Genomic DNA, 288,358 nt, shown 5'->3' with positions numbered 1-288,358 from the left:
TCCTCAAAAAGTTGAAAATATAGCTACCCTATGACCCAGCAATCGCACTTCTGGCTATTTACCCTAAAGATAAAAATGTAGTGATCTGAAGGGGCATGTGCACCCGAATGTTTATAGCAGCAATGTCCACAATAGCCAAACTATGGAAAGAAACTTAATGTCCACCAATAGATGAAAGGATAAAGAAGATGTGGTGTATATATGCATATATGTACAATGGAATACTATGCAGCCATCAAAAGAAATGAAATCTTATTATTTGCAATGACCTGGATGGAACTAGAGAATATCATGCTGAGCGAAATAAGTCAATTAGAGAATGACAAGTATCATATGATCTCTCTGATATGAGGAATTTGAGAGGCAGGGCAGGGGGTCATGGGGAGTAGGGAAGGAAAAAAATGGAACAAGATGGGATCAGGAGAGAGACAAACCATAAGAGACTCTTAATCTCACATAACAAACTGAGGGTTCCTGGGAAGTGGGGGGTAGGGATAGGGTTGGAGGGTTATGGACATTGGGGAGGGTATGTGATATGGTGAGTGTTATGAAATGTGTAAGCCTAATGATTCACAGACCTGTACCCCTGGGGCAAATAATACATTATGTGTTTAAAAAAAAAAAAAGCATTTACAAGGTAGAAAAATGTACTTCATGATAACAAAATTGTGCAACTTTTCACAAACTGTTGTGAATATCTGTGCCTCAAGTAAGGTAATAGAGTCAACCTTTCAAACTGACTCACTCAGCAAAGTCTCAGTCAACTTCCAACACAAAAAGCTTAGAGCAGGTGGCTTGACTTTTTGTTGTTGTTTTTTTTAATTAGATTCATCAGTAGAAAACTAGAACACAAAAGTAAGCATCATGAGGTGATCAAGCATGTACAGGGATTGGAATAAATCTGTGCATCAGTAGTGGAGGCATTTGGGTCTTCAGGGACTGTATGGTAGACACCTGTATGGTCCCAGGCATCTTACACACTGAGTGTCAAGGGGCAGCATCTGTAGAGGTTAGGGCAGTGGTACACCTGGACATGCTCCTGTCTGTCCTTTGCCTGTCCCATCACTGTATTTTGGAAGCAGACAACCTATTTTCTAGGTTTCACAGATCCACAGAGAGGGGGAAATTTCACTACAGGAGGGACCATAACCAGAGTTTCATTCATACTTGACTGAGAACTTTTAAAGATTTTTATTTATTTATTTGACAGAGAAAGACACAGTGAGAGAGGGAACACAAGCAGGAGGAGTGGGGGAGGGAAAAGCAGGCTTCCTGCTGAGCAGGGAGCCCGATGTGGGGCTCGATCCCAGGACCCTGGGATCATGACCTGAGCGGAAGGCAGACGCTTAACAACTGAGCCACCTAGGCACCCCATTGACTGAGAACTTCTAGAAGATAAGACTTCAAGAGAATTGGGATGTAAAGTTAATACTGAAATGGTGTAAGACTTTGGGAGTCTCAGGATGGAGTGAATGTGTTTTGCATGTGGGACTGACTTGAATTTTTAGGTGCCAAAGGGCAGAGTATATTAGGTTGAATAATGTCTCCCCGAATTCATGTTCATTTGGAACCTCAGAATGTGACCTTATTTGGAAAAAGAGTGTTTGCTGATGTACTCGGTTCACTTAAGATGAAGTCATCTGGATGGGCCCTAATCCAACGACTGGTGTCCTTATAAAAAGAGAGAACAGAGACACAGAAAGGAAACAGACACACAGGGGAGAAGGCCACATGGAGGTGGAGGCAGAGACTGAGGTGGTATGAGCCAAGAGGTCTAAGGACGTCTGGCAACCACCAGAAGCCAGAAGAGATGAGGAAATTTCCTTGCTAGATCCTTCAGAGAGAGCGTGGCTCTGCCAACACCTTAATTTCAGCTTTCTGCCCTCCAGATAGCTGTGAGAGAGTAAGTCTCCATTGTTATAAATCACTGAATTTGTGGTCATTTGTTACAGTAACTCTAGGAAATATGCGACCCTCCAGTCTTTTTTCTACACATAAATTAATCTTCCATAATGTGTGTGTGGAGAAGGGGTAAAATTAGGGTGTGTACACACTGTTTTTAGATCCAAAGCATCTTTCTATGTGACAAAGTAAATCGCATGCAGCATACTTAATAGCCATGTAGTACGTCATTTTATGAATCCCGCAGAATTTATTTAACCTTTTCCCCATGGCTGGCCATTAGTATGCTCCTTATTTTCCCCATGGGACATCCCTTTTTAAAGTTCATTTGGCTCCGTGTAAGAGGAAGTAGATGAATGTGCTTAGATCTCAGGAACTGGAGCCAGACTGGGTTCACATCTCAACTCTACCTCATACGAACCAGCCGTGAGTGAGTTAGGTAACCCCTCTCTGCTTGCATTTTTCCTGTGTGAGATGAGAATGATGTCTGTGCTCTCCTCACAGGGTTGTTGTGAGGATTGCTTAGTTACATGGCAAGGCCTTAGAACAAACAGTGCTGGCAACACAGCACGGGCTCCCCCAGCACTCCTGCCCTTCCTACGCCATAGTAATGACCTCGCCTGCCTCCAGGCAGAGCGTTTTATTGTGAGGAGGAGGGAAAACGCCCCTGGGGGCAGACAATGTGTTGTCTATCTCCAATGCCCTTAAGTTCTCAGGAGACTTGAAAACCCAACCCCTCTCCTACTTCTCTGAGCTGAAACTAGTGTCTCAAAAGAGTGGGAATGACACTGTTCTATGGAAACATCATCTGGGAGGGGCAGCAGGCAGGGAGCCAACAGCTTCTCCAGCTCCTCAAAGAGTCCCATGTAAAGAAGGCAACACTCAAGAGTGTGCAGATTGCAATTCAGCAAACATGTAGGGAGGACCCACTACATGTTGGGCCCTGAGCTGGGTGCTTTCACAGTTCAGGGCCTGACATGTTTCATCCTTACCATAGTACCATCTCACAGAGCAAACAAATCCATCAACCTGTATGAAGCAGCAGAGGCTCAGTGTTAGAGCCAGAAGGAGCAAACCAGTGGTTCTCAAATTTAACTTGCTACAGAATCATCTGGAGAGTTGATTAGTGTTTCTGCTCAAGTAGGTCTGGGATAGGGCCCGAAAATTTGCATTTCTAACAAGTTCCCAGGAGATGCCGATGCTACTGGCCCCACAGAGCCTACTCGGAGGACCACTGGAGGGAATGATTGTCCATCAGGGGAAATCTAGACCGTCCTTGCCCTGCCAGGGATGTTGTGGCTGTCTTAAAGGGCAGGGGGTTTGTATGTCTGCAAATCTGTTTATGGATCTTCTTTCTACTTCTTCCCCCTTAGTCTGTCTCAGTCATATTTATAGTTCAATGTCCCTAAGAATTTCTGTATGGGGTTGTAGAAAGGAAACCAAGAATGCATGTTCGATGGCAGATATTTGGGGGGGGGGATTTTTATTTATTTATTTATTTTTATTAACATATAATGTATTATTTGCCCCAGGGGTACAGGTCTGTGAATCGTCAGACTTACACACTTCACAGCACTCACCATAGCACATACCCTCCCCAATGTCCATACGATGGCAGATTTAAGAGAATTCCAAGGGCAGCTTTGGTTCTACTTGATTTTTGTTCTCTCTGCTAATTATAGAACATAATCTACTCATAGGTTCTAATGCCACTACATAGTAACATACAGGATGTAATGTGAGGAGGAAGATTTCGTGTACACACACACACACACAAATACACATACACTACTGAGGGCCAGCAGGCAGAGAAGGGATTTATGCAGGTGAAGGCACATATACTTATATTACAGCTGAAGAATGAATAAGACATCAGGAGTTCTTGTTAGGGTAGACATTCTAGGTAGGGGGACAGCAGGTGAAAAAACATAGAGGCAGAAAGGTCCAGGCTTGTTTAGGGATTGGTGGGGAAATCTGTCCTGTCACTTGTGTTGATCTCTTTGGTGAGGGCACATTAGCTCATGATCCTAACAGAGGGCTACACTGTTTGCATTTCCCATTTTGTTTCCCAGGCTAAAACTAGTTGGCAAAGCTCTGATGGGTTAGGAGTGCAATGGGCAAACACCCAGATTATCTCCATGTGGCACTAGTTATGGGCTTCTTTCGACAAGCACTGTCCAGTAGAACTTTCTGTGATGATGGAAATGCTCTACAGCTGTGTTGTCCCATGTGGCAGTTGCTAGCTCTATGCAAATTATTAAGACCTTGAACTGAGACTAGTGGGACTAAGTTTTGCTTTTAATTAATTAATTTTAGTTAATTTAAATTCAATTTTAAATTGAATAGGCACATCTGGCAACATGATAAGGCAGCTCCAGACGCAGGAGTCCTAAAGGCTGGTGTTCCATCTATGGCTATGGCAACTCCCTGAAGGCAAAGTTTTGAATTAGGTGCTTGTAGAAATAAATTATGAGATGATCCCTGTCCTTGAGAAGCTTACTGTCCAGAGAGAGATAGACAGACAGAATGAAACAGGCAACTGGAATTCCACAAGGTGAGTATAGCAACAGAGGGAGACCAAGATTCTGAGGGGGCACCTGGAGAACCCCACAGTTCTGTCTGTTGCTCAGACATGGTTTCTCAGAAGGGTGGAGCCTGGGCCAAGGCGTGAGAATGAGCTGGACTTAGTAATGGAGGTTGGGGGAGGGCCAAGTGGAGGAGTCAGCACCCGTGGTTGTCATGGCAACACTGAGTCCTTAGAAATCACAGCCTGCCCTTGTGCTGCTATTTAATTAAGCCACCAAACTGTGGCAGGCAATTGCCGTTCATTTAATTTATTTTTATACTTTATTTCATCCCAAAAAGAATTAAGGAATTTTGTAAGAACAAGTATACAACACAATAGGATAAAAATAGAAAGCCCTCAGGCTGAAGGGAAAGTGAGGACAACTAGGAAGATGAGCCCAGAGGTCTGCTGGGTTGTTTCCACCCATGGTGAGCCATCAGATGCCTTAGTTACATGGAGGAGCCCCTGAATGCTGTGACATCTGGGATCTGAGGCATTTGATATCCTAAGAGCAGAGTACTGGACAAGCTTCCCCAGGCAACACCCAACCAAACAAATGCCCAAAGATGGATGTGATTTTGAGGAAGGGAGTATCATGGAGTCCTCCCAGCTCCATACGTGCAGGAAACCTTGGACCTAACACCCTGTTATGGATGGAATTATTTCCCCCACAAAAAAAGTTACATTGAAGTCCTTAACCTCAATACCTCAGAATGTGACCTTATTTGGAAATAGGGTCTTTGGAGATGTAATCAAGTTAAAATGTGGTCAGTAAGGTGTCCCTAATCCAGTATGACTGGTGTCCTTATAAAAAGGGAAAATTTGGACCCAGAGACAAACACAGAGGAAAGAAGACAGAAGATTGAAGTAATGAACCTACAAATCAAGGAATTAGATTGCCAGCAAACCACCAGAAGCTAGCAAGAAATAAGGAAGAATCCCTTCCCTACAGGTTCCAGAGAAAGCATGGCTCTGCCAACACCTTGATTTTGGACTTCCAGCCTCAAGAACTGTGAGACAATACATTTCTGTTTTCCTAAGGCGCGCAATTTGTAGTGCTTTGTTATGGCAGCCCTAGGATCTGAATACACACCCTGACTCACAACATGCTGCCTGAAAGGCTGTTGAAGTCAGAGCTAGCTTGGAGATGTGTGAGACGAGCAGCACGTACAGTCAAGGGGTAAGGTTCTCAGGGAGCCAGTGGATCAAGAGCACCTGGATAGGAATTTGAGTGCTCCAGTGACAATAATTATCTGCAACTCTAGAAACGTGTACCATTAACTTAATCATTACTGTACTACGGGAATGGGAGCAGACCACACACACACACACACACAAGCAGTTCATACAGAATCTACAGTTCATACAGAATCTTAGAAAGACTTCCCACTCCTGATCAGAGCATTACCTGTTCCTGTTTCTTTTTTTCAAATTCCTAACATCTTTGATTAACCATTTTTCTAGATAATCTATAACATTTTAAAATACAAATAGCCACTTTTAAGTAATGTGCACCTTTCAACCCCTGTCAGCATTACAGTGTTACTTGTCACACCTGACAAAGAATTTAGACATGCCCCTTAAGTGACTAAAGTCACTGAAAATGAAAAATGATACAAAGGAATAATAAAAAAGCTTTAAAAGTGGGGAAAAGGCTAAATAGCTGGTTTGCTTAATGTATAGCAAAGCTTCAACATTCACTGTGCAATTTTTCATTTCTAAAATTTGATTTGATAACAACATCCCAGTGTAAGTTGGACTTTGATTTTTTTTTAGGGCTTTCTGTGCCTCAATTTCCTTATCTGTAACATATCAGTGATGATAATGACACTACCTCCTGGGCCATTGAGGGCTTCAGAGTAAACTTAGAGCCATGTCTCGCACACGGTTAGTGCTCTAGGCTGTTAGATTTAGAGGTCTTCCAGGCCCAGACCCTGCCCCCAAGGAGCATACACTCAACTTTGGGATACCAGCATGTGAGGCAATACTGGATTTTCCTCTCCTCCCCAGCACCTCCCCCTATCCCCCTTCCTTGACCTAGGAGAAAGTCTTTTCTAGAAGGTTAAAAAAGACAGAAGCTGTGATAACAAGTAAGTGTTAAAAATGGGCTAGCATCTTTCATGCTTTTCCTGAGCTTATTTTGACTATAGTGTGAAGGGTGTATCAGTGTAGATCTATAGAGCAGTAGGGAGAAGCCAGAGACCCATAGGCTAAAAGACAGGCCAGGTGTCGCTTGGCAGCCAGGAAGAAGAGGAGCACCAGATGTGAGAAATGTTTGGGGAGCTACAGTTCAAAGTACCTGGTGACCACTATGGGCAGGAACAGGAAAAATGAGTCTAAAGTGAGTCCCTATGAGTAGTGCAATTGTTAACATCATCTGATGAGGCAGACAATCTAGGAAGAAGAGCAAGTTTGAGGATAAGAGTAATGAATTCAGTTTTATCATCCTTACATAGGGTTGCCTGTGACAAGCTCTGTACTGGACACTGAGTTATACATGAACCTCAGAGGCTACTTGGTCCAACTAACATGGGCATCTCCTCTATGGCATTCCTAACAGGTGACCACACTGCCAGGACTTGACATTCACCAATGATAATGCTCCAACTAGCTCCCTAGATAGCCCATCCCAGCCTGAACAGCTCACATGTTAAAATGTTCTTCCTTATTCTAAAACTATGAAATTCCACTAACTAGAAGTTCCAAATTGAGAAATAGGTCAAAACAAAGACAAGATTTGTACACAAAGATGTATACTTGCAAATGTTTTTACTAGTGGTGACTGAAACAACTTAAATGCCCAATATTTGAATTTTGTGGAATACACCTATTGAAAATTTTTAATCTATTTTTTAACCTCACCCAGTAGAGCTACACACACACACACACACACACACACACACACACACACGAATGAATATAGAACTGGTGAAATCTGAATAAGCTCTGAGGATTATACCAATGTCAATTTCCTGGCTTCTGGCTTCAATAATACTAGTTATGCAAGATGTTACCACTGAGGGAGACATGTCGATTCATGTAACTCTACCACAATCAAGATACAGAATTGCACCATCACCACAAAGATCTCCCTCATACTAACCTTTTATGATAACAAAAACCCTCATCTCATTTTCTCTTCCTTAACCCCTGGCAACCACAAATCTGTTCTCAATCACTATTCTTTTGTCATTTCAAGAACAGTTGTATTAATGGAATCATATAATGTGTAGCCTTTTGAGGTTGGCTTTTCTCACTCAGCATATTGCCCTTGAGGAACATTCAAGTTGTTACATGTATTAATAATTCATTCCTTCTAATAGCTGAGTAGTAATATTCCATAGTTGGGATGTACCACAGTTTGTTTTACCAGTTGAAGGACATCTATGTTGATTCTGGTTTTGAGTTATTATAAATAAAGCTGCTATGCACAGGTTTTTAAAATAAATATACATTTATTTCACTAGACTACATTTTCAGAAATATAATTGCTGGGTATATAGTAGTTGTATGTTTTGTTTTATAAAAAATTGTCAAACTGTTTTCCAGAATGATTGTACCATTTTAGATTCATACCAACAATGTATGAATATCCATTCATCTGTGAATGCTTACCAGAATTTGATGCTGTCACTAATTTTCCTCTTAGCCATTCTGATAGGTTGGTGGTAGTGTCCTATTATGGTTTAATTTGCATTTCCCTAGTGCCTAATGATTTTAAACACCTTTCCACCTTTCCACATGGTTAGTTGCCACCGTGTGTCCTTTTCAGTGAAATGTCTTTTCATCTTTTGTCCATATTCTAGCTGGGTTTTTGTTTGTTTGTTAGTTTGCTTTGGTTGATTTTGTTTAGTTTTTCCTGGTGAGTTTTGAGAGTTTCATATACACACACATATGAAATATATATATATCATAAATATATATATATCATATATATATCATATACAAATATATATATTTCAAAAATGTATATGATATATATTATATACATTTTTGTATATTATATATATATATATATTCTAGATGCAAGGCCTTTGTTATATATGTGGTTTGTAAATATTTCTCCCAGATTTTAATCCCTTCTTATACTTATCCTGTTGAAGAGCAAGATGTTTAATTGTGATAAGGCCTAATGTATCCATTTTTCCTTTTATGGATCATATTTTTGGTGCTAAGCCTAAAAACTCTTCACCAGAATCAAGAGCCTAAAGATTTTCTCTTGTGTTTTCGTCTATAAATTTTGTAGCTTTTAGTCTGTGATCCATTTGGAGTTGATTTTTTAAAAGATTTTATTTATTTATTTGACACAGAGAGAGAGAGAGCACAAGAAGGGGGAGTGGCAGGGGGAGAAGGAGAAGCAGACTCCCTGCTGAGCAGGGAACCCAAAGTGGGGCTTGATCCCAGAATCCTGGGATCATGACCTGTGCTGAAGGAAAACTCTTAACTGACTGAACCACCCAGGTATCCATGGAGTTAATTTTTTTATAAGGTACAAGTTTTAAGTCAAGATTTATTTTTTTGGCCCATGGATGTCCAATTGCTCCAATACCGTTTGTGGAAAAGATACTGAATTTCTCCACTAAATTTCTTTTGCAATTTTGTCAAAAAAAATCATTTGGGAATGTTTGTGTAGCTCTCTTTCTAGACTACCTATTTTATTTCATTGATCTCTGTGTGTACCTTTCCATAAATACCATATTTCCTTGATTAATATAGCTTTATAGTATGTTAAACTAACTGGAATTTAAATTAAAACTTGAAGAAAAAAATAAAGGTATAAGTAAGCCCTAATATCAGGTAGAGTGATTTCTTCCACTTTACTCTTCTTTTTAAAAATTGATTTATCTATTCTAATTCCTTTACCTTTTCATATAAATTTAATCAGTCTATGGGTATTAAAACACGTTGCTGTGCTTTTGATAGGAATTATGTCAAATCTAAGTCATTTGGGGAGAATTGGCATCTTTACTATATTGCAGATGAATAAGGTGTATCTCTCCATCTACTTGTGTTTTTTTTTGACCAGCATTTTATAATTTTCAGCATGCAGATCGTGTACATGCTTATTCAATTTGTACCTAATTATTTAATCTTCTTTGGAATGATTATAAATGGCAACTTTGTAAAAAATTGGATTGCAATGGTTTCTGTTGGCATACAGAAATGAGACTGAATTTTGTGTGTATTGATTTTGCATCCTGAAACCTTGCTAAAATCACTTATTCCAGAAATTATTTTATGGATCCCTTTGGATTTTCAAAGTAGATAATCATATCACCTGTAAATAGGGGCCGTTTTATTTCTTCTTTTATAATCTGTGCATATTTTAATTCTTTTTTTCTTTGCCTATTATACTGGCTAGAATTCCCAGTATTCTGCTGAATAAAAGTGGTCAGAGCAGATATCTTTGCCTTTTTGCCAGTAAGAGAGAAAAAGTTCAGGCTTTCATCACTAAGTATGATGTTAGCTGTAGGTTTCTTCACAAGTTTAGGAATTTCCTGTCTCTTTCTAGTCTGCTTACACATTTTTAGCAAAAATGGCTTCTGGAACATCCAATACGGGAAAAAAAACCAAACTCTTCAACAAATGGTTTTGGGAAAATTGGACAGCTATATGCAGAAGAATGAAACTGGACCACTTTCTTATACCATACACAAAAATAAACTCCAAATAGAAGAGAGACCCAAATGTGAGGTAGGAATCCATCAAAATCCTAGAGGAGAACACAGGCAGTAACCTCTTTGACATCAACCACAGCAACTTCTTTCAAGACACATCTCCAGAGGCAAGGGAAACAAAAGCAAAAATCAACTATTGGGACTTCATCAGGATAAAAAGCTCCTGCACTGCAAAGGAAACTGTCAACAAAAGTAAAAGACAACCTACGGGTTGTGAGAAGATATTAAAAAAGGGCATCAGATAAAGGGTTAGCATCCAAAATCTATTAAGAACATATCAAACTCGGGGGAGAGTCAAGATGGCGGAGGAGTAGCAGACTGAGATGACATCAGGTTGTAGGAGTTCAGCTAGATAGTTATCAAACCATTCCAAACACCTACAAACCCAACAGGAGATCAAAGAGAAGAAGAGCAACAATTCTAGAAACAGAAAATTGACCACTCTCTGAAAGGTAGGACATATGGAGAAGTGAATCTGAAGCAAATGGAAGATAGACCATGGAGGGAGGGGCCATGTCCTGGCAAGCAGTGGAGCAAAGGAGCATAAAATCCAAACTTTTAGAAGTCTGCTCCACCGAGGCACATTGCTCCAGAGGCTAATGGGGGTGGAGCCCTCGTGGGGACAGTAGTCTCAGGTCCCATGGGGTCACTGAAAGATGCGGGGTGTCTGAGTGTGGCAGAGCTTGCAGGTATCAGAGCAGGGAAGCCAGCTACAGAGACAGAGCCATGGAGTGAGCTCTCAGCCAGGGGTTACCTTAAACTGTGATCCATGGCACAGTCAGGTCACTGCTCTTTGAGCAGGGACCTCACAGGTGGCAGATCCAGGGAGACCCACCTTCCTCCTCTGGATACAGGAATCTGCTGGATTTGGAGACTCCAAACAGGGCCATGCGCCAGAGATAGAAACACTCAGTCACAGGCTGGGGGAGTTCAGAGTACAGCCGGAGACCAAGGAGATGGGAGTGATTGACCGGGAACAAAAGCTCCTGAGAGGGGAGCAACCCAAGCAGATTACTTAGCCTGGCTCCTGGCAAGGGCAGCACAATTTCACCTTGGGCAAAGACATTTGAGAATCACTACAACAGGCCCCTCCCCCAGAAGATCAGCAAGAACGCCCAGCCAAGACCAAGCTCACTGACCAAGGAGAAGAGCAGAATTCCAGAGGAGTGGAAAGCAAAGCATGGAATTATGGCTTTCTCCCCAGGATTATTTAGTCTTGCAAAGTTAATTAAATTTTTTAATTTTATTTTTTTCTTATTCTAATTTTTTTAACTTTTCCTCTTTCCTCTTTTAATGCTTTTTAACTAGTTTATCTTGACACTTTCTTTAAAAAAAAAAACTTTTTAAAACCTTCATTATTATAGTCATATTTTATCCTTCATTGTGTCTAACTTAATTTTTTGTATACATATAGGGTTTTTTCTTCTAAAAAATTTTGGGATACAATTTCTTCTAATAGATCAATAATACCCCAAATCTAGCACAGGGCTTTGTTCTAGTCTCCAGTCTGAGCAAATTCTCTCCACTTTCTCTTTCTTTCTTTTTCTAACCAACTTATCTTATCAATTCCTTTTTTAGAATTTTTTTTTAAATTTTAAACTTTACAGTCATCATGTTTACCCTTATTTTTGTATATATATAAGTTTTTCTTTCTTTAAAAATTTGGGAGGTAGTTTCTCCTAAGAGACCAAATTACACCCAAAATCAAGTGGGTGGCTCTGTTCTATTCACCAGTTTAATATATATGTATATATATTTTTTAATTTTTTAAAATTTCTTTTTACCCCCTTTCTTCTCCCCTTGATTTGGGGTATCTTTTGATTTAGTTAGCATACATTTTTCTGGGGTCTTTGCCACCCTTTTAGTATTTTATTCTCTCATTCATATATTCTTATCTGGATAAAATGACAAGGTGGAAAAACTCACCACAAAAAAAAGAACAAGAGGCAGTACCAAAGGCTAGGGACCTAATCAATATGGACATTGGTAATATGTCAGATCTAGAGTTCAGAATGACAATTCTCAACATGCTGGCTGGGCTCAAAGAAAGGCATGGAAGATACTAGAGAATTTCTTTCTGGGGAAATAAAATCCCTTTCTGGAGAACTAAAAGAACTAAACTCTAACCAGTTTGAAATTTTAAAAAAGCTATTAATGAGATGCAATTAAAAAAAATGGAGGCTTTTACTACTAGGATAAATGAGGCAAAAGAGAGAATAAGTGACATAGAAGACCAAATGATGGAGAATAAAGAAGCTGAGCAGAAGAGAGATAAACAACTACTGGGCCACCAGGGGAGAATTTGAGAGATATGGTATCTTATGATACCATAACATGAAATAATATTAAAATAATTGGGATTCCAGAAGAAGAAGAAAGAGAGAGGGGGGCAGAAGGTATATTGGAGCAAATTATAGTAGAGAATTTCCCTAATATGGCAAAGGGAACAAGCATCAAAATCCAGGAGGCACAGAGAATCCCCCTCAAAATCAATAAAAATAGGTCCACACCCCATCATCTAATAGTAAAAATGACAAGTCTTAGTGACAAAGAGAAAATCCTGAAACAAGCTCGGGACAAGAAGCCTATAACATACAATAGTAGAAATATTAGATTGGCAGCAGACTTATCCACAGAGACCTGGCAGGCCAGAAAGAACTGGCATGATATATTCAGAGCACTAAATGAGAAAAACATGCAGCCAAGAATACTATATCCAGCTAGGCTATCATTGAAAATAGAAGGAAAGATAAAAAGCTTCCAGGACAAACAAAAACTAAAAGAATTTGCAAACACCAAACCAGCCCTACAGGAAATATTGAAAGGGGTCCTCTAAGCAAAGAGAGAACCTAAAAATAATAGAACAGAAAGGAACAGAGACAATATACAGTAATAGTCACCATACAGGCAATACAATGGCACTAAATTCATGTCTTTCAATAGTTACCCTGAATGTAAATGGGCTAAATGCCCCAATCAAAGGATATCAGAATGGATAAAAACCAAACCCATCAATATGCTGTTTACAAGAAACTCATTTTAGACCCAAAGTCACCTCCAGATTTAAAGTGAGGGGATGGAAAACAATTTACCATGCTAATGGACATCAAAAGAAAGCTGGGGTGGCAATCCTTATATCAGATAAATTAGATTTTAAGCCAAAGACTATAATAAGAGATGAGGAAGAACACTATATCATACTCAAAGGGCCTGTCCAACGAGAAGATCTAACAATTTTAAAAGGAAAAATGTTCATGCTCATGGATTGGAAGAACAAATATTGTGAAAATGTCTATGCTACCTAAAGCAATCCACATGTTTAATGCAATCCCTATCAAAATATCATCAATTTTGTTCAAAGAAATGGAACAAATAATCCTAAAATTTATATGGGACCAGAAAAGACCCCAAATAGCCAGAAGAATGTTGAAAAAGAAAGCCAAAGTTGGTGGCATCACAATTCCAGACTTCAAGCTCCATTACAAAGCTGTCATCATCAAGACAGTCTGGTACTGGCACAAAAACAGACACATAGATCAATGGAACAGAATAGAGAGCCCAGAAATAGACCCTCAACTCTATGGTCAACTAATCTTTGACAAAGCAGAAAAGAATGTCCAATGGAAAAAAGACAGTCTCTTCAACAAATGGTGTTGGGAAAATTGGACAGCCACATGCAGAAAAATGAAACTGGACCATTTCCTTACACCACACACAAAAATAGACTCAAAATGGAGGAAAGACCTCAATGTGAGAAAGGAATCCATTAAAATCCTTGAGGAGAACACAGACAGCAACCTCTTTGACCTCAGCCGCAGCAACTTCTTCCTAGAAACATCACCAAAGGCAAGGGAAGCAAGAGCAAAAATGAACTATTGGGACTTCATCAAGATCAAAAGCTTTTGCACAGCAAAGGAAACAGTCAATAAAACCAAAAGACAACTGACAGAATGGGAGAAGATATTTGCAAACAACAGATAAAGTGTTAGTATCCAAAATCTATAAAGAACTTATCAGACTCAACTCTCAAAGAACAAATAATCCAATCAAGAAATGGGCAGAGGACATGAACAGACATTTTTTTTTAAATTTCTTTTCAGCATAACAGAATTCATTGTTTATGCACCACACCCAGTGATCCATGTAATACGTGCCCTCCATAATACCCACCACCTGGTTCCCCCAACCTCCCACCCCCCCACCCCTTCAAAACCCTCAGATTGTCTTTCAGAGTCCATAGTCTCTCATGGTTCATCTCCCCTTCCAGTTTCCCTCAACTCCCTTCTCCTCTCCATCTCCCTATGTCCTCCATGTTATTTGTTATGCTCCACAAATAAGTGAAACCATATGATAATTGACTCTCTCTGCTTGAGTTATTTCACTCAGCATCATCTCTTCCAGTCCCATCCATGTTGATACAAAAGTTGGGTATTCATCCTTTCTGATGGAGGCATAATACTCCATAGTGTATATGGACCACATCTTCCTTATCCATTCTTCCATTGAAGGGTATCTTAGTTCTTTCCACAGTTCTTTCCACATTACCCAGCAATGGCCAACCGTGGCCATTGCTGGGTACAGATGGCCCTTCTTTTCGCTTTATCTGTATCTTTGGGGTAAATACCCAGTAGTGCAATTGCAGGGTCATAGAGAAGCTCTATTTTTAATTTCTTAAGGAATCTCCACACTGTTCTCCAAAGTGGCTGCACCAACTTGCATTCCCACCAACAGTGCAAGAGGGTTCCCCTTTCTCCACATCCTTTCCAACACACGTTGTTTCCTGTCTTGCTAATTTTGGCCATTCTAACTGGTGTAAGGTGGTATCTCAATGTGGTTTTAATTTGAATCTCCCTGATGGTTAGTGATAATGAACATTTTCTCATGTGTCTGATAGCCATGTGTATGTCTTCATTGGAGAAGTGTCTTGAACAGACATTTCTCCAAAGAAGATATCCAGATGGCCAACAGACACATGAAAAAGTGCTCGATATCACTTGGCATCAGGGAAATACAAATCAAACCACAATGAGATACCACCTCACGCTAGTCACAATGGATAAAATTAACAAGTCAGGAAATGACAGATGCTGGCAAGGATGTGGAGAAAGGGGAACACTCCTACGCTGTTGGTGGGAATGCAAGCTGGTGTAGCCACTCTGGGAAACAGCATGGAGGTTCCTCAAAAAGTTGAAAATAGAGCTACCCTATGACCCAGCAATCGCACTACTGGGTATTTACCCTAAAGATACAAATGGAAGTTCATACTTTTTAAGGAAATAGATTATTTCTTCTAGGGTATCAAATTTATGAGCATAAAGTTGTTTATAGTATTCCATTATTATGCTTTTTTAAAAGATTTTATTTATTTATTTGACAGAGAGACACAGCAAGAGAGGAAACACAAACAGGGGGAGTGCAAGAGGGAGAAGCAGGCTTCCCACAGAGCAGGGAACCCAGTGCAGGGCTGATCTTAGGACCCTGGGATCATGACCTGAGCACAAGGCAGACACCCAACGGACTGATCCTCCCAGGTGCCCTCCATTATTATGCTTTTAATGACTTAAGAATCGGTAGTGATATCCTTTGATTTGCATATGACTTGTGTATTCTTCTTTTTATCTTTGTCAGATAGCCATCATAATGATCGCTTCTCGACCTTTTGGCTAAGATCAAGTGTAGATAGCCATCATGATTTGTGTATGCTCCTTTATATCTTTGTCAGTCTTGCTGGAGGGTTATCCATTTTACCAATTTTTTTTTTTGAAAAATCAGCTTTTGTTTCACTGGTTTTCCCTATTTTCTTGTTTTCAATTTTACTTATTTTTATTGAGATGTAATTCACAAACCATACAATTCACACTTATAAAATGTGCAATTTAGTATTTTTTCATATATTCACAGAGCTGTGCAATCATTACCACTAATTCCAGACGATTTTCATCACCTAAAAAAGAAACCCCTCCACATTAGTAGTCACTTTTCATCCACTCTTCCCCCAGTTCTTTGTAACTACTAATCCACTTTTGTTTCTATGGATTTGCCTATTCTGGACATTTCATATAAATAGAATTATACAATGTGTGCCCACTGTATCTGGTTTATTTCACTCAATATAATGTCTTTAAGTTCATCCATATGAATTGGTACTTCATGCTCTTTTGTGGTGGAATACTATTCCATTGTATGGATATGCCACATTCTATTTATCCACTTGCTGGCTGATGAAAATTTGGATTGTTCTCAGTTTTTGGTTATTGTAAATAATGCTGCTATGAACATTTATGTCCACGTTTGGTTTCAATTCTTTTGATTATACACCTAGGAGTGGAATTACTGGGTCATATGGTAACTCTACATTTAAATATTTAAGGAACTATCAAATTGTTCTCCAAAGTGGTTGGATCATTTTACATTCCCACCAGCAATGTATGAGAGTTCCAATTTCTCCACATCCTTGCCAACGTTTGTTTTCATTTGTCTTATTTTAATTATAGCTATTCTAGTAGGTATGAAAACAGTATCTCATTGAAAATCTTTTGATTTTCATTTCATCAATGACAGTGATGTTGAACACCTTTTTTACATGCTTCTTGGCCATTTGTACATATTCCTTGAGGAAAGATTTCTTCAAATCATTTGCCTATTTTAAAATTGAGTTATTTGACTTTTATTGTTAAGTAGTAATAGTTCTTTATATCTTTTGGATACTAGACCCTGATCATATATATGATTTCCAATTTTTTTCTTCCATTCAGTGGGTTCTTTTCACATTTCCCCCCACAGTTTTATTAAAATAGAATTGACATAGAGTTTTGTATAAGTTTGAGGTATACTACATAATTATTTGACATACCTATATTGCAAAATGATTGCCACAATAAGTTTAGCTAGCATATATCTCATCATATAATTACAAAGAAAAGAAAAAAAAATTCTTTGTTATAACAACCTTTAAAATCCACTTGCTTAGCAACTTTCAAATATACCATAAGTATTGTTGGGGCACCTGGGTGGCTCAGTGGGTTAAAGCCTCTGCCTTCAGCTCAAGTCATGATCCCAGGGTCCTGGGATCGAGCCCCGCATCAGGCTGTCTGCTCAGCAGGGAGCCTGCTTCCCCCTCTCTCTTTCTGCCTGCCTCTCTGCCTGCTTGTGATCTCTGTCTGTCAAATAAATAAATAAATAAATAAAATCTTTAAAAAATATATATATATACCATAAGTATTGTTAACTGTAGTCATCATGTTGTACATTACATTCTAAGTATTTATAACTGGAAGTTTGTGCCTTTTAACCACCTTTATCCAATCCCCTGCCCATACCTCCTCTGCCATTGGTAACCACAAATATGATCTTTTTTTTCTGTTTTTGGTTTTTGGCTGTTGGGCCTTTTTTTTTTTAGATTCCACATGTAAGTGACATCATACAGTATTTGTATTTCTTTGTCTGACTTATGTTACTCAGCATGAGGCCCTCAAGGTCCATCCATGCTGTTACAAATGAAAGTTTCATGGTTCAGTAGTATTACATTAGATAGATGGATGATAGATAGATAGATACCGATTTTATATATAGATATATATACTGATATATAGATATATGTCATGTTTTCTCTATTCATTTACCAGATAGTCTTTGGAAGCACAAAAGTTTTTTATTTTGATTAAGGGCAATTTATTTGTTCATTCTTTGGTTGCTTGAGCTTTTAACATCATAACTAAGAAACCATTCTTGAATCCAAGTTTGCAAAGATATATTTGTTTCCTTCTAAGTGTTTTATAGTTCTAGCCCTTAGATTTAGGTCTTTGATACTTTTTGAGTTAATTTTTGTAAATAGGATGAAGGGTCCAGTTTTATTCTCTTTTTTAGAGAAAAATATTACTTATTTATTTGAGAGAGAGAGAGAGAGCATATAAGTTAGGGAGGGAAAGGGGAGAGGGCAGAGGAAGAAGGAGAAGCAGACTCCCCACTTAGCAGGAGGTCTGATGCAGGTCTTGATCCCAGGACTCTGGGATTATGACCTGAATGGGAGGCAGATGCTTTACCAACTGAGCCACCCAGGAGCCCCAGTTTTATTCTTTCTGAATGTAATTATCTAGTTGTTCCAGCGCCAGTTATTGAAAAGACTCTTCTTTCCGCCTTTGAATGGTCTTGGAACTTGTCAAAAATCAATTGACCATAGATGTATGGGTTTATTTCTGAAAATTCAATGTTATTTCCTTGATCTACATATTTATTCTTTTTTTTTTCTTTTTTCTTTTTTTACATTTATTCTTATGCCAATTCTACCCTGCCTTGATTTTTGTAGTAAATTTTGAAAAAAGGAAGTGTGAGTCCACCAACTTTGTCCTCCTTTTTCAAGATTTCATGTGAATTATATTTTTATATATTGTGTGCCTATCAACACAGGTTTGCTATTATTGCTTTATGTAATTATCTTTTAATTCAAATAGGAGGAAAAAAGTGTTGAGAACAAAAGGTATGTTTATATTTTCTTCAAATTTACCTATGTAGCAACATTTACTGGTGTTTTTCTTATCTTTAAATGGATCAAGTTACTGTCTAGTGTCCTCTCATTTCTGTCTGAAGGACTTCTTTTAGTATTTCTTGTAAGGCAGGTTTGCAAGTGATGGATTTTTTCAGTTTTTGTTTATGTGGGAGTGTCTTAGTTTCTCCTTTTTTTGAAAGACTTCACTGGATATAGGATTCCTGGTCAACACTCTTTTTCTTTCAGGACTTTGAATGTTTCATCCTATTCATCCTATTACCCTCTGGCTCTATGGTTTCTAATAAGAAATCATCAGTTAATCTTACTGAAGAGCTCATGGGTGTGATGAGTTGCTTCTTTCTTGCCACTTTCAAGATTCGTTTTTTGCCTTCAGCTATCAAGAGTTTGAATATGACGTTTCTAGGTGAAGATGTGGAAATATATTGAGTTTCTTGGATGTATAGATTAATGTTTTTCATGAAATTTGGGAAGTTATCAGCCATGATTTCTTAAAATATTATTTCTGTGCTTTCTCTCTCTCTCCTCTTTTGGGATGCCAAAAGACTCTAGGAGTCTCTGGTCATTCTCCTTCAATTCTTTTTTCTTTCTATACTTTAAGCTAGGGAATTACATTTGACCTGTATTTAAGTTCATTGATTTTTTTATTCTGCCTGCTCAAATTTGTTGAGCTCTCCTTGTGAATTTTCATTTTAGTTATTGTAGTTTTCTGTTTAGTTCTTTTCATAGTTTCTAACTCCTTATTAACATTCTTTATTGGTGGGACATCACTGTCATGCTTTCCTTTAGTTGTTTGGACATGGTTTCCTTGAGTTCTTTTTGAACATATTAAAAGTAGCTGATTTAAAATCATTATCATCATGATTCTGGATAGTTGATTTTCAAGACTGCTACAGAGCTGGGGGTAGGGTGTGGGAAAAGAGGAAATTAAAATACTAGAAAAATCACTGCTCATACTCTAATTCAGCTTTTTTAACTGAATAAACACTACCCCTGGACTGCTAAAAGCCTTTGGTTTATTTCTGAAGTTCTGAAAAGCACTAATTCTGTAAAGTTTGCCATTTTTCTTATTACTTTTAGGGAGTTTTGCTGATCTTTACTCTGCCATTTTTGATGGAACTACTTAATTTCACTGATTTCTTATTTTTATTATATCTCTTCTCAGCACTCTTTTAGATGCATGCCTCCAATATTGATATGCTGTATTTAATTTTCATTCAGTTACATGTTTCTTTTTTCCTTTGAGACTTTCTCAAAGAATAAATAATCTCATGGATAATTTAAATTTTAAATTTAAATTATCTCATGGATAATTTAAAATTCTGTTGTTTTATATCCAAGTGTTTAGAGATTTTCTTATGGCTTTCTGTTATTGATTCCACCCTTGATTCCCTTATATTCAAGGAACTTAGTTTGTGTTATTTCAAGTCTTTTAAATGTGTTGAGGTTTGTTTTATGACCCTGGATATGTATGGTCTTTGTGACTGTTCTGTGGGCACTTGAAAAGAATGTGTACTTTGCTGTTCTTGGTGTTCTATAAACATCAATTAGATCTTGTTGATTGGTATTCAGATCTTTATCTTTGCTGATTTTCTAAGAGTTCTATCAATTCCTAGAATGGGTTGTTGACATCCCCAAGTATATTGGTGGATTTATACAGTCTCCTATTAGTGAAATTTAATTTTTTAAATTAATTACCTTTTTATTGTGTTAAGAATACTTAACATGAGAACTACCTTCTAACAGATTTTTAGACATATAAAGCTGTATTGTTATCTATAAGCATGCTGTACATGAGATCACTCAGACTTATTCATCTTGCATAGCTAAGGTTTTGTAGCCATCGGTTAGCAATCCCTCATCTTCCCCTCTCACCAGCCCCTGGAAACCACCATTCTATTCTTTGTTTCTGTGAGTTTGACTATTTTAGATGCCTCATATAAGTGGAATCATGCAGTATTTGTCCTTCTGTGACTGGCTTATTTCTTAGTATAATGTCCTCAAGCTTTAACTATGTTGTTGCATATTGCAGGATTTTCTTTTTTTTTTTTAAGGCTGAATAATATCCCATTGTATGGTTAGAACACATTTTCTTTATCCACTCAAACATCAATGAACATTTAGCTTGTCTCAACATCTTGACTATTGTGAAGAGTGCTTCAGTGAAGATGAGAATGCTAATATGTCTTCTAATCCTGATTTCAATTCCTTTGGATAATACCCAGAAGTGGAATTTTTGGATCATATGTTCATTCTATTTTTATTTTTTGAGAACCTCCATATTGTTTTCTATAGCAACTATACCATTTTGTATTCCTACCAACAGTGTACCATGGTTCCAATTTCTCCATATCCTTGCCAACATCTATAACCATCCTAACAGATGTCAGTGACATCTGATTATGGTTTGATTTCCATTTCCCTAATGATTAGTAATGTTAAGCATCTTTTTATACACCTGTTGATCATTTGTATGTCTTCTTTGTTTTACCACTTTAAGTGAAGGGCAGAAATCTTTCTTCATTTATCCACTTTAAAAATATAATTCTCTGATATTTCCTCTATATAAATGGATTAAATCAGATACTATTATGATTTTTTGCTTCAACTGTTAATATTATTTAAGAAACATGTGAGGAATGACATAGTCTATTATATTTATACACACACCCTCCTTTTTTTTTTTTTAAACCCATTTATCATTCTTTCACTTCTGTAGTTCTAAGCCTTAATCTCGTGATCTTTTCCTTAGAAAATTTCGTTTGGCCTTTCTTTAAGGCTACATCTGTCAACAAAAAGTTCTTAGTTTCCCTTTGTTTGAAAAATGTCTTTATTTCCCCCTCAACCTTGAAGGATAGTTTTTCTAGAATATAGAATTCATGGTTGACAGCTCTTATTCTCAACATTTAAAAAAATATTGTGGCACTTCCTTTTGGCCTCCTGGTTCCTTCATAAGTAATCTGCTGTCATTCAAATTGTTTTCCCATATAGGTAAAATGTCATTTCATTCTGGTTGCTTAATCTATCCTTGAGTTTAACTGTGTGTCTTGATGTGAATTTCTTTGGGTTTATCCTGTTTTAGGTTCACTCAGATTCTTGCATGTGTCATTTTATATGTTTTACCAAAATTGGGAAATTGTCAGTTGTTATTCTTTCAAATATTTTTCATCTCCTCTTTCTTTCACCTCTCCTTTAAGGACTCTAATAATATAAATGTTCAATCTTTTTCATCAGAGTTCCACAGGTCCCTGAAATTCTGTTCTTTTTCTTTTCCATGTATTTTATTTTACTGTTCAGGTTGTAGTTTCTGTTTTTCTATTCTCAATATCATTGATTCATTCCTCTGTCACATTTTTTTTCTGTCGTTGAGTCCACTCAGTGAGGTTTTTTGCCGGGGGCGGGGGGAGCGGTTACTGTATTTTTAGTTTTATAATTCGATTTCCCTTTGGTTCTTTTAAGAATATTTTTGATTTGTTTTCTAAGACTTTCCGTTTTTTCATGTTTTTCAAACATGTTTGTAATTCTTGTTAAATTGTTTGTGTTGCTTGTTGATTGGTGTTTTTTTTTTTTTTGATTGGTGTTTTAAATTCCTCATCGGATACTTCCAACATCTGAGTCATCTCAGTGTTGACATCTGTTGGTTGTCTCTCTCACTCAAATTGTGATTTTCTTGTTTATTGGTATGTTGAATGATTTCTGGTTGTATTCTGAACATTTTGATTATTACATCATGAGACTGAATTCTGTTTTTTGTTTTTTTTTTTCTTTAGCAGAGCATCACCCATTTTGGCATACAGATGTGGTATATAAGTCATGGTGTTGGTGGGCATTCAGCTCCCTTCTGGACCCCTAGTGACACCATCCTGACAAAGGTTAAGCAATGATTCATACAGCCTGTGACTGCAAATGAGTGGGGTGGAAGCTCAGCAACCTTGTTAGCACTGACTCACACTGTCTTATTGTCTCCAAGGTGGGTGTAAGCTCATCTCCCTGCTAGGCCTAGGTGACACATCCATGCCTGTGAATGACTAGCCCCAGAACAAACTGCCTCCTTCAGTTTCATTGCTGTCAGGTAGGGATAGATGCTCTGTTATCCACTGGACTTTATACGGTACCAAATCAGGAAACTCAAGAGTACTGGCTGCTTCCACTGGGTGGCAGGTAGAAGATTAGCTCCCTGTTTGACCCAGCCAACACCACTGGGTGGATAAATCAGAACTCCATTCCTGCTTTCTTGGGACTGTCAGAGAAAATGAAGATTAGCTCCACATTGGCATTCAAAAACCTTGGGTGGAGATATTTGTCCATTGATGTTTGGCTAGAGTAGGGCAGATATTATCAAAAAGGTTTTCTTTTCTTTTATACATCTCTCTCTCTTTTTCTTTTCCTTCATTCAGGGGGAAGAGGATTTTCTTGGACCTTTTTTCCCCCTTTGCTCTGCTTATTGGTGGTTCCAGATTACATGCTTCTCCAACAGTCCATTCGGGATATATGGGAGGCAAAAAGGAAACCCAGAAACTCTTCACCATGTTCTTCCTCAAGTCCTTACATCTTTAAACAGTCTGACTTCTTTCCACGTTTCAGAGTCTTCCTTTGCTTGTTTGTTGTGTTATGTCCAGGGTTTTATTTATTTATACGATGTAAATCCTGGGAAGAATACAGCTATTTCATTTTGGCTGGAACCAGAACTCTGAAACTACTTTTTGTGGAAATCTATAATGACATGGGAAACTCTGGGAATTGGAACCAATATTCTTTGAGTTGCCGATCATGATGGCTTGGAATAATATGTCCACCATCATCATGGGTTTGTTCTTCTGGAACAGTGAGCAAATGAAACAATCCCAGGTGAGAATTCATTCCAAAGAAGGTGTAATTTAATTATATTTGCTTCTTTGGCCCTACTTCTATTTCAGGAGATGCCCTTTGGCCTTATGAGAGCCACAGAATGTAAGGGGATCACCATATCTTGGCAGATTTTCATCAGGTAATCTCTTCCTGTAAGGGTCTATAGTTATTTGCTCATTTTATGTGAATGCAAATACAAGAGACTTTTTCCTCTACAGACATATTTTCTCATACTCCAAATCAAACCTATGCATAATAAACCTTCCATGCAATGAAGGCTATTTATGGCTCTGAATGCCATTGTTTCTGTTTAAGAAGGGAAAAAATTAGTTTCTTCTGGAAAACACAGATGGTGTAATAGCATTGTCCCAGAGTGTTGCATTTTTTTCTTATTTTTATATGTTCTTCTCCTCAGACTTTTATTAAAAGTAACCTGTTAGGAGATGACCGAACCCAGGAAACTTCACTAAATAAACAGGATAATTTCCCCACTATGAGCTATATAGGAACCAAAAAGTACTTTTGCACTGATGGCCTTTGTTTATGAGTCAATAAAATATTCAGATTTTTCCAATGTATTTGAAGTTTCGGGTGCTTTTTTAAATCTTTTCTTATCACTATGGACAGCCTCATAAAAATAACATTTAAATACATTTATTATAATTTCCATAATTTATTCAACTTCATCTATTGAGAGTTTACAAGGTGCCACCCACTCTTCTATGTGCCTGGGATATAGCAATGAATAAAACACACAAAAGTCCCCATTCCTGTGGAGATTACTTTAAGAAAAGTAAATGAAGAGATATAACATATGTCAGGCAGTGATAAATGCTATGAAGAAAATGAAGCAGTGTAAGGCACTAGAGAATAGCAAGAGTAGAATCTTACATAGGACAGTCAGGGAAGACTTCTCTTAGTATATAACATAAGGAATGAGGGAGTGAGCCCTGTGGATGTTGGGAGGAAGAGCATTCTAGGAAGAGGAGTCAGCAAATACAAAGGCTCTCTGACAGGAGCATGCCTGGCATATTCAAGAGACATCATCAAGAAGGTTAGTATAGCTGAAGAGCCACGATGGAGGGTAGGAGGAGAAGAGGAAGAACAGATATTCAGAGTTCAAAACAAATGAAGGTTTTCATGAGAAGGACTTTGAATTTCTTTCTAACTGTGCTGAGAAGCGAGTGGAAGGGTTTGATTAGGGGGATGACATGAGCTGACTTACATTTTAAGATCACTTACATTTAACATCACTTTGGTTGCCAAATAAAATATAGACTGATGGGGCCAAGAAAGGAGCAGAGAGACCAGTTTTTGAGCTATTGCAATAGTGCCAGTGAAAGATGATGGTCATTTGATGTAAGACACTATGTAGAGGTGATGAAAATTGATCAGATTCTGCATGTATTTTGAATATAGAAGAGGATCTGCCAATGTAGTTAATCTAGAGTATAAGATAAAGAATATAGTCTAGAATAACACCAGCACTAAGGATTTTAACCTGAGAAACTAAATGTGTGAAGTTACCATTTACGGAAAAGGGGAATACTGGGGAAAGAGCAGGTATGGAAGAAAGTCTTTGGAAATTAAGGCTTGCTTTAGACATTTAAGATTAAAGGGCCTATTGGACATCCAAATGGAGTTGTAAAGCAAGCTGCTGGAATACATGAGTCACTATTACTAAAAGTGGGACTAACAATAGGAATAAACTTATCTCAGTATTTCTCAAAGTAAATTTTGTAGGTTACCAGTTTTGTGTGCTATTTAATAATATTATGCTGGACTTCCATTTCTGACTATGGTAGGATAAATGGTACCAGAGTAAACTTCGCTCCCCATAAATCACGATGAAACTGGTCAAAATATATAGGCAATTGTTGTAGGCAATGGACAACAAATAGCACAAGACTGTAATTACCGAGAGAAAGGAAATTTGTAAGGTGAATGTCTTTATTGCCCCAATCTCTGCTTGGAGAAAGTTTGGGGTTCTTTTGTTTGTTTTTGTTCTTTGGGTTTTTTTTTGGGGGGGGGGGTTCTAAATGACCACAGCAGAGCACTGAAGTCCAAGCAGAACACTTGTCTATCTGAGCTGAGGAGGTAGAAATAATAGTTCAGGTCATCTGAAATAGCTGGAATCTGTTGGGTGGGACATAGCAGAGGAAGGAACTATAAAGAGAGGGGACTTTAGAAGTCCGTATGGGGAACCTCCTTAATCCAATGATGAGGGATGAACTGTCAAAGTGCAGGGAAAGACCTCTTGAAGCTTAGAAGACAGCAAGTGCTATAATGCTAAGAATGGAATACTAGAGGCTGAATGGTACTTGAGGACATTGAAGGATAACCCTGCTAGAATAGAGATCTTGTTTATACCTTATTAATATCCCTGTCATCCAGCTGAGACACTGGAAATCCTGAATTTAGGAGTAAGGATATACTCCAAACCTAGTAGTAACATCTACTTCAGACTCACCCTAATAAAGTTTAAAGCTAAGTCCCAAAATGGTTCACGTGGGATAAGAGATTGGAGGCTGAGTTCTGCCAAGTTAGAAAGGGTTGGGAAACATCTTGAACTCTCCACATATTGGCGCTAACCAAGTATATACCTAAGACTTTATAAGTTCCTCATAGTAATCCATTAATTAATCAACCTGTTATAACAAGAATCAGTACCCTTCAGAGAAATCGGAGTCTCTAAAATGTACTCTCACAATGTCTAGTAAATAATCAAAAAGTTGCTAGACATTCAAAGCAATAAGATAATGTCATCCACAGTAAAAAAATTTTAAGGCAGTCAGTTGAAACCAAATCTGAGATGGGCCAGGTTTAAAACTAGCAAAAAAGACTTTAAAGAAAATGTGTAACTTCTGTTCCAAGAATTAGAGGAAAATATGATTTTAGTGAGTGAACAGATAAAGAATCTCAACAGAAAAATGGAAACTATATAAAATCAAAATTCTTGAAAAGTACAAATGCTATTTTGGGGCCAAAAAAAAAAAGGACTCAGTGGATGATTAAAATGGGAGATTTTTGTAAAAGAGTTTGACAGGTTCGTTTATTGTAATACTTGATAAAGATTTTAATATGCTTTTATGTGTTATGAATATCCAAAAGAAATTATAGGATGCAATAGTTTCCAAACATATTTGGTGAACTCATATCACCTAGGAACATGGTCTGAAGAACATATTTGAAGATTACCCTTGACTTTGTACTTGTCTCTTTTCTAACTGTGCTCATTCCCTAAGCTGCCATGCACTCCCATACCTCTATGACCTTGAACACTACCTCCTTTGCTATAAAACTATTTACACAGTCACATCCATATGATTAACTGTTCATTCTTTAAAAATTATTTTAAATATCCTCTTCTTCTTAAGCCTTCCCAAACTCCCTCTCATAGAATTAGCTACTCTATCTTCTGAGATTCCCTAACACCTAGAAATACCCACTGAATTATCATTTGACATACTGTATTATAATTGTGTTTGCATGACTCTCCTTCCTGTGACCTCCTTATGGGGATTGTCACCTCCTTGAGGGCAGTGATCAATCTGACTCATCTTGATATCCTCAGCATACAATATAAAGCTAGGGATTGGCAGCATCATAAGTATATGTTGAGTGAGCAGTGTCTTACTTCATATTACATTCAATGGAAAACAATCAAGATAATACATGCTCCAATTTTAGTAGCATTAAGGCAAATCACTATAACCTCTGAGGCATAGTATTTCCTGGTGATTAGAAACATGGACTCTGGGGCAAGACTTCCAGGGTTCAAACCTATACCACTTGCTACCTGTATAACCTAGGAAACTTAATCAACTTCCTTTAGCCTCAGAAACTTCATCTGGAAAAGGGGGATATTAGCACCCTCTACCTCATAAGATATGTGAGGATTAAATGAGAAAATTCATATAACATAGTTATCACAAAGCCCTACATATAAGAAGCACTCAGTGAGCAATGGCTATTTATATTATTACATATTTTTGCTTGTCATCTGCCTGCCAACATCTCCCCTCCTAAGCATCAATCAGTTATCAGTGTTTTCCTCTCTAGCTTCCTTACCCACTCAATGCCCTGTCTTTTACTACCTCCCCTTACCAATGCTTATCCACCCACTTCTACCAAAAGGGCAGCATGAGCAGTCAGCATGCTCTAGAATGCATTTACCCTCACATACACCTGGGATGTTTTATGCACAGGCCCAACTCAACCTTCAAGACCAGAGTAGATCTGAGTCTGCCCATGAAGCTTTACCAACTCTTCTTCTTTCCCTTCTCTTCTGCAGCATTTGTCTGGTCTACATGATTTTGCATTTGGCTGTGTACTCCCATTGTTTCATATATGCAAGTGCTCTTTCCTCAGAAATATGATGGTCCTCCTGCACAGGGAGGCAAGCTCATATTATTTTTCTGTGATAGCCTCCTTGACTCTAGACCCAGGAAAGGGCCATTGTAGGATACTTGGAGTGCAGCAGGGCATGAAACCATCTCTATCGACGTCTTTTGGTGTTGCAATGATTATACAACAGAAGTCACATGCACAAGCTGCCTTCAGAGTCCAGGCAACAGATTTGTGTGTGAGACACTTAAGGTTTTAAATAACTGGTGTAACTCAGTGATGTAATGCGTTACCTAAAAAGTGATATAATGTGTTACCTAAAAAGGTTTGATGACCTTGAGCTGCATGAGTAGAAGACAGGTTTGGGACAAGGGCAAGAGTTCCAGGTTCTCTCAGCTAGTGACATTCTTGTTCCATCCTTACACGCTGATGAATGGTAGTGGCATTCCCAAGCACATATGAAGGAGGGAAGCGAGGATGTTTAGTAGTCTGGAAATTTCACCAGAGAGTAAAGAGCTGGAAGACTTGAAGATAACTAGATGAGAAAACATATGGCTTAGTGTGAGGTCCTTTGACGAAGACTGTTAGACTTTTTTCAAACCCTTAAAATCTAGCCTTGATAGTGACATAGCTATAACAACTTAGCAAGAGGATTTTTATTTCATGACTTCTATTAAAGTGATTTGGAAAGATACTTTCTCCTTTATTTTACCCATCCCAATCTTAATTATAGGAAAAGCAACCTACAGCATTCTCCTCAAATCAGGGCTTTAAAGTGACATGAACTATTTCATACAAAATGTGAGGTCTGGACATCAGGAAGAACAATGCTCTCTAAACTGACCACTCATTGTAGGAAGACAGTGAATATTATCTTGCAGTATCTGGATTATTTTACCACAAGAGTGTTAGGTTACTACGCGTGTCCATAGGAAAGCATAAGGAAGAGACTGAGCAGATACAACCAATGGTGAGATTTATACACCAAGAACTATTGATAATTAAGCAATCTGAGAGATTTAAAATGTCCAAAAATATAAAATAATGAATAAAACCTATAAGGCAGGAAAATAAGGAAGCAAAAAAATTTGGAAATGGAATATATAGTCATTAAAATTTAAAAACACAATAGACAAATTAAACAGACTAGATGAATAGAGAGAGAACTATTGGTTTGGAAAATGGGTCTGAAGAAATTACACCAAAGTACAGAGAGGAAAGAATGGAAATTATTAAGGTAAAATCAATATAATGTGAAGAAGAGAATGGCAGAACCTCATAGAAATTGAATAGGAGTTCCAAAGGAGGTAAGAATTAGGGAGATACAACTTATTTCAGAGATAATGGCAGATAATTTGCCAGAATTGAAGGAAGATAAGTGCTCAAATGGAAAAAGCACAGTGGATTATGAGCAGGATAGAAATAAATCCAACTACGGTCACATCATAGTGAAACTGAGGGCATCAAACACAAAGGCAAAATATTAAGATTCTCTTCAGAAAAGGAACTGAAGTAGGTTATTGAGAGGCCACATCCTGTCTTGCCTGGTGGTCTGGTGGTCTTCTTCAGCTTCCAGCCAGAAAAAAAGAGCAAGAACTAAGAAATAGCCATTTATTCCCCAGGTAGAGAGTAGCAGATTTGCGAGAGACACTAGGCCCCAAAGAAGGTGAGAGTTTAATCAAAATCACTTTGCAGGGCCTTATTGTTAAGATTTATTGATGATTTGGGCTTGGGCTTTCACCCATTAATTGTGTTTTGGGAAATGGTGGTGTCAGGAGTCTTAAATTATTATTATAGGCCAGTGCCTGGCACAAATTCAGCACTTTATAAATATTAATTGGATGAATGAAGGAACACTGTTACTCTGCAGAAACAGAGAGTGGGATGTGGACCAACTAGACTAATAGGTGCTGAGGAGGTTAAGATGGCAAATTCCCACTGTTCTTCTTTTTTTTTTTTTTTTACATTTTTTTAAATTTTTTATTTCTTTTCAGCGTAACAGTATTCATTGTTTTTTCACCACACCCAGTGCTCCATGCAATCCGTGCCCTCCCTAATACCCACCACCTGGTTCCCCCAACCTCCCACCCCCCGCCCCTTCAAAACCCTCAGGTTGTTTTTCAGAGTCCATAGTCTCCCACTGTTCTTTTGAGAAAATTGATGGTAAAGGAGTGTAATAAAGTAAGTTCTTAGAAAGGGGCTAAAGAATCAAAGGAACTTTTTTGTTTTTCACTCCCTAGAGAGTGACACCCATGATGTAGATGAGCCCTAGGTCATTAGGCCTTCTCTATCCATGTCCTAAAGGAATGCAGCCAGTGTACCGTGAGGATATGTTCATCATGTTAGGATGGACCATCTATGACAGAGTTGCTAAGTCTCTCAACTGACTTCTAACCATGGTTGTGTCCACTGCCGACCATGCACCCTTGTTGTGAACTCAGACCACCCTGGGTAGGACTGCAAGACGTTCTCTTTTTAGACAACTGACTCTGGCAAAATGTAAATATGACCTTTGAGAACTGCTAACCTGAAAACTTGAGGGTTGATTCCAGTAGGAACTAAGAATTTCATCATCATTTTCATTTACAGAATTATAAGGTCATGACAAAAGTTGAGTTTTGTGATGAGTCTTAAATATCACTACCCAGAAAAGCTTAGAGTCCCCACCTATTGGAATATACTTGAGGAAACTACTTCCTTCATGTGGGTGAGTTTGGACAAACCATTTCTCCGAGCTCCCATTTCTTCATCAGTAAAATAAATGAGGGAGCTGGATTACACTTTGGGCTTGCAATCAAGGGTACACACTTGTTCCGACCTCACCTAGACCTTCAAATCAGGGTGTTCAAGGGTGGGACCCAGGCCTCCAGAGTGGATTCTGCCATACACTGCTGGTTACTGGCTTAGATTCTTTGAATTCCTAACATTTTATCTGAACACCCCATTTTCTTAAAGTAAAACCTGTCTAATAATAGTGCTAAAATTTCCCTCATGAAATTTTGGTATGATGATTGCATTTAAATTGTTTTTTTAAAGACACGTTATTCAGATGAATAATTCATTTATAATAAAAGAAACCCAAGTACTAATGCCTTATTAATCTATATAGTTGTAATAAAATACCCATCATTTAAATGAAACCAAGTACTTGATTTAGGAAGAATGCCTACTGAAATAAATGAGATGTTTTAATTAGGAAATGTTCTATAACATTCATGATGAGAAAGGGCACTGTAGGAGTCTCTGGGCAAAATTACCTCATTTTATTACCAAACCTTTAGACTTGAGAATAAGAGGAAAAGTCTTATGCAAGGATGAGAATAAAGAACTAAAACTTACCATGAAATTGAGAACAGAAATTATGGGCATGGCTAAAAAGGAGAACATAGCGGTAGGGAAATGACCTTCTTGTAACAGAACCCAGGAGATGAGTCAGAAATAGCCGATGAAGGAGAGATCCTGGTGAGATAGGCTCAGAATATGGGTGGGTCTTGGTCTCTCCATTTCTATGCAAACAGACAGCAACACAGTCTCAGTCATCTACAGATGACGTCAACATGCGGCCCTGTCACAGGGCAGAGGTGCGACAGGGCGGTGACTCTGCTCCTACTAAGTGTCTCCTTCATGTCAGTGTCCAGACTCGAAAAAGCAGTCGGGTTCAGTGATAGAAAAATAAATTTGCTTTCCTTGTAAATCCAAGTTTGTGGACTGGTACCCTTCCCTGCCACAGAGTTGCTATTGTCATGACCTTCACTACTGCTGTCCCTGTGTTCACTCTGTGAACCCTTTTCCCTCTGCCCTGTGGCTCAAGTAGAGTCCCCGACATTCCCTGCATCCTTGCTGCTCCAGTTACCATCTGTCCTTCCATTTCTCCAGGGACAGACTGTCCCCTTCCTCCCACCATTACCAGTGGGAGAACTCACTCATTCACCCCTGTATTTCATTCACTCATTCTAAAAACGTCATACATCAGAGACCACTTTAGGCAACAGAAATATAGCAGGGAACAGACAAGTTCCTTCTCTCCTGAAGATTACATTCTGAAGGTGAGAGACAGACAGTAAACAAATAAATTTATAATGTGTCAAGTGGTGGCAAGTGCTCTGAAGATAAATATAGTCAGGTGAAGGAATGAAGAGAGACAGGAGGCAGATGCTATTTTAGGGGTGGTCAGGGAGGACTCTCTGTAGAACTGACATTTGAGCAGAGAGCTCTGTGAACTTATAAAAATGCTTTATACACATTAACCACAGATAATCAGCCAACTGGCACAGTAGGGGGACCATTCCCTTGGCAATATACCCAGAGCCACGTCGCAATCTAAGGTTGTATCAAGTGACTTTTAAAAAACAGGTAAATGTTACCTGGATGCACATCTTCACTGATGAAGGAGAAACTGATGAAAAATAAAAACTGGCAGCAGCATAAACAGGCTTCCATTCAAAACAATGTTCCTTTAAACATATATAAAATTACTTAGTGAAAGAGGAAAATTATGAAAAAATGTAAATACCTAAAACTATCCAGCTGGCATTTCCAAATAGTGTTTTCCCTTACCCTGGACTGGTTTGAAAACATTGAGAGAAGGTTATTAGTCCATGGTCCCAGTTGTGTTCCAAGGTTCCATAGGGAAACCCATGATATAACCAACAAAAGACCTCCTCTCAACTGCATGTAAGAGGCAAGATGGTGTGGCTGGACTCAGTGAGGCTTTGGAATCAGGCAGGTGTTCGTTTGAACAGAAACTGAGACAGAGAAGTTAAGTAACTTGCCCAAGACCACACAGCCAGTAAGACATAAAGCCAGGATTAAAACCTGGGCAGATCTCAAGGGAATTCTGCTGAGGGTGAAACCGTCAATCTCAAAAGGATCCATTTGCATAACATTCTTGAAATAACAAAGTTATAGAGAAGGAGAACAGATTAATGGTCACCAGAGGTTAGGGAGAGAGAGGATTGTAGCGAGATAAGAGCAAGATGAGAGATTCTTGTGATAGTGGAAGAGAATCTTGATTGGGATGGTAACTACACATACCTTCACGTGATAAAATTGGATGGAACGAAACACACACATACACACACACAAATGCATTAAAATGGGTGAAAATCTGAAAAAACTCTGGATTGTCCCAATGTCAATTTCCAAATTTTGACAGTATACTATACTTCCATAAGATGTTACTATTGGGGGAAACTGAGTGAAGCGTACACAGGACTTCTCCTGTTTTTATTTCTTATATTTGTATGTGAATACAATTATTTCAAAGTTAAAAGTTAAAAAGTAAACAACAAAAAATGCTGGCAATCTGAGTTCTGAGCCTTAGCCTTAACTGTGATTAGGACCAGTGATTACCATTTTATGTGTCAAGGGATTCTTTAATTAAACAAGGTATTCTATAGTGTCTATTATTCTGAGATGTTTTGTTTACCTCTTTAACAGACAATATTTTAAATCGAATTCAAAATAGTTTTAGAATATGTTTATTAAATTTTTTTTAAACTTTTATTTATTTGTCAGAGAGAGAAAGAGAGCACAAGTGGAGGGGGGCAACAGACAGAGGGAGAAGCAGGCTCCTTGCTGAACGGGGAGCCCAATGCAGGACTCAATCCCAAGACTTTGATATCATGACCTGAGCTGAAGGCAGATGCTTAAACAACTGAGCCAATCAGGTGCCCCTATTTATTAAATATTTTAATGAAATCCTTACTTTCTCATGACAATAATCCACACAAAACATTCCAATTCAGTACAGGGAGAAAAACAGATGCTAAAATATTTACACATTTCCACAAGTTCCCACTAAAATAAAAATTCCTATAGATAGAAAAGTTTTTAAGAGGCAAAAAAAAAAAAAAAAAAAAAAAAGCTTTGAAATGATTCTCAATGTCTAGCAACATAGATTGAACTCCCTATGCTTACTCTTGTTCTGTATTCCTGGAAGATTGTAGGAAGAAAGGAACACCTTTGCTCAGGATTCTGAGAGCTTCACTCCAAACCCATAGGAAATGTAACTTCCCTTCTGTTCACCTTTAGCTGTAGGATTTATCTGAAATTTACATTATAGGCACTGGAGGGTACTGTGTCACATTTTTTGTTTTCACATTTGTTTGTTCACAATCTACCCAAACAGTTATATTCAGTTGTGGGGAAGTAGACTTTTGAAAACTCGCATTTAAAAAGCAGATTTGCAATAGCCCAAGACAAGGCTCTGCATGGACCATGGGCATGGGGGCAGGGTGGGTCTGCTAGATTGTGTCTGGAAACTGCAAACCTGGGTTTGAGAAACAGGAAAGGAAATTCCCAGGAAAGCATCATAGCCCGAAGGAACCTGAGGGCAGGAAAAGGGTGAGCCTGACCTCAGAAATCACAGGAAGAGCCGAGGCCAGGTGGGGATCCTCTCTCTGCTGCTGAGCATAATGGGACTGGGGACGTCACACCTGCACAAGACCCCTACCACTGTGTGGCCCCGTATGCTGCACCTGCTCCCCTTGAAGACCTGCTTTTCCTTTGCCTCTGCCCAGCTCTTCCCACTTTCTATGATAGAAATGGTCTGTTTGAGTACCCACATAAAGGATTTTTTATAGTACATCATTTGTTTTTGATGTAATGCTCAATGATTCACTAGTTGCATGTACCACCCAGTGCTCCTCACATCACACACCCTCCTTAATGCCCATCAAGGGGAAAAAAAGGATATTTTAATGGTAACTTAAAAAAAAATTGCAGATTTCCAAGCCCAAGATTTTATTATTATTTTTAATCAATGAAAAACATTTTACCTGAGCATTCTTACATGCCCTTGAAACCCTGGTGGCTGCAGGGTGCTGGTCCTAGGAGCTGGGCACCAGGTGACAATGACAATTGCTTTGATGGTGGTAGTGTATCGGAACACCAGAGAGGACAACTAGAGCAAAGATTTGAGTACAGCTAAATTACCTTTGTTGCTTTCTAGCATTTGTCTTTGATTCCAGATTTTTCATGAAGTTATGATGAAATCAAGTCAGGGTAAATGTCTGTTACTTTACAACTTCCATTAATAAGTGCAAACACTATCACATTCCTACTTGGGCGACTTGGGGCAACTAGCATAATATTTGGGAGCATCAGGCCAGCCTGCAGGGATCCTTTTACTGCCCCTTTTACTAGGAATGGAGAGCTCCCTGGTAGCCTTGAATATCCTGAAATACTACACCTGCCCCCAACTCCACCCACACAAACACATCTAATGGGCCCCACTTCTTCCTACCAACAATTAGTCTGAAATTCTGGTTCGGTCTGTTCTGTGTCTTGAACAGACACTGCAGCCCACATGTTTTATGCTATGGGAATGGAATGATAGAGAACATGCATCTTCAGGGATAGGAATGAAAGAGATAGAGGTACACGGAGGGAAGTGTTCTCAGAGATGTTCTTTCTGAAACCAACCCATAGTCCCATCCTTGGTAGTCTGTGAGATACTTTATTTTTAAATAATAATGTCTACTTTTCTGGCTAATCTGGCTTGTGTCAGTTTATCTTAGCTTCCGTAGAAGTGTCCTAATGAATACTGGCAGAGTCTACAAGGTCATAAACTGAGCTGATTGTTCAGCATTGTGTCTTCAGTGCCTGTCATGTAGTAGGGGCTCAATTAATAGACATTGGATTAATGCATGAATAAGACCCTGGGCAAATATACCATATATGGGAGGAAAGAGCAGAAAAGAAGCATGCCAGAAGAGAGATTCCTGCTCAGCAGTTATGATGGAAGGATGGTGGAGGTAGACAATAGAACATCTTAGGTAGGAAGCCTAGTGTGTTGGGAACTAATCGAAAGTTAAGGTATTCATCTGTTTTCAGTGCCTATCTAGAATCTTTTAAATGCCCTCTGTGTATATGCTAATGATTTCCTAGAGTGTGAAGGTACCTTCAGTTATAGAAGCCAGATCCTATCTTATCTAGCCTCCCTTTCCACTTGGGTATGGATATTTGATATATTCCGTCAATCAGATAAAATCAGTGTGAGAGATCATTTGAAAGCCATCTGGAAGAGGAAACAAAGGCCCCATGTTGCTGGTGCAGTGGAGACAGAGACAGTGTGGTTCTGGGATCAAATCTTCCCTAACCAGGTTGGTCCTGTGAAGAGGCCGTAGACAATGTCCCTAAAATCTCAGCCTTTCTAAGGACAGTGCGATTTTTCCAACACCTCTTAATAAGTTCCTTCCGGTTTAAACTAATTGGAGTGTCTACAAGATATAGAAGCTGAAGTCTTAGTCATGAGGACAAAGCTGAACATCATATCTAATAGTCAAGATGAGCTCCAGAATGAAAGAAAGGAGGAGGCCAGGAAAATGATCCCTCAACAACCGATTTTTGAACTAATTGATTTTTCTCTATTGTTTGTCTATTTTCTATTTTATTAATTCTCACTCCTATTTTTATCATTTCTTTCTTTCTATTTATATGAGCTTAATTTGGGGGGTTTTATAAGCAGAAACTTACATCATTTGTTTTAGGCTTTCCTTCTTTTCTAGTGTAAGCATTACAGTTATCTGTCCCCCGCCCCCATAAGCGAGGCTTATGCTGCATCCCACACATTTTGTTATGTCAGGTCTCCATTATCCTTGAGTCATAAATAGGTTTTCATTTCTCTTGTGATTTCTTCTTTGACACGTGCAGTATTTAAACTATTTAAGATCCAGGTGTGCCTGGGTGGCTCAGTTGGTTAAGCGTCTACATTCAGCTCAGGTCATGATGCCTGCTTCTCCCTTTCCCTCTGCCTGCTGCTCCCCTTGCTTGGGCTCGTTCTCTCTCTCTCTCTCTCTACCAAATAAATAAATAAAATCTTTAAAATAAATAAATAAATGAAGTGTTTAACATCCAAACATTAGGATTTTCACTTTCTTGATATCTTTTTAATACTGATTTCTATTTTAATTCCATTGTGGTTAAAGAACATATTCAATGATTTGAGTCCTGGTAAACTTACCAAGGATTGTTTCACAGCCCAGCAGATGGTGTATCTTAATGAGCTCACACGAACTTGAAAAGATTGTGTGTTCTGCTCACAGGTGGCGTGTTCCATAAACATCAATTAGGTCACATTGGTAGAAAGTGTTATGTAAGTCCTCTCTGTCCTTATGATTTCTGTCTACCTTTTTTTTTTTTAATTAAATACTGACAGAGGATTGTTAAAATCAGCATGGTAATTCTGGATTAGGTTAGGTCTCCTTTCATTTTCATCAGTTTATAAGATTTCCTTTTTATTTTGAATATTCATAACCCCTTGTATTAGTTAGTGTTGCTGTGTAACAAATTACCCCCAAACTAAGCAGCTTCAAACAACAAACATTTATTATCAGTAATCTGGGAATAGCTTAGCTGGGTTCTTCGGGCTCAGTTTCTCACAAGTCTATAATTGAAGTATCAGTCTGGCCTGTCGTCTTGGTCATCACAAGGATACCAGTTATTCTCCAAGCACACTCATATGGCTGTTGGCCAGCCTGCTGGCTGTGGGGTAGGGCCTTGCCTAGTGGACTTTTCCATATGGAGATTCATAGCAGAATGGTTCTCTTCCCCCAGAGGGGACAGAGATTTTTGTAACCTCATCTTAAAGTACAATCACATCACTCTTGCCGTATTCTATTCATTAGAAGTGTTATTAGATTCAGCCCACACTCCAGGTGGAGGAGGGTGTGGTTTACAGAAAGCTGTGAATAACAGAACGTGGAGATAATTGGAGGCCATCTTTGAGCCTTCCCACCACACCCTCAAGGCACTCCACAAAGAAAGGGAACTTAGTCCTACATATAGACAAATTCAGCGATACTAGATTATTTCATGGCATCCATGCAAATGCTGAGTCCTCTGGAGAGTAGGATTCGAAGAGGTTCTAAGGACTCTGCAGCAAAAGTTTGTAGATGGTCATATGTAAGCTCTGCCATTTTCATAATCAGAATTCAGCCTGAATGTCCCAATCTCTTAGTAAAAAATTTCAAGAGAATCTTATTGGACCAGCCTGAACAGGAGTCCATAGTCAACTGTGGCAAGGAAAGCAAGATCATGAAGAATCAATTCACGTGACAGAAATGCACAACTGTGGGCAAGGGAGCAGGGCTGACAGAGAGAGGATGTACAGTGTGCCAGGTGTCACCCTGGTGATGCTTACAACCAGCACCTCTCTTAGGAACAAGGAGGCAGTGGCTAGAGCTGAGAGTGAGCTGGCTCAAAAAGTGGGAGAAGAACTTTAATGAAGTCCAGGGGCCTTAGGAAGCAGGGAGGAGCATTTATAGCAGCCCTGTTTGTGCCCCAGGCTCATGTCCCACACATTTCTACATACCTCAGAGATGTCAGTGGTCTCTGGGCACTGTGTTAATGAGCAAAGAAACTTTTGTGTCCTGTCTTTACTTGAAGAGTAATCTGAGAAGAGGAGTTTAGCTCAGGGTTGGACTTGAGTCGTACATGCTGACTGGACAAGCAACCATGGCCTCAGGAGGCTCTGAGCACTCAGCCTCTTCAGTAGGCAAGAGTAGGAGGTTCTGAGGTCTTGCCAGATGCTGCAAGGTGTGGGCGTTATCTGTTGCCACCTTGAGCCAAGTTTGGTTGTTTTCAAACGTTTCGCAAGTGCACAAATACTTTGGTTGAAGCTTCCTGATTTCATCTTCCAAGCCAGATCCCACCAGCCCCAGTGAGGGTCTAGGATCCCTTGTAAGCCATATCTAGAGAAGCTAGGTCTGGGGCTGAAATAGCTGAAGGCCTATTATTGCTTTTTTAAAACTTTTTATTATGGAAAATTCCAAGCATACCTAAAAGTAGAAAAACTGGCATAATGAACCTTCATGTACTGGTTGTCTGGCTTCAATAATAATCAACTCATTGCTAACCTTCTTCCATCTGTAACACTACCCCCTGACCCTACTTTCCCTTGTAAATTATTTTGAAGCAAATCCCATCACATCATTTCAATCATAAATATTTCAGTGTATGTTTCTAAAAGATAAAGTTTCTTTTTAAAAAAATCCATAATAACCAGGATCATATCCATTAACGATTCTTCATCAAAAATCCAGCCAGTATTCAAATATTCCCTGTTATTGCTTTTTTGAAAACATACAAACTCTAAAAATTAAAATTTGAATTCTCTCCAATGGCTTTTTAAACATTTATATTTCAGTGGTAACTACATTCAAATAAAAATATATTAAACCGGAGTTATATTACAAAGCTGTAGAGATCGAGGCAGTACAGTACTGGCATGAAAACAGATACATAGATCAATAGAACAGAATAGAAAACCCAGAAATGAACCCACAGCTATACAGTCAGTTAATCTTCAACAAAGCAGGAAAGAATATCCAATGGAAAAAGACAGTTTCTTCAACAAATGGTGTTGGGAAGACTGGACAGCAACATGCAAAAAAATGAAACTGGACCACTTTCTTACACCACAAAAAAATAAATAAATTCAAAATGAATGAAAGACCTAAATGGAGACAGGAAACCATTAAAATCCTAGAGAAGAATGCAGGCAGTAACCTCTTTGACCGGCTCTGGTGTATTTTTTCTAGGTATGTCTCCTGAGGCAGGGGAAACAAAAACAAAAATAAGCTATTGGGACTTCATCAAAATAAAAAGCTTCTGCACAGTGAAGGAAACAATCAACAAAACTAAAAGGCAGCCTATGGAATGGGAGAATATATTTGCAAATGATGTGTCTGATAAGGGGTTAGTATCCAAAATCTATAAAGAGCTTATAAATTCAACACACACAAAACTGAATAACCCAATTAAAAAACTGGTGTAAGACAGGAATAGACATTTTTCCAAAGAAGTCAGAGATGTCCAATGAACACATGAAAAGATGCTCAACATCACTCATCATCAGGGAAATACAAATCATAACCACAATGAGATAACACCTCACACCTGTCAGAACAGCTAAAATCAGCAACACAAGAAACAAAAGGTGTTGGAGAGGATGTGGAGAAAGGGAACCTTCTCACACTGTTGGTGGGAATGCAAACTGGTATAGTCACTCTGGAAAACAGTATGGAGGTTCCTCAAAAAGTTGAAAATTGAACTACCTTATGATTCAGCAATTGCACTACTAGGTATTTATCTGAAGAACACAAAAACACTAATACAAAGGGATACGTGCATCCCAATGTTTATAGCAGCATTATCAACAATAGCCAAATTATGGAAACAGCCCAGGTGTCCATCAACTGATGAAGGAATAAAGAAGATGTGGTGATTGGAATATTACTCAGCCACAAAAAGAATGAAATCTTGTCATTTGCAATGATGTAGATGGAGTTAGAGAATATAATACTAGGAGAAATGCCAGTCAGAGAAAAACAAATACCATATGATTTCACTCTTACGTGGAATTTAAGAAACCAAAGAAAAAAAGGGAGGAAAAAAAGAGAGGCAAACCAAGAAAGAGACTCTTAGCTATAGAAAACAAACTGATGGTTACCGGAGAGGGGAGGGGTGGGGGGATGGGGGAATAGGGGCTGGGGATCAAGGAAGGCACTTGTCATGATGAGCACCGGGTGTTGTACGGGAGTGCTGAATCACTATATTGTACACCTGAAACTAATATTACACTATTATTAACTGGAATTTAAGCAAAAACTTAAAAACAAACAAAAACATATTCAACCAACCAACAAAGTATAAATGTTAGAGAGTTAAGGCTAGTCTGTATAACTTCATAATTCGTGAGAAATTGAAACCAGTTTTCACCATCTTTTCCCAGGCTGCTGTTTCTTATTTCCCAAGGAGAAGAGAAGAGAATTTAAAGCCTGTGGTAGTCATTAGAGCTATTAAATTGTTCTGCCGTCTCTCCTTGCAGCCATAGGCAGGATTACATCTCCCTGTCCTTTGAAGTCAGGTACAGCCATATGGCTAGCTTTTTTTTTTTTAAAGATTTTATTTATTTATTTGATAGACAGAGATTACCAGTAGCCAGAGAGGCAGGCAGGGAGAGAGGAGGAAGCAGTTCCTCTGCTAAGCAGAGAGCCCAATGCAGGGCTCTATCCCAGGACCCTGGGATCATGACCTGACCCAAAAGCAGAGGCTTTAATCCACTGAGCCACCCAGGTGCCCCCTATGACTAGCTTTGACCAATGTGTTGTGAGTAGACAGGAGGAAAAATCAATTCCATTGTATAATTTAATTGCCATTATCAGACCTTCAGGAGCACTCTTCACTCTGCTACAGACACCCAGTTTATTCCACCAGCTGTGGTCCTGGGCACACATGTCGCAGAAAAGAGAAACAAGTCTGTGGTTTTAAGTCATTGAAATTTGAAATTTGTTTATTATCAGAGCATAACCTGGCTCGCATACAGTGTTGGCTTAAGTTGGTAATTTCAGGGAAGTTCAAGCTCTGGCTAACAAGGGAGAGCTTTTAGGGAAGACCTTCTTAAGGACTCATTTGAGTCACCTCTTATAGTATTACTGGATTGATCTGTTCTGTCACTTAGGTAGAGCAGGAGAGTTTTAATTCCTCAACCTTTGGCATTATTATAAAGTTTCTTTTAAAAAAAATCCATAATAACCAGGATCATATCCATTAATGATTCTTCATCAAAAATCCAGCCAGTATTCAAATGTTCCCTGTTATTGCTCTTTTGAAAACACACAAACTCTAAAAATTGAAATTTGAATTCTCTCCAACGGCTTTTTAAGCACTTATATTTCATCGGTGACTACATTCTACACTCCACCAAATAAAACACTGTAGACATAGAAAATATTAAATTAAATGGACCTAAAAATGAAACACAAAATTAAATTCTGGTGTGCCACTCTCTTGGACAGGTCCCTTCATTTCTGGGCCTCAGTCCCCTTTTCTGGAATGATAATCATTATTGTAACAGGAACATTAGTGAGCATTTGCCAGGTGCAAGATAGTTCCACAGAAGTGAGTTTACTCAATCCTTACAACTAGCCTTCAGTAGTTATTTTTTGCCATGTTTTAAAACATGAAACTGTGGAAACAGATTTAGAAAGGCTGAGTAATTTGCCAAACAATAGTTGGACGTGAAGGGGATACTTCCAAAGCCTTAACTAAATATTTACAGTCATTTCTTGTTCTAAATTCCTATAGATTTTTGTGTGAGGCTATTCACAAGTGAAACCACATTGCCAAAAAGAAAACAATATTTTCTCCAACAACAACAAAAGTTCTTGTATTTTCCATTGTGTGACAAGACTCATATTTTACGAAGATCAAGGAGTCTGCTGTTAATATTCTCTGCCCTGTGTACTATCAAAGGTATTCAAAGCATCAGACCTTAATGATAGAATACAGATGTTAACCATAATGTAGACTAACTCCAAAACACAAATATTACTCTTGAGAACTTGCACAGATTATTTGTTTGATGACACTTTTCTTTTAAGAATAATTCAAAGACTTGAAGATGGCGGAGAAGTAGCAGGCTGAGACGACATCGGGTAGCAGGAGATCAGCTAGATAGCTTATCTAACCATTGTGAACACCTATAAATCCAACGGGAAATCGAAGAGAAGAAGAGCAACAATCCCAGAAACAGAAAATCGATCACTTTCTGAAAGGTAGGACCTGCGGAGAAGTGAATCCAAAGCGACGGGAAGATAGACCCCGGGGGGAGGGGCCGGCACCTGGCAAGCGGCGGAGCGACGGAGCACAAAATCGGGACTTTTAAAAGTCGGCTCCACTGGGAGACATCGCTCCAGAGGCTAAACTGGGGGGAAACCCAGGTGGGGTCAGCATAACCCCAGGACCCGCAGGGTCACAGAAGGACTGGGGATGTCTGAGTGCCGCAGAGCTCGCAGGTATTAGAGCGGGGAAGCCGGCTATAGCGACAAAGCCGAGGAGTGAGCTCTAAGCCCGGGGTTACCTTGTGCCGGTCGCAGGCTGGGTGGGCTCGGAGTGCGGCCGGAGGCCACGGAGACAAAAGCGACCCGGCGCTTTTCTCCAGCTCCAACAATTGACTGCTTTCCTCGAGGCGCAACCGCAAGCCAGGGAGGCGGGACTGTTGGGCGCTTTGCTCTGAGAGTGCACTGAGGAGCGGAACCCCAAGCTCTCGGCTCCTCCGGGCCGAGAGATTGGGAGGCCGCCATCTTCATTCCCGTCCTCCGGAACTCTACGGAAAGCGCTCAGGGAACAAAAGCTCCAGAAAGCGAACCCGAGCGGATTACTTAGCCTGGCCCCTGGCAAGGGCGGTGCAATTCCGCCTGCGGCAAAGACACTTGAGAATCACTACAACAGGCCCCTCCCCCAGAAGATCAACAAGAAACCATCCAAAACCAACTTCAGTCACCAAGAACAGCGGAATTCCACAGCAGGAGAAAGCAAATCCTACCTGGACAAAATGACAAGGCGGAAAAACTCACCTCAAAAAAAAGAACAAGAGGCCGTACCGAAGGCTGGAGACCTAATCAATACAGACATAGGTAGCATGACAGATCTAGAGTTCAGAATGACAATTCTCAAGGTTCTAGCCGGGCTCGAAAAAGGCATAGAAGATATTAGAGAAACCCTCTCCAGAGAGATAAAAGCCCTTTCTGGAGAAATAAAAGAACTAAAATCTAACCAAGTTGAAATCAAAAAAGCTATTCATGAGGTGCAATCAAAAATGGAAGCTCTCACTGCCAGGATAAATGAGGCAGAAGAAAGAATTAGTGACATAGAAGACCAAATGACAGAGAATAAAGAAGCTGAGCAAAAGAGAGACAAACAACTACTGGAACACGAGGAGAGGATTCGAGAGATAAGTGACACCATAAGACGACACAACATTAGAATAATTGGGATCCCAGAAGAAGAAGAAAGAGAGAGGGGAGCAGAAGGTATATTGGAGACAATTATTGGAGAGAATTTCCCTAATATGGCAAAGGGAACAAACATCAAAATCCAGGAGATGCTAAGAACGCCCCTCAAAATCAATAAAAATAGGTCCACACCTCGTCACCTGATAGTAAAATTTACAAGTCTTAGCGACAAAGAGAAAATCCTGAAAGCAGCCCGGGAAAAGAAGTCTGTAACATACAAGGGTAAAAACATTAGATTGGCAGCGGACTTATCCACAGAGACCTGGCAGGCCAGAAAGAACTGGCATGATATATTCAGAGCACTAAACGAGAAAAACATGCAGCCAAGAATACTATATCCGGCTAGGCTATCATTGAAAATAGAAGGAGAGATAAAGAGCTTCCAGGACAAACAAAAGCTGAAAGAATTTGCAAACACCAAACCAGCTCTACAGGAAATATTGAAAGGGGTCCTCTAAGCAAAGAGAGACCCTAAAAGTAGTAGATCAGAAAGAAACAGAAACAATATACAGTAACAATCATTTTACAGGCAATACAATGGCACTAAATTCATATCTCTCAATAGTTACCCTGAATGTTAATGGGCTCAATGCCCCAATCAAAAGACACAGGGTATCAGAATGGATAAAAAAACAAAACCCATCCATATGCTGCCTACAAGAAACTCATTTTAGACCCGAGGACACCTCCAGATTTAAAGTGAGGGGGTGGAAAACAATGTACCATGCTAATGGACATCAGAAGAAAGCTGGGGTGGCAATCCTTATATCAGATCAATTAGATTTTAAGCCAAAGACTCTAATAAGAGATGAGGAAGGACACTATATCATACTCAAAGGGTCTGTCCAACAAGAAGACCTAACCATCTTAAATATCTATGCCCCTAACATGGGAGCAGCCAACTATATAAACCAATTAATAACAAAATCAAAGAAATACATTGACAGTAATACAATAATAGCAGGGGACTTTAACACTCCCCTCACTGAAATGGACAGGTCATCTAAGCAAAAGATCAACAAGGAAATAAAGGCCTTAAATGACACACTGGACCAGATGGACATCACAGATATATTCAGAACATTCCATCCCAAAGCAACAGAATATACATTCTTCTCTAGTGCACATGGAACATTCTCCAGAATAGACCACATCCTGGGTCATAAATCAGGTCTCAATCGGTACCAAAAGATCGAGATCATTCCCTGCATATTTTCAGACCACAATGCTCTGAAGCTCGAACTCAATCACAAGAGGAAATTTGGAAAGAACGCAAATACATGGAGACTAAACAGCATCCTTCTAAAAAATGAATGGGTCAACCAGGAAATTAAAGAAGAATTGAAAAAATTCATGGAAACAAATGATAATGAAAACACAACAGTTCAAAATCTGTGGGACACAACAAAGGCAGTCCTGAGAGGAAAATATATAGCAGTGCAAGCCTTTCTCAAGAAACAAGAAAGGTCTCAAATACACAACCTAACCCTACACCTAAAGGAGCTGGAGAGAGAACAACAAAGAAAGCCTAAACCCAGCAGGAGAAGAGAAATCATAAAGATCAGAGCAGAAATCAATGAAATAGAAACTAAAAAAACAATAGAACAAATCAACAAAACTAGGAGCTGGTTCTTTGAAAGAATTAATAAGATTGATAAGCCCCTGGCCAGACTTATCAAAAAGAAAAGAGAAAGGACCCAAATAAATAAAATCATGAATGAAAGAGGAGAGATCACAACCAATACCAAAGAAATACAAACAATTATAAGAACATACTACGAGCAACTCTATGGCAACAAATTTGACAACCTGGAAGAAATGGATACATTTCTAGAGATGTATAAACTACCACAACTGAACCAGGAAGAAATAGATAACCTGAACAGACCCATAACCAGTAAGGAGATTGAAACAGTCATCAAAAATCTCCAAACAAACAAAAGTCCAGGACCAGACGGCTTCCCAGGGGAATTCTACCAAACATTTAAGGAAGAATTAATTCCTATTCTCCTGAAACTGTTCCAAAAAATAGAAATGGAAGGAAAACTTCCAAACTCATTCTATGAGGCCAGCATCACCTTGATCCCAAAACCAGACAAGGATCCCACCAAAAAAGAGAATTACAGACCAATATCCTTGATGAACACAGATGCGAAAATTCTCACCAAAATACTGGCCAATAGGATCCAACAGTACATTAAAAGGATTATTCACCACGACCAAGTGGGATTTATTCCAGGGCTGCAAGGTTGGTTCAACATCCGCAAATCCATCAATGTGATACAATACATTAATAAAAGAAAGAGTAAGAACCATATGATACTCTCAATAGATGCTGAAAAAGCATTTGACAAAGTGCAGCATCCCTTCCTGATTAAAACTCTTCAAAGTGTAGGGATAGAAGGCACATACCTCAATATTATCAAAGCCATCTATGAAAAACCCACCGCAAATATCATTCTCAATGGAGAAAAACTGAAAGCTTTTCCGCTAAGGTCAGGAACACGGCAGGGATGTCCGTTATCACCACTGCTGTTCAACATAGTACTAGAAGTCCTAGCCTCAGCAATCAGACAACAAAAAGAAATTAAAGGCATCCAAATCGGCAAAGAAGAAGTCAAACTATCACTCTTTGCAGATGATATGATACTATATGTGGAAAACCCAAAAGGCTCCACTCCAAAACTGCTAGAACTTATACAGGAATTCAGTAAAGTGTCAGGATATAAAGTCAATGCACAGAAATCAGTCGCATTTCTTTACACTAACAACAAGACAGAAGAAAGAGAAATTGAGGAGTCAGTCCCATTTACAATCGTACCCAAAACCATAAGATACCTAGGAATAAATCTAACCAAAGAGGCAAAGAATCTATACTCAGAAAACTATAAAGTACTCATGAAAGAAATTGAGGAAGACACAAAGAAATGGAAAAATATTCCATGCTCATGGATTGGAAGAACAAATATTGTGAAAATGTCTATTTTACCTAAAGCAATCTACACATTTAATGCAATCCCTATCAAAATCCCATCCATTTTTTTTAAAGAAATAGAACAAATAATCCTAAAATTTATATGGAACCAGAAAAGACCTCGAATAGCCAAAGGAATATTGAAAAAGAAAGCCAAAGTCGGTGGTATCACAATTCCAGACTTCAAGCTCTATTACAAAGCTGTCATCATCAAGACAGTATGGTACTGGCACAAAAACAGACATATAGACCAATGGAACAGAATAGAGAGCCCAGAAATAGACCCTCAACTCTATGGTCAACTAATCTTCGACAAAGCAGGAAAGAATATCCAATGGAAAAAAGACAGCCTCTTCAACAAATGGTGCTGGGAAAATTGGACAGCCACATGCAGAAAAATGAAATTGGACTATTTCCTTACACCACACACGAAAATAGACTCAAAGTGGATGAAGGACCTCAATGTGCGAAAGGAATCTATCAAAATCCTTGAGGAGAATGCAGGCAGCAACCTCTTTGACCTCCACCGCAGCAACTTCTTCCTAGGAACATCGCCAAAGGCAACAGAAGCAAGGGCAAAAATGAACTATTGGGATTTCATCAAGATCAAAAGCTTTTGCACAGCAAAGGAAACAGTTAACAAAACCAAAAGACAACTGACAGAATGGGAGAAGATATTTGCAAACGACATATCAGATAAAGGGCTCGTATCCAAAATCTATAAAGAGCTTATCAAACTCAATACCCAAAGAACAAATAATCCAGTCAAGAAATGGGCAGAGGACATGAACAGACATTTCTGCAAGGAAGACATCCAGATGGCCAACAGACACATGAAAAAATGCTCCACATCACTCGGCATCAGGGAAATACAAATCAAAACCACAATGAGATACCACCTCACACCAGTCAGAATGGCTAAAATTAACAAGTCAAGAAATGACAGATGCTGGCGAGGATGCGGAGAGAGGGGAACCCTCCTACACTGTTGGTGGGAATGCAAGCTGGTGCAACCACTCTGGAAAACAGTGTGGAGGTTCCTCAAAAAACTGAAAATAGAGCTACCCTACGACCCAGCAATTGCACTCCTGGGTATATATCCTAAAGATACAAACGTGGTGCTCCGAAGGGGCACGTGCACCCGAATGTTTATAGCAGCAATGTCCACAATAGCCAAACTGTGGAAAGCGCCTAGATGTCCATCAACAGATGAATGGATAAAGAAGATGTGGTATATATACACAATGGAATACTATGCAGCCATCAAAAGACATGAAATCTTGCCATTTGCGACGACGTGGATGGAACTAGAGGGTATCATGCTTAGCGAAATAAGTCAATCGGAGAAAGACAACTATCATATGATCTCTTTGATATGAGGAAGTGGAGATGCAAGGTGGGGGGGTTTGGGGGGAGGTAGGAAAAGAAAAAATGAAAAGATGGGATTGGGAGGGAGACAAACCATAAAAGACTCAATCTCAAGAAACAGACTGAGGGTTGCGGGGGGGAAGGGGGATGGGAGAGGGTGGTGGGGAAATGGACATTGGGGAGGGTATGTGCTATGATGAGTGCTGTGAAATGTGTAAACCAGACGATTCACAGACCTGTACCCCTGGGGATAAAAATACATTATATGTTTATTAAAATAAAAAAATTAAAAAAAAAAAAAAAAAAGAATAATTCAAAGACTTGCTAATTTGTGGTCATAAAAACATTCTACCAGCCATGTTACCCGGTTTGAAAATACCAGACTTAAAATACAAAATTTAGGGGCCCCACCTGGGTGGTTCAGCCAATTAAGTGGCCAACTCTTGATTTCTGCTCGGGTTATGATCTCAGGGTGGTAGAATAGAGCCCAGAGTGGCGCTCTCCATGGGACATGAAGCCTGTTTAAGACTCTTTCTCCTTCTCCCTCAGTTCCTCCCCCTACCCCAGCCCTCCCCACCCTTCCTTGCATGGGCACATGCACATGCACTTCTTTTCTCTCTCTCTCTCTCTCAAAAAAAAAAAAAAAAAAAAAAGAACAATACAAAATTTTACTTGTGGTTAAAATACCAGAAACTAACATAATGATGTTTAGAGAAAGTAGAATTCACTTTACAGGAAATACTGCACAAAGAGCGTGTGTGTGTGTTACCTGTGATAACTACTCTCAGACTGCCATTATGAGCTCCACACATAGTGGCCAATTCTTAATTCCTCATTCATGGAATTCACACTGGACTTGGCAGAGAAAATTTTGTCTCCCTTATAGCACATCTCAGCAGATGTCATTTTACTCTCATACATTATTAATGTTTTAATTCTGTTTTTCATCATTTCTGATCTCCACCTGAGCATCTTGAATATGTTCGTCCTTGCCTTTACTGAATATTCCTGGAATTTTTACAGCTACAAACAAGTTAAATAATAGGGAGAGATAAGAACACAAAAATCCCTCAACACATTGTTCGGTGTCTTTTTTTCCCCCTTAAGGGCTTTGCAAGGCTCCTAATTACCACCAAATGGTGACATTTTAAGCACAATTGAATGATGGTTGAAGTAGGTCTTTTTAACAGTTGTGTTTAGGACAGTTCAGAAACTCAGGGCAGTCTAAAATGGTGTTTCAAAGTACTTATTGAGTACTAGAGAGGACAATGGTAGGGGAGGTGGGAGGAAGAGGAAAAATACTGAGGCATTGTCTGTCCTTAAGAATATTATCTCCTGGGCACCTGGGTGGCTTGTTGGTTAAGCATCTGCCTTCAGCTCAGGTCATGATCCTCGGGTCCTGGGATAGAGCCCCATGCCTGGCTCCCTGCTTAGTGGGGAGCCTGCTTCTCCTTCCCCTTCTGCTTCTCCCCCAGCTTGTACTCTCTCTCTTTCTCTGTTGCTCACTCTCTCTCAATTAAATACATAAAACCTTTAAAAAAGAATTATCTCCTTCCTTTTACTAGAAAGACCACCAAACCACATGAAACATTTCAAAAAGTCATAAGATTAGTGATAGTTCTTCTAGAAGAGAAAAAGTTAAGACAGATATCGGAGCATGTTGTGGAGAATTTGAATGGTGGCAGAAATTTTTGGTTTATTTCAAATTAGGATGTTTACCACAACAATATTTCTTACAAATGCTAGGAAAAATACTATAGGCTTATAATATGCGTCAGCCAGCTTGGAAGGAACATATTAAACAAAACTGTAGTAAATTCTAGCATCAAAATCAAGATGCTTATTAGAGGTGTATATGTGGTAGTGGTTATTATCTTTGATAAGGCTTTAGTTCATGTGAATTTGGAAACTGCAAAGGAATCAGGTCTTGAAGAATATATGATAAAAAGCTTCAAATAGGATAGAGTCCACACAGATAGTGGGCTCAGCTCACCCCCTCATAAACCACTATCCTCACCCTATAGCATGAAGCTCCCTGTTTACTTGCCCTATCCTAGGCTGCAGCGATTTACATAGTAAGTGGAGCAGACTTAAACCTGGGGCTTTGTGAGTTGATTCTTTTTTAAAAGAACACCACCAAGAGAAACCTAACAAGGAATAAGACAAAATGAAGAGATCACTCTGTAAATTGAAGAAGACTCTCAGTAGGCTATCTTCCTTCTTATTCAACTGATTGCTGTGGGCTTTATGCATACTCTGGACTAGATGAAAGAGACTTGCAATTGAAAACAAATGAAACATCAGTTGAAGATGTTGAAAAGGCTGGATACATAGAGAAATTGGCAGAACCCAGAGCAGCCTTCAGATTCCCTCTCCTCTTCTCTCCCTCGGTTCACTCCTCCTTATCATATTGTGTACATGTCTGTCCTATCCACTGGATTTTAAGTTCCGTGGAATGGAAGGAGTATGTCTTACTGCTCTTTATCTTTTGGTCCTATTCATTAACTATTTCATCCTTCTGTCCCACTCATTCATTCATTCATTCGTTCTTTCTGTGTAGTAAATAATTAGTACATTTTAGAAGCTTGGGATACACCAGTGAACAAAACAGATGAGGGTGAAAGACAGATAATGGCGATACATAGGAATAAATTATATAGTATTAGGGAAATTGATAAGATTTATGGGAAAAAGAGAAAATGAGCGCAGAGTATGTAGGATTGGACGTGGGGGCAAGCACGTTGAATTCCAGTATTAACGGTGGTGATCAGAGTATGCTTCACAGAGAAGGTGGTAACTGAGCCAAGACTGAAAGGAAGTCAAAGAGTGAGCCAAGCAGAGAAGTGGAGAAGAAAGCACTTCAGACAGAGGGAAGAGCTAGGGCATAGATCCCAGAGCAGAAGCATCCGTGGTATGTTTGAGGAACAAAACGGTGGCGACTAAGCTGAAACAGACTGAGCCTGGAAGTCAAGGATCACAGGGAGCCAGATCACATACAGCCATGTGGGTCATCATAAGAGATTTGGCTTTTACACTGAGATGAGAGCCACTGCAGGAGGGATGAGATGCCTTAAGTTTTAAATGGATCATTCTGGCTGCTGTGTTGACAAAAATTGTGCAAATTTATGTCAAAATATAAAGCAAAGAGCACCAGAACTAAAAGAAAGAAAAATCAAAGCTGAGTCTATATACTTGTCAGGCAAGGAAACACGCCAGTGAAAAAATTCACTGAGTAAATAATTCATGAAGTAGGAAAAGCCAGAATTTTTTAAGTGCTAGAGAGCGGGAAGGGGATTTGAGGTGGCTGTGTTAATCCAGAAACCAGGACTCTGGGTAGGAAAGAACAGCATTGTTTCCTGGACAGGAACAGGTCTTCGGTCAGGTCTAATAAGGGTCTGGCTTAGGGGTCACTCAAAGTTCACAGTCCTTTATCAGCTTCAGTTGGCTTGAACCCATTGAAGTATAACACAGCTCCATCAGGCAGGTGCTGCGAGTGGAAACTTTTCATTATAAAAGTGGTTGGAAACAGGGGAAACTGTTAACCAAGTTCTTGCAAAATTCCTGACAGAAGATGGTGCGACTCATACCAGAGTGGGCCGTGAAAGTGGTGAGAAGTGGCTGCATTCTAGATCTAACACAGAGATGAGTAAATAATAACACTTAGTTTTATGGCCTATGCGACTGGATAGGCGGAGTCAACTCTGGAGATAGGAAAAGCTGTGGACAAAGCATGCTATGGGAGATCAGGAGTTCATGTGAGTTTAAGACGTCTGTGAGATGCCAGGGTGGGGCCAGCAATAGACACAGCAAGGTCTGGCTGAGTAACTTAAAGTTGGGACTTGAAAGACTATAGAGCCCAATACCAGGAGACCACATGCAGTCAATCAGGGAGGCAGGAAGGTAGAGCCATGAGGACTTCCAACAGTGTTTTCTCCTCTTGGTCCCAAACTTTAAATTTATTTTTATTAAATGCGAGTATTCTTGTAAGTGTCCTCAAATATCTTGTGAGTGAAGTGGGACCATAAATCAATCAATGATCTTTGAAACTGTCACTGTGCCTTATATGGTGTTTTGAAAAAAATAAGTACTCTAGCTACCTCTGACAATCTCCTACTATGTGCCAGGCAGAGTCTGTATGTTTACAAACGTATCTTGCTTCATCTCCCCAAATTTATTAGGTATCCTTTTATAGAAAAAGAAAGTGAGGCCAGAGAAGTTGAGCAATTTGCCTATCATCATATAGCTAATAAAGGCAGGGCTGGGATTTAAGCCCAAATTCATCTGTGTTCCTTTTAACTCTGCTTCTATTAGTAGTTTACTAATCTGGCGAGAGAGCAAAGCAAGTAGGGATGAGGACTCCCAACAGCCTATAGTTCCTGGCTTATATCAACAGTTTTCAAACTTGAGCATGTCCTAGAATCACGCAGGTGGCTCATTAAAACAGACTGCTGGGGGGGTGCCTGGGTGGCTCAGTGGATTAAAGCCTCTGCCTTCGGCTCAGGTCATGATCCCAGGGTCCTGGGATAGAGCCCTGCATTGGGCTCTCTGCTCAGCAGGGAGACTGCTTCCTCCCTTCTCTCTCTCCGCCTGCCTCTCTGCCTACTTGTAATCTGTCTGTCAAATAAGTAAATAAAATCTTTAAAAACAAAACAAAACAAAAAAAAACCAGACTGCTGGGCCTCGACCCCCAGGTGATGCAGATGATGCTGGTCTAGCACTTTGAGAATTGCTGGGTTAGCAGATTTTCCCTAATTTTGCCAGCTGAAGAGCCTGCCTCCACCTGCCAAAATGCCCAGATCTCTCTGATTCCTCAAACGGGACAAGGGAGGTCTGGAGCTAATCAAGAACTTCAGAAGGGTCCTTGGTGATCATTTCTTGTTTTAACTCCTAGTTCTCTGCTTCCCAAGGCACTTGAGTGTTGGGGGAGAGGGACTAATGGGGTGATGGTGGCTCAACCCGGAGTGCTCAACATAGTTTATCAAGCTGTCTAGTAAGTCCTTCTTCAATTTATTCTCCCAGCAGTCTCCTTTTTCTTTCTGGGAAACAAACTTCCATTATTACCGCTCTGGTTCCCAATGTCCATAGGTACAGGGAGGGTTCAGGTACAGTGGGCCCTAAAAGCTTCTCCAACTACTGGGGAGAGGAGTGCTCATTAAAAACAAGATTAAAGCTTATAAATACACATTTAGGTGGAAGGCCTTGGAAGGAACTTATGCAGAGGAGGAGCCCTAAAACTTAAGCTTCATTAGTTTCTTGGGAAATAGGCAGACATGTTTGATCAGAGTCCAATGTCTAAGCTCCAATTACAGACATATGCAAGTTATTTCCCATGTGGCTCTTGAGCCTCAGGCTAATCAGAGGATGTGGTTGATTCCTGTGTAAGAGAACCTGAGCATTTCATAGTTGGAGAGACTTGTCTGCCCTAAACCTGGTAATGGGGGGAGGGTTGCCAATTCTTTGTGCCGCACATTGGAAAGTACTCTTTGACCCAGCTAAGATACTCACTCACTTTGCCTTGGGCTTGATTTCTTTAGTGAGTTAAAAGTCTTCCAGAAATCTTTCCTTACATATACAAATACAGAAAATCCACCTTAGATAATTATTCCTGCATTACATCAAGAACAAAATTTGATTAATTTTAACACTAATATTCAGGAAAAGAAAATTGTTTTTCAAAATCATTAGGGTAAGGCTATAAAAATATATTAATAAAAAAACTTAAGTGCTTGCTTGACAAAGACTACTGCATAGGGCAGCACTTTGAGATCCTTTTGTAAGCCTTTCTGAAATTTTATTTTCCTCTGTAGTTTGTTCTCAGATGTATTGGTGTGGACGTAGCCTTAAAAATACACGGACTCACTCAACCAATACTGCGAAGAATAAGCAAATGGAATTGGGGACTCTGGAATTGGGGGAAGTTACTAAGATAGTTACTAAGTTAAGGGAAGTTATTAAGACGAATAATGAGGGACTCTCAAGGAACTTAAATTTTGTAGGGAAAATCCACGCCCACCAAGAACCGCCACCTAAGGTAGAAAGAGGCATGAGAAGGCTTCCTGAAGGAGCCTAAAGAAGGCGTTTGATTTGGGCCTGCAGGAACTAACTGTGGAAAACGTCTTAAGAATTATTCCAAGAAGGACAAAGCCAGCATGGCCACTGGGCACTTTCTAAAGAACAATCTGCCCTCCCCGTCCAGGGTCACTGCTGCTTTAAAAACACACTGCAAAGGGATTTCCCGCAGCAGAGCAGGCACAATTCCAAGAGCAAGATGATTCCATTAAGCGCTGGGTAGTGTGTCATGAAGATATAACGATGAATGGAGAGGGTCAAGTCCTAAACGAAGCGCCACCAGGAACTGAATCAGGCCACGAGTATACTCAGGCGACCCGAAAGGCGGAGGTGGGACCAGGAGGAGTCACTGGAATGGATTTTCCGCGCTGGGCCTCGAGGTCCGGATGCGCACTCAGTCCTCTGGAAGGCTCTCGCATTGCAGTACCGGAGATGCAAGGGGTTAGTTCCCGCGTTGGAGCAGCAGGCGAGCCTCCCCCAGTACCCCGCAGTTCCTCCCAGCCCCGCCCACGCCCCAAGGCGGCTGCGCGGCAAGGCCCCCTTATCTCCACGTGATTGCCGTCATTGCCTCTGAGAAGCGTGAACCGCCATCATAAGTCCTGGCAGCTGGGCCCGGGCCTGCTTCCCTCCTCCTTCTCCGCGGGGCAGCGGTGACAGGTTGGGTTTGTACTGCCCGTGTCCCGTCCGGCAGGTGAAGCCGTGGGCCTCCGAGAGCGGGACAAGAAATTCGGGCCCACGGACTCCGGGGCAGACAGACTGACCTCCCGGCCCCCTAGGTGACGGCACGACGGGGGCGGTGCCCAGGACCGCGCCCCGCCCCTCGCAGACCAGCGCCCAGAGCCGGCGGCCCGTGCCCGTTTCCAGTATGGCCGCCCGCCGTGCTTGACCCGTGGCCTCTCCGCTTCGACTCTCCGTAGGCGATGCCGAGGCCGAGGCCGTGACTGACACTCCTGCTCACACGCACGCACGGACCCAGACCCACGCCCGGAGCCCGAGCCCTGGGCCCGGAACCGCCCTCGCCCCCGGCGCCGCGGCCAGAGCCCGGACCACGGCTCCCGCGCCGCCCCTGCCGCCGCCTCGCCGAGAAGGGCCGCGCCGGACCTCGAGCGCGGCGGCCCCCGGCCGGCAGGGATGGGGAAGCGGGCTGGAGGAGGAGCAGCAGGAGTCGCCGCCGCCTCCACGTCCGCAGGGGCCGGTGTGGAGCCCGCGGCCAGCCGCGGCAGGAGCCCGCGGAGCGCGGCCGCGGGCCTACTGGGAGCGCTGCACCTGGTGATGACCCTCGTAGTGGCCGCGGCGCGGGCCGAGAAAGAAGGTGGGTGTCAGCCAGCCGGCATCTCCCGGGCCCGGCCCCGCGGCTGTCAACGCGCCCTCGCGGAGGCGGCCGCGGGGCTGCGAGCGGGGAGGAAGGGCTGCGGCTCGGGGCTCGGAGGGCGGCCGAGCGCGCAGCTCCGTCCGGCGCGAAGTTGCTCGGTCGAGTCCCGTCCCGAGCCGGGAACTTGCAGTTCGAATGCCAACTCGCGGCGTTGGCTGCACGGAGTTGCTCTTGTTCTCCGTGATTCCTTCCCCTTGTCTTTCCTCTTGACTCCTGTCAGTGCCATTTCAAAACTTCCTGAGTTCTCGTATCTTCTTGCCACTTGGCCCACTGTGTAGGAGGGGCATATTTTTAGACTTGATTGCTGTTAATAGTCAAATTTTAGGACACTTCCCCCCCTTTGGTTGTGATTTTAATAACGGCGGGCACACAGAAAATGTCGTAGTAAAAATAGCAAGACTGGTGGAAAGGGTTCAAAACATAGCTTACCGAAATTTCACTTTGAATTTGCTCAAACATTTCTTGGAGAGGAATCTTGTTTCTTCATCTTCTCTCTCCTTTATCGCTTTGCCGTATTGATTGTTTAGGCACCAGTTCGGTGTATATAACACAATTTTCTTTAGTTCTCTAGTAAGCTATTAGAAGTCTGTTTACATTTTTAAGATTGAGTGTCATCTTTAATGTGGAAGAGTTTAAAAACGAATACCGTTTCTAGTTTGCAAAACTTTATCTGTAATTTAGTTAAGGGCTGATCCCTATTTTTAAAAAGCTCATTAGGTTCGAATGACTGTAGAACTGGTACTTCTACAGGGTTAAAAATTATTTTGTAATCTAGAGGACCAAATCTGTAGTTGTGTTGGTACTACTTGGTTTTGAGCCTAGGGGAAATGAGTGGTCACAGACCTTTCACAAAGAAATCACTAAAAGTGAGTGGTTTTTAAAAAGCTTAGCAAAACTTGTTAGTTTAGCTTCCACTTCCCACTGTACTGCTACTACAAGAAAATAATGTCCTGCCACAGTAACTTTCGGGTTGGTGTTCTGCTTTATGACTTGTCACTTGTTACCTATGTTGAAGGCAGTATCTAAATGCAAACCAAATTAATGTTAAAGTACAAATGTGTCTCTCTACTGTTATTTATTTTTGTTCAAAGCATTACACTCTCTCATTTAACTCTGTAAGCAACCTTAGTTTGGGTTAATGTAGGTGGAAATTATTCAGAGAATTGCCATCCATTGAAAGAATTAATTGACAGAGGCAAGATTATTTCCAGAATAAAATATTGCTGCTTTAGGAATAGTCAGGCCTGTTGTTGTCATAGTTCATTGATTGGTTACAGATCTGCAGTTAGATTAATGTTACTATTGTGCGTCTCTGGTGTGCAGTATGGTCTTGCATGTAGTTGGTGTCCAGTAAAGCTAAAACAGTACAATAATTTAATGTGCATGTCTCCTTTTGTTTCAAGTAGTCCTTGGCAGGTATTGTGTCCTTTCTTTTTCTGTTCTTTTGCTTACTTTGTACAGTGCCACGCACACAGTAGGGATTTAACATTTGTTTGAGTGAATGACTATCTTCATGGGCCATTAGCACAGGGAAATAAAATAATGATTGAGTCTCGTAAAACATTAAAGTTATATTATCCTTCTGCTTTTTCCTCCCACAGCCATATATATGCTAATTTCCTGAGTATAGTTAACAAATCCCTTGTTTGTGAAATGTCAGCCTAAATTATATTTGTTATTTTCCTATTTGTTTAGTTTATAAGTTTTAGTGAACGTCTCTAATACCGATAAGTCTAAGGCTCAGATGAGGAGAATTTCTTGCCAGTGTGTGAAGTCTGAAAAGATATGGCTGACTAGTGGTCCTGGCAGAATCAAACACCTTTTATGGTGTTTGGAGATGTTGTGTCTGTATGAACAGTTTCAATGTACAGACCAGCTAGTCAAGATATTGACGGTAATTATACTAATTTAGAACATAAGTCTCTACCCATCATATATGAAATCTGGTTCTAATCAAATCTTCTGTGGAGGTTGCTCCAAAAATGGCCTATGCTTTGAGCCTTCTTGCTGATCAAACTATAGTATTGTTTTTGTTTGAGGTCAGTGGAAGAAATGAGATAGATTTTTACATGATTGTGATACCATGAGTTTGGCATCTGATGGGTCACAAATAACAGCATTTGCCCTAAAAACGTGCTGTTGAGTTTTTTTCAGGAAGCCTGGGCAGATTTGTGAAGGTAGCTGAATTCAGTTTGTCAATTTATACCTTGAGGATTTTTTGTGTTTTAGTAGTATTAACTAGTATTTCAAAGTTAAGATTTTCCTGCAATATTAATGATGGTTCTCTGGGTATTTTGTATTTTGTATATTTTCCCTCAGTTGCAGCAGAATATCACTAGAAAATCTTCACAACAAAATAAAACTCATTGTCTCTTGAAGAAAAACAGCAGAAATAGTTAAGTGCATTATCTAATGCAGTTTTTTATGTTTGGACTGGATGTTAATTTCCTTAAGTCAGAAGTGTGAGCCATTCCTTGTCTTAACATCCTGAATGTTTTAACATTCCTGTGTCTTAACATCCAATTTTACTGATCAGTGGGAGTGTATAATTACTTCAGAGAAAAGGGACCTTTAAGAATGTTTTGGCTGTGCTCTGCAGTTTGTAAGGATTTTGAAAGACTTGGGAGAGGAGGAAGTTACTATGATTACTACAAATAACTCACTTATTCTGGATTGGTGTCAAAATATTCTTTGAAGCTAAGATCTAGATGTTGAGAATAGTGGAAATTGATCTGTATAGTGAAAATATGTGTATGTGTGTTAAACATACAGTTTTTAGTAGTAGTTTGATTTTTTAAAATTATTTCTATTGATTTGAGAAAGAGATTGGAGCAGAGGGAGGGGGCAAGCAGACTCCATGCTGAGCACTAAGCCCAGTGCAGGACTCAATTACATGACCCTGAGTGGAAACCAAGGGTCGAATGCCTAATCGGCTGAGCTACCCAGGCGCCCCAGTAGTATTTTGATTTATTAATCTGCCCATTGTGGCCAGCAAAGAAGAGCTTTTTTGAAAAGCATCTTATACCAGGTAATAAAGTTCCACTGTCAGATGGGTTTTTGGAAGGCATGGTTATCTTTTATTATAAATAAAAAGCTGCATTTTATGTATCTAGTAGATATAAACTTGGACAGATTTTCAGGAATATGGTTGTTTGAGTCTGTGACAAATTTCAGTGTCACATGTATTATTGTCTATTAATGGCAAGGCAAAGTTTGATAATCTTTATTAGGACTTTTTTTTTTTTTTAAGATTTTATTTATTTGTCAGAGAGAGAGATACCACAAGCAAGGGGAGCGGCAGGGAGAGGGAGAAGCAGGCTCTGCACTGAGCAGGGAGCCCAACGTGGGACTCTATCCCAAGACCCTGGGATCATGACCTGAGTTGAAGACAGATGCTTAACCAACTGAGCTACCCGGGTGTCCCAAGGACCTTTAAATTTGTTTGCTGGATGGATTAATTTTTGTGTAGAAATTTTTGTTTTTAAGTTTGTGTTTATGACAGGCGCAGGAGGAGGGTCCAAAAGTATTTTATCTACAAAACATATGAACAAAATACTTAGTAATGAAGGTCAGAAGAGATGAAAATGTGATTAGGGAATTTGTCTTAGGATGGTAGAATTGATTAGGAGTGGTATTTTTTTTCTAATCAAATTATTACTTTTTAATGTAAAAATATTTTTAGAAGTGTTTTTCTTAAGAGTGAGTTGTTCTAATGTTTTGTATGTTGGTAGAATGGCTAATCTTTAAAGCCCAGTGAGTAGAATATTACTTTGTTAACACTGCTTCACTAATGAACTTTTGTTGGCTTACTTTTACTAAAAGCTGTTTGCTACTGCCAGAAGCTTTGGAATCCTGTAGTTGGAAAAAGTGTATCCTCTCTTTCTCTTGTTAATGACTATTTTCCTTCTCTTTATAATCCTTTCAGTGGGTCCTCATAGACACTTGCCAAAAAGATCAGGTTTGAGAGTAGATGTAAAAATCATCTAATTTGTTACCATCCGGAGTAGTAATAAGCCAGACTACTCTTGGGGGAAAATTAAATCATTGCTGAGTCTTTGATATTTTAGAATCTCTTTTTCATCTGCATGTGGCTTGAGCTTTCTGACCAGCCTTGGCAGATGGAGAGGCCATTTTTCTATGGCTGAATTTTTCCTCACTATCTGTTTTAAGCAGCATCAGACACTGTTGATAGCTGCTTCTTGGAACTTTTCCCCGTTCATTTCCAGGACTTTGTAGTTCTTGGTTATCATTCTGCCTTAGTCCTCAGTCACTGCTCTCCAGTCGCCCACTGGATGTCTTCCCTCACACGTGTGTCCAGCCACCAGCATGCACTGCACATGTCCAGGGCAGAATAATCACACCATCTCTGGTTTCCCAGTTTTACTAATGCTGTGATTGTTCTTTCTGCCACATAGGTCTTGTTTTTGACCCTTAGCAAGTGATGTCAATGTCTGTTCCCCTTCTTAGCTCTCCCACGACCTCCAGGTCGGAGGCATTGTGGTGGGCTCTCACCTCTGGACTTTCTCCATTTCTGTGCCCATTGGCTTTGTTACTCATCTGTCATTCATTCTGAACATTTAGCAACTTAAATTATTTTATGGGTGACATTTCTTCACCCAGACCGGAATTTTTGAACCTGTCAACTGCTATGTATGTACATAACAGGCATTCGGTTTTAAATGAAGGTTTACCTGAAATGATCTTATCTTTCCCCTTTACCTGAGACTGGGCTGAGAGTCAAGAGTACGGGTGAAACTTGGACCTTGGTCGCTGGTGTCATTAGGAATTCTGCTGTAATAAGACGAAGGGTGACACTACTTTTTTCTTCTCTGCATGTTGCTTTTCCTTGTAACTGAGCAATATACACTTATGTAAACCACACTTTTGTAATTTTTGGATTTTAAGGTTTCAGATTCTTATATACCCCGATCTATAAAACAGGCACAAGTAGTATTCTGAAGGTAACAGAGTTTGTAGGTAGTTGAGCCAGGTTTCCATCCAAAGCTGTCTGTTCCTAGAACCAAATATATAATCCTGGATGAGTACTTAAGGTAGAAGATTCTGATGTATACCAGTTGGATAAAGAACAGAACTGCCAGTTCCTGCAGAGGCAATGTATTCAGTATTCCAGTGAAGTGCACTTTTTTTTTTTTTGAAACGACTTTAGACATCCGTATCATCCATATTGTTAACCATTAAAATGATTACAGGCCATTCTGGATCATGTACATTTTTTAAAAAAAAGATTTTATTTATTTGACAAAGGGAGACACAGCGATAGAGGAAAAACGAGCAGGGGGCGTGGGAGAGGGAGAAGCAGGGTTCCCGCTGAGCAGGGAGCCTGGTGTGGGGGCTCGATCCCAGGACCCTGGGATCATGACCTGAGCCAAAGGCAGATGCTTAATGACTGAGCCACCCAGGCACCCCAGTCATGTACATTTGTAAAAGGAAACCAAGGAAACCCATGAATAGATAATCTAGGGAACAGATACTTGGTAGCGAAAACTACTGATTCTGTTCTCAGTGATTTAAGTACCTGATATATTCTTAGGTCAAGATTAAGACTAAATTCTGTGAACAATAACTTAGTTCTAGATTGGTATGATAGGTTAATCTAGACATGTGGGATAGTCTCAGAAACTAGCCCTGATTAAAAGAAACTAGAGTTAATCCAAAGGCTGGAAGTGGCATCGGCTTTTGACAATGGGGAAATCTCTGAGACTTCTGTTAGAGGTCCAGGAGCTCCCAAAGATGTTTATTTCTAATGCTTTGTTCATTCTTATGAAGGCATTTTTGGGTTACGTGGTTTCATTTATAGTACTAAATCAATTTCTCTTTCATTCCTGTGAAATTGCTTTAGAAAGATTTTTAGAAAGCTGTAACTCTTTATGTGATTCATTTTGTTACATTTAGCACTTAGAGCAAAGGTCTGAAAAGTGCCTAAGGTCTAAGAGGATCCTTGACATGTTTGTCACAATCAAGTGTCAAAACTGCTTTGTTTCTATTTAATTGTAAGAAAACACATAACATAAAATTTACCATCTTAACCATCTTAAAAGTACAGTTCAGTAGTATTAAGTATATTCACATTGTGGAATAGATCTCCAGAACTCTCTATCCATATCCATTGAACAGCAACTCCCCATCCCTCTCCCCTGCTCCTGCCCCATCGTTCTACTTTATGTTTTGATGAACTTGACTATTTTAGATACCTCATGTAAGTGGTATCATGCAGATACCAAGAGTGAATACCTTTTTGTGGCTGGCTTATTTCACTTAGGATAATGTCCTGAAGGTTCATCATATTGTACCATGCGGCAGGATTTCTTTCCTTTTTGAGACTCAATAATATTCTCCTGTACTTATAGACCATTTTTTTCCATTTCATTTATCCATTTACCTGTCAATGGATGTTTGGATTGCTTTCGCTGTTTGAAAGTTTTTGTAAATAATTCTGCTGTGGACATAGGTGTGCAAATATCTCTTTGAGATCCTGCTTATAATTCTTTTGAGATATATACCACAAGTGGGATTACTGGGTCATATGGTAGTTCTGTTTTTAATTATTTAAGCAACTGCCATGCTGTTTTCCATAGTAGCTGCACCATTTTACGATTCTACCAATAGTTCACAACGGTTAATTTTCTCCACATTCTCACCGACACTTGTTTTTATTCATTTATAGTGGCTATCTTAATGAATATAAGGATATGTCTCATTCTGGTTTTCATTTTCATTTTTGTAAGTGACATTGAGCATCTTTTTATAGGCTTTTTGGCCATTTATCTCTCTCTCTCTCTCTCTTTTTTTTTTTTTTTTTTTGAGAAATATCTATTCAAGTCCTTTAACCACCTTTAAATTGGGTTATTTCTGTTGTTGAGTTGCAGGAGTTCTTTATATATACTGGTTATTAACTCTTCATCAGATAGATGATTTGCAAATGCTTTCCCTCATACCATGGGTTGGTTGCAGTTTTACTCTTTTGATTGTAACCTTTGATACATAGAAGTTTTTAAGCCTGATGTTCCATTTGTCTACTTTTGCTTTTGCTGCCTGTACGTTTAATGTCCTACTGAGGAAACATTGACAAATCCCATGTCATGAAGCTTTTCCCATTTTCTCTAGGAATTTTAGTTTTAGATCTTTCTATTCTTTAGTCTGTTTACAGTTCATTTTTGTATAAGATGTAAGGTGAGTGTCCACATTCATTCTTTTGCATGTGAATACCCTATTTCCCCAGCACCATTTGTTGAAGAGATGTCCTTTCTCCGGTGAGTGGTCTTGGAAACCTTGCATGATGGTCATGTGACTATATATGAGAATTTATTTCTGGGCTCTATAACATTGGTCTATTTCTTTCTTTCTTTTTTTTTTTTTTTTTTTTTAATTTTTACTTGTCAGAGATCATAAGTAGGCAGAGAGGCAGGCAGAGAGAGGGGGAAGCAGGCTCCCTGCTGAGCAGAGAGCCTGATGTGGGTCTCCATCCCAGGACACTGGGACCGTGACCGGAGCTGAAGGCAGAGGCTTTAAACCACTGAGCCACCCAGGTGCCCCCGGTCTATTTATTTCTTTATGCAGTTACCATACTTTCCATTACTGTAGCTTTGTTACATGTTTCAAAATCAGGGAATGTAAGTCCTCAGAGTTTGTTTTGGCTGTTTTGGGTCCCTTGAAATCCCATATGGATTTTAGGATGGCTTTTTCTGTTTATGCAAAAAAATGCTCTTGTTGTTTTCATAGGGGTTGCATGGAATCTTGAAATTGCTTTGGATAGTTTGGATATCTAAATAGTATTAAGTCTTCTAGTTTCTGAACATGGGATGTCTTTCCATTTATTTGTGTTGTCTGTAATTTCTTTCAGCAGTGTTTTGTAGTTTTCAATATGTACAAGCCTTCCTCCTCTTGGTTATTATATTTATTCTTAGGTATTTTGTTTTTTATGCTACTATAAATCAAACCTGCATTTTTGAACAAATTATTTTAATTATTGTGTGAACTTGTAGTGTTTGAGAAAAGAAACATGCTCTGTATTTGAAACAAAAAATTCTACATGCTTAAAGTATTTTCTTAGATTGCTTACCTATAAATCGAAATGTATTTTAAGTCATCTTAATTTCTAAGAAATTTGTGACTGTTTTCTAAATCAGTTATGATTGCAAAATGTTATAACAGTCTAACTTTGGTTCTTAACTAATTTTTTTTAAGATTTTATTTATTTATTTGACAGAGAGAGATCACAAATAGGCAGAGAGGCAGACAGAGAGAGAGGAGGAAGCAGGCTCCCTGCTGAGCAGAGAGCACGATGCGGGGCTCGATCCCAGGACCCTGAGATCATGACCTGAGCGGAAGGCAGAGGCTTTAACCCACTGAGCCACCCAGGCACCCCACTAATTGTTCTTATATAGTTACAGTATTACATTTGGATCAAAACATGTAATAGTAAAAAACTGTTACAGTAAGGAAGTTTGAGAAATAGGCTAAGATAACCCTACTGCTACAAATTAATTAGCAGTTAGTATCCAGGGTATGGCAAGGGCCCTACCTGGATTTTCTTTTTTTGGGAATGGTTAAATTGGAAGCAGAAGATTTTCTAGGGAATTATTTATAGTAGAAAGGTGCTGTCTAGAACTAAGCCTTATCTCAAAGTTCTTTATAAGTAAAGTTTGTCATTCCAGAAGTTTTTTAGTAGAGCAGTGCATAAGAGAGGGCAGTGTGTTGGGGTGCCTGGGTGGCTCACTGGGTTAGGCCTCTGCCTTCAGCTCAGGTCGTGATCTCAGGGTCCTGGGATCTAGCCCTGTGTTGGGCTCTCTGCTCAGCAGGGAGCCTGCTTCCCCCTCTTTCTCTCTGCCTGCCTCTCTGCCTCCTTGTGATCTCTCTCTCTGTGTCAAATTAAAAAAAAAAAAAAAAAAGGAGGGCAGTGGAACACTTTTTTAGACTGGAACACTTTTAAAAATGCTTGGTGAATTGGTGACTTCATCTGAAGTATTGCTTCTTGATTTGCAAATAGGAAATGAAGTAGTAGATAGCACTACCACAAGGCAGTTTCTCTTTTCAGATCTTTCACATGTAGGGGAGTTATTTCATATTTAAAGGTTTACCTCATGGTACTGGGGACTTCTCTTGGGTTCTGTCTGGATGTGAAAAAAGGTTACTCGAGACTCATGTTGAAGAGAAGAAGATGTAAGAAGGAAGCAGGTTGGAGTTAGATTGAATTTTAATAGGATCTTAGAAATTCTTGTAAATAGAAAATTTCTGAATATTGTCAGTTCCTTCCCAACTGCATTTGGGTTTATTTGTGCTCGTATAGGAGCATGAACTTTTGGAGGTTAAGGACTGGGTTGTGTTCTTCCTGGACCAAGCATTTTAAGTGTTCAACACATTCAGTCCTGTCTTGGTCAGAGAAGTAGTGAACCATAACCAATTAAAGACGAACCTGATTGAAGAAGAAGAGGTATTTCTGAAATGCTAGTATTATACAAGTTTGATTTTTCACCATTTGGGGAATATATTATGTTTGCAGTTGTTGCCTATAATTGATAATGCCTGTAATTATTTAATGATGATGGCTAATGTTTATCTAGTATTTTCACTGTGTTAATTGCTTTGCATACCTTATCTCATTTAATCCTCATATTAGCCCTGTGTGGGGTGCTAGTCCTTTCTTAACTCTTCACATCTTTTCTTGCTTACAATTCCTCTGTGGTTGTCAGTACTCTTGGCAGGTGCTTGCTTGTGATAGTATAATACATGATTTTAATCTCCAGTAAAATGAGACAGTATAATATATAGTAAGTTTTTCTGTGCATACGGTTTGGAGGTCAGTTTGGAAAAGCTTTTTTCACTTCCACAAAAAATTCATGTTCATTGTAAAAATGAAACAAGTTATAAAATATGGATGAGTAAATGGAGAACAGTTTCTGTCTATCAAGTATAAGGAATCAGGGCACCTGGGTGGCTATGTTGGTTGTGTCCAACTCTTGGTTTTGGAAGTTAGGTGTAAGAAGTACCTCAAGTTCAGAGAGGAGGGGTCAAGAGCTCTAGCTGGTATTCTGAGAGTCACAGAACCTCAGGAAATTCTGAGTGATCCTAGGTAGTATTCTGCATATGGACCTTGGTCAAAATGTGTGTCAGTGAGGAAAGAATTCTAGGAACCACCATTCTGTGTATGGCAACGAGTTGGAGAACATATCAGAAGTGCTTTGTGAGTGACCTAAGTCAGTGAGAGAATTCACGGCCTTGCCTAGGACTCTAAGAGGTAATAGTTGGGAAGTGGAAATAGTGACTCACAGTGTGGCTCTGGGCTCTGGTCATCTTCTGCTTTCTGGCTGTATGACTTTGGTAAATATGATTGACCACTTTGTGTCTAAGTTTCATTACCCATAGAGTAAGGATGATAAGAGCATCTTTCTCATTGAGTTGTTGCAAGGATTTACAGAGGTGGTGGGTGAAAAGCTCTTAGCACAGTGTCTGACCCATTAAAAAAGTTACTAGGAATACTATTATACATTTGCTAGCTGTTTGTATTTCTTTTTCTTTTTTTTTTAAGATTCTTAAATTTTATTTTGTTTGACAGATCACAAGTAGGCAGAGGCAGGCAGAGAGAGAGGAGGAAGCAGGCTCCCCGCCAAGCAGAGAGCCTGATTCGGGGCTCGATCCCAGGACCCTGGGATCATGATCTGAGCCAAAGACAGAGGCTTAACCCACTGAGCCACCCAGACAACACCCTACTGTTTATATTTCTTTTGTATTGTTTGATCCTGTCTTTTGTCAATTTTTCCATTGGGGTTTGGATTTTTCTTTTTTGACTTAAATGAACAGTTACGGATTTCATTTTTCCCATATTTCCATTTGCATTTAAATTTTCTACATTTCAATTTTCCATTTATTACCACTGTTTTAAAATTTATTGGCCAAATCTGTCACTCTTTTCTTTAGGGTTTCTGCCTTTGTTGTTATGTGTAAAAAGCCCTATGCATAAAACATTCAATATTTTTTCTCTATAATTCTGTTTTTATTTTTTTTTAAGATTTAAGTTTATTTATTTGTCAGATGGAGTGAGTACAGGCAGACATAGTGGCAGGCAGAGGCAGAGGGAGAAGCAGGTTCCCTGCTGAGCAAGGAGCCGGATGTAGGACTCGATCCCAGGACGCCGGGACCATGACCTGAGCCGAAGGCAGCGGCCTAACTGACTGAGCCACCCAGGCGTCCCTAATTCTATTTTTAAATGAAAATCTCTAATTCTTCAGTCTTTTGGTATCAGGTAGGGAACCTATTTTTCTCAAATGGTTAGTTGCCTTAATATCAGTTATTGAGTTAAACACAGTATTTCCTTTTCATGCAAAGTCTATCACATACTTGGATGAATTATTTGATCTTCTGTTTTTTTCCTAACTGATGTGTATTTTTGTTTTAAATTTAAGTATTACATCTTTGTCTTTTTTTTTTTTTTAAGATTTTATTTATTTATTTAACAGACAGAGATCACAAGCAGGCAGAGAGGCAGGCAGAGAGAGAGGGAGGAGGAAGCAGGTTCCCCGCTGAGCAGCGATGAGATCGAGCCCGATGTGGGGCTCGATCCCAGGACTCCGGGATCACGACCCGAGCCGAAGGCAGTGGCTTTAACCCACTGAGCCACCCAGGCACCCCCATGTCTTTGTCTTATTTTATTCATTTGTCCATTTTATTAGCTGGTTTGGCAGGTCATTCTCTCCCCCTAAATTGCTGTTTTTTGAAAAACACTTTCTTGTCTATCTTGTCTTTATTCTCTACAAACCCTAAAATCATTTTGAAGAAAATGTAAAATTTCTATTTGCTTTTTTTAAAAAAAGATTTTATTTATTTATTTGACAGAGAGAGAGCACAAGCAGGGGGAGCGGCAGAGGGAGAGGGAGAAGCAGGCTCTGAGCCGGATGCCAGGCTTGATCCCAGTACCCTGGGATCATGACCTGAGCCAAAGGCAGTCACTTAACTGACTCAGGTGCCCCTCTGTTTGCTTTTTGATTAGGATTGCATTAAAATAATAGACAAATTTGGAACTTGTGAACATCTTTTTAAATATTTTCTATTTTCCTTTGACACACACACACACACATTAAGTTGAACCATTTGAAATTGCCATTTTTCTAGGCTCCAAATGATTGAATAACAGCTTATTGAATAATATTAATATGTATGTTTACATTAATTTTTACATTGGCCAGTGTGTTAGAACACTTAAAAATAGTGAAAAAGCAGGCCTTATCTTTTTTCATCTTTATAGGGAAATACCTTCAGTGTCTCTTGTGAAGTATGATGGTGGCAATTGGTTGAAATTAGATGTTTTTGGTAATAGAAGATTTCTTACATTTTAAAGAGTTCTAGTCTTAAGAGTTAGTAGGGGGTAGATGTTAATGCTGTATCGGGTGAACTTTTCTTATGGTTTTTACTCTAAGCTATTGATTTTGGCTGCTTGCATTACAGAAGCAATTATCTTAACTCCCTTCCACTGAACTCTCATGGTGAATTAAACCATATCTCTGTTCCCTTTAGAAAACCTGTCCATGATGCCCATTGAACTTGGGCTGTTAACTGCTAACAGGCTACTCTCACACATATTCACACATTTGTTCCCTCTAGCTGATGTGTACATTTTTATTTATGGTTTTCTTTTTTCTTTCTTTGTTTCTCCCTCTTTACCAAACTTTTAAAAGCTTTTAAAATATTTCAGACACTGCCAAAAAGTTATCAATAGTAATAGCAGCAATAAAAAGTAGTTTTAAGAATAACAAGAAATGTGCAGAATCTGAGGAAAACTTTAAAACATTTCTGAAGCCAGAGAAGTAGATTTGAATAGTGGAAAGACATTCCTTGTGCTTGGATAGGAGAACTCAACATCATAAAGATGTCTGTTCTCCCCAAGTTAACATTAATTTGGCACAGATGCAATTAAAAAATACCAGCACAACTTTTTATAGAGTTAGGAAAGTTGATGTTAAAGTTCATATGGAAAAATAAACATGTAGGAATGCTGGGGAAATGCTGAAAAAGAAAAGTTATGAGGTGTGACTAGCACAAGCAGTTATTAAAACATACTGTAAAGCAATTATATACTTGCAAAACGTAAGGTATTGGTGTATGTATATAGACCAATAAGTGGAATAGAATAGAAATTCTGTAAGCAGATCTTAAGTCTGTGTGGTTTATGCTACATACCTGCTTTCCTTCAGGTAGTCTGGAATGTGCAAGTAAGGGAGTGCCTATATGGCTGCCCCCCAATTAAAACCTTGTACCCTGTATTAATGTCCTATTGCTGCTGTAGCAGATTACCACAGTTTTTAGTCTCCTAAAACAACGCAAATTTATTGCCTTATAGTTCTAAGGGGCAGAATTATAAAATCAAGATGTTGACAGGTGTGTGTTCCTTGTAGATGCTTAAGTGGAGAATCTTTTTCCTCTCCTTTGTGGGCTTCTAGAGGCTGCCTGCATTTCTTGGCTCATGGCCCTTTCCTCTTATTACTCCACCGTCTTGCTTCGTTCATTCCAGCTTTTTTCATTGTCACATTGCCTTCTGATCCTCTAATCTGCCTCCCTCTTATAAAGACCATTATAATTACATTGGACTCCTGTAGATAATACAAGATGATCCCCCTGTCTCAAATCCCCTTAACTTAATCACATCCACAAAATGCCTTTTTCCATATAAAGTAACATTCATAGATTCTGGGGATTGGGTTGTGGACATCTTGAGGAGCCATTATTTAGCCTGTCACAGTATTGTGTGCTTGAGTTTCCCTGGTAGATAAGACACCAAAAGCACAAACAGTGAAAGGAAAAATAGGTAAATTGGACATCATCAAAATGTAAAAGTTTTGAGTTTCAAAGGGCAATGTCAAAAAAGTGAATGGGTGAAAATTTTGTAAATTGCATATACCTGATGTGGAATATGTATCTAGAACATGTAAAGAACTCTTACAACTCAGTAGAAAAAAGACAACCCAATTAAAAATGGGCGAAGGATCTAAATAGGCATTTCTCCAAATAGTAAGCACATAAAAGATGGTCAGTGTCATTAGCCATCAGAGAAATGCAAACCAAAACGAAAATGAGATACAACTTCACATCCACCGATACACTTATAATAAAAGTGACAGATAATAACAAGTATTGGTGAAGATGTGAAGAAATTAAAATGTCATACGTTGCTGCTGAGAATATAAAATGGTGCAGTTTTTTTTGGAAAACAGGCTGGCAGCTCTTCAAAATGCTAAGTATAGAGTTACTGTATGTTCCAGCAGTTGTCTTGGGTATATTCCCAAAAGAAATGAAAACATATGTGCACACAAAAACTCATATAGGAATGTTCTTAGAAGTATTTTTCACAATAGCCCCAAAGTAGAAATAACTCAACGTCCCATCAACTCATGAATGAATAATAAAATAGAATATTATTCAGCCATAAAAGAAAGTATGGATGTGGGCTATAATTACAAATGAACCTTGAAAACATGCTTAGTGAGTGAAGCCAGTCACAAAAGACCATGTATGACCACAAAAAAATGTCCAAAATAGACAAATCCTTAGAGCCAGAAAGTAGATCAGTAGAGACAAAAAGCTTAGGACTGGGGGAGGAAGGAATGGGGAGTGGCTGCTAAAGGGTTTGGGTTTTCTTTACTGGGGTGATGAAAATGTCCGGGAATTAGTGGTGATGATTGAACATCTCTGTGACTATACTAAAAACTGTACATTGTGTTTTTTAAATGAGAAATTCCATAGTATGTGAATTATATCTCAATAAAGTTATTTAAAAAGTTTAAAAATTGGGATGCCTGGGTGGCTCAGTTGGTTAAGCAGCTGCCTTCGGCTCAGGTCATGATCCCAGCGTCCTGGGATCGAGTCCCACATCAGGCTCCTTGCTTCGCAGGGAGCCTGCTTCTCCCTCTGCCTCTGTCTGCCAGTGGGCACGCTCTCTCTCTCTCTCTCTGACAAATAAATAAATAAAATCTTTAAAAAAAAGTTTAAAAATTGACAAATGTACTTTTTGTCTATGAAAAACAAACAAACAAATAAACAAGCTACCACTTCTCACTTACCTGACTGGCAAAAGTCTAAAAGCTTGATAACACCTCAGTGAGCCTGTGGAAAAGCATAACTTTGATGGTGGGAACACAAAAAAGGTATGGCCTTAATGGAATGAAATTTGGCACATTATCTGACACAACTACATACATGTTTATTTTTTTAACCCAGCAATCCCAATCCTAGAAACTGACCCTGAAGGTACACATCTGACATACAAATACATATGCACAAGGTTATTCATAATGTGATTGATTGTAATTGAAAAATACTGAAAAACTGCCTAAATGTCCATATGTCGTTGAATAAATTATATTACATCCCATAGTGGATTCTTATTATATACTTATAAAACAGATCAGATCTCTGGAGTCTGTTATTCATGATTACCTGATACACTGCAGAATGAAAGCAGAAGAAAAAACCAAAGAGAAAGGAAGGGAGGGAGAGAAGGAGAGAGGGATGGAATGAATATGTCTGTGTTGTGTGTAGAATATGCTACGTTTAACAAATTTGGTTTTTATGTTTTGTGTGTATGTGTGGTGTGTAGTTCTATAAATATATGTATAGATTTGTGTAACTACCACCACAATCAGGATACAGAACAGTTGCATTACCCCCCAAAACTCTCTTGTGCTTTGCCATTATAGTCACACACTCTGTCCACACTTCTAAACCCTGGCAAATGATGTGTTCTCCATCACTGTAGTTTTCTCTTTTTGAGAATGTCATGTAAATGAAATCCTATGGTATATATAGTTTTGAGACTATGATGTTGGGGTTGGTTTCTTTTATTTACCACAATGCTTTGAAATTCGTGCAACTTCTTGTGCATATCAACAGTTTATTCCTTTTAATTGTCGAGTAGTATTCCAGTGTGTGACTGTTAAAGCTTCTGTGAACATTCATGGACAAGTCTTTGTATGCGCATATGTTTTTTTTTTCTTTTGCATAAATACCTACCAGTGGGAAGTCTGGATCATACAGTGGGTGTATGTTTAACTTAAACTGCTAATTTGTTTTCCAAAGTAGTTGTTCCACAGTGAAAAATGATAATGAGCATCTTTTCATGTGCTTATTTGACATCCATATATCTTTTTTGGTAAAGTGGCTCTTTTTTGCCCATGTCTATCTTGCATTATTTGTTTTGTAATCGAGACTTGAGAATTAGAGAATTCCTTATATAGTCTGGCTCTGAGTCCTCTGGAGATACATGTTTGCAGAGCTTTCCTCCAGTCTGTGTCTTGTATTTTCATTCTCTTAACAGATGTCTTTTGAAGAGAAGTTTTTAATTAAGTTCCAGTTTTTCAAGTTGTTCTTTAATAGATCATTTTCTTGATATTGCAGCTAAATCTTTGCCTCACTCAGGGTATCAAATATTTTCTCCTAGGTTCTCTTCTAAAAGTTTTATAGTTTTAGGTCTTCCATTTAGATATAAGCTCCATTTTGAGTTATTTTTATATATGAAACAAAGTAAGAATCCCAAGTTCTTTGTTGTTGTTGTTGCATATGCTTATCCAGTTCTAGTGCCATTTCTTTGAAAAGGCTGTGCTTTTGTCAGTGCACTTACTGAAAGTCAGTTGCCTATGCATAGGTTTATATCCGGTTTCTTTTTTTTTTTTTTTAAAGATTTTATTTATTTATTTGACACACAGATCACAGGTAGGCAGAGAGGCAGGCAGAGAGAGAGAGGAGGAAGCAGGCTCCCCACTGAGCAGAGAGCCCGATGCAGGACTCGATCCCAGGACCCTGGGATCATGACCTGAACTGAAAGCAGAGGCTTTAACCCACTGAGCCACCCAGGTTCCCTTATATCCGGTTTCTTGTTCCAATAATCTGTTTGTCTATCTGGATGCCAGAACCACTGTCTTGACTACTGTAGCTTTGCAATGATTACTGAAGCAGTGTTAGTGCTCCAGCTTTGTTCTTATTTAAAGTTGTCTTGCCTGTTCTATGTCCTTCACATTTCATTAAGAATTTGAGAGTCCTATTTATCAATTTCTGTAACAAAGACTGCTGGGATATTAATTGGGATTGTATTAAATGTATAAATCAGTTGGGGGGAGAATGGACATGTTAATAGTCTTCTGAAGAGGGACATTTTCTCTATTTAGGTCTACTTTAAGTTCTCTTAGTAGTATTTTGTAGTTTTCACTATAAAAATCTTTTATCAGATTTATCTCCAGTATTTCACTTTTTTTTTTTTTTTTTGAGAGAGAGAGAGTGTGTGAGTGAGAGCACAAGCAAGGGGAGCAGCAGAGGGAGAGGGAGGAAGACTCCCCAGTGAGCAGGGAGCCAGATGTGGGGTTCCATCTCGGGATGCTGAGATCATGACCTGAGCTAAAGGCAGATGTGTAACTTACTGAGCCACCCAGGTGCCCCCAGTATTTCATATTTTTGATACTGTTCTAAATGGTATTTTAAAAATTCAGTTGTTATTGTTCATTGCTAACATATAGAAATGAATTGATATTTGTATATTGATCTTGTATTCTGTAGTCTTCCTAAACTGATTTATTAGTTCTAATAGCTTTTCTGTAAATTCCATTGTATTTTCTGTATAGATAATTATGTTTGCAAATAAAGCCAGTTTTACTTCCCCTTTTCCAGTCTGGATACATTTTATCTTTGTTGCCTGATTGTACTGGCTAGAACCTCTAAGACAGTGTTTAACAGAAGTAATTAAGAGTGAACATTCCTGTCTTTTTCATAATCTTAGGGGGAAAGCACTGAGTCTTTCACCATTAAGTCTGATTTTAGCTGTACGTTTTTCATAGATACTCTTCCTCAGGTTGAGGAAGTTCTCTTTTACATCTGGTTTGTTGAGGGTTTTTAACAAATAGATGTTGAATTTATCAAATGGCTTTTCTGTGTCTATTGAGGATTTTTATTTTATTTTATTTTTATTTATTTATTTTTTTAAAGATTTTATTTATTTATTTGACAGAGAGATCACAAGTAGGCAGAGAAGCAGGCAGAGAGAGAGAGAAAAGCAGGTTCCCTGCTGAGCAGAGAGCCCGATGCGGGACTCGATCCCAGAACTCTGGGATCATGACCTGAGCCGAAGGCAGAGGCTTCAACCCACTGAGCCACCCAGGCGCCCCTATTGAGGATTTTTATATTGTTGTTACTGTTTTCTTTTCTTTTTTAGGTTAATATGGTGAGTTACCAACTTGAGTTTCTTACCTGATCATGATGTATTTTTCTTGTAACATATTCTTGGATTTTTTATTTTTGCTAAAATTTTGTTTAGAATTTTTATGTCTGTGGTCATGAGGTCATGATAGTGTTAAGTTTTCATGTAATGTATTTGCTTTTGGTATTAGGGTAATAATGGCCTCATAGAATTAGTTGAGAGGTATTTCTTCCTTTTTAATTCTTTGGAAGAGTCCAAATAGAATTGGAATTATTTTTCTTGTAATGTGTGATAAGAATTAAAGCCATCTGGGCCTTGAATTTCTTTGTGGGGAGATTTTTAACTATGATGTCAGTTTTCATAGTAAAAGGCTATTCAAGTTATCTCTTTCTGAGTGAGCTTTAGTAATTAAAGTCTTTCAGAGAATTCATTCATTTCATTTAAGTTGTCAGATTTATTGACAAATTTGTTCATAATGTTCTAGTATCTTCTGAATATTTGTAGAGTGTGTAGAGGTGACACCTCTTTCATTCCTTATGTAATTTGTGTCTTCTCTCTCTCTCTCTCTTTTTTTTTTTTTTTTGATCAATCTGTTCAGAGGTTTATTAGTTTTAATACTCTGTTCAAAAACAGCTTTTGGTGGTATTTTTCTTCCTCTCCGGTCCCTCTTCATATTGATTTCCACTAAGAGTTTTATTAGTTCCTTTCTTCTGCTTATTTAGAGCTTAATTTGCTTCTCATTTTCTAATTTCTTAAGGTGGGAACTGAGATCTTTGATTTTGAAGCCCTTGGGGATTTACCAAGGATTTGTTTATTACTGAGTTATAATTTAATGCTATTCGTCAGAGAGTTTACTTTGTATGATTTGAATCCTTTTGAATTTAAGATTTATTTTTTAGCCTAGATGGACTTATCTTGTTAAGTGTTCTATGTATGTGCATTTGAGCAGAATGTGGATTCTACTGTTGTCGGAGTGTTCTACAAATATCAGTCAGATCAGATTGATCATTGTTGTTCAAGTTTACCGTTTCCTTGCTGACTTTCTGATTACTTGTAGCAAGTATCGAGAGAGGAGTAGTAATATCTCTGACCATAATTGTGTATTTATCTATTTTTTTCCTTATGATTTAATCAGTTTTTGTTTCATGTATTTTGAGACTCTATTTTTAGGTGTATAATGTTTAGAATTGTTCTGTTCTCTTGATGAACTAACCACTTTATCAATGTAAAATGACCTTCTTTATCCCTGATAATATTCCTTGCTCTGAAATCTACTTTGATGTTAATGCCACTCCAGCATTCTTTGGAGTAGTGTTAGTATAGTGTACATTTTTTCATCTGTTTGATTTTAACCTAGTTGTGTCTTTTGTGTCTTTCTACTTAAAATGTGATGCTTATAGAGTTGTCTGGCTTTTACCCAATATGATAATCTCTGCTTTTTAGTTGCCATAACACTGGATGCACTTAATGTGACTATTGATATGATTAGGGTTGAGTCTGTCATCTTACTCTATTACCATTTGTCCATCTCTTTGTTCCCTTTTCCATTTTTTCCTGCCGGCTTTTGTATTAATTGACTATTTAATGATTTTATTGTCTTTTATCTCATTTTGACTTACTAGCTATAACTAAAAAATTACATTATTTAAAGGTTGCTTTAAGATTTATAGTATAGGTGTTTATCACAATCAAGCTTAAGTGATATTATGCCACTTATAATAGCTTACCTACATTTTTCTCTTTGCTCCTTTATGCTGCTGTTATGTTTTTTATTTTACATGTTTTATGCCCCACAATACATCATTATGGTTTTTGTTTAAATATATGTATTTACATTTAGTTTGTATAGTTAATATTTAGTTACCGTTTCCAGTGAGTTTCATTCTTTTTTATGCCCATAATTCTGTCTAAAAGGATTTCCTTAAACATTTCTTGTAGTGTGTATGAATTGTTTCAGCTTTTATGTCTGAAAATGTATTTATTTTGTCTTTGCTTTTAAAAGATAATTTTGCTGGGTATAGAATTGTAGATTGACAAGTTTTTATTTATTTTAGTACTTTAAAAATGTCATTTCCACTGTCTTCTCCCTTGCATTGTTTCCCATGAGAAATTAGATGTCATCTTTATCTTTGTTTCTCTCTATGTAACGTATCTTTTATCCCTTGATGTTTTAAAGATTTCCCTTTGCCCCTTGTTTTGAGCAATTTGATATCTCCTGGTATAGTTTTCTCATGTTTATTGTGATTAAGATTTACCGAGTATCTTGGATCTGTGTATCTATAGCTTTCATTTGGTTTGCAAAATTTTCAGCTATTATTTCTTTAAATATTTTTCCTGTCATCCCCAACCTCCGTTTTAAGGACTCTAGTTAATTCATGTATTAGGTAGTTTGAAGTTGATTCCACAACTCAGTATACTATTCAGTTTCTGCATTTTTTTTTTTTGCGCTTGTATTTTATTTTGGATAGGTCCTGTTGCTGTGCCTTTGAGTTCATTAATCTTTTCTTTTGCAGTGTTTAATCTGTCATTAATCCCATCCAGTGTATTTTTCATCTTACACATTGTGGTTTTCATCTCTAGAAGTGTAAGTTCAGTATTGTTTATATCTTTTATTTATCTACTTTTAGAACATATGGAACACACTTACAAAACCTTTTTTTATTGTTAGCTGGTTCTAACCTTTGTGCCAGTTCCAGGTTAGTTCTGACTGATTATTCTCCTCCTATTGGTTCATGTTTTCTTACCTCATTGCTCAGTTGTCTGTAATTGAATGCCAGATGTTGTGAATTCTCCTTTTTGGGTGCTATATTTTTGAATTCGTAGAAATATTCTTGAGCTTTGCTCTAAGGTGCAACTAAGTTTCTTGAAAGTTTGATCTTTTTTGGAGTATTGTTTTTAAGATTTGTTAGGTGGATCTGGAGCAGTGCTCAGTCTAGGACTAATTTTTATCCACAGCTAAGGCAAGACCTAAGTGAGTCAGTGTCATCTCCCGCATGTCAGCATTTTCTGTATTCCTTGACAACAGTCAGTGTTGCAGACCCATGGTTTTCTCCCTGACCTTTACCCAAGGTTCTGTGGGAAGGGTTATGTGTACTTAATATTGACAGAGTAATTTATGCACAGCAACTCTGTGATGAAGTTTCACTTTTCCTTCATAGCTGCCTTTGTGTTGTGGCTTTCATATTCCTCATGTATCTAAATAATTATCAATGAAATTCTAAAGTAGTTGTTGAATACAATATTTCTTTATAGTATTTGAGCCAGAAGTCAAGGCTCAAAACAAATAATAGTGCAGAACGGTGAAGCAGATTTTAGTCATTTTTTATCACCCCCCCAATCAAAAAACGAATTAAGCTTTTGTATGGCCGAGCACAGTTGAGGGTCAGTAGGGCCAGTTTTTAGACCACGTAGTGAAGTCAGTGACATTTGTTTATGAGGCCTTCTGCTGCTGCTTTCTTCTGTTTTGCTTTGCTGCCACTGGCATGCCCCTGGGTGGAAGTGAGTTAGATGTACCGGGCATGGCAGATGAATGAGAAGTTGGCCAAGAACTCAGCACTTTGTCCTTGTTGCAGGAAAAGACTCAGGGTTGTCATCCTTCTCTGGCCACAATTCTGGGGCCTGGACCCAGACTGGCTGAGCACCACTTCTTCCATTTGGCTGGTTTCTGACTGGGGTCTGGTGCCTGGTAAGTAGACAAGGTCAAGGTTTGGCAGATGGCTGACTTTTCTTCGCGTATTGGTTTATCATTTTCTAGCTGTTTGTGTCCATGGGACAAATTACTTAATTGTTGACTTTTCTCAGCTATGTAGTGGGTATACACGTGCTTAATAGAGTTGTTAGGCGCTTAACATAGGTACTCACATGTTAGTTCTTAATATCTTTAACGAATACTTCCTACCTTTAAAAAAAAAAGTGTTTTCCTGTGCTGTTTTTTTGGCCTGTGGCTCTGTTTATATCTTCCTGCTCCTTTCACCTAGGGGAAGAAACTGTGCCTAGAGCTTTTTCCTCTTGCATAAGTCCTTAACACTCTCATGCTCCCTACTAAGGTGTTCCCTGGGGGGCATAGTAAGTCTAAGGACAAACCCCAAAGAGATAGCCATTTTTTAAGGTTGTTAGGTTTTATTTTAATCATATAGGCAAATTTTGCATTCCATTCCATGCTGATTTCAATAGAAAAACAATTTTTCCTAAGCGGTTACTCCTGAAAGATGTTTCATGTTTCCTACTTCCAATTCACAGCAGCACGCTCCTGGAAACATTTCTTTACTTGCCACAGCAGCACTCTTAAAGCAATTCTCAGTCAGCAATCAGAATGGAATGGAATGTTTCCAGGGTCTTGGTCTTCAGAGGTAGACTACTAACCTGGGGTCCCTGCACCACAGCATCAGACAAGTTGTTGTGAAAGGCCCTGGGAAAATGTAGAGAAGTAGACAATTTTGTGTTAGTTGCAGTAACCAGGTTATCCAGCATTGTTTTGAGGTGAAAGCCCGTGGTGGATTCCAGCTACTTGTGGCAGAAGGTGTTTGGCTTTGGCTTTCAGCTTAGTGGTTCTGTTCCTCTAGATTCTTAGTGCATCAGTTTTTTGTTTTTTTAAACTGGAGCAGGTTATATACAGCGATATATGGATAATCTTCACCAGATGGGTGTGTAGATAGGTTTCTGAATCACTGCAGAATGAGTGCTCCAAGACCTGGGGGTAACAACCTATTTGGAGGAGCTTCAGCACAGAAAGATACATTTGAAGCTAACAGAGCAGGCCTATGAGTGTCATTAACTAGATCCTGAAAAGGAAAAGTTTTCAAAACACGAAGTAGGCATTGGGTTGCGGACACAGGGGAGGAAAGCGATAATGCAACGAGAGAGAAGTTTGGAAGGAGGTATTGGGGCTTGGCTGAAAGACCTAAGCAAGGGGATGGCCTGGGGCCTGGAAGAAATTGCTGATAAAACAGTGGTCTAAGCCTCTACCCCACCACCTACCGCAAGGGTATCTTTAGGGGGCTTAAGTTCTGTACCACGTATGGAGTGATTTGTCTTCAGACAGTTGAAAATAGAAGTCTTACACATGCTTGGTAATTATTACCTATCAACAAATTGTTCTTTAGTGAGTTAAGTCAGCTGTTGAGCATAACTTATCATATCCTTCTTGTTCTGATGGGAAGGCTGTGCCTTCGAAAACTGCCTTGGCTAGTGATTTGGAGAAGGGGTCCCTGTTATGTTGGCAGCTGAGAAGCTTGCTATGGTCCAGTCTCTGTTTACCACAGCTGTTGGAAGTCACTCTTGCTTTGTGTAGTCTTCCCTGCAGGCATATGCCAACATGGCTTGGCATACCTTCAGAAGATTTATGTTTTTATCTGATTATCTTCTTTCTGAGGGTGGAACTGGTTCTTAGAGGACTCGTTATAGAGAGATAGGAGCCCACTGTTATCTGCATTGTGCATGGTACACAGCAAGTGTTCAGAAAATCTTGACTCAGTTGAAAGTCTTGTGTTGAATTATATATACTTTGTGGGCTAGTTCCTAACCATCCCTATGTTTACCTCGGAACTTCATGCTGGTTTCTCAAAATGTTAATACTTAAAACATCAAGACACAACATTGTTTTTTTTGTTGTTTTGTTTTGCTTTGTTTTGTTTTGTTTTGTTTTTAAACACAGACCCTCTGAGCCCTTATCTGGTAGTCACACCCCAGTTCTTACTTGGTCACCAGACTAGGCTGAATACTGGCCAATTAATTCATTACTTCTTATTTTGTGGGTGCTATATCCCAGCCTTTGTCTAAAAGATAAAGACACAGTTCTGGCCCTAAAAAAGCCTCCAGCACAGTGGGCTGAGCAGGCCTGCAGACAGACACTTGAGTTACAGGTCCCAAGTGGTTGCCCAGGATAGGTCAGTTGCTATGGGCAGGAATAAGTAGACTAGGGTTGCTGCGGGAGGCAGAAGACCTTACTTGGGAACAATGAGAAAAGACATTTCAGTGTGATCCAGTTTGCATGTTTCTTATCAGGACCATTTTTTCCTTATAAGCAGAAGGTTTGTCTTCGAATAAAGCTTTTGGGGTCCATAAGTAAGCAAACACACTGTGAACTGACCTTACTTAGAACGGGTAACCCATTTTTGGGTCTTAGGCTTGACACTAGCTTTGTCGTAATGTGTCTATGTCTCAAAGAGGGCGTTTGGGGATTCTCTTTACCTCTTCCTTTCCCACCTTAAAAAAATAAATTCTTCAAGACTTCTCAACACGATGTTTTATGTGGGAAGACAGCATGGTTTGATGAAAAACGCTGAGGTTCTAGTACTTACTAAATCTGTGACCTTGGACAAGTTACTTATGCTGAGAGTCCTTTTCTTCTTAGATTACATTTAAAAAAATTTTATCGAGTGTCAAGGAGTTTAAACTTTTGGTTTGAGAATGCTTAATGAATCTACCATCATGGTTTCTCCTTCAGTATCAACCCTCTTGAAAAATTCCCCATTGTAAGCTTTAGATTTTTAAGTATGTAATTCTTAAATTATAATTTGTTAATTATTAAAATTCCTTATTTCCATGTGATCTTCATATTTTGATTTTTAACTCCTTTCTGCCAGTTGGTCTATACCCAGGGAATTTAAATAAATGGAGCCCTCTCAAGCCTTCCATTCTGTAGTCATAGGTGAATAAGTTTACATACCCGGTACTAAGTTACACTTCCTGTTCTCTATTACTTTGCCTTTCTCATGCAACCAATATTTCCTGAGCACACTGCTGGGCTCTGGGAATATGTTTATGAGTAAGACTTAGTCATTAGCTTCCAAGAATTTCTTGCTAGAGAGGCAGGCATAAACAAATAATTACAATGTGGGGTTAAAGATATGTATCAAGGTTGTGTGCCCACAGGAAGGTCTTAGGTTGATTGTATAAATGAAGTTATGTTGGTCAGTTTATATAATGGAAAGAACAATACTAGTAAGGATGTTAGATCTGGATCCACGTAACCCAGTTTTAGAATGAGTCAAAACACTGTTTCATAGTTCCTTTCTAATCACCACTGCCACCCATTTAACATGTGTGCCTTTTTTGTTTGTTTGTTTTATGTAGTAAGTGGGTGTGACTGAATTTAGATTTTGAACACTCCTGGAAAAAGTCTGGTCAGAGCAAGCTCATGTTTTCCTGATAAATTATCAGTCTTGCGTGGAACTTGGCTTCCTATCTACTACCCTGTAGAGACCAGACGTAAAGGTCACTTGGAATACCACTTTGATTGTGACCAGAAGGAGGTTATCCAGCCCGCATGCCTCAGCTTCCTCATATGTTTTGATGGGGTTTGTAGGAGTACCTATCTTTGAGGGTTGATGTGAGGACTGATCCTCTTTAGGGCTTGGCATGTAGTAAGTGCTAGATTAGTGTTACTTCTTCTTGTCCTTCCATATTCTACTGTGTTTCAGTCTGGACTGCTTGTGTAATACCAGGCTAGCCACATTGCAGTTATTTTCAGCTGGACCAGGATGACACCTTGGTCTGAAGGTATTCCATGTGTTCAGCTCCGCAAACATTTATTAAAGGCCAAGTAGTGTGTCAGACACTGGGTTGGTCATTGGGGCCTCCAGGACAAATAAGAGGTGATTCCTGTCCTGGAGTAGTTTATATTTTTTATTTGTATTGTAGTCTGCTTTCCCTGAGTACTTTTAAGATCAGGACATTTAAGTAGTTAGATTTGAAAAATGGGAAGAAATAAGAAAATTTTAAAAAGGTTTTCTTAAAGTAAAATACCAGGTAGTTGAAGCAAACGGCCCATCCTAGATCTTAGGAACCACCCAAGAAAGACTGCAGCTGAGTTGAGTGCCAGACACTGCACAGGTTTAGCATCTGCTGAATTATGTCACAGTGAGCAACTGCTCTACTTACTCTCCCAGGCGTATATGTTTGGTGTGTGCATTGTGTCAGCCTTAGTAATCAGATAGTTTAACATATGAGACATCCATGATAGAAGCTTGTTTTATGACAAGGGAAAAAAATATAGCTAGCCCTGTTAAATTAATGATGGCAATTTAAATGTAAGAATTTGCCAGTCTCTGGGTGCCTGGGTGGCTCAGTGGGTTAAGCAGCTGTCTCTTGATTTCGGCTCAGGTCATGATCTCAGGGTCCTGGGATCGAGCCCCACCTTGGGCTCCACACCCAGCCAGGAGTCTGCTTCTCCCTCCCTCTGCCCCTCCCCCTGCTTGTGCACGTGTGCACACTTGCTTGCTCATGTGCATGCTCTCTCTGTAAAATAAATAAATAAAATCATAGGAAAAAATTTGCTAGTCTCACATGTAAAATTTTTCTTTAGTTTCTAATTTTGCTTCTGCTTAATTTTTTCTTTAGGTTCTGCTTATTCTGTTACTGGATCATCCTTACATTACTGTTCTTTTTCTACTCGTTTACATTTTTAGATCTAGTTGAAAGAGCCTTGCCAGGAAACTTGGCCAGTGCCATCTATTGCTACCTTTATGTGGATTTCAGAATTATATTTAGATCATTTCTCCATGGTGGACTAAAGAAAGGTAGAAGCTAGCTTTCAAAGTTAGCCTGTTTAGGGGTAAGCCAGCTTACAAATCAAAATTCACTAGAGAATTTCTTCATATTTCCAGAAGCAGTAATTTTCATTACACTAGGGAATTTTTAAATAATCTGTACTGTTTAGGACATCAGATGAGTTGGTGCCCAGTCATAGGACTTGTCACACCGTCCACATTCATTATTCCTGGTTTCCATTTGGTGCATAGCTGAGTAGCCCCATAAATAATCTTGATAATAGATGCTTAGTAAGTAAGTGGCTATTATATGCCAGGTACTTTACTGTACTGCCTGTTGTAACAGGAAATACATATGTATTTCATAGGTGAGGGGGCTGGGGCTTAAAGATTGTGAGGCAGTGTTTTCCCAGATTTTCCTGAGAGTAGTTAATAGTGTATTTTTAATCATCAGAATCATTTGATAATGATTTATCATTATCCCTATGTCCCTATTTTAGAGATTAATATTGTCCTTCCCAGGATTTGTTGGGATTAAAAAAGAATAGTGCATGCAAATTGTCTAGTTCAGTGCTCAGTAGGTAGAAGGCATTCAGTAGATGTCATTTTGATGTGTTTTTCTGTCTGGAAGTGAAGGTATAGTATAAGGATAAAACAATCTGTAGTAGAATTGACTTAGTCAAGGACATTGTATCTTAACTATGTATTTAAGCAAGCTACATTCCCAGCTACATGTGATTTTTGCTTTCCTCAGCAAGAATTATTTGCCTATTTGAAAGAAATTATGGAAAATATTGACTTCTTCTCTAACTATATTCCCCCAGACTGTAATTGTTTGCAGTAGGACTGGATTTACTCTAAAGTGTGTGACTTGCATACCAGTTTCAGTAATAGAAAGTGACACGAGGAGGCGCCTGGGTGGCTCAGATGTATAGAAGTCTGCCTTTGGCTCAGGTCCTGGGTTGGAGCCCCACATCTGGCTCCCAGCTCAGTGAGGAGCCTGCTTCTCCGCTCCCTCTGCCCTGCCCTTCCCCTACTGCCGCTCACTCTTCTCTCTCTCATGCTGTCTCTGTCTCTCTCTTTCAAATAAATAAATAAAATCTTTTTTAAAAAAGTGACAGCATAATTGTCAGTCTTGAATAAACCCAGTAGAATGCCTAACAAGTCTCCTAATTTCCTAAATGTTAGAGCAGTATTTTGAAACTTTTAGATGGTGGTCTCCTTTATATTCTTTTGTCCAGGGACATAGGAGTTCTAATTCAAAAATAGAAAGAGGCCTTTGTCTGAGCGGTGTTACAGTAATGGGTGTGTAGGGATTGCTACTGTCCTATTGGCAGAACATGTAGGAATGTGAAAGCTTGGTTTGCTAGTTTTCCTGGAGGTGGGTTGAATTGTTGTAAAACATTAGTATACCTGTGTCACTTTTATGTACGCCTGTGGGTCAGAAAACCAGACTGAGGAAGATGTTTATATTTGAAAAGATAACATTCTTTCAAATACTAGTTCATTCTATATCCAGATATTTTGAACTTTTAACAGAAATTGACCACGATACATTTGCATAGATGTAAAGCCTTCTTATTTTTTATTTTTTTAAAATTTTATTTATTTGAAAGACAGAGATCACAAGTAGGCAGAGAGGCAGGCAGAGAGAAAGAGGGGGAAGCAGGCTCCCTGCTGAGCAGAGAGCCCAACTCAGGGCTTGATCTCTGGACCCTGAGATTCTGACCTGAACCGAAGGCAGAGGCTTAACCCACTGAGCCACCCAGGCACCCCGATGTAAAACCTTTTTAAACATACATGACGTAGTACAAACATTATTTGGTGTTTAAAGTGGAAAATCAAGTTGTTCTAGCAATCTTGAAGAAATTTTTTTAATCTCTCTACTTCCCGAGATCTTAAAAAAAAATAGGCAACATAACTCTTTCTCTCTCTCCTCACTGGATAGGAGATAATAAAAGACAAAAACTACATGACAGTTGTTTGCCTTAGGGGTATTTAGAGTATATTAGGCTATAGAGCACTGTGTACCTAAAATAGCCCTGTAAGATAAGTGAACTTTATTGAGCTTGTGCCTACCTTCTTTATTTTGTATTTTAACCAGCTTTATTGAAGTAATTTACGTACAATGAAATTCACCAGTTTTAAGTACTTTGATGAGTTTCACAGACATACCCAGTTATGAAACCACCACCATTGTAATACAGGACACTTTGATCAAATCAAAACGTTCCTTTGGACGTCTTTGCAGTCAATGCCTTCCTCTCGTTACTGGCCCCAGGCAGCCACTGATTTGCTTTCTTCCCCATAGTTTTGTCTTTTATAGAATTCAGAATAAATGGAATCATACTGGAATTGCACTGCAGTTGTTCCCTTGACTTATTTGACTTTGCATAGTGATTATGAGATTCACTGATGTTGCATGTATAGTGGTTCACTTCTTTTTATTGCCAAGTAGCGATCCATTATATGGATATACTACAACTTATTTATTCACCTATTGACGGGCATTTTGGTTGTTTCACATTTTGGTCCAGTATGATTAAAGTTCTCATGAACATCCAAGTAAAAATCTTTTTTTTTTTTTTTTTAACATTTTACCTTTATAGGAAGCAGCCAAACCACCATCACCGTGAGGTTTTCAGCTGTTCTTGCCGTTCGTCCTTGTCCATTTGGTGGTGTCAGTCATTTTAGTAGATGTGTAGCAGTATTTCAGTATGGTTTTAATTAGCTTTTGCCTCAGAGCTAATGATATGAGCGTTTTTTTTTTTGTTTTGTTTTGTTTTTTAAAGATTTTATTTATTTATTTGACAGAGAGAGACCACAAGTAGGCAGAGAGGCAGGCAGAGAGAGAGAGAGGAGGAAGCAGGCTCTCCACTGAGCAGAGAGCCCGATGCGGGACTCGATCCCAGGACCCTGAGATCATGACCTGAGCCGAAGGCAGAGGCTTAACCCACTGAGCCACCCAGATGCCCCGATATGAGCGTCTTTTTATGTGGTTCTAGGTTATTCATGGGTCTCCTTTTATAGTTTCTAGTTAAATCTTTTGCCTCATTTTTATTGAGTGATCTTAGTTTTTAAAAATTCTTTAATATTCTGTATGTGAATCTTTTATCAGCTATACAGCTAATATTATTTATTTTATTTATTACTTATTATCCTATACATAATTTTTTCCTGGGTATATTATATGCCTTTCCATTTTTTAACTTTTTTTAGAATAATTTAAGCTAAGTGAAGTCTAATTTTTCACCTTTTTCATGCAAGGTTCTGTGCTTTGTGAGACCTGTAACAATGTTTGCCACAATTTTGTCACAAATTCACAAAGATTTACTGCTATGTGTGTCTTCAGAATATTATAGTTTTAGTTGTTACATTTAGGTTTATAATCCATTCTGAGCTAATTTTTGTATCTGATATGAGGTGAGAGTAAATATTCATTATTTGCATGTGGGTAGTCAGTTGTTCCAGTACTATTTATGAGGAGTTTCCTTTCTCTTACTTAATTGGGAGAAATTAATTAAAATTTTCCGAATTAATCTTTCTCATAATCCATTAACTATATATATGTATATGTATATTAATTCAGATTTTCTGAATTAATCTTTCTCACAATCAGTTAACTATATATATGTATATAACATATATATATGTTTTGGGTTTCTTAATTCTATTCCATTCATTTAGTCATTTTGTCAGTATCACACAATCTTGATTACTGAGACTTTTTAATAAGTCTTTTAAAAGAGGTAGTGAAAGTTCTCCAACTTTGTTATTTTAAAAAATTGCATTGCTGTTTTAATTTATTTGTATTTCTATATATATTTCAAACTTGTCAGTTTCCTAAAAAAAGAAAAAAGGCTGTTGGGACTTTGAATCTTTGTGTCAGTTTGGAGAGAAACTGACATCATAACCATGTTCAGTCTTCAGTCCTTGAACATGGTGTATCTCTGTTTATTTAGGTCTTTAATTTTATTAAGTGGTATTTTGTAGTTTTCAGTGTACAAGTATTGCATGTATTTTGTTAAATTTATTCTTTTATGTATTTGAATGCTATTGTAAATAGAATTGTATTTTTATTTTTCATTTGTTCATTGTTAGTATATAGAGATGTAATTCATTTGTGTATGTTGACTTTGTATTAATTTACTTATTCCAATAATGCCTTTCTTAAGGCAAATTCATATGTGGATTCATCTAGTTTGGGTAGATTCATACATGATCATGTCTGTGACTAAGAACAGTTTTACAGCTTCCTTTCCAATATATATGCCTTTCTCTTTTCTATTCCTTTTTCTTTCTTTTTTTAAGCGGGCTCCATGCTAGTGTGAGCTTGAACTCATGACCCTGATATCAAGACCTGAGCTGAGACCAAGAGTCAGACACTTAACCGACTGAGCCACCCCCAGTCGCCTCATATTTGTATTTTGCACTTCTTTGCTTCTTTTTCTTGCCTCAGTGCAATGGCTAAGACTTCTAGAACACTTGAATAAAAGTGGCAAGAACAAACATCCTTGCCTTCTTCTCAGTTTTAGGGGGAACGTGTTCATTCTTTCACCATTGTGTATGGTAATAGCAGGTTTTTCATAGATGCTCATAATCAGGTTGGAGAAGCTCATTTATATTCTTAGTTCATTGATAGTTTTCATTACAACTTGGTGAATTTGTCAGATGCCTTTTCCTTATCTGTTGAGATGGTTGTAGATGGGTCTTTTTTTGAGTACGTTATAATGTGGTAACATTTTTTAAAAAATGTTAAACCAACATTGAATTCTTGGTGTTATCCTCATTTGGTCATTATGTTACTTATTTTTAAAATATTGCTGGACTCAACATGGGAAAACATTGTTAAAGCATTTTTGTATCAGTGTTAATGGGGGATATTGGTTTTAGTTTTTTAAAGCATTTTTTTGTGTGTTTCTGGTGACAGAATAATGTTGACCTCATAAAATTAATTAGGACATATTTCCCCTCTAATGTGGAAATTATTTATATATAGAATTAGTCTGCTGTGTGTTGTGTAAACCTGTTTCAGGAAACCATCTAGAGCTCAGACAGGAAAACTACAAGGTGATCCTGGAACACTTTTTTTTTTTTTTTTAAAGATTTTTTTTTTAATTTATTTGACAGATGGAGAACACAAGTAGGCAGAGAAGCAGGCAGAGAGAGAGGAGGAAGCAGGCTCCCTGCTGAGCAGAGAGCCCGATGCGATGCGGGGCTCAATCCCAGGACCCTGAGATCATGACCTGAGCTGAAGGCAGAGGCTTTAACCCACTGAGCCACCCAGGTGCCCCGATCCTGGAACACTTTTGTGTGTGTGTGCCAGCAAGCAAAGATGTGCTCAAGGACGAATGGGAACACAGCATAAGGACACAAGAGCTGGCTTGAAGGGACTCTACTTGACCAAATTTGGGACATTTTGAGCATCCCAAAAGAATAATAATAGTAATCAATTATATTCGGAGAAAAATCCACGAGTGTATAGTGATACTCAGAAATGAAAAGGGTGGAGGGGAATGAAAATGGCATTACCAAAAAATGTCATGTAGTAAATGTACAAGGAATGATTGAATTAGAAAATTACCATTTTATAGCCACAAGGGTAATAATTGATTCGGGCAAGAATCATCAGTGGGTGCTAAAATCATTGGTGAAAGGTTGTTGGTTAGATAGATGCCTACTAGCTCAGTGTTCTCTGTATTAAATACTTGTTTTTTACAAAAAGAAAACCTAGTTCTGATGGAAGGATCTGGTGGATACTGTATTAGCCCAGTGATCCAATTCAGCATCACCGGTAATAGCAGACAAATCAACATATCTGCCTAATGTTGGGATGCACAGTATCATCTATATAATGTTCAGTCTGAATCTAATTTGAGGCAATAGTAAAGTAAATGAAGATTGTGGGATATTCTGTAAAACATTAGGTCTGGATTCTTTAAAAATATGTTGTCAAAGACAAAAAATATTTGATACTGTTCTGATTGAAAGACTAAACATTACAGCCATTTGTAATGCATGATCCTCGATTGGATTCTGAACTGCGCAAAAATATCAAACACTTGGGTCGGCAACTGAGGTAAACTTAAATGTGTGCTGCATATTTTTTTAATATTATTGGATCAACATAAAACTAGTTGTCCTTCTCTGCCACTCAGAAACCTGTCTCAAGACTTGCTAGTGACTTCCAATTGGCCAAATCTGGTGGCTTATTTTAGTCTCTACTTCCCTTTCCTTCCATCCTCTCTGTATGATAGCTTTTGACATTGTCGAACCTTCCTCTCTTGGCCTCCGTGAACATGCTTTGCTTTTCTGGTCCTCTTTGTCAGATACCTCTACTCTCAGTAACTCCATTGCTCCCGAGGGACATTCTGCCCTGACTAAACTATAGACGCTTGTCTATAATTACTCTGTCTATGAACTGTATAGACTAGGGTTCTCTACCATTTCTTCCTTGGTGACTTTTTAAAGCTTAGGAGATTCAGTTTTCATCTGTTTGTGGAATGTCTCCAGTTCTGACCTCTTTCCCCAAGTTCAAACACTGTTGTGGGACTGCCTGCATCAGCATTTTCACTTGCATTTTCCATTGTTCTCTTAAATCCTGTAGTCTGAGGTGAATTAAGCCTTTTTCCTTTCTTCATACTCCCCTTCAAATCTGGTCATCCACCTAGCTTCAGTTGAAAAGGGCTTTAAATCACTAATCTTCAAAGCTTGTGTGGATCACTGTAAAATGCAAAGTCCCAGGCTCAGCCCCAGAGAATAGGATTCAGTGGGTTTGGAAGTAGACCCAGGATCTCCATTTTACTGAGCACCAAGGGGATTAGATGTAGGGACCCAAGGACCCATCCTTTGAGAACTGCTGTTTTAATGATCAGTTTAAGGGTTAGTTAGTCTACTGGTTCACCATGGGATTCCTCTACCTTCAAGAAGCCAATATTGAGAGGACCCTCTGTCCCCCTTAGTATGGAATATTGTCGAAAAACAGATGAGCTCTCATCCTGACCTTGCTGTTTACATGCTCTGTGGCTTTGAGCAAGTTACTAGAAAAATGGGAAAAAATAACACATAACTTCCAGGGCTTAGCATGAGGTGTGACTCAGCCTCTGCTTGACCCTAGCCAGCTTTTTCTCTAATTCCTCCACTGCTTCTTAAATATCAGACCTAATAAATGTTATTTTCTGAAAGTACCATATTTTCTCATACCTCTAATTTCTTTGGCCTATTGTGCTTTTCAGAAGGAAAGCACACCTGTCTCTCACTTGTGTTTCACATTTAATCACTACTTGGAGGCATCTGAAGACTTGGGGCTTAATTGGGTGATGGCATGCCTGGAGCCCCCAGTACTTGATTTGTTTGTGTTTATCATTCTTCGTCTGGGAACTCCTTGAAAACAGGCAATGTCTAGCTGTAGTCCCTAGTCTGTGTGTAGTATTTCCTGTCAAAAGTTTTCTTGTTTGCTTTTTAAATACAAATTATCAGAGTACCTACTATAGCACTAGCTAATTATCTCTTGGAGGCCTAATTATGAATTTTCTTCCTTACTTGTTTGTCAGCATACTTGGCAACTGTGACAACAGGTAGGAAATTTTCCAGCACATTTTCTTTTTTTTTTTTTGAATTTTTTATTTTTTATTTTAATAAACATATAATGAATTTTTATCCCCAGGGGTACAGGTCTGTGAATCGCCAGGTTTACACATTTCACAGCACTCATCATAGCACATACCCTACCCAATGTCCATTTCCCCATTCCAGCACATTTTCAAAACAGGAAGTCTATGTCCTTTTGGAATAGAAATTTTAGTGCTTGGACACATCCCCCCCCCCCCAATGTCTGAAGAGGTAACTCATTTCTTTTTTTAAGTTTAGGTTTGTAATTGACCCACCCCACAATGAGATCATAAAGTAACTTGCCCCTTCCTATCCTGTGAGTTAGCTGGTACCTTCTGTTTATATCCAGTGGTTAGTGCCAAAAATGGTATCCCTAGAGCTTTGAAGCAAACCAGGACGGACTAGAGGTAAATTAAGATTTGTGCCTCATTGCTAGAGGGGAAAAATATGTATAATGTATTTTTGTATTTGTATAATCATATGATAACATGAAAATATGTGAATAAAATTTAAAAACAACAAAATTAGAAGTCACAGTATTATTAAAATTTATATTTAAGTAAAACATTAAGTGCTTGGGAATAGTAGGATTTTTGTTTCTTTTTTTGGTCTGAAACCTACCAAATTGGTGTCTTCAACTTTTTTTTCCTCTTTGTAAAACATCTCACATTTATTTGGACATCTAATTTTATTTTTAAGTTAATGTGTTGAATAATCTTTTAAACTTAAAATTTATGTCAGAGGTAGGGATTGTGCTGTTAAAGAAGCTATTAAAGACTGATAGTGAATAAAAATACTAAATCATGCATTACAAAAATCATGTTTAATAAAAATGTCAGGTTTCCACTGTTTACTGAAAAAGGAAATGTTCTTAAACTCTTTAATTATAACACATTCTCATTTTGACATTTATCTGTTCCACTCCAATTACTACTGGGCCCAATTTTTTCCTAACCTAATAATTTTCCTAACTCTAAGTCTTTTATCCTTTTACCGCTTATGGAGTATGACCTGTCACTTGTAAGAGTTCCTTGAAAGAAAGTAGAATTTAATTTGCTCCCAAAACTGATGAGAGTATAAGAGATGAACACCACGAGTTAAAACAAAGAATGCAATTAAAGGGGAAAAAAAAGGGGGGGTGTTATCCGTATAATCAACAAGTTATCTGATGGGACATTGTAACTATTTTATAACTTTCACGTTTCTGCTTAGCACAAGCAAAATAAATTGGTTCTAAGATACTAAATACTTCTTTCATATAGGTGTCCTGTCCCAGTTGCTGTAGCACCATTTGTTGAAAAGGCTATCCTTCCTGTGAATTGCTTCTACACCTTTGTGAGAATTAGTTAATAATTTGTGTGGGTCTGTTCCTGGGTTCTGTGTGGGATCCTGTTCTCTGCATATCCCTCCAGTTCCACTCTGCCTTTTGAGTGCTTCTAGGTTTATTAATAAGCCTTAATATTGGGTGGAGTAATTCCTTCCACTTTATTCTTATATCTCAAGATTATTTTAGCTACTTCATGGAATGTGCCCTTCTATGTATATTTTAGAATAAGGTTGTCTGTGTCTATAAAATACCTTGCCAAGATATTTGTAGGAATTGCATTAAATCTGTATACTAATTTGGGAGAATTGACATTTATACTACATTGAAAACTCCAATTCATCAATACAGTATGCATGTTCATTTACTTAAGTCTTTTTTTTTCCCCAAATCAGCATTTTGTAATTTTCAGCATATAGATCCTATATATATTTTGTTAAGTGTATACCTAAATATTTATTTGGGGGGAGTTGATTGTAAATGGTATTTTGTTTCAAATTTTGGTTTCCACATGTTCATTGTTAGTATATAGAAATATGATTGATATTGGGGTTATATCTTATTACCCTACTGAACTCACTTATTCTAGGAGTTTGGGTGTTTTTTATAGATTCCTTTGAGTTTTCTACATAAACCGTCATGCTGTCAGCAAATAGAGACAGGTTTTTTTCCCCTTCCTTCTCTATACATTTTATTTTTCGTACTGCAGCAGCTAAAATTTCTAATACTGTTGTGAAAGCAATATCCTCACCTTTTCCCCTGTTTTGGGGGGCTATCATTCATTCGCTATTAATGACGATGTTAGCAGATGCTCTTTTATAGAGTAAAGGAAATTCCGTTTTGTTCTTTGTTGAGAATTTGTATCACGAATGTGTGTTGGATTTTGTGAAAAGCTTTTTCTGCATCATTTGTTTAGATCATGCAGGGTTTTTTTTTTAATTTATCTATAGTAGATTCCATTGATTTTTAGATATTTGAGTCAGTCTTTCATATGCTGAATAAATCCTAATCAGTCATGGTGTATAGTTCCTTTTTTACATTACTAAATTCAGTTTGCTAGTTTTTTGTTGAGGGTTTTTATATCTAAGTTAATGAGGTATATTGGCCTAGAGTTCTAAAAAAATTTTTGTCGTGTTTTTGTCTGGCTTTAGTATCAGGGTAGTATTAACATCGTAGAGTTGGGAAGTATTCCTATCTTCTATTTTCAGGGATAGTTTAAGTAGAATTGGTGCTGTTTCTTCTTTAAATGTTTGATAAAGATCTTCAGTAAAGTCATCTGTGCCTAAGGATTTCTTTTGGGGGAGATCTTCCAAATTCATTGTTTTTAATTACTATAAATGTATACTGGCCTTCTGCTTCTTGGTTGAGCTTTGGTATTTTGTGGTTTTTCAGGAAGTGTTCAATTTTTTTAAGTTGTCAGATTTATGAGAATGAAGTTGTTCATTGTATTCTCTTATTAATCTTTTAATGGCTGTAGCGGTTATAGTGCTGTCCCCTGCTCCATTCCTGGTATTGGTGATTTCTGTCTTTTCCTTTTAGTTCGTCTTGTTGGACGATTATTAATTTTGTTGATTTTTTTTTTCCAAAGAAGTAGATTTTGGTGTTCTTTTTCTGTTATTTTCCTGTTTTCAGTTTCATGGATTTTTGTTATTATTTATATTATTTCCTTCTTTCTACTTTCTTTGGTTTTATTTTGCTCTTCTTTTTTAAAAGAATCCTTTAGTTGTTGTTAATACAGTTACAATTACTGTTATTTTTAAAATATTATTTATTCATTTGAGGGAAAGGTAGAGTGAGTGAGAGCACGAGGGAGGGTTAGAGGGAGAGGGAGAAGCAGAGTCCCTGCCAAACAGGGAGTCTGATACAGGGCTCTATCCCAGGACCCTGGGATCATGACCTGAACTGAAGGCAGATGCTTAACCAACTGAGGCACTCAGGATCCCCTAAAAGAATCCTTTTTTGAAGGATTCCATCTTGTTTTATTTATATTGTTTTTAAGTATTGCTTTTGTATATTTTTCCTAGTAGTTGTTCTGCACATAACACTACCATTTGTAACTCATCACAGCCTATTCATATCAAGGTTTTACTGGTTTGTAGTATTAAAACCTTCCCTTTTTTTTTTTTCCCTTACATAAGTTCATGCTCAGCACAGGGCTTGAACTCATGACCCTGAGATCAAGAGCTGCAAGCTGTATGACCAAGCTAGCCAGGTGCCCCAAAACCTTGCTTTCATTAAGATACCATTGCCCTCCTCATCTTTTAAAATATAATTTCTGCTGGCACCTGGGTAACTCAGTCTGTTAAGCAATCTGACTCTTGATCTCAGCTCAAATCTTGATCTCAAGGTCATGAGTTCAAGCCCTGCATTGGGCTCCATGCTAGGCCTGGAGCCTACTTAGGTGGGTAGGTAGGTAGGTAGGTAGGTAGATAGAAGCATTTCCTGTCCATACATTGAACACAACAGATGTTGTTATAATTTTGTCTCACCCATCAAGTATGAGTTAAGAAACTTATGAGGAAAGATAGTCTATTGTATTTATCCCTGTTTTTAAAATCTCTTTCTTTATTTTTTTTTCCTCTTTCTTTATTTTTGTTTCCAAATCTGTTTTTATCATTTCCTTTCTTTTGGGGGAGGTTTTCTTAGCCATTCTTTAGGGGTAGGCATGGTAGTGATGAAGTATTTAGGTTCTTTTCATCTGATAATATTTTAATTTTTCTGCCTTTCCTGAAGTATGGTTTGCTCGATGTAGAATTCACAATTGACAGTTCTTGTATTTTCAGCACTTACGAAATGTGCTGCTTCCTTCAGGCCTTCGTGGTTTCAGATGAGAAATCCACTGCCCTAAGAATTGCTGTTCTGCTGTAGGTAATATGTCATTTCTCATAGGTTGCTTTTAAGACTTTTTGTCTAGTTTTTGGCAGTTTACTTGTGACATGTCCTGGCATGAACTTTGGGTTTATCCTGCCTGGGATTTGTTTTGTAGGTTTATATCTTTCACCAAATTTGGGGAGTTTTTGATCTTACAGAATCTTATTTTTAATTCCTTAATTTTCAGTTAAGAGCCTTCAGTTTTATAATTGACATTTTTTATAACGTACTTCTTTTTAAATTATTATTATTTAAATTCAGTTAGCCAACATATAGTACATCATTAGTTTCAGATGTAGTGTTCATCACTACAATTCATCAGTTGGGTATAAACACCCAGTGTTCATCATACCATGTGCCCTCCTTAATGGCCATCACCCAACTACCTCATCCCCCCACCCTAAACTTACATTTCTTAACTGAGGTTTGTATTTTTCATTTTTCTCAAAGGAATTTGTAACTACTTATTGAAACAATCTTATGCATTTTTATTTACTTTTTTAATATTATGCAGCTTTAAAATCTTTGTCAGTTCCGACATTGGATTTATCTTAGTTTTGGCTCCAGTTGATTGTCTTTTCTCATTTACATTGTGTGGTCCTGTGTTGTAATGAGTCATTTCCTATTGTATTTGAACATGTTGTCTGTTAGGAGACTCTGGGTCAATTTAAATCTTTATTTTACCAAGCATTTACTTTTTTAGGTTTAGTGGGATGGCATAGGCTTACTTTTCACTGTTCCTCACCTCTAAATAAAACGAAATACCTTGGAAACAACTTAATAGACAAACACTAAAAGATTCTGAAAGGTAGAAAGAAGGTGGACTGGCTAGGGACTTTAGGACTTGAAGGATGACACTATGGTAGATTCCCTGTATTTTCTTTTTGTTTTCTATATATCCCATACTGGAGGGGCCTAAAACTTAGAATTGTCAACAGACATAGACAAACAGAAAAACCAGGAAAGGGGACCTAGCAATGAGATATTTACCCAACGACATCGATAATCCTGGTCTGTCCACGGCAATAGAGAGAGAACGGGAAGCTCACTCACCAGTGGGATGACCAAGAGAACAGGCCACAATAAATACTTTTCACCCACGGGCCTGGCATTCCTCCACCCAGTCATGTAATCATACCATGGGGACCAAAGGAAGTGCCTTCCACCCCTTTATGTCCCCAGAAGTTACCCATTGGGAGCTCAGGCAGGGCTAGAAGAATGAAACAGTTAAGCATAGCATTACAAAGGCTTGTTATAAAACTAAATTGGCTTTGGAACTATTGGCCACAAAAGTAGACCAGAACCTACATGCCAAATTTAAATGAGACCATGTTTTTCTAACCACTTTAGATCAATTTCACGTAATCAAAGGGAATTTTGCCATTTAAAATATGTCAGATGGTATTTAATGTGAGTCTCCACCATCACTTGAGTTGTTGGTTTATTTGTATCCCTTTGGTTCCATTCCTTTTTTTTTTTTTTTTTTACCTTTTTAAAGAAGTTATTAATTTATTTGAGAGAGAAAGAGTGAGAACAGGGTAAGGCGCAGAGGGAGAAGCACACTCCCTGCTAAGCAGGGAGCCCAATGATGGGCTCAGTTCTGACACTCCGGGATCCTGACCTGAACTGACAGCAGATGCTTAACCGACTGAGCCACCCAGGCGCCCCTCTTTGGTTCCATTCTTATTGGTCAGTCATTTTAATTTTAAAATGGGCTACTCTGGTAAATCCTAAAACTATGTTCTCTAGGAAATGAGTTCCTCTTGGTTTGTTGGCTATGTCCTAGTTCACTGTACTTCCCTCTATAGTAAATTTAGGCTGATATGATGACATTAGTGTCTCATAAAGTTAATTCCTCTTTTTGAATTTATTGGCTCAAATTTTAGTTATCTTTGGTTACAGGTTTACAACTGAGTAGTTTTTAATTGCGTTGTGTAAAAGACTAGTTTGGAATCTGAGCTAATAAATTAGGATATAGATGTGTAAATACGGGGCTCTAGGAATCAGCAAACTGATGTCCTAGTACTGGCTCTGAACTCATTCGGCTTCTGTGAGATTTCTAAGGTACCCTTAATGTTTAAAAAAAAAAAAAAAATGTCAAACAGTATTTCTGCAAGGTTGCTGAGATTTACTGCATCCCCAGTCTGTTACCACCTGAGCAAGAATATTCTGTAGAGAGGCCCTTGCCTGATGGTCTTTACTGGAGTAAAGTAAACACTGGAGTCTGGAGGGGTACCAAGAGGGATAGGAGGTTTAGGGATGTGGGCTCAGAGCATACTGGAGAGAGGACTGGGGCTCCAAAGCCACAGAGACATGTTTGGGATAAGGTAGGAATGTCTGTGAGCTATAGAACTGGTACCCTCAAATGTTGACTAAATTTTTTAATTGAAGCATAACTTATATTCATTCATTAAAGAATATACATCCTTAAATACGGCTTTTTACATTTTTATATATGTATATACTTTATAATTGCCATCTAGATGAAAATGTAGAATACAAATCTTTGCCAGTATTTTTCACTGGGAACTCCTTTTTCCCATTTACTGCTTTATATTTTTAAAGGATGTATTTATTTGTTAGAGCACATGTGCGCATGCAGGGTGGGGGAGCGGCAGCGGGGGGAGGGAGAGAGAATCCCCAAGTAGACTTCCTGCTGAGCAGGAGCCCAGTGTAGGGGACCTTGAGGTCATGACCTGAGCCAAAATCAAGAGTCAGCTTCTTAACCAACTGAGCCACCTAGGTGCCCCACCCATTTACTGCTTTAATGCTATGGTTAAATATTGGTTTGATAGGCGTTTATTTGTCTGTCTCATTTGTGTTAAAATTTTGGATATTCTACAAGATTCTGTTTAGCTTAATGAGATTGATAGCCATCATCATCACATGAAAGTTACGTATTTCTGAGGGGAAATATTTCAATGTAATAGGCTAGTTGAGTATGCAGGTGCAAGGAATAAGACAAGGTTATACTTACGAAGAAAACCCTCCATATAGTTAAGATGAAGTGTGATTTGGAATCCTTCAAATACTGTTGTATAAAAAGAACCAAAGAAACAAACCATGTGTAGAATACAGAAAGGAATTTTGACTTTTTACAGGAAGGTTTGTTACAGTAAATTGATGTATAGTAAGCCGTACAAATTTAAAATGTGCAGTTTGAGTTTCAACCCATGTATGAACAGGTGAAACTATCACCACACTAAAGATAATGAACATTATGCACCCTCCTACTTAAGTTTCTTTGTGACCTTTTGTAATCTATTTCCCACTCCTTTAGACCCTTTTGCTTTCTGTTATTATAGATCAGTGTGTATATTCTAAAATTTTATATAAACAGATCCATATAGTATGTATTTTTGTCTGCCTTCTTTTACTCAGCATAATTATTTTGAGATTCATTCATGATATTTTATGTTTTAATAGTTTGTTTCTTTTTAATGGTGAATAGTATTCCATTGTGTGGTCATACTACAATTTGTTTATTCATGCACTCATTGATGGGAATGTGGGTAATTTCCTCTTTAGAGCTATTCCATATAAGTCTTCATATAATACTCATCCACAAATCTTTGTATGCACATGTGTTTCATTTTCTTCTGGGTAAATATCTAGGAGTAGAATGTCTGGAGCATGATGCAACTTTAAGAAACTGCTAACCTGGGCACCTGAGTGGTTCAGCTGATTAAGCGTCTACCTTCAGGTCAGGTCATGATCTCAGGGTCCTGGGATCAAGTCCTGTGTTGGGCTCTCTGCTCAGCACGGAGTCTGCTTCTCCCATTCCCCTTGTTCCTCCCCGCTGCTCATGCTGTCTTTTTTTTCAAATAAATACGTAATAAAATCTTAAAAAAAAAAAAAAAGCTACACTAACCTGTTTTCCAAAGTGGTTGCATCATTTGATATTTCCATCAGCAGTGTGTTAGACTTCTAGTTTCTCCACATCCTTGCCAACATTTGGTATGTTAAGAAATTTTAATTTTAACTTTAGTCATTTCAGTGGGTTATGTATTGGTATCCTCATTGTGTTTCTAATTTGTTTTTTCTTTTTTTTTTTAAGATTTTATTTATTATTGGACAGTGAGAGAGAGATCATAAGCAGGCAGAGAGGCAGGCAGAGAGAGAGGGGGAAGCAGGCTACCCACTGAGCAGAGAGCCCCACGTGGGGCTCAATCCCAAGACTCTGAGATCCTAACCTGAGCCGAAGCCAGAGGCTTAACCCACTGACCGACCCCGGTGCCCTCTAATTTGTTTTTCTTGAATGAGAATTTTGACCATATTTTCATATGCTTTTTTCCCCCTGGACCATGCATAGTATCTTTGCTTGGACGTTTGTTTAAATCTTTGCGTGTTTAAAAAATTGTGTTGTTTTCTTAAAATTTAATTGCAGGAGCTCTTTACGTATTCTGGACACAAATCCATTGTCCAGTAAATTTTTTGTCAAGTATTTATTTCCAGTCTGTCTTCTATTTTTACTTTTGTAACAGCATCTTTTAAAGAAAAGTTTAAAAACAAAATTAAGTGAGATGCATCTTTTTGTATTTATATATAGTTATATATAGTTATATATAGTTAATGTTTTTTTTTATACAGGAGACACTGTAGTGTTTTTTTTTTTAATTTTTATTTAATTATTTTGACAGGCAGAGATCACAAGTAGGAAGAGAGGCAGGCAGAGAGAGAGAGGGAGAAGCAGGCTCCCCACTGAGCAGAGATCCTGATGTGGGGCTCGATCCCAAGACCTTGAGATCATGACCTGAGCCGAAGGCAGAGGCCCCAACCCACTGAGCCACCCAGGTGCCCCTATAGTTAATGATTTTTTATATCCTACTTAAGAAATCTTTGCCAAACCCAAGGTCACTAAAATTTTCTATGTTGATCTCTAGCAGTTTTGGAGTTTTAGCTCTTAACATTAAGTTCTATCATTCATTTCAGGTTCATTTTTTTAAGTGTTGAGGTGTTGAGGTTCTTTTTTCCCCTTTCCCATATGACTATATAGTTGTACCAGCATTGTTTAGAGAAATTGAATTGCCTTGATACCTTTGTCAGAATCCATTGACCATATATATGGGGGTCTATTTCTGAAATTTCTGTTCTATTCCATTTATCTGCTGTCTTGTGTCAATATTCTACTGAGTTGATTACAATGGCTTTAGGTCTTGAAATCAGGTGCTAAGTCCTCCAATGCTTTTTTTTTTTTTAAGATTTTATTTATTTATTTGACAGATAGAGATCACAAGTAGGCAGAGAGGCAGGCAGAGAGAGAGGAGGAAGCAGGCTCCCTGCAGAGCAGAGAGCCCGATGCGGGGCTTGATCCCAGGACCCTGAGATCATGACCTGAGCTGAAGGCAGAGGCTTTAACCCACTGAGCCACCCAGGCACACCTCCAATGCTTATTTTCTTTTTCAAAACTATCTTTACTTAAACTTTGGGTTGTTTGCTTTTCTTTATATATTTTAGAATCATTTTGAAATTTCTACAAAAAGGTCTGCTGAGATTTTCATTAGTATTGCACAGAATATCTCAGTCAGGGTAGAATTGGTGTCTTAACAATATTGAGTCTTTTGGGGCAACTGAGTGGTGCAGTCAGTTGAGCATCTAACTCTTGGTTGCAGCTCAGGTTGTGTGATCTTGGAGTTGTGAGATTGAGCTCCACATCAGGCTCTCTGCTCAGGGCAGAGTCAGCTTGGAATTCTCTTTCCTCCTCCCTCTGTCCCACTTATGTGCTTTCTCTCTAAAATGAATAAATCTTAAAAAATAAAAAAATAAAAAGTCTGGGGCGCCTGGGTGGCTCAGTGGGTTAAGCCTCTGCCTTCGGCTCAGGTCATGGTCTCAGGGTCCTGGGATCGAGTCCCGCATCGGGCTCTCTGCTCGGCGGGAAGCCTGCTTCCCTCCCTCTCTCTCTTTGCCTGCCTCTCTGCCTACTTGTGATCTCTCTCTGTCAAATAAATAAATAAATCTTTAAAAAAAAATGTCTTTTGATTCACGAGCATGGTACATTTTTCCATTTATTTAGGTATTCTTTCATTTCTCCCAGCCATGTTTTGTCAAATATATTCCTTTTCATATATCTTGATGATATTGTAAGTGGTTTTAATTTTAGTTTCTAATTGTTTCTTGCTAGTATTAGAAATATAGTTGGTTTTTGTATGTTGCTATCATATCCCGCCACTTTGCTAATCTTATTCTGGTAGGATTTTTGTGGATTTCTGAGCTTTTCTGCTTTGAATATGATGATATCTGTATATAAAGACAATTTCACTTTCTCTTTTCCACTCTATATACTTTTCTTTTTCTTCTTGGTTTGGCTAAACTTTCAATATGTTGAATAGGAGTAATGAGAGGAAACATCCTTAACTTTGTTCTGATCTTAGAGGGAAAGTATTTTGTCTTTCACCATTTAGTATGGCATTAGCTTTGACTTTGGTACATAATTTTTATTAGTGTAAGAAAGTTCTTCTTGTTTCCTACGTTCCCAAGATCTTTTTATCATGGAAGTATGTTGAATTTTAATCCTATGCCTTTCTTGCATCTTTTGAGATGCCTGCTTTTTTGGTTTTTTTAGTCTTATAAGTTAGATTACACTATTATTATTATCATTATTATTATTATTTTGGATGTTAAACCAACATGGTAGGGATAAATTGTACATAGTCATGATGTATTTGTCCTCTTTGTATACTAATGGATTACATTTGCTTAAATTTTAATAAGAATTTTTTAAAGAATTTTTTCATATATAAGAATGAAAGATATTGTCTGTAGTTTTTCCATTAAAGTGTATGTTTTTTGTATCAGTAATTCTGGCTTCATAAAATGGTTAGAAAGTTCTCCTTTTCTATATTTAGGAGAGTTGGTGTTAAATTGGCATTTTTTTTTCTTAAATATTTAGGAAAATTCATCAGTTAATCTATCTGGGCCTAGAGATTTCTTTGTGAGATTTTTAACTGGAGAATAATTCATTTTATACATCTAGGGCTATTCAAGTTAGCTATTTTTTCTTGACTGATCTTTGGCATTTTGAATTTTTGAAAGAATTTGTCAATCTCATAATCTGAATTGTTGACTAAATTAACAGAATTATTAATGATGCTCCCTTATTAGCCTTTTGTTTAAAGAAAGTGTAGTTGTGTCCAGTCTCTCTCATTTCTTTCATTTATAATATGTGACTTCTGCTGACTAGTATGGCTAGAGATTTATCAATTTTATTCATCTTTTCAAACATTTTAAGCTTTTGATTTCTTTGGTTCTTCTTTATTTTCTGCTATTTCATTGATTTGTATTTTTTATTTTCTTCTATTTTAGGCTTAACTTGCTCTTCATTTTCTAATTTCTTATGTTGGTCATTTCTTTGGGCATGTGCGATTAAAAACTATATTGATAAGATGTGGATGATTACTTATCTAAATAGTCGAAATGTGATGTTATGTATTATGTATATATGGATGCAGTGTAGATGTTATCTACATATGCTATATGTCTTAGGTGATTGCATAGTGGAAGTACATACAAGATAAAATCCCTATACAGTAGGTGAGTTGGCATATTATTTTAAAGGCAGTTTTAAGATGGCTATAATACCACTTGTAGTCACAGACACTTGAGTGGTTTATTATTGGTAAATATACCAAACACCTCTGTAACCACTATTTCCAAGTGGACATTTACTGTAGCATGATACATGGCTTTTTAAAAGAGTAAACATGTTTAAACATCCAAAATTTTATAAGTCTTGTGTAAATATTTATATTTTAAACTTCTTATTTGGAATATTTTCAAACTTTTGGAAAATTTCTAAGAATCAAAACAGAATTAAGAATACTCACATTCCTTCACCCAGATTCACCTATTATTTGAATAACTGTCAAACTGTTTTTAAAAGTAGCTGCTCCATTTTTTTACTTCCACCAGCAGCTTACTGGTTTCCAGTTTCTCCACATCTTCGCCAATGCCTGTTACTGTATACCTTTTTGATTATAGCCATCCTAGAATGTGTGAAGTGGTATCTTATTTCTTACTTTGGTTTTGATTTGTATTTCTCTGAGGACTGTTCTTGAGTGTCTTTTCATGTGTTTATTGGCTATTCCTCCCCCCCCCCTTTTTTTTTGAAGTAATGTTTATTCAGATTCCTTGTCCATTTTTTAAAATTAGGATATTTGTCTTTTTTTTTTAATTGAGTTGTTTATGTTCTCTGTATGTAGTCTGTGTACATATCCTTAAAAGATGTATCATTTGCAAAAATTTCCCATTCTGTGGGTTATCTTATTGTGCCCTTTGAAACACAAAGGCTTTTATTCTGAGGTCCAGTGTGTCTATATTTGTCTTTGATTGCTTAGCTATCTTAGATGAAAAATATTGCCTAATCCAACATGGGGAAGACTTCACTTATTATCTTCTAAGGGTTTTATAGCACTTACACTCAGGTCTTTGATCCATTTAGAGTTACTTTTTGCATGTGGTGTGAGGTAGAGTCCAGCTTCATTTTTTTGCATGCAGTTAGTCAGTTTTCCCGACATTGTTTGTTGAAAAGACCATCCTTTGCTCCCCTGATTTCCTTGGCACTCCTTCATAAATCGATTGCTCATAAATGTGATTGATCTTTCTGGACTCTCAGTTCTATTCCATTAATCTATACATTTATCTTTATTCCTACTACCACACTGTCTTGACTAGTGTAGCTTTGCAGTAAGTTTTGAAATCAAGAAATGTGAGTCCTCCACTATGTTCTTTTTCAAGATGGTTTTAGCTATTATGGGTCCCTTGCATTTTCTTAAGAATTTTAGGGTCAAATTATCAATTTAGAAAAAAGCAAGCAGTTGGGGGGAATATAGCAATCTCAGCATTTTTAAGTTTTACAAACTTTTAACACCAAATGTCTTCCCATTTATTTAGATTATCTTCTGCATATGTTGCTGGATGTGGCTTGCTGTATTTTGTTGAGAACTCAGTATCCATATTCATAAGGGATATTGGTCTATAGTTTCTTTTCTTGTGATGGCTTTATCTGATTTTTGGTTTCAGAGTATTAAGGCCTCATAGAAAAAGTTGGGAACTGTTTCCTTCTCTGTTAAAATTTGGAGGAGTTTGTGAAATATTGTTGTTAATTCTTTAAACATTTGGTAAAATTCATCAGTGAAACTATATGTCCCTAAGCTTTTCTTTGTAGGAAGATGTTTTGATTACTAATTCAACCTCTTGTTATAAGTCCATTCAGATTTTCTGTTTATTCTTCAGTTAATTTTAGTAGTTTGTGTCTTTCTAGGTATTTATTTGTTCATTTCATATGGGCTAAGTTGTTAGTGTGTAGTTGTTACTAGTTACTCTTCTATAATTATTTCTCTGTAAGGTTCTTTTTTATTTCTGTTAGGTCAGCAGTCATATTCCCTGTTTCATTCATGAATTTTTTGTTTGTCAGCCTAAGCTAAAAATCTGTCAATTTTGATGTTTTCAAAAGAACCATATTTTTGTTCCATTAATTTCTCTTTTCTCAATTTTACTTATTTTCACTCTAACTTGTATTATTTTCTTCTTTCTACTTAGGTTGGGCTTGGTTTGCTCTTTTTCTAATTTCTTAAGATGGTAGGTTAGGCTATTTGAGATCTTTGTTTAATTTTAATAGAGACACAGAACAGCTATCAATTTTCTTCTAAGCACTATTTTCCCTGCATTTTGGAAGTTTTGGTATTTTGTGCCTTGCTTTTTGTTTCTTTCAAAATATATTTTCTAATTTTTCTTCTGATTTCTTATTTGACACATTAGTTATTTAGGATTTTTTTTTCTTCCAAGTATTTATTTAAATTTCAGCTAGTTAACATACAGTGCAATATTAGTTTCAGTTGTAGAAATTAATGGTTTATCATTTACATACAACACCTAGTGCTCATCACAGGTGCCCTCTTTAATACCCATTGCCTATTTAACCCATCCCCCTCCCCACCTCCCTTCTGCTAATCACTTCATTCTCTATAGTTAAAGAGTGTGTTTCTTGGTTTGCCTCTCTTCTTTTCCTCTTTGTTCATTTGTTTCATTTCTTACCTTCCACATAGGAGTGAAATCATAGGGTATTTGTCTTTCTCTGAATTATTTTGTTTAGCACAATACTCTATCTCCATCCACATTGTTGCAAATGGCAAGATTTCATTCTTTTTTATGGCAAGTAATTCCATTGCATGTGTGTGTATGTATCACATCTTCTTTATCCATTCATAGGATTGTTTTTTGATTTCCACGTACTTTCTGAGTTTCCTTAGTTATACCGCGTTATTGGTTTCTAATTTTATTCCATGTTTTCTATTTGGTGAGACAACATTGTCCTGTTTTCCTTTAGGGTTTTTTTTTTTTTTTTTGCATATATTTTCCTTTGTTTCTAACATACTTACAGTAGTTTATGGAACATTTTTTCCTAATAAGTCCTATGTCTGGACTTCCTTAGGGACAGTTTCTATCCACTGTATTTTTTCCCTGTGTATAGGCCACATCCCCCCCCCTTTTAAATTGCTTATAATAGTTCACTAAAAACTAGGGAATTTCAATTACTGCACTTTTTAGTTTGATTTTCTAACAGATTCATTTTCCTTATTAATATTCTCTGTGGGACATCATTTTCATACTTTCTTTTAGTTCTTTACCCATGGTTTCCTTTAATTCTTTGAACATTTTTAATACAGCTGACTTAAAGTGTTTAATAATTCCAACATCTGGGCTTTTTCAGCAGCACTTTCTATTGAATATCCCTTCTCCTTTGTATGGGCCATACATTTGCCTTTCAACTTTATATTGAGAACTGGACATTTAAAGTAATATGTAATGTGGCAACTGACAATCAGATTTTTCCCCTCCTCAGGTTTGTTGTTGTTGCTTTTTGTTTCTTTTGTCTTTTCTGAACTAATTCTTTTAAATCTCTTATTTGTCATAAATGGTCAGTGCAGTTGGCTTGGTTAGTCTTATGGTCAGCCAGTAAATTGAACAGAGGTTGCCTTAAATGCCTGGAATGAGTAATTCTCTCAGTCTCTGCTGAGAGGCTCTTGCAGCACATGTTCACTATCCAGGCAGTTGACCATTAGGCCTTAGCCTTCGCATCCTGCTCACACACAGGCTCAGTCAGGGTCAGTCAGGTATGAGAGCATTTAGGCCTTCAGGTCTTTTCTGAGTATATGTACAGCCGCCTTGCACATGGCCTTCTAGATTGCTTAGAAGATGTTATAGCTTTCTGGTTTTTGGTTTTTTAAGATTTTATTTATTTGGGAGAGACAAGCAAGGGGTAGGGGCAGAAGCAGAGGGAGAAGCAGGCTCCCTACTGAGCAAGAATCTCTACTGGAATTGATCCCAGGACCTTGGGATCACCACCGAAGAAGAGGGTGGACACTTAACCAACAGAGCCACTCAGGTGACCCAAGATGCCATAGCTTTTTAAAGCCCATGTGGACATCTCATTCCCAACTTTTCCTTTTAAAAAGCTCTAGTGTTAGGTTATCGTTTGGCCTTTTATCCATCACCTCAGGCTACCTAGATTGTCTCAATGGCAACATCTTGTGAAAGAATGCTACACTATCATGACTTGGGTACTGACATTCTGATAGATGAGTTTAATTTTTGCCATTCTGATAATGTGGTGTTAGTTTGCATTTCCCTGTTGGCTAATGATGTTGCATGCCTTTTCTTGCACTCATTTTGCCATCTTAATACTTATTTTGGTGAAATGTCTGTTTCTCTCTTTTGCCTCTTTTCTAATTGGATTATTTCTTCAGTTTTAAGAGTTGTTTGTATATTCTAGATTCTGTCCCTTTGTTGGATATATGTTTACACAAATATCCACCCTATTTTTACCTTCTGTAGTTTTTGCCCTTGTCTTAACAGGGTCACTGGAGGGTAATAGTTCTAGATTTTGATGAGGTACAGTTTTTAAGTTTTATCTTTCCTGAATTGTGATTCTGGTGTCAATTCTAACAACTCTTCCTAGCCTTGGATCTTCAAGATTTTCTCATTATTTTTTTAAGGTGTCACAGTTTTGCATTTTAGATCCATGATCCCTTTTGAGTTAGTTTTTGTAAAGAAGTGAGATTAAGGTTTTTTGGTTCTTGCCTATGGATGTCTAGTTGCTTTTTTGTTTGTGTGTGTGTTTTGGAAAAGTTGTACTTTGTCCACTGAATTGCTTTTGTAGTTTTGTCAAAATCAGGTGGGGATATTCGTTTGGGTCTACTTCTAGGGTTTTTTTTTTTTTGTCCAAGTGGTTTATATGTCTATTTGTCCACAATAGCGTGCTCTAATGATATAGGTATTATAAGATATAATATCTGTTAGAGTGATTCCTCCCACTTCATTCTTATTTTTGAAGATTGTTTTAGCAATTCTTGGGTTTATGCCTTTCCATCTAATTTTTAAAATATGCTTGTTTTAGTCTGCAAACAATCATCCTGGTATTTTCATAGGATTTGTGTTATATCTATAGGTTGGTGTGGGGAGAATTGACATCTTTACTATTTTGACTCTTCTAATCCATGAACATGGTATACCTCCACATTTATTTTGGTCTTTTTAAGATTTTTTTTCATTGGCATTTAGTGTATTTAGGTATATTATTCTGTACTTGTTATCTTAGATTTAATATCTAATTATTTCATGTATTTATAAATGGTATGGTGGTTTTAATTTTGGTTTCCATATGTTTGTTTTTAATATGTAGAAATGCAGTTGATTTTTGGGATTTGACCTTTATTCTGCAACTTTGCTAAATTTGCTTATTAGGTTTTTTATTTGTTTGCTTTTGAGTCATTGGGATTTTTATATAGATAATTATGTAACCTGCAAATAGAGATAGTGTTATTTCTTTTCCAGTGTATAGGTTTTTCTTTTTCTTGCTTTGTTGTAGTGACTAGAACTTCTGGTATTGTGTTAAGAATGGCAAGAGCCACATCTCTGATGTTCCCAGTCTCATTCTTTAACCATTAAGTAAGGTATTACCTGAAGGTTGAGGTAGGTCTACTTTTCTCCGATCTTGTTGAGAGTTTTTGTTATGAGTGTGTGTTGGGTTTTGTCAAAAGTACACTTTCTGTTTCAGTCAGTATGGTCAAGTAATTTTTCTTCTGTAGCATCTTGATGGTGGTAAATTAAATAGATTGTACAAGACTGGCTTAAATCTTAAAAACAACTTAAATAAATCTCATTGGTCATGATGTGTAATTTTTTTATACATTGCTGGATTCAATTTGTTAATAGTTTGTTGTGTTTTTGTGTTTTGTTTTTTGGTCCAAGTTAATGAGATGTAGTGTGTAGTTTTTTTTGTTTTTTTTTTTTAATTGTCTGCAGGACTTAAAAAAAAATTAACACATATGTAACACAAACTTCACGATTATTTTTATAGAGTAACATTAATTATATTCACTGTTGTGCCACCATTACCATTATCTATTCAAAACTTTTTCATCATCCCAGACAGAGACTCAGTAACAATTAAGCAACAACTCCCACTCCCCCTTACTTCATCCCCTGGTAACCTCTGATGTATTTACTGTCTCAGTGAATTTGCCTATATTAAATATTTCATTTAAGTGGAATCACAATATTAGTCCTTTTGGGTCTGATGTATTTCACTTAGCATAATATTTTCAAGGTCCATCCGTGTTTGCAGCCATATTGCTGAATAATATTCCATTGTATTTATATATCTGGTTTTGTTCACTCATCTGTTGGTGGACACTTGGGTTGATTCTATTATGTTTGGATACCATTTAAATTTTTTGTTTTAGCAGGCAGTCAGCCTGTTTAGGTTTATCACAGAGATCCTTTTGTGAGCTATGGTTGCAGAATAGTTTAAGAGCCTTTATATTATTATTTTGATCTGCTTGTTTTGTATAGTGCCTCTAGTGCTCCCCCTAATCCCTGCTTGTGCTGGGAAGGGGGAACATAGTAGGATATGCTTCAGTGTATTAGTGATTTTCTGTTGCTTATTTAGAGTAGTTGGTGGTTCTCAGACATTCATTTTAAAACTTAAGTTTATTGATCATTTTATATAAATTAAGCATTTCAGGATGAAATGAAAATTAATTATGGTATTTTATCATAACTGTGAAGTTAATTTTGAAAATATATGTGCCACACCTCTTTGGATATGTGGTGTATATCTGGCACATCTGAGTTGCATAAATCTATATTTTGATTTGGAGTAAATAACATGGACACAGCCTTTTTAAGGGGTTGGTAATATTGAGTGATCTTGGTAAAATTAGAATTTGACATATATAAATTCCTTTGTACTTTTAATGTGGGAAGAAGATAACTTAGATGTATATTACATCTTTCAGATAAGAAAATTAATGAGGGGGAGAAACAAGGTTTCAGTCAGGGTATCTTTACAGGTAGAAGGGACTCACACAAATCTAGTCCAGAATGTTTAAAAATTTTTGTTAATGATCATATGTTGAAATAAAATCCTGAGCAAGTGTAACTGTAAAAGATAATATCATTAATAATGATGAATTCTGAAATAATAATGCCATTATTTTAACCAGTTTTTTTTATCTGCCGTTTTTCAGACTTTGTGCTAGATGACAAGCAAACCAGGAACAAGTGATGAGTTAGAATAGGGCAGATGATAGAGGATGACGGAGAGCTGCTTGAAACAGTCATGGGAAGCCTGGCTCAGGGATGGTGTTCTGGGAGAGACTTGAAGGAGAAGACACTAGCCAGGAGAAGAATATTCCAGGCAGGGTGGTTGTTTGACACAGGATTTGAGCCCTTCCAAGTCCTGTCTGTGTGGCCCTTTCTTTGCTTCCTGGTTATTAAAAAAAAGTCACTTACTTAACTAGCCCAACCTCCTTCCCTATGGGTAAGGAGACCATGAAGGCTAGAAGGTAGAGAATCAGTGGTGACAGCCTAGATATTCCAGTGCCTGGTATACATACACATGCACGCACACACACACACACCCATATGACACATATTTCTACTGCTTATTTATATTCATTGTTTTCATCAATTATTTCCGAAGATGTGTGAAAACAGGCAGATTGTAACATTCAGGAAAAGAAATCTCTAGCTAAAAGAAAGAAATTATAGTAGAGGAAAATTTGCCTTTAAAGCAAAGGTATTTTGCTTGTGTCATTCATTACTAAATGAAATAGGGAAGTAGACAAACTCAATTTCTAAACTTCTGTTTTGAAAGTGATTAAAGATCGACATATGGAGATTTTTACACTGTACGGAAATGTCTTTGTTCCTCTCAGACATCATGGGAATGTGGGCGGATCACAGGGACCTTAAAGTACATCTTATGGAGCCCAGGTTCACAGAGTTAATGCCTGCAAAATCATAAAAGCCAGAAATATAAATCCCTTCCTTCTTTCCTCACTTGTTATTGGAAATATATGCCTAATTTTAGAAATTAGGTTGCTTCAAGGTACCATTAAATCATAATGTCAAATTTACTTTGTAAGTAGTGATAGGTTTAGAACCATAGATTCTGGGTTTTTGCTGAAATTTATAGTCTGTCTCTAGCCACTTTTCTTGCTGGGTGACCTCAAGCATAGCCTCATTGTGCCTACTTATTTTAAAATGGAACCTCTAATGTCTGTGTCACAGCTTTAGTTTGAAGGCTAATAGTAATATAGTGATGATAATTATTGGATGTTATTCTCATTTCTATTACATCTGGTTGCTGTTTGAACTGGGGAACATTGGGACAATCTGGGAATTATTTAAAATACAAAATTAGGGGGAAAGTTCTTAGGAGAGGAAATAGCTGTAAGTTGTGGTTTTGAATCCAGAAACAAGGGAATTTGGCTTGCTTAGGTTACTTTTTGTATTTCACAGCCTAACACTGTTAACACTTTAAATGATTAAGTACTTATCTGGTGTCAGTTGTATTTTTCTAGGCATAAAATTTGAAATTCTTATAACTGGCCATTTAAAGTGAAATATCTTAACTTTTGCCTGAGTTGAATCCTATTCATTTCTATATCTTTTAAGGGAAACTGATGGTATATGACACAGTATTTTCCTTTTAGGTCTTTATAAAATAGCTGCTGTTACTAATTTTTTCAACTAAGGTAATTCATGTTTTAAAAAGCTCCTAATTAAAAATACAATACAACCAAATTATGTTTCTGTCATTATCTTTATGTAGGAAAGTTCTCCTCAATTAGCTAAAGGTCTGATATAGCTTGATGATGGGAAGTTAGGTGATAGTCATTATAGCATAACTCTAATAGCAGACTCCAAATAGATCATGTTTCTGGTACTTTCTTACTGAAAGCTTCCAACTGGGAGCTCCTACTTTTTGTCTCTTCCATTGTGAGCATCTGGCTCTTTAGCTAATTCTTGTTAGTTCATTGTGTTCTTACATCAGTAAATCTGTCTTCAACAGGAGTGTAACTGAAAGATATTTTCTGGATCATCTAAATTTCAGTTTATGTTAAAAGGTGGTAGAGGAAGGGAGGGTAATGGCCTGGGTGAGCTAGGCAGAGTCTTTTACCTTCACAGTATGGATCTGAAACTAACCACAAGCTAGGACTAGATAACAAACCAGAAAGAGATCATTTGCATCAACAAATGCAAATACTGGTACTTGCATCTGAGCAAAAAAAGGTGGAATTTCCTTCATGCACTCAGTATTTATGGAGTGTTCTCTACATTGAGAACTGATGGGGAATGAGCAGTGGAGCAGACTGACACAGGACTTCCCCAAAATAAAATTGGGATGTGATTCCTAAAACAAGGGAAAAGTGATGCTCGGCAGGCAGGAAATACTATTCAGTTAGGTAATGTGATCTAGTTAGCTGGTATCCTACCTTGCTGCTTGACTTTCAGCTTTAGTCAGGCTGGAAAAGCCAGGTATGTGGGAAAAATAATAAGCTGCTTCCCTGACGAATACTCAAAGACCAAGAAAGAGGAGTCAGTCAATGTTGTTTTTTAAAAGTCAACTTTTTATTTCATTAAAGTTGTTTGTTTGTTTGTTTGTTTTAGTAATCTCTACACCTGCTGTGGGCAGTCCCAAGATCAGGAGTCACATGCTCTTCCGATTGAGCCATCCAGGCAGCCCCCCCAAATAAACTTATTTTAAAACAGCTTTAGATTTATATAAACTCTTAAAGATACCACAATTTCCATCCTCCCCACCCTTTCCCCTATTATTAACACCTTACATTAATATGGTACCTTTTTGTTTTTAACAAATAATGAACCAGTATTAATGCATGATTATTAACTAAAGTCCATATTTTATTCAGATTTCCTTAGTTTTTACATAATTTCCTTTTTCTTTTCTAGGATCCGCCCCCAGGTAACATATTACATCTAGTAGTCCTATCTGCTTAGACTGCACCAGTCTGTGACAGTCTCTTAGACTTTACTTCTTTTTGATGACTTTGACAATTTTCAGGAGTACTGCTCAGATATTTTGTAGAATGTTTCTTGGTTGGAATTTGTTGTTTTTCTCATAATGAGACTGGGGTTATGTGATTTGGGGAGGAAGACCACAAAGATAAAATACCATTTTTATTATGTCATATGAAGGGTACGTACTGTCAACATGACATTTCACTTAGGATGTTGACCTAGATCATCTGACTGAGGTCACATTTGTCAGATTTCTCCACTGTAAAATTACTCTTTTTTCCCCTCCTTTCCATACTGTTTTTGGAAGGAAGTCCCTATGTGCATCCCACACTTGTTTAAAGATGGGGAGTTATCCTCCATCTTCTAGATCCATAAATTATTTAGAATTCTGCCTGGGAGTCTTGTATCTTCTCCCCCATTTATTTATTTATTCAATCATTTATTTATATCAGCATGGACTCATGGCTATTTATTTTATATTTTGGGCTGTAATCCAACACTGTTGTACTGCTCAGGTTGTTCCAGGTTTGGCTTTATGGGAACTCTTTCTGTTAATTCTTACATCCCTTTGACAAATTCTCATCAGTACAGTATTTTGGGGTTTTTTTGGATGGTTAGCACTTGCTGGGATGTCATTACTTCTAGGCCCTCTCAACTGACAAAGCAAGAAAATATATGTGTGTATGCTAACTCTTTCATATACACATATTTATGAATATTTCTATACATAACGTGAATATTTCTATACATCTATATTAAACTAAATATGAGTTCATACTGATGTTGCCAACTCAGTTCAGTACCACATGGATCATGATCGCATGTTCCCCTTGCTTTGGCATACGCTCTTAATCCAGTAGTGAGAAGCCTGACTTTCACTTTCTGTGTCTTTAATTGTTCAGTTCCAGTAAACATGGAAACGACATGAGAATTGTTAACCCAAGCTCCCATGGGAAATGACTTTGTCAATTAGGGTATAGTGCTTACAGTTTCTTTTTCTTTTGGGCTTTTACCTTTAGTCTTACAGATTCTCACTTTCGCATGACTCATGTCAGCACCTTTCTCCATTCTAACCCACACTTTAGTAAGGTGGTTTCATATATTTGTAATATAGTTAAATTATTTTGTCTTATTCATTTCATCTCAGGACCCCCTGGTTTCCTAAATGATTTTTTAAATTGCATACAGTAAGTTCATTCTAAAGTTCTGTTTTGATGAATGCATAGTGCTGTGTAGCTTCCATTCCTGTGTCCTTCAGAATAGTTCCACTGCTCTGAAAGATTTCCTTTGCTTCACTTATATCTTCTTTCCTCTCCCCAAACTTATATCAGTCATTGGTCTTTTTACCATCTCTGTAGTATAACCTTTTCCAGAGTGTCATACACTTGGAATCAAACAGTATGTAGCTTTTTTTTTTTAAGATTTTATTTATTTGACAGACAGAGATCACAAGTAGGCAGAGAGGCAGGCAGAGAGAGAGGAAGGGAAGCAGGCTCCCTGCTGAGCAGAGAGCCCGATGCGGGGCTTGATCCCAGGACCCTGAGATCATGACCTGAGCCGAAGGCAGAGGCTTTAACTCACTGAGCCACCCAGGCGCCCCCAGTATGTAGCTTTTTATTTTACTTTTTATCACTGAATAATATTTCATTTGTGGAGGGACTGTAGTTTGTCTATCTACTCGTCTATTGAAGAACATCACCTTGACTGTGTCCAGTTTAGAGTGATTATGAATGGAACTGCTATACAGAATTGCTTGCAGCTTTTTGTATGGACATAAGTTTTCATATCAGTTGGGTAAATACCTGTGAGTACAACAACCAGACCATATGACAAAAGTATGTGAGCTTTTTAAATATCTTGTCTTTGCATTGTATGTAGTTTCTTTGCAATAATCTCCCCTTCCCATTTTCTTTGCCTGTTCTCCCTCCAAGTCTCTTTTGACTGTTGATTCCAGGTCTTACTATCGCTATAAAAGAGCTTATCTTTTTTTTTCTTTTTTTTGGTAATAGAACCCTTTGATGATCTTTTCCATGTGCTTGTGATATTTTCAGTTAACTGTTGGTGAAAATAATCAGCTGCATCTAGTTGAATTTGTTTTGTGCTTTCTGGAAGTATGGCAGAAATATATTTGGCAGGTGGCTTACACAGCCTATAGGTTGTTAACTACTTTCTAAATAGGTTGTCTTGTTTTATTTTATAGTATTTTATAGTTGCTAAAATCCTGAACGATTGCACTTTCCTCTTTAACCATCACCCTCAAGCAGTATGTTTTTTAAAATATATAATTGTATTTATTAACCTTAAGGTAAAAGATATTTATTTAAATCAGATTTATGTTTCTGTAAAGTGATAGTATGTTTTGTTTCCTTCACAGCATTTATTCAGTCGGAGAGCATAATAGAAGTACTACGGTTTGATGATGGAGGGTTACTACAGGTAATTTTATTTTAAGTTGAAAAATTATCTGAGTGTCAAACCTTGAATTTTATTGGATTACTATTTATCTTTAAAAAATGTAACTGGTTTCTGTAAAATATATTTTATGAGCTTTATATGCAGACAATTCTGTAACAAAAACCTCCTTAGCTATATGAATTATCTTTTAAATTAATTATTTCTGGGGGTGGTTTGGGAGGTTACATGGGGAGAGTCAGATCAGGGGCAGTGGAACTGGTGGTTAGCTCTGTGAGTATAGAACCAGTGAGTGAAGTACTTAGTTCAAATGTCAGACCTCAGAATATTTATCTGGAAGAAGACTTCTCTAGAATCTAAGTTCTGTAGATATACATCTGTATCATCTTTCCACTTGCCATTCTAAGCCACGTCTTTAAATATATTATACATAAAATTGGAAGGTATAATCTGGTGTCCTGCCTTTCAGACCTAGCACAGATATCCCATAAAGCCTATTTTAGTCTCCCTAGCTAAAAATCAGTTCCGGAATTTCAGAGCTAAAAAAGAGAGCAAAGGCATCTTAAAACCACCCCTCTGATTTTTATGACTGAGATGTTTTCTTCCCTTCTTCCAAACTTTTATCATATTCTATGCTTGTTTTATAATACTTACACTTTTGTAATTATAACATGTGTTTTCAAGTACCATCTATTTGGTAGCATGACTCACAATTTTCCCAAGGTTTAGTTTAAGAAAGGTGCCAAAGATCCCATTACTTTGTGTTAATGGCTAGTATTAGAATTCTTGTGTTCTCATTCCAGGTGTGATTGTCTTTCTCTAATGTGATGCTTCCTATGATGTATTTATTTACTTAATTAAAACCAAGTAGACAAGTTAAGCAGTTCTGAAAAGCTGTTCCCTGTAGCTTGTAATAATGGTAGGAAACTAAAAGTTAGATTAAGGCAATAGAGAAAAAATAATTGTGCTAGCGACCTCAAATAAGATTTCTGTTTGCATTTTACCATAAATTTAGATTTCAGACCATAAACCAGAGAGAACAAGAAAAAAAGTGATGGGTTTTAAGGTTCTTTTTCTCTGACAATAAAGCAAGTAAGTGTTCTGAATAACTTTTTTCTTGCTTCCAAATTTTTAAATAAGCATATCATTCGTACCTTTACATAAGAGATGTTGAGAAACACAACAGGCAGTGTCTACATGGTACTTGCAGAAAAGTGTTTGTACAGCTTTTTATATTGAAAAACTGAATAAAAACTTAAGATATATAATCTCAAATTTTGTAAAGCCACCTTACTAGAAAATGAGCTTAGTCTCTTTTTTCTAGTTCTTTAATCTGTTGCAAGCTGAGAACTTAGAGAACCTATAGGAATGACTGTTTTAAATACCTCCCTTTAGGTGGTTTGCAGGATCTGGATAATAGGCAAATGAGGACTGAATTTCTGGAAAAATTCTCCTTTATTGATTGATTGAAGAAGGACCCATGTTCTTTACGAACTAGACATCTAGGTTGCAAATGGTAATTCATTTTGAAAATTCTGGAGCTTGATTGGTGTTTTTGTCTGGGAGGCTGTCCGTCCCTGTCTACATGGATTTAGCTGTGGAAGAGCTTGTAGACTGGGATGTGGCTTGCTCATCCTCTTTGAGTTTTCAAAATGCTTGGGCAGGAGCTTGGTTGAGACCTCGGTTAAGACCTCTCAGGAGTTCCCTGGCAAAGGTAATTTTAGACAGGAACAGTGTTGAGGGTAAGTGGTACCAGTTGGTTACCTCAGCCACAGTGAAACCTCACTAAGACTCCTGTAGTACATCTAATATCAGAATGCTATAGTGTATTATTTATCCCCAGGTAGCAGAATATAAGACCCTTTTGAATAGATACGTGTAACTTGTTCATTTTAATATTGAAGAACATTTCCAAGGAATAACAGTTTTGATGTTTGACATAATAATTCTTTCTAATGATAATTTGCCAGTGGCTTAAACCATTTCTTAAACAACTCCTGGGTTTCAGCTTCCTGGGTTTCTTATGGTATGATTTGAACAGATGTATTTACATGTAGCTTTCCTATGGCAGAATGTATTATCAAGGTTTTCAAATTAAATTATAACTAAATCAGGGAGAGAGTCGAAGCAACAGCCTTGTATTGCATTATTTAAAATGAGAATTTTGCCTGAGACCATTCCTTCTCTGATCCTGAATTTTATGTTACATTTATGCTGCTTCGCTCTTAGTAACTTTTTAAGCCCCGAAAATTAATTGATGATAAGTCCATAAAAATTGCCAAAGCTCATAAAAAATTTGCTAGAAACTTTCTACTTACCTTCCTTGTTTTTTAAAGATAAGGAAAATGAGGCTCATAGACACTAAATAATTTGCTCAGTATTCAACTACTAGTGCAGGATTCCAGCATTCAGTAAGTAACCATCCTTTCTGCTTTCAGAGCTCTTTCCACAGCACCATGTATATGCAGTTCCTCCCAGTGCATTGCCTGGGTTACCACTAATAATATTAGGTTGTGATTAGAAATCACAGTAATCCTCTTAGCACATGTTTTCTGTAGTTGGTGCTTTGGCCATCACCATTCCTGTTTGGCAGGGCTACTAAGATTTGGTATATAGAATATAGAAAGATAAATAATTCCTAAGAGGAACACAGACCCTGAGAATTCTGCTTGTCAATAGAAGACTCTTCACCATAGGGATTGCAGGTCAAGAAGTATCTCAAACTACCATTCCAACCCTAACTGATGTGAGTGGCTGGCTCTTCTTGACCCATTCCTTTGATTGATTATAAGATTGAATAACAAAAGATATACTTAAAAGCCTTAATCTGTTTCCTAATCTAACTTTCTTATAAACAAATGAAGATAAAGCCCAAGGAAAAGGCTAGCTTTGTATTTTCCTTTTCCTTTCATCTCTTTTCCTTTCCTCCCCACCTCCCCCTTCCCCTTCCCTTCCCTTCCTTCTCCTCTCCTCTCCTCTCCTCTCCTCTCCTCTCCTCTCCTCCCCTTTCACTGGTCAAGAAACAGAAATATTCTTTTCATTGTATGCTCATTGGTCATTCTCATAACCTATAGGCACCTGTTACCTCTGCTCACTACCTGGCTTTCAGGTACCTAAGGCAGTATTATCTAGAACTCGTATTTTTTAAGTACTTGCTGGAGTCTCAGCTATTTCATTAATTGGCCCCAAATTTCAGTACTAATAAGGGGTCCAAAAAGAATAAGGAGCAATTTTGATTCTAAAGCTCTTAACACTTAATACTTTCCATTGGTCTATTGCCTGAAGGTTAAGTAACAAGGTTGCCTTAGAAGAAGGAGATAAATTCCTAATTGCTGTGCTTAGAAGACAGTTCAGGTCTAAAAGATCTTTTCATACATACATACTAGATAACAGATTTCACTTCGTTGTGCCCCCAGTATTTCAGCTACAGGACCATGGTTAGTCAGCCAAAGTTGTTCATTTATAGAAATAACTCTTTTCCCAGTCTTCTCAGAGAAAGGTTGGGGAAAAGATTATGGAAAGTTTGTCTACTATTCTGTGTCAGGTTGGCTGGGAAAGGACTATGGAGACCTTCCTTAACTAGACAATTATTTGCAACATACCAAAACACTCAAAAGAATAAGCAAGTGAGCATGTAGTTTGGTTGTTTAGTAGTTCTCTTGTTCTTGGGTGAGCTTACATTTAAGATAATAATTTTTAAAGATAGCCATAGTAGGGGCGCCTGGCTGGCTCAGTGGGTTAAAGCCTCTGCCTTCGGCTCTGGTCATGATCCCAGGGTCCTGGGATCGAGCCCCACATCGGGCTCTCTGCTCAGTGGGGAGCCTGCTTCCTCCTCTCTCTCTGCCTGCCTCTCTGCCTACTTGTGATCTCTGTCTGTCAAATAAATAAAATCTTCAAAAAAAAAAAAAAAAGCCATAGTAAAACTTAACAGGAGTTGTAAAGAGGTTATTGGGAATAACTTGAGCTCCTAAACAAGTTTTTTTTAGTTTCTGTAACTAAAAGGAGTTGGAGTTGAAGCCATTGGAAGCTGTGTGTTCTAGAAAATGAATCAGGTTTATTCTAGACGTAGGCAGGTATAAATGGTTCTAAGTACTCAGTTAGGGATCCTATATTTAGTCTTCCTGCAAGGAGTATAAAGACATCTAAGAATTTGATTAATTTCTTTTTCTTTAATTAAGGTGTTTGTCGTGAGATATAATTCATATATACATGCATAAATACGGGGGTTTTTTTGCAAAGCAAACACCTATTTATAACCACCCCAGTTAAAAACTAAAAACATGTCAACACTCTCATAAGTTCCCCCCTGAAGCTCTCTCTAAGTCACTATCCTCAAGGTTTGGTCATAATCCTGAAGTATATGATAATTTCTTTCCCTAGAAGTCTTAACTATCTAAGCATGTGTCTCTAAACACTGTAGTTCATCTGTTTTTTGGAGTTCATACCATTTGTATTCTCTTTTTCTCCAGCTTTTTGTTAGCGTTACCTTTCAAAGATTCTCTCTACTGTTGAGTGTGACTGTGGTTATTCATTTTCCTTGCTGAATAGTATTGCATTATTTGAATATGGCCCAATTTATATACAATTTATGCTGTTACGGACATTTCACTTGTTACCGATTTGGGCTGTTATAAATAAATGGTGTGTCTTGGTGAACATATGCATTTCTGGTAGAGTTGAGTGTAATGCTGGGATATAGGTTATGAATCTTCTATTTTAGTACATAATGCCATATGGTTTTCCAAAGTGCTTGTTCCAGCTTACAGTTCCATCATCAGGAAGTGTTCTGCAGTACTTCTTTTTTTTTTTTTTTTAAAGTATTCTGAAGAGTGAGTGATAGTATCTTATTGTACTTTTAATTTGCATTTCTCTGATTCCTAATAAGGTGGAGTAACTTTTCATGTTTATTTGACCATTTGGATATCTTTTGTGAAATCTCAGTTAAATCTTTTGCCCTGTTTAACTGTTGGCTTGCATGTCTTTTTTCCTCTTGTGTGATAGGAGTTCTTATTAAATCTGGTACAATTCTGGTTATATATATTAGAAGTATCTTCTGCTTGGTGGATTACTCTTTCCACACATAATGGTGACTTTGATAAACAGAAATTCTTACTTTTAATTAATTTTAATGTAGTTTAAGCTCTATTTTCCATTACAGTTTATGCTTTTTGTATACTGCTAAGAAAATATTTTCCTATCCAAGGTCATAAAAATATTCTCATGCATTATTGTATAAAATACAGATATTCATTATTTTGCCTTTCATAATTATAGCTGTAATTCTAACTGAAATTGACTTTGTTATTGGTGTGAGGCTATAGTTTTATTTCTCATATAGATATTGACTTATCCCAGTACCCTCCGTTGACTTTTCCCCAATATTTTCTTTCCCCAGTATTCTTCAGTGACACTTTATTCATAAGTCAACGATCCATGTATGCATGAATCTATTTCTGGGCTCGGTTGCCTTTTCTCTTCTATAAAAGTGGAAATTCATATGGGCCAACATAAAATACAGAAATGCAATTGCTTTTTATATATTGACTATTACTGCAAACTAGCTAAATTACTAGTTGTTTCTAAAAACTTATCTGTAGATGCTCTGGACTAGGTCCATAAACTATCATAGTCTTAAGTTAATAACATTTGTATTTCTAACTTTACAATCCTTTTAGTTTTTAATTCTTTTTCTTGGTTCACTTTACTGGCTACAATCATGATGTTGAATATAAGTGGTATTTAGTGTGTATCTTTGACCCTACTTTGATACCTCGTCTCAGAGATAAAACCTCCAGCATTTCATTAAGTGTGTTGTTTAGTATAGTTTTTCTCCACCCCAATAGATACCCTTTATCATATTTGTCAGTTGGGGTTCTCAGCAAGATCTTGAGGTAGAGTCAGAGAAGTACTAGGGATTTACTTGAGGGCAATAGAACCAAAAAATAATAAAATTCGCTGAGAACAAATTAGAACTAGAATTCTATACCCAGTGAAAATACCCTTCACATGTAAAGAGAAAATAACAAAAAAATGCAAACCCTAGGAAAATCTGATGTCCAGAGTTATTATGTTACTAGATTCGCATGTCCGGTTTTCAACAGAAAAAATAACAATTCATACCAAAAAAAAGTGAAAGTGTGACCCATTTATGGAGGAAAAAAAAATCAGGATAGAAAAAATTAAAAAGAACCAAACAGGAATACTGAATTGAAAAAATTTATTAGAAGGGTTTAAAAGCAGATTTTTTTCAAGCAGAAGAAAGAATGAGCAAACATGAAGATGTGTTATTTGGAATTATCTAGGAGGAAGAGCAATCAATTTTTTTTTTTATGTCTGTTAATAGTTGCTTTATATATTTAGGTGCCTGCTTGGTGCTTAAATATTTACAGTTGTTATTGCTCAGATTATCATGACCTGAGCTGAAATTAAGTCAGATGCTTAACCAAGTGAGCCACCCAGGTGCCCCTACGTATTTTTATTTTTAATGCTCTTTATCCTTTGTATGTTTGAGCTGCTAAGACCATTTACCTTCAGCCTGAAGAATATTATCCTCCATTATTTCCTTTGGTGCAAATCTTCTGGTGACAAATTCTCTACAATCTTGTCTGTTTGAAAATGTCTTTATTTTTTCTCTTGTTAGATTGTTTTGTCATTATGTAGAGTCCTTCTTTGTCTCTTGTTAATCTTTGTTTTAAAGTCCATTTTTTTGTAATAAAAGTGTGCTACCCTAGCTTTCTTTTAATTTCATTTTGCCTGGCACATATTGTTCCATCTCTTTACTTTCATTCTACATATGTGTTTAGGTATGAAATGAGTCTCCTGTAGGCAGCATATAGGTGGGTCTTGTTTTATCATCCATCCCATCACCCTGTGTCTTTTGATTGAAGCACTTAATGGCTCATATTCAAAATAATTATTGCTAGATATGTACTTGTTGCCATTTTGTTAACTTGTTTTATGGTTGTTTTTGTAGTTCTCTCTTCCTTTCTTCTTGTGCTCTTTTCCCTTGCTTAATGGCTTTCTTTAGTGATATGCTTCAATTCCTTCCTTTTAATTACTTGCATATCTAATACAGGTTTTTGATTTGCGGTTTCTATTAGGTTAATGTACATGCCTTATGCAAATGGAAGTCAATATTAAGTTGATGATCACTTAAGTTTGAATTGATTCTAGAAACACTAAATTTTTACCCCTCATATCCACATCCTGTGTATATAATGCCATGCTCTCCATCCTTTTATTTTGTGTATCCTTTGACTCATTTTTATATAGGTAGTTGATTTTGCTGTTTTTGTGCTTTAATGTCTGTACTGTTTCTATAAGTGATGAATCTACTACTTTTATTATGTTTGCATTTACCTGTGAAATTTTTCTTTTTAAAACTCTTACTTCTGATTATGGCCTTTTCTTTTCAGTCAGAGAATTCCCTTTGCTGTTTCTTGGCAGACTGGTTTAGTGGCAATGAACTTCTCTAAATTTTGTCTGGGAAACTCTTTCTCTCTCCTTCTATTCTGAATGGTAGCTTTGCTGGGTCAGGTATTTTTCTGTTGCAGGTTTTTTCCCTTCAGCACTTTTAAGATATTATGCCACTCTCTTATGGCCTGCCAGAGTTTCTGCTGAAAAATCAGCTAACAGCTTTATGGGGTTCCCCCTGAGTGTACTGTTTTCTCTTGCTGCTTTTAAAATTCCCTCTCTTTAGGGACGCCTGGGTGGCTCAGTTGGTTCGCCAACTGCCTTCGGCTCAGGTCATGATCCTGGAGTCCCAGGATCGAGTCCCGCATCGGGCTCCCGGCTCCACGGGGAGTCTGCTTCTCCTTCTGACCTTCTCCTCTCTCATTGCCTCTCTCAAATAAATAAATAAAATCTTTAAAAAAAATAAATAAATAAAATAAAATTCTCTCTTTATCACTGTTTTTTTTGCCCTTTTAATTATTATGTGTCTTAGTGTGGACTTCCTTGGGTTGATTTTGTTGGGGATTCTCTGTGCCTCCTAGATCTGGATTTCTGTTTCCTTCGCCAGAGTCAGGAAATTTTCAGCTATTATTTCTTCAGATAAAGTTCTTGCCCCCCTTTCTCTTCCTTTTCCTCAGATCCCTGTATTGCAGTTGTTCTTAATTTCCCCAACCTATTCTCATTTTTTACTGTTCATTTTTCTTTTTGCTGTTTCAGGTTGTTTGCTTTCCGTTACTCTGTCTTACAGCTCACTGATCTGTTCTGCCTCCTTTAATATGCTGTTGATTCCCTCTAATGTATTTTTAATTTTAGTTATTGAGTTCTTCATCTCTGATTGGTTCTTTTTTATATTTTCTGTCTCTTTGTTGAAGGTCTCATTGAGATCCTTCACTATTTTCTCAAGTTCAGTAAGTATCTTTATGAACATTATTTTGAATTCTTAGGTCTATTGCTTATCTCTATTTCATGTACCCCTTTTGGTGTTTTTATCTTGTTCTTTCATTTGGGACATATTCCTGTGTCCTCATTTTGTCTAACCCTGCGTTTATTTCTATGTATTAAGAAAAATCATCCCTGTTTTCCAGTTTTGAAAGTAGCCTTCAGAAGAAGAGTTCCTTTGGTACCTTGTAGTGCAGTGATCCCAGAACCAGGCGCTTCAGGGGTGTATCCTGTGTGGGTTGCATGTGCCCTACTGTTGTGGCTAAGCTATGTTTGCTTTTAGTCCAGTCAACTACAATTGCCCACTTTACCTGTTTGGGCCACAGTTTGGTCCCTGTGCTGTTAAGGGGCCAGTCTCGGGCTACCTTGCACTTGTAGCTGGGTAGTATCTAGTGGTCAGACCAGCTGCTTGCCCACAGCCCATTTCCCCAGTCTGTAGTTACATGGAACTGCAGTGCTGTCTCATGGTGCCCCCTGAGAGATTTTTGTTGGTGGACAGGGCTGGCAGTCAGATCAGGTGTCTACTCCCAGTTCACATGCTGGGGCTGCAGTTACACTGGTATGTGTGGTTATCTCCCCCTTTTCTCAAAGTAGAAATTACTTTGGAGTGGTACTGGTCCTTTCCAGGACTACTTGCTGGAAGTGACAGAGCAGGAGCCACTTTGAAGGCACTCTTACCACATAGGGCAGGTTGAATGGGGCAGATCTGCAGGAAAAAAAGATCTGTGTGGTGCACAGTCTTAGCAAGTAGGGTGTTCTAACTGGCTCCCACAGGTATCCTGATATTTGGAAGGGTGGGGGATGGAAAGTTCTTTTGTTCTTAGGGAAGTCTTCTAACGATCCCAGCTCCTCCAGCACATGTTCTGAATAAATAACCACCTTCACATATACCCCACATGCTTTTCAAACTGCTGCTTCTATGAACTATTTCCATGGGATTGTCTTGTTTTCTCTTTAAAGGCAGGCACTCAGCTTCCTAAGGCCCCCTGGCTCTCCCAGAACTAAGCCCGCTGATTTTAAAAGTAACCAGAGTTAAGCTCCACTGATTGTAAAACTTGTAAATTTAAGCCCCACTGGTTTCTAAAGCCAAATGTTATGTGGTCTCATCTTCTTATGGTAGGTCCCCATGTCTGGGGTGCCTGGTGTGGAGTTTGCTCCTAACATTTCCACAGGCTTGTGGTATTTCTCCTGTTTGTGGTTAGCCTTGCAGGCAGATTGATTCCCAACCACATTTCCCCCTGCTACCCTTTTCATTGTGGCCTCTTCTCTGCAATTAACTGTGACAAGTCTGTTCTTCTAGTCTTCACATTGTTTTCTTATTTAGTTATACTCATGTAGCTGTTATCTAGGTATGTCTGTGGGAAAGAGGTGAGGTTAGGATCCTCCTGCTCTGCCATCTTCCCAGAAGTCCTCAGTAGTTTTTATAAGATAGATATCATACAGAGTATCATCTCCAATCACAAGAAGATGAAATTAGAAATCAGTAACAGAAGGAAAACTAAAAAATTCACATATTTGTGGAAATTACACAAGGGAAATTAGAAACTATAGAGAGATGAATGAAAATGAAAACACAACATACCAAAAAACTATGTAATACACCAAAAGCAGTGGTAAGGAGGAAATTTATAGCTGTAAATGCTGATGTTAGAAAAACAATCTCGGGGCGCCTGGGTGGCTCAGTGGGTTAAAGCCTCTGCCTTCGGCTCAGGTCATAATCCCAGGGTCCTGGGATCGAGCCCCGCATTGGGCTCTCTGCTCAGCAGGGAGCCTGCTTCCTCCCCTCTCTCTTCTCTGCCTGCCTCTGCCTACTTGTGATCTCTGTCTGTGAAATAAATAAATAAAATTTTAAAAAAAAATCTCAAATCAATAACCTAACTTTACAACTTAAGGAACTACAAAAATAAGAATAAGCTAAACCCAAAGGTAGCAAAAGGAAAGAAGTAATAAAGATTAGAACAGAGATAAATGAGCTAGAGAATATGAGAAATAGAGAAAATAAATGAAACCAAAAATTGCTTCTTTGAAAAATACCAACAAAGTTGACAAAGTCTTACCTATGTGGGTTAAGAATGAAAGGCGGCCAAATTACTAAATTCAGAGATGAAAGTGGGGACGTCACTACTGATCATATAGAAATAAAAATAATTATAGGAGAGTACTGTGAACAGTTGTACACCAACAAATTGTATAGCCTCAATTAAATGGACAAATTCTAAGAAACACAATACCTACCAAGATTAAGTCATAAAGAAATAGAAAATCTGAAGAGACCTATATAACTGGTAAGAAGAGTCAATCAGTAATCCAAAATCTCCCAACAAAAAAAAAAAAAACTTGCACCTGATGGCTTCATTGGTGAATTCCACCAAACATTTGAAAAACTCCCAATCCTTCCCTATACTTTTCCAAAAAATTTAAGAGGAAGAGAACATTTCATAATTCCAGCATTACTCTGATACCAAAGCCAATGACATGACAATGAAGGAAAAGTACAGACAATATCCCTTACGAACACTGATGCAAAGTCCTCAACAAAAGACTAGCAAACTGAATGTAACAGCTTATAAAAAGGATGATATACTGTGTCAAAGCGTGGAAGCAATTCAGGGATCCACCGACAGATATACAGATAAACAAAATGAAGTTTTTACATATAATAGAACACTTATCAACCTTAAAAAGGTAGGAAAACCTGATATATGGTATAACATGAGTGAATCTTAAGGACATACACTAAGTGAAATAAGTCAGTTACAAAAAGATAAATACTGTATGGTTCTACTTATACAAAGTACTTAGACTAGTCAAAATTGTAAAGACAAAGCAAGAATGGTGCTTGCCAGGCCTGGAAGGAGGAGGGACTGGAGAGTTGTTTAGTGGGTACAGTTTGAAGTTTGCAAGAAGAAAGGAGTTCTAGTGAGAGATGGTAGTGACGGTTGCCATACACTGCAAATGTATTTAATGCCACTGAACTGTACAATTAAAAATAGTTAAGATGAGGCACCTGGGTGGCTCAGTCATTAAACATCTGCCTTCAGCTCAGGTTGTGATCCCAAGGTTCTGGGATCGAGTCCCACATGGGCTCCCTGATCAGCAGGAAGCCGCCTTCTCCCTCTCCCATTCCCCACTTCCCTCTCTTGCTGTGTCTCTCTCTGTCAAATAAATAAAAAAAATATTTTTTAAAAATGGTAAGTTTTACATTATGTGTATTTTACTACAATAAAAAAGGAAAAAACAAAAATTTCATAGCAGGCTAGACTTGGCTTATGGACTATAGATTATCAACCACTGTTCTAAATTTTCTTGGGAATGGCCTTACTGTTTTCTTGAGATAAAGGAAGAGGGAGCTGTAATTTTGACATACACAGAATTATAAAAGTATTCATCTTTCTTTTAAGAAAGTGGTTCTATTACAAAAGAAATACATGCTTGTAAAAAATATGGAAAATTTGGAAAAATAATAAATAACTCTAAGTAATATTTATTGGATATTGCCAAGTGCCAGGTACTCTTTTAATTCTTAAATACATGAGATAGTTATTAATTACATGATCATTTTTCAGGGGAGATATTAAAGAATAGAGAGTTTAAGTAACTTAACCCAGTAAGTGACTAGTAAGTGATAAAGCTAGAATTCAATACCAAGCTTTTGGACTCTAAAGCGTAAGTTCTAAACCACTGTACTCTAGAGTGGGAACTTGGGAGTTATCCTTGTATTCCAGTACCCAAATGTAGTACATGTTAATAGTTTTATTTATTGATTTTCCATGATTTTCACTGTGAACATAGCTTTGATTTCTCATTCTGCATAGTCAAGTTTTACAGTATAACAGCTGATTTCAATGCCCAGAGCAGTTATTTCTCATCATATCAAGTTAATTGCTTGTTGGAGGTGGGAAAATGTTTGGGACACTAGAAGGCCCTCAGTAGAGGCTAACATCTGTACAACTCTTCACAGTTGACAGGAGGCCTCCTCACATATTCCCACGGTTACTTGGCTAGTAAGAGCAGAGCTGGTATTTGAACACAGGTTCTTTGGTTTTGTTTTTGTTTTTTACTTCAAATTCTGAGTCTTCTCAGAACTATCTGCTCTCTGTCTCATGCCCATTTTTGACTCTGTACTCTCTTCACATTACCATTTCATACCCTCTGTTTTAAAGATAAATGGTACCAAAAAAGCTAAGTGACTGGCTCAAAAATAGCCTTAAAAACTGAGAACAAAGAACATCAAAAGATATTAAAATAGTATTAAAATATACAGACATCTCTCACAGCTTATACAAAAACTAGCTCATAAATGATTGTAGACTTAAATATAAAAGTGTGTAAAAATATATAAAACTATAAAACTCTTATTTTTATTATTATTATTTTTTTAAGATTTTATTTATTTGAGAGAGAGTGAGAAACAGCCTGAGAGGGGAGAGAATCAGAGGGAGAAGCAGGTTTCCCACTGAGCCCAGGAGCCCAATGCAGGACTTGATCCCAGGACTCTGGAATCGTGACCTGAGCCAAAGGCAGTCGCTTAACCAACTGAGCCACCCAGGCACTCCCAAACTATAAAACTTGTAGAAAAAAACATTGGAGAAAAGCTTCAGGGTATAGGGCTAGCAGAGTACTTGACACCAAAGACTTGATACCAGAAGTACAATCCATAAGGAAAAATTTGTAAATTAAAAGCTTGCTCTGCCAGAGACCATGTGAAAAAGATAAAAAGCCAGAATATAGACTAAGAGAAAATATTTGCAAACCATATATCTGACAGAGGACCTAGTTTATAGAATTTATCAGGAACTCTCAAAACTCAATAATAAAATCCAGTCAGGAATCAGCAAAGGACATGACCAGACATTTCACTGAAAAGGATGTACAGATGGCAGAAAGGACATTTGAAAACTGCTCAACCATATTATCCACCCAGAAAATATAGATTAAAACCTAAACTCACAAATTTTTTCATTGTAAAATTATTAGTGTTGTAACCCTTATCTGTGCGCTTTTTCTCTTCCTTTTTGGGGGGTAGGAGCATTTACCCTGTTTTTTCCCATTGTTTATCAGCATTTCTGCATCATTTTGTATTAGGTATTTACAGTTTATAGTTGGGCTTTAGTTTTCTAACACAATCCTTTAGTCTTTTTTTAAATGGATGAGTTTATCTCATTTAATCGTACTGCATATATATTTATTCCATCTAATTTTTATCTTTTCTTTGTTTTCTCTTGATTTAGGAGCTTAATTTTCAGATGTACGTTTTAAATATGTTTAAACCTTTATTTCTCAAATTACTTCAAAAACAAAATCGTATCTATTGTGATCTTTCTCTTTTAATACTTAGGGTGTTTTGTTGGCATGTGCTGAGATTTTTATTCTTGTTTATTATGATTAAATGATTTTTCTATTTTGTGGCTTACACTTTAAAAACAACATTTACTTTCTGCTTTTCTAATCTTATTTCCACAGTTCCTTTGCCGTGACCATCTGCCTATCTTTCACAAGACAGCTTCCTCATTTGCAATTCTTCATGAGTAATCTTGTTGACCAGATTGTCTTCACGAAGAATTTTCCCCCTTAAGAAAGTGTACATGGGTGATAAACTTTGAGTTCCCTTTTAGTCAACTTCACATAAGAACCACAGTGTTGCATGTTCTGGAATTCTTAGGTTACATTCTTTATTGAAGTATGAGTGACACACAATAAACTGTATGTGTTTAAAGTGTACAGTTTGAAGAGTTTAAATATTTATACACTTGTGAAACCATCACTGCAATCAAGATAACATATCCATCACACCCAAAAGTTTACTTGTGACCCTTGGTAATCCCTCCACCCTCACCCTCCATTTCTAGGCAGTTGCAATCACTGTTCTGCTGTCACTATCATTTTACACTATAAACCATTTTATATAAATGCATTCACACAGAATGTACTTTGGTGGGGGTGGGGGGGTGTCTGACTCAGCATAATTATTTTGTGATTAATCTATGTTGTATCATCAGTTTATTCTTTTCTCTGCTCAAATGTTATTTTTTGCTCTTTAAAAAATAATATATGTATTATGAAATGAAAAAGAAATGTTTAAGGAAACAAGAAACTTTCCCAGTCTTTGTTCTTTTTTTATTGCTGAGTAGTGTTCCATTGTGTAGATATACCACTATGCACTTATTTATCCATTCACTTGTTAACGGAAATTTGGGTTGTCCCAGTATTGACCTGTTATAAACATGCTATGAAGATAAAACTGCTGTAACTATTCTTGTGCACATGCTTTTCTTGTGTTTGTCTTGGGTAAATCTCTAGGAGTAGAGAGGCATCATCATATGGTAGGGGTGTGTTTAACTTTGTAAAAAATTGCCAGGCTTTTTCTAGAGTGGTGGTTCTATTTTACATTCCCACTGACAATGTATGGAAGTTGTAGTTTTTCCACATTCTCTCCAACTCTTAGTGTGTTTTCAATTTTGGACATTATAATAGGTGTGTAGTATATCATTATAGTTTAAATTTGCTTTTCCTTAATAACATACTGAGCATCTTTTCATGTGCTTAACTGACATTTTTACAATTGCTTATTTTAAAAAATGGTGTTGTTTTTTTAAATTTATATTCACAAGTTATATGTTCAGTATATAAGTCTTTCATCAAATATGTGATTGCAAATATTCTCTCAGTATACAGTTTGCCTTTTCATTTTCATAACAATGTCTTTTGGTGAGCATATTTAAAAAAATTTTTATGGAGTCTAGTCTGTCATTTTTTTTTTTAAGATTTTATTTATTTATTTGACAGACAGAGATCACAAGCAGGCAGTGAGGCAGGCAGAGAGAGAAAGGAGGAAGCAGGCTCCCTGCTGAGCAGATAGCCCGATGCGGGGCTCGATCCCAGGATGCTGGGATCATGACCTGAGCCAAAGGCAGAGGCTTAACCCACTGAGCCACCCAGGCACCCCTGTCAGTTTTTTTGTTTGTTTTGTTTTTTACCATTAGTTGCTTTTGTCCTGTTCATGAAATCTTTGTTTCCAGGATTGCAAAGATAATCTCCTGTGTTTTCTTGTTGAAACTGTATAATTAGTTTTTATGCTTAAAACTATGATAACTATAAAAGTAATTTGAGTACATGGTGTGACATAAGGATAAAGGCTCAGTTTTCCCTTGCATAAGTTTGTCCTGTTGTTCCAGCACCATTTGCTGAAAAGATAAAGGTTTCTCCGTTGAACTAACTGCATTGATTCCTTTGTTGAAAATCAAATGACTGTACATGTGTAAGTCCATTTTTGGACTTTCTCCAGTTCTCTTGATCTGTTTGTCTTATCTTTATGGCAATAGCACACTGTCATCATTACTGTAACTTTTTAATTGTAGTAAAATATATGTAGCATAAAAATTACAGTTTTAACCATTTTAATTTTATATAGTTCAGTGACACTGAATACATTCATATTTGTTTTTGCATCACTACCATCCAGCTTCAGAACTTTTTCATTATCCCAAACGGAAACTGCTCTGTACTCATTAAACAATAACTCCTCATTCCCTTCACCCTAACCCTTAACAACCACCATTCTACTTCCTATGTCTATTAGCTTGACTATTCTAAGTACTTCATATAAATAGGATCATGTAGTCTTTGTCTTTCTGTGACTGGTTTATTTCATTTAGTATAGACTTCGTCTTCAAGGTTCATCCATGTTGTAGCATATGTCAGAATTTTTTTCCTTTTTTTAAAGGCTGAATAATGCTCTGTTGTACATATAAACCACATGTTGTTTGTCCATTTATCCATTGGTAGACACTTGTATTACTTCCACACTTTATTGTGGACCGTGCTGCAATGAACATGGATATCTACATATTTATTTGAGTCCCTGCTTTCTGCTTTCAGTTCTTTTGGGTATATGCCCAGAAGTAGAATTGCTGGATCATGTGGTAATTCTATATTTAATTTTTTGAGGAACAACCATACCATTTTCCACCATAGCACCACGTTTTACATTCCCGTTAACAGTGCACAAGGATAGCAATTTCTCCACAACCTTTCCAGCACTTGTTATTTTCTGGCTTTTTGATAGTAGCTATCCTGATGGGAGTGAGATGGTGTCTTATTATAGTTTTGATTTGCATTTCCCTAATAGTGATGTTGAACATCTTTTCATGGGACCATTGGCCGTTTGTATATTTCTTTAGAGAAATGTCTATCAAGGCTTGCACCACCCCCCTTTTTTTAAGATTTATTATTTTAGAGAGCAAGTATGCAAGCAGGGGAGGGGCAGAGAGAAAGGGAGAGAGAGAATCTCTGGCAGACTCCATGCTGAGTGGAATCCAACGCAGGGCTCAATCTCAGGACCCTGAGATCATGACCTGAGTCAAAATCAAGAGTCAGACACCTAACCTACTAAGCTGCCCAGGCCCCCACCTAACCATTTTTAAGTCAGGTTTGTTTATTTGCTATTTATCAATAGCAAAGTTGAATTTTAGTGCTTCTTTATATATTTATATATTAACCCTTTATCAAATATATAACTTGAAAACGTTTTCTCCCACAATAAAAAATTTGGGGGGCTCCAGGAAGCTCAGCTAAGTGTCTGCCTTTGGCTCAGGTCATGATCTCAGGGTCCTAGGATTGAGCCCTGTGTCAGGTTCCCTCTCCTGCTGCCCCTCCCCCCATTTGTGCTTTCTCTGGCTCTCAAATAAATAAATTCTTTTTAAAAATTTTTTCATAATGAAAAGTTAAACATATTTTTAAGCACAGAAAATAAGAGTTAAGAATGAATACCCATTTACCTACCACTGAGATAGATTATTAACATTTTGTCATATTTGCTTATATATACACATACTTCCGTGCACATGCAAGTCATATTGCTGAAACATTTTAAAGAAAATTACAGACATTCTGACACTTCCACCGTCACCCGAGGTTTCACTTTCAAACACTAAGGACATTTTCCCACGTCTGTCATATTTCTTCCATATACAGTCTCCAAAAATACCATTGCAAAATAACATATATTAATGGGAAAAATAATGCCACAACTCTTCTGCTTTTTCTAATTACCACCTAGAAGCTAACCTTTTGGGATAAGTTCACTGACGGTATTCCTTAGAGTTTTGGCATTTTCTCACATATCATTATTAAGAACTTACCTTCCTCAATTGTCTACCAATTTCTTGCTTTCTGTCTTGTTCTCCTCTCCTCCATCCTCTCTACACTGCCACCAGAATAGTGTCTTTAAAATTAAATCAGACCATGTCTGTCTCTGTCTCTCTTACTCCTTCAGATCCCTTGTATTACATATAGAGTATATCAAATTTCAAACTTCTTACTATGGTTTCTTACCAGGACTCAGCATAGTCTAGCCCCCATCCAGCCCTCCAACCTCATTTTCTACTTTTCTTCCCCCCGTCCCTCTGAGCTCCATCCAAATAGACCTTCTGTCTGTTTCTTGAATGTCCAGGCTCTTTTCTGAAGTTGAATCTGTGTGCCTGTTGTTTTTTCCACCACTACACAGCCCTGTTTCCACACACAGCTTTTTTACACTGAATCACGTTCAGTGTAGATATGATCTCTTCAGGCAGGCCTTCCCTCATGATACATTGAAACACATCACCTATTCTTTTTCACAGTACCTTTCCAACATTTTCATAGTTCTTTCATATTTATTTAGGTTGTTTTTAAGATTTTATTTATTTAAGAGAGCGAGAGAGCACATGCACAGAGGGAGAGGGAGAGGGGAAAGCAGACTCCCTGCTGAGCAGGGAGCCCAATACAGGGCTCAGTTCCAGGACCCTCAGATCATGATTTGAGCTGAAGGTAGACACTTAACCGACTGAACCACCTAGGTGCTCCTATATTTTTTTAGTTTTAAAATGGCTCTGCCCCCACACCCTTGAGCTCCATGGCGGCAGGAGCCATTATACACCAGCACCAGCCACACAGTTGGTAAGCAGTGAGCAATGAGAGGCACAGCTGGCCTCCCAAAGTGATTGCATGTGTGTTTAAAATTTAATCCCAAATTATTCTCTCATTTGAATTACGTAATGTGACATATCATTTCCTATGATTTAAGGATTGGGTTTAACCTGAAAATCTAAGTGAGTATATGATCGAAGTTGAAACTGCAGTATATTTTGGTTGTTCTGTTTGTCTGTAATAGAAACGTTTCAGTATTTTCATTGTTTTCTTCCTTTCACAGACTGAGACAACACTTGGACTCAGTTCGTATCAACAAAAAAGGTAAGGAATATAGGTATATTTTATAACATAAAATTGTATGTATTTAATAAGATACTAACATAATTTCAGTTCCTTTTGGGGGATTCCAGCAATACTGTCCTTCTCTTGTACCACCTTTTTTGGTGAAGAGGAAAAGTCAAGTTATAAATCACATTATATCATGTATTTCAAGTGTGGAAAACCAGGTTGAGATCTGAATTTGCAGGTGAGGTATCATATAGTCTTTCTCCCCATCATATCCGGGGAGGATCAGCTTTGTAACTCCCTAGTTATTTCCCCTGGCTATTGCTGCCTACTGTGGACTGACTGTTCCTGCCCTTAGTTACCATAAGGTGTCTGCCTGCAGGCCCCTGGGGGAGGAACTCAGAGCTGTGAAACCTAAGTCACTGAAAGAGACCCCTTTTGAACACAGCTTCTCTGTGAAAACAAACAAGGGAGTTGTTTTACCCTTAGGTATTATGAAAATAGGTACATGCATGTGAATTTGAAGATGTCTTTCTCACATCCAAATTCTTTGGTCTTTTGGTAGCTTCTCACATTTAAAGGGAGACAGTATAAACAGAAAGTTACTATCCTGATGAACTTCCATACCCAGTGAGGGTCCGTACCTGGTATTTAAAGGAGAATGAGAGCTGTGAATTAAATATCCTTGAATGTCCTTGGCCTAGTGAAATGCAGTTTTCATCAGCAAAGAACTTTATTCTGAGAGAGAAGTAGCACATACTCAGAGTAAGACAATTAAAACTCAATTTCATAAATACAATAATGAAACTCCTTCAGTATTCACTGGTTTTGCTTTTTTCACTCTCAGATCTGCAGTAACATGACCCTACTTCCTCATTGTTCTGTCCGTCTGCTTAATTTTATATGCCCTGTTGAGACCTGCTTTACCCATGAACCCTACCCAAAAGACACACCCACTGCCTACACTAAGATGGAGACTTCTCCGCTCTCGTATTATAAAGCCTAATGCCACCCTTCTATCCCTCCACCCCTTTGCAAATATTTTTGGGACTGGGGTGGATTATTTCCAGAATACTCCATGTCTAGCCTGATGCCACCTTGGCTAGACCATCTGAGAACCCTAGAACCCCCTGACTCCTCTAGAGCTAAACTAGTTGGAAGAAAGCACACCTGTTATCTTGTGCTACCTTCTTGTTACTTTATTCCAGCAGTTAGGAAATTAGCTATGAAATTATATTGGCTACATTTATGAAGATGATGTTATTCATCCATGATCAAGATTTGGCTTTAAGTTATTTTCCTAGTATAATGAAGAATTTACATCAATACATAATTATATTCTGATCTCATGTTCCACTTATCTGTGATCCACATCTGCCTAACAAACTAGCCCAGTTTACTGGCATAGAGCAATCATATTATTATGCTGTCAGACACTGTAAGCCAGGAGTTTAGACAGAGCACAGCAGAGACAGCTTGTCTGTGCTCCATGGTGATGGGGGCCTCAGCTGGGGAGACTCCGGAGCTGGAGGCATGTTCACTCGCATGCTGATGTTAGCTTGTTACCCGGAATTCAGCTAGGCTGTCACCTAGAATGCCTACATTTGGGCCCTTCTGTGTGGTCTTTTCACAAAGACTTGTTTGGGCTCCCTCATAGTATGATAGCTGGATTTCAAGAGTGAACATCCCAATGAGAGCCAGTAAAAGCTGTATCAGTTTTTCTGACCTTCACTCTGAAGTCATATAGTGTTACCTCTGTTGGCTGCTGCTGTTCAACCAGTCACTTAGGTTGGTCTTGATTCAAGGCATGGGGGAGGGGGGAAAGATGTGGGGTTGGGGAATTGGGTGAGGGGAATGATGAATATTTGATGATTTACAGATATGTTTTAAAACCATCACACTTCACTTTTTTTTTTTTTTTTTAAACCAAGATCGTGAATTCATTAAACTACTGGGTTCAAATTGGAATGCATATGCTATGGGTATGAACCTGGATTAGGTACTAAACATATGTTTTAGCTCAGGCTACTGTCACAAAATACCACATAGACTGAGTGGCTTAAACAATATTTTTTTCCTCACAGTTTTGGAGGCCAGAAGTCCAAGATCAAGGTGCTGGCAGATTGGCTCCCCAGTGAAGGCTTTGTCCTTGACTTATAGATAGCTGCTGTCTCCCTTTTATCCTCAAATGGCAAAGAGGGAGAATGGAAGCAAGCTCTCTGATGTCATTCCTTTTTTTTTTTTAAGATTTTATTTATTTATTTGTCACAGAGAGAGATCACAAGTAGGCAGAGAAGCAGGCAGAGAGAGAGGAGGAAGCAGGCTCCCTGCTGAGCAGAGAGCCTGATGCGGGGCTTGATCCCAGGACCCTGAGATCGTGACCTGAGCTGAAGGCAGAGGCCCAACCCACTGAGCCACCCAGATGTCCCTGTCATTTCTTTTAAAGGCACTAATGCTATCATGAAGGCCTCATTCTTGTGACCTTCTCTAAACCTAATTACCTCTCAAAGCCTATCATATTGGAGGGTTAAGGCATCAACATGCAAATTTGGTGGGGGATACAATTCAATCCATAACAATATACAGGCTTAAATTTAGATTTTGAACCTAATATCAGCTAACAAAAAACTAAACTAAAGAACTATATTTGTGACTCACCCTTAATAAGTTATTTTAAAACATATATATGACATGGAAAAGCAAATACAGCCTCCACACTTACAATAACATAATCAGAACATAGCTTGCACACATTTAGCTGGTTTTTTTAACATGTGGCTCAGCACTGCACAAAGTAAACACTGCCAGAGCTCTCATTTAAGTAAGAATAACTTAAATAAAATTTCATATGTAAAATAAAATGTGAATGAAAATATAAGTGTGCAGTTGTGTAACAACAGAAGTTGTAAATAAAATGTGTAGTTATAAACACAACAGAAATTATAATTTTTTTCAGTTTAAAAAACTATTCTGTAAAAATGTCAGCATTTGGGTTTGGGTCTCAAAATTTGACTAAGGTGAAAGTTATATGATTTCAAAGGATTCTAAGTATAGGAGACCCTAACAGGTAGTGTTATTGAGCCCCTTGTTTGACACATGAGGAAGCTGAGACCCTTAGATCCAAGGAATATGCTTGCGGTGAAAGTGGCAGTTTCAGTTAGAATTCGTCATCTTCCGATTGCCAGTCCTGTGTTGTGTTCACTCTGACTGTGTGCACAGCAAGTATGTAGTCCTTTTGTATTCCCTGGATTTTCTTTTTCAGCCAGTATTCCTAGAGGTTTCTGAAAGTACCTGCTCAGTGCTGGGACTGTGTGTGTAGCCCCTGCCTTTAGGCATCTTGAAGGGCAATGAAGACATCCCTTCTGATGAGGTCATAGAACACAGATGTTAAAGTGACAAAACACAGCCTACTGTGTGGGAAAAAAAGCACACTTGAAAAGGATGTCATAAAGTGTTGTAGGGATCAAGGTACATAAGACACAGGCATGCCTTTCACTTGCATCATCAAGATGATCCACAAGGCCCAAGGCATAGCTAAGGTGAAGGCTGGCTTCTGATTCCAGAGCCTGGTCCACCTCTGGAGATTACTGCCTCTACCAGTCTCCCCTTGTGGCATGGCCAGTGTCCACTGAGCGTTAGATTGCTGGAAGGCACACTTTGTCTTTTGAACTTCTCTCGTCTTTTCTGCATCAATTTCTCACTGTTGGTGCTCCCCAGATGTATAAGCCACATGCTGCCTGCCTCCTGGCTTTATTAGTAGGCCAGTAGATTCTGCCCCATGCTTTCTTAAAATTCCTATACATGATCTCTTGGATCAAAACTCTCATTCTTTAGGTGAAACTTTACCTGCCCCAGGGAAATTTGTAACATGAAAAGCTCAGCTAATAGAATGATTCTGTACCTAATAGATTATATAGCAGTACAATGGTAGATGCTAGCCTCCGGCTACCGATTCTTTCTCCCTGGGCTTTTCCTCTCCCTCCTCCCCCTCACCACCCACCCTTATCATCTGTGTTAGTCCTGGGGACAGATTTGACTCCATGGGCTTTCAGGATACTCTGCAAGGGAATGAACTGCTGCTTTCATGGCCTCAGAATTGTGGGAAGTAAAACCATGGAAAACACCATTTTCCAGGATCCCCTTTTCCTATTCCTCTCCTTTGTTCTGGCTCACCCCTTCTGATTTGTTTTAATATGGTTATCAGTTACGTGACAATATTTTGTTTACAATGATAGAATGGTAGAGGATGTGCAGATAGTGTTCCATCAGTGTTTATTTGAGCTGAACACCAAAATATTACAGTAAATACCAGTAATCGTTGAGTATTTTGTGACATGAGGCCATCTTTCATGGTTGACTTTTCCTGGGAGTGTGGAGCCCTATGGTGGAAGATGAGGAGTCAGAAGTCCTGAGTTCTCTATTCACCATCTGTGGGGCCTGGAAAGCAGCTACTTCACTGTTCTGAGCACGACTTTCATTGGCAAACTGGGGAAGATGATTTCTCTGCCTGGTATATCTTACAGATGATAATAAGGTTATGTATTTATATAAGGTTGTTGTGAGGATCAAATGAGAAGATTCATTTGGCCAACTGTAGTTTGCGAACTTTAAAATGTTAAATGAATGTAAGTTGTGGGTGTGTGATCATTTATTTGCTCAGTCACTCAGCAAATGTTTGCTGGGATCTTTGGGTATGCCAGGCTTTGTTGTAAGAACTGGTGACTTAGTAGTTGTATTTGTTATCTCTCACCTTGTAATAAACTACCCCCAAACCTAGCGGCTTCAAACAGCGAGCATGTATCATCTTCCTGTTTCTGGGAGTGAGGAATTTGGAAGCACCTCGGTGAAGTAGTTGTGGCTCAGGATCCCTCCTGAGATGGCAGTTCAGGTATCAACCCACATCTGAAGGCCTGGGCCAGCTAGATCCTCTTCAGGATGGCTCAGTCATGTAACTCTTGGCAAAAAGCCTTAGTTTTGGGGGCGACTGGGTGGCTCAGTGGGTTAAGCCTCTGCCTTCGGCTTAGGTCATGATCTTGGGGTCCTGGGATCGAGCCCCACATCGGGCTCTCTGCTCAACAGGGAGCCTGCTTCCCCCTTCCTCTCTGCCTGCCTCTCTGCCTACTTGTGATCTCTCTATGTGCATCAAATAAATAAATGGAATCTTAAAAAAAAAAAAAAAGGCTTAGTTTTTCTTGGCTTGTTGGCAAGAGGCCTTTTTCCTTCACCATGTTGAACTATCCATAGGGCTGTTTAAATGTTGCCACATCACGACAGCTGGTGACCCCAGAACAGGTGATGCAAGAGAAGTGAGGAGGAAGCCACAGTGTCTTTTGTAATTAAGTCTTACAGTCACACACCATCACTTCTGCCATATTCCATTCATAAGAAGTCACCCCCAAGGCCAGGGGAATTAAGCTCCATCTCTTGAAGAGAGGAGTATCAGAGAATCTGTGGCCATATTTTAAAACTACTGCGGTGCTAGATGAACGAGATAGTCTAAGACTCCTGCCCTGGTGTGGAGCCCATGTTCGAACGAGGAAAACAGACAGTAAGCCACTAAGTAAGTAAATGCAGCTAGAGAGTAGTCTGGAATAGACAGGACTCCATAGGTTCTTTAGATGGGATGTTAAGGAAGGCTTCTCTGAAATGGCGTTTAAGTTTACCTGGTGAAAGTCATAGGGAAGAGCATTTCAGACAGAGAAGCAGCTAATGCAGAGCTCTTGAGTTGGGAATACTGCTACTGTTATTTTCATAAGAGCTGAAAATGTTAGCAAATACAGCTAGGTAAGAAGGATATGTGTGTATATGTGTGTGTATACACTTAATGTTCATAAGAAGAACCAGATTCTTCTAATCTTTAAGTTTCCTGGTATACCTGGGAAATAAGCCAAAAAATACTGGGCTGGGAAATACATGGTGTTGGGATTCTCTAATTGACTGTATAGTTTCCTTATTATTAAGTACAACTCTTTCGGTTGCCTATAGTAGCCATAAGCATCCAGAAGATTGTAGTTAGATCCAAAACTTGGTAATATTTTAGTGGAAGATAAAATCTGCTAATATTTACAGTTTCACTAATACCTGTTTTAAATTCTGTAAAAAAAAAAAAAAAAAGCTAAAGGGAATATCCTTAAGCTGTTTTGTTTTGTTTTTAAAGATTTCACTGGGGTTTGTACTTTTATTTTCTAGTTCTGGAGCTTTTTAGCTGCACATGAAGTGACAGATATGCGCGCGTGCGCCCCGCCACCCCCACCCCCCCACCCCCGCCAAAAGGCACTGCTTTACATAAATCTTGAAGACTAGTAAGTTGATGATAGGAAGTCAACTTACCAGAAGTGAGCTTAAGTAAAGATAGGATTAACTTTGCGTTAAACCACAGAAGCAGATGTTGGTAAGCTCCTTTGAGTAGGCCAGTTTACTTCACTTATTTTTTTAAAGCCTCACATTATTCTCACCTTAAATACAAGTGTGACAGAATTGAGATTTTTGGAATGATGGTGTCAGGAGCTTGGGGACTTCTCCCCGTAAGAAACATTTGTTAGGATGATTAAAATTAGCAAAGACAGAGTATCTGAAGATAGTTCAAAGGACTTACAATGAATTGAGAAACATTTATTCAACAAAATCTGTATAAACGTGGTAAGAACAGTGTGGGAGGTCATAGCATTCAAGCTAGAGACTGCATCCATCACTCCACAGCTCTGCCTTGCATCAGAACTGTTTCAGTGGGCTTGGCAGACAAGTAGATGTTCCCATCTCCCCCAGCTCACTGGGATGGGACAGTTATTCCAATTGGATATGGCAGCCGGAGAACAATGGCAGATCTCATTTTCCATAGGCTCCATGCTGTAGAGGCTTTTGAGTGGCTGGTGGCAATCAGGTGATGTTTGTCTCCCCTCCTGCCACCCTTTCCAAGTATGGACATTAGAGTGGGCAGCTGGTGAAAAGAACAGTCCCCTTTTCCTACATAGCTCTGTGTCCTGGAGAGCTCTGTGTCCTGGTGTGCTCAGTAGCTGAGTGACAGGCCTCATATGCCCTAGCTTCCTAGGTGTAGCCTACTCTGGGTAGACTTGGCAGTCAGAGAACCTAGGGTTGAGTCTGACCAAAGATGTGTAAGACTGTACACTGAAATCTCCAAACATCACCAAGAGTAAATAAAGAAAACCCAAATAAGTGGAAGGAGAATACTGTCTTCATGGATAAAAAGTCAATATTAAGGTGTCAGTTCTCTCCAAATTGATCTGTATATTTCAGTGCAATCCAAATCAAAATCCCCGTAGGCTCTTTTTTTTTTTGTAGTGATTACCTACAGTTTAGCTAATTCTGAAATTCATATGGAAATGAAAGTAACTTAGAATAGTAATAATGTAATAGAAATAATTATTTATATCAAAGATTATTGAATGTGTAGAGAACCAATAAATGGACCCATAACCAAGAAAAAAAAAGAAACATCTAGAAATGATGTAGATGATAGAAATAGCACCCAGGGAATTCAGTACATCCATTATATATGTTCATCGATTTAAAGGAAAACATGAATATAATGAAGGAAAAATGGACATTGTAAAAAAAACAAAATGGAAACTCTGGAGCTAGAAAATACAGTTTCTGAAATGAAAATTTCACTGAGTGGGATTAATAAAAATGTAGACATTATAAAAGAAAAAGTGAAATTGGGGCACCTGGGTGGCTCAGTGGGTTAAAGCCTCTGCCTTCAGCTCAGGTCGTGATCTCAGGGTCCGGGCTCTCTGCTCAGCGGGGAGCCTGCTTCCCCCTCTCTCTCTCTGCCTACCTCTCTGCCTACTTGTGATCTCTGTCAAATGGATAAATAAAATCTTAAAAAAAAAAAAAAAGTGAAATTGAAGACATAGTGATGGAAGTAACCCAAACTGAAGCACAGGAAGAAAAAAGAAGGACTGGAAAAGAATAAACAAACCCATGGTGACCTATGGTACAATGGCAAGCAATTTAACACAGGTGTAATTAAGTTCCAGGAATTGGAGGACAGGGGAGAGCTGTTGGAGTACTTCACTAAACCCAGTGCACAAGTAACACAAAACCACATGAAATCACATAATATTCCAGTTCCTAAAAACCAGTGACAAAAAGCAGCCAGGAAGAAATAAATTACATGTAGGGATACAAAAGCTGGGAATGACTGCTGGCTCTTCATCAGAGACAGTGCAAACACAAAATCAGCAAATTGATATTTTAAAATATCAAAAGAAAATGTTGTCAACCCAGGATATTATATCCAGCAGAAATATCCTCCACAAATACATTTCCAGACAAAAGCTAAGAACATGTGGCCAGCAGACTGTCTCTGTAAGAAATGTTAAGGCAGTTCCTTTAAATTCTGAAGGTAATAATCATTACAGATGAAAACATAGCTCTAAACACAATAATGAAGATCATCAAAAAGGTGAAAATATGTGGAAAAATATAAAAGACATGTTTTCTCATTAAAAATTTTTTTGAGATAACTGACCTTTAAAACCTAAAATAATCACAATGTTTTATGAAATTGATAACTTGTATACATTACATGTATGATGACAGCACAAAGGATAAGAGGAGGGAAAATTGAGTTGTGAAGTTCTTACATGTATGTAAAGTGATATTATTTGGAGTTAGACTGTGAAAAGATGAAACAAATACTGGAAGATACATTAAAATCATTTAAAAAGAAAAAACCCAAAGAGACCTGACAGATAGAGCAGTCAAGGATATCAAGTGAAATACTAAAAGAATACTTGATCTAAAGGAAGGCAGATAAAGAAGACAAAAGGAATAAAAAGCAGATGGAAAAAATAGTAAGATGGTAGACCGAAATCAACTATATAAAAAATTAGAATAAATGTAAACAGTTTCAAAACCGTTATCGGACTGTATTAAAAAAGAAAGATCTGGGGCGCCTGGGTGGCTCAGTCATTAAGCATCTGCCTTCAGCTTGGGTCTCGATTTCAGAGACCTGGGATCAAGCTCCGCATCAGCCTGCTTCTCCCTCTCCCACTCCCCCTGCTTGTATTCCCTCTGTTGCTGTCTTTCTTAGTCTGTCAAATAAATAAATAAAATCTTTAAAAAAAGATCCAAGCATATGCTGTCTATGAGAATTATACTTTAGTTTTCAAATTATATTTACTTTTTTTTACTTTTTGTAATAGTTTTAGTTCAGAGAAAAAAATGCAAAAATAGTGCAGAGAATTCCCATATATCCTTGACCTAGAGTCCCTCCTTATTTACCATTTTGCATTTACTTTATCATTAATTAACTCCCTCTCTACTTCTTCTGTCCTTCCTTTTTCTTCCCTACCTTCTCCTATCTGTCCTTCTCTACATACCTGTAATGTATATGTAATTATTTTTCTGAATTTTTTGAGAATCAATTATAGATAATATTGTTCCTTTACTCCTAAAACCTGAGTGTATATTTCTTATAAAGAGGGACATAATTTTATAAAAGCTGAGAATACATATCAAGATCAGTAAATTAACATTAACACACATAATATTATTTAATCTATAAACTTTAATTTGTTAACTGTCCCATTATTGGGACAATTTTTATTTTTTGTTTTTTAAAGATTTTATTTATTTATATGACAGAGAGAGAAAGAGCACACAAGCAGGGGGAGCAGCAGAAGGAGAGAAAGAAGCAGGCTCTCCGCTGAGCAAGGATCCTGATGCAGGACTTGATCCCAGTACCCTGGGATCATGACCTGAGCCAAAGGCAGCTGCTCAACCGACTGAGCTACCCAGGTGGCCTTAGGGATAATTTTTATTTTAAGAAGAAAAGAAATTTTTGGTCCAAGTCTCAGGCCGGTTCCAGTCATATTTAATTTTAATTTAGACTCAGCTTTAATGTGGAACAGTTGATTTGTCTGTTTTATGACCTTGACATTTTTTTTTTTTTAAAGTAGAAGCCATTTATTTTAAAAGTAGAGGCCAGCATCCTAGTTTGGGTTTTCTCGTGGTTCATTTTAGATTATGCATTTCTGACAGGAATATCACTTAAATATGTGTCCTGCTCAGTTTATCTGATTATTGGGAGGCCCAAGATGTCTGTTTGTACCGTTTTCATTTGTAATACATAAATACCTTGCAAAGAAGTACTTTGAAACCATGTAAATATGCTGTTTGGCATCAAACTCTGACTAGTTACAGCATCCACTGGTGCATCTTGCCTGGAAATTACTGCTCTGGTGTTTTGTTTTTTGTTTTTTTTTTATTCTATCTTTCTTTCAGTTTTTTGTTTGTTGTTGACATTCTAATGCAAGGAAACCATAAGGTAAAGGTCAAAGTTCACTTTTATTGGTATAGACATCCAGTCATTTCACCACCATTTGTTGCAAGGACTGTCTTTTTCCCATTGAATTATCTTAGCACTATCATTATAAATCAATTGACCAAATATGTTTGGGGATATTCTCTATGATTTTCACATGTCCCCATTCTTCGAACACTTCCTTACTTTCTGAAACATCAAGATGTTCCAGGCGTATTTCATAATTTTCCTCACCTAGCCCAGGAACATCCCACTTCTTCAGAGACTTATGCTTCATGTTAGTGGAGAATATTTACAAACTAAGATCTGTATGCTGTGTGTAATCATTACTGCTGGGGTGTGATTGTCTCTAGACCTTGCTAGAGTTAGGAAGAAATGTTTCTGTATGTATGTATGCACAAACATATATCTGTTTATATCTGTCTTAATATCTATGTATATTAAAACCATGAGTTGTTACTGATAACTCCAGTTTTAATATACCACCACAGTGTTCTTTCTGCCCTTCCCCTTTTTGTTTCCATATATTCTCCAGCAATGAGAAATCTGGCTCCAGTTATCCACAGAATATAGACTTAATTACTCAACCCTAGAATACAAATAAATTTGTTTCAGATTGGTTAACTCCTACCACCATGAAAACAAACCTACTAGTTGGAAGCACAGTGCTTAGAATTTATTATTTTGTTTAGTTTGAATGTATATGGTATTTGAGTAATATTTTACTCAAAATGTACATGTGTTGTGTTCTTCACCATTCTCAGTCTTTCTCCACTGCCCCCTCCACACTCATCTGCATTGTGGTAATGTTCATTCTGAAGAAAGCTGGGCTCTTTGGCTTCTGGTTTGTTTGCTTGTTTCTTTGTTTCCATTTAAGATTTGACCTCCATTTTAAAGACTCATTTTAAAATATGAAACAGTAGAATTCAAAAAGTCAAACTCTACAAAAGTGTCAAACACACGGATTTTTCTTTTATACCTCCCCTTTCTTCTGCAAAAGGAAGCGTAGTATAGGCTTTTTTGTGTTTTGCTTGATCTACTTAAAAATAAGTCCTATAGAGACCCTTCTCAGTATCTTTATGGATTGCAACATACATATTATTTGGATGTAGATTGCATATGAGCAATTTGTTTCTAGTATTTTGCAGTTACAAATAGTGCTTCAAAGAATAGCCTTGCATATATGTATTTTCATATTTTTCAAAGTTATCTGCAGAGTAGATTCCTACAGATAGGATTTCTTTTTTTTTTTTCCTTCCAATTTTTTATTTATTTTCAGGGTAACAGTATTCATAGTTTTTTCACCACACCCAGTGCTCCATGCAATCTGTGCCCTCCCTAATACCCACCACCTGGTTCCCCCACCCTCCCACCCCGCCCCTTCAAAACCCTCAGGTTGTTTTTCAGAGTCCATAGTCTCTCATGGTTCACCTCCCCTTCCAATTTCCCTCAACTCCCTTCTCCTCTCCATCTACCCTTGTCCTCTATATTATTTGTTATGCTCCACCAATAAGTGAAACCATATGATACTTGACTTTCTCTGTTTGACTTATTTCACTCAGCATAATCTCTTCCAGTCCTGTCCATGTTGCTACAAAAGTTGGGTATTCGTCCTTTCTGATGGAGGCATAATACTCCATAGTGTATATGGACCACATCTTCCTTATCCATTCATCCGTTGAAGGACATCTTGGTTCTTTCCACAGTTTGGCGACCGTGGCCATTGCTGCTATAAACATTGGGGTACAGATGGCCCTTCTTTTCACTACATCTGTATCTTTGGGGTAAATACCCAGCAGTGCAATTGCAGGGTCATAGGGAAGATATTCTGAGTCAAAAGATAAGTGCAGGGGCTCCTGGGTGGCTTAGTGGGTTAAAGCCTCTGCCTTCGGCTCTGGTCATGATCCCAGGGCCCTGGGATCGAGCCCTGCATCGGCTCTCTGCTTAGCAGGGAGCCTGCCTGCTTCCTCCTCTCTATCTGTCTGCCTCTCTGCCTACTTGTGATCTCTGTCTGTCAAATAAATAAATAAAATCTTAAAAAAAAAAAAAGATAAGTGCATATGTAATTTGTATTGTTGAAAGTACATGGTTAGGGTAAATTCCTAGACATGGGATCGGTGAGTCAAAAGGTAAATGCATATGTAGTTTTGTTAATGTTGCCAAATTCTCTTTCAAGAACTGCACCAATTTGCATAACCCTCATCAATGAATTAAAGTCCCTATTTTCCTACAACTTTTCCTACTGAATATATTATCATACTTTTTAATTTTTGTCTCTGATAGGTCAGAAATTCTGTCATATAGTTTTAGTTTGTCTTTCTCTAGTTATTAGTGAGGTTGTATATCTTTCCACATATTTTATGCCATGCTTATATTTATTTTTTGATGTTGTCTGTCTTTATTCTACATATTTTTCCATAGGACCTTTGATATTTATTTTTTCCATTTTAAACTGTTTCTCTTATTAGAGGTAGTAGTCCTGTGTTGCAAATATTTTCTCCCTGTTGTTCAAGATTTGATTTTGAAGAAATGCACTTTGAGTATAAAAATGCAAGTAAGTTAAAAGTAAAAAGATGGGGTGGGGAATAACATTATCAGACCAATTAGACTTTAGGACAGGGAATATTATCAGAGGTAAAGAGAGACATTTTATCATTATAAAAGAGAAAATTCATCATAAAGATACAGTAGTCCTAAGTCTCTATAAGCCTAGTATCGGAGCTCCCAAAGGCATGAAGAAAAAATAAAAATTAAGGTAAATTCACAATTATAAATTCGCAGTTGTAGTTGGAGAGTTCAACACTCATCTGTCAATAACTGACAAACAGAAAATCAGTAAAGGTATAAAAGACTTGAACAACACTATCGATGAACTTACTCTTATAGATATTTTTCTTCATAGATATTTATTCAACAATGCACTCAGCAATCAGAATCATGTTCTTTGACATAGCAGAATTAAATTAGAAGTCATTAACAATTTGGGAAATTATAAAAATTGAAATGAAAACATGTGACAGAATTCAACATATATTAATGATTTAAAACATTCAGCAGACTAGGAATAGAAAAGAATTCCCTCGGTCTGATAAAGAGCATCTGTTGGAAAAAACAACAACAACAACAAAAAAAAAAAAAACAGCATGATGCTTATGGTAAAAGATTGAATGCTTTCTTTCTATTGAGAGCAAGACAAGGATGTCTAGTTTCATCACTTCTACTCAGTATTGTCCTGGATGTGCTAGTCAGTACATTAAGACAGAAAGTAGAAATAAGAGGCATCATTTGGGAAGGAAGAGAAGGAAGGTGTTTGTCAACAAAATGATTGTATAGACGATCCTAAAGAATATACCCAAAGAGCTATGAGAATAAGTGAATTTAGTAAGATTGAAAAATATATAGTGAATATCAGAAACTTTTTCTGTATTACAAGTGCAACCGTAAAATGTTACAGAAAAATTCCATTTACAGTGGCCTCTAAAGATGTTATATACTTGAGGATAAATTTATGAAAAAAACTTTGAAATCCATACACTGAAAGCTATAGTTGACCCTTGAACCAGCGGGGTAAGGGGTACCAACCCCCCATGCATTTGAAAATCCACATATAATTTCAACATTCTGAAAACTTAACTGATAGCCTAATGTTGACCAGAACATATGTGTTGTATGTTTTATGTATTATGTGCTGTATTCTTACAATAAAATAAGCTAGAAAAAAATATTATTCAGAAAACCTTAAGGAGGAGAAAATACATTTAAAATAGTATCCTGTAAAAAATCCACGTGTAAGTGGACCCATGCAGTTCAAACCCACGTTGTCCAAGGATCAACTATATATTGTTTCTCTTAAAGTATTCCATAAATCAGCATGCTTTTTTCACTTTTTCTCATTCTGTTTCCTTTTTGCTCCTCTTGTTGGATAATTTCAAATAACCTTTCAGTTCATTGATTCTTTCTTCTGATTGGTCAGATCTGTTGCTGAAGCTCTTTATTGAATTCTTCAGTCAAGTCATTGTATATTCTTCATCCCTAGGGTTTCTATTTGGTTGTTGTTTTTCTATATTAAATATATAACTCATTTAATAGAAATCCTCTATTTGTTGAACTTTTCATTTCATTTATGCATTTTTTAAAAAATTTTGTTTGGTTGTCTGTGTGTCTTTGCAGAGACAGTTCTTTAGTCAGCTTAACTTGGGGTTCTTGATGAGTCCCCTGATAGTGTCGTGGGCAAGTGGGTCTCTATTTGGGCAAGGATGCTAATGGAGCTCTGATGTCAGCAGGGTTGTCACTGGCTGGGAACAGCTGGATAGGACTACTGACTTGCTTCCCTGTCCATGCATAGCTGGAACATGCCCTCCACAGTGCCTGCTCATGCTTCTTAGTTGGGCAGGACTGCGTGCTATACTCAGCAGGTAGGACTATGAATTTGCTTCCCTGCCTGGATGGGGCCATAAAACAGGCTCCATAACCATTATGATTTGATGGCTGGAGACCTGAATCTAGCAAAGCTGCCCAGCAAGCTCCCTGGTCAGACAGGGCCACCAGCTCAGCTCTGCAGGTGAGCGGAGCCACTGGCTGAGTTCTCTGCTAAGTGCCATTTTAAGCAGGGGTGCAGGTTGAGTTATACAGCTTCCAGATGTTCTCGTTAGGCTTCCTGGTTGGGTGGAGCTGGAGGTTATATTCAACCCTAGGCAGGTCTTTTAATTTGCTTCCCAGCCTAGGTGAGGCTGCAGAACAGGCTCATGGCTGGTATGGCTCATTGGGTGGGGACCCAAATCATGTAGAATTGTCCACCAAGATCACTGGCCAGACGGGGCCTCTGGTTTGACTTTGCAGATGGGTATAGCCACTGGCTAAGATCTCCACTTGGGTGTTGTTTCAAGGAGGAGGGCGGTCTATCAAGTTCTGGTTGCTGTATATCCTATCCTCCCCTGTATCCCAATATAATCTCCAGTAGTCAAGACCTACAGATTCACCCTGCAGTTTCCTCCTGTGATTGCCTTGTGACAAGACCCAAGTGGGCCTTCTGGGAAGCAACCCATTACACTGAGGGAGCTGGATATCCACCTTGGTCTCTTTCCCTCTGGAGAAACTGTATTCCCAGGAGACCCTTTTACTGTGGTTCTATGCCTGCCTTGGAAGGGCAATGTGATCAGAGTGTAGCCATTCCTCTTACCTTTCTATTGCATAGTCCTTTTCGGTCTCTGTGGTCCAGGAGGGTTCTTCACCCTCACCCCTGTGTTCTGGAATTTTACAACAGTGTCTTATCCATGGATAGTTGCTAATTGATCTTCTTGTGAAGGGAACTGAAGTTAGCAACAGCCTATCTCATCATCTCAATGAAATCACTCCGCAAAAGACACTATTTGTAATAGGAAAGAGAGGGAGAAGATATTCATAGGACATATATTTGATAAAGGACGTATATCTAGAATCTGTAAAGAACTCATATAACTCAGTAAGACAAACATCCCAATATAAAAACTTTGAATAGACACTTTACAAAAGAAGATATCTAGTTGGATTATAAATAAATGAAATGATGTTCAACATTATTAGTCCTTAGAGAAATGCAAATTTAAGCTAAAATGTATAATCTATATAATTTCTCTTAAGTCATGGTTTTTTTTAGCTGTCTCTAATAAAAATCATATTTTAAAGTATTAATGACTTTAAAAGTTTTGTTAAGGTACTTTTGTCCCCTCTTATTTCTGCCTGCAGTGCTTATTGTGGATCAAGATGGCAAAAGAGTAGTTCCTGAATGTGGGAGTGTACATGAAACACTGGTTTCTGGACTTCAGACTAGATGTAAGGAATCACATTGTGGTGGTAGGGCCCTGGAATCTGCTTTTCTACAAGCGTTCTAGCTGATTAAGTTGTAGGTAGACCACAACCCATTCTGTAAGAAATATTGGCTGAAGAGTACCTTTTGTTAGGATAGTAACTGCCTTTAGGAAACCATTTAAAATTTCCTAGTTTAAAAAAATTCCCAAAGTTCCAAGAAGCCTTTATTTGCTTCATTGGGGAGCTACCTGCTTAACTTTAACCTGACAGTCCACCAACCACCATAGACCATGGCCCACAAGATTTCTTTTATCTTTCTAGTCATTCCCTTGCTTGAAGTCAGAAAACAGTCTTTTTGCACCTCCTTGTCCCCAAGTGGATAATAAGAATAAAAATATTTGAGACTTTCAAACAAATACAATCACCGGAAAGGATAAAAATCATGCAATATACTATTATAATGTCTCAGATTTGTTTCTTTGAAATTGGTAAAGTACACTTTTCACATTACTTCTGCCCCAGTTTATTATTCAACATTAAAGATTTGCAAACATTTGCTTTCTGTTAATAAAATGCTAAACAGTGCCATCCCTTTTTAAAGTAGGCATAGTGGCAAGCATCTCAGTCAGCTGTGGATACATGAAAACTATGTTATTGAATTTTTTTTAATAAGATTATACCTATGACAACTTGTGTTGTAGCCACTCAAATATTAAACTGTTCCTTAGACATAAATTTGCTATTGTTTTGAAAATACACATTTATTTATGAGGGAATCTTCTTTAATGCATTGGTCCTTCTATCATATTTTGTGAGAAATCTGTAAAGAAAAATTTTTGGACACGGCTTCTGTGGAGTATTTTTTGGTAGATCTTAGCCCACACGAGGCATAAAAAATGAAAACAAGGTCTAGGAATTTAAAAGGAAGAAGTGTGATTGTTACTTGCAGATGATTTATCTGCAGAGGTAACCCAAGGTGGTGATTGTTTTTGGCAGCACTTATAGTGCTGGGAAAATCTAAGAGTATCTATAGACAAACTGTTAGAATTAACTTGCCAAAGTGACTTGGGCTATAAGATCAGCATACAAAAATCAGTAACTTTTTAATAGAAAGCAATAACCTTGTGTATCCAGGTGCATACTTGACATCTCATCTCAAATTCAAGACATCTCAAATTTAAATGTCTGAAACAATAAATACTCTTGAACATCTAACCCATCTATCCTTCCTATCTCTAACCTACTCTTCCCAGGTCATGACTCTCTCCAGTTTCTCAGGCCAAAATTTTAGAATTAAGTCATCCTTGATTTCTCTCCTTTCTCTCACATTCCAAAATCAATCCATCAGCATGACCTGTTTCCTTTAGCTTCCCAAATATATTCAGAAAAGAGCCACTTCTCCCCACCTTACCTTGTAATCCTCCCTAGACCACTGCTGCCATCACCTCTTGTCTGGACTTCTGCAGACTTCCTGCTTCCGCTTTGGGTCTCCTACAATCTGTTCTTGACACAGCATCCAGAATTAACCTTTTCAGATATGTCAGATCATGTTTCTCCCTTGCAGAAGACACTAGAGAGGCTCTTTGTCACAATTAGAATAAAATCCCGATTCCTGCATGGAGACTTGGCCTTTGTACTTCTCTGATCTCAGCCCCTTCCTTCCCCTTCCCTCCTGTCACTCTGGCCACCTCAGCCCTCTTGTTCCACGGCATGCCAAGTAGATCTCCTTTCTTCCCCCAGATTTCCGCCATTCAGGTCTCGGCTCCAACATCCCTCCTCAGAAAGACCTTCTCTGTTCTTACTGTGCTTGGTTTGTTTTTATTTGCCCCATATTACCTATTATGTTCTACTTTTGTCACCCCTACTGGATGTTAGTGCAATGAGAACAGGCTCTTTGCTTTGTTTCCATAGCCCCAGCCACTAGACAGCCCCCCTCGCGTTCATTGATTTGTGTTGAATCAACACAATGTATATGACTTGTTTTTTTTCTTACCTTTCCTGGCTACTTTAGACATTTCCATGTGCAACTTGGGGAATAGATGCTCATTTCTGTGAAACAAACAAACAAACAAACAGTATCTTAATCTTCTTTTTATCTCTAGCATCTAATAGAGTCAGTGTTTATATATATATGAATTAATGACTTACATGCACTCACTTCATGCATTATACTTTTCCTTCTTGATTGGATTAAGATTTTGTTTGAGTTTCATACCCTTGAAACGAATGAACTGATGGGCATCTCTTATTTTAAAGATGCCAGAAAGTGTCCTTGTTAGATCATGCCTAAGAAGAGCAGAAATCAAGAGGGAATAGATTTTGTTCTCTTGCTGCATGTGGCTCCTATCTTGGGGGGAACTGTGCCGCCTTTGTCCCAGTGTCTTTAGATTGTGCTTTGGTAAAGTAGTCTTACATTTGCTGTTTTCCTCCTTTCTTGTGTTTTTCCTTTTTTCTGCTTAGCGTATGTGAGGGATTTCAAGCTAAAAACACCTTAAGACTTCATTACTTTTAGTGCTTCGATTCTACTACTCAGACCGTTTAATCTTTAAATAGTCTAAATTATTTAAAGAACTGAGTTAAAGCTAAATTTCCTACATATTCTGAATGTCTTTGTCTATTTCTAATATATGTCCTGTATTTCCTGAATAAAAATTACTATATCATTCGAAGCTTGTGTTCTGAATTGTGTTGATGGAAATAAAGTTTTACAGAATGGTTTTGCTGTAACATCATTTCTTAAAATACAACAGAAAGATAAACGTCTACTATTTAGAAACTTAAGTGGCTTACTGAATTTCTGACTCTCTCAATACTTAAGCAGATGACTTGAGGTATGTGGACATCCCCCAAACCCCCATGTCATTTCTGTATCACATCATTGTTAGGTTATGGTGATGACTAGGAGGCTTGCTGTTCAGAAATTGGTTTTAGTGAGAAGTTCTAGTATCAAGTGGGATGGTGAGAAGTGATACTTAAATAGATCAGTATGTTCTAAACTCTCAGATGGAAAAGATATTTCAGTTCTTAAAAGTTTCTATCCCCAAATTCATTTTTGTTTCTTTCCTTTGCCACTGTAGTTAAAATGTCATTGTAGTTTTTGTCTGTATACTATATTGTCTGCCAAGTATGTGTAGTTGTGTTGACTGTTTATTGTTCATGGTGCATGTATCAAAAAATATAAGTGAACATATTAAGATATATATTGTTATCAAGTATTTCAACCACATAAATTTCAACGTTGAGTCTACCTGAGCATTTTCTGTTTTCACGTGCCTTCGAATAGGAAAAATACTTTCCTTTTTTTTTTTCATTTTTAAAAATACATATTTATTCATTTCCTTTACTAAGAAAATGCACATTCCCAACAGAACATTAGACTACACTTTCCTTAAAGATAGTTTGTTGTGACAAAACTCAAGTGTCTGACTTCAGTTTTGGGATATTCATATTTTTTAAAGAATTGTTTCTTATGCTCTTCTTTTTACTTACAGTATATCTCTGTACCGGGGTAATTGCAGACCTATACGATTTGAGCCACCAATGCTGGATTTCCATGAACAGTAAGTTTAAAATTTTCAGACCACAGGTTCCCATTAAACTGTTATGTGTATTTTATGCATGCATTTGTCTTGGTTTTTATCTGTATCATCTCTCTGAGAAAGTTAACATTTTTAAGTACAAGAAAGCAATGTTGTTGAATGTGGTTTGAAAATGGGAAGCCAGTATCTGTTACGAGTCTATCATATAATATTAACTCTTAAAGTTTGAAAGATACCCACCTAATAAATTCCCTGGTTCAAAGGATCTTATCTTCAGAAGCACCATAATACTTTTAGGTTACTTTTGTGATTAGTAATTCATTCCCAGTTCTACTATTAAAGATTTTCCATGTGGATATAGAAAGATGTATTATTTATTTATTTGCATGTGCTTTTAAAGTACAGACTCTTATACATCACCAAATAAATATCATCATCACTAACCCAAAAGAGCAGACAAAAGAAAATCCCACAGAAAGACATGGTTCAACCACAGAATTGCTTCCTCAAACCATATTTCTGGCTTCCCTTCTACCTCTGAGTCTCAGGTTTTGCATGTCTCAGATACACTAAGAAAAGACAAGTCTTCACCTGTATTTGGTTCTAATCTAATTCAGCAAGTAGATAAAGAGAACTTCTTAGTGATATAACTGCTACAGCCATGCCACTCTGGTAAACTAGGAGGAAAAAAAAAAAATTAAAAGGAAAGTGGTGGAGAAACTGTATCTAGATCTCTTTGATTCAGTAAGTGAAAATTATAATATCTTAAATGTTGACAAAGTTGTAATTAACCATTTTTTACTAGTAAACACATTAAGTTCAAATAAATTATTTATAATCTCAAAACCTGGAATAATAAAATACACTAATTGTGTTTGTACAGGACCATGGTAGAGTAGCTAGCATAAAAAGCAAGATATCTGATAGCAACTCCTTATCTTTTAAGACTATATTCCTACAGAGATCATGGATTTTAGGGGTAGGGGTGTAGAGAGAAGTTTGTGTAGTTCTTTGTGCACTTCTAGATGGAATCAGTATTTTAGAATAGTCATTGTGTAAGTAAAATTAACTTCTGGGTGTTAGATTTAAAGACCATAATATTTATATGGGAAACATATCACTATCATTTCTGTCTTACAAAAACGGCTTAAGTGTACAATGTTAAGATTGCAAGGAACATCACAATAATGTGTCGCCCACAGTCTCCTTCTGTCAAATGCAAGATATTTAATGAAACATGGCACATATTTTGATCTCCATAAAAGAGTTCATTATTTTCTAACTACTATTGAGTTTTCTCTGTACAGTAAAATTCTCTTGGAATATGTTCGCTCACTCTAGAGTGGCCCAGAACAGAGACTAATGAACTCCATTCTAAGACAAGGGCATGAGCTATATTTCTGGTGCCACGTGAGGGTAAGGAGAGGAGGTCGACATACAACACCAAAATCATTAGTCTCAGAGTGTTCTTGCTTGGAAAGCTTAGCAGTAACCACTCTAGAGAGATCTTGTCAAAAGTTATACCCAGCTGTTTTTACTTTATAATTTGTTTTTTGAAAGCATTTTACAGATTTTATATATCACTTGAGATAAAGATATTTTCAGCTATACAAAATGCCTGAGTAGAAATTGGGAATTTCTGTTCCAAATTACCTTTCCCTGGACTCTTTAAATAATACCCTACCCCAGAAATAGGAGAAATTGAGGTAAGGTCATGCAAGATGCTGGATTGGTGGTTTTAACCTTTTTTGATCATGGATCTCTTGAGGACTAGATGAAAGCTGTGAACCTCTTTCTTCACCTCTCCAAATGCACACAAAGGCACACAGCATTGCACCTACAGACAGTGTTGTGCATATAGGTTAAGGGGTTTTCTGGACAACCCTCTCAAAGTCATACTGGATTCTTCAGAGGTAGTGAAGAATTCCTGTTGTAGGCCACAGTTTACTAAGTCACCACTACAGAACTTACTGGGATTTTGCTTGTTATACTAGCAGTGCATGTCCACTGTAGTAAACTTAGAAATTACTAATCAGGAGAAAGAAGAAAGTAAGAAATTACTAGCAGTCCTACCATGCAGAAACATTAACATTGAGCTTTTATCCTTCAGGTCCTTCTTCTGTGCAACTTTATTTATTTATTGAGTCACAAAAAAACACAGTGGTATTTTCTGAACATAAACTGTTGTATAACCTGCTTTCTAAACATAACACATTTTGCATTTTTTCATTATTCTATTGAATTATCTGTTACTTTCTTTTATGGTATTAGAAAACATCAAATTGTATGGATTTACTTATTGTTTTGTGTTGCTTTAAATGTTTTATTCTTATAATCAGTGCTGCAACTAATGATTTAAACACAACATGACTTTTCTCAGGAGGGAGTCCTAAGAATGGAGTTGTGGGATGAAGTGATACGCAGAATTTAAAGGTTTTCAGTTAATATTTAAGCTAGAGAATAATTTGGTGTCATGAACAAAGAGAACTGATAGGAATACATGAATTAATGTATGACTAGAGAGGAAATAAATGGGATATTCTTAAGAGACTGGAACTGAAATCTCATGAGAGAAACTGTGAAAGTTTATTGAAGGTGTGCAAATGGACACGTGAACTCCAGTGCAAGCTGGGCTGGGTAATACAGTGAAGAAAATTATTTGAAGCGTAGCATGGGCTCTTATTTACAGCACAGGAAGGGAAGATCGTGAGCAAGTGCTGAAGCTTGATGTCCACAGGCAGGCTCTCAGGGAAGATCCGAGGAAGCAGAGCAGTTGCAGATCCATCTGTTGTTTCAAGTCTCCTAGCTCAGGCAAGGGCTAAGTTCTCTTTGAAAGGGCTTCCAACTAGCTAAGACAAGCTACCTAATCTCTCTTTTAATTAATTTAAAGTCAACTGATTACACCTGCAGAATCCCTTCCCAGCAGCACCAACGTTAGTGTCTGAGTGAATAACTGGGAGAAATTTCTGTATGCTACAGAATGGCAGCTGCCTCCCTTCCATGTTCCAGCTCTCAGGAGTGAGCATCACACGTAATCCACCTTAAGCAGAAATGTATGAGGGAATTCTGGGAACTGTAGTTCAGCCCACTCAAGTTGATAGACCTCAGAGCTGCCACATGGATGTAAACAGTGAGGTCCCTAAATTTAGAACTTCAACCCTGGAAGATCACAGGCAATGTGATTGGAAGGATTTGCCTAGCCATTTTCAAGCTAAGTTTCTTTTTATGAAAGTTGAAAGTAGAAATTCTAGTTCAAAGAAAGTGAGGTTGTGCATTTTTACTGCAAAAGGTGAATTATTGGTAGGTTAGGAAGTAACGGATTGCCAAAGGAAATCACTTCATCAAAGTAAGTGGTCTTTTTAAGCTCTAGCCATTTTGTACATACTTTGAGTCTCTGCTCTAAAAAGAATTGTATGGATGCTTTCATATAATCAAAACAAACGAAGAAGAAAGAATAGGTAATGAATGTACTCTTAACCTAAATTCAATAATTAAGATTTTTGCCATACTCATATTTTTGTCAATTTTAAATCATTTGAAAGCAGACACAATAACATTTTATTCCTATACTCTTCAGCACACATTTCCATATGTAAGGACATTCTACATAATTATACTACTGCTATTCATATTGTAAGAAAATTAACAATAATTACAGTGTGCCTTTATTCCCTCTGTTTTGGTCAGTACTTCAGTTATTTGGTTCTAAGTGATAGAAATCTCACTGAAACTAGATGAGGCAAAAATGAACCTATCTTGGGAGGAATACTGACTCAGTACTGATGACGTCACATGTGAAGAGGGTGCAGGAAGGTTTATTCTACTCACAGAATAAAGCATTTCGGGGAGAGCTGGGTGGGCTCCCAAGCAAATCTGAAAAATGACCTGAGAGAGCAGAGAAAGGAGACTGGCTTGACTTTTATTGTGATTGGAGGTGAGGCTGGGCAGACTTGGAAAGTTTGAAATGGCATCTAAGAGCAAGAGTACAGGCTCTCTTATCGGCTTGCCCAGTTGTGGCATATAAAGTGAGGGGACGTTATGGGGCTTAAAAACTGTCAGTAATCAAACATCAAAAATGGACTCAGTCTTCATTACTCATGACATATACTAACTTCTGTCTGCACGCTGGTTATTGCTCTGATTGTCTGTTTAGGTGTCTGCTTCCCTTCTAGACCAGGCTGTGAAGAGAATTTATTTATCTTTATCTCTCTGGCACATACTTGACACTTAACGCTTATATACAGTACGTTATCTTTAAGTCCAATAAGATTGCCTGTTGATTTCTTCATCTCAATTAAATTAACTTTACATTATCAGTTGTTTTTTGCCAGACTACATTGAACATTTGCTTTACTTTTCTACTTGATCTGGCAGTGCACTATCTTAATGCCCATGCTATAAATGTTTCATTGACTTGATATGTATAGCAGTAATTTTAGGACTTGAGAAGAATATCCTTAACACTTCATAATATTTTTTCCAAAAATTCTAAGTAGACTTATCATTGCTTACTACCTTGACTCATGCACTGAAGTTTTGCCTTATGTTTTCTTTGAACTATTTCCACACTGCTTGTGGTCTTTTTGCTAAACCAGAAGTCACTCATAATTTTCAAACATCCTTTGCAGTATCTGGAAAAACTTTAAATTGGATAGAATTTACCATTCTAAGTTGCATCTAATGGTCACCCAGGGCTTCCAGGAGAGCTCCAGGCCCTTTAGTGAGGATGCAGCTCTAGGAGGTACCCTGGCCCCCTTCCGGACCCCTCTGTACTGACTCCGCTCACTACTGTGAGCATCGCTACTGCCCTCTAGAGCTTCTTCCACAGTAAATCAAGTTAACTTTCTTTAAAAATAGGCTTTCTTTGTTTTCATCCATTACATTTAAATTTATTCTTTAATTCTACTACTTTCCCGCTCTCCCTTCCCTGCTCTCTCTCTAACGATTAGTTGGAACAATCTGGGCATGACCACCTCCCCCCATCCCTTTGCACCCCTCTTAGTTATTTATGCTAATGCTGTTAAATATTTTTCTGTTTCCATAACAACTCCTTTTTTCAGACATTTATTGCATACTGTGAAAGATGCTTTGGGTGGAAACTTGGTTTACGGAGTTCTTTGGTTTATGTAATTATTAAGTGCAGGAATCTTGATTTCAAATCTAAAGCTTAAAATGGAGACCTAATTAATGGCTTAAAAAATGGAAGTTATTGAATAGTCTGTTGCTAAAAACAGAGGTCTTTATTTTCAAGTTAAATTCAGTTCTTGAAAGGTGTTTCTTCTAATTTTTTCATATTCGGATGAAATCAAGTAGGTTCTCTTTTCTGAAGGCATGTTTGGTTCCTTTTCACTTTTTCAGTTTCTAACTGTTCCACCCCCCAATCTCAAGGCCATCCCCTCCAATCTCAAGGCCATCCCCTCAGCCCTCAATCCCAAATGTATATAAGAAGATGCTCGAATTTTGTGGTAATTGAGTGGTACAAAGTACTGCATATTGATTTGGCCCAGTTTCCTGCCAAAAGTTGTGTTTAGTAGAGTGCTGTGTCACTGCCATTCATAAGGTTTGTCTGAGGGTAGCTGCTCAGCCATTTCTGCAGCTGTTTCCTGGCATTGCTTTGTCTTTCTGTGGCATGGGAAACTTGCCACTAACCACAAAATTGCAGCTTACTTTCCATGCTCGTCTCTAGTTCATAGCTGCTGCTTCCTAATTCTTTTGCACCTCAGACTCTTCTGGAATATGGACAGTCAGTAGCTGTGCACAAACAGCACAGAGAACAGCCATATCTTTGATTCTGCTTGGTTTATCTATAAATAATTCACTCTCCCCTTTGGCCCTCCTTCTGTCTTTGGAGGAGCTGACAGTGGAAACAAACAGAACCAGTGCTGCAAGCCATTTGAAAAATCTGTGTTTTTTAAATCTTACCTGTCTAGCCCTGCAGTCACACGTGCTGCTTATAGCAAGCAGAATTCTAAGATGGTCCTCCAAATTCCTGGCCTCCAAGATGCACACACACCTCCCAATCAAACACGAATCTAGATGTTGCCATAAAGGATTTTGGAAATGTAATTAGGGTCCCAAATCAGTTGACCTTTAAGTTAGGGAGATAATCCAGGGCCCTGAGCTGATGTCATGAGCCCTAAACATTTGTCTGTAGCAGTCGTAGACAGAAATGCAGTGATTTCAAGCATGAGAGGTGTTCGATGCAAGAGAGTGTCTTGTGCTACTTTTGGAATTGAAGAGGGCCATATGGCAAGAGGCTGAGAGCAACCTCAGTATCACCAATGACCTGCATGAGCCTGGAAAAGGACTTTGAGCTTGAGTGAGTGAGACCTTGAGCACATCACCCAGGCATGCTGAGCCTGGACTTTGGACTTACAGACTTGTAAGATAATAAATGGTTATCGCTTTAAACCTCTAAGTTTGTGGTAATTTATTACATTACAGAAAATTAGTGCACTGCTTATTTATTTACAAGTAAGCAGGCATTAGTACTTGGCCAAAGTTTTCATGGTTTAGTGTGACTTTTCTTTCAAGCCTCCCACTTTATCATGGATCCTGTTCACATCCTCAAGGGAACTGAGGAGAGGGAGGGCCAGGGGAAGCTGTTTATATGAGGTCTGTTCAAGGAGGCCTCCCTCTGCTTCCTGTGGTGTGGACTGCCCAGAGCTATAGGAAGCCTGCTCTGTCTGAGCCCACATAGCTAGAGTAGCCTCCTGACACCCTTCCTGAGATCTTTCTTCTGTTCCTCTTACTCCAAACCTCTTTGAACAACATAAGTAGATGACCCTTCTCCTCTGAGCAAAAGTGCATTTCTGTAGTGTGTGACCAGGACCTTTCCTCTTTGATCCCTGGAAAAAAGGGCAAGTCCAGCCTCAGCAGCACTGCACACCAAGCATTCTGATCCGCTCCCTGCTTCCAGGCTCCAAGTACCTCCAAGCTACTTACTTACCCCGTGGTCGGCTCCTGCAGCAGGCCGTCTCTAGTCCTATCTTCTTGAAGGATCCCCCAGACTACCTGTCCATCGTATACTCTGTCTTCTTTATCTTAACTGAGATTGATTATTACTAAGGCCACAGGAGGGAAAACATTATATAAGTCAAATTTATAGGGAGGTGAATGACTGTTGCCAGTTAGCTTACAGAACACTTGAATTGTGAAAGAGCGTATTTACTGAAGAAAGCATGTTAGTGGTAAACTTTTAGGATATAAAGCCATTTTTATTTCTCTGTACTGTTGTTCTATGTCTATATAAAGCTTGAGGAAAAAGAATTTTATCTTCCATGCTATCTTTATACAGCTTCTTCCTGCAGCATCATGCCCCAAATTTGAGGCCCCAGCAGGATCTACACTTAACTTCCCTACTTTCGTGGTCCTGTGACCTCCAGCCTGGGATTGATGAGCCTGTTGGTTAAGGGGTCTAGCTCCTTTTACCAGAGGCAAGAGGGATTCCACTAAGTTTGAAGAGCTTATGAGGGCACTCAGCTTCCTGCTTCCTAACTCTCAATGTGTTGTTATAAGTCTCTCTCTGGATACCCCTCTGTCCCTGCCTCGGGACGAAGTCCTTGTTCCACCTTTGGGTTTTTTTCCTCATGGTTGGACTATTAAGCCACAGAAAGATTTTGGACCTCATGGTGGCTGGGCTGTAAGCCATAGAATGATTTTGGACCAGGTTTTTGGTTCCACATCCTTCTGGCTTGTGGCAAGAGGTGGTTAGCATCTGCATTGATGAACTCTCCGAAGGGGAATAAGACTTGGTGTTTGGCCCTTAGAGGTACCAGAAAACATTAACCACAACAACAAAACTTCATGTCATCATTATAAAGAAATTGTCAATTGATGTGTAAAATAAACCACATCAAAGACCATTATCAAAACCATTAAAATGTGTTGAATGTTCCAAAGACAGTGAATAATTCTTTTTTACGTAACTGGTGAACCTTACACAGGTGAACCTGACTTTTCTGTGTGATATGGAAGAAGAGACTGTTACTCCGTTCTAGAAATGACAAAATGTTTAAAATAGTCCAAGATCAAATTGTAGATAAAGCTGCAGAAGAGCTGAGTAAAGTAGTGGTAAATTAGATTTTAATGTCGATTTAGATAATACAGAATATGAAAACCAGGTGAGATAATGTGACTATATTAAGTCAGTTTAAATATATGAAATCTGACCAACTTCTGACTTTAAGCATTAAAAAAAACAAAAAACAAAAAAAAACTATGAAGTCCTAATGAGGAAGTTAGACAAAAACCTATAAGGAAACAGACTGAAATTTCTACTTGGACAATAAAATGACCTTTGAGTTTATTTTTTGTAATGTTTAATTATATTACTTCCCACCCTGAGTTCTGTAATACTCTATTTCATGTGGCATTTATTAAAGTACTTTACTTTAAAAAATGAATTCTTGAGGGATCATATTTAATATATAAGACTCACTCTCACTAAATTAGGTTGAGCATTATACAGTTATATAAGAATCAGCTCTAATGCATGGGTTTGGATTTATGGCCGGCTCGTCCCGCTGAGCCTTTCATAGTGCCCCATGCCAGAGCAAACTGTGGCCCCAAACCATTGCCTGGCCTCTGTGCCATAGCCTGCAGGCACTGAAGCAGGCTGCACAGTGAAAAGAAAAAAAAAGTATCAACCATAAAAATAAGCCAGCATCATTATAAAGCTGGCTCAAATATAGGCCATCAGTGAATACCTTTTGATTCATTGACCTCAAGTAAACAGTTCACATAGCAAAACCATCTTGACTGAAGAGGTCACTCTAAACAAACAAAAAAACCTCTAAAAGCTTTATTCTAGTTTTATATGATGATGCTTAACAGTTGTAGAGTAGTGTTACTTTCCAGAGTATTCTCACTACTTTACCATAACGCTGTCTTTACCTTTTTTCATGAAATACACAGAAAAATGCATGATATATATATGTAAAAATATACATATATATGTAGTTTTACATCTGCCACCCATATAGGTATTATTATATATTCTTAGTTTATGTAATTTTTTTAGTATATATATTTTCATATATTTTTAACATAATATATTTAGTATACAAATATTATGATATAATTCATTATTTATTTATTTTTTTATTTTTATTTTTTTATTTATTTATTTTTATTTTTTATTTTTTTATTTTTATATTTTTATTTTATTTATTTATTTTATTGAGATATAGTTGACATGTGACATTGTATAAGTTTAAGGCATACAATGTGTTGATTTGATATACTTATATATTGCAAAATGATTACCACTGTAGAGTTAGCTAACGCCTTCATCACATTGCATACTTACCACTTCTCTTTTGTGATGAGAACATTGGAGGTTTTAGCAACTTTCAACTATATAATACAGTATTAACAACTATAATTGCTATGCTGGACATTAAATCCCTAGAACTTACTCATCTTCTAAGAGTTTGTACTCTTTGACCAATATCTCCCTCTTTCTACACTCCTCGGCCCCTGGTAACTGCTATTTTAAGTCTCTGTTTCTCAGAGTTCAGCTTTTATACATATTAAGTGATGCACAGTGTTTGTCTTTCTCTGTCTGACTTCATTTAGCATCATGCCCTCACGGACCGCCATGCTGTTGCAAGTGGTAAGATGTCCTTTCTCATAGCCAAATAATATTTCGTTCTATATATACATACCATATATTTATCTGTTCAGATCTATATATATATATATATATATGCATATATATAAATGCATATGTGTAGAGGCACCTGCGTAAGTCAGTTGGTTAAGCATCTGACTCATGAGATCAAGCCCCAAGTCGGGCTCCACCCTGGGCATGGAGCCTGCTTAAGATTCTCTTTCTCTCTCCCCCTCTCCCTCTGTCTCCCACCCCACTCACACACTCTCTCTAAAAAAAGTTTTAATTAAAAAATAAATGCATATATGTAAATCATGCCTGATACTGATAATTCTAATTCATATTTTCCCAACACAGATCCAAAGTCATAGAGTTCTTCCTCATTTTTCCCCATTTTGTACTTGCATTTCACTGCACACCCCCAAATAATTGGTAGAATATTACCTTTAAATATTTGGTAAAGTTTGCCAGTAGAATGTACTCCTGGACTGGAATTTTGTTTGTGGTAAGGTTTTAAATTATGAATTTAATTTCTTTAATAGTTTTTTGTTTCATATTAAGTGTGGAGCCCAATATGGGGCTTCGGCTTCGAACCCTGAGATCAAGACCTGAACTGAGATCAAGAGTTGGACGCTTGGGTTGCCTGGGCGGCTCAGCCGTTAAGCAGCTGCCTTCGGCTCAGGTCATGATCTCAGGGTCCTGGGATCGAGCCCCGCATCAGGCTCCCTGCTCAGTGGGAAGCCTGCTTCTCCCTTTCCCACTCCCCCTGCTTGTGTTCCCTTTCTCACTGTGTCTCTCTCTGTCAAATAAATAAATAAGATCTTTAAAAATAAAATAAAACCTAGATATAAAAGAAAAAGATTGGACACTTAACTGACTGAGCCACCCACGTGCCCCTTTAATAGTTTTATTTTTGTAATGCTTACCTATATTTTTTTTAATTTACCAGTTTTGGTAAGCTATGTTTTTCCAGGAGTTTGGCAATTTCAGGATAATTTTCAAACTTACTAACATAAAGTTGCTAATATCATTCTATGATTGTTTTAATGTCTGCAGCATCTGTAGCTGTAACTCCTGTCATTGCTGATATTGATATTTTGTGCCATCTCTTTTTTCTTTCTCAGTTTTGTCAGGTGGTTATCAACTTACTAGCTTTTTACTCCCAAGACGTGTGAACTTAGGATTTCGTAGATCATCTCTATTTTACATGTTTTACTCCATTGATTTCCACTCTTATTTTAACATTTCTTTCTTTGGACTTTCTTTAAATTTAATTTGCTATTCTTTATCTAATGACATGGATGCTTAACTCATTAACTTTTAGTTTTTTTTTCTTTTCAAATATGTAGATTTAGTTCATGAATTTTTCTGTAAGCACAGAATGAACAGTATTATACAAGCTTTAATGAGTTCAGTTTTTCATTTTCATTCAGTTCCAGATAGTTCTTAATTTTTATTCAGATTTTGTCTTTGATCCATGGGTTATTTACACATTCATTGATCTATTTACATATTTATAGGGAATTGAGTTACCCCATTTTGTTATTCATTTCTAGTTTAATTGGTCCAGGACTAGAAAGTTATGAATATAAAAGTTATAAACAAAGACGAGATAGAATAGAAAATAACTAGCAAGATGGTACTTTAACTATATCAATACTTACATTAAATATAAATAGTCTAAACACACCAATTAAGAGACCAAGATTTTCAGATTAAAAAAGCAAGACTCAACTAACAACAGAAACCCAAAGGATAAGAAGCAAAATTGACAGAACTGAAGGGGAAAATAGACAATTCATTATTAATAGAGACTTTAGTACTCCACTTACAACAATGGATAGACTATCTAAGCCAAGAGATAACTAAAGAAATAGAAGTGCTGAAAACAGTACAGAGCTCCTAGGCCTAGTAGACACCTGTAGACTATTCCACTCAACAACAAAGTACTTATACTACTCACACACACATAGAATGTTTTCCAGGGTATAAACCATATGCTAGACCATAATGCAAGCCCCAGTAACTTTTGAAGTCATACAAAGTATGTTTTCTGGTAACTTCATTCTCTAATTAAATAAACTGGCAAGTAATATAGAACAAAAAGAATCTTGAGATATTAAGCAACATACTTAATAACAAGTGAATCAAAGAAGAAAATCAATGGAGAAATTAGAAAATGCTTTCAGATGAATGAAATGAAAATATAACATACCAAAACTTATGGAATGCAGCAAAAACATTGCCCAGGAAGAAACTTACAGCTGTAAATGTCTTAATCAGCAAAGAAAACCTCAAATCAGAAACCTAATCTTGCACCTCAAGAAACTAGAAAAAGAAAAGCAAGTTTAAAAAAAATTACAAATAAGGAAATAAGACTAGAGTAGGGATGCCTGGGTGGCTCAGTCATTAAGCATCTGCATCTGCCTTTGGCTTGGGTCATGATCCTAGGGTCCTGGGATCAAGCCCCGCATCAGGCTCCCTGCTCAACAGGAAGCCTGATTTTCCCTTTCCCACTCCCCCTGCTTATATTCCCTCTCTCTCTGTCAAGTAAATAAATAAAATCTTTTTTTTTTAAATGAAGACTTGAGTAGATATAAATAAGAGATAAAAATAATAGAGAAAATTAACAGAAATTGGTTCTTTGAAAAGAGCAACAAAATCAACAAACTCTTAGCTAGACTGACCAAGCAATAAAGAGAAAAGACTCTCAAATTACTAAAATCAGAAATGAAAGAGTGACGTTACTATCAACCTTATAGAATTTTAAAAAAGGGTTATAAGGAAATACCAGGAACAGCTATATGCTAACAAATTCATTAGCTTAGTTGAAATGGACAAATTTGTAAAAAGATAGAAATTACCGAAACTGACCGAAGAAGAAATAGAAAATCTGAATAGACTTACAAGTAACAAGTTTGAATTAATAATCAAAAAACTTCCCAGAATGAACGTTCTGATGCACAGAAAGCCTTATTAATTCTACCAAGAAATCAAAGAAGAATTAATACCAATCCATTACAAACTCCTCCAAACAATAAAAGAGGGAACATTTCCCAACTCAGTATGTTAGGGCTGCATTACCATTATACCAAAAGCTCACAAAAACATTATAAGAAAACTACAGACCAATACCCCTTTTGTTAAAATTCCTCCACAAAATAAAAATAACCAAAATCAGCAACACATAAAAATGATTTTTTATCATGGGTGGCTCAGTTGGTCAAGCAACCGACTCTTGATCTCAGCTTAGGTCTTAATCTCCGGATCATGAATTCAAGCCCCACATCTGAAATTCAGTTAATATACCATGTTAATAGAATAAAGGCAAGAAGTCAGAATGGCTAAAATTACCAAGTCAGGAAATGACAGATGCTGGCGAGGTTGCAGAGAAAGGAGAACCCTCCTACACTGTTGGTGGGAATGCAAGCTGGTGTGACCGCTCTGGAAAACAGCATGGAGGTTCCTCAAAAAGTTGAAAATAGAGCTACCCTGTGACCCAGCAATTGCATTACTGGGTATTTACCCTAAAGTTACAAACGTAGTGATCCGAAGGGGCACGTGCACCTGAATGTTTATAGCAGCAATGTCCACAATAGCCAAACTATGGAAAGAACCTAGATGTCCATCAACAGATGAATGGATAAAGAAGATGTGGTATATATACACAATGGAATACTATGCAGCCATCAAAAGAAATGAAATCTTGCCATTTACGATGACATGGATGGAACTAGAGGGTATTATGCTTAGCGAAATAAGTCAATCGGAGAAAGACCACAATCATATGATCTCCCTGATATGAGGAAGTGGAGATGCAATGTGGGGGGTTTGGGGGGAAGGAAAAGAATAAATGAAACAAGATGGGATCAGGAGGAAGACAAACCGTAAGAGACTTTTAATGTCACAAAACAAACTGAGGGTGGCCGGGGGGTAGAGAGGTAGAGAGAGGGTGGTGGGGTTATGGACGTTGGGGAGGGTATGTGCTATGGCGAGTGCTGTGAAGTGTGTAAACCTGGCGATTCACAGACCTGTACCCCTGGGGCTAATAATGCATTATATGTTTATAAAAAATAAAAAATAATTACAAAAAAAAAAGAATAAAGGCAAGAAAAACATATGATCTTGTCAGTAAATACACACACACAAAGAATTTGAACATACATCCTTTCAGGATGCCAGAGTGGCTCAGTCGGATAAGCAGCTGCCTCCAGCTCAGGTCATGATCTCAGAGTCCTGGGATGGAGTCCTCCATGCGGCTCCCTGCTCAGTGAGGAAGACTCCTCCCTTCTCCCTCTCCCTCTGCCTGCGGCTCCCCCTGCTTGTACTCTCTCTCTCTCTCTCTGTCAAGTAAATAAAATCTTTAAAAAAAAAGAAAAAATACATCCTTTCAGGATAATAACACTCAAAAAACTAAGAATAGAAGAGAATTTCCCTAACCTGATAAAGAACACCTATGAAAGTCCCACAGCTAACATTATATTCATGAAAGACTGAAAGATTCCCCCTACATCAAGAACAGGGCAGTTAGGCAAGAAGAAGAAGCAAAAGACACCCAGACTGGAAAGGAAAAAGGAAGACCATCTCTATTTTTGTATGTTGTACTCTTATATGTGGACAATCATAAGCAATCCACTTAAAAAAAATTAGAATAAGTGAGTTCAGCAAGGTTACAGGATATAAGATCAGTATGCAAAGTAAATTATATTTCTATACACTAGCAATGAGCAATTAAAAAATAAGAAAACAGTTCCATTTGTAGTAACTCAAAAAGAGTAAAATACTTAGATATAAATTTAACAGAAGTAATATAAGACCTGTGTACTAAAAACAACAAACCATTGTCAAAAGAAATTAAAGAACTAAATTAATGGAAGCCATTTTTTATTCATAGATCAGAAGATACAAATAAAGATGGCAATACTCCCTAAAGTGATCTATGAATTCAGCACAAATCCCAACTGACGTTTTTCTAGAAATGGACAAGCTGACCTTAAAATTCACATGAAGTAAGAGGGAACCAGAGCAGCCATTGTTTTAAAAGGAGACCAACAGGAGAGAACTTCCAGTGCCCAAATTCAGAAACTTTTTTTCTTTTTTTTTTTTTTAAGATTTTATTTATTTATTTGACAGACAGCGATCACAAGTAGGCGGAGAGGCAGGCAGAGAGAGAGGAGGAAGCAGGCTCCCCTCTGAGCAGACAGCCCTGTACGGGGATTGATGCCAGGACCCCAGGATCATGACCTGAGCTGAAGGCAGAGGCTTTAACCCACTGAGCCACTCAGGCACCTCCCAATATGAGAAACCTTCTTGACTAAGCTTTAGTCAAGACACTGTGACACTGCCATAAGGAAAGATATAAATAAATGGAATAAAATTTAGATCCCAGAAATAGAACTTCACATTTATTTCCAGTTGATTTTGATAAGGGTGCCAAAACAATTAAATAGATATAGTCTTTGCAACAAATGGTGCTGGGACAATTGATATCCACATTGTATAAGGAACTCTTGCAATGCCTTTAATTTTACTCTGTGTTTAAGTACAGGGTTTCCTTATCTCTCCTTGTTGATACTTCATAAACCCTTTCAATTAAGAATTAGTTTATATTTGAGTTGCCTGGGTGGCACAGTCAGTTAAGCCTCCCACTCTTGGTTTGCGCTCAGGTCACAATCTCAGGTCATGAAATCAAGCTCTGGGTTGGGCTCCTTGCTGAGTGCAGTCTACTGAAGTTTCTCTTCTCTCCTTCTGCTTCCGCCCACACCATGCATGTGCATGCACTCTCTCAAATAAATAAATCTTTAAAGAAAAACAATTAGTTTGTCATTTTTAAAGTTTGGGTTTTACCCATATCCATACTCTTTAAATATTCCTAAATATTCTTCTAAATATTACCATTTCTAGTTATGCCCTATCTATCTGCTTCTCCTTTTTTTTTAGCTCTTTTAAAATATTCTAAATATATATGTATTTTCTTGCTAAATTCTCAACTAACTAGTCAGTCTGATCTTCCAACTCACTAATAGTTTTTGATCCACCTTTATACATTGTATTTTTATACTAATATTTTCTTTTTTCTATATGGTTTCTTACCTCCTTTTACTAATGTCTTGCCATATCTCCTTAAATATATCACATTGTGCTTATTTTTAGTTCTTGGTTCAACTTTTCCATCTTCAAGTGTGTATTATTCAGAACTTACCAAGTTATATATATACTATGACCACAACCAGCCCCAAAGTCTTAGTGGGATATAGACTGAAATCAGCATGCCTATCTGAGAAATGCCATTTCTTGGAACAATGTACAAGAGCAAAGAGTAAAAGATGACTTTTAAAACTTAATGTTATATGTCACTTTTGCTCACATTTCAATGGCCAAAGAAAATCTTACCGCCAAGCCTAACGTTAAGCCTAACGAGAGAAGTATAATCCTCTCACAGGTTCTGTCAGCAGATTGGGAACACTAGAGTTTACCACAACATTTGTATGTTTTCTGATTGATTATACCCCTTACAGATCATGTTATTTTGATGTGTGAACTTAAGAGTTCCGCTTACATTCATCTTGTAATGCATATTGAGGAAAGGCAGAATACCACACCTTTTGGTTCTTGTCTCCTGTGAATTAAAGAAGGAAGACGATCCCCAAGGAAGAAGGATCCAGTTCCACACTCACATATGTGTAAAAACTGTTATTTGTTATGTATTGGCCACCACTCTGTCTGAAAGGCAGAAGTATCTGGATGGAGGTGTCTTCCTAAACTGTAATCAAACAGTCTTGGTCTTTGGAGGACCAAAGAGAGGACTTAGAGGTTGGTATGCTCCAGGGTAGTTGATTATCAGCTTCTTATCTCTGTAAGGCCCGCCCTCTGCTATTCTAGTTTGAGGGGGCAGGCTCTGATTGTCCCAAGACTAGCAGGGAAGGAAATGGAGAATGAAATTTTGAAGACTTCCTATCCCCTAGCCTCTCATTGTCAGCTTAGGCTATTTTTTGTCCCTTGCTTTTTCCCCACCTTCCAGTTCAAGGCAACCTTCTGTTCCCCCAAGGGTTTCTTACTGTTTTTTAGTTAATACTTGGGATCAGTACCTTTCTCTAGCTTCTACATTTTTCCAGCATTGTTGTTTGTGTATGTATGGGGCTGGGGTGTTCGAGGAGAGCAGTAGCATGAATAAAATAAAAATGTGGACCAGAATGTTTGCCTGAGGAGAGGACCTTGTGAAAGAAACTGTGTTTGAATTAGAAAATGAGAATTTGGATTGGCATAGAGGATAGAGAGGTAAACACAGAACAAAGAGATTAGTAAAGGCATGAGGGCTGTGCACATGAAACCAGCCTGAGCCAGGTTAGAAAGCTGTGAAAACATAAGGCATTAGTTACTTGTTTAGGTTGATTGAGGTCAGGTTGGGGAGTACCTTAATTTCCACTGGTGAGGGGTGTGGGGGGATGCAGCTCACCCATGAACCCTCTTACCAAGTGCCTGTGCTAGATAACATGGAGACCACACGGTGCATATATAATGTAACTTTGTCTGAAATAGTACTGATAATCTTGTTGAGGAAGTAAGACTGGTGCCTATTAAATGATTAGAGAGCATAGAAGAAATGTAATTTATATGCAGAATTCTCTAATGCTTTATGAGTCAGGAGGCCTGTACAACTAAGATTAGCTGTGTACGTACTTAATGGACTGCATAACTGAGGAGATTTCACTTTTGAGACAAACTATAATGTGGATGCCAAGGAGAACATTAAAATGCATCTGTGGATATCAGACCACTGAGTTTGTGGTTTATGTTATTCCTATGAGAGGAGACAGTTTAGTATAATGGGTTAGAACATGGAGCCAGGTGGCCTGGATTCAAACTTAGATTCCAAGTGTGACTTTGGATAAGTTAAATAACTTTTCTGTGCCTCAGTATCCTCATCTATAAAATGAGGACAATAATACCCCCTAACTCATAAAGCAGATCTGCTCACATAACTTTGCCACTCAGTTTCTCCTAAACTAAAGAGCATGTATCAGTGAAATTTGAGAAGAGGACATGATTCAGAATTAGTAGGAAAGCAGGGCAGTATTACAGAAAGCAATGAAAGGATCTGACCATTTTGTTTCCTGCCTGCTTCCTCACTAGACTGTAAGCTTCCTTCAGGCAGAGATTTGCTTCATCATATCCCAGCCCCTGGCTCGGTGTGTGACATAAAGTTGGCACTCACTATACATTTGCTGAATGCATTTTCATGTGTAATTTTAAATATAAACTAATTTAATAAATAGTTTTATATGTTTGGATGTATATTTGTCTAATGGTTTTGATATTTAATTTTTTAACAACTAGGAATCTATGAAGTATTTGTGACAGGTTTTTATTGTTGTGTTTTTTGTTTTTTGTGTTTTTTTTTGCTTTTACAGGCCAGTTGGAATGCCAAAAATGGAAAAAGTTTACTTACATAATCCTAGTTCTGAAGAAACTATTACTTTAGTATCAATATCTGCTACAACATCACATTTTCATGCATCATTTTTTCAAAATAGGGTAAGTATTTCTACAATAAATGTTTCCCTTAAGTTTGAAATTGAAATAGCTAGATTTTTTTATGTATAATTTCATTTTGCTATTATTAAAATCCAATGTGAGTGTTTCATATTTGTTCTGGATTTCAGTTTGCCCCATTTCCTAAGAATTATCACTTCTACTCTTAAACACACATTGTTTTTCTCAACATGAAACAATTTAATTCCAGTTTGAACCTAGGCACTCTGGAAAATGTAGCAGTCAGATATTTAGTTGATTTTTTTTTCCTTTTTAAAAATAAGTAATTCCTCAGCACTGTGTTAGTTTTCTGTTGTTCATAATAAACTACTACAAACATGATAGCTTAAAACAACACCCACTTATTAGCACATAGTTTTGTAAGTCATAAGTCCAGTGGGCTCTTTGCTCAGAATATCATAAAGCTGTTAATATGTCAACTGCGCTGAGTCCTTGACTGGAAATTCAGGGAAAATCCACTTCCCAACTCATTGAAATTTTCAGCAGAATTCAATTCCTATGCTTATAGAATTGAGGTCCCCATTTCATTGCTGTCTCTTGGCCAGGGACCTCTCTCAGTTCCCTAGAGTGCCCACATTGCTTGTCACCACCCTCAAGCCAGGAGTAATGCATCATATCTCCCTCATGCTTCGGATTTCTTTGGCTTCCTCTTCTGCCACCAGTGAAGAAAATTTTGCCTTAATCGTATCATCGGGTCAGGACTACCTGGATAGTCTCCTTTTTGATGAACTGCATCAACTAACTAAAATGACCTCAGTTACATTTGCAAATTCCCCTTTATTGTGTAATATAAATAACCACAGGTGTGACGTCTTGTCATAGTCACAATCTCAGAGATTAGGGCAGGAAATTTGGGGGGCTGTTTTAGAGTTCTGTCTACCACAAGTATCCTCTGAAATTTAACTTCATAATCATTTTTGTAGATAGTATGCAAACTTGTAATTTAAAAAAAATATATCTGACTAAAAACTTGGGCCTTCAAAAATTTTGAATTTGAGACAATGCACACATTAAGCTTTAACAGATAGGCTGCTAAAATAACTAATAAATGAGCTTCAAAAAAAGCTAAATAACAAGCATCAGAGGGAGATAAGTGAGTGGAACTTAATTTCATCTTCCCAGAGTTTCCACTGACTCCTTTGAAGAGATAGGACCAAATAAAAAGGATCTTTTTTTAAAGTAGCTAAAATTATAGAATTTATTTAGATATTACATTTCTCCTTTCAAAAATCCTATTTCATCATATGTTGTCCTTAGCTAGCAACTTCTGGAGTAAAAAAATTACGTAATTTTGGCTTTTTAAAATTTAAAAGTATTAGCAAGGAACTGATGCGTTAGCATGTTACTTTCAGTAATAAAAATTTTATTTTTGTGGTTCTCATGGAAGATGTCCCTTTTTCTAAGGTATTTCTTAAATTTCCCTGAAGTTATTTTTTTGTTGTTACTTAAAAGATGTTTTCAGAGCTTTTATAAACATGCTGATGTTCTCAAATAATAGAGTGGCTCTGCTGGGGAGAGATTTACATATTCATCTAGTCCAGTATCCTCATTATACAAAGGAAGAAAGAGCTCAATTTCAGAAGGGTTTGCCCCTGTCATGCAGTTAATGATAAGCCCCAAGATGAGTGTCTGTGTGTTCTATTGGTCTACCCAGCGATTTGTAGCATATTAAGCTGTGATGTGAGATGTTTATGCTACCACCTGTGTATAGAGGTGCACTTATGTGTAAATGCAACCACCCAACTTCCAGTAATGGCCAGTGTGCAGAGACTTGTTTGTTGGGTGAAAGAGCAAAATAGTGAAGTGAAAATGGAAACAGTTTAAAAATAGTTCACAACTGCAGTACAGATTTTATTTTTAACTCGTTAACATTCTCTGCTAATTCAAGCAATGTTTTGTTGTTTCAAAATGCTTAAGCTTCACCCTTGTTAAAGGCCAGGGTTTTCACTTTTTTCATGTTTCTATCATAAGACAAAGACTAGACCAAGAATTACAAATGAAGGGGGCGCCTGGGTGGCTCAATGGGTTAAGCCTCTGCCTTCGCTCAGGTCATGATCTCAGGGTCCTGGGATCAAGCCCCACATCGGGCTTTCTGCTCAGCAGGGAGCCTGCTTCCCTCTCTCTCTCTGCCTGCCTCTCTGCCTACTTGTGATCTCTGTCCGTGAAATAAAAAATTAAAAATAAATAAAAATAAATAAAAAGAATTACAAATGAAGATTGCTAACGGGGACCATATAAATAATGTAAATGAGAGAAGTGGGCCACATGGAATGAGGGTGACTGGAGAACATGTGGCCAGTCTAAAGCGATCAGCCCGCACTCAGGTCCAGCCAGTGGTTAACCATGTGAGAATGTAAGCCCATCCATGGTTCTTCTTATGTTCCATAAAGAATCAGAAGTAGGAATTTTTATATGATATCTTACAGTTTTTACACATTGAAAATGTATTCAGTTTTAAAAAGACAGATGGTGTGGACCAAACGAAACAAACTAACGGCCACTAGCTTGACATTTCCGAACTAGACTCTCCCAGGACTTATTTCTACACATGAATTTTATGCAAAGAGAAGTGTTTTTCTGAAAATTCCTCAAAAGATAAAGTAAATCTGTATGTTAGTCAAAGGATAAGTTAAAAATCAATATTTGTTTTCCATTGTCAGGAGGTGAAATTAAACAATAAAAATAATCTATACCTACCAAAATCTACAGCTGAATCACCTAGATTTAGTTTCAAAAGAAGATAGCCAAAGTCTATGCTGTCTTCTCTTTCTTCTTCTTCTTCTTGGTTTCCATCTTAATTTCCTGAAGTAAGGTGTGGACTCCAGCAGCTGAAGAATGGAGGGGAGAAATGGAATTAATTCTTGGGGGAAGAAATAACCTTATTTCCCCTCCACTTCAATTTTATGCCTACATTAAGAGCCTTTGGTGAAAGATGAAAAGGGTCTTCTCGTGTCCAGGAGGGCAGACCCTTTCTGAAATTTTATTTTAATTCTTTGTCACCTTCAAAATTCCTGGTCAGATCTTACATCCTTGAAAATAGAACATTTCCTATAACTCACCTAAGTTTTCAGTTATTTACCAGTATCATCTCTATATTAACTAACCAGTAGGAAATAGAGAAAAGAGTAGTTATTTTTCTAAAAGGCCAAGTTTTATATAACCATATAATAACCCACAGGCAAATAACCCCCTTAGTAAGGTCTTTTCTTAACCTGAAAATCAAGAAGAATAAGGGTGGTAAAGAATGTAGTTGTGTGACAATTTGTTTTTCTGTATGTGACTTCTAATAATTAATTATGTTACTTATAATTACCTGTTAATTAACTATAATCGTCTAGTTAATTATACTTACAATTTAAAATTCCATAATATTATGACCGTAATTTAAACCTATTCATCTTTCATGACTATATTGTATATTGGCCATAAAACATGTAATACTAAAAAGAAACATGTAATACATGTTTTGTATCAAAGAATACAGATTTTTTTAATACTGTATATAATAGTCTAATTTGGGTTATGTTAAGAATTATAAAACTGTAGTCCCTTACAGACATAGGTAAGCAACACAAATTATTTTTTCCTTGATTGTCTAGAACCTTTTGAAAATTTTCACATAATTTGAAGATTAAGAAAACATTGTTTCAATCTGAAACTAAAAATGTAATTTTAGCCCACATATTTTACTATTCCTAATATAATCTCTTCTCATGGGTTGAAGGTCTTAATGAATATTTTTATATAATGAATGATTTTATATAACTCATTTAGCACAATGCCCTCAGGGTCCATCCATATTGTTACAAATGGCAGAATTTCCTTTTTTCTCATGGCTGAATAATATTCCATGGAGGGAATGTTTGTGTGTATATCATATCATTTTTATCTATTCACCTATTGATAGACACTTGGCTATTGTGAATGATGCTGCAGTAAACATGGGAGTGCTTATATCTCTTCACTATCCTGTTTTCATTTCCTTTGGATAAATACCCAGAAGTAGGATTGCCAGATCATATGGTTGTTCTTGTTTTTAATTTTTTGAGGAACCTCCATATTGTTTTCAGCCAATTTACATTCCCGTCAACAGTGTACAGGATTCCCTGTCCACATCTCATCAACACTTGTTTTCTCAATGATAGCGATTTTAACAGTTATGGAGTGATACCTCATTGTGGTTTTCATTTGTATTTCCCTGATGATTAGAATTGTTGAACTTCTTTCTGTATACCTGTTGGCTATGTCTTCTTTGGGAAAATATCTGTTTAGTTACTCTGCCCATTTTACTTATTTATTTTATTGTTATGTTAGTCACCATACAGTACATTGTTTTTGATGTAGTGTTCCATTCATTGTTTGCTTATAAATACCCAGTGCTCCATCCGTGCCCTCCTTAATTCCCATCACCAGGCTCACCTATTCTCCCACCCCACTACCTTCTAAAACCCTCAATTTGTTTCCTGGAGTCCATAGTCTCTCATGGGTCATCTCCCACTCCAATTTCTCTCCCTTCAATTTTCCCTTCTCCTGTTGTCCTCCATGCTATTCCTTATGCTCCACAAATAAGTGAAACCATATAATAATTGACTTTCTCTGTTTGACTTATTTCACTTAGATAATGTCCTCCAGCCCCATCCATGTTGATGCAAAAGTTGGGCATTCATCTTTTCTGATGGCTGAGTAATAGTCCATTGTTTATATGGGCCACATCTTTATCCATTCATCTGTTGAAGGGCATCTTGGCTCTTTCCACATTTTGGCTATTGTGGACTTTATTGCTATGGACAATGGGGTTCATTTGGCCCTTCTTTTCACTACATCTGTATCTTTGGGGTAGGAACCCAATAGTGCAATTGATGGGTCATAGGGTAGCTCTTTTTTTAAGTTTTTGAGGAACCTCCACACTCTTTTCCAAAGTGGCTGCACCAATTTGCATTTCTACCAACAGTGTAAGAAGGTTCCCCTTTCTCTGCAACTTCTCCAACATTTGTTGTTTCTTGACTTCTCGATTTTTGACATTCTAACTGGTATAAGGTGGTATTTCAATGTGGTTTTGATTTGAATTTCCCTGATGTCTAATGATGATGAACACTTTTTCACGTGTCTGTTAGCCATTTGTATGTCTTCTTTGGAGAATTGTCTGCTCACGTCATCTAACCATTTTTTGACTTGATTATCTGGTTTTTGGGTGGTGAGTTTGAGAAGTTCTTTATAGATCTTGGATATCAGCCCTTTGTCTGTAGTGTCGTTTGCTAATATCTTCTCCCATTCTGTGGTTTGCCTCTTAGTTTTGTTGACTATTTCCTTTGCTGTGCAGAAACTTTTTATTTTGATGAAGTCCCAAAAATTCATTTTCACTTTTGTTTCCTTTGCCTTTGGAGACCTGTCTTGAAAGAAGTTGCTGTGGTTGATGTTGAAGAGGTTACTGCCTATGTTCTCCCCTAGGATTTTGATAGAATCATGTCTCACATTGAGGTCTTTCATCCATTTCAAGTTTATCTTTGTGTATGGTGTAAGAGAACGGCCCAGCTTCATTCTTCTGTATATAGCTCTCCAGTTTTCCCAGCACCATTTATTGAAGAGACTATCTTTCTTCCTTTGGATATTTTTTCCTACTCTGTTGAAGATTAGTTGGCCATAGAGTTGAGAGTCCATATCTGGGCTCCTTATTTTGTTCCATTGGTCTATGTGTCTGTTTTTGTGCCAGTATCATGCTGTCTTAGTGATCACAGCTCTGTAATATAGCTTGAAATTAAACAACATGATGTCCCCAACTTTGTTTTTCTTTTTCAACATTTCCTTGGCGATTAGGAGTCTTTTCTGATTCCATACGAATTTTAGGATTGTTTTATCTATTTCTGTAAAAAAAAAAATGCCTTTGGGTCATTGATAGGGATTGCCTTGACTCTATAGATGACTTTAGGTAGTATGGACATTTTAACAGTCAGTTATCAGTATATTGATTCTTCCAATCAATGAACATGGCATATCTTCCCATTTGTTTGTGTCTTCTTCAGTTTCTTTTATCAAGGTTTTGTAGTTTTCCTAACACAGGCATACCTCAGATATTATGGGTTTGATTCCAGATCACTACAGTAAAGTGATATCACAATGAAATTATTTTTTTTACTTTTCCAGGGCACATAAAATTTATGTTTACACTGTACTGTAGTCTTTTAAGTGTGCAGTATCATTATGTCTTAAAAAAAACAATGCATAGACCTTTATCACTAAAAAATGCCAAACATTATTTGAGTTTTTAGTGAGTCGTGATCACTAATCACATATCACCATAACAAATATAATAATAATGAGAAAGTTTGAAATATTGCAGGGATTACCAAAATGTGACACAGAGACACAAAGTGAGCAAATGCCATTGAAAAAAAATTACACCGATAGACTTGTAGGTTGCCATACACCCTTCAAAAAAAAAAGCAGTATCTGTGGAGTGCAATAAAGTGGAGCACAATAAAATGAGGTTCACCTATACAGATCTTTCACCTCCTTGGTTAAATTTATTCCCAAGTATTTTTTGCCACTCGAACAGGATAGTTTTATTTCTTTCTTTTTCAAGTGTTTCATTGTTAGTTTATACCAACACAACTGATTTCTGTATGTTGATTTTATATCCCGCAAATATACTGAATTTGTTGATTAATTCCAACAGTTTTTTGGTTGAGTCTTTATTTGGGATTTTCTCTGTATAAAATCAGATCATCTGCAAATATGACAATTTTACTTCTTCCTTTCTGATTCAGATACCTTTTATTCCTTTTCTTGCCTAATTGATCTAACCAGGCCATCCATTATTACTCTGAGTAAGTGTGGTGAGAGTGGGCACCCTCGTCTTGTTCCTGATCCTAGAGGAAAAGCTTTTAATTTTTTTTGTTGTTGTTGTTGAATATGATGTGAGCTATGGATTTTCCTGTGTGGCCTTTATTATATAGAATTGTGTCCTATCTGTACCTAATCTGTTGAGGGCTTTTATCATGGAAGTGTGTTGTATTTGGTCAAATGCTTTCTACATTTATTAAGATGATCATTTGATTTTTATCTTTCTTTCTGTTAAATGTGTATCACATTTATTGATTTGCATATGCTGAACCATTTTTTCATCCCAAGCAGAATTCCTGCTAGGTCATGGTGTATAGTATTTTCAATGTGTGTTGAATTTAGTTTGCTGATATTTTTTGAGAATTTTTCCATCTATTCATCTAGGGAATTGGTCTGTTGTTTTTTTGTTTATCCTTGTCTGGCTTTGGTGTCATGGTAATGCTGGCTTCATAAAATGAGTTTTGAAGTGTTCTGTCCCTTCAGATTTTTAAAAGAGTTTGATTCATGAGTGAAACCAGCTTATCCTGGGGTTTTCTTTGTAGGGAGGTTTTGGTTAGTGAGTCAGTCTCCTTACTCACTGGTCTATTCAGATTTTCTGTTTCTTCCTGATTCAGTCTTGGTAGGTTGTATGTTTCTAAGAATTTATCCATTTCTTCTAGGTTATCCAATGTGTTGGCATATAATTGTTCATAATAGTCTCTTATGATCCTGTGTATTTCTGTCGTATCAATTGTAATGTCTCCTCTTTCATTTCTGACTTCGAATATTGTCTTCTTTCATGGTTTGTGTAGCTAAAGGTTTACCGATTTTGTTTTATTTTTTTGAAACCAGCTCTTAGTTTCACTGTTTTTTTCCTTGTTGTTTTTCTGGTCTCTATTTTATGTATTTCTGCTCTGATTTTTATTTCTTTCCTTCTGCTAATTTTGGACTCAGGTTTGTTCTTCTGTTTCTAGTTCCTTGAGGTGTAAAGTTAACGATGTTTATTTGAGATGTTTCTGTTTTCTTATATGCATTTATAACTATAAAGTCCCTCTTAGGACTGCTTTTGCAGCATCCTATAAGTTTTGGTATGTTGTGTTTCCATTTTCATTTGTTTCAATTTTTTGTTTGTTTGTTTCCCTTTTGATTTCTTTTTTGACCTGGTTACTTAGGTGTATATTGTTTAATTTCCACACATTTGTAGATTTTCCAGCTTCCCTTTTCTGATTCCTAGTTTCATACCATTGTGGTCTGAAAATATACTTGGTATTATTTCAGTCTTCTTAAATTTGCCATAAGACTTGTTCTTTGTACCGTCATAACATAACATAACAAAACATTCTTCAAGGCAGACCATTTTGTATGCACTTGAAAAGAACACGTATCTGCTGCTGTAGGATAGAATGATCTATAAATGTCTGTTAGGTCTATTTGGTCTAATGTATGGTTCAAATCCAACATTTCCTTGTTTTTGTTCTGCCTGAATGATCTATCCTTTGGTGAAAGTGGGGTATTGAAGTCACCTGCTCTTATTGTATTGTCGATTTCTCCTTTCAAATCCAGCAATATTTGCTATTATATTTAGGTGCTCTGATGTTGGGTACATATATATTTACAATTTTTATATCCTCTTGATTCATTGACCCCTTTATTATTATATTATGACCTTCTTTGTCTCTTGTTAGCATTTTTGGCTTTTCAAGTCTGTTTCATCTGATACAAGCCTAGCCACGCCCCTCTCTTTTGGTTTCCACTTGCACTGAATATCTTTTTGCAGCCCTTCACTTTGAGTCAATGTGTGTCCTTAAAGCTGAAGTTTGCCTTCTGTAGGCAATACACAGTTGGGTCTCATTTCTTTATCTGGTTCCTTTGTGCCTTTTGATTGGTGAATTCAGTTCATTTACATTTAGAGTTATTCTTGATATGTATGGACTTACAATGTAGTATTCTTAATGGCTTTCTGGTTGTTCTGTGTTTCCACTGATTCTTTTCCCCTCTTTTTCTGCCTGCCTTTCTAGATTGTGGTTTTTTTCCCCATTCTGTTTCCTACTTCTTCAACTTTTGTGAATCTGTTTTTGCTTCTTGGTACCATGAAGCTTACATAAAACATCTTATAAAACTGTCCATTTTAAGCTGATACCAACTTCAGTTGTGTAAAAGCATCACCTTTTGCTCTTCCCCCTTTTGTATGCTTGATGTCATTATTGACCTCTTTTTATATTGTGTTCATTAACAAATTATAGTAGCTATCATTATTTTTAATACTCTCCTTAGCCTTAGGGCACCTGGGTGGCTCAGTGGGTTAAGCCACTGCCTTCAGCTCGGGTCATGATCTCAGGGTCCTGGGATCGAGCCCCGCATCGGGCTCTCTGCTCAGCAAGGAGCCTGCTTCCTCCCTTCTCTCTCTGCCTGCCTCTATGCCTACTTGTGATCTGTCTGTCAAATAAATAAATAAAATCTTAAAAAAAAAAAAATACTCTCCTTAGCCTTTTTAGTACAGTTAAATGGTTAATAAACCATCCTGTTACAGAATTAGGATTTTCTATGTCTGACTACGTATTTACCTTTATCCAGTATGTTGTATGCTTTCATATGTTTTTGTATCACTAGTAACATCTAATAACACTAGAAAAAGTCCTTTCAGCATTTCTTACAAAGCAAGTCTAGCAGAGATAAGCTCCCTCAGAGTTCACCAGTGAATTATTAGTCCAAGAAAGTAATTATTTCTTCTTTGCATCTGAAGGATAATTTTGTCAGATAAGAGTCTTCTTGGCTAGCAGTTTTTTCTTTCAGTTCCTTGAGTATGTCATCCCGCTCTCTCCTGGCCTGTAGGGTTTCTGCTGAGAAATCACTAATAGCCTCATGGAGTTCCGTCACAGATTACACTGTTTTCCTTGGGTGCTTTTAAGATTCTCTCTTTGTCTTTGATTTTTGGCAGTTCCTTTACACCATGTGTTGGAGAAGGTCTTTTGCATTGAGATGATAGGGTGATCTGTTAGCTTTGTGTACATGGATGTCCAAGTCTCTCCCCAAGTTTGGGAAGTTCTCAGCTGTTATTTCTTTAAATAAATTTTCTGCCCCCTTCTCCCTCTGTTCTCTGGAACTCTGATTATTATATTTGTTCTTTGATGGAATTAGATAGATTCAATAGGCTTTCTTCACTTTTTAAAATTCTTTTTACTTTGTTCTAATTGATAATTCAAAATTTCTAGATCATTTATTCTGCATTCTCTTTGCTATATTCTGCCATACATGTTCTCTGTTGGGTTTTTTTCATTTCAATCATTGAAATCTTAAGCTCCAGAATTTCAGTGTTCTTTTTTTATTATTTCTTCTTTTTGTTAAATCTCTCATTTTGTTTGCGTATTGTTTCCTGATTCCATTTAATTGTCCTTCTGAGTTTTCTTGTACATCACTGAGTTTGTTCAGAAGAACTACTTTGAGGGTCACCTGGGTGGCTCAGTTGGTTAAGCGTCTGCCTTCTGCTCAGGTCACGATCCCAGGCTTCTGGGATTGAGCCCTGCACCAGGCTCCCTGCTTGGTGGGGAGCCTGCTTCTCCCTCTCCCTCTGCCTGAAGCTCCTCCTGCTTGTGCTCTCCCTCTCTCAAATGAATAAACAAAATCTTAAAGGATTCAAGTAGTTCCTTTTTTTTTTTTTTTAACAGCTAGATTGCAAAAATCTGTGCTTTTGGTTGTTGGAGAATTATTGTTCTTTTGGTGATCATGTTTTTTCGATTTTTCATGTTTCTTGAAGTTTTGCATTTCTGCTTTTGTGTTTGAAGTAGGAGACCCCTTCCTAAATCTTTACTAGTTGTCTTCAGATGTGGTATATTCTTTGTTGGTACTATCATATTTGGATTTTCTCCACCTTTTAGATTTTCCAGAAGATGGTGCTCAAGTTTGTGGTTTCTCACTTGCCTACACGTCCTGCTGTTTTCCTGATAACATTCCATTTACTGGGTTTGCTCTCACCACTGCACTTGGGAGTGAGCACTAGGAGCCACTGCAGAGTGAGACGAGATGTGGCTTTAGCACTTGGGCCATTGAGGTACCTATAGACCCAGTGTAGTGAGGGGTATCCTCGGGCAAAGTATTCCCAGAGGTTCATAGGCAGGCTTCCTGCTGAAGTCCTGAGTACAGTTACCAGCAACTGTGTATCTTTAACGCCCCTTTATATTCTTATCTTTCTCTTTTCTGCTCTCTTCCCTTCCCCAGTTTTGGAGGTCCTGCCTCAGTACTCTGGGTGCTGCTGGAAAGAAACTGGTTTCTCCTGCCACGCCCTGCACAATGGGGCTAGTTGGGTACTCACTCACTGCTTTCCTTTTCCCTTATTGTAAAGGTCTCCACTGCTGGGTAATTCATTCCAATGGAGTGTTGGCTTTGGTGGAGTAGGGGAAATGGAACTGGCATTGGGAAAATTCCTCTTACAGTTTTCACTGTGACCAACCTTTTTTTTTTTTTTTTTTTTTTTTTTAAACAACATCTGTCTTGTATGGGTATCTGCCTAGGTCAGCACTCTCCGGGTTTTTTTCCCATTATGGCAAGAGTGGTTGGGGCAAGTGGACTGATTCTGCAACCCGTATTGAAGTCTGCCCACCTACTACCAGATGCACAGGTGGTTGAGACAACTCCCAAGTCCCCTAGCATATGGTGCTGAATCCCACAATTCCCACAAAAGCACTACTGTTTGTGGATGTATTTCTAATCCATAGCTTAAAAAGTGGGACAAAAAGGAGGAACATCTTATGCTGCCATGTCAGTCTCATGCTGACATCTTATGCTGCCATCACTCTTCCAATTTTAAATAAGATAGTTAGGACAGGCTTCATTTAGAAAGTGACATTTGGACAGACTTGAAAGAGGTGAGAGAGAGTACTGAATAGAAGGAAGTAGAATATATGGAAGAAGAACATTCCAGACAGGGTACAGGCAGTACAACCGCTCTGATGTGAAAGCCTGCCTGTGCGCAAACAGGACAGTGTGGCTAGACCAGAGTGACCAAGGGTGAGGGAAATGAATGGGGATGGGAGGGGATAAACTGTGAAGGCTCCTACAAGCTATGAGGACGACTTTGGCTCTTATCCTGATTGTAATTGGAAGCCTTCACAGATTTGAGCTGAGAAATTAAATGATAGCTTATGTTTTATAAGGATCACTATTTATCAAAAAGAGACTGCAGAATAACAAGGGGAGAATCAGGAACACCAGTTACATTAACTACTGCAGTACCCCATGGTAAAAGACAGTTACTCTGACAAGAGTGAGGAAGTGAAGAAAGCAGGGCGCCTGGGGGCCTCAGTGGGTTAAAGCCTCTGCCTTCGGCTCAGGTCATGATCTCAGGGTCCTGGGATCGAGCCCTCCATCAGGCTCTCTGCTCGGCAGGGAGCCTGCTTCCCCCTCTTTTTCTGCCTGCCTCTCTGCCGACTTGTGATCTCTGTCTGTCAAATAAATAAAATCTTTTAAAAAAAAAAAGTGAAGAAAGCTGTTGGATTTTGGATATATTTTGAAAACATAACCAACAGGATTTCCTGATATGAGACCAAGAGAAAGAGGAGAGTCAAGATTGACTGTAGTTTTTGTCCCAAACTACTAAAGGACAGAGTTGCCATCAACTGGGATGAAGAAGGCTGAAGGTTGAGCAGATTTCAGGAGTATAATCAGTAGTTAAGTTTTTGACGTGTTAGATTTGAGATGTCTTTTAGACATCCGGGTACAAGTGCCAAGTGTCAGTTGGTGTCTGAGTTTAGATTATAAGAGAAAAGATTGCATTCAAAATGGAAGTTTAAGAGTCACTGGTGAAGTCGTGGACCTGGTTGAGCTTACTGAGGGAGCCAGGCAGGGACTAAGCAGTGGTACAAAGGTAAAATACTTAGCTGCAGATAACGTTGGGTTAAAGCTAGCACACCTTATTTGTTCATTACTTTATACTGTTTTCTAATTTTTTATCACACCAATTCATCTAATTTAGAAAGTGTGCAAGAAAGGGGACAAAGGATAAATTGTAGCAAATCTGATGAACTCTTATGGGAAGGTTATGTTCCTGAGCCTGCTGTTCTGTTTTGTTACATCCTTAAGTGTCACTTGGAATTAGATTTTTCCTGTTATTAAGAGGAGGGGGCGGAGGGGAAAGAAGGATGAGAAGAAGAAGAAAAAGTGGGGAGAAGAGGGGAAGGAGGAGGGAAGGGAGGGAAATACTTGTTCTGTTTCAGCATCTTCTTCAAGTACTAAAATAAGAGTAGAGTCACGTCTTGATAGATACTGAGAACTATCAAAGAGAACTTATACTCTCATTTCTAGATTCCTCCTGCCCCTCCTCAGATATAAATGACGTCATGAAGCAAAGCCTTATGTTCCATAGGAATTAAACAGACTGGTCATGTTTATGGTTTCTTTAATAATTAGGATCTCAGAGATCATCTAATAAAACTGGCTCATTTTGAATTTAGGAGGAGTTGAAACTTACAGAGGTTAAATTATTTGCCAAAATCAGTTTCTTAGTGACAGAACTAGAAACTCAGGTCTCTAATGCATCACCTACTTACTCAAGACTAGATATCCAGTTCTGGTAGTAGCCAAAGTTTATACTAAGAATTAAGTGTTCCATGATCATTTTCCTTCCTTTTCGAATTTAGATGGACTTTTGAAAGATAATATTATATAAAATATAGATAATAGAATATAGATATAGATATATAGAATATAGATATAGAAAGATAATAAATATATATGTAAGTTCCCATTAAAATTTTAAAGGAAACCAGTTTTTCTCTGGCTGGATAAACTTCCCTGTAGTAAGTTATGAATATCTTCATTGACATTAGAAATGCTGTCAAACAGGGATACCATACTCATTGATTCTAAAACAGTTTTTTCAGCATTTTTATGTCTCTGAACTTGGAACACATCTTACAGTGAAGGGCATAGTACTGTCACTGTTAGCTTGCATTGAAGTTGCGTTTTCCCCAGATTGATGGCACTAGTGTCTCAGTGCTACCAACTAAACATTACGTTTACTGCTTGAGGTTTTTGAGGGATCACCCTCAAAAAAAAAAAAAATTATAATCCATAACCAGATTATAAACCTTCATGAGTCCTGAGTTATAGTTGAAATGCTAAGAGTAAATGAGTTTTCCTACCTTAATGCAGTGCCTAGAATGAGCCATACACATTTCTTCACTGACCCTTTCTGTGAGGCTTCTGTTAACCTCACTCCTTGCTTTAAAATAGGAAGTTTCTGCTTAACTCTGCATTTTTTCGTGTGTTTTTCTTTCCTTTTTGTTTTCTTGGTGTGTTAAAAAATTAAACATCTCTGTTATAAGCACTGGTATCTTAGATGGGGAAAATGACATTCTTTTGTCAAAGAGCCTTGAGGCTCCTCTCTGTGCCCTTTGGTGTCAGCAACAAGTCCTTGAACTGTCAGAGGAGTAATGAAGGTGGTAAGTAGGTGGCCAACAATATGACCCCTTATAGTTAAACTCACAGCAGTGGGAATTATGGACAGACTGCCAGTGCTCAGTGAAATTATCCATTTTGTTTAGAGATTTTTGCTGTCTTAAAGTAGATTTGAGTACTCTTGCCTACTGATAGTGAAACCTAAACTTTCGATTACTTGTCCTTGCTCCAGGAAACTGGAAGACCCTTATAAAAACTGAGACCCTTATAAAAAAGGTCCAGGCTAAGATACTGTCTTGAGTGAATGTGCAAATGTATATATGTATATATTTTTATTAGGGTATACTTTCAGTAAAATTCACCCATTTTGTTTTTTTTTAAATTTGTTTGTTTATTTACTTGACAGAGATCACAAGTAGGCAGAGAAGTGGGGGGTGGGGGGGATGGGGGGGGAGCAGAGAGCTTGATGCGGAGCTCGATCCCAGGACTCTGAGATCATGACCTGAGCCGAAGGCAGAGGCTTAACCCACTGAGCCACCCAGGTGCCCTGAAATTCATCCATTTTAATGTATAGTTCTGAGTTTCAAAAATTCATAGTCCTGTAATTGACAGCTCAGTCAATTCAAGCCTTTGAGTATACCCTATTCCAGAGGTTATGTAAATAGGAACCATGCATTACATAGCTTTTGGAGTCCAACTTCTTTCATTTAGCATAATACATTTCATGTTATCTAGTAGTTGGATGTATCCATTCTTTGTACCGCTTTATATCTCGTAATACTTCACTGGATGACAGTATTACAGTTTGTTTATCCATTCACCAGTTAAAGACATTTACATTCTTTCCACTTTGGAGTTATTATAAATAAAACCACTATAAATATTCACATACAGATTTTTGTATGAACATAAATGTTCTTTTCCTCATTTCCCTTAATATAAATACTTAGGAGTGGAATTGCTTGGTCTTATGCTAAGTATATGCTTAATGGTTTCTCATAATGACTGTACCATTTTGCATTCCCAACAGGAATGAATGTATGCTCCAGTTGTTCAGCATCTTTGTTAGTACTCCGTATTGTGAGGATGCGTTCTGTTTGCTTGTTTTTAGTGTTAGTCACTCAAATAGTTGTAGTGTTCATTTTTACTTTAATTTACATTCATCACTGACTAATGATGGTGAACATCTTTTCACCATCTTTAATGCCCCTTTATATTCTTTGATGTGTATATTTTCTTTGCCATGCATATATTTTCTTTGGTGAAATGTCTGCTCAATTCTTCTGCCTGTTTTTTAATTGGGTTGTTTGTTTTCTTAACTGAGTTCTTTAGAATTCTTTATATATTCTAGATATAAGTCCTTATCATATATGTGATTTGCACATCTTTTCTCCCTATTGGCAGCATATCTTTTCATCCTCTTTACAGAATGTTTCCAAAGACAAGTTTTTAATCTCCATGAAGTCCATTTTATCAAGTTTTCTTTTATGGGTCATGCTTTTTGGACTTAGCTAAGCTTTGCCCAAACCAAGGTCACAAAAATTTTCTCCTATTTTTCTTCCAGAAGTTTAATAGTTTTGGATTTTATATTTAGGTCTGTGATCCATTTTGAGTTAATGTTTGTTTATGGTATGAGCTGTGATTCATGCTCATTTTGTATTGCATATGAATACACAGTTATTCCTACACCATTGATTGAAAAGCCTAGTCTTTCTCATTGAAACCCCTCTGCTTTTTTGTCAAAAGTCCGATGACCTAAGTGTGGGTCTGTTTCTTAGACTCTCCATTATGTCCTAATATGTATCTAATAGACTCTAAAATGTCTACCCTTTCACCAATACCACACTTTCTTGTTTACTGTAGCTTTTTAATAATTCTTAGATATTGTGAGTCCTTCAGTTTTATTTTTGAAAATTGTTTTGTTTTGTTTTTTTTTAAAGATTTTATTCATTTGCAAGGGAGAGAGCATGAGCACAGGGAGGGGGCCAGAGGGAGAAGCAGGTTCCCTACTCAGCAGGGAGCCCAACACAGGGATCAGTCCCAGGACCCCAAGATCATGACCTGAGCCGAAGGCAGATGCTTAACCAGCTGAATCACACAGGCGCCCCTGTTTTGCTATTTATATTCCCTTTTCTCGCCATCTAAATTTTGGAATCAGCTTGTCAATTTCTTTTGTTTTAAATCTTTCTAGGAAATTATTATTATGTTATTTTGATATGCTCTTAAATGTATAAAAAACAGTACAGATAGACTCCTTATATCCCTCACCCAGTCTCTCCTAGTGCTAACATCTTATATAATCAGAGTACAATTATCATAACAAGGAAATTAACATTAGTACAGTATTACTAAAAAACTTATATGAGGGATGCCTGAGTGGCTCAGTCAGCTCAGAGTGGCTGAAGCATCTGCCTTCAGCTCAGTTCATGATCTCAGGGTCCTGGGATTGAGCCCTGTGGCAGGTTCCCCACTCAGCAGAGGTCTGCTTCTCCCTCTCCTTCTGCCCCTCCCCCTACTTGTCATGATCGCTCTCTTACCTCTCTCTCTCAAATAAATAAAATCTTAAAAATATATGAATTTCATCAGTTTTCCTATCAGCAGTGTACTTTTTCTGCTGTAGGATATTACCACATTGCATGCAACTTTTTCTCCGACTGAAATTTTTATTGCAGTTACATTGGATATATAAATCAGTTAGGGGAGGATTAACATCTTAACAATATTAGGTCTTCTAATCCAGGGACACAGTATGTCTCCATTTGAAAGGCTTCTTTTTTTTTTTATTAACATATAATGCATTATTTGCTTCAGGGGTACAGGTCTGTGATTCATCAGTCTTAGACAATTCACAACACTCATGATAGCACATACCCTCCACAGTGTCCATAAGCAGCCCTCAGTTTGTTTCCTGAAATTAAGAGTCTCTTATGGTTTGTCTCCCTCCCCGGTCCCATCTTGTTCCATTTTTCCCTCCCTTCCCCCACAACCGCCCCCCCAGATTCCTCATATCAGAGAGATCATATGATAATTGTCTTTCTCTGATTGACTTATTTATAATAAAATACCCTCTAGTTTCATCCGCATCATTGCAAATGGCAAGATTTCCATTTTTGATGGATGCATAGTGTTCGTGTGTGTGTGTGTGTGTGTGTGTGTGTGTACACACACATACACCACATCTTCTTTATCCATTCATCTGTTGATGGACATCTAGGCTCTTTCCACAGTTTGGCTATTGTGAACATTGCTGCTATAAACATTCAGGTGCACGTGCCCGTTCCGATCACTACATTTGTATCTTTTTGAGGAACCTCCATACTGTTTTCCAGAGTGGCTACCCCAGTTTGCAGTCCCACGAACAGCATAGGAGGGTTCCCCTTTCTTTGCATCCTCGCCAACACCTGTCATTTCCTGACTTGTTAATTTTAGCCATTCTGACGGGTGTGAGGTGGTATCTCACTGTAGTTTTGATTTTTAGTTCCATGATGTTAAAGGCTTTTTTTTTTTATCTCTCTCAGCAATGTTTTGCAGGTTTCATCTTACAGAACTTGCACATTAATAGATTTACACTTCAGTATTTGTGTGTGTGTGATTGTTAGTTATGCTTTTTAAAAAATTAGAATTCTAAAATTCATTGCTAGTATATGGAAATACAACTGATTGTTATATATTGACCTTGATTCCTGTGACTTGGCAAACTCTTTTATTCTGGGAGGATTTTTGAAGATATTTTTGGAGTTTTTTATATTGACAGCTGTGTTGTTTGTGAATAAAGACAGATTGTTCTTACTTTCTAATGTGTATGCCTTTTATTTCTTTTCCCTGTCTCATTGTGCTGACCAGTACTTCCAGTATGATGTTGTTCAGCTGTCCTGAGAGGACATCCTTACCTTGTTCCACATTTTGGCACTCAGTCATTCACCATGAAATATGGTAGTTCTAGGGTTTTTTAGATGCTGTTTATCAGGTTGAGAAATTTTTCTAATACCAGCTTACTGAGATTTCTAATCATGAATGGATATTGAATTTTGCCAATTTGTTTTATGCACCTTTTGAAATGACTGTCTGATTTTCTTTTCTTCAGTAAGTTAATAGTATCAGTTACATTGATTTGACTTTTGCATGTTGAACTAGAGTTGCATTGTCAAGATAAAACCCACTTAGTCGTATGGTGTATTATCATTTTTTATATATTGACTGGATTTAATTTGCCAATATTTTGTAGTTGATCGTATGTCTACATTCATGAGACTTACTGACTTTTCTTTTCTCATCATGTCTTTGGTCTTGGTATCAGGGTAATGCTAAGCCAGTAAAACAAGGTGGGGAATGTTCTCTCCTTTCCATGTGCTGTAAAGTATGTAAGATAGATATTAATTCCTTCTTAAATAGATGATAGAGACTTCTACCATTCTGCCAATGAAACCATCTGGGCTTGGGTTTTTCTTTGTAGGAAGGTTTTAAATGACAAATCAAACTTCTTTAATGGGTAGAGGTCTGTCCTTATCATCTGTTCCATTTTGAATGAGCTTTGGCAGATTCTGTTTTTCAAAGAATGTGTCCATTTCTTCTAGTTATTAAATTTTTGGTCATACAGTTGTTTGTAATACTCCTTAATCAGCCTTTTTATGTGTAAAAAGGTTCATGTTAATGTCCACATTTCAGTTTCTTATGTTTTTATCTTCTTCCTTTTTAATCTTGGTCATTTTGTTCAGGGTTTTATCAGTTTTATGGACCTTTTTGAAGCATTATCTTTGGTTTTATTGACTTTTTGCTGTTTTCTGTTTTCTACTTTATTCCTTTCTGCTTTTGTCTGTTATTTTCATTGTTTTGTATATTTTGGTTTTACATACTCTGTTTTTAGTTTCTCAAGTTTGGAAAAGTAGATTTTTTTAAACTATGTTCAGTTAGCCACTGTCTGGTACATAATTAGTTTTTGATGTAGTGCTCAGGGATTCATTAGTTATGTATAACACCCAGTGCTCATCACAGCACGTGCCCTCCTCAATACCCATCACCCTGTTAACCCTCTCCCCACTCTCCTCCCCCTCTGAAACCCCCAGATTGTTTCTTGGGGTCCATAGTCTCTCATGGTTCATTTCCCTCTCTGATTTCGCCCCCTTTGGATTTTCTTCCCTTCCTCTATGGTCCTCCATGCTTATGTTCCACATATGAGTGAAACCATATGATAATTGTCTTTCCTCTGCCTGACTTACTTCATTTAACATAATCCCCTCCAGTTCCATCCATGTCGATGTAAATGGTGGGTATTCATCCTTTCTGATGGCTGAATAATATTCCATTGTGTATATTTTTGCTTTTGTTTCCCTTGCCTTTGGAGACATGTTTTGAAGTTGCTGTGGCTGATGTCAAAGAGGTTACTGCTTTGATGGATTCCTGTGTCACATTGAGGTCTTTCATCCATTTAGAGTTTATCTTTGTGTATGGTGTAAGAGAATGGTCCAGCATCATTCTTCTGTATATAGCTGTCCAGTTTTCCCAACACCACTTATTATAGAGACTGTCTTTCATCCATCGGGTATTATTTCCTGCTTCGTCGAAGATTAGTTGACTATAGAATTGAGAGTCCATATCAGGGCTCTCTATTCTGTTCCATTGTCCATGAGTCAGTTTTTGTGCCAGTACCATTCTGTCTTGATGATCACACCTTTGTAATACAGCTTGAAATCAGGCAACGTGATGCCCCAGCTTTGTTTTTCTTTTTCAACATTTCCTTGGCGATTCGGGGTCTTTTCTGGTTCCATACAAATTTTAAGATTGTTTGTTCCAGCTCTTTGAAAAATGCCAGTGGTATTTTAATAGGAATGGCATTGAAAGTGTAAATTGTTTTGGTAGGATGGACATTTTAGCAATGTTTCTTCTTCCAATCCTTGAGCATGGACTATTTTTCCATCTCTTTGTGTCTTCCTCAATTTCTTCATAAGTGTTTTGTAGTTTCTAGCTTAAGGATCCTTTACCTCTTTAGTTAGGTTTATTCCTAGGTATCCTATGGATTTTGTTGCTATTGTGAATGAAACTGACGCCTTAATTTCTCTTTCTACAGTAACATTCTTAGTGTATAGAAAGGCAACTGATTTCTGTGCATTGATTTTGTATCATGCCACGTTGCTGAATTGCTATATAAGTTCTGGTAATTTGGGGGTGGAATCTTTTGGGTTTTCCACATAAAGTATCCTGTCATCTGTAAAAAGGGAGAATTTGACTTATTCTTTACCAATTTGGATGCCTTTTATTTCTTTTTGTTGTCTGATTGCTGAGGCTAGGACTTCTAGTACTATGTTGAACATAGTGGTGAGAGTGGGCATCCCTGTCGTGTTCCTCCTGATCTTAAGGGAAAGGGTCTCAGCTTTTCCCCATTGATAATTACATATGTTGTGGGCTTTTCATAGATGGTTTTTATGATATTGAGGACTGCTCCCTCCATCCCTCTACTCTGAAGAGTTTTAATCAGGAACGGATATCATATTTTGTCAAATGCTTTTTCTGCATCAATTGAGAGGATTGTATGGTTCTTGTCTTTTCTTTTACTGATGTGCTCTACCATGTTGATTGATTTGTGATTGTTGAACCACCCTTGCATCCCAGGCATAGAACTCACTTGGTCGTGGTGAGTAATCCTTTTAATGTATTGTTGGATCCTGTTAGCTAGGATCTTGTTCAGTATTTTGGCATCCATGTTCATCAGGGTGATGCTGGCCTCATAGAAGGAGTTTGGAAGTTTTCCTTCTGTTTCTATTTTTTGAAACAGGGCACCTGGGTGGCTTAGTTGCTAAGCTTCTGCCTTCGGCTCAGGTCATGATCCCAGGGTCCTGGGATCAAGCCCCATGTCAGGTTCCCTGCTTGGCGGGAAGCCTGCTTTCCCTCTCCCACTCCCCCTGCTTGTGTTCCTGCTCTCGCTATCTCTCTCTCTCTGTGTGTGTCAAATAAGTAAATAAAATCCTTATTTTTTGAAAGAGCTTCAGTGGAATAGGTATTATTTCTTCTTTAAATGTTCGGTAGAATTTCCCTGGGAAGCTTGTGTTTTGGGGAGGTTTTTGATTACTGTTGATTACTGTTTCAGTTTCGTTACTGGTTATTGGTCTATTCAGATTGTCTATTTCTTCCTGTTTCAATCTTGGTAGTTTGTAAGTGTCCAGGAAGGCATCCATTTCTTCCAGGTTGCTTCATTTGTTGGCATAAGTTGCTAGTAAAAATTTCTAATAATTACTTCTATTTCCTTGGTGTTAGTTGTGATCTCTCCCCTTTCATTCATGATTTTATTAATTTGAGTCCTTTCTCTGGAAACACAGATTATTGATTTGAAGCATTTCTTCTCAAAATAAGCATGTAATATTGTACATTTCTCTCCAAGTATTGCTTTAGCTGTAGCCAACGTATTTTGACATGTTGTGGGGTTGTTTTTTTTTTAAGATTTAATTTATTTATTTATTTGACAGAGGGATCACAAGTAGGCAGAAAGGAAGGCAGAGAGAGAGGAGGAAGCAGGCTCCCCACTGAGCGGAAAGCCCGATGCAGGGCTAGATCCCAGGACCCTAGGATCATGACCTGAGCCGAAGGCAGAGGCTTTAACGCACTGAGTCACCCAGATACCCCTTAATATGTTGTGTTTTAATTTTCAGTTGATTCAGAATATTTTAATTTCCTTGCAACTACTGCTTTGGTCAGTGGGTTATTTAGAAGTGTGTTAATTTCAAGCTACTTAGAGATTTGCCAAGTATCTTTCTGTTATTGACTTTGGTTCAAGTGTGACCTCTATCTAGCGTGTCCAGCTTCCAGTGGTTGTATACTCCCCTTTTAGCCCACCCTCAGCTTTTAGCAGAGGGTAAACATTTTAGCTGAATACATTTTACCCTCTTATATGGTAGCCTCATCTTCCCGTTCTCTGCCATGGTGAGCCAATACAGTCCCATGTCTCCTTGGAGGTACATGTCTTTCCTTAAATTTTGGGCTACTTTTTACACAAACTCCATTATATGTTCAAGAAAAGTTATGATTTTGTAAATTATTGTTTTGGTTGTTGATAAGCAGGGGAGGCATTCTTTCCAGCTTTCTCCATCCTAAGGTAAAGCCAGAAGTCTCAATGCCATTTATTTTAAGCTACAGTCTGGGCAGTGTTTTAGAGTTTGAGCCACAGAGGCAGAAAGAGAGGGGTTGATGACTCTGCATTGTAAGGCTTCATTGCAGACAGAATTGCAGACACATTCTCTTTGAAGTCCATGGAGTAACCCAATTGTTCTGTTGTAATAAAGTTTTATTTCACTAACTACAGTGACATCTTCAATCTGCACAAAATAACAGGAGTGAGTTTCTGCAAATAACTGCCACCCCTGCCTTCTTTTCTAATTTAAGTTGTGGGCCCATACAGTGCCTTGTATGAATGGGTGACGTAGGTCAGGGGGTTGAGGCCTGGGCTTATTTCTTCTTTGGAATAGTACAAGTTGCTGCTTAGTAGTAGAGTAATAACATTTATATAAGAAGTTTAGCTTTGGCTCAGTCCCTGCATGATTATGTGTTGAGGGAACAGCCTATAATTAGGCACTTCATTCCAGCCTAGTGGTTGTTGAAGGAACAGAATCTAAGGAAACTGTCTGCTCTACAGGGTTTTAGGCTGGTAATTGGCAAAGCTATATGACTATAGACATCAATATGAAGACATCTTTTTATCATTTTCCATTGCAGAATAATTTAGCTAATTTAAAGCTTATACCTTCATGGGGGAGAAGCTAGTTCATGGAAATAATTCTAAGATGATTGTTTTAGAGAACTTCAGCTACTTGACTGTGGTCAGCACAATTGGATTTTTTAGTTGTTAATTTAACTTTATTTATTGCTGTTCTTTTTCAGAAAATACTTCCAGGAGGAAATACATCATTTGATGTAGTTTTTCTTGCAAGAGTAGTGGGAAATGTAGAAAATACTTTATTTATTAACACATCCAATCATGGGGTATTTACTTACCAGGTAAGAACCAGGAGTAAAACTTTCATTTTTTTATAAAATATAGTTCTCGTCTCTGATGTGTCATATGACAGCCTATCAAGAACCATCTTTAAAAACTCAGGGATAATAGGAAATACAAGAGTTTAGCCTTAGAGCATTTTTACTCACTGTTGTGTCTGTGACTATCCCTATTCAGATCAGACTGAACAGTCTTTTAAAGCTACAGCTAAAGCATTAATGTAAGATTGGTTAGCAAAATAATAGTAAAAAAATATCTTACACTAACTAAATTTTTTTTTAAATTTTACTTTGCACATTATACTTTTATATAATAGTTTCAAGAGTAAAATATACATGGCTGCTTTTCTTAGTAAATGTTTAAAATTTGTTATTTTTATATGTAATTATTGTTTAGGTTATTAAAGTTTTATGAATCAAGACTTTGGTATATCAAGGTTATCAAGATTATTAAGAAAAAATGCTTATATGGCACTATACTACATACCTTAGATGCATTTCTGCCTATGTTATCGATACTGTTATCCTCCTTTTTTGAGATAGGTAAGGTGAAGTTTAGAAAAGTTAAATAATTGGTTCAGATTATGCTACTAGTAGATTATTGAGCAGGGATTCAAACCCATGTCTTTGTACCTACAATAACCATCCTCTTAACCACTGTGTTATACTGTGCTTGGAACACATTGGTTTAACTCCTTACTTAGCTAATGTCTTACTTGACAGTGTCTATGATTTTGTTTTCAACATTCTTCTCCAGGACCCAGAACATACCATATATCTTGAAAATTAGTGTCGCAGTAAACTGATTAGTCAGGCACCTGTGTTTATGTATGGTGAATAAGTTTTTAATGGTTGTTTAGTAAGCAGCCTGCATAGATTAGTAACTTTGAAGTACCGTATATATGACACTCATTTAACAAGAACCTCTTGAGTAAGTGAAGACTATTGTAAGAATATTAAGACCTTTGCTCCACAAAGGCACCCCCAGTTGCCTAGGTGGTTGTGGCCAAGCTGGACTACCTGAGGCTTGTGATCAGGTCATTCTCAAGGAGAGCCTCAGTGGCCACTGTCTTTCTTCACTTCTCCACATCTAATCTTTCGCAAAGTCCCCCTCCTAAATATATCTTGAGTCTGTCTACCTCTCTTCTCTTCACTGCCATTGCTGTCTTCTAAGCCACCATTGCTTCTCTCTGGATGACACAGTAGCCTCCAACCAGCCCTCCACACCCCTCCAGTCCCTGCCATAGGCCATCATTCACTGTAATCAGAGCGACCTTCTGTGAACATAAATCACATCTAGTCAACTTGCCCATGGAAATCCTAATGTTGTCCTATTGCCCTTAGAGCAAAATGTAAACTTCTGAGCAAGGCCAACAAGACTCTGAGGTTCTGACTCCCATAGCTCTGCTACCTCACCCCATGATCCTGCTTCTCATGGCATTCCTGGTCTTCAAACAAATCAACCCATTTCCTGCGTCATTCCCTTTGCATACTTCCCCTTGCCTGAATACACTCTCACTGCAGCTTTTTCTCATCTTGCTGGTGACATCAGCTCACATCACTTCCCCAGAGAAGATTGCTCTAACTGTGTTCTCTAAAAGAATATTCCCAGCCTCACCTCAGCCAGTTATTCTGTATCACATTACCTGGTTTTTAGAACTTTTTCATTGTTACCTAGTCTGTTCCTCATACTAGAATATAAGGTTTATGACAGCAGGCATATTATTTTTCTTATTCACTATGTGTATATTTATGCCTAGCACATCGTAGGCACTTAATAAATATTTGTCATTTGAATGATTGGCTCACCCTGTTTAGTAAGTCAGCCCAGGGCCTTGCCTTCCCATGTTGGTATGAGGAACTGAGCTTGATATTTGAGAAATTCCTTGGGCCCTAGATCCATCTCCTTATGGTTAGAGTAAGGAAATCTTTTGAGTCCCTATTTTCTTCTTTCGTCTATTCTATGAGCTCATGAAGGCCTGCTATCATTTTAATTTCTGATACAGAAATAATTCCCAATACACATATATATGTAGTAAATCAAATATGTAGCCAAATCAAGTATAGAAACTACATGTGTGCTCTTTTTAAATTGGTTAAGGTTTGTCCATCTAAATAAGACTCACTCGTTTTTCCTAGATCTATCAGTTATAACTATAAAAATGTTAATTATCAGAGCAACTCAGATTTTTTTCATCTTTGAAATAGGTATTTGGTGTTGGGGTTCCAAACCCATATCGATTGAGGCCATTCCTTGGGGCCAGAGTTCCTGTGAACAGCAGTTTCTCACCTATAATAAATATACACAATCCTCACAGTGAGCCTTTACAGGTGAGTTTATGATGGTGATTTTGAATGAGTTTCATTTTGGCAAAAACTAATACTTAGCGTGAAATCTCAGTCTGTTAGAGTTTTCAAGACTATTTAAAATAGTGGGGTTGAATGGATGCATCACAGTGGTGGCGGCTTTCTTTTAGTGCAGCTTGCTGCAGTTTTGGATCACAGTAGTCCAGGTATTGAATTTTGGGGACCACTTCTAAAACTGTGTTTCCTCTGGTATTAGATTTTAACAGGTCTACATTTAACTTAGGAGTTTTCAGCTACACAAGGCCACTACTTTTCTAGTATGACATAAATTTTTTATAACACTGTTCATGCTTACTTTTGGTAATAAGTTTTTGGTGATGGTGGCCTGGAAATTGAAGTCCAAGGGAAGGGTAATATAGAATCATGATTAAAAGCAAACGTATTTTTTTTTATTTAAAAAGCCCACTCATGATCTTACTCAGTCTGTTAGTACTGAGTGTTTTCAAGTTTGAAATCTCCTCACTAGTTCCTCGTCTCTTGCACAGTAGGAGTGGCTGATGTTCCTCCCTCATGAACTTCCTAAGATCTCCACCTGCATCCCCAGTGACTTCCAACCACGTGGCATTTGCTGCCACTTGTGTCACCTGGTTGGAAAGAGATGTGGATGCTTTCCGGAATAGTCCATAATATCCACACCGAGAGTTCTTTAGGACCAGTGCTGCAGGCCTTAACAGTAGTTTGAACATAGCCATTGGAGGGAAAGCACTACATATTGTGGTTAACTGCAGAGCTTTCACAGCCAGAATGGTTCTTGTCATCCCAGAACCGCTGGCAGAAATGTTCATAAACAGTAAGTGAGGAAGAGTAAGATTTTTAGAACATGAATTGTGAAATTATATGCTGAATTAGCAAGAAAGGGGTTTCTCCCCAACACTTAGCTAACATTTGATGAGCATGGCTACTCATAAGAATATTCTGCCCAAATTTTAATGATTTTTTAGCTAGATATCTTTGTTACAAAAGACGAAAATGCTTTTCTGTCCTGTTTTTACAAGTGAAAAGTGTTTCCTCTTCATCATCAGTTGATCATTTATATCCTTTGGCTAACTTTAGGTAATTGTGTATTTTCCCTGTTCTGACTAATTTTTATGACAAATTATTCAGAAATTTCATAAATTCCTGTTGCTTTCTTTCCTTATCTGTTTTCAGTCAACTGATTTTTGTTGTTGTTAATCTGGGCTTTTTCCAGTTACTACATTTTAATGAAGAATATATCCCACACTGGACTTGGCACCAGCACACAGGAGAGCAAATGGAAAAGCCAAAGCTGCCCTCTTAGAATACAGATTATTTATCTGGAAGGCACTTTAACCTGATGGTTCTGTGTTATACTGTGTCATTAGTCTTATCCTTAAATTTAAGAAAATACTGTAAATCACAGGTTGCATCTGTTTTGATAAAGCACAAACATGAGTAAAAAAACAAAGTTAACTCAAACATGTGAAGCAAAAATCCTCTTGAGTTCCACTTTTTAATCCAGTGCTATCCAATAGAACTTTCTTCGATGATATATCTGTATCTGCTCTGTCCAGTATAGCAGCCACCAGCCACATGTGGCTAATGAGCAGTTGAATTTGTGGCTAGGGTGGCTGAGAAACTGAACATTTCATTTTATTTTATTTCAGTTAAATTTAAATAACCACATAGCTGATAACTGTTGTATTAGCAAAGCTCTAGTCCCAAACCGCCCCTTATAGATACTATCCGGTATGATCTTGGTGTGTCTTGTTAGACCTTTTTCAGTGCATTTGCATATATATATGTGGACACAAAAATAAACATTCTTGTGCAGGTTTTTTTTATATAAATTATATTCTCTATTGTTGGCTTCCTTTTTTTCTGTATGTTGTTTAATTAGAATAAATATTACTGGACTTAAAATCAGGAATATGTCGTGTTCCTAGTTTTAATGTAATCTTTCCTTTGAATTTTATAGTGTAGCCTTTTTCTGTCCCCATTTCCTTATTCCTTTCCCTACAATCAGTAGTCTATGTTTTAATCTTCTGTTTCCACACATTGTTATGCTTGTTTCCTTAATACCTTGGAAGAATAAACAAAATAGTATGTGATGTCTTCTGGTTTTTCAGCAAAGGTTCTACAGTCACTCCATCAGTTTAGATGGTATCACTATTAATACAACTGGGACTATAGGGGAACACTGTAACAAAACAGAAAGCAGGCAATAATACTCAAAGAAAATCTTAGCTTGTTAGTCTTTGCTAAATGTGTTATTTCAGCAATATACACCAAAAACCTTGAAGTTTATACTAAAGTATTGCTGTTTTTCCTGCTTTGTCTTTTTTTTAATGTATTTCTAAAGGACTTATGTAGTACAACAAGTGAAGGTCTTCCACCCATTCTTTTACTTCACCCCAAATTTGTATTTAACTAAGAATATTCTTGGGGTGCCTGAATGGCTCAGCCAGTTAAGTGGCCAACTCTTGATTTCAGCTCAGGTCACAATCTCAGGGTTGTGGGACCAAGCCCCACCAAGGACTCAGCGCGAAGTCCGCTTGTCTCTCTCCCTCCACTCCTTCCCCCACTTGCATGCACTCACTCTCTCTATCCCTATCTCTATCTCTAAAATAAATAAAATCTTTTTTAAAATTTTTAAAATAAAAAATTAAGTATATTCTTTCTTTTTAAGAGGCTGGGTTACCTGCTCTTAAAGGAAAGTCTCCTGCCATATGTCCCATTCTATCCCTAGGTATTTACCAAAGAGAAAAGAAAGCAGATGTTCACACAAAGACTTATAGAAGTGCAGTGTTCATAGCAGCTTTATCTGTAATGACCAAAAACTGGAAGCAATCCAAATGTCCATCAGTAGGTGAATGGATCAAAAATTGTGGCATAACCATAACATAGAAAAGAAAGGAACTATTAATACATACAATAACATGATCAATCTCAAAATAATTACACTGAGTAAAAGCAGCTAGGACAAGTGTGCATACTGTATGATTCCATTTATATAAAGCTCTAGAAAATACAAACTAATCTTGAATGGCCAGACGCAGCTCATTGGTTGGCTAGGGGATGTGAGGGGGCAGAAAGAGACAGTTAGATTACAAAGGGCATGAAGAAAATTTGGAGGAATGGTTATATTTAATGTCTTAATTGCAGTGGTAGCTCCACACCTATATATGTATGTCAGAATTTATCAAGTTGTGCACTTGAAATATGTGTAGTTTATTGTACATCAGTTATAGCTCAGCAAAATCATGAGTATAGGTGCAAGCCAGAGAGTTATTATTAACAGTTCCTGTGATTTTTGCCACCAAGAGAAACCAAATACTGTCATACGGCATTAAAAATGTTACATATATCCCAGAATGATGCATTCTTCACTATTTCACTATTATAGTAGTTGTTAGATCTGCTGCTAAATCTTGATATAAATGTGGGACTGAAAAAAGCACTGTGTTGGGCGCCTGAGTGGCTCAGTTGGTTAAGTGACTGCCTTCAGCTCAGGTTGTGATCCTGGAGTCCCAGAACCGAGTCCCACATTGGGTTCCCTGCTCCGTGGGGAATCTGCTTCTCCCTCTGACCCTTCCCCTTCTCATGTTCTCTCTCTCTTTCTCTCATTCTCTCTCTCAAATAAATAAAATCTTAAAAAAAAAAAAGGTACCATGTTACTATAAGAAGTACAAAAATTGCATTTCCATAAACTGTTTTTCCTTCGGAAAAAAATAAAAGGTGTTCTGTGGATGGATTTTCTTTAATCCAGTGTCTGATATAACTATACTCTAAATTTAATATTTGGAAGTTACTTTGTTTTAATCAAAAATAACCACCATTGGTCACACATATGAAGCACTGACTCCAGTGATAAGACATGATACTTATCCTACTTTTATGTCTGTAAATGTTTTTAAGTTTTTCTAAGACACAGGATGTCAGACGTATTTCTGTTTAACAGCAAATCAGTTGCATTGAGAATGTGATTTTGAACTTAACCATCACATGCTGTTTTGTCATAGGTTGTAGAAATGTACTCTAGCGGAGGAGATCTTCACCTAGAACTTCCAACGGGTCAACAAGGAGGTACCAGAAAACTGTGGGTGAGTGATGGTGTATTTTTCTCTCATGTGTAGTCACATGGAACCAATTATGTTCTTAAATACACCAGAAATTATACACCACATTTATCAGCTGTATAAATGTGGGTGACTTTCCCTTAATTATATCTTAATTATAAACTTACATCAGATATATTTGAAAATTAGATGATACATAGAGAGAAAAGTATAAGTAGTAATTTTGGGGAAGAGCAATGAACAAAATTGGTGGGAGCTTTAACCCACTCTGTGAAAAGGAAGAGATTTCAACTATTCTTTCATAGAATTATATTGGTAATGTTGTCTCTGAATATAATCATTTATAATGTGCTTTATACCAAGATTTTAAAAAAAAAAAAACCTGTGGGAAAGATCCATTATATGTTTGAGGTAGAGAATTGAACATGCAGATTTATTGTTGATAGTGATGACATTTTCAGAGAGAATGTAGTCAAGCCCTCATGACAATTTAGAACATTTTAAATTCTTAGGTGATTTACATCCACCTTTAATATTACTGAATAGTTAATACTAGTTTGTGTCAATTCTTAGAGAACCACTTTTTCTTAGAGAATATTGGCAAATATTAGCCAAGTCAGTGAATATGTAGCAACTACCTTATTTGTAGAGTTTCCTGTCATCAGAGGGTTTTTCTTTAAATGTTATTTACCACACCTTAATCAAAGAGGGGAAAAGCATAGGAGGTGCAGTTCTTGTACCGAGGGCACTCAGACCGCTCCTCATCCATAATTGGAGACAACAGACTTTACTGGTATGAGTAAGTTCAGAATATCAAATTTATTTATTAATTGCTCTATTAAACACACCTAGCCTCTTGTTCTGTCTTCTGACCAGTCTCATCCTAGGAAGGGATGCAGAGGGGACATTTTTAGAATGTTGACTTGAGCAATTAGAAACAGATTTGTCAGGGATTTGGTTAACTCCTCCGATACAGGAACACATTAGCAGGTAGAAATATGTAATGGATGGTTCATGTATATCCTTTCACAAAAAATATTTTATCTTGAAATTATGTTATTGTTTGAAAAGCCTTTGGGAGAAATAGTATTTAAAACAGTGCTTTGGAGAATTAACTATAAGCTATTCAATTTGTATTCTAATTCTAGATAGAAGAACTAAGAATTTACTGTGAAATATAATTGGTAACCAAAAAACATCAGAGAATTGAGATTTCTCATTATTTAAGAATTGTGATCAATGGTAGCAGAGATGGCATAATGTTTTAAGATTCCCAGTGGCTACAAAAAAAGATAAAGTTATTCTTATTCCTATAAACCTAGAGTAAGAAAAGTCAGTTGGCCTTGACCTCACCCTCAGCCCATTTACAGTATACATAAGAAAAGCCCAGAGACCAGTCAGCTCCCTAGAGATGGGGAAGTGGATGGTGCATCTCTAGTGGCCCCAGGAGGGTTCCAATCATTTCTTTCCTACTTTGAGGCTAAAAAGTTAAGAGAATAGAGGTAAGTGAAGACCAGTAAATTCTATATCACAGGGATCTCCTCAAATATACCAAAAGGTGGGTGGAGAGAAATTCTGGTGGTCCCAAGGAAGCCAGATTGTTGTAAAACCAGGAAAAAGGACATCTAAAAAGAAATTTTTTTTTCCCTGATGAATCTTCCTTCTAGTGTATTTCTGAATGTTCTGTCATTCCAGGCCTGAAAATGTTTGCTATCTTACTTGCTAAGAGTCTTACTGAAAGCAGTTGGTGCACTGCGATTGCCTGGGAAGCTTTGTTGTGTTTAGTTTTAAATGCAAGGACACTTTCATTTAAAGAGCTCTCTCAGTTATTATTTAAAGAAATTTCTGTAGACTTCTGGAAAAGCATTTCCCTCCAATAGTGACATGTCTATTTGTTAGAGAATTTTAGGAGTGAATTGTATACACAAACATCACGTCAAAGAATAAATGATTTATAGAATAATTCAGTCTTTTAATGATAATTTTGCAACTGACAGTTTGTTTCCAGATGATTTTTTTTTCTTTGCTTGATTTTTTATATCATGCTTTGTCAATTCTAAGGTGCACTTTTTTTTCACATTTAATGTTCTTCAAAATTGGAGCGTGTTACGATCCATGGAATATATTTAAGTGGCAATGTGGTTTTTTTCTTAGTAGGCATATAAAATAATAATGCATCTTTCAGTCATTCTCATCTTATTCGCTAAACTGTGGTTTATTGTAATGTGGAACATTACAAAATCTGTGCTACATATGGTCTGTTAACTTGTCAGGAGATCCCTCCTTATGAAACCAAGGGAGTGATGAGAGCCAGCTTTTCATCCAGAGAAGCAGATAACCACACAGCCTTCATCAGAATAAAAACGAATGCTTCAGACAGCACAGAGTTTATCATTCTTCCTGTTGAGGTAGAAGTTACAACAGGTTAGTAGAAAACCGAAGGAGCTGCAAATGTGTTTGTTTTGTTTTTAGTACATCTTACTCTGGGCAAAGTAAAATCTAATGGTTTACTTTTCTCTTTTCCAAGCTCCTGGAATTTATTCCTCAACCGAAATGTTAGATTTTGGTACACTACGAACACAAGGTAAAGAAAAGAGACAGTATTTTTCTAAGTCTTTAAAAAAAAAAAAAAAAAACTCTGGTCAGAACAGTGCTGAATGGCTGACTCTTCTTTAACTCCTTGGTAACTCAGCTTTGAGAGTTACCTTTCAGTGAGTTACACGATCTCGTTCAAACCTACTGTTGGGAACTCCAAGCCCTCATGAGTTCATACCCCATTCCTCTGAGGGACACCATTGCTTACCAGGTGGGAAAACAAGGTCATGAGATAAGTGAAGTCTTCTAAACAGAACAATGAGGCAGAAGTTATAGTTTCTTAGTTTTTTAATCTAGGTTGTCACATATTCAGTTATGCTGAATCTTTTTTTTAATAGTAAAATAGGGGCGCCTGGGTGGCTCAGTGGGTTAAGCCTCTGCCTCCGGCTTGGGTCATGATCTCAGGGTCCTGGGATCAAGCCCTGCATCGGGCTCTCTGCTCAGCGGGGAGCCTGCTTCCCCCTCTCTCTCTGCCTGCCTCTCTGCCCACTTATGATCTCTCTCTGCCTGTCAAATAAATAAATAAAATCTTTTTAAAAATTTTTTTAAAAATCTTTAAAAAAATAATAGTAGTAAAATAAATAATAAACTATTTCTGGATTCTTAGATTATGCCATTTTATTATTAATTTTATTAATATTTTATTAACATTAATTATTCAGTTATATTATAATAACATAATGTTAAATTTGCCCCAGATGTTCAAAGAAAGTATTCGATTTCTAAAATTGAAATCACTCAAGTTAAAGGATTTATTAAGAAAAAAATAGAAATAGTTATAATTTGGGATTTCTGTGGGTCATGTATAATTAGAATTTGGTTGTTCAGGATTGAAGACCCCTTTTTGAAAATTAGATTTGGTTTTATTGTGATAATTTCACATTGCACATTATTAATTTGCTTCCTTATGCTTTCCTGGAAAACTAAAAGATTAGTAATAATGTCTAATTCCACTAAAAAATTATGTTTTTTCTGGTTATTTAGGAGGGCGTGGTTCTTGTAATACACTGTATCCTTATGAGTTGGGTAGGATCACATTCTTTTTACTAATGTAATTATAGTTCTTTTTCATGTTCTAGAATAGGTTCAGTCTCATATCTAATAAGGTAAAAATTCTAGCTTGCTGTAAAGCACACATGTTAAAGAAATATTTCTTTTCTTCAATTTTAACAGATCTACCAAAAGTTTTAAACCTTCATTTATTAAATTCAGGAACAAAAGATGTACCAATAACAGTAAGTTTTTATCTATTTTCTCCAAATTTATATATTCTCTGTTTTTAAACTTAAGAGAAAGTTAAAAATAATTAAACTCTTTTTCTAAACGATTCTGTTTTATGGTGGCCTAGTGTAGTTGGGTTCTAAGTGTGATATGAGAAACCTATTCTTCCTCTAACCACCTTTAAAGATGAGAAGGAAAGTAGATGATCTTCCCCAAGCCAAGTCTGAACCAAAGTCCCTGAGGTTCTTCTTTAGGTGTCATTTAAGAAGCTTGTGGATTCTGATAAATCCTAGGATGTGTGCCATGTGCAAAGAAAAACGGGTTATAATGATTCCATCAGGTTTAGCTGTTAGACGTAAGGTATGGGTAAGTAAAGAGAGAGGGGTAAAAAGGGTTCAAATGAGTTGGGAAATAATAATAAAGCAAAGAGATACGGTAGGTAATGTGAGAATGCTGTTAGTATTTGTCCAAAGTATCCTTCTTTTTTTTTTTTTTTTTAAATTTTTTTATTTTAATAAACATATAATGTATTTTTATCCCCAGGGGTACAGGTCTGTGAATCGTCTGGTTTACACATTTCACAGCACTCATCATAGCACATACCCTCCCCAATGTCCATTTCCCCACCACCCTCTCCCATCCCCCTTCCCCCCCGCAACCCTCAGTCTGTTTCTTGAGATTGAGTCTTTTATGGTTTGTCTCCCTCCCAATCCCATCTTTTCATTTTTTCTTTTCCTACCTCCCCCCAACCCCCCCCACCTTGCATCTCCACTTCCTCATATCAAAGAGATCATATGATAGTTGTCTTTCTCCGATTGACTTATTTCGCTAAGCATGATACCCTCTAGTTCCATCCACGTCGTCGCAAATGGCAAGATTTCATGTCTTTTGATGGCTGCATAGTATTCCATTGTGTATATATACCACATCTTCTTTATCCATTCATCTGTTGATGGACATCTAGGCGCTTTCCACAGTTTGGCTATTGTGGACATTGCTGCTATAAACATTCGGGTGCACGTGCCCCTTCGGAGCACCACATTTGTATCTTTAGGATATATACCCAGGAGTGCAATTGCTGGGTCGTAGGGTAGCTCTATTTTCAGTTTTTTGAGGAACCTCCACACTGTTTTCCAGAGTGGTTGCACCAGCTTGCATTCCCACCAACAATGTAGGAGGGTTCCCCTCTCTCCGCATCCTCGCCAGCATCTGTCATTTCTTGACTTGTTAATTTTAGCCATTCTGACTGGTGTGAGGTGGTATCTCATTGTGGTTTTGATTTGTATTTCCCTGATGCCGAGTGATGTGGAGCATTTTTTCATGTGTCTGTTGGCCATCTGGATGTCTTCCTTGCAGAAATGTCTGTTCATGTCCTCTGCCCATTTCTTGACTGGATTATTTGTTCTTTGGGTATTGAGTTTGATAAGCTCTTTATAGATTTTGGATACGAGCCCTTTATCTGATATGTCGTTTGCAAATATCTTCTCCCATTCTGTCAGTTGTCTTTTGGTTTTGTTAACTGTTTCCTTTGCTGTGCAAAAGCTTTTGATCTTGATGAAATCCCAATAGTTCATTTTTGCCCTTGCTTCTGTTGCCTTTGGCGATGTTCCTAGGAAGAAGTTGCTGCGGTGGAGGTCAAAGAGGTTGCTGCCTGCATTGTCCTCAAGGATTTTGATAGATTCCTTTCGCACATTGAGGTCCTTCATCCACTTTGAGTCTATTTTCGTGTGTGGTGTAAGGAAATAGTCCAATTTCATTTTTCTGCATGTGGCTGTCCAATTTTCCCAGCACCATTTGTTGAAGAGGCTGTCTTTTTTCCATTGGATATTCTTTCCTGCTTTGTCGAAGATTAGTTGACCATAGAGTTGAGGGTCTATTTCTGGGCTCTCTATTCTGTTCCATTGGTCTATATGTCTGTTTTTGTGCCAGTACCATACTGTCTTGATGATGACAGCTTTGTAATAGAGCTTGAAGTCTGAATTGTGATACCACCGACTTTGGCTTTCTTTTTCAATATTCCTTTGGCTATTCGAGGTCTTTTCTGGTTCCATATAAATTTTAGGATTATTTGTTCTATTTCTTTGAAAAAAATGGATGGGATTTTGATAGGGATTGCATTAAATGTGTAGATTGCTTTAGGTAAAATAGACATTTTCACAATATTTGTTCTTCCAATCCATGAGCATGGAATATTTTTCCATTTCTTTGTGTCTTCCTCAATTTCTTTCATGAGTACTTTATAGTTTTCTGAGTATAGATTCTTTGCCTCTTTGGTTAGATTTATTCCTAGGTATCTTATGGTTTTGGGTACGATTGTAAATGGGACTGACTCCTCAATTTCTCTTTCTTCTGTCTTGTTGTTAGTGTAAAGAAATGCGACTGATTTCTGTGCATTGACTTTATATCCTGACACTTTACTGAATTCCTGTATAAGTTCTAGCAGTTTTGGAGTGGAGCCTTTTGGGTTTTCCACATATAGTATCATATCATCTGCAAAGAGTGATAGTTTGACTTCTTCTTTGCCGATTTGGATGCCTTTAATTTCTTTTTGTTGTCTGATTGCTGAGGCTAGGACTTCTAGTACTATATTGAACAGCAGTGGTGATAACGGACATCCCTGCCGTGTTCCTGACCTTAGCGGAAAAGCTTTCAGTTTTTCTCCATTGAGAATGATATTTGCGGTGGGTTTTTCATAGATGGCTTTGATAATGTTGAGGTATGTGCCTTCTATCCCTACACTTTGAAGAGTTTTAATCAGGAAGGGATGCTGCACTTTGTCAAACGCTTTTTCAGTATCTATTGAGAGTATCATATGGTTCTTACTCTTTCTTTTATTAATGTATTGTATCACATTGATGGATTTGCGGATGTTGAACCAACCTTGCAGCCCTGGAATAAATCCCACTTGGTCGTGGTGAATAATCCTTTTAATGTACTGTTGGATCCTATTGGCCAGTATTTTGGTGAGAATTTTCGCATCTGTGTTCATCAAGGATATTGGTCTGTAATTCTCTTTTTTGGTGGGATCCTTGTCTGGTTTTGGGATCAAGGTGATGCTGGCCTCATAGAATGAGTTTGGAAGTTTTCCTTCCATTTCTATTTTTTGGAACAGTTTCAGGAGAATAGGAATTAATTCTTCTTTAAATGTTTGGTAGAATTCCCCTGGGAAGCCGTCTGGTCCTGGACTTTTGTTTGTTTGGAGATTTTTGATGACTGTTTCAATCTCCTTACTGGTTATGGGTCTGTTCAGGTTATCTATTTCTTCCTGGTTCAGTTGTGGTAGTTTATACATCTCTAGAAATGTATCCATTTCTTCCAGGTTGTCAAATTTGTTGCCATAGAGTTGCTCGTAGTATGTTCTTATAATTGTTTGTATTTCTTTGGTGTTGGTTGTGATCTCTCCTCTTTCATTCATGATTTTATTTATTTGCGTCCTTTCTCTTTTCTTTTTGATAAGTCTGGCCAGGGGCTTATCAATCTTATTAATTCTTTCAAAGAACCAGCTCCTAGTTTTGTTGATTTGTTCTATTGTTTTTTTAGTTTCTATTTCATTGATTTCTGCTCTGATCTTTATAATTTCTCTTCTCCTGCTGGGTTTAGGCTTTCTTTGTTGTTCTCTCTCCAGCTCCTTTAGGTGTAGGGTTAGGTTGTGTATTTGAGACCTTTCTTGTTTCTTGAGAAAGGCTTGCACTGCTATATATTTTCCTCTCAGGACTGCCTTTGTTGTGTCCCACAGATTTTGAACTGTTGTGTTTTCATTATCATTTGTTTCCATGAATTTTTTCAATTCTTCTTTAATTTCCTGGTTGACCCATTCATTTTTTAGAAGGATGCTGTTTAGTCTCCATGTATTTGCGTTCTTTCCAAATTTCCTCTTGTGATTGAGTTCGAGCTTCAGAGCATTGTGGTCTGAAAATATGCAGGGAATGATCTCGATCTTTTGGTACCGATTGAGACCTGATTTATGACCCAGGATGTGGTCTATTCTGGAGAATGTTCCATGTGCACTAGAGAAGAATGTATATTCTGTTGCTTTGGGATGGAATGTTCTGAATATATCTGTGATGTCCATCTGGTCCAGTGTGTCATTTAAGGCCTTTATTTCCTTGTTGATCTTTTGCTTAGATGATCTGTCCATTTCAGTGAGGGGAGTGTTAAAGTCCCCTGCTATTATTGTATTACTGTCGATGTATTTCTTTGATTTTGTTATTAATTGGTTTATATAGTTGGCTGCTCCCATGTTAGGGGCATAGATGTTTAAGATTGTTAGATCTTCTTGTTGGACAGACCCTTTGAGTATGATATAGTGTCCTTCCTCATCTCTTATTATAGTCTTTGGCTTAAAATCTAATTGATCTGATATAAGGATTGCCACCCCAGCTTTCTTCTGATGTCCATTAGCATGGTACATTGTTTTCCACCCCCTCACTTTAAATCTGGAGGTGTCTTCGGGTCTAAAATGAGTTTCTTGGAGGCAGCATATGGATGGGTTTTGTTTTTCTATCCATTCTGATACCCTGTGTCTTTTGATTGGGGCATTTAGCCCATTAACATTCAGGGTAACTATTGAGAGATATGAATTTAGTGCCATTGTATTGCCTGTAAGATGATTGTTACTGTATATTGTTTCTGTTTCTTTCTGATCTACTACTTTTAGGGTCTCTCTTTGCTTAGAGGACCCCTTTCAATATTTCCTGTAGAGCTGGTTTGGTGTTTGCAAATTCTTTCAGCTTTTGTTTGTCCTGGAAGCTCTTTATCTCTCCTTCTATTTTCAATGATAGCCTAGCCGGATATAGTATTCTTGGCTGCATGTTTTTCTCGTTTAGTGCTCTGAATATATCATGCCAGTTCTTTCTGGCCTGCCAGGTCTCTGTGGATAAGTCCGCTGCCAATCTAATGTTTTTACCCTTGTATGTTACAGACTTCTTTTCCCGGGCTGCTTTCAGGATTTTCTCTTTGTCACTAAGACTTGTAAATTTTACTATCAGGTGACGAGGTGTGGACCTATTTTTATTGATTTTGAGGGGCGTTCTTAGCATCTCCTGGATTTTGATGTTTGTTCCCTTTGCCATATTAGGGAAATTCTCTCCAATAATTGTCTCCAATATACCTTCTGCTCCCCTCTCTCTTTCTTCTTCTTCTGGAATACCAATTATTCTAATGTTGTGTCGTCTTATGGTGTCACTTATCTCTCGAATCCTCTCCTCGTGTTCCAGTAGTTGTTTGTCTCTCTTTTGCTCAGCTTCTTTATTCTCTGTCATTTGGTCTTCTATGTCACTAATTCTTTCTTCTGCCTCATTTATCCTGGCAGTGAGAGCTTCCATTTTTGATTGCACCTCATGAATAGCTTTTTTGATTTCAACTTGGTTAGATTTTAGTTCTTTTATTTCTCCAGAAAGGGCTTTTATCTCTCCGGAGAGGGTTTCTCTAATATCTTCTATGCCTTTTTCGAGCCCGGCTAGAACCTTGAGAATTGTCATTCTGAACTCTAGATCTGTCATGCTACCTATGTCTGTATTGATTAGGTCTCCAGCCTTCGGTACGGCCTCTTGTTCTTTTTTTTGAGGTGAGTTTTTCCGCCTTGTCATTTTGTCCAGGTAGGATTTGCTTTCTCCTGCTGTGGAATTCCGCTGTTCTTGGTGACTGAAGTTGGTTTTGGATGGTTTCTTGTTGATCTTCTGGGGGAGGGGCCTGTTGTAGTGATTCTCAAGTGTCTTTGCCGCAGGCGGAATTGCACCGCCCTTGCCAGGGGCCGGGCTAAGTAATCCGCTCGGGTTCGCTTTCGGGAGCTTTTGTTCCCTGAGCGCTTTCCGTAGAGTTCCGGAGGACGGGAATGAAGATGGCGGCCTCCCAATCTCTCGGCCCGGAGGAGCCGAGAGCTTGGGGTTCCGCTCCTCAGTGCGCTCTCAGAGCAAAGCGCCCAATAGCCCCGCCTCCCTGGCTTGCGGTCGCGCCTCGAGGAAAGCAGTCAATTGTTGGAGCTGGAGAAAAGCGCCGGGTCGCTTTTGTCTCCGTGGCCTCCGGCCGCGCTCCGAGCCCACCCAGCCTGCGACCGGCACAAGGTAACCCCGGGCTTAGAGCTCACTCCTCGGCTTTGTCGCTATAGCCGGCTTCCCCGCTCTAATACCTGCGAGCTCTGCGGCACTCAGACACCCCCAGTCCTTCTGTGACCCCGCGGGTCCTGGGGTTATGCTGACCCCGCCTGGGTTTCCCCCCAGTTTAGCCTCTGGAGCGATGTCTCCCAGTGGAGCCGACTTTTAAAAGTCCCGATTTTGTGCTCCGTCGCTCCGCCGCTTGCCGGGTGCCGGCCCCTCCCCCCGGGGTCTATCTTCCCGTCGCTTTGGATTCACTTCTCCGCAGGTCCTACCTTTCAGAAAGTGATCGATTTTCTGTTTCTGGGATTGTTGCTCTTCTTCTCTTCGATTTCCCGTTGGATTTATAGGTGTTCACAATGGTTAGATAAGCTATCTAGCTGATCTCCTGCTACCCGATGTCGTCTCAGCCTGCTACTTCTCCGCCATCTTGACTCCCCCGCCCCAAAGTATCCTTCTAACTGGCAACTACTATAGCATGCTAGATAGCAGACTACAAACCAGGGTCCTCTTTTCCCTGCACACATGCACATGAAACAAGTGAACTTGAGGCCTTACAGTGGAATTGGGGAGCCGTTACACGATTTTAGGGGAAATAAGAGAGAGAGACCCAAATTTTGCTTTGGTCCACAACTTTACCTCCTGGTGAAGTCCTGAAGATATTATATATAGGAAATAATGGAAAAAGAAAGTAGTACATTTTTATTATAATCTGTGCTAAAGTCAGTAGCCTAAAATCAGAGAATTCTGATAAAATGAGATACATCAAATGGGCATGAGACTTAGGGACCTTTGTCCATCCATGGCCAAACCCAGAGTTTATAGCCAGCTGGTAGCATGGACCAAAGAGAGGAGAGTTTACAAATCCTAAATGAGGGAGCAAGAGACAGTCATCCCAGGTAACCATATTTTAATGTGTAGTAACTGTGCTCATTGATCATAGTCCAGGCAGTGTCCTGCTGTCTGACCTAGTATTTTTTGCTGCTAAGTAGAAGAACTAGGGGGATGGGTTCTGGTAGGGAGCTTCCCCGACTCTACTCTGGGCTAAAACTGCCCCACTTGGAGTTCCTGCCTGTCCACTGTTGGCAGGCTGAAAGAAACCTGTGGTACAGTTGCCTGGGTCTGCTGTGATTCACACCCGTCCTTCTCAGGGGGTCCTTATGGGTTGGGACCCCACCACAGATGACAAGGAACAGCTCTTTTGACCTGGCCACCCTGATACCATTGAAACAAAATATAACAGTATGACAGCAGCATTATATCTCTTTGTTTTGTTATTTTTCTTTTTAAATAGCAGTTTTAGTGAAATATTTTTATATGCTTGCTTTTAAAAAAACTTTTTTTGATTCAGTTTTTGAAAAGATTACCATCAAAGTCTCTGTAGAATGAAACTATCATCATGTTCTCCAGTAATGACCTTTTACATAAGAAAATACTACAGTGAATATTTCTGTTGTATGATATCTTTGGAATTCCTATTTTAGCAATAATTAATTACGTTTTCCTAAATATGTAATGCTGATTGTTACTATATTGAGGGGTTAGGGACTGATTTTGTCTCTTTAACTATATTGACATTTTCACAAGTATATGGAAAAATGAGCAAAATAAGAACAGTGTAAATGTATATAAAGATGTGAGTTATATGTGTGTTAATATGAACACCCTTCTGGACAAGGACCGTTCTGCAATAATATACTTGTTTTCCTTGTTTGGTGTTAAAATATCTGTTGTCTTATAAAGGTAGCTGTGTTTTGTTATTGTTGTTTTCCAGTAGAATGAGTTGGGAAGTATTCTCTCCTCTTCTATTTTTGGGAAGAGTTTGGAAGAACTGGTGTTAACTCTTCTTAAATGTTTGGTAGAATTCACCAATGAAGTCCTGTGAGCCTGGGCTTCTCTTTGTGGGAAGTTTTAAAATTCACTCTCTTTAGGCCTATTCAGATTGTCTGTTTCTTCTTGCCTCACTTTCAGTGGCTTTTGTCTTCTTAGAGATTTTGTCACTGTGTCTCAAGTTTCTAATTGGTTGGTGTACCAGTGTTCATAGTATTCCCTTATGATTCTTTTGTCCCTGTGAAGTAGGTAGCAATGTCCCGTTTTTCATTCTTGATTTTAGTAAGTTAGTCTTCTCTGTATTTAAAGATGGTTTTGGTCAGTCTAGCTAAGGGTTTGTCACTTCTGTTGATCCTTTGAAAGAGGGCAGCTGGGTGGCTCCATTGGTTAAGCCTCTGCTTTCGGTAGCGCATGATCCCACAATCCTGGGATCAAGTCCTACATTGGGCTGCCTCCTTGGCAGGGAGTCTGTTGCTCTCTCTCTCTTTCTTTGTCAAGTAAGTAAATAAAATCTTTAAAAGAATTAATTTTTGGTTTTGTTAATTTTCTCTATTTTTCTTTGTCTGCCATTAAAACATCCTTTAGGTGATGAGTAAAGATGGTAGAGAGTAGGAGAACCCCTTTGTTCCCTTGACACTATTATCCTCACATTTGCAAATTAAAAAAATAGAAATCTGTTAGAGTTTCCTCTCCAACCATGAACACACACACGTTTTAGGTTTTACCAGTCAGTGAAATGCAAAGGCCTCTGTATCACTAAAATGTTAACATTTTAAAATCTTTCTTTACCCAGAATTATGATTGTTTTTGTTAAAAAATTTCTGAGTTCGTTTATCTGGGTTTCCTCCATAATAGAATATAATTCCTTCTGCTAGATTTGTTTAGATTCTATTGGCTACAACCTACTTACCTTCTTTGAACTTTTTGATACTGATTTCTTCTTTAGCGCATTTGGCTATATAGAGCACATTTACTGTATCCGTGGTAGTATATCCACCACTCCTCCCAGCCCTTTTTGTCTGGGATGAGCTCAAGTGCTTTCTCCACTGGGAGAGCCTCTCCTAGCACAGCTTCCTGACAGCACACTGGGAGATCCCTCTTTTGCTGCAGACGGCAGCTCTTCACCTGTAGGGCAGACATTGGCTGTCACTGATGGATCACCCAGCTGTTGCCTCAGTTCGAGATGTCTGATAATTTTTATTTTTGTGTGTTCTCATGCTGTTTGTCCATGGTTGGTTTTTTCTGTCTGTGGGATGCCATTGCACAGGGCAGGGTCGTTGTGAGAGCTTTCTTGTTGGGCACACTTGACGCCTGCAGTCACTTCTCCAAATGTGAGTGTTTAGAGATTTGATGGGAAAATGACTTTACTTAGCCCAAGCAATTTTGTCCAACTTTTTACATACAATGAACAGACCAAAACAAATGTCTTTTGGGACGCCTGGATGGCTCAGTCACCCAGGTGTCTGCCTTCAGCTCAGGTCATGATCCTGGGGTCCTGGGATAGAGCCCCGCATCAGGCTCCATGCTCAGGGGGGAGTCTACTTCTCCCACTACCTGCCTCTCCCCTGCTTGTGCTCTCTCTAACAAATAAAGAACCATGAGAGACTAGGGACTCTGAAAAACAACCTGAGGGTTTTGAAGGGGCGGGGGGTGGGAGGGTGGGGGAACCAGGTGGTGGGTATTGGGGAGGGCACAGATTGCATGGAGCACTGGGTGTGGTGAAAAAAACAATGAATACTGTTACGCTGAAAATAAATAAAAAATTTAATTTAAAAAATAAATAAATAAATAAAGCTAATGAAATTCCAGAAAAAAAAATCTTTTTTTAAATGCCTTTTTCAATAAACATTTTCTTAAAAATGAAATTATCAATCATAAGAATATGAATGAAAAAATACCATAGTTAGGAAAGAGAAGGAAATTCAGTTATAAAAGAGAAGGAAAGAGGCTCATGTTCCTCCTTTTTCTTAGAGAGTTTTAGGACACATTATAAGTCAACATTTTTGTTCTTACTATGGGTCAGGCACTATGCTAGGCTCTTTACATGGATTACCTTACTTAATACAACAGTCCTATAACATACACAGGTTCTGATTTTCCAAAGAAGGTAAATGAATCAGAACTTTTTTAAAAGACTTCTTCAATCATAAAAACTCAAAAGTTACTTAAAAGTATATTAGTATATAATGATACCAATCAAGTCTTTGCAAATATATCATTTTAATTTCATATTTAGTATTTCTACTAAAATCCTATTGATCTATAATACCTGTCTGTATATCTGCATCTGTAGCTACCCGTGTATGTATTTTTTCTAATATCCAGAGCCTAAACTCTGCCAGTGTTTTGGTAGTCTTGTCATATTTCCTCATTCATTCTTCCTTTATTCACCCAGTAAATATTTAATGAGCGTCAGCTACATGCCAGCTTCTGTGCTAAGTACTGAGAACACAGCAGTAAATCAACCAACCAAGGTTTCCACCCCTATTGAGCTCACTTTTTAGCTGGGAGACTGATGACCAGTATACAACATAATTGTAAATTGAACCAAGTTCTAACAAAAAAAGAAACAGAATGGCATGTAAGTGGGGGGAGGGAGATGATTTAGATAGGGTTGTCTCTGAGGAGCTGACATTTGAGGTAATAACTGAAGAGTAAGCAGTTGGCACCCATAAGAGAAGCTGGCAGATGAAAGTTCCCATCAAAGGGAACACCAAGTGCAAAAGCCTGAGGCGGGAACAGCTTTGGATGTCATGGGAAACAAGGAAGGGTTGAATGTATAAGGTGAGGGCCAGAGAGTTAATCATGGCTTTCTGGGCTTTGGAAAATGTTTAGATTTTGTTGTAAGTGCAACAGCAAATTACAGAATTTTAAGCAAGGGAGTGACATCATCTGATTTGAAAGGTCATCATCTGTGTTGTAAAGGTCATAGTAGCTACTTTGTGGAAAATGCACTACATAGAGTTAGGAGTCTGTTGCACTGGTCCACTTGAGATGGTGTTAGCTTAGACTGCTTACCTTATCGGCCAGGGGACAAGCCCATCTACATGGAAACTGAGTTTTAAGAGAGCTTCCTAAGTTTTTCCCCTTTCTGCATAGTATGCCAGACATAGAGACTGACACATTTTTAAAAGTGTCCCTGCCTCTGTCCATTTCACAAATATGTAACATCTTAATCAGAAGCTGGAGGATTTTTTTATTCCCCTTCAGGGAATTCAGAGCCTCTTCATCTTTCTAGATATGGGACCCCTAAAGCAAGTGTCTCAAAATAAAAGTTTGTTACCTGCAATTGGACAAGATACCTGGTTCAAGTCTACCTGACATTAATGGTGTATAATGCAACTCTGAGAATATGATTTTCCTCAACACTTAAAAACCTTAATGTGGTATAAATGATGGAATAAATTTGCATGAGATATCTTAAGAGGAACATTTGCATAAAGTTTCCTTACTGATAATGAATAAGAAACAAGGATATATTTGTCAGTTTTACCACTGTCAACTTGATTTGAGCTTTAGTGAATTTGTGTAGCTACTGTTAAAAATACAGTTGTTACATTCTGAAAGGTTTTTTCCTTACTTGCTCAAATGTTTTTGTAAGTAGTTTTAGAGTGTCCTGGACCTTTGAATCTTACTTGAGAGTTACTGAGCTTTAATTGGGTATGAATACCATGAGAAAAGGCTAGAACTATATTTAGAACATGTGCAAGCTGCCTTTCCTGGGAATCTTGCCATATTTTTTCCACTTCTCAATTATCTTTAGTAAGCAACACTTAAGTGACTGATACTAAAACAGATTATTAGTGTAAATATGCTTAATACAAGTTAATGATTATGTATTATTTTTCCTTTAAAGCCACCAGAATGAGCCAACTATTTAAGTGTTTTGTTTGTTTGGCCGTGCTTTTGTTTCCTTGGAAAATGAATTTTAACTGGTTTAGGGTTGGGTGTTTGTTTGTTTGTTTGTTTTTTTGTTTTTTTTTTTTAATTTTTTATTTATTTTCAGCGTAACAGTAGTCATTGTTTTTTCACCACACCCAGTGCTCCATGCAATCTGTGCCCTCCCTAATACCCACCACCTGGTTCCCCCAACCTCCCACCCCCGCCCCTTCAAAACCCTCAGGTTGTTTTTCAGAGTCCATAGTCTCTCATGGTTCACCTCCCCTTCCAATTTCCCTCAACTCCCTTCTCCTCACCATCTACCCTTGTCCTCTATATTATTTGTTATGCTCCACCAATAAGTGAAACCATATGATACTTGACTTTCTCTGTTTGACTTATTTCACTCAACATAATCTCTTCCAGTCCTGTCCATGTTGCTACAAAAGTTGGGTATTCGTCCTTTCTGATGGAGGCATAATACTCCATAGTGTATATGGACCACATCTTCCTTATCCATTCATCCGTTGAAGGGCATCTTGGTTCTTTCCACAGTTTGGCGACCGTGGCCATTGCTGCTATAAACATTGGGGTACAGATGGCCCTTCTTTTCACTACATCTGTATCTTTGGGGTAAATACCCAGCAGTGCAATTGCAGGGTCATAGGGAAGATCTATTTTTAATTTCCTGAGGAATCTCCACACTGTTCTCCAAAGTGGCTGCACCAGTTTGCATTCCCACCAACAGTGTAAGAGGGTTCCCCTTTCTCCACATCCTCTCCAACACACATTGTTTCCTGTCTTGCTAATTTTGGCCATTCTAACTGGTGTAAGGTGGTATCTCAATGTGGTTTTGATTTGAATCTCCCTGATGGCTAGTGATGATGAACATTTTTTCATGTGTCTGGTAGCCATTTGTATGTCTTCATTGGAGAAGTGTCTGTTCATATCTTCTGCCCATTTTTTGATATGATTATCTGTTTTGTGTGTGTTGAGTTTGAGGAGTTCTTTATAGATCCTGGATATCAACCTTTTATCTGTACTGTCATTTGCAAATATCTTCTCCCATTCCGTGGGTTGCCTCTTTGTTTTGATGACTGTTTCTTTTGCTGTGCAGAAGCTTTTTATCTTGATGAAGTCCCAGAAGTTCATCTTTGCCTTTATTTCCTTCGCCTTTGGAGACATATCTTGAAAGAAGTTGCTATGGCTGATATCAAAGAGGTTACTCCCTATGTTCTCCTCGAGGATTCTGATGGATTCCTGTCTCACGTTGAGGTCTTTTATCCATTTCGAGTTTATCTTTGTGTACGGTGTAAGAGAATGGTCAAGTTTCATTCTTCTACATATAGCTGTCCAGTTTTCCCAGCACCATTTATTGAAGAGACTGTCTTTTTTCCACTGGATATTTTTTCCTGTTTTGTCAAAGATTATTTGACCATAGAGTTGAGGGTCCATATCTGGGCTCTCTACTCTGTTCCACTGGTCCATGTGTCTGTTTTTATGCCAGTACCATGCTGTCTTGGTGATCACAGCTTTGTAGTAAAGCTTGAAATCAGGTAACGTGATGCCACCAGTTTTATTTTTGTTTTTCAACATTTCCTTAGCAATTCGGGGTCTCTTCTGATTCCATACAAATTTTAGTATTATTTGCTCCAGCTCTTTGAAAAATACTGGTGGAATTTTGATTGGAATGGCATTAAAAGTATAGATTGCTCTGGGCAGTATAGACATTTTAACGATGTTTATTCTTCCCATCCAAGAGCATGGAATGGTCTTCCATCTTTTTGTGTCTTCTTCAATTTCTTTTAGGAGTGTTCTGTAGTTCCTCGAGTACAGATCTTTAACCTCTTTGGTTAGGTTTATTCCGAGGTGTCTTATGGTTTTTGGTGCTATAGTAAATGGAATCGATTCTCTAATTTGCCTTTCTGTATTTTCATTGTTAGTGTATAAGAAAGCCACTGATTTCTGGACATTGACTTTGTATCCTGCTACATTACTGAATTGCTGTATGAGTTCTAGTAGTTTGGAGGTGGAGTCTTTCGGGTTTTCCATATAAAGAATCATGTCATCTGCGAAGAGAGAGAGTTTGACTTCTTCCTTGCCAATTTGGATACCTTTTATTTCTCTTTGTTGTCTGATTGCTGTTGCTAGAACTTCTAATACTATGTTGAACAAGAGTGGTGAGAGTGGGCATCCTTGTCGTGTTCCTGATCTCAATGGGAAGGCTGCAAGCTTTTTCCCATTGAGGATGATATTTGCTGTGGGTTTTTCATAGATAGATTTGATGAAGTTCAGGAATGTTCCCTCTATCCCTATACTTTGAAGCGTTTTAATCAGGAACGGATGCTGGATTTTGTCAAAAGCTTTTTCTGCATCAATGGAGAGGATCATGTGGTTCTTCTCTCTTCTCTTATTGATTTGTTCTATCACATTGATTGATTTGCGAATGTTGAACCATCCTTGTAACCCAGGGATGAATCCTACCTGGTCATGGTGGATAATCTTTTTAATGTGCTGTTGGATCCTGTTTGCTAGGATCTTGTTGAGAATCTTAGCATCCATATTCATCAGTGATATCGGTCTGAAATTCTCCTTTTTGGTAGGGTCTTTGCCTGGTTTGGGGATCAGGGTGATGCTGGCTTCATAAAAAGAGTCTGGAAGTTTTCCTTCTGCTTCAATTTTTTGAAACAGCTTCAGGAGAATAGGTATTATTTCTTCTTTGAAAGTTTGATAGAATTCCCCAGGGAATCCGTCAGGTCCTGGGCTCTTGTTTTTTGGGAGGTTTTTGATCACTGCTTCAGTCTCGTTACTAGATATCGGTCTATTCAGGTTGTCAATTTCTTCCTGGTTCAATTTTGGGAGTTTATAGTTTTCCAGGAATGCATCCATTTCATCTAGGTTGCTTAGCTTATTGGCGTATAACTGTTGATAATAGCTTCTGATGATTGTTTCTACTTCCTTGGTGTTAGTTGTGATCTCTCCCTTTTCATTCATAATTTTATTAATTTGGGCTTTCTCTCTTTTCTTTTGGATTAGTGTGGCCAATGGTTTATCGATCTTATTGATTCTTTCAAAAAACCAGCTTCTAGTTTCGTTGATACGTTCTACTGTATCTCTGGTTTCTACCTCGTTGATCTCTGCTCTAATCTTGATTATTTCCCTTCTTACGTGTGGAGTTGGTTTGATTTGTTGTTGATTCTCCAGTTCTTTAAGGTGTAGAGACAGCTGGTGTATTCTGGATTTTTCAATTTTTTTGAGGGAGGCTTGGATGGCTATGAATTTCCCCCTTAGGACCGCCTTTGCTGTATCCCATAGGTTTTGGAGTGAAGTGTCTTCATTCTCATTGGTTTCCATAAATTGTTTAAGTTCTTCTTTGATCTCCTGGTTGATCCAAGCATTCTTAAGCAAGGTGGTCTTTAGCTTCCAGGTATTTGAGTTCCTTCTGAACTTTTCCTTGTGATTGAGCTCCAGTTTCAAAGCATTGTGATCTGAGAATATGCAGGGAATCATCTCAGTCTTTTGGTATCGGTTGAGCCCTGATTTGTGACCCAGTATGTGGTCTATTCTGGAGAAGGTTCCATGTGCACTTGAGAAGAATGAGTATTCTGTTGTTTTAGGGTGGAATGTTCTGTATATATCTATGAGGTCCATCTGGTCCAATGTGTCATTCAATGCTCTTATTTCTTTATTGATTTTCTGCTTCGATGATCTGTCTATTTCTGAGAGAGGCGTGTTAAGATCTCCTACTATTAATGTATTCATATCAATATGACTCTTTATCTTGATTAATAGTTTTCTTATGTAATTGGCTGCTCCCATATTGGGGGCATAGATATTTACAATTGTTAGATCATCTTGGTGGATAGTCCCTTTAAGAATGATGTAGTGTCCTTCTGTATCCCTGACTACTGTCTTTAGTTTAAAATCTAATTTATCTGATATGAGAATCGCTACCCCGGCCTTCTTTTGAGGCCCATTGGCGTGAAAGATGCTTCTCCATCCCTTCACTTTCAGTCTGGGTGTATCTTTAGGTTCAAAATGGGTCTCTTGTAGACAACATATGGATGGGTCCTGTCGTTTTATCCAATCTGCAACCCTGTGTCGTTTTATGGGTGCATTTAGGCCATTCACATTGAGAGTGATTATTGAGAGATACGTTTTTATTGACATTGTGTTATCTTTGAAGTCTTTCTTTCTGTCGATTGTCTCTATATTTCTGTTCAATGCTATTCTTAGGATTTTTCCTCTTTTATAGAACCCCCCTTAATATTTCCTGCAGTGTCGGCTTGGTGGTTGCATAGTCTTTCAAGCCTTGCCGGTCTTGGAAACTCTTTATCTCTCCATCCATTTTGAATGTCAGTCTTGCTGGATAAAGTATTCTTGGCTGCATGTTCTTCTCATTGAGTGCCCTGAATATATCTTGCCAGCCCTTTCTGGCTTGCCAGGTCTCTGTGGACAGGTCTGACGTTATTCTGATGGGCTTTCCTCTGTAGGTAAGGAGGTTCTTTGTCCTAGCGGCTTTCAAGAGATTGTATCTACAATTATGATTCCTCAATTTTACTATGAGGTGCCTGGATGTTTTTTTTGAATTTATAATCTTGGGGGGGGACCTTTCTACTTCTAGTACATGAACACTTGTTCCATTCGCAAGATTGGGAAAATTTTCATGAAAAATTTGTTCCACTATATCTTCTAGACTTCTTTCTTTCTCCTCCCCTTCAGGGATTCCAATAATTCTGACGTTGGAACGTTTCATGGCATCATTTATTTCCCTGATTCTGTTTTCGTGGCTTCTAAGCTGTTTGTTCCAGGCTTCCTCCTGATCCTTTCTCTCTATTTGTTTGTCCTCCAGATCACTAATTCTATCTTCTGTCTCAGTTACCCTAGCTTTTAGAGAATCTAGATTAGATTGGAACTCATTGAGAGCGTTGTGAACCTCATCCCTGGTGGCCTTCAGCTCTGCCCTAACATTATGAACCTCCTCTCTGGTCGCTTTCAATTCTGCCCTAATCAATTCTGTTTGGTCATCCATGGCTTTCTCCAACCTAGCTATTGCCTGGATAATTGTTAGCCTGAATTCTCTTTCTGACATATTGTCTATGTTGATAGCCGTTAGCTCTGTTGCAGAAGGCCCATCCTCTGTATTTTTCTTCTGTTGGGGATTCCTCCTCCTAGTCATTTTGGTGAGAGATGACTGGACAGATGTAGCTGGATGTATTGACCGTGGTGCAGTCAAGGTGCACCCTAGAACGCTTCTGAGCACTCAGGATTCCCCACCCAAATGAGAGAAAAAAGAAAAGAAAAAGAAAAAGAGGGAGAGAGAGAGACAGGAAAAAAAGGGAAGATAAAAGTGAAGGTTCAGCCCAAATGGGCCCCAGGGTAAGGTTTATGACATATACAAACAAAAACAGACAAACAAAAAGACTGATAAAAGTATATGACGAGAGAAAAAAAATATATATATAAGCAAAAAAAAGGAGGAGCCTCGTCAAGAAGAACCCCAAGTATAAGATTTATATACTATCCAGACAAACATAAATACACAGAGACACTGGCAGAAGAAAAAGATGGGAGCATGGTTATAGATTCTCGGTGTGGGCGAGGAAGGTTATTTTGATTCTTCCTGGATGTATCTTGATATCTTTGTTAAAGGACTCAACTTTCCTAAGAAAAAGGGGGATTAAAAATTGGTTCACCTATAGGGGTAGCATTGCTTGGAGAAAGGGGGTTACCTTGAAGTTTAACTCTATATGAATATTAGAAAATAAAAATAAAAAAGGAATAAACTGGACTAAACTAAATTAAAAATTTTTTTAAAAATTAAGAAAATAGAAAAGCAAAAGAAAAACACATGTGTATGTATCAAAAAAATTCAGGTTAGAAGTTTATCATGGAATTTGATGTACTGGACATCTCACTGTGATGGTAAATAGGTTAAAAAATTATCTATATAAAAAAAGAAAAAAAATGAACCAGAATAGTGGGAAAGAATTAAAAATAAAAGTTGTATCTATGAAGTAGTGGTGGTTGTTCTCTTGTAGTCTTTTTTTTTTTTTTTTCCTGATTTGTTTTCTGGGGGAGGGGGCTGCCACGTGGGTTTTCAGTCAATGATGTTCCCTGAGTTAAGTCCTCCCGACCCCCTCAAGGGGGTGGGCTCTGAGAAAAACGTTTTTTTCAGGTTTTTGTTCTCTGGAGGTTTTTATGTTTGTTCACTTCTTTTCTCTCGCCTTGACAGCTTTTGATGGTTTTTGGAGGTTTAGAGGAAAGAAAACTGCACCCCAACCTCCCTCTCAGAGAGAAGCCTCAGTCTGCTCCCCTGCAGGTGCTGCAGCCGCTGGGCCGCTGGCAGAGCAGGTTCTGAGTCGCGGTCCCTGGGGACGCAGGATCTCCTGCTTGTACGCAAAACCAAGGCAGCTGTGGCTGTCTGGGCAGCTCCAGACCGCCAGGGAGGTTCCAAGCAGCAATCGCACACTGAGATTTTCCCGCTGGCTGGGGCTGAGAGCTCAGGGCTTGCGCGCACCTCTCCCAGGGGATGGTTTGGGGCGCGGCGCCTCCAGCTCTATCGGCTCTATCGCCGCGTGGGTCTATCACCGCGTGGGTCCCAGAACACCAGGCTGGGCGTTCGTGCACCTCTCTCAGGGGAGGTTGAGGCACGCGTGCATCTCCAGTAAGGTGCGCGTTCTGCCGTCTGGTGTGGCTCCCAGCCCCTCACGGGAGCCGGACTCCACCCGTTCTCCGGCGCACTGGCGGCTCCGGGACAAAGACCAGGTTTCTCCGCCGCACTCTCTGGCTCAGCGCCAGGGGATGCTGCCCTGGGTCTGGGGACTTAAGCCCCTATCCCTATCCGCCCCGATTCCCACAATTTCCCCGCGCGAGTCTTTGCTCTTTTGAGTGCTTTCAACAAGACTCCAAGTTAATGCTGGTCCCCAGATGCCGGGCACTCTCGTATTGGGCTATTATTTTCCAGTCGGTCGCCTCTGGTGGCTCCCTCCCCCTTTTGTTTATCTTCCGATATCAGTCCGACGTTCCCACTCCACTTTACCTGCCCACTGGCATCTTCTGGCCCCCGTAGAGATCCAGACGTGTATAATTCTGATCTCAGGCTGATTTCATGGGTGATCGGAGTTCTTTGGTAGGTAATCAGCTCACTTTAGGGTGCAGGTTGAAAAGGCGCCTCCTCCTACTTCCCCGCCATCTTGTCTCCCTCCGTTTGTTTGTTTTTTTTTAATGATAGTAAGTGAACAGATCATTCGTATAAAACACAAATCAATTAAATACTTACTATTGCTATAGTATATATACATATATATTATATATGTAATAATACTGAATATAAAAATTTTCCTCTGGTGAGGAAAATCTTAAAGTAGTATGTTTCATGTGAGAAAAACATTTTTCAGGGCGCCTGGGTGGCTCAGTGGGTTAAAGCCCCTGCTTTCGGCTCAGGTCATGATCCCAGGGTCCTGGGATCGAGTCCCGCATTGGGCTCCCTGCTCAGCGGGGAGCCTGCTTCTCTTCCTCTCTCTCTGCCTGCCTCTCTGCCTGCTTGTGATCTCTGTCTGCCAAGTAAATAAATAAAAAATCTTTAAAAAAAAAAAAAAGAAAAAGAAAAACATTTTTCATCAAGTATTCTAAGATCTTACTTCTTACAGTGACTATATATTTTTAATTTTTAATTTAAATTCAATTTAATTAACATATATTGTAATTAGTTTCAGGGGTAGAATTTAGTGATTCATCAGTTGCATATAACATCCATTGCTCATTACATCAAGTGCCCTCCTTAATGCCCACCACCCAGTTACCCTATTCCCCAACCCATCTCCGCTCCAGCAACCCTCAGTTTGTTTCTTATAGTTAAGAGCCTCTTATGGTTTGCCTCCCTTTCTGTTTTCATCTTATTTATTTTCCTTCCCTTCCCCTATGTTCATCTGTTTTGTTTCTTAAATTCCACATATGAGTGAGAGCATATGGTATTTGTCTTTCTCTCACTGACTTACTTTGCTTAGCATAATACCCTCTGGTTCCATCCACATCATTGCAAATGGTAAGATTTCCTTTATTTTTAATGGCTGAGTAATATTCCATTGTATATACATACAACCTCTTTATCCATTCATCTGTCAGTGGACATCAGGGCTCTTTCCATATTTTGGCTATTGTGAATATTGCTAATATAAACACTGGGGTTCAGATGCCCCTTCGAATCACTATGTTTATATGCTTTGGGGTAAATAGCTAGTATTTGGGGTAAATAGTGCAATTGCTGGGTCGTAGGGCAGCTCTGCTTTTAACTTTTTGAGGAACCTCCATACTGTTTCCCAGAGTGGCTGCACCAGTTTGCATTCCCACCAACAACTTAGAGTGACTGTATTTTAATAAATACCATTGCTTAGCTATTTCTGGTTTGCTGTTATGCAGGCTGATAACACTCAAAAAGTGTTGTGGTTGTTCCTACTGAACTGCCACCTTAGGCGTGTTTGAAAATGGTCAAGATTTCGTTGCTGCTCTGCCGCATTCAGTAGAGCATGTGGCAGTCCTCTGCAAACTACAGAGCTTTATCTGATCATCTCTCTAACAAATCTTGACCTCAGGAGAAAAGTGGCTCATTTGAAAAAAGAACAAAATTAATAGAATCACAAAACTTTGTAGATAGATGGAATCTGAGAAAATACCTAATCCAATCCTGGTATTTTACAAGCAGGAAAAATAAGGCCCACAGTAGATGGGCAGCTTACTCAAACTGACTCTTCTACTTAAATAGTTAATTTCTTCTTTGTGCATAAACCGATCACTATGGGACTGTCACATATACTTCTGTACTGCTTTCCATTCTTTTGGAAGAAGTATTAGTGTAGTAGTATAGTATATGAGACCTTTCCATTTTGTAGTTTATGTCACAGGTCAAACTGCGTTGTTTTATTCTTAAAAATAACACACACATGCACACACAGCCTTCAAGGAAGGAAGGGATTTGTATTTTAAATGATTGCTACTAGCACCAAGCTTATTGATAATAAATATATCAATATGAACAAATCCACTTGCAGCTCCAATTAGAGATTCAAAAACAAATGAGAAATTCAGAAGAAAGATAAACTACTGAGAGAGCCTGAGGCCAAGAGCTCAGGCTATTAAGATTTCCAGCTCAGAGAACTGCAGAACCACCGTCAGGTCCAATAAAGACAAACCAGCAGTGAGAAGGGAGATGCCCCACCATTTAATCATTGTGTATAACCAGCTTTGTTCCCTCGGATCACGGACACAATGCAAAAAGAATTTTTCTTCATACTCCTCTCAGGCGCTTCTTGTGCCTTCCTGCAACTGCCCTTCATTCGGTTTAGTCAGATTTCCACTTTTACAGATCAACTGGAAGGGTGGGTAGGGAGCTGGGGGAAGAACTCCGCGACCTGCAGGGATCTGACCGTGCCCATGTTAGCAGGTACACCTGGTGCGTGTCACAGAAGTTCTTTCTATGGGAAGCATCAGGCTTTGACAACAAGTTCAGGAAGTCCCTGAATATTCAACAAAAACCCTAGAAAGGTTTCGAGACCCAAGTAAGATTCAAATTGAATTCTAAAGGAATATTATTGATCAAGATTTGTGTACAGCACCATGACTTCATTGACACATGTTTAGGCAGTAGGATGCCACGTAAAGGGCCCAGACCCTGGATCAAGTCAGGACACCCGGTTTCTAGCCCCACTTCTTGATGCCTAGGTATTGAAACATCTCTCTGTACTGCAAGATTCTCTTCATCCGTAAAACAGGGAAGCAGGTTGGGATCTTTAAGGTTCCTTCCAATGAAAAATGCTTTGTGACAGACAGTAAAGATTAAAAAAAAAAAAATACCCAACTGGGGCGCCTGGGTGGCCCATTCAGTTAAGTGTCTGCCTTCAGCTCAGATCATGATCCTGGGCTCCTGGGATTGAGCCTCGCATCAGGCACCCTGCTCAGTGGGGAGTCCGCTTCTCCCTCTGCCCATTCACCTGCTTGTGCTCTCTCTCTCTCTCTCTCAAATAAACAAATGTAATCTTAAAAAAAAAAAAAAGTAACTGCACCTTAAAATGCATTTATTTTTCTAGCTTGCTCCAAAACTACTAACTTTTACTGTGTTATTATAGGTTTAGTTGGTGAATAGAAAGATCTGATTTTTTAAATTTAAACTGTCTGACCTCTCCGAGCTATACAGCCCTTCAGTCCTCCCCATTGCTCAGGCCCACAGCTGGGAGCACAGCCCTGTCCAGTAACAGTAGCATTCCTCACTTGCACAGCCATGCCCTGGAGACATAGAGAAAGTACCACCAAAAGTGGGATCTGCAAAACTACTGGCGAAGGGGTACCAGCTCCCAAATTCATGTTCATTCTTCATATAGTCAGGATATTACATTTGTTATTGTGGAGTTCTTTAGGAAAGACCCTATCATAAATCTTCACGTCTCCTTCTCTCTTAATATGAACTGGGCACTAGTTTAGAAAATAAATACTTTTCTTTTCTGTTTTATGTCTTCATACCTAGGGTACTAGTTTGTCTCTAGATTTTTACACTCACCTATCATACACTTTTCCTGTAGCCATCATTTTATTTCATGAAGATTCTTTTCTTTTAATTGTGTTATGTTAGTCACCATAAAATTCATCATTGGTTTTTGATGCAGTGTTCCAAGATTCATTGTTTATGTACAACACCCAGTGCTCATGAAGATACTCTAATGACATTAATGTGAACTTGTGTCAGTTTGGCCTGTTCTATTTAAAGGGAGCACATAAAGTAAAAATTTTCCAATTTTTATTCTGCCTCACTTTTCTGTACACTCTCCAGTATAAAGTAACTGAGCCATTAGACTAAAATAAGGCTGTATATATTTTTGTTTGCAGAGTGTTCGACCTACACCACAAAATGACGCTATAACAGTACACTTTAAACCAATTACATTGAAAGCTTCAGAAAGTAAATATACCAAGGTTGCAAGTATTAGTTTTGATGGTAAGTATTCAGCTTTCTCTCTCTACTGAAGTGATCTTATTTTGATAAACCAGAAGCATGTATATTGATATCTTAGTGTAGAAACACTGACCATTTACAGTCAGATTTTATATTACTGCTTAGGTTGGTTTATCTTACAAACCATCACAAACTCTTATTTGATTGCTTCATGAAAGAAAATGCAAGTTCATAAACTGCAATTAGTATTAGCAAATACATTAGGATTAGAATTAAATTTTTGTAATCTGGGTTTTCACATATATATACCTAGTAAGGTTTGCCTTAATGATAAAGTCATTATTTTTTGTAATTGAGTGATAATGTATTTGGATTTCAGAAGTGTGTTTGAATTTGAGACTAGAAATAAAGTATTCTCTGTAACAGTTTCACATATTGGCTTTTTAAACAAGGCAGACAGTTCTGCCTAACCTGAAATAATAGCCTTCATGATAGCATTGTCAAATTAAAGAACTATTATTTCAGACGTGTATATTATATATTTTGACATTTGAAATGTTGACCCAGACTTTACCATATTTTAATAGCATGTTCTTATTCAGCTTTGCCCACTTTACTAGAACATTTATTGAGTTTGCTGTCACAGAAATTTTTAAATAGTGATTCAGTGGCTGCTTAACTGTACTTAATGAGAACTGACACTCAAATGGGACTCTTCTCATAAGGGCCCTTGCAAATGAGGAGCCCTGAAGCTTACACTTCGGCTTTATGATGAAGCCACCTCCACTCATAGCCCACATTTCACAGCTAACTCCTCATCAGAAAAGAGCATTTGATCACTCTGCCCTACTGAGTGTAGCAGAATACCGGAAGACTCTGCACAGTGTTTGTAAGAGCATCTGTGCTTACTCCTTATACACGAAGAGCTCTGGGGAGGTTCTAGAGCAGTGCACAGGCTGTGGGTGCCAAGCTTTAGTGTTCATCTTATGAGCTCAGAGAAAACTCCTGAAGAAACAAGATTAAATATGTGGCATACTTTCATAACCCAGCTATCAGGAAATAGTATTGTAGAAGGTTTTGATGCCCCAGTTACTTCCAAATCTGTGATAAATTTTCTTCTGTGTTGCTGGAGTACCACAGTCATGTCTACCAGTATCAGCATCAGTGAGTGCCTTCTCTTCTCTCAACAAGGAGAGCAGCTGGTAGTAGTTCCTGAACCTGAGAACTTTCAGGATCCATCTTTCTGATAAATTCAGGCTGTGGGAGAGTGTGCACCAAGAGCAGGTGTGCTGTATAGTTCTCCCACGCTCTTCTTCTCCAGCTCCTGAATCAACAACCCAGTGAATGTTTCCCTTCTTGAGATAAATGAATGTCAGTACTGTTAGTTCTTCTGAGATCACAGGCTCTAAAAAAAGTATTTCTTAAATTATGTAATATTAATAAAAGGAAAAGCATCTTTTAAACCAATGCTACATTTCTTAAACGTGGTTTTTATCATCATGGGAAAATCCTTCCACCTTTCACCTCCCACCTCCCCTTCTACCACCCCAGTGCATGGTGGGAATATTGTACAGCCTCCCAAGGTAATGAGCCCAGTAAGGGCTACACAGCAAACAGAAAGAAATGAGGATTAATGCAAGTTTTAAAAATCTGAAATCACTGTCTGTACATAGCCATATACTAGATGTCATACCATCTTTTTTATTTTTCTTTCTTTGTGCTAACGTTGGATAACACACATTTGCAGAACTCACATATAAGTTCTCCTAACTAGAAGTGTTCCTAAACTACCTTAAGTGGGATAAAGATAAACAGCTTCTTTATTTGCTTTGAAAAGAACATCTAATGGGTACCCAGAATGGATCCAACTGAATCTATTTCTGTAATTCCAGATGGAATTATTCATAATGCTACAAAATTTAAAGATTTTACTTCATCTCTGAGGACAGTATGATGGCTTAACACTCTTGAGTTAGGCTTGGCTAATACAGGAAGTCAGAGCTCGCACCTCCTGACACTTCTTGTTCCATGACACTTTACTGATACTTATTCCATGCTACTTTACTGATATTTATAACACGACTCTGGAATACAAGGAATGTTAGTTCTTGATACAGCTGTAAACCAGTGGTTTTGGTTGGGAGCTGGTTTTGCTTCCCAGGCCAAGGGACATTTGGCAGTGTCCACAGACATTGCTGGTTGTCTCATCTGGGGGGCTGCTACTGCTGTCTAGCAGGTAGAGGCCTGGGATGCAGCTGAGCATCGTCCAATGCCCAGGATAGACAGCCCCTGCACCCCAGAAGGAACTAACCTGGCCCAAAATGTTCATAGTGCCAGTGTGAAAAGCGCTGGTGTAAGGAAATCCGTAGCTTCAGGCTCCATGGAAGCAGCTCAAATAACTGTTTTTTCTTCCTCAATTATGTTCACTTGCTAATTCCTTGTCTGTTTAATCCCATTACAGGAAAATTAAAATATTTCTCCCTTTTTTGGATGAAAAATGTGATATTTGATGTAAAATGTTGTCAAAGTCTCCTGATTGCCATTCTGAAAGCTCAGCTTTGTTTTTTAAAGATTTTGTCGTCTGTAGTAACTCTCAACCTCTGTAGAAACTCTCGTAGCAAAAGGTGACAGAGATTATTTTTTATGTTTCCTTTTAGCATCAAAGGCAAAAAAACCATCTCAGTTTTCTGGGAAAATAACTGTTAAAGCAAAGGAAAAGAGTTATTCTAAACTCGAAATACCGTATCAGGCAGAAGTTTTAGATGGGTGAGTTTCTCTTTAAAATAAGCTTTATAACTTTTCGCTAATCGGTAAATTGTTTTTCTACTAATTGACCTTAGCAAAAGTAGTAACCAAATACACATGAACCCCATGGAATTACTATTGAAAAAAACAACTTCCACTTCATAGTTTTTACTTTTTTAGAAGAAAAAGGTAAATGGGATGATATGATTTGGGCTTAAATGAAGTCTTAGTGATTCAGTAGTAACATAGAAAAAGGAATCTATGATTTTTAAATAACATTTAAATCTTTGGAGCTATTTCCTTTCTGTAATTCCTTTTGTAACATACAAGTGGTTGTGTTTTGTTATTAAAGTATATTGTCATTTGAAACAAAATCATTTATATTTGTTTATAAACTCGTAAACAGTATTCTAGAATTAACAACTTTTTATAAATGGGCAATAATATAATGTAGTTCATTTTTTATTATACTTAAAACAATAATAGTTTAATATGCAACTTGGTAGGAACTCATTTTAACAAAGCTGGTCACAGTTAAATGATAAACGTGGTCTTTTTTAAGAAGCTTAAAACTTTCTGTTAACACGTTCTTGATTTTAATTGTTCAATTACATATAATTCAATGGAGAATAATTCTTTATATTACATGTCAGTATTTTGCAGTCTAAGGTTTGTTTTAAATCGTGTGCTCAAGCCTAAAATATTCATAGTTCTAATTCTCCAATAACAGTCTTTAATGCTAAATGTAAAATTACTACAGCAGAAGAACTTGGATTTTAAATTAACGCATAGAGATAAAAATGATTTATTTTGTTTATGTTTTTTCAAATAGTTATTTGGGATTTGATCATGCTGCCACATTATTTCACATCCGAGACAGTCCTGCTGACCCTGTGGAAAGGCCAATTTACCTGACTAACACTTTCAGCTTTGCTATCCTCATTCATGATGTGTTGCTACCAGAAGAAGCCAAAACAATGTTTAAAGTATGTCTGGGACCCCCATATTCTTCATTTTATTGATCTACCAACTAGATGATGCTGACCCATTGTTTTTTTCTCTCCCCTCATTTCCTAGGTTCACAACTTCAGCAAACCAGTCTTAATTCTCCCGAACGAATCAGGATACATTTTTACTCTGTTTTTTATGCCCTCCACATTGTCCATGCACATAGATAACAATATTTTACTTACTACCAATGCTTCTAAATTTCATTTACCTGTGCGGGTATATACAGGCTTTTTAGATGTAAGTATGTCATCTACCTTTAACATTTAAGCTCCCAGCCATCTTTTGTGTGTTCAGGTATTATTAGGCAATCATTTTGTACATGCTTAAACTTTGCCATTTTCTGAGCTCCTCAAGTTGCTCTAATCTCTCCTCTTAGTACTTTCAAGGCAACTCGTTTTCACCCTTCCCAGTAGCCATCTCTTGTGGGGACACAATTCAATCCTTCTGTGACAGCTGGCATTTAGATCTTTTCCACATTGTGCTTTCTCTTGGTTTTGCTTTTAAACAGTTATAGTCACAGGGAAACTGAAAACAGACTAAGTGGAAGAAAATAATAAGCAAGAAAAAAATAATACAAGGAGGGCAAAGAGGAAACTATTTAAGGAGGTGGTGACCAAAACCAGGAAATACAGCATGAAGAAAAGAACCAAATAATAAGAGAGTAAGGTGGTAAAGACACACAGTTGGAATAGCAGAAAAGAATAAAGGTCATTCTAATACAGAAAAGAAGCCGGGGCGGGGGTCCGAACTAAGCTATCCTTAGGATAATCAATGAAAGAACTTTAGATAAGAAATAAAACTGGTAAGAAAGATATGAAAGATAAAATGAAAATTAGAACATATAGAGATGTAGTTCTCCAAAAAGCCAACATCAGTAATAATTTCAGAGCTGAGGGGACTTTTCAATATTTACCCCTCTCCTTCTTCATTTGTTTTGCTTGAGTGATTACACATTTTTGGCTGCTCTCATGAATACGTTTACTGAGACCAAGGACTTTTTGCCTAAGCTCTGGGGCTCTACTTACCTGGGCCTAGTACTTTAGCTTCCTGCTTTTATGGGTCTTTAGAGGAGAAATATTTATTCTGTAGAGACTATGAATGTCTTCATTTCTAATTACTGAAAATACTTCATTGTACAGAATTCTTAATTATATTTTATATGCTTGTATCTAGGTATATATTGACATAAAATATAGAAACCTTAGTATGTCCATATAGCTACTTCCTCTTGATAACATGCTTTTATATAAGTGTGATTTAATGTTTAATCTGTTTTTTTTTAATATCTTTCCAGTACTTTGTATTACCCCCCAAAATAGAGGAACGTTTCATAGATTTTGGCATATTGAGTGCTACAGAAGCAAGTAATATTTTATTTGCAATTATAAACAGCAATCCAATTGAGGTAAAAAAAATTTGTTTTTATTCTAAGTCACATTTAAGGATTTTATGCTAGGGCTATAGTAATCCCTTTCATATCTTTCTCTTTTTTTAAGTTGGCTATAAAAAGTTGGCACATCATAGGGGACGGTTTATCAATAGAACTGGTAGCTACTGAAAGAGGCAACAGAACTACAATAATTGCAAGCCTTCCGGAATTAGAAAAGTCATCTTTATCAGACCAGTCATCAGTAAGCAAACTTTCTTATTGTTTCCTTAAACTTAGTTGTATGTTTAAACACCAAATACATGACTATTCCTACGACACATACTTGAACTAATGTTTTTATGAGACTCTTAATAGCATCAGTTATTTGATATTAAAAGGTTCTTGTAGATAATCTGCTTCAACTCCCTTCTTTTATGATGAAGGCACTTGAAACCCAAAGGAGTTAAGTTCTAGCTTGTCATAAAAAGTTCCGTAACAAAGAAAATTTAAATGATCTTTTTGTAACACAAGTGTCATTACAAGAGAAGTTCCCATTGGTACTACACTAACCCTGTGTTCATTGAATTTACTTGGCCAAAGAGATAGCCCTGTGCATTGGTAGAAAGTGTTTTTAGTTATACAGAATATTTCTGGACCATTTTCTGTAAATGAGACAAACCTTGTTTGATCCCTTTGTATATCTGCCCATGTACTTCAACTCTGTCTTAGAAATAGGTACAATTGGTCATAAAAGAGCATGAAACAAGAGAAAACAGGTGTATCAGTCAAAGGCCTTACCACTACTGAAAGTGGAACTTGGAGTTTATACCGATTCAGAACAGAACTAAGAGAGTTACCTTATGTGAGAAGGAGCGTAACATACCTCATCTGTAAGTTAAGGATAGAACTTCTTGTGACAGTCTTATAAAAGAAAGAATGTCCTTATGCACAGAGATGGTTGGCAAATACGCTTCCATGGGATGCCATCAGCTATAAAAATTTATTTAAATAGTTTGTGCCAGAAGGACCCTCCAAAATAACTATTTTGGAGGGCATTTTGGCACTATGTACCACTCCTGGAATTCTTCCCATGGAAGTAATTTAAAGAGCTAAAAGCTCACTGATATAAAACTGTGCTGCCCAGACAGTCAGAACTAATTAACATGTGGCTACAGAGCCTTTGAAATGTGGCTAGTCTCAATTAAGATGTCTTATGTCAAATACACCCAGATTTGAAGACTTAGTTTGGGATTGTAAGCTGTTAATAATAATATTAAACTACTGATAATGTTTTAATATTGATTACATGTTGAAATGTTAATAACTTGGATACATTAGAATAAATGAAAAGTATTAAAAATTTTTTAAAAAACTAAAAGCTGTGAAAATGAAGATGTTTGTAATAGTGTTATTAATAATTTCAAATACATAAAGTAAATCATGATTCTATGATTGCATATGAAGCAAATAAAAAAACTATAAATATAATTGTGTGTAGAAACTTGGAAGATGATTTTTTTTTATTGTGTCCTATTAGTCAGCATAAAATACATCATTAGTTTTTGATGCAGTGTTGGAAGATGATTTATGAGAAAGTGGAAAACAGTACTAAATATTCTAATTGCAACTATGTAGCATTCAAGTTACATAATCAGATATTTGTGAACAGAGGTAATTTATGTCTGTTTATATTTTAATAATTTATAACATTTTAAATTTGATTCAAAAATAAAGCCTCCTTTTAAAACAAGTATATATATATATATATATATATATATATATATATGTCCATGAGAAGTAATATTTGTCACTCCAGCTGAGGTTTTATTTTTAATAAAAGTAGAATGCTGAGCGGCACCTGGGTGGCTCAGTATTAAGCGACTGCCTTCAGCTCAGGTCATGATCCCAGGGTTCTGGGATCGAGCCCCGCATCTGGCTCCCTGCTCAGTGGGAAACCTGCTTCTCCCTCCTCTCCCACTCCCCCTGCTTGTGTTCCCTCTCTCGCTGTGTCTCTATCAAATAAATAAATAAGATCTTAAAAAAAAAAAAAGTAGAATGCTGAAAAAAGGTAATAATTAAGCCAGCCTTAATGTATTCCTTTCAACAGTAAAGTTAGAATAATAGTGTATGTATATCTACTCCCAGCTGTTGACATTTTACTGTTTCCTGGGAAGACATTAAAAATCTAATAATTCTAGAAATCTGGATCATTTCCTAGTAATAAATAGCATATATTAACACATACTATTTAAACTTGAAAGGTCCATTTAAAAGCATAAAGCCAGTTTGATAATTTAGGGTTTTAGAATCAGCTTTTATATAAAACTGTAAATTTAAAAACAAGGGACAGAAAGATGAGATCATTGTTAAGAACTCTTAAAATAGGAAGTTGTAGTGAGTTGCCAACTTCAAAATAGCAACTCCACAAAATGATTTTTCTTTAAGCTTATAATGCTTTAAACTTTCAACTGTTTTTCCAAAACCCAAAGCTATGAACTAAATTATCATCCTATTCCTTACAAAACACACATTGCCAACAATTCAGTGTTCTTCAGACCTTTGTACTGATTTGTGCAGTCTACACAATATAGAGTAGAAAGCATTAGAATGGCACAAAACCAACACAGAAAATTCTTCTTAAAAGGAGAAAGTGACTATGTTTGGTGTATCACCATCTTTTATTTTAAGGTAACCATGAATTCTAGATAAAATATAACTAATAATTAAAGTACAACTTCACAAAATGAATTACTTTTCTTTGGGAATTTCACAATTGGAAAGTGCTGACAGGAGGAAAGGGGACAACCACTGTCACACACCACACACAAAAATTGACTCATACGGATGAAAAACTTAAATTTAAGACCTGAACCCGTAAAACCCCCTAGACGAAGGGGGCAAGTCCCTTGACATCAGGGTTGGTGATGATTTTTTGGATCTGGCTCCCTTTGCTCCAGCCCTCACCCTCTCTGTTGGTGCAGGTACATGCAGAATGTGTGAGGACCATACCCCTTTTGCACCTTGGCAGACAGGAATCTGTTCCTCAGGGAGCCAGTTTTCTCAGTGGCCCATGGAATAAGTGTAGTAAGTGGGCATTATTTTGAGATATTTGTACGAGATGGTATGGTAATTCAGTGTCATACAGTATATGTTAGAATTTGGAGGTCAGGTCATTACAAATAGTGTTCTTTACCAATTTAATAGGAAACTGCAGCTAGCGAAGCTAATGAATGATACCCTTTCTACCACATACAGGTAATACTAGCTTCAGGCTATTTTGCAGTATTCAGAGTCAAACTTACTGCAAAAAAACTGGAAGGGATTCACGATGGAGCCATACAGATCACCACAGACTATGAGGTAAAGACTATGGGGATTCATGTCAATGAGGTTTTTCTGATAATTCAGTCTTTTTTTGGTTTGTTTTTATAGAAATGACTAAGTTTGCTAATAAAGTTATAGTTTACCTGTTTCATACCTTAAAAACTGAGCTTTTGAGAATAGTTTACAAAATCTTGGTGTTCATTAGCTCCTGGTTTTCTGATATAACCCAAACCTCTTAACTAAAAACGACTTCAGAAAAATGGCTTTGGCACATTTTTAATTGCTCTCTTGGAATTGCTTACACATAGTTATAGCATTGCACAGATCCTGACTGAAATTCCTGAATGAGATTACTGATTCTTCTGCAATCATTAATATACTCCTGTGTAGTATTCCCAAAAAGGAAGATACAATCAAGAAATCACATCTTAATTTGAGTTCTTATGATACTGTATTTACATGAGTCATTCTAAGTCAAGGGCAGAGTGAAAATCACTGAGCTTTTGAAAGACTCTTTGTGATGTTTAACATGTTGCATTCAGTCATATTTTTTAATGGATATATTTCTGCCACACTTAAGTATTTTAATTTAATATTTACAAGTTCTTCAGGAAGTTGAACACTGCTAAATTCAACAAGTTGCTTCCACTAGTCTCCTGTTTTCAACCCATACAACCCCCACATAAAAGAAAGCTAATTCAGAATAAACAGAACTGGTCATTTAATAATAATATATGTAAATAATATATAGTAATAATAATAATAATAGATTTGTTGGGAGTGTGTCAACTAATTACCTCCAAAAGTGAAAAATTCTTGTTTATACTCTGAAAGAGAAATAAGTACATTTCATAGCTAAATTTTTATTAGTATGGATAAAGGTGAGAATTAGGAAAAAATATCAAGTATTTTTATGAGTTACAGAGTGTAAGTTGATATTCAGCATCTATACTGTTAAACTCATTTTTTAAATTAAGTTGATGTCAATTGCTGCATACAAAAAATTTAGAATCACTTAACTCTAGAAAATGCTAAGTGTTGCATGCATTGTTTTAGGAGTACAATTTGACTTTCCTTGTTAAAGTAATCATCCACAAAATAACCTATATTATGAAAAATCTATTCTTCATTTCTTCCCCATTGTTTCTTATTTACCATGTTTTCAATGAATCATTGAGAAATACATGGAAATGTATTCCAGAGCATTTTATGGAGTATTTTGGTCAAATTGAACAGTTTTCATGAGTAATTTTAATATTGCTTTTGAGTTGGTTATTGCTAATATAAGTCCCAAGATGACCTTTTATATCCTCAAGAATAATGCAATAATGATCAAGATCAATCTCATACTTAAACAGATTTTTTTATGGTCTGCTTCTTCACTTTACAGATCCTAACAATTCCTGTGAAGGCTGTAATTGCAGTGGGTTCGCTGACTTGCTTCCCAAAACATATGGTTCTTCCACCTTCCTTTCCAGTAAGAGATTTAATTTATAGGGTTTTTTTTTAATATATATGTTTTTTCTTTGTCTTTACCTCTGTGTTACTAGAATCCAACAGTAAAGTGAGTTATTCTTTATTAATTGCTTTATTTTAAGGTAAAACATTGAACTAGGTTCCATAGGAGGTATAAAGAGGAATAAGAAATAGTCCCTTCTCTCAAAAAGTTTTCTATTTAGATTGGGAAATGGACCCATGATTCATAAATGTAAAGCAGGATGTAGAAAATGCCCTAAAAGTTATAAAAATGAAGTGCTGTGAGTGAACTACACACGTAATTGATGAAAGTCCATGTGAGCTAGCTTAGAATTTCTTTTGGCAGGATAGATAGGAAGGGTAGTCAGAACTTACATTCAGGTCCCTGGGATCAACCTGAAGGCACAGAGGCAGTAAAGTCTGAGATGGCTTTATGTTAAGTAGTGAGTTGCCTAGAGTGACAAGAATCGAGGGAAATTGTAAGAGGAGATGAAATGACATGTTGGAGTGATAGCATGTAAAAAATACATTTAAGTCCATGAAAATCTGAAGTTTTTAAGCAAAGGCATGACATCATTAGAGCTGAGCTTTAAACATTGTTTCTCTGGCAGAAGTAAATATAGGGTGCATATGGAAGTGACAGTAGAGTGCCTGAGGTCAACCCAGGGACTCTGTTCATAGTCCATTTGAAAAATGTCAGGAGGGGCTTTGAGCTTAGGGCATTGGCAGAGGCAGTGAAGCCCTTTCATACTTCTAAGCCTTGGCTGTTAGCCTGTCTTGAATGCCCTTCCTCATGGCCTACCGACAAAGAACTACACATTTTCTGAGATTCAATTCCATGTCATCTCCTCTCTGAAGATTTCTTGACTCTGCTAGATAGTTACTAAGTGTTACATCTTGGAATGATTTTAAATTACTCCTTGCAGCAGGTGTCACATGTGCTTTAAATATTGCTCTATGTGTTGGTCTTCCCCATGGAAGATCCTCTAGGAAAGGGATAAGGGATCCTATATCCCCAAAGCAGGCAGTTAGTAGATAATGGATGGATAAAAGAGCAAAATAATGGAGAAGAGAGCTTAGGCAAGAGACATTTCAGATTCAAACTGTGCTTGAATATCCTGACAAGGTCCTACTAATTGAAGCAGCTAGGTGGAGTAGATAGAGTCAAAAATATGACTTAGAGTTTGAACCTAGAGAATAAAGAGAAAAGAAATGGAAAACCAAGAGACAGCCACAGCCTTTTGCAGGAAGGTGATGTGGTAAGTTCAGGAGACATGGGGGCAAATGTAGAAGTGTCCCTTAGCATGTGGAAGGAAACATGGTGGGTTATGAGAAAACAGTATGTTGTAAAAATCTTAATGCTATATATAATAAAACCTAAATTTGGAATTTAGCACCTTAAAAAGATAAATTTTGAGTTCATAGGTTCAACCTATTTGATTCTTACTTAAATCTTTGTCTTCTTATCATTCCACTTTGCACTTGACTACATTATTTATCCAAAAAGACCTTGTTCCTTTGCCTTTTCAATCAATGATCTCCTTAAATACAGCATAAATCCTAGAACAGAATAATTCAGTAGATGACACAGTGTAAAGCCCAGGGATGGAGTAAATAAGAAAGCGTCTGTATAAAAACAAGGTGTTGATTTTGAACAAAGTAGGATCAAACTTTTAAATATCCTCAGATGGCTTACATTACCAGATGTTTACTTGGAATCACAAATTAACTTGATGTTACTGCCCTAGTCAGGCTGTTGTAACAAATTACCATAGATTGGGTGGCTTAAACAACAAGCATTTATTTCTCACAGTTCTGAATGCTTGGAAAGCCCAAGATCAAAGCACTGGGCAGATGCAGTATATGGTGAGGGCATTTGTCCTGGTTTTACAAATGGCTGTCTTCTCACTGTATCCTCATAGAGCCAGCAGACCAGGGAAGGAGGGCAAGCTCTTTTGTCTCTCCTTTTAAGGTCATTAATCCCATTCATTAGGACTTCACCCTTATGACCTAATCACCTCCCAAAAGCCCCATCTCTAATACTGTCACATTGAGAGTTAGAATTTCAACGCATGAATGGGGTGGGAGGGGTCACATTCATTCCATAACAGTCACCAGGTTCTGTAAAATCCTTATCCAATGGAGTATACTAGCACCAGTTGATGAAAACAACACATCCAAATTAGCATTTCAAGTACTCATAGTTTAATACTTAGTATTTGAATACCATCATAAAATGAACTCTTGTACCTGTTACCTCTTTTGACCTCCCCCCACCAACACACACACACACTCCTGAGAGACAAAACATGGACTTGAGCAAAATGATTATTACCAGTGCATGCCAGGAAGACATAGCTGGTTCGAGGCCAGGCTCGGGCTGTCAGGCTGTCAAAGACGGGCTTCACTGCTCCTTTGTTCTCCTGTCCCAGCACCATACCTGACCTCTGATAATACCTTTCTGCTGTGTTTCCCTCTGCCTGGGGTGCAAATGATGAGTATTACTTTTAACCTCACCCTCATTCTACTCCTTTTTCCTGTGTACTCTCTTAATTTCTGTGTCTTCTTATACCAGATATTAGCCCAGTGGGTATGGTCATTTTTGAGACTTCTTCCGATGACTAGGAATCAGATTATAAGATCAAATTCTGAATTCAAATGAAAGGAAAGATTATAATATAATTCTTATTGAAGATTGTTTAAATTATTTAATTTTTTAATTAAAATCTGATACCCTATCATAGGGAGAAGCATGCCACTGATAAGAGCAGTCATTGGTTATCTGGTTATTTAATCTGTCTGCTGTGTTAAGATATTTGATAACCTCTATTTTTAAAAGATGTCTAATTTGTTTTTGGCACAAATGATGTTTTTTCTTTTAAAAAGAAAATACTTCTAAGTAAAATAAATCTGATTTTTTTTTGTCTTGTCTTGTTTGGCTTTTGATTTTAGATTTAAATTATTTCATCGTGAATTTGGATACTTGGAGGGCAGCCTGGCCTTGGTATAAACAAATCTTGCTTAACAAACTGACAATGACCATTTCCTTTATTCAAAGCTATCTCTGTTTATTACCTTTATTGGCAGCCTCATTATTTTAACATTAGATACGGACATTTTTCTTATTTTATTTCATTTTCACAAGATTATAGGGATTTGTCCTGCTGATTTTTGTATAATAGGCCATGAAAATGACAAATTAAAAAATAATTATATATATATATATATATAAAATACACACACACACACATAGAGAGAGAAATAAGTATAGGTATATTTGGGAGCGCTCTGATTACAAAATTAGAGATTATCAAGTGATAAAAATTCCAAGTGTCTTTTGGAGTTTGGTTCCTGAAAAATATGTCTGTCACCTCTAAATTGTGTGTTCTTAAGAAAATCCAACCATATACTAATGAGTTTGTTTGTTTGTTTGTTTGTTTTCTTCAGGGGAAAGTAGTTCATCAAAGCTTAAATATTATGAATTCCTTCTCACAGAAGGTAAAGATACAACAAATACGATCTTTGTCAGAAGATGTGCGATTTTACTACAAACGATTACGGGGCAATAAGGAAGACTTGGAGCCAGGAAAAAAGTCAAAGGTTTGAGAACATTGTATTTGAGAATTCTCTTCTGTTAGTATTGTGTTACAGTGACCTTCTGTGGATTTAGGATTCACAGTTCTCCTGTGCCTCTTTGTAGATTGCAAACATTTATTTTGATCCTGGACTGCAGTGTGGGGATCATTGCTATGTTGGCTTGCCTTTTCTATCCAAATGTAAGTTATCTTGCTATTCTCTGTCATCCCCTTCACTCCACCCAAGATATTCTTTGATGAAAGGCTGCCACTTTCAAAGTCCATCCCTATCCCTTGGTACCATGGAAATCATTTGAAGAAAAGTTGACTAGTGGATGTAGATTGTAGGGCTGAGTTTGTCATAAAGTATGTGTCCTTGTTTTAGCTGAACCCAAAGTACAGCCTGGTGTAGCCATGCAGGAGGACACATGGGATGCTGACTGGGATTTGCATCAAAGCCTGTTCAAAGGATGGATGGGAATAAAGGAAAATTCAGGTCATAGGTGAGTGGTTTTGCTTTAAGTATGTTTAGCTATTTTTGCAAGTTTGAAATGTCTCTGTTGATACTACTTTCTAAATGTTACTCTTGTATTAGGTTCTTTTACTTCTCTATAGAAAGAATGCTTTCTAAAGAAAGAAAATAATGAAAATAATGCTTCATCTTCAGAAATATGCTTCAAATAAGCATTCAGAAAATAATGCTTCATCTTCAGAAAATTATTAAGAAGGAGTCTTAAATTGCCATTTTAATTGTATGTTGCTCAGAAATACACACACTACTATTTTTCTCTTTCCTTCAGTGCTCGAGATACTTCCTTAAAATCAAAGAACTATTTGAAGTTGTCTTTATAGAGGATGCATAAATTGTTCACCTGAGATACAGCCATTTGCGTAAGAGCTACCACTGCCCTCTGCTAAAGGCAGAGAAAACATTTCCTAGGTTCAGTCCCGCAGTGGAGACCAAGTGTCCATTTGCTCCTTGTGAAAAGAACTGCCTCTTCCCTTTCCCAGTACTGAGCCCTTAGGGGGCACCTAGAGCCCAGTTCACTGAGGCTCAACCATATATCATTGGCAGGCAGAAAATGTGCTAATGACAAACCCTACCACACCTGGATTCAAAAGCAGAAACACACTTGTGCTCCAGAAGAGAATTTGATTAGAATATTGATAACATGGTAACTGATAAAAACTGCTCTTCTTCATTTGGCTAATTTGATGAATGTATTTGTCAGTATCAAGATAATCTAATTTATAGTACTATAAATTTTTCAAACCATTAGTGATTGAATCTGAGGGTTTCGTTTATCTGAACTACCTACTATCAAAAAATTTCTTAAGGCAAAAGAGTTAAATTTCTACTTTAAAATGGTGAAGATAAGTAGAGAGAAACCTCTGATGAATTCAGTAGTTCTTGGTCACCTACATTTCCATTACAGACCTTACAGTGTATAGACGGTCTCCAAATGTTAACATTATGAATAGATAAACTTGGAGCAGTGCTGAAGAGCCTCTTCACCTCTCCCCCACCAAAACCTCTCCCTTCCTCCTTGTGTGCCCAGCACTCCACAGCTAAGAAGCTAGGCTTCTCGTCTGTCCCATACCATCATGTCCCAGGTGTACGGTGACTGTGGCATTCTCCCTGCTGCTGACTTTGTGTTACAGAGAATTTCTTTTCTTCGCCTTATAAAATCTGTACTCTTACCAATATTAGAGTGTCACAATTCAGTAGTATTGTGGGTTTAAGTGGGCTTCAATGGGGGCGCCTGGATGGCTCAGTCATTAGGCGTCCGCCTTCGGCTCAGGTCCTGGTCCCAGGGTCCTGGGATCGAGCCCTGATTTAGGCTCCCTGCTCAGCAGGAAGCCTGCTTCTCCCTCTCCCAGTTCCCCTGCTTGTGTTCCCTCTCTCCCTCTCTCTCTCTCTCTTTCTCTGTCTCTCTGTGTCAAATAAATAAATAAAATCTTAATTTAAAAAAATAAATAAAAGCGGGCTTCCATGTTTGGGCCCAGGAACCTTAGCCCCGTGTGTAATAGTGTTTCCTTAGGGAATATATTCTTGAGTTCTAAACAGCTGGCTTATGAATGCTCATAAGTAGAGAAATATTCAAATGAGGTCCTGAATATTTTTGATAACTTTACATATATCTGCACAAAACCCTCATATGTATTACCACTTCAGCTGACATCCTCATTGCATATTAAGATTTTCCTTCATTTTTTTTTTTAATCTCGGGGGGTAAAAAGCCATATGCCAAGCAATGCACTGCCTTCTCATAAGTTCTGCTGATGAATATTCATCAGCACTCTGCTGTTGGTGTCTAGATCTTTCCACTAGGCTGCAAGTTCCTTTAGGATCCCTTAACACCATATGTTATACGTATATGCCTGCCTTGTCCTTCACATATTCAGTACGAAAACAATACAGGTGATCAGTGATAGAGACTTTGGCAACTCTTTGTGCCAAAACAGACATCTTCATAGATGTCTATTAAAAACATAGTAAAATTGCAGAACAAATAAAACTATATTTATTCAGGGCCAGAATAAAATTTCTGAAGTATACAAGCCTAATTAGATTTCTTATATTCAGAAAATTCAGATATTTCATTTTGATATAGTAACTAACAAATTTTTTTTTCTAGACTGAGTGCTTTATTTGAAGTAAATACAGACCTTCAAAAAAATATATTATCAAAAATCACTGCTGAGCTCTCCTGGCCTTCTATAATTAGCTCACCCCGGCACTTGAAATTTCCACTTACTAATACAAACTGCTCCTCGGTAAGTATTCAGAGTGACATTGGTTTTTGGAAATTCATAACAGGGCTGTTAAGTATCTACTCTTACTTTTAACTATGGAAACATTTCATTTATTGTTTTGTTACTTTGTTTAAGGAAGAAGAGATTACTTTGGAAAATCCTGCAGATGTTCCTGTCTATATTCAATTTATTCCTCTGGCTTTATATTCCAATCCTTCAGTCTTTGTAGATAAGTTAATATCAAGGTAAGTACTGCTTTAATTAATCAAAATGTTCTATATTAGCATTGAATTATTATTTTATACATTTAGAACTCTATTACAGTTTATACAGTTATAGATTTGGCTTAGAGAAATTCTAAATCCATAATTAAAATTGAGAGGGGGTTCTGGAGAGAGATACTCATAATGTGTTAAGTATCTAGAAGAGCTTTCAGTTTAAGACAAGAAAAAGTAATGTTGAACTCCTTTCTAAAAAAATATAAAAAAGTGAAAGATCATAAAGAGAAAGCAAGTGGGATCTTTTAAATATTTTAGTTTTAAAAACTGAACAAAATATTAACTATAAGTTGTGGCCTTTAATTTTTGGAAGGCTATTAATCTGGTAATACTGACCTCAGAATCTGCCAAAAGGTAGTTTGCAAATAAAGTACAGACTTGATAATTACTCTAATTACCCATTAATTATGATGCTGTTTATGAAGAAATATATATACTTTTTTGATTTTAGGTTTAACTTGAGTAAGGTGGCAAAGATAGATTTAAGAACGCTAGAATTCCAAGTCTTCAGAAACAGTGTAAGTATGCAAACTTTATACTATTCCTGAGAAATAACTCTATGATATGATAAGTGCAAACGTGGAGGAAACCTACTGACTATCCTTAAGTTTCGCTGAAGGGGAAGTTACTGAAGAAGTCAGAGCAGTCCAATAATTAGAGGCAAAAAAAAAAAAAAAACCCAGGAGGAATAGATGGGATTTAGATCAACATGAGGCACACTGGGTAGAAGGTTCCCATTTGCAGGCGTTACTCCTTGAGTCCATGAAGGTTTAAAATAATGGCTTGGTACCAGAAACTCTGAGAGTATCTAAATGAGGTATATACTAACATAATTTATTTTTATTAAGCTTCAAAATATTGAGCTTGGTTATTTAAATTTTTATTTTGGATACTTCCAAATAAAATTGTAAGCTCCATTAATGCCAGACCCATAGTTGTTGAACAGATTAAACAAACTCATGGGAAGCCCCTCAAATGGTTCCTTGGTGCGTAGGAAGACTGTGCTGAATGTTGACTAGATAAGTCAATCTGTGGCTAAGTAGGCCAGGAAAGAAAAGCAGTAGGAAGGTTTTCAGTATTGGGGAGCCATCTCGAAGAATGCTTCCCAGTATTACATGAACATCTAGTATGTGTCAGCATTATAACAGGTACATTCACATTTGTAATTTCATGGAATCATTACAGGCAGCCAGGCTAAGCAATTACTAACTACCCCAAAAGGTAAAGATTTCCTTGTTCTGTTGCTGGGGAAAAATAAAGCTCAGGAAAAGGAAGGAACTTGCCCCAAGTTCATACCTAGCAGGTATGAAATAACTGGCAGGGCGAAATTAAAGTCTGGTTCTCTCAGATCCCAGAGCCCTCCCCCAAACTGTCATGCCATGTAGTCTGTGTCCCTAATTAGCCTGTCAAACCAGATATTCTATAGTTCTTGAAATACTTGTGTTCTTTCCCATAGTTTCGTGTTTTAGTCTATAAGGCATGTGTAAGCTAAATCTTTGTAGAATAGTAGTTTTTTTAATACTGTCTATAAGTCAATTTTGTGTAAAAGTAATTTTCAATGTAAGAAAGTAAATTTCAATGTATCTTTTTTCTGCCAACTAATAGAAAACCAGACTAGAATGTAGACATATATTCTAGTCTCGTGCCTTTCTCTTGGAATCTTTTCCTGGTCAGTTTTTTCCATGCATAAAATGACAACCTAATAAGCTCAAGGTTATCTAGATTCCAAATAATTAGAAAGCTCAATAATCAGAGATTCCTTTTGCTCTGTTTTTATAAGGGAGGAAATACACATAAGAAGTAAATGAGCTAATATTTACCTTTTTTTCTTATCAAACACAAGTTCTTTAGTGTTACTTACAAGGTATAAAACACTGAAGTGTAGGCACTGTGAAAGGTAGGAAGATGTGTAAGAATATTCTAGATCTCACAAATTTATTCTAAATATGAAATTCTAGATCTTAGAGTAAGGTTAGGGTGAATTCTATCACCATCCTCTATAGTGGTTATAAAACCCGTGGTTTTCAAAGTATTTGGTCTCAGGACTCCTTTACAGTCTTAAATTATTCATGACTCCAAAGAGGTTTTTTTGTTCATCTGGTTCACATCTCTCAGTATTTACCATATTAAAAATTAAAACTGAGAGATCTTTTCTGCAAAAGGCCAAAAAGTATATGAAAACATGCTCAACATCACAGTCATTAGGGAAATGCAAATTAAAACCACTATAAGATACCATCTCACACCTGTTAGAATAGCTATTATCAAAAAGACTGGATATAACAAATGCTGGTATGGATGTGGAAAGAAGAGTAGGAATATAAATTGGTACAACCACTGTGGAAAACAGCATGGAGGATCCTCAAAAAATTTAAAATAGAACTACCAAATGAGCCAGCAATTCCACTTCTGGGAATATGTGCAAAGGAAACAAAAACACTAACTCAGAAAGATATCTGCACCCCCATGCTCATTGTGGTATTATCTGTAATAGCCAAGGCAACAATCTTAAGTGTCCATCGATGAGTGAATAGATAAAGAACTTATGGTATATATTTATACAGTGGAATATTATTCAGCCAAAAAAAAAACAAACAAACAAACAAGGAAATCCTACCATTTTGTGGCAACGTGTATGGATCTTGAAGGTATTATGCCAAGTAAAATAAGTCAGACAGAGAAAGGCAGTACTGTATCTCACTTATATGTGGAATCTTAAAAAAAGGAAAAAAACTCAGACTCCTAGAAAAAGAGACTTGTGGTTACCAGAGGTAGAGGGGTGAGGGGAGAGGGAATTGGAGAGAAGTGGTCAAAAGGTATAAACTTCCAAGTACAGGACAAGGAAGTACTAGAGATGTGATGTGTGATTACAACATGTTGACTAGAGCCAACACTGCTGTATATAGTAGATAGTTGTTAAGAGAGTAATCCGAAGAGTTTTCATCACAGAAAGTTTTTTTCCTTTTATTCTTTTTTTCATTCTTTTCTTTTCACTGTGTCTATATAAGAAGGTGGATGCTGGCTGAGCCCATTGCAGTAATCATTTTACAATATATGTAAATGAGACCCCTGTGTCTTAAACTTATACAGTGATGTATGTCAGTTATTTCTCAAAACTGGGAAAAAACTGTGAAAGATCTTTAAAATATTTAATTCAATTAAAATAAGAATAAACTCATTCCATTTAACACAGGTAACATAAAAATTAAAAATAGTTGTATTTTCCCAAAAAGACTTTTTGCAAGAAGAGCAGATTGTTTTACATTTTTACAGACCTCTTTAATGGCTCTCAGACCTGATACACAAATAGAGCCCCACTGCTTCTGCATTTAGTCTCTCATGCTGTATTGTTTTGGTTGAAGTATATGACAGATATCTGACATGACCTGGCACAGATATGTAGTTACAAAAAAAAAGAGTATCTTAACTGCCTTTTTAATTAACTCTAACAGCATGCATCAGTTATTCAGAAAATACTGGTTCACTGAGATAGGCAGAGCTTCCAAATGTTGAATGACTCACTCTACAAAATCCAAAAAAATCATATTCATTTATATAACTACCAGTCTCATCAAGGAATTCCTTAACTATTGGAAAGCTGTGAAGTTCACAGGGGTAGATGCATGTTTTCCAAAATTCTGAATTTTCTCACTCAAATTTTATCATGGGCAATAAATACTTCAGTTGTTTCCTTAATTGGACAGACGCACTTCATTTTTGTGAAAATCTCTACCAAATACCCAAGTCTGAACAACCACAGACTGTCAGTCATTCTTTCAACTATAAATGGTCTTCCATGAGAAAAGCAGCTAATTCAGTTTGTCTCTCAAATGGTAGACAACGTGATGCTTCAGTAGGCAGCAGGAGTGCTTTATTCGTACTTCCCATTTTGTCAGACAATACTAAAAATGTGTGTGCACAAAGATTGAGATTTATTAAGATTAATATCATTAATTGCTTAATCAGTAAAAAAAATTTTTTAAACTACAAGTACATACCAATGAGGAAGATAGTAGCTATAGGGAAGTTAGATACCAGTGCCTTACTTTAAGCTGAAAGGTCAGTTGTTTTACCCACCATTGATTTTGCTGACTGCTGGTGCAAATGTTGACACAGTGGAAAAGGCAGATAGCATCTGTCAGTGTTAGAAAAATAATTTTGACACCATGGATATCCTGAAAAGATTCTGAGAACCCTGGGGATCCCACTGGTCACTCTCTAAAGAGCCACAACTGCAGAATTACTGAGAATCAGTTGAGGCCTTAATGGTATCCCTGAAGTATCACAACATCCTCAAATGTTTGCCAAGTCACCAGAATTTAAATTAGCTGGTGTTTATTGGGAATATATGTATAGTATATAATGTGTCCATCAATTCCTCAAAATAGTTTACCTAAAAGACACTTTACTGACTAACCATTTTGGAGCAGTCAGGATATTCTGTTGTCCTAGTAGACATTGACAGAAGAAGGTTAGATGCAGAAGAAGATGTTTTGCCTCAGAAGCATGAGTTTAAAAATAGTGGCTTCATTAAGTCTATTGACTGTAAGTTATGTTTGTAGAATCATGCCAGCAGAAGTAGATAGATCTATATGTTTTAAACCTAACTATGCCAAGTGGAGCAGGAAGTCATGCAAACCTCACTCCCCTTCCACATGTTAGCAGAGCCATGAAGAACCGTGGACATTTATAGCCAAGTATTTCCAACCCTTTCCCCCACCCCACCAAAAAAGCTTAAACTTAATGTTGCTTAAAAATCAAAACAGTGTATCCTTAAGTGTGAACTATCATATTTTTAATAAAAAGTATATTTTAAATCTTATCTGTAACTGGCTGTCTAGAAGCCATCTTTTGATTATTAAACTAAGCTATTATTTAACTTTCAGTCAATCAAATAAATGTTAAACAGTAATTATGTGCTGAGCTTTCAAAATAATATTCAAAGATAGATGGTTATGAGTTGGAAATATTTTTACAAATAAAAAAAATCTGATACACCCTGAAGACTCTTCAGCTGATACCTGTCAGAAGGAGAAGGAACAGGAAAATTGGATGAAAGTGGGAACAGCAACGTAGGACTTTGGGGTGCTGGTTGCACAGCTCTTAGCTTTATGCTAAAATTTTGAGCTTTGCTTCTTAGGTTTGTGTCCTTTTTATATATGTGTATTACATTTCAGAATTTTTTAGTCTTAAAAATAAAAAGATATGTATACAAAAACAAATGCCTAGTACAAATATAGGGACTTTGGTGACAGGGGATCAAAGCCCTTTTGGAGACTTAAAGCACAATGAGAAGGGCCATCACTGGTTGCTACTTCTGTCTGCAGGCTAAACAGTATCTGAATCATGAGGGGTAAAATTGCTCACACATTTAATCAGCTCAAGAAACTAGTACTGGGCTGTGGATGGGGTAAAGAAAAAAACTTCTTTCCAGAGAATATGGTAGTGACTTCTGTTGTTTACCCAATGATTTAAGGCTCATCCACTGCAGAGTTCAACAGGATTTACAGAAGGACTCTCCCGGCATTCAGTTTTAAACCTAATTTTAAAACCTGGAGAAAAGAAATCTGTCAAAGTAAAGTTTACTCCAATTCACAACAGAACTGTTTCTTCACTAATCATAATCAGGTATGTTCTGTGCTTTAAGTGTGCGTTGATTTTTAGTACTTACTCAGAAGTCCTTACTTGATTTGTTTTAATGTGATTTTGTGCGTCTAATTTATTAAATAGGGTATTCATGGGTGCCTGGGTGGCTCAGCTGGTTAAGCAACTGCCTTCGGCTCAGGTCATGATCCTGGAGTCCCAGGATCGAGTCCCACATCAGGCTCCATGCTCAGCAGGGAGTCTGTTTCTCCCACTGACCCTTCCCCTCATGCTCTCTATCTCTCTCTCTCTCTCTCTCTCTCTCAGGTAAATAAATAAGATCTTTTTTAAAAATAAATAGGGTATTCATTTTGTCCAAAACATGCACACAACATATCACACTTGATGAAATGTACCTCTGTGATTATATTTAGAACTTGAAAACCTGAATAGTGTTCTTCCTATACCATGTGTGACTCTTAAAAATGAAAAACTCTTGCTTCTCTCTGTGTAAAGATTTTTAAATTCTTGAAGTGTAAATGTTTCATTCTAAAGTTTAGTATATTCATTTTTACATGGTTTATTAAAAAAATAAGAGTTATAGATCAATTATCTGTAATTTATGCAAATTTATAATTTATTAATGCAAATTTTAATGGGAGAAAATTCTGTATTTCTTGCACAGAAATAATCTGACAGTGGTGGATGCTGTGATGGTCCAAGGACAAGGAACGACTGAGAACTTGAGGGTGGCAGGCAAGCTTCCAGGTCCAGGGAGTTCCTTACGCTTTAAAATCACAGAAGCATTGTTGAAAGATTGTACAGATAGTAAGTATTCCTAACAGTTTCAATGGCACAACCTTCAGTGTTTGTTTCCAAAAATAAATAATTCCCCCAAAACAAACAGTATTTTTCTATGTGCACGTGTGTATATTAGTGATGAATACTTAAGATTTTTAATGAAATACCCTGACTTGTTTTCAGGGTTGTTTGATTTGAATCTTCAAATATTTAAAAGTTCAATTTCCATTACATGTCTTAGATGATTTACTCTGAGTATGAAAAATAAAACAATTAAATTTTTGCTATCTCAAATGGTACAACAAAGTGGAGTAGTACTTCCTGATGAAGTCTGGGTACCAGCTAATCTCTTCGGCATGAGGAGGTGGTTCATAATGTTTGGCATACATTTATGGTGAATGTGATAATCATTTGGACCTGCAGCACATGCTAACAAGATTTATACTCTTGATATTCCTTCCTTTAGGTTTGAAACTAAGAGAACCAAATTTCACATTGAAAAGAACATTTAAAGTAGAGAATACGGGGCAACTTCAGATTCACATAGAAACCATTGAAGTCAGTGGGTACTCGTGTGAAGGATACGGCTTTAAAGTTGTTAATTGTCAAGAGTTTGCACTAAGCGCCAACGCCTCTAAAGACATAATCATATTGTAAGTATTATCTTGGGAGGTGTAACGAATTACTGGCTTCCCATCACCCTCAAATAGTACAGTTGTTCAGACTGTGCAAAGATACGTTTTCATACTCACAAAAAAAGTCCTTATCCACAAATGTACTGATTTGATTTTTTTCCCCTTCATCTTTAGTTATTTCTTCATATCTTTGTTTATGAAACTTCCTATATATCCAAAGTGGATCAGATAATCTTAGAAACTGGTTTCACAATTATTTCCAGGGCTGTGTTAAAGCATAAGGTTTTGGTAGGAAATTGATTATAAATTCAGTCTCAGTAACAGAGAGGTCCCTGCATCGCACACGTGCAGTTTTTCCATGTTGTGCAATGGAGGAGTGTGTAATGTTCTGGTCAGAAGACATTGTTAATGCCTGTATTGAGAATAGCTGCAGCCTATTTTGACAGTTAATTGGTAACTTGTTAGATTATAGAGTTTGTGTAATAAAATGTAACCTCTGTCCCCTTAACTGAGTGATACTTTTATGATCTTCAATGGCTAGTCACTCAGTACGGAATGGTAGTAGTCATGTACAGCATAGTGCTTGGTACCTAACAGCACAGTGGAGAATAAGACGCCTCTCCTCACAGTGCCGACCATCTGGTTGGAGGGCATACAGTTAGCAAAAAATAAAAATGAAATAATTAGGGCAGAAATCAGTACTGCAAGAGATGAAGAGAAGATCACCAGGGCTAAGATGGTTTATGGTTCTGTGTGTTTGTTTTTTTTTATTTTCTCTCTCAGGTTCTGTGTATATAGATTTAGCTTTATCTCTCAGGATATGTTAGGAATATATCCTGAGAGAAAAGAGTGGATTCAGATAAAGGAGAAAAGAGGAAGGGAGAGAAGCTCAGAGAGCACTTCCTGAATTAATAATTAAGCTCATTATTCTTATTTTTCATGCAGTTTCTCTAATTACCGACAGAATATAGTTGTATTTGTTATTAACCTCATAGAATAATGCTTTCTCAGTCTTAAAATGAGACCTTAAAATGAAGTCTTAAAAGTTGAATAGACGTACCAAACTCTGAAATTCCCCATTACGATCTAAAGGTGTGTGGGACTGGTATTAGATGTAATGTGCTGTGGTGTATTTTTAAAACTAGTCTAACTGCTGCTATTCTGTTTTAGGTTTACTCCTGATTTCACAGCTTCTAGAGTTATTCGTGAACTGAAGTTTATAACAACCAGTGGCTCTGAATTTGTATTTGTATTGAATGCATCCCTTCCGTACCATATGTTAGCAACCTGTGCAGAAGCCCTGCCCAGACCCAACTGGGAGCTGGCTCTGTACATCATCATCTCAGGAATAATGAGGTACTTGTGTCTTCTTTTGAGGTTGGTATTCAGGCATCACTTGACACTATTGCTCGCATGCCCACTGTGTGCCAGTCACTGTTCTGAGTGCTAGGACTATGTCAGCAAACAGAACAGACCTTTTTGCCTTGATCAAACCATACCTACTAGTGGGAGCAGTCAGAACTGAACCCCGGTTGAGTAGCATATACAATAAGCAAAAGTCTTCTACCTTTAAAATTTCTTATAGAAATTAAGTACATGTTAATTTCTTCTTTTTTTTTTTACATGTTAATTTCTTAAAGGAAAAAAACTACTCATAATTTGCCAGGTAAAGTTACTTGATTTGGGCATAGGTAATTTACTCAACATTATATGTTTTTTTTTTTTAAGCAGACCTAAGCAACACAAAACATGAGAAATAATTTTTATTTTTATTTTTTATTTTTTTTTTTTTTTAATTTATTTGACAGACAGAAATCACAAGTAGGCAGAGAGGCAGGCAGAGAGAGAGGAGGAAGCAGGCTCCCCGCTGAGCAGAGAGCCCGATGCGGGGCTCGATCCCAGGACCCTGGGATCATGACCTGAGCCGAAGGCAGAGGCTTTAACCCGCTGAGCCACCCAGGCGCCCCGAGAAATAATTTTTAAATCCTCAGCAACCTTATCTTTTTTTCAGTATATTTATGGGTTTAGAGAATCTGATACACTTGCCTGTAAATTTACATAGTTACCCCACAAATCCTTTAAGGGAAAAGAATTGGCCTAGAAGGTTAAAACCGCAAGGTAAAAGCTGCTTCTTCGTAAAAGGAAAAGTAACCTCCAAGTATCTGTTCTGATACAAGTAATTATTTCTTCTCTATAAGCCTCTATGTAAGTTGGCATTCTGTAAAAAGGAGCCTGCAGACTTTTATTCATGACACTTTGTTTTTGTCTAGTCCAGTAAAAACTGTCTCAGGCATCTCTGCTTTTTACATCCAGTTGTACTTTACCAAGAAACTCTGCCTTTAATATAAAATTTTGTTACTCTTACACTAACAAGTGAATCCCAACTCTCCACATTCTGTGCCCCTACAGTGCACTGTTTCTCTTGGTAATTGGAACAGCCTATTTAGAAGCTCAAGGAATTTGGGAGCCATTTCGAAGGCGACTGTCCTTTGAGGCCTCGAACCCACCCTTTGATGTGGGCAGACCATTTGATCTCAGGAGAATCGTTGGTATTTCATCTGAAGGAAAGTATGTTCACATGCTGGAAATAAATTCTCTAGTACACATAGGTGTGGCTGATATAATTAAAAGAAAAAATAAGTTTTTCTTTTCATCTTTGCTCAAGGGGGAAGAAATCTTAATTCTAATAACTTCATAATCTCTTGTGTATAGCTCTCTTCTCTACTAAGAACTCACAGCAAATCCCATGTTTTTATTGTTATGTTAGTGAATATTAAAATATTCTTAGATCACTGACTTGATTGCTAAATTTTCAGAGAGAACAGATCCTATAAAATTGTGGAAAGCATCCCTATTTCTTGCTGGATTTTTTTTTCCTTAATTTATATTTCTCTTGTGGCTGTCCTGAAGAGGTAACATTTTTTTAATCTTAGATTTTGTAAGTTGCTATTTACTGATCTGCAGTTGGTCCTTTTTTCAGCTTGAACACACTCAGCTGTGACCCCGGTCACAGTAGGGGATTCTGTGGAGCAGGCGGCTCGTCATCCCGAACCAGTGGAGGGAGTCACAAGCAGTGTGGCCCACCGGTGCACCCACACAGCAGTCACAGCAATAGAAACTCAGCTGACGTGGAAAACGTCAGAGCAAAAAACAGCTCAAGTACCTCTAGCAGGACTTCTGCACAAGCTGCTAGCAAAGCAAGCCCCCTTGTCTTAGATTCTAGTGCAGTGGCCCAAGGTCACGCAGCAGGCAGAAAGTCCAAAGGAGCCAAACAGAGCCAGCACAGCAGTCAGCACCATGTCCACAGCCCGCTGGAGCAGCACTCTCCACCTCCACCACCACCACCAGTGCCTCAGCACCAGGAGCCGCAGCTGGACAGGCTGTCCCCCGCCCCTCTCTCGCACCCTGCCCACCCAGAACATGCCGGCAGCACAAGGCACAGCTCAGAGGACTCAGATATCAACAGTCTCATAGAAGCCATGGACAAAGACTTCGACCACCACGATTCCCCACCCCTAGAAGTGTTTACAGAGCAGCCGCCATCACCATTGTCCAAAAGCAAAGGTAATCATCGGTTCTCACTGGCAGAAAAGCATGACGTATGAGGGGAAAGTGGGTGCGTGATTAAGGGGCTATTTTGATTGTAGTTGTGATATAAACAGCTGATGTAGTAAGTGTTCTTCTGGCTCTAATTTACCTCCAGTTTGGACTTCCAACGTTTCCATATCTGATGCAGATAGAGAGGTATCCACTTATCATAAAAAAAATTTGAACTTCTTAGGTTATTTACCAAATTTAGAAATTTCCTGGACATCTGTTTCCATGTTCAGCTGTCTGTAATTGTGCTGTGATAGGTTGAGCCTTTTTTTTTTAATTGTTAAACTAATTTTTAATACAGTGGTAAAATGGAGACCATGCATTTTAACTCAGAATATTTCCGGGGCACCTGGGTGGCTCAGTCAGTTAAGCAACTGCCTTCAGCTCAGGTGATGATCCCAGCGTCCTGGGAATGAGCCCCTCACCTTCCTCTGCTCAGCCCGGAAGTCTGCCTCTCCCTCTCCATCTGCCTCTCTCCCCTGCTCATGCTCTCTCTCTCTTGCTGTCTCTCTCAAATAGATAAATAAAATCTTTAAAAAATGATAATAATAATATTTCCACAGAATCTGTACTTTAGAGCAGGGATTGGCAAACGAACTGCAGCCAGGGCGCCAAATCACCGCCTGTTTTTATAAATAAAGATTTATTGGAACATAGCCATGCTTATTCATTTCCATATTGTCTATGGCTGCTTTCATGCTACAACAACAAAGTTGAGTAACTGCAAGAGACCATGAGGTCCACAAACCTGAAAGTATTTACTGTCTATCTCTTTACAGAAAAATTTTGCTGATCCCTGCTCTGGAGTTCTGTATACTGTATTAGTTACCTATTTCTCAGTAACAAATGACCCCAAAACTTTGTCACTTAGAATGCCCACATTTACTATCCCAGAGTTGCTGTGGGTCAGGCATCTGGGTGCAGCTTAGCTGGGTTCTCTGGCTCACAAGACTGCAATCAAGGTGTTGCCTGGGGCTGAAGTCATCTTAAGGTTCAGCTGAAGATGAATCTGCTTCTAAGCTCACTCAGGCGGTTGATGGCAGGATTAAGTTCTTCATACACTGTTGGACTGAGGATCTCAGTTCCTTGATGGCTATGGCCCCCACCTTCATGAGTCCTCTCCATGTGGCACTTTAAAGCAGTTGGCTTCACCAGAGCAAGGAAGTTTAGAAGGCAAGAGAGAGAAAAGCTAGCAGGACAGAAGTCACAGTCCTTTACGATCTAATCTTGGAAGTGACATCCCATGACTTTGGCAGTGTTCTGCTACTCAGAAATGTGGTCCCGCCCATACTCCAGGAGAGAGAATTCCACAGAGCATAAACACCAGGAGGCAGGGGTGCACTGGGATCTTAAACATGACCTATCAACACATACACAGAGGTAAGCTATTTGGTGACTTCCAAAATCAAAATATAAAAACCAATAAACAGCCTGTAGCTCTATTTCAGTTTAATCCCTTTACAACCCGAGCTTTTGCATCTTCCTCTCTCTCCCATGGCAGCTCTGCCAGTACACATGATTCCAAGCCTGTTTCAGGACCTCCCTCACTGGTGTACCAGTGTACCAGGGAGGGTTTTTGCCTTTCATTTACATAGGGAAACAGGGAGCTTGGCTGTCATGAGAGACCAGGAGAAACCCAATGTCCCAGAGTCCAGGACTTTTATTAGAGAATTTCCTACTCTTGGATATGAAGACTAGTTACGTAGAGTCCTCTTAGAATTACATGCCTTTGGATTTGCAAAATAGTAAAATGTCTCAAATATTATTTAACTTTTTCCAGAGAAATGTATTTTTTGCTAACTCATTATTAATAGAGCTTACTTACTTTAGGGTAATTTTCATAGTAACAGGAAATGAATCCTTAAAATTCTTTTCATTAGATCAAGTTACATAATGAGTTTTTTCAATATTGAGGGCATGAATAAAATAAACATATATAATCATTTCTTACCAGAAGGAATTTGGCAGTCAAACTGAATACCTCACTACCTATGTCTAAGATAGTCTGCTAACATCAGTGTGATAGGTCCATTTTTAATTTCATGGTCATCCATCTGGAACATAAATATTAAAACTAAAAAATGATTTTAATGGCCACAGTGGTCCTAGAGTCGACCTACTAAAAGGTATTTTGGAGATGGAGTACGTGTACCTCCACATCGTTAGTGATTCTTGAGCCCATGAGGACAGTGATTCCAGGCATCATATCACATCACATTTGTTATCCTTCCCACTGCTGCTGTTTGGAAAGAAGGAAGGAAACAAAACCTTTAATTTTTTTTAGCAAGTATTTATATTGAAGTGTAACATACATGTGGAAAACTGGCCTCTTAAAAGAACTTATAAAAGTGGGCATTGATCTCCAGGTTGCAAAACAGTGGTGTGTCATAAAACCATAGGCTTTTAGCTGGGCAGAACCTTTATAAGCTCTCTAAAGCTTACCCCAAGCTCCTGCAAGTCTTCATCATGTTCACATTAAATATGAACCTTCTATTTTCAGAAGCACCCTGTTCCCCTCTGTCCCTCCCCAGTATCTCAGACAAAAAGTCTACCTTATAATGAGCTTATGAAATTTCTAGCTTTTGGGGCAACTGAGTGGCTCAGTCGTTAAAGCATATGCCTTTGGCTCAGGTCTTGATCTCAGGGTCCTAGGATCGAGCCCCACCTCAGGCTCCCTGCTCAGTGGGAAGTCTGTTTCTCCTTCTCACACTCCCCCTGCTTGCATCCCCTCTCTTGCTGTCTCTCTCTCTGCCAAATAAATAAAATCTTAAAAAAAAAAAAAGTTCTAGCTTTTGGACTGTTCAGAGTGACTTCTCTTCAAATAAAAAGCTCTCCCTGGGTTTTACCTAGATTGTAGTCTGCTCCTCGTGGAAGATGGCACCCAGAAATGCCCTCTTTTCACAGGTGGCTTGAGCAGGGCTTCATATAGCTGCGCAGTCATCAGACTCTATGCTTGTGTGGTTTCTTCCCCTGCAACACAGAATCCTAGGCACTGGACGGAGGCCATTGCTGGATTGAGGGTTAAAACCTAAGGAAGCTCTGCACCTGGTACAGTCACCTGTTGGTATCCGCATTAGCTGAAGAAACGGTGCAGTCTGCAGCCGTGCTAATTTCTGGCTATGGTTGCATGAGGGGCAGCTTTATCTAGGGTAGGGAGACACAGAGTGGCACACGGTCATGAGGCCAGGCTCAGACATGAGGCAGGCCCAGATTAAATCATGGCTCTGCTCCTTACTAACTGTGTGACTCTGACATTTACTTCTCTGAGCCCCCATTTGTTACCTTTAAAGTGGAAGAGATAGCTACTACTTACATCATGGGACGTAGCTCCTGCTGGGACTATTATTAGGCAGGAGATGGTGCTCATGGTCTTCAGCCTGCTGAGTTGAAGGGAGCTGTGGAACACCGCAGCACTGATCTTAAGGGTGAGAAATGGGACAAACGGGGCTAAAGAAAGAATCCTAAGGGCAGGGCCAGCAAGGAGAAGGCCAGCAGACAGGGTGACAAAGCAGGCAGAAGATGTGGGCACCCTATCCCAGCAAGGCCAGAAGAAATAAAGGTAGAGCAGAGCTGCACAGAGTCTGGCAGCTAGGACATTACTTGACCTTGGCAGGATAGTTGCTGTGAAGTGATAGGATGAGAAACCTGGTTACTGTGGTGTAGAGAGTACTGTTCACATCAGACTTAACAGTGGCCACTTCTTAGGGTATGCGTTGGGGGCAAGTAAGTGAAAGGGAGCGTTTATTCTTTAATCTGTAGTTTCCGTATTTAACTTTTAACCAAAAAAAAAAAAAAAGCAGGGGAATGAATTTTTTTTTTTTAAGATTTTATTTATTTATTTATTTGACAGAGATCACAAGTAGGCAGAGAGGCAGGCAGAAAGGGGGGGAAACAGGCTCCCTGCTGAGCAGAGAGCCCGATGCGGGCCCGATCCCAGGAGCCTGGGATCATGACCTGAGCCGAAGGCAGAGGCTTTAACCCACTGAGCCACCCAGGCGCCCCATGAATATTTTTTTTAATAGATTTTATTTATCTTCTTGAGAGAGAACAAGTAGTGGGGAAGGGCAGAGGGGGAGAGACAGAAAGAGAGAGAAGCAGACTCCCCGCTGAGCAGGAAGCCCAATGCGGGGCTCAGTCCCAGGACCCAGAGATCATGATCTGGACCTAAGGCAGATGCTTAATCAACTTAGCCAACCAGGTGCCCCGGGATGAAAATACTGTGTGGTCGTATTTTTAATGAAAAAAATGGGAAGCATGGTGTTTGGAAATATCTGTGAGTGAAGGACAAAAGGGCAGTAGAGCTGAGAGCGATGATGTTGGTCAACACTTACTAACGTTCCAGGCCTGACTGCACATGCCTCATGCACCCTGGTGGCTGACATTGCTATGACCCTCTGTCTCCAGTTAGAAACTCAGTCCAGAAAGGTTGCAACAGGCGTTACGGGAGGCCATGACCAGGCCCGATTGTAAGCCCTCAGCTTGTAACTACACTGTCCTGCCGCCTCCAAAAAGAAGAGAAGCAAGTGCCCAAGGAGGTGGGTGGGCTGGGCCCCAGTTCAGTAGATTACAGAAGATGAGACACTCATTCCACAGGTGTGTGGATGCAGATGAATGGGTAGAGATGCAGAAGCGGTACAGGGAGTCCAAGGAGCTTCTGTTTGAGCTAAAGTTACAGCTGCTGGGACTGAGGGGCAAAGTGGGAGGGCAGAAACAGGAAACACTTGAGAGTAGTCTGGTGCTCATTTCTGGAGCTCACATTTCTGTGGACTGGGAGTCCATGGAACATGAGAGCTGGATGTGCAGAGCAGCCCCGCAGGCAACATTGGGACCCAGCTGAGGCTGGAAGGAGTCCTACAATCGGGGAGAACATGGACAGTCAAAGAATAGTAGATCCGACATGTCCAACTGCAGAGATGGTGGAAGCAAGGGAATGACGGGAGACTGTTGTCTGCAAGTGAGACCTGAGACTGAAGGGCTTCAAGGAAACGCAGTTCTGGGCGGTAAGAGGTTCTTAGGTGCAGCCTTGGTAATGGGATGTGGAAGTAAAGCCCATTAGCAACAGTGAGGCCACAGAGCCTTTCAAAACCCTCTGGAAGCCTCACGTGTTTGGGAATTGAGATTCTGGAAAGGCACACAGTGCATGTACCGTGTGATTCATAAGTCTAACTTCAGTTCAGCACTAAGAGTTTAAGCCTCAAGTTCTGTTTCTCAGTGCATTAGGGAGAGAAACTCCGAGAGCTTTTTGGATTTCAGAGGTCCTGAGGAGAGATGACTGACCTGACCCATACAAGGCCTGGAGCCCAGGTGATAGGTTGAGAGAAGAAGTCCGTGAGGCTGGTGTCAGTCTCCTCAGTGAGGACTGGAGACATGCAGGGTACAGTGGTGAGGCCAGACAGTGTGTAGGAATGTAGTGTGTGTGCAGTTGTCACAGATATAGAGGGTTCTGCATGCGTAGATCTGATCTGCCTTCCGGGCTGTCTGCAAGGAAACAGGCTAGATTCAGAGCTAACGTTATAAAAACTCACTTGCCTCCCAAAGCAGGGCATCTGCCAAGTATTGGTAAAGCCTGAGGCTTGGTTGACAAACTTTCCAGTCTCTCCTCTACTACTGTATATTGTCCCACAGGCAAAGGTAACCAGTCCTCGGAGTAAATCTAACCTGATTTGCCCAATAGGGGCAGAGAAGTGGACCTGAGCAAGCAGAGAGAAGGGCTAGTATCAGCACAAGGGGAGCAGTGTTGGTACTATTTGCTACTGAAAGTTGTGGTCCAGGGACCAGCGACAGTTAACATCACCTGGGGGCCTTAAGAGATGTAGAATCGTGGGCCCCAACCCAGATTGCTGAGTCATACTCTGCATTCAACAAGGTCCACTGGTGATTGGGATAACCTGTGTTAACCCACTAGTGAACGTAACCAGTGAATGTCCTTGGGAGGTGGGCACCGGTCCCTCTAGTGGTTTTTGGGCAGACAGGGAGTTGCCCTTAAAGGGAGTGAACAGAAATACCTAGACAGAACAGAAACTTATCCTCTCCCAACATTAAATTGTAGTTCAGTGTGCTTTTGAATATCTGTGACAAATCCAAAATGAGTATAATAATTTTATGAAAACCCTACATAATTGAATTCTGCGTACTGTAAAGTTTTTGGTGATGCAGGAATAAGGTCTTGGGTACCTTATTGGTTCTGGTCAGGCACCACAGTTGGTATATACAACCTTATAAAGGTACCAGAAAAGCTAGAACAAAAGGAGTATAGGTATTCATACAAATTCATGAATTCCTTCCCCAGGTTAGAAGTAAAATTATTTCACTTAATAAGGACTTCTTTTCTAACTTGAATTGAGCTAAACTAGTATCTTCACAGTCTGTGCACAGAACTTAATCGACAGAATAAGTTTGAAAACCATTATTTGCTTTAAGAACTCCTGAAGAAGTTTTTTCATATGCATGTTTTGTTATGTTTTAGTTTAACATGCTTATATAAAGTTATTATGTGGGGAAATAAATTTGCATGACTGGTACTGACCCCAGTAAATTGTGTGTGGGTCTGTATTATTTATTGGCCTCATTTAGACCATTTCAGCCAAAACACAAGGAAGAAGACAAATTCCTGTCAGGATTAGTGCTTCTCCAGAGCGTCTAGTCAGCTGTTACATGGCTTGCCTTGGGCCTACCGCTGCCAGGGACAGCGCATATTCAGAGAAACCACTTGCTGCTAATTGAAACTTTACTGAAACAATTCTTTTGGGTTGAAGTTAATGAAATGACTTAATGTGGGAGAGAGATAGCCAAAGCAGCTTGGCCAGACTAGTTGATTACAAATTTATTCACTCCTTAGTGAAGACAAAAAGTAAATGACCAGGATGTATTCTTTAAATTTATAATTCATACTTTGCCTCCTTAAAATAATTGGAGATAGTTTAAATTATTAAAGCCTGGGTAAAACAGTGAAGACAGAAAGGAGTTTTTGATGTTTTATCTGTTTGTTTTTAATTATGGTGCTCTCTCCTCAGAAACCTAGAAAAAACTGAGTTGTTACCATTGAGTGTTAAATGAGCAGCGTGGTTCCTGGCAGCAAGGGCCAAAGTAAAACATTGTTCTGTAGTTCTCATGCAGGAAGAGGAAGCCTGAGACTGCATCTGAAAAAAAAAAAAAAAAACAGCCTTTGTTTTTTTCCCCACTTCCATCGGAGAACACTGATTAATACAATGGGCATTTGTCTTTATTGGCGAGAACATGGGAATGTTCTTCACACAGATGTATGCTTAGCCTCACCCGTGTGCACAGTACTCATGGTGACTGCAGTACGTATATAGTGCTAATAGCTGGATTATTTGATGAGGCTTAGAACTTTCTGTTGAATCAGGATGCTAGAGCAGTAAGAGGCAGATGGTACTCTGCCACAAATGTTTAGCAGCCTGCCTTATGTCCCTGTATGCATAGGTCAGTCCTGACATACCCTGCAGATAGGGACAAACGGCTTTTGCCAATAAAGTTTTGTATCCACTCAGTTATTAGAAAAAATATACTTAATTGGGCTTTAAAGCAATGAAGAAACTGTTTCATTCTGACTGTTTCTGTGAGCAAGCATCGCAGCCGCCAGCGGGGCATAAGTTCATGGGCACCACGTTACCACAGCCGGGGTTCAGGCACGTGCATCTCCCTGGGCCTGGCTTTGTTGCCCTGTGCAAATAACTGAGTTTTCCTACAGTTTGTGGCAGTCCTACACAGAGCAAGTCTGTCCACAGCACTTTTCCAGCAGCATTTGCTCACTTCGTGTCTCTGTGTCACATGTTGGCGATCCTCGCAATATTGCAACCTTTTTCATTATGACTAAATTTGGTTAGTAATCTGTGATCAGTGATTGCAAGTCGCTGAAAGCTCAGATGATGGTTAGCATTTTTTAGTAATAATTAAGGTATATACATTGGGTTTTTTAGATTTAATACTATTGCACACTTAATAGATGGCAGTATGGTGTAAAGGTAACTTCCATATGCACTAGGAAACCACAAAATTAATTTGATTCACTTTATTGTCATGGCCTGGAATCCAACCTGCAAAGTCTAGAGGTATTTCTGTACTGATGCCTATCTAGCCAAGATACAGCACATTTACATCACCATAACGATCTCTTCCCTGTGTATCCTTTCCTAGCCACACCCACTTCCCTCCCACTCCTATCCCTTCCTTAGCCCCTGGCAGCCATTAATCTCCATTCCTATAATACGGTATTTCAAGAATGTTCTGTATGTGGAATCACCGTTTGCTGTGACTGACTTTGGATTCAGTCCTTGATACATTAGTCGTGAAAGAGTGAAATGGCTAGGGGCGGCAAGTCCCCCAGCAGATCACACTGTAGACATATTTCAGTGTTTACAAAAGCACAAAACCATCTTGTACAGCTTGGCAGACACTGGCTGAGCACTTGGCTATGTGCTGGGCACCATGCAAGGCACTGAGGATGGAGAGATCAGTAAAGCTTATCGCTGCCCTTCAGGTGTTTAAACTGTATGTGGAATATCACAGAGGGGGTAAGCGCTGCCCACGGTAGGACAAGTAGCATCTTCAATCAAGAGCTGCTTGGTGATGGTGGGAGTAGGCAGACAGAGTGAGTAGCCTCAGGGACCGTTCATCCAGATGGTGGGGTGAAGCCTGAGGAACCTGTCACTCATGTTGGGTATATCCCTTGGCCACCACTGGAAACCTCAGTTTTTCTCAGCTGCTTCTCCCTCCAGTTTTACTGTCATTATTTAGAGGGATTAGTTTTTATATAGATTATACACCAGTTAAGGCATGGTTCCCTTAAGACGGGTTATCCTGTGTCCTCCCCTGTGTATCGTGGTAATAAATGACTTATCTTTGAGAAGGCAGTTTCCCTCTAACTTCTGGTTCCCACTTCCCCAGTCTCCTCCTAGCAAAACATTTTAGACTGTCTTTCCCTAGAGCCCATTCGTAGCCCTGGGAAGCAGTTCCTGAGGAATAGAAGAGATCCTTGGGAACAACCTTCCCTGAGAAATCCCGCACCAAGTGGCAAGAAGGAGAGGCCACCCCCCATACATACAGCCTTGCAGGGCACATCGGCCTGTCATCAGGCTGAGCCAGTCTGAATTCTTATTAGTCCTTTGATGAAAGCATGCTCTCTCCGCTCCCACCAACATTTGAAATTGGAAACAGAAGCAGCCGAAGAAACCATCCAGGACAGTGAGGTAGCTGCTAGCCTGGGCTGTTGGATTGATATAGTGGTGATTGTGTTGAGACCATGACTAATCATTCTCAGCCTAGTTACACAGTAGAATCAGTTAAGGAGCTTAAATACTTACCCACACCAGGTCCCACACAGAACTGCTTCATCAGAACCTCAGAGTGGAGCCCAAACAAACCGGTATTTGTTAAAAGCTCCCTAGGTTAGGCTAAGGTACGGCAGATTAAGAATGATTGTTACAGACTGAGAACCCAAAAGAAGTTTTTAGGATATATACCGCAGTTTGGGGCATCTCAGATTTGAATTGCTTATGTCAAATTAATTAAAGTCATCCCCCAGGGAGAATATAAAGGAGGAAGAGAAGTTCCAAGGGCTGATCTTTAGGGAACACCAGCAAAGATGAAGCTGGCAAAAAACGTTGCCAAAAGAATCACAGTATCAGAAAAGGATAATGATGTCTGGTCTGGCAGGAGTGGGAAGAGGGATAGTCCAGTGTCCAGTCAAACTTACAGAATGAGGAATGTTAGAGGTCATTGGTACTGACAGTTAAAGAGAAGAAGTCCAAGGGCAGGATATTAAGAAATTTGTAAAAGATGGGGATTTGGAGATAAAAAGCATCTTTCATGAAATAAGCTTTTTTTACCCAAATTTTCGGCTTAAGTATTGGTTTGTTAAGTGTTTCTTTTTCTCCTTTATGTATCCATATTTTCAAAATTTGAGCCAGCTTTAAAAAAAAATAACTTCTAGTGCTTTCCTATTTAATTAAGCAGGTTTTGAGTTATTGTAAATACTGGTTATTTATACAAATAGTGCCTCTCACCCAGAGAATGTTCATAAGCATGACAGAATTGTTCATTGCATGGGGTATCGATCTCAGGCACGTGGGAAAGTCTGAAGTACTCACAGCATGAACTGTTGAACTCAGAATCTGAGAAATCATAGGGGCTTCGAGGGCCAGAGCCAGACTGGCTCCTTCCCGTTTGCCATGGCAGAAAGGAGCTCCAGGCCGTCAGGGTGGAGCATAAGCTGTTGTAATTAAACCAACTGGCCAGTCTTCTCCTAAAACAAAGGCTTCTCAATTTTTGAGATTTAATGTCCCAGTTGTAGCTTCAAGTTTATTACCTCCTGGAATTAGTGTGAAAGTAAATGACAAAATGTCATTCCTAAAATCCAGTCAGACCTTTACCTGTTCTTTTTCTAGATCAGGCCCACCAAAGGTTTCCTGTAAAGGGCCAAACAATAAATACGTGAGGCATGGTATGCCACATACGGTCTCTGTCATATATTGTTTCTTTTTTTTGATCACTTAAAAATGAAAAAATCATTCTCACCTCGCAAGCCATACAAAACAGACTGCAGGATAGATTCCTTCCAGGGCCACCGTTTGCCAACCCCTGTTCTAGACGCCAGATTTGGAGTTTCTGGCAACAATTAACCAGTGGCCAGGAGACATTAGGATTTAAATAACTTGTTTAAGCCCCAGTTATCAAAAGGATGTATTTTCAAATGGCATGTAGACAATGGGTGAGGCTGTGGCTTATGTAGCTTCTGCAGCTTTAGCCTGCCTACCCACCCAGGTGATTCCTCAGGTTTTGGAGTCTGGCAGTTTCTCTGCCATTGTCTAACTCAGCTGGAACGGAAGCTGCAAGGGTTATGTCGTTGGGGCTGTTGTATTCCCAGGACATGGAGCTCTGCCTGGGAAGTAGTAGGTACTCAAATATGCTATAGGTTGGTTTCTCATTTGTCTTGGGAGCATCCATATCTTTTAAAATACTAAGCTCACTAGAGCTCTGTTTCACTCTGTCCATATAGAACATTCCATGGTGTTTATGTGTCAGGCACTGCTCTGAGGGCTTTATGCAATTCCTTATTACAACCCCAATGGGAGGCCAAGGCCATGCACCTGGTTAGGGAGAGCCAGGATCTGGACTCAGCCATCATGGCTCTGGCACCAGGCCTCTTAGCATCCCTCGGGTGATGCCCAAGGACAGTTCATCCTCTGTCACCCTCAAGCTTCCAGCTCCAAAGAGATTGGAAAGGATCTCTGGTTTTCACTTCTGTCACTTTTCAAAGCCACATTGTCCTCAGGGGTATCAAAAAATATTCTAAGACAGACGTAGATTTGTCAAAACTACTCAGTTTGCCAAAAATCATTGAACTGTACACTTAAAATGGGTTTATGTTATTGTACATAAATTGTGCCTCAATAAAATTGACTTTTACAAATATTCTCATCAAAAAAAGTCAAACATGATTTGGAAAGTTTTAATCAGAAAAGAAATAAAGTAGAGAAAGAAACCTTCGCTGAGAGTCCAGCCTCTTAGAGAAACATTGTAATGGCTGTGTTTTCTGAGCTGTTTGAAAAATCAAGAAGTTACTTTACTTTGATTTTTATCCCCAGGGAAAGGAAAACCTCTTCAGCGCAAGGTGAAACCACCTAAGAAGCAAGAGGAAAAGGAGAAAAAGGGAAAGGGAAAGCCACAGGAAGACGATCTGAAAGACTCCTTGGCTGATGACGACAGCTCCTCCACCACCACGGAGACCTCCAACCCAGACACAGAGCCTCTCCTCAAGGAGGTATGACAGTCTCCCATAAACAAATGAGAGAAGGAAGTGTCCCCTGCAGCATGCGAGACACTGTTTCATAGATCGGGCTTTATCTCTAATGTAGGCACACATTCTGGGAATTCCTCCTCTGAGTGCATAGGCATGGCTGGACAGTCACTGGCTCTCGGGAAGCAGTCACAGCCCCCACGTTGGAGGTCATCCTTTCCCCCCAACAGGAGCATTGGCAAGCATGTTGATAAAGTAAAGTAGTTAGAAATTGGACACACTGCTTGAAAGTCAGGGACTGTCTGGAATAGTAACTTCTCTGGCTCATGAAATCAGTTTCAAATTTTAAGTATCAAAAGAGAATGAAAAGGAACTAGACCATTTTAATTATATGGGACTTCTGTCTTACCACTACTGGTACAGTGGGCGTCAATAGCAGCTCACTCCTCCCACAGTTATGGCAGGGACTGTCGTGGAGAGGAAGGTGGCCCAGGGAAAGACCCCAGGCTTCAGCGATCACCCAGAACTAGGGACTCTGCTTGGCACACATTACCGGATCAAGAAAGCCACCTCACTTCTCAAAGTCCTCAGCTCTCAGGGTTGTCACTAGTGTCAGATAATACTGCAAAATGCCTGGTACTTAGTGGCATTAGGTAAATGGAAGGTAAAGTTACTGTTGTGAACAGGTCTGAGACTGTAAGTTACAAGTGCTATGTAGAAAAGTGAAGGCATAATTCTATTTTGGCATTTTTATTTTTAGATAACTATATTCCAAATTTAATATGATCCTAATATAGCCTTTAATGTTACAGGCCCAAATTTCGTTTTCAGTTTTAATCTAGTGACCTAAGGAATCATTTCTTAAAGATATCTAACAGCGTTATCTGCATGTTAATTTTTAAATGAAGTTTACATGTGGCTTATTTTTCTTGTTCCCTCCCTTCCCCTTTGGGTCTGTCACATTTGGTGGGATGCTCCGTATGCCCTCAGGACAGTGCATAGTCCTGGAGTTCTATACTTTATTATAACCAAACAGATTCCTTCAAAGAAGTAGAATGCCATCTACTCATCTTTGAGTGGAATCCCAACGGTTTCAGTGATATGAATAAGCATTTGGAAAGCATTTCCTCACTTCCTTTCCTGCCTTTCTGGCTTTTCTCCTAACGCTTCTCTCCATCTGACCCCATCTGCCGCCATTCTCTGTGCACCCCTGGCATCATTCTCCCCTCTCTGCTCTCTTCCTCCCGCTCCTCCCATCTCCTTCCCCACCATTTGTTTCTTACAGACACAGCAGAGACTCCATATAGCTCCATTACCTCTGTCCTCCCTCCAGATTGGTTTTTAGACATCCTCCTCAGTGCTCTTGCATACAGTTTCTGTGCTTTTATTTCTTATTGACTGATCTGCTTGCCAGTTGTGTGTGTTTTTTTCCTAACTAGATAACAGACTTGATAGGTCAGTATCCCACAGATGTGTTTTCCAACCTTCCTCAACCCATTCATTCATAAAGGAAGGCTTGAGTGGAATATTACATGGCCATTAAAAAGGGATGAGCTCCTGCTATGTGACTGCACGGGTGGAGGAAGTTATGCTAGGTTAAAAAAAAAAAAAAAAAATCAGACTGAGAGAGACAAATGCCACCTGCTTTCACACATGTGTGGAATGTAAAACACAAAACAAATGAATAAACAAAAAGCAGAATCAGACCCACAAATACAGAGAACAAACTGGTAGTGGCCAGAGGAGAGGTGGGCGGGGGAATGGGCAAAATGAGTGAGGAGGAGTGGGAGATACAGGCTTCCAGTTGTGGACTGAATAAGTCACAGGGATGGAAGGCACAGCATAGGGAATGCAGGCAATGATATCACGGCAGCGTTGTGTGGTGACCGATGGGAGCTACACTTGTGATGAGCATAGCATAACATAGATGTTGAATCACAATGTCGTACACTTGAAATTTGTCACATTTGTGTCAGCTATATCGGTCTTTTTTTAAGGCAAATTAAAATGAAAAAAAAATTAGGTAGTAAGCACCTGAGTGCTAACCTTGTGCATGGGAAACAACAGGACAAAAAGACCATCTCTTTATCCTCAGAGAGCTCATGGTGTACAAAAGTGCTTGATGAGTCAAGTGTTCAAGAAATACTTCTTGAATAACTCAGAATAGTCTTAAAAGGTATGTGGGCAAGAGGGTGGCTTTGCCCTTTCTCTGGTTATTTACTCCTGACAGTTAAACAGATTGACCTGATGTGACCTGTTAAAACCCAGGGTGCCTTAATGACCATAAATGGTGAAGCTGGGTAGCATTTCATTGACCCGTACCAGTAACTCCCATACCCACAGCTGTGGTGCTTGACTGAGGCTGTCCTTCCCCTTTCCGTCCCCCAATTAGCCTCGGTGTTTCCCTGCACACCGTGTTGCTCCAGCTTTGTGGGGTGAAGAACCAGGGTGTTGTTTCTTTCTAGTCTGTCATATGGGCAGTCCTATCGCACGTAGGTTGTACATACCCATGCCACATGGGACTCCCCAATGAGTTCAATAAGACCTGAACAGATCTGTGCCTTGTTTGGGAGGCCAGGCCACTGGTCTCATGCTTGGATGCCACAACAGTGTGGACTCACTATAAACATGCCTAAGTGTGGCTTCCGTATTTACCCAGTCAGGTACTGGAAACCACAGGGGGCAGACCAGTGACACAGCACAGCTGTAAGGTACAGCTTAAGTGTGGCCTTTCCCATGCAGGCTCCACACTCAAGCCAGGTAAGACAGCCCTTCTCTGTTCTGGTCAGAGCCCATGAACAGCCCTCCACCAGGGTACAAGTCTCCAACCGTCATATGCGTCTGCCTCCTGCTAGACTTCACAGTCCTTGGGGAAAGGGTCTGGGCCCCTGGGAGCCCCCATTGCCCAGCACCAAGTGGGTGACCAGTAAGTGTCAGTTGAGTAACTGAATAAATAATGAAGCCCCTCTCATTGATCGTGAATGGTTAGCATTAAACCCACCGTAACACTTCCATGCTCACAGTGTTGCTTGTGAACACTTGGTGAACAGGTGCGAATGTGTATTGCTGCCTGCACTGCTTTCTCGCCCCAGATTTTACCTGTACTTAGGATTAGCAACATTGCCGGAAGTGTAGGACTTTATATTGTACTCCAAGCTGACTTTTCTTGTAAAAGAGCAAGGTTTTACACACCCACCCCTGTGCTTAAAAATGAGAAGCTACCAATTTGACCCTGCCACTGCCACCACCCACCCCAGGCAGAACATGAGTATAAATAAAAATACTCTTTATAATTCAGGCTCTCCAAAACATAATTACAATAAAACAAAGGCTAAAAAATTGACAGAACTACAATAAAGATAGAAAAAGTTTATTCTTTTTATACATATAACATGTTGTATCTGCTGCCTCTTTGATTTTGTGTTTCTGCCTTCATATAGGGCTGTATCACTCATTTTTATTAATCCTTCATAGCAATTAAGTGTACATTTTTTACAGGATACAGAAAAGCAAAAGGGAAAACAAGCCATGCCTGAAAAACAGGAAAATGAAATGTCTCAAGTGAAGCAAAAAAGCAAAAAACTTTTAAAGAAAGAAATCCCAACAGATGTGAAACCCAGGTAAGAAAAATAAATGTATGCAGAAATAATCAGGCATACATAAGAAATGACTGGTGAATCAGGTCATGTTTTTGTGGTGGGTTGGTTACTGTGGGGTTTCTGCAGCAAAAGCCACAGCTGCATCATGCTCCTCTCAGTGTTTTTCTAATGCCTGGTGTTGATTGGGGACCACATGCTGCTGATATCAGACATGGAAAAGGCAGAGTTAAGGACTTGTTCTGAAAATTTAGGATGAAATTTTAGGTTGGTAATTTGTTCCCAGGCAGAGAGCCATTTCAGTTCCATACAAAGGTAACCTTGGTGGTTTAACCACAGATAGGAACATAACTTTCTCAAAAAGAGCTCTGAGTCTCTTCACTAACCCAGAGCTGCAATTGGGTTCTAGAATTCTGTGCCATAAAACTTGAAAGAATTTATTCTTACCTGAAAATGCTCAGGCAAGGGGCACGTGGGTGGCTCAGTCCGTCAAACGTCTGACTCTCGGCTTCAGCTCAGGTCATGATCTCAGGGTCCTGGGATCAAGCCCCAAGTTGGACTCTGCACTCAGCGGAAGTCTGCTGAAGATTCTCTCCCTCTCTCCGATAAAATAAATAAATAAATAAAAAAGCTTAGGGCAGATATCCCCTATCAGACAAGAATTAACTATGAAATAACTCCATTCCAGTCACCATGGAACAGGATTCTGGTGGGTCCCACAGGGAAGGCTTGCTGCAGAATGTTTCCTCAAGTGAATGAAGGAGTTGAACTAGTAGGTCATTAACTAAGGTTACTTTCATTAAACCTTAGATCTACCAAATAAGCTAAGTTTAGTTTTAGCATTGTTCATGCCCTTCATAGGCGATCATACAAAATGGCCATTAGAATGGAAGCTGATATTTACCTTCTTGTGTGATAAGGGAGCATTGACCTAGGAGGTAGAGAGAGTTGGGTATAAATTACTAAAGGAAAGCATTGTTATCATTAGAATTGGCCTTACATTTTGGGAAGATCTATTCTTTGATTCTGGGAATAATATGTGAGATTTCCAGAAACACCAATAAACTGGACTCTTCCCTAGAAGGGCCTAACTCAGGCACAGGCAGTCTCCTCCACAGAATCAACAGCTCCTAAAAATTAGGTGTTAATGCTAGTGAAATGAAACCTCGTCTCTGAATTTATGAAATAATACAGCATATGGCAGTCATTAATTACTAATGGAATATTTAGACCTAAAATTCACTCTTATGTGCAAATTGTTATTGGATCCAATCCCACAGTTTGTTGAGAACAATCTGATCCAGCTAGAAGCAATGGTTGACACACTTGGATCTCTCCTGAGAGAAATCAACCTGAGGCACTAATTAGTGCTAACAACATTCTGGCATCCCAGGACTGGAACAACACTCTAGTGATTAGGGATTATCCTTCTAGGCCTTTTAAAGCAGGCTTAGGTGATTGATAAGATATTCTTAAGTAAATGGGGCTAAAAATACAGATTCTGAAAAACCATAGTTTTCATGGAAATCTTGTGAGAATAGAAAATCATGCTATAATTCTTAGCACGGATTTAAAAACCAACCTTCTAAAAATTATCGTAACAAAACCATTCCATGGGTGGTTTTTGCCAAATCTGCATGATTAGCCTAGATGTGTGAGCTGTCAGACATAATTTTTTAAACAGATAGTACATGTTAATTCTTACCTTCATCTCTTTTCCCCTGACTTCTGTTATATTCCAAATTTTTATGAGATAAATTGACCATTAGCAGAATTACAGGTGATTTTACCCATTCTGCATTGTGTGTTAGCCTTGATGCCTGAGCTCAGAGACACAGTATTTTTTAGACAAATACTACATGTTAATTTTTACCTTCATCCCTTTTCCTCTTCTACAGTATTCTTATTTTTTTATAAAATAAGTTGACCGTTAGCAGATTTGATTTTGAAAATTTTATAAAAGCTTTCACTTGAATGCTACTAATTTTATAAGGACTTTGAGTCTCTGGTTAACAGAAAGCTACAGGAGTCCATTCTCTGCTGGCTCTCCATCAAGGGACAGTTACAAGGATAACTCATGTCCTCTTGGTGCATAGTTAAGAGAAAAATCGTTACCAGCAAAACAGTTTAAGCAGTGTTCTCTGAATTGTCTTTCTAAATTGTCTTTTGTAATTGAAGAAATCCATATGCAACCTTACTCCTCTAATCTCCTTAATTAATCTCTTTAAACTCACCAATTTTATTTTGTGTTTTTCCAAACTCAGGGATAAATCTATTAAAAGAGTCAGAATTCATTAGTACATCACTCAGATATGGAGTTAAACAAAGACTGGTTTTTGGTTTTGTTTGTTTTCACAAATAGACCATATATTCTTTAATTTTTTTAATTTAAATTAAATTAGCATATAATGTATTATTATTCAGAAATAGAATTCAGTGATTCATCAGTCTCATATAATACCCAGTGCCCACCTTAATGTCCATCACGCAGTTACCCCATCCCCTCACCAGCAACCCTCGGTTTGTTTACTAAGAGTCTCTTATGGTTTAACTCCCTCTGATTTTGTCTTGTTTTCTTTTTCCCCCTCTTCCCCTGTGATCTTCTGTTTTGTTTCTTAAATTCCACGTATCCATGAGATCATACAAAGACTGGCTTTTTTAATAACCAGAAATGTGGCCTCTCTGAATAGAGCCATTCCCTGTCTACACTGAGTTATGATGGTAAAGGCCTTGCTCTGTCACTCAGGTAAAATCACTGCCAGTCCTTATGTTAGTGATACCCAAAACTCCTGTCACCTCAGAAATGATGTCAGTTTGTTACTCTGTGATTCCATGATCTGTAGGGTACAGATGCACTCTTAAAAAGAGATACCATTAATAAGGCTTATATGTATTATCACCTTCTTTTGAAAGCTTTATATGATTGGGAATAAATGTTCCATCTATCAGTCAGCCAAAACGCTGATAAGTCAGTATTAGTGGGATGTTCTGTTATTTCTAGGCTACAAGACCCAATCCTGAAATGTCGAGGAATCTGTTTTCTTATAAATAGGTGGTGATAAAGCCAGAGCAGTGCCTCAGTCATGGTCTCTGCCTGTGCAGCCACCTCCCACTATACTCCCTGAAGTTTGCTTCAAAAAATTTCCTGGGAGTGGGGAGCATGCTGTTGCAATGGCAGAGAGCCAGTCAGTCCGTCTTGGCCAGCTTCGACACCATGGAAGTAAGTGGACCTGTAGACTTCCAAAAGACTGTATTTAGGTCCAAGAGGCCAGGAAATGAGAGTTCCAGCTCAGGCACAGTGGAACCAGGCCTGGCTTAGGACAGCAGCTATCCATTCATCCTTTTGTTGTCTATTTATTTATCAACACTTTATACGACTTAAATGTAATAATCTAAAATGAGGGTGTGCGGGGAGCCTTCACAGAATAATTGTCCTCTTTACTATTCTGCTCTAACAGCACACTCGGCTCAGGGCCGTGGGCACCACATTTCACATACTGGCCTCCAGACCCGTGAGCACTGGGAAAACCCTCACCTTGGCTTCAGCTCTCTGCCTTCCCCCTTCCCCAGACAGTGGCACAGACTGTGTATTACAGAGCAAAAATCAAGCCTGGCATCTGAACCACCTTACAGTTTTTCCCTTTTAGAAAGAATCATTTAAATTAAGTAGACTCCCTGGCGATTCACAGACCTGTACCCCTGGGGCTAATAATACATTATATGTTAATTTTAAAAAAATTATAAATTAAGTAGGCTTTTACCTATTTTACTTAGAAGCTTTTAAGAAGGTTTCTTGATAAAGATCATTTAGCTTAATTTTGGAAAGAATGAGTCAGCAAAAATAGTTGTCTGACATCTTTTTTCTTAAGAAACCAACTAATTTTACAGTGGCACAGAGTTAGGCTTTGTATAAATAGCCCCAACCCCCATACTTATAAATGACTTACCTAAAAATAATTCCCACACACCCACCTCTGCCACCAGCACCAGAGGGTTTCATGGGAGCCTTTATTGTTGTTTAGGTGGAATTTTTAAATAACACTGTCAATCAGAAGTGGAAGGACATGGAAGCTTTATAAAACTGTAACATTAATACTCTTGCCCATAAAAAGTGAATTTTTTCACATTGGTTTGTTAACCTGCCAAAAATTCCACTTACTTGGGTTAACAGAGCCCTTTGGATTTTTGGTTAGCTCTTTTACTGATTCCAAATCTAATACATATTTATTGTAGAAAATTTGTGAAATGCAGAGATACAAAAGAAAGAGAAGAAAATGACTTTAACCTACTACCATATAAATATTTGTAAATAGCCTATTTAAAATGGGTTTATTTATATTATTAATATTTATATATTACTCTGTCACTTAGAAGGTTTGAACCATTCTGACCTTTGAGATCTGATGTGAATTAGTATGGTGGGCTGTCCGCATCCCAGAACCTAACAGAAACAGGATGCCTTCTAGGAGTGAGATGCTTCTAGGAGTGAGAATTTGGAATAGCAACAGAAGGAAGATGATGTGGTACATAAAAAAGAACATGAAGGACAGGCTCGGGGAGGCCAGAGTGGTTTGTTGGAGTCACACACCTGAGGGTTGGGGATAGGACAGGAAGTACCCTAAGGTGGAAAGTGCCAGAGACACACCCATTTTAGAACATCTATGTCAGCGTGTAAACTTGGTCAGATTTTTAATGAAAAGCAAGCTCTCTGCTCACCCTTGAACCGACAGCTTTCTGGCCATCATCAGAATGGTGGAGATAACTGATAAATTTTGGAAGAATCCTGGTAAGGGGCCACTGGGTTCTCTCAGCTATGTCTCATGCCTTCACCGGAAAACACCCTTCTTGGACCACAGTTAGCTTAGCTCCTGTCCAAGGCCTTCCCAAGCCTCTGACTTGATCTTGGTGACCATTACAGAAGCAAATTCGTAAAGAATACCTTTATGGCCCAGACAGTTACATTGCTCACACTGTTACCTTCTATAGGTCATGTGTCCATTTCTCCTAGAGATTGCTTCTCTCCCAGCAGATTTTAATGTTCTCTGCATCAGGCTATAAAAACGAAAATAGCACAGCATGCCTCCCATTTTGCCTTGGACAGGAAGTTCAGAGCCAGTTAATTCTGTTTACAAATGTTTATTATGTTAAGCTTACCTCCGAATCTTTTAAACACATATATACTCTGAATGAATAAAAAATAATACTTAAATGTTGCCCAGGGATAACCTTGAGTTTAAGAATAAAGAAGAAAATTCATCTCACCCTACTCACCCTAGAGCTTAGGCAAATCTGTCAGTCCTGCTCTGCAGTGGGCTAGTGGATTTTCATAGGCAACCCAGGAACTTAGCCCTGGGTCATTTCATGGTTTCTATGAGACAAATGTGCAGACCCTTTGACATTGTAAGTCAGAGACCTTTCAGAATCTCCACATTCAAGAGTCCCGCTAGTAGTCCGGATAATGGGAGAGACTCATTCACAAGCAAAAATGACTGCATTTAGCAGCCCCCAAAACAGCATGTTTTTGCCAAAGCCTTTATACATACGATGTGAGGTAGGTGCTCGAACCCATTCCGTAGTATCAAACAACAGACCTCAGTTCATTGTCAGCACTCAGAATAGCAAAGGATAAATCTGCAGATGCTGCATGTCTTCTGAGCAGTCTTGGAAACGTTTGGAAAGCAGCCAGGGTTAAGTTAGGACCATGACTACATAGCGTCTGAGGAAGCCAAATTAGAAAAACATATGCAATGGAAATTGTAGTGTGATCAGGGACTTCTACTCTCTGATCCAAAACAAAGGCATAAATTTGTATTTTCCATCCACGATTGTCTTTCAGTTCTTTAGAGCTCCCTTATACCCCCCCACTGGAAAGTAAACAACGCAGAAATCTCCCAACCAAGATTCCTCTTCCAACTGCATTGACAAGTGGATCCAAATCACGAAATTCCCAGAAAACAAAAGGTATTTTTGTTTGACCATATGGATATTTTCATGATTCATTGTACTAGTAATTATTAGTTGTGAGTTACCAGTAATCGATTAGTAGTCATCGGTCCTGTAAAAGGCTATGGTGGTATCCTCATCCTCATTAGAAGGTTCATTGAAACAGACCTGAAAGAAAGGAATTATCCTCCATTAATGATTTTTTTGTTTCCTGATTTTTGTGTAGGTACAAATAAGTTAGTGGATAACAGGCCACCTGCCCTAGCAAAATTCCTCCCAAATAGTCAAGAACTAGGCAACACCAGCAGCTCAGAAGGTGAAAAAGACTCTCCACCCCCGGAATGGGATTCTGTGCCAGTTCACAAGCCCGGCAGCTGTAAGTATGGGGATTGAGAAACCATGGGGTCCGCTCTGGGCAGGAAAATTCCGTGGAGCGTATTGCTTTAAAAGGAGGCCTGGTATCTGTGGTCTGCTGGAGGCCACTTGTACCAGCCAGCCAAAGCCCTTTGTTCAATAGTCTGCCATTGGTAAAAGTGTCATAGCTTGTTTGGCGGTGGCGGGAGTGTTTACACCAGAAAAACCAGTAGACAGTTCACATGAGGGCTCTTTTCCAGAGCTTCTAGACCACACCACTTCCCAGTGTACAAAATGGGAAGATCTGTCTGGAGCGGTGAATCACCCAAAGAAATACTTCTTTGGGAAATTGTTAACTCAGCCATTTTTTGCCTGACTAGTTCCTCATAATGTTTACCAGTGTAATAATCATTTTTGTAAAAATTCAGTCTTCCTTCCTTGACCCACATCTTTTACGTAAACCACCTGTGAAAGTTTCTGTATTTTACTCACTAGCGTCTTGACCTTGTTTGTCAGACTTGGCCAAGAGCAAATCATGGCAGTAGCACAGGCTACTAAAATAAGATAGCAGTCCTCGCCTTACATACTTACAATCCAGAATAGAAGGCAACAGACACAGGCCAGGGGAGGGGCCTAATTATAGGTGTTTGGGGTCAAGAGAGGACCAGCTTGAGGACTAACCCATCTACAGTGTTAGAGTGAACTCACACTTAGCCAGTTTGTGCCAAAGGGAAAATCAGAGTTGAACAAAAGATTGTTTGGGGCAAAGGGGGATTTAAATGAAGACTATGTGATTGGAGCCCTCAGTAAAGCGAAGGAGGAAAAGAACTTGGAAGTCCAGGTGCTGTGTACAGGAAACATGGTGCCTTTTACATTTTCACCTGTATAAATACACTGGAAAGAGACACTTTCTGTGGTAAAACCTTTAGCCCCCTATTTGCCATGAGACTTTCTGGCACTTTTTAATACTATTTTTTTTGCCTGGGATGAGATACAAACCTAAATCCCTGGTCATTCAGAGATCTTGAAACGAATCTCTCAGTCGTCCTAGTGTCCGGGCTGAATCCTTTTTGTTTCCTTAGATTCCCCTCTGAGTTTCAGCTGGACACCGGTCCTTGGCTTCCACTTTGTGATTTGGGCCATGCCGTATTAAACAGACATCACCGCCCCCACAGAGGGACGTTTTCAGCACTGGGGATACTGGGTTCCCAGGGAGCCAGTTTCATAGGGTTGTCTGCGGCCCAGCGAGGTCAGCGTGAGCTCTGCTGCCATGAGTAACACGTGGTACAGGAGAAAGGGGGTATCAACCGGGCACAGCCTTCAAGACCAGATAGCTGGCCGTGACAGTGTCACCACCAAGTGGCACCTGACAAACATGCTGTTGTCCCTCCTTTGGGGTGGAGGAGAAAAGGTGACCAGATCCAAACCCATGTGAGTTCGGCTCCCCACCTCAGGAGGGAAGGAATGTAAGAAATGCCAGACAAATGGTCTAGAGAAGAAAATGTTTGGAAAGCAGAATGCTGTGGGCCTCTGTTTCCTCCCCAGGCCTGTCTAAGAAGGCCAGCCGATGCCTCCGAGAGCTCAGTGCCTCAGGGCAGAGCTCCCTGTCAGACAGCTAGATGGCTTTGCCACTGCAGAAAGTGTGTACTCGCTCCAAGACCCACATCTGCATAATGATTGTGTGCTTTTCCAAGCAAGGAATACCTTACCCTGGACCCACATCCTGTAACCTCTCCACTCTCTCCACCAGCCTTACTGGAAAGTTCCAGCAGGGCTCCATCATATACACAAAACTGCTACATGAAACCAGTAAGAACCAGTCTGATACACTCCCTGTCCCCCTGTTTTCTCGTCTTTTCTCCCTTTTCCACCCTTCACTAATAATTGACCTGGCTGAGATCTCCAGCCTCCAAACCCCCCACTAGCAGAGCTACACTTCCTAGGCTTCCCAGGGGGTAGACCATCCTCCATTCGGCTGTGCTAGCCGGCACCTCACTGGAAAACCTCCCCCTAGGCAGGACCCCTTATAGCATGGTTCCCTGGGCCCCTAGGAGATGCTGAGAAAAATCTCTTCGAATAACGTCATGACTTTAAAAGAAAACAAATCCAAGGGTTTATTGAAAGGCAGACAGAAAGCCCCAGAGGAAATCTGTTGAGTCAAAAAGTTCTCTAATTGCACATGCCCTATGCTATTCTTGGTCACCTCCTACCTTCCCCCCATCTTCTCTTCTTACTTCAAGCGTTAGTCCAAAAAGTCTTTTTCTGACTTAACTTCCCCTCTTGCATTCCAGCATTTACTAAGTTACTCCTGGGCCCAGTGAAACACATCCCACTGAAGGAGGACTGTCCCACTGCGGACAGTTCCCGGCTCACTTCTTGAGGGGGAGGGGGTAGTCAGAGAAGGTGTCCTGCAAGGGGTGGCTGGGAAGGATCAGGACAGTTGTACAAATAATGGTCCTACCTCATGGAGGTGATACCAGACACAGTGCGCTGTAGGGGCTTCCCAGGCAGGCAGAAAGGTGGAGAGCTTTGAGATGGACTGTCCCTGAACATGGGCATCGAGTCAACAGACTACAGAGCATATAAGAAAGGGATTAACCACATAAGGGTGAGAGCTGGTGGGCTGGAGGCAGGGACAGGGAATAAGGGGCCAACACCACTGAGGAATGCCAGAATCCTGGGGTAGGTGCAAGGTGGCACTGGAGATGGGGAATGAATGGCTAGCTCAGGCTTTGAGAAGAAGGGGGCTTAGCATGGCCGTGCTGTAGGTGCTGCCTTGACGCAGCCAGGGAACATGCAGCTCCATCCAGGCTCTGAGCCCTGGGGGCTTGGGGAGAACCACGGGTGTGGGAGAGAATCACAAGAGAAGTGGAACCACCGTGCTGAGCCAGCTTCTGGTCTTTCTGGAGGTGAGATGAAACAGACCGTTCACAGAGACTGGGAGTAGAGCAGGCTGTCCTCACTGTAGACAGGGCTTGCACAGGCCAGGAAGGGCCGTCAGGCGGGAATGGGGTAGGAATGTGCCCCAGTAGAAGAGTGTGCTGGGCAGGGATGGGAAAGGAGGGTGACAGGACAGGGCTGTTGTGCCAGGAGAACTGCGGGAAGGTGTGCAACCACACATCCCAGGAGCCCATGGGGACTGAGCTCACAGAGGCCACAGCCCCCGTGGCTGGGGCCGGATGCAACCTCACCAGATGGTGCCATTTTCTGAAAGAAGTTATGTGTGTTTCCTCTTAGTGAGTGCAGAATTAATATTTTATTTATGCAGGCTTTTTTTTTTTTTTAATTTTTCAAACAGCTTTGTACACATTATCCTAAAGGGCAGCAGGACTGTCCTAGGAGCCTGCATCCTTGTGCCGTGGACTGGGGCAGCAGCAGGGTAGAGTCAAGCTATAGGACTCAAGGATGTTTTGCCCACAACCCCCACACCTTCCTGGGTGGAAATACAGGGACTGTGTCCGGTCCCAGGCACTGACTTTACCTGCCCACCCCTGAAGGATGAGGAAGAGCCGCCTTCCCAGCCTGAGCCGGGAAAAGCTGTCCAGGAACATCTGGCAGAGCACTGAGGAGCAGTGAATTGGAATGCCTCGATAGGTAGAGAGACGCAGGACTTCCTTTTGCCCTTTCAAACCTTTAAACAGAACACATGTAAAAGCTTTCTTGCTGGCTGTTTTTGTTTTCGTTTTTGTTTTATAGAAGCGGTTGAGTTCTGCATTTTATCAGAACATCAAAAGTAATTTCAAGAGTAAAAATCAAAACACTACATTAACAAGACCATTTATTTTTCATTTCCAGCTACCGATAGTCTTTATAAACTTTCTCTGCAAACCCTCAATGCAGACATTTTCTTGAAACAACGCCAGACCTCACCGACACCTGCCTCTCCCTCTCCCCCTGCTGCACCTTGCCCGTTCTCGACCCGGGGCAGCTACAGCAGCATCGTCAACAGCAGCTCCAGCAGGTGGGTCCCTGGCTGTCCCCCACCTTTCAGATAACTAAGTTTGGTAAATGCTTGCACCCTTGGATTGGAAGCACTCAGTGGCCACAGCCTGGTGTCCCATCCCACCGCTACCATCTTCTGTCCTTTCCTGGGGTTGGTGCCCGGCCCCAACTGTGCATCATTTAACTTAGTAGAATTACTTTCTAATTAAAGAGGCAGTGAGCATCCTAAGTATTGAAGATCTACAGCCGCCCTGTGCATTGAGGAAGTGGCTTTACAGGATGTTTATTTCGCCCTTAACGGCCGCAGAGCTCAGCAGTTACAGGCCAAGACCGGCCGCCGCAAGAGCTGCTACACCAGGTGCCATGCACAGAGGCGGCAGCCTCCCAACAGGCAGGCAGGGCCCCGCGATGGCGCTCCTTCGTGGAGGCCCAGAGCCCCCCCGTGTTTGGCTAACTTGTTGTAACAGCAACCTCGGTAAGAGTGAGGAGCCCAGGACGAGTTCTTTTTTTTTTTTTTTTTTTAAGATTTTATTTATTTATTTGACAGACAGAGATCACAGGTAGGCAGAGAGGCAAGCAGAGAGAGAGGAGGAAGCAGGCTCCCCGCTGAGCAGAGAGCCCGATGCAGGGCTCGATCCCAGGACCCTGGGATCATGACCTGAGCCGAAGGCAGAGGCTTTTACCCACTGAGCCACCCAGGCGCCCCCCAGGACGAGTTCTTAGTGAGTGCTAGAATGCCCCCAGTGCTGCACGTTTTCCCCACACACACACCTGCAAGCAGAGCCCAATGTTGTCATCATCCCTGCTCTGCCCTTGGGGAACCACCCAGCCTGACATGACAGCCAACCTGCCCAGTTTTTCTCTCTTGCCAAAGAGCCAGAGGGCAGGCTGCCCTGCTTGGGGCCCTTGCTGTACTGGGCCCCTTACCAGGTCCTGACAGGCCAGAGACTAGAACCCTGTCACATAGTATTGCCTGCCGGTGAGCCCTTGGTCTCCTCCTCAGCCCACAACCAATGGCTCCCTATCCAGTGTTCTTTAAAATGGGATTGCAGCTTTGCCAGCCCCTAAATGCTCATCCCTGCGCTGCTCTCTTTTCTAGGGGCCTTCTGTTTTCACACCTTCCCCCAAGTCCCTTATGTCCCATCAGACGGCACAGTCTTAGGTCTGGCAGCATTTTAGGTGAGGCCAGGCCATACTCGGGGGGCTGTCCTGGGCTGTTTCTAGCTCCCCGTCAAAACCTGGGCCCAGCTACAGTGAGGGCACTGCATGGGCTCAGTCTCAGGGCAGCCAAACCGCCCAAGACAAGTGCCCCCAGCAGGCCTCCAGCCTGGACTATTGAGGAATGGCCCCTCTCTTTGCTTCTTCCTTCAAGTGACCCTAAAACCAAGCAGCCAAATGGAAGCAAACACAAATTGACAAAAGCAGCCTCACTCCCTGGCAAGAACGGCAACCCCACGTTTGCTGCAGTCACAGCTGGGTACGACAAGAGTCCAGGTGAGTGGCTTGGGGTCCTATCTGTCACACCTGGGCTTTGGGCACAGTAGAATTGCCTTTGATTAATTCAGAGTCCATTGTTACAGGCGGGAATGGCTTTGCTAAAGTTTCTTCAAACAAAACAGATTTTTCCAGCAGCCTTGGCATTTCACACACTCCTGTCGACAGCGATGGCTCAGACAGGTACAGTAGACCATTCTTAATCAAAAGAAAGCTAAAAGGCAGGGCTAGCTTTTTCTGTCCATACCTGTGTTCCCCCCGAGATTCCAAGTAGGCCATCCTCTCGGAGCTCTGGTCTGTTGGGTGGAAGCAGAAGGCCCGGTGGCTCCCCCGACAGAGGGCCAGGTGTGTGTCTGTCCTTCTTCCCTGTCATGGTCTTTTGTAAGAAAGGATGTGAGCACATAGAGGAGAACAAACTATGCTTGAGAGCTGGTACGGGACAGTGTGTACTGAATACTGGAGATGCGCTCTCCTGACCCCGAGCAACCCTCCTGGGCACGGTGACGGGCAGCAATTGCTGTGGTTCAATTTCCCAGGTCAGTAATAGTAAAGACTGTCCGTAAAGCCCCAACTCGACCTACCCTGTATTGAAAGGGGTGAGTGCTGGATTGGAAATTTTTAAAAATCAATCTTCCATTACCAGAAGATCAACATAAGGAAAAAAAATACCTGTTCTCTCCGCAGAACACCTGCTTTGAGCCCAGCTCACAGCTCTGGCGTAGACTAGGAGCTCAGAACCTCTCTGTGCCTGAACCCTTTTTGGCACAGGAGCCTGTCTTCCATAGCCTAAGTGCCCCCGGGTGACGCAGCGCCCGCTGTCTGCAAAGCCGTGTGTAACAGGCCTGTGCGCACTAACCAGTATACATCTCTGTGTGTTGCATTTTCCTCCTGTAACATCCAGCTCGGGTTTGTGGAGTCCTGCCAGCAACCCCAGCAGCCCTGACTTCACACCCCTCAATTCGTTCTCGGCCTTTGGAAATTCTTTTAACCTAACTGGTGGTGAGTGTTTTAACACTAGACCTGCAACTAATAAGCCCGTGGACAAAGAAAAAGGGAAGATGAGGTCTAGTTTTATGTGTGGAGAAACACGCTGAACCAGGAGAGCCTGTCATTTTTTTTTTTTTAAGATTTTATTTATTTGAGAGTGAGTGAGCGAGCAAGCAAGCACAAGTGGTGGGGCCAGAGGGAGAGGGAGAAGCAGACTCCCCACGCTAAGCAGGGACCCTGAGATCATGACCTGAGCCAATGGCAGCTACTTAACAGACTAGGCCACCCAGGCACCCCCCAGCCTGTCATTTTGTCAGCGCGTTTCTTTGTCCCTGTAGTCAGGCACTGACAGAAGACACGCAGGCTGGCTTCAGGGCAGCCAGGCTGTTGCAGCTCTCCCAAACAGATGCCTGAGCCCAGGCCCCATCAGCCCTTGGCACAGCGGCCTGCAGTGAGGGAGGCCCAGCAGGAACCTCTCTAAAGGGCCTCCTCTTCCACCCGCCCGCAGCCCAGGTGTCCGGCAGAGCCAGCTCAGTGCCAGGAGTGCCAACTGGTTTGTGGTCCCCAGCCGTTATTTAAGAACTTCAAGAAAAGGATTGTGTGTCTGAAAGGTGACTCCTGGCCATGCTGGGCTCCTTACTTGGTGTCCCAGACTAGAGGCTGCAGTGTGAGCTTTGCCTTCGCTGCAGTCACGTTAGCAATGGGATGTTTGCACTGTGTCATCCAGCTAGCGGGCCAGGTAAAGAGCTCAGACTGTGTGCCATGCGCTCGAGTTCTGGGGAACACCCCCTGTGTGCCGTTTTCCCCAGGCTGTGGTGGGAGCTGGCAGAGCAGGTGAGGGGCCCTGAGTGAGAGCTGGGGGGACATGTGCCTCTGAATGAATGCCCCAGTGAGCATGGCAAAATAATACACACTTGATTGCTTCCTTATTTGCAGAAGTTTTCAGCAAACTTGGGTTATCTCGATCATGCAATCAGGCCTCCCAGAGAGGCTGGAATGAGTTTAGTAGTGGCCCTTCCTACCTTTGGGACTCTCCAGCAACGGATCCCAGCCCTTCCTGGCCAGCCAGTTCCAGTTCCCCGACCCACACGGCCACAGTGAGTACTCGGGGCTTGGCCTCACCTGCTCCCTCATGACTCCTGCTGTTACTGTCACTGCTCCTCAGGCAGCACTGACGCTGTTACAGAGGCCAGAGCATGGCCTGGAAGGGGCAGGTTAGTTCTTCTATGGTCCTCATTGCCCATTGCCATGTCTTCATACTCTGCCCAAGTGACCCACCCATATTCGTCAGCGATTACAGTCAGGAAACTATAGGAAGCACAAGTGAGCTCCTGTGGGGTGGGTCTCCGAGTTGAGTCAAAGCATTACCGCCTCGTCCCAACCTGCAAGTCAGGCCACAGTTGTGGCTGGCAGCCAGACAGCGGCAGAGGGTGGCCTTCACCCTCTATGACCTGTAGCCTCTCGGGTCCCCGGCAGCAAGCTGCTGGAAGGGTGCATTAATTTTGCTTTGGGGGAGCACCTTAGCTTGAACTTTTCCAGTGTACATTTGTTGGTTTTTCAGCTAAATTTTTCTGTCGAGATCATGCTCCAAAGAAGTATTCTTGCCAAGATAATTACTGGTTTCAGCTTTCACAAAATGATGACAGAAAAATACCCTGCTGTGATTCCTTCTTCATTCTCAGGAAAACTAAATTAGACAAGCAGGGTTGAAAGTAGATACTTTACCTTCTTTACTTGTAAATCATTCTGGCTTCAGTTTTAAAGAATGGTTAAGCTGCTTTTAAAATGGGTCAGTAAATATTTTAGGCTTCGCAGGCCAACCTGCTTCTTTGCATCTGTTCCCCTCTGCTGCAGTCGTGCCGACGTGGCCAGACGGGCCCTCCCCCAGCGGGGCAGCCATGTGCCCGCAGCCCTTTGACTTAGAAACAGGCAGGGCTGGATGTGGCCCACTGTGGTTTGCCAGCCCTTTAAGATAGAAGCCCCATCTGCTCAGATTCTGAGATGGCTGTATGTATGAAACATTTGTTTCAAAATAAAGAAGGTGAAAGCCCTTCTGGCCCAGGCCCGGTTTCTAGCATAAGCGTCACCCGCGTAGCACCTGCGCGCCTGTCAGTCCTGATGCTCCATGCTGCGTGTTTTCTGTCTTGTCAGTCGATCCTTGGCAACACCAGCAGCTTGTGGTCCACCACTCCATTCAGCAGCTCGATCTGGTCCAGCAACCTGAACAGTACCCTGCCCTTCACTACTCCAGCCAACGCGCTGCCAAGCATTGGTCTCATGGGCACAGAAAACTCCTCTGCTCCTCATGCTCCCTCCACCTCCAGTCCAGCTGATGACTTGGGGCAGACCTACAACCCATGGCGGATATGGAGCCCCACAATCGGAAGAAGAAGCTCCGACCCTTGGTCTAATTCACACTTCCCTCATGAGAATTGAAATTAGGCAACAAAACAAAAAAAAACAAAAGTGGGGGCCCCTCATCTAGATCATGATATGCCAGTTTTTGAGACATCTTTTTAAGGCTGTTACTGCTGTAGCTTCCCACTCCCCACCCTCCTCATCTTTGCAAAACAGATTCAAGCAGGGCAGGCTTATACCACTCGCTTCTTTCAGATCTTTCTTGCAATTATGATAATATGAGATTTGCTGTTGTGCTTTTAGGGAAAAGTCTGGACTCAGCCACAAATTCTAATAAGACCTGTACATCTGAAAACCTTAGCTGCTATCAAGTCTCCACCACCTGTCTTCTTCCATCCTTTATTTATCTGTCTGAACACAAATTTGACATTTACAGCTAAGGAGATAATTTGAGTTGATTCAGAAGTCCTGGCATGTGACAATTTTATTAAATTACCAAGTTTGGTTTTTAATAATTTCGCAATATTATGCACCAAGATCTAATTTTAAAAATGTATGAGGACTTTGTGCTGAAAAATACAGAGTATTTTTTTAAAATAAGGCTGTCTTGGTTTAAAAGCAGATTACAGAAATGTAAGTCAACTTTAAGAACCGTGAATGAATGTAAAAACATTCGGTTGAGACCATACGCATTTTCTGTGCTGTTTGTACTTGAGGTATGTACCATTTGTATACCTGAAGTTATTTTAACGATAAACTGAAATGCACATAGCCAAGTCTTGGGATACAAGATTGAATGTGTATTTCTTAAAAATACAACTTTGTGTTGTACTTTGAAATAAATGATGCTTTTTTCAAAAGCCTTGAATTGTTGTGTGTCTCTTCTTTACAGTAAGATGAATTTATTCATCACTGGATTCTCTCACCCCAGAGTATACCGTTCTGTCATTGCCTTATTCCGTGCAGTTTGATTTATCATGGCTGGAAACCTCCGTGGTCTAATTAAATTCCATGTCTTTCCATGGTGGTCACTGAAGGTCCTTGAGAGAAAATAATTGGCACATCTAAAATTTATTCTTCCTTTTAATTAGAAGTGTTTTGACCCTTTTGCAATTTTTCAGATCCCCACAGATGCTCCAAATGGAACCTGTAGAAACACCACATACCAGGCACACTGGGTATGCCACAGTTCGTCAGCCCGGCTAACTCTCTCACACAGTCTTGCCTGCTCCAACTGGCTTTTCTCCCCTGCTTATTTCCAGTCTATTTTAAAAGCCAGCCTTTGAACACTCAGACTTGCTGGGTAACCAGCAGACACTAAACACAAACTTTCTGTTTGAGGTCAATTACATCATGAAGAAATCCAACCATCCCCCAAGGTCAAAGTGGTTGAGGTGAAACGTACAAAATGAACTTGAGTCCCACCTCTTCTCTGCTTTACACCAAGGCTCAGTAGAACGAGCCACGTTGCCTTTCCAACCTATATTTTGTCCCTCAGGGACACCAGATTCCTATACAACCGGAGCCCTGGTGCTTGGGGCCCATGGCAAACGTGGCCCTCAGACAGCCTCACTAGCAGATCTCCTGTATGCACTTGCAAAACTGGGACACACCCATTCAAGGCTGGAGCTTCTCTTTCTCCACCAAAGCCAATCAGGTGTTACTGACCAACAGAAACAGGTGAGCTTCCTGTTAACCCTCATTTATAAGAGAAACAGTTTGGTTCCAGACTTTACTTCAATAAAGGTATCTCATTAAAGGCTTCTGAACTTCATAAGAATCACCTGACACTCCCAAAATGCCTTCCTCTTTTAGAAAAAAAAAGTTCTAATTTCACCCCATGTTGCTAAAGTAGCAGGACTGAGAAACACCATACACATGAAATGAGGAAAAATACAGAGGAGAGCTTCTGCTGTTACTTTGTTACTTCCCAGTAACTCTTGCAGGAGATATTTGCCTGGCAACAGACCCACCTAACATGAACTGACAGGATTCAGTCTAACGGTTTATGGTGAAAAACTTGTTAGCATGGTAGTTTGCTTTGCACAAAGCTGAATTTGAATTTTAAAAGTAAAAGCTTGGGGCACCTGGGTGGCTCAGTCAGTTAAGCATCTGCCTTCAGCTCAGATCCTGGGGTCCTGGGATCAAGCCCCACATTGGGCTCCTTGCTCAGCAGGGAGTCTGCTTCTCCCTCTGCCTGCTGCTCCCCCTGCTCCTTTTCTCTCTCATTCTCTCAAATAAATAAAAATTTTAAAAAAAAAAAAAAAGCTCTGAGGCACCTGGTGGCTCAGTCGGTTAAGCACCCAACTCTTCATCTCAGCTCAGGTCATGATCTCAGGGTTGTGAGATTGAGATTGAGCTTGCTCCATGAGAAGTCCGCTTGGGACTCTTTTCCTCTCCCCCTGCCCCTCCCCCTGTCCCTCTCCCTGCTTATGCTTGCTCTCTCTCAAAATAATAAATATTTTTAAAATAAACTAAAATGGGGGCGGCTGGGTGGCTCAGTGGGTTAAAGCCACTGCCTTTGGCTCAGGTCATGATCCCAGGGTCCTGGGATCGAGTCCCACATCGGGCTCTCTGCTCAGCGGGGAGCCTGCTTCCCTTCTTCTCTCTGCCTACTTGTGATCTCTGTCAAATAAATAAATAAAATCTTAAAAAAAATGTAAATGGACTAAATACTCCAATCAAAAGACATGGAGTATCCGAATGGATAAAAAAACAAGACCCATCGATGAGCTGCTTACGAGAGACTTATTTGATACAATGACACCTCCAGATTGAAAGTGAGGGGGTAGAGGACATTTATCATGGTAATGGCATCAAATAAACGCAGGGATAGCTGTCCTTATATCTTACAAACTAGATTTTAAACCAAAGGCTGTAGTAAAAGATGAACAGGGACACTAAATCATAATAAAAGAAGATCTAACAATTGTAAGTATTTATGCCCCTAACATCGGAGTAGCCAAATATATAAACCAATTAATAACAAAATTAAACACATTGATAATAAAATAATAGTATGGGATTTTAACACCCCACTCACAGCAATGGACAGATCATCTAAGCAAAAGATCAACAAGGAAACAAGGGTTTTGAATGACACACCAATCAGATGGAACACACATGTATTCAGAGCATTTCATCCTAAAGCAACAGTATATACATTCTTCTCAAGTGCAGATGGAACATTCTCCAGGATAGATCACACACCGGATCACAAATCAGGCCTCAACCAGTTAAAAAAAAAAATTGTTATTATTCCATGTGTATATCCAGAACTTTAAAACTTGAAGCCAATTACAAGAAAAAATTTGGAAGGAACTCAAATACATGGAGTTTAAAGAGCATCCTACTAAAGAATGAATGGGTCGACCAGGAAATTAAAGAGGAATTTGAAAAATATATGGAAGCAAATGAAAATGAAAACATGACAATGCAGAACCTTTGGGAGGGAGCAAAGATGGCCCTAACAGGGAACTATAGGACAATACAGGCCTTTCTTGAGAAACAAGAAAAGTCTCAAGTACACAACCTAACCTTAAACCTAAGGAGCTGAAAAAAGAACAGTAAAGCCTCAATCCAGCAGGAGGAGAGAAATAATAAAGATTCCAGCAGAAATCAATGAAACAAATCAAAGGAATGGTAGAACAGAAAAATAAAACTAGGAGCTGGTTCTTCAGGAGTTTTTGTTTTCTTTTTTAAAGATTTTATTTACTTATTTGAGAAAGGGAGTGAGAGAGAGCACAAGGAGGGGGAGTGGCAGGTAGAGGCAGAGGGAGAAGCAGGCTTCCTGCCAAGCAGGGAGCCCAAGATGCAGAGCTCAATCCCAAGCCTCTAATATTGTGACCTAAGCCAAAGGCAAATGTTTAACAGACTGAGCCACACAGGCACCCCAGGATATGGTTCTTTGAAAGAATAAGAACAAGCCCCTAGGGGCGCCTGGGTGTCTCAGTGGGTTAAGCCTCTGCCTTCCGCTCAGGTCATGATCCCAGGGTCCTGGGATCGAGCCCCGCATCGGGCTCTCTGCTCAGCAGGGAGCCTGCTTCCCCCTCTCTCTCTGCCTGCCTCTCTGCCTACTTGTGATCTCAGTCTGTCAAATAAATAAATAAAATCTTTAAAAAAAAAAAGACTTATCAGAAAGAAGAAAGGACCCAAATAAATGAAATCATGAATCAAAGATGAGAGATCACAACCAACACCGAAGAAATACAAAAAATTAAATATTATGAGCAACTACATGCCAACAATTAGGCAATCTGGAAGAAATGCATGCATTCCTAAACCACAAAAACTGAAACAGGAAGAAATAGACAACCTAAACAAACCCATAACAAAGAAATTGAATCAGTAATCAAAAATCTCCCAACAAACAGGAGTCTAGGGTCAGATGGCCTCCCAGCAGGATTCTACCAAACATTTAAAGAAGAATGAATATTAGGGGTGCCTGGGTGGCTCAGTGGGTTAAAGCCTCCGCTTTCAGCTCAGGTCATGATCCCAGGGTTCTGGGATCAAGCCCCATATCGGGCTCTCTGCTCAGCGGGGAGCCTGCTTCCTATCCCCCTCTCTTTGCCTGCCTCTCTGCCTACTTGTGATCTCTGTCAA

The 288,358-nt window shown here is 38.6% G+C and overlaps 1 protein-coding gene across 1 annotated transcript; it reads left to right on the top strand.

Annotated features, from left to right (window-relative positions):
* The first annotated feature begins 54,968 nt into the window (after positions 1 to 54,968).
* On the top strand, positions 54,969 to 284,622 carry TMEM131 (transmembrane protein 131). Its single transcript, XM_080813933.1, has 41 exons — positions 54,969 to 55,367; positions 113,615 to 113,676; positions 132,233 to 132,273; positions 151,804 to 151,872; positions 169,876 to 169,999; positions 193,094 to 193,210; positions 195,416 to 195,538; positions 199,555 to 199,635; positions 201,885 to 202,035; positions 202,139 to 202,195; positions 203,380 to 203,441; positions 226,107 to 226,215; positions 228,831 to 228,939; positions 229,751 to 229,904; positions 229,996 to 230,166; positions 231,224 to 231,334; positions 231,426 to 231,560; positions 234,554 to 234,658; positions 236,013 to 236,099; positions 239,546 to 239,698; positions 239,799 to 239,874; positions 240,059 to 240,176; positions 242,313 to 242,451; positions 242,566 to 242,675; positions 243,160 to 243,226; positions 248,185 to 248,336; positions 248,977 to 249,119; positions 249,559 to 249,745; positions 250,898 to 251,083; positions 252,137 to 252,295; positions 252,708 to 253,291; positions 264,931 to 265,106; positions 268,581 to 268,702; positions 274,515 to 274,639; positions 274,848 to 274,997; positions 278,771 to 278,936; positions 280,290 to 280,411; positions 280,498 to 280,594; positions 281,313 to 281,410; positions 282,335 to 282,495; positions 283,550 to 284,622. Exons 1-41 carry the CDS (start codon positions 55,187 to 55,189, stop codon positions 283,832 to 283,834), a joined length of 5,625 nt encoding a protein of 1,874 aa, XP_080670059.1. The 5' UTR covers positions 54,969 to 55,186; the 3' UTR covers positions 283,835 to 284,622.
* The last annotated feature ends 3,736 nt before the right edge of the window (positions 284,623 to 288,358 follow it).

The sequence above is a fragment of the Martes martes genome (assembly GCF_963455335.1).
Source record: "Martes martes genome assembly, chromosome: 9".
NCBI lineage: Eukaryota > Metazoa > Chordata > Mammalia > Carnivora > Mustelidae > Martes > Martes martes.
This window is presented reverse-complemented; position numbering and strand designations above follow the sequence as displayed.

What these genes read in the sequence shown, in the direction of transcription:
- TMEM131 (XM_080813933.1), top strand. Translation starts at nt 55,187, where the DNA reads ATGGGGAAGCGGGCTGGAGGAGGAGCAGCAGGAGTCGCCGCCGCCTCC. An exon ending in GGCGCGGGCCGAGAAAGAAG is followed by an intron (nt 55,368 to 113,614) that starts GTGGGTGTCAGC and finishes TTTCCTTCACAG; the next exon opens with CATTTATTCAGTCGGAGAGC. An exon ending in AAATTCCCAGAAAACAAAAG is followed by an intron (nt 274,640 to 274,847) that starts GTATTTTTGTTT and finishes ATTTTTGTGTAG; the next exon opens with GTACAAATAAGTTAGTGGAT.